We start from the raw sequence: 288,358 nt of genomic DNA, 5'->3' as shown, positions 1-288,358 counted from the left end.
TATCATGGGAAACCCTGTCAAAGGCCTTACTGAAATCATGATATGCTACATCCACAGCATTTCCTTCATCTATCAAGCTGGTAATTTTATCAAAAAAGAGATAAGATTAGTCTGGCGCGACTTGTTATTGAGAAACCCATGCTCATTTTTAGTGATTATAGCATTTTTTTCTAAATGTTTACAGATGACTGTTTGATGATCTGCTCTAGAATCTTTCCTGGTATTGATGTCAGACTAACCAGGTGGTAATTGTTCAGGTCCTCTTTTTTCCCCCTTTTTTGAAGATAGGGACAACATTTGCCCTCCTCCAGTTCTCTGGGACTTCTCTTGTTCTCCAGGAATTCTCAAAGATTATTGACAGTGGCACTGAGATTACTTCTGCCAGTTCTTTTACTGTCGTTCTTCTGGCCTTGGAGATCTGAATTCATTTAGATTAACCAGGTATTCCTGTAGTACCTATTTACTTATTCTGTGCTGCATTTCTCCTGTTGTGTCATATGCTCCATTTTCCTCAGGTTGAGCATCCTTTTCCTTTTGTGAGAAGACTGAGGTAAAGAAAGCATTTAGTAGTTCTACCTTTTCTCTGTTCCCTGCGAGTATTTCACCATCTTCTCTACACAATAGACCTACCATTTCCTCCTTCCTCCTTTTGCTATGGACATAAAAAATAAAATAAAAACCCACTTTATTGTTCTGAACCTCTGTTCTGTTTTGTCTGTTGCTGAGTCTGTAGCTGCAATACCATTTGCTGACCATCCCTGTCACTGGTGATGCCTCACCACTGAAAAGAGTAATTTTGCAGCACAGCAGAAAGCAGGCTGGCACCTTCAGCAGGAGTGAGCAACTGGATCTACTAGGAATGCCTCTAGAAACATGTCTCTATACGCAGTGTTAGTACATGCTTTTTAAAAATGAAAATTGTAGCTAGAAGATCCCCCCCATTTTCCTTTTAAGAAGTATGATAGATAGATAGATAGATAGATAGATAGATAGATAGATAGATAGATAGATAGAGCAGTAACCTTAGTTCCCAACCCCAGCAAAAAACATTAGTGGTGTGTATGTTGTTGCAACTGCCCTTGAGTCGACCACAACTCATGATGACCCTGTGGATGAGATATCTTCAAGGCTCCCTGTCCTCAACGCTATGCCAATCATACAAATTCACCAGCACCAACCACTATTTCCACACTACATGTCACATTTCTTCTTTGTATCTCATTCTAGTATACTAGCTGGTGTCTTTTTTAGACCTATTTTGACCTTCTGAGGCAGCAGAGAACAAGTCTGCACCCTTCTCTTTGGGCAGCCCTTGAGGTATTTAAAGAGTGTGAACATGTCACCCCTAAATCTCTTCACTAAGCTGAACATACTGAACTCCTTTAACTTCTCATCATATGTTTTGTTCTCCAAACCCCTTACCATCCATGGTGCCTTTCTCTGAACTTGCTCCAACTTGTCTATCTCCTTTTTAAAATGAAGAATCCAGAACTGAAAGCAGTACTCCAGATGAGGCCTGACCAGTGCAGAATATAGTGGGACTATTGCCTGGCCATGAAACCAACTGGGTGATCTTGGATTTTTGGTGGATTTTTGATTTGCTATATGGCCAACATGGCCACCCCTCAATGTTTTTTTTTTTAAGGGGGGGGGGTGATCTTGGGCAAGTCAATATGTCTCCGTCTCAGAGGATGGCAATGGCAAACTTCTTGTGAGGGCCAAGGTAATGGGAGGGGCAGAGGTCAGGGCTGCCTCTGGATCATTCTGGACATTGCAGACATGACCTAAGATATCTAAAGGGCATCAGTTTGGAAAAGTTGTTGTAGGCCATGCTGGTGATAAGCAGAAGGGCCTCTTCCATTAAAATGGTGCACTGAATGATACACCACCACAAGAGTTTATCTGCATTCTGTGCCTGGGAAACAAGAATACAGCAAAACCTATTAGATTTTGAGTGAACCCTAACAAAAGCCATCACCCATTTCATACTGATTGGAGCAGACTCTGGTATGGTTCAGTTTGGTCAACACAAAATTTCAATGGCATATGCCATCATTCATTCTGACATTTCACTCTCCTCCTTAAAAGCTCTTTGCTTACCTTTCTGTCTGATGCAAGATTCTTTAATGTGGTCTAAATAGCCAAAATCTCATGTAGAAAAAACACATGTCTGTTAGAAAGAAGTTGAACCATTAGCACTGTATCATAAATCAGCTTCTATATGGAAAGAGACTGGAGCAAAATCAGACTCTACCTCGCTGCAACTGCTCACAAGGTTAAGTGATTGGTAAACAAGAAACCATGAGACAGATGGGAGAGTACACCTTGGGATGTGGGTTGTAAGGTCACCAGAGCATGTATTTGCATTTGCTGAACATCTTTTCTGCTTCAGGTGCCCTGAGAGATTACCATTATCATAATTTCTTCCATGTGAATGCAACTCATAGTGTCAATACAGAAAAAAAATTCTAGTTATACTTTATTCTACCAAGCAACATAGTTTTTTTGTGCTACAATTTGCAGAGTCCCATGTGTTAACTTGGGCAAACAGATTTCTAAGTTTAAGTACCAAGATCACATAGATTAAAAAAAAACATTTTATAGAGGGATATTGGATACAATTTTATTCTAATTTTATTCTAATTGCCAAAGATTACAAATAGAATTTAAATGAAACTGAAGTGAAACATGTGCACCAGAAAGCCATGCTATGTTCACAGTTGGCTCTCCATATCCACAGATTCTTTATCCATGACTTCAAGATTCAAGGATTTCAAGGATCCAAGGCTTGAAAATATTTTTAAAAATATATAAATTACACAAAACAAACCTTGATCTTGCGATTTTCTATAAGGGACACCATTTTACTATACACTATATTTAATGGGACCTGAGCATCCAAGTATTTTGGTATACTGGGAATCCTGGAACCAAACCTCAGCAGATACCAAGGGCCCACTGTAAGTGTTTATTTGTTTTTGCTTTAGTAATTCTGTTCCTTTACTTACAGACCAGCCTGAAGGTAGTAGAGGAGAGTAATCCAATCCCAAAGCAGCATCAAGAAAGGCACTTTGTTAGCAGCAGTCTCCCTTTGTAAAATCCAATCAAAGATATGAGCTAGGTCACTTGGGCCTTGAGGATGTTCCATCTCAGACACATCATCTTCTGGGACATGCTCCTTTTTGCTTGTTGCGCCTTGTTGTTACTATGTAGTGATAGCCTGGTCTGAAACAAAATCAGAGAAATGAGCAGAGCAGGGATGAAATGAAAACTGAGAGACTGCTGACCTGATGTTGGTTTGAGTCATCAGAATGATAACAAAGATTTTGTGTTTCATGTCACTGCAAGGAATGACATGACTCATATGTTTATTTTTAAAAATATAGCAGTTTATTTTTAAAAATAAGTATATTATTTTAAAAATAATATACTTATCTGTCAGTGATTTAAGGGCGATATATAAAATAGATCAAAATAACACAATAAAATATTGTAAAACAGGAAAAACAAACAAACAAACTAGGCACTGAAGATAACAACCAGGCTGAATGGACAAAAAATTCATTCCCAGCAATGCCCATTGGAAGCCCAAATGCCCTTTAGTTGACTGTCATGCTTGTTGTTCAATAAATGCCAGTTCCCTTCTTCCCCAGATTCTTTCCTTGCTCTCCTTAAACACATTACTCAAAATAGAGAGTTCTTATTTTTTCATATCACTGGCCTGACTTATTTTCTGCTTGACTGAACACCTTCAATCTACAACTTTTATCAGTAACAGAAGGTACTACTGAGTATGAACTCTTCTCCAGAACACATAAGAGAAATATTTTCCTGCTCAGCAAAGAAGAACGTATTAGAAGGGAGGTAGGAAGAGCGCCACTGGACTCCTATATTTAATTAGCCTATGGAATATTTCCACTTGGTTCTCTGCATTCACCAAGAAGTATGTGTGTGTGTATGCACCCCCCCTTCTCTGTGTGCATATTGTTAGTACACTCTGCATACCCTGCACTGTATTTTGTATTTTCATATTTTCATTTCTGGAGCCAATATGTTCTTAAGATGTCATGATGACCCTTGGAACACAAGGAGGATTTCCCATGAGAAAGGAAAGAAAACCTTAGGACATGTGCACAATTCAGGTAATGCTACAATCAAAGCTAAGTGGATGTGCTGACTACCTCCTCACCTCGTGTCCTTTTCAATTTCCTCTTGCACTGAGAGACAAAGGAGGTCTCATTGCACTGAAGAAGTAAGCCAGCTCTTTCTCTGCTATGGTTCCAGCCAACTTTCCTGTCCACCCAGCCTGGTGTCATCCTCATCCAATCACTGTTTTGTTACCTTAAAGTTAAAGCCATCAACCAGTCTAGAATCGCATGGTCAGTTCCTGGGTAAGCCATCAGGTCTTTGTTACATTGTTAGGGAGCATCAAGCACACCCTCTGAGGCTAGTTATCAGGTATAAATATTATTCCCCAAATCTAGACTCCTTGCACACAGTTGTCTCCCAATCTGTGCTCAGTGTGCACAGATTCTTTCACGCAATGTTGTCCTCAAACCCCAGTCTGAGCCACTCCTGCTTTCTGTGGTCTACTGTTTGCACAGGCAATTGTCACCCCTCTTTGCACCCCTCCAACTCCACCATTCAGTTTCCATATTCCCACTTCAATTACTGTAGCTCTGAATCCTGTATCTGTGTGAATTATTATCATGTGTTTGACTGCATTCTTGTATATTTCAAAATAAACCCTTAATTCACCCAACCATGCAGTCCTCTTCAGTGAGTACTGGTACACACAGGTGCTAATGGTCCTAAAGTTACTTCTTGCAAAGCTTAAGCTAATTCCCCCAACATTTAAAGTGAAGCTGATGATTGTAGGGGAATCCTAGTCCACTCACATTTCTTTGGGCAACAAGATATATTATAAATATAGACTGTACTCAGCTGTCAAGAATGAGGACAACCAACCAACACAATTGATTCTTGACCTCTGTTAAATTTCTAATGCTTAAGGTAATTTATTTCTACATATTGAGAATTTTAAAAAGGTGCAGATACTGGAAGGCAAGGGTAGACAATAAAAGGTTCATAAACCTTAATTCATCCAAACTTAAAATGCACCATCACTTCTCTAAATTACTTAAAAAAACTTTTTAGAAACCCTAGAAGTTAAAGCAGCTAAAATAGCCAAATAGCTCACACATTCCAGAAAAACAACAGGAAATATAAAGCTAAGAGTACATGCAATTTGAAACCACGATTCTGATTCCGAAGCTTGCCTGAAAAAATAGTTCTCTAGATCTCTAGATTGTTTTCTGAATATGAGCAAGGAAATTATGTATCTTTTTAGTTTCACAGCTAAATAAGACAAGAAGTGAAGGCATTAATCAAGTTTGCAAAGGCAACATGTATCCCAGTGCTTTGAAATCTCTCAAGGCTAACATTTTAGCTTCTTTGTATTGCAGAGGTGGATAACTGCAAGCCCTGTGGCTAAAACCTGCTTTCCTAGTGTTCCCCTGATGGCATCCATTCTGCTCCATTGATTTTTTAGTGTTTTCCCAACACCTCTTCTAAGGCTCAGATATTAGTGATATCTTTGAGCAAAAATATGCTAGTATTTTTATCCCTTCCTTTTGCCTTAGTCACACCAGAATGTGTCCTTCTGCTAAGAACTTTCTGAAACTGAACTTGGCCTTCAGCTAAAAAGAAGGTTCCCTCAAGTAACTGGAATACCATGCTCCATTTGGCGCATTGTATCTAGTCATGAGCCATCCAGTTTTCCTTCATATATACAAAGCAATCTTAGAGGAAAAGACTAACCACTGTCTCCATTTTCACTTTCCTGAAGTAAAATTTCACACAATTGACCTTCTGTTTGGACATTCCCTTCCTATGTGAACCTTTGCCTATTGGAAAATGAGACCAAAACAGGTCTTTTCCAGTTGTCTTGAACATTCCCTCTTGGTCCTCAGAACAGTGGTCATTGAACAACAACAACAACAACAACAACAACAACAACAACAATGAAGGAAGATTGGGGGGTGGGAAACAACAGAATTGGAACATATACACAAACTAGTCCACCATCAATAGTGGGTTGAACAGAGACAATGGTTTCCTGGTACACTACACAGATTATAACACTAGCTAACTCCGAACCTCATAAGGCTCTCTTGGCCATCACATCACCTTTCTAGTTTCTAGTACTCCCACCACCATTCATGTGGTTATCTCTTCAGCCTGGGCTTAGCAACATCCTTCCTCCTACCTTTGTTTCCAATGACCAGTGTTAAAGCTGAACTTGTCACCCCATCACTGTACCCATATGTTTTGCATTTCTACTGATATTCTCATTAACAGTCTGCTTATATAGATCTGTCCCTGGACTCTCCACACCATGCATCTAAGCAAGTAGACTCAAGTCTATCAGATTCTTTCTGTCAGTTAGTCTCAAATATGCTACAAGATCCCTTTGTAGCCTGATTTTCCAGACTAGTAAAGTTATGCATTTTAATTCATCCATCTTTGACTGGTAGGAGACACTCACCCTCTGTGGAATGCAAAGGAGGAACCCTGCTGAAAGATCAGCGGGAGCCTTTCCACACTATACAGTTATAGCACTACAATTCAATTTCAACTGCCATGGTTCCATTATATGGAAACATGGGGTTTGCACTTACATAAGATATTTAGAATTCTCATCCAGAGAGCTGTAGTATCTCATCAGATAACAGACTCCCAGGATTCCACAGAAGTAGCATACACTCTGACTGTCCCAGTTTGACAATCCTAAATAATTTGCTGTTGTCTCTCCTCTTTCCACTTTCCCTCTTTGTCTACAGCATATTTTCATTGCTGTAGACTGAGTTCAAAGGGCAAAAGTATTTTCCACTCAATTAACTCAGCGGGGAGGAGAGGGGAGGTTGGCATTGAATCTTGCCCTTCCTAGTAGGCATAACCAAAAGAAAACTGCTGTAGTCTCTCCTAGCTTGTGTGTTCTTTTTCATTAATAATGCTTGCCATCTTGGAGGGTATGATGTAGCCATGGCATTTAAAATGGAATCATAATGCCACATTTGTGCAATGGGAAAAGAAATTGTACCTAAACATTAGGAAGAATGTCTTGACTGTAAGAACTGTTTGAGAGCGAACTAGACTTCCTTGGAGGGAGGTGGATTCTTCTGTGAAGGTCTTCAAACAGAGGTTGGATGGCCATCTGTTGGAAGTGCTTTAGTTGTATATTTTTGCATGGCAGGGAGTTGGACTGGATGACTCTCGTGGCCCCTTCCAACTCTAGGATTCTAAGATCACTTTCAGTATAGGCCACATTGACTGTGATGTCTGGGGTGAAATTAAACATATGGAGGCCAAGCATTTAGGAATCACTGGCACTAGGTCACCAAGTCAAACTTTCCCCAACTTTATACCAACAAGCATGCTGCCTGCAAATTATGGGAGTTTACACCAGCACACCCAGAGAGTGCCAGGTTGTGTAAAGCTATATTAGATGGGTTTTTGTTCTCAGCCAGCAAGGCAGATTTTATGTTCCTCTGACAAGGGTAATGTTGATCACTTACTATCCTTCAAAGAGGCTCTTAATATTATTAATGATACACCACCAATATGGCAGAATGCCCTTTTGGCCATGACTAACATCTGTTGGCATAACATACCATCTGGAAAAGGATGTCAGTTTACCAGCCCCTGAGAGTTCACCTCTGTGTTCTTGGGTTGCACTAATATTTCCCCTCTTACTAAACATGCAATTATGTCCAGGACAATAATTAAGGACAATCCTTAGCAATGTATACATGGTTTTAGAGGCAATCTTTTGGTATGCTAGTGGCCATTTTCCTATCAAAAGAAGAAGATGCAGAAATTATGAGCTTAGTGGTGATATTTTAAAGGGAAAAAAGGGAAATGTTCAGTCTACAGGCTACATGCCATACTTTGCTCTGGCCAGAGCTGTCTAGTGCAGCCCTTGTTGGAGCCTTCATTGACCCCATAAAGGTCTTATCATGTCCCCCTTCATTATTTCAGCTGAAAAGGCAATTTTTGTTTAGTCAAAAATACTTTTAATGGTAAATCCCCATCCCTGTGTGTATATAGAGTTTTGTATAAGGAAGAGCCAGCATACTGTAATATTTGAATGTTGGACTATGACTCTGGAGACCAGGGTTCAAATGTCTGCTTAATCATGAAACTCACTGAGTGGCCTTGTGTAAGTCACACTCTTTTAGCCTAAGGGGAAGGCCATAGCAAACCTCCTCTGAACAAATCTTGCCAAGAAAACTCCAAAATAGGTTTGCCTAACGGCCACCATATGTCGGAAATGACTTGAAGACACATAACAACAGCAATACTTAGACAAACACCTTAAATAGAGCTAGATAGATTTCACAGATGAACAGTGGGACACGTGTGGTCAAGCAAGAGTGTGGTCCAGAGGGGAAAAGTTATTATTGATAGAGTTCACACCAGCTAGGAGAGGCTGCAGCAGTTTGCTTTTACCTGAGCCTTTTGGGAAGGGCAAGATTTCACACGCTCCTCTCCTCTCTCCCCTGTTTGGCTGACTGCAAACTATTGTACTTGGAACTTGGTTTGCAGCAACTGAAGTTAAGCTGTGGACAAAAAGAGAAAGTCGGGAGATATAAACTCGGGCATATTAAAAGTAGCTGGAAAAGTGGGATGACAGAGGATTAAGTGGGGCTGTCCCTGTCAAATTGGGATACTTGGAGAGTAATCTGCTGGATATTATAGATATTATTGAATGCTTTGAGCAATGACAATTGGAGGGTATGAGACTGGCAGCTTTATAGCAGGTTCTTTAGCACAGGTGTAATTTGTACAGTGCATGGACTAACATTGTTCCTAAGCTTTAGAGACTCCTATAATCAACTACAGAGAGGACATTTTCTGTTTTTGAACAAGATGGTCATTTATATACAAGCTCCCTTACTTGTGTTATCCTGCTTCTGAAAGAGCAAGTGTCACTTCTCAAGGACTTTGGTTACAGATCTCTGTAAAAGTCTACTGTTGCTTATAAATCAGTAGCTGAAGTTGTCAAAACTGCATTCTAGCATTTTCTTATCACTGTTTATAAGTCTGATAACAAGGATAGAGAGCAAGCATGGTGTAGCAGTTTCAGTACTGGAGTAGGAGTCTGGGAGACCAGGCTTTGAATTCTTGCCTAGGCTGAATCTTCACTGCAGAAATAATGCAGTTGCACACCACTTTAACTGCCATGGCTCCATCTTATGGAATGCTGTGATTTCTAGTTTGTTGTGGCACCAGAGCTCTCTGACAGTGAAGGCTAAGTATCTCACAAAACTACAAACCCCAGAATCTCATAGCATTGAGCCATGACAAAACAGTGGTGCGTTACAGACTGCCCCTTTGGGGCGGCCTGTAGGCGCACCTTTCCCCGCCGGATCAGGGCCTCAGTGGCCAGAGCGGCAGCAGCTGAAGCCCCAATCCGCCGCTTTCCGGGCTGCGGGGAAGCAGCAAAAGGCCCCTTCCCCGCAGCCTGGAAAGGGGTGTCCTTGGGGCTTCAAGCCCCAAAGACACCTCGCGGCGGCGGGGAGAAGGAGAAAGGGGCCGTTTGGCCCCTTTCTCCTTTGGTCCGCTGGGCGCAGCCGTCTGAAGGCTGCACCCAGTGGACCAAACCAGGAAGGAGCTCCGAAACGGAGCTCCTTCCGGGGTCGTGGAAAGGGCGCCCTAGGCGCCCTGCCGCAACCCCAATACGTCACAACTGCGCCGCCTCGTTTGGAGGCGGCGCGGTCGTCACGTTTTGATGACGGCGGCCATGTGGAATGGCTGCTGTTATTTTGTGCGCGCGCAGCGCGCACTAGGGTTAGGGCGGTGAAGAAGCACCGCCCCGTCTTAACCCTAGTACGCGCTCTGCGCGTACTTTTAAGCCCATCTGTAACGGGCCAGTGGCAACCTGCATTAATTTTGCAATGTAGATGCAGCCTAAGTCACGGAAATCCAGTGGGTGACCGTGAGCAAGTCACACTCTCAGTTTTACACAAAGGCAATGGAAACCTCCTCTTGCCACAAAAACTCTAGGATAGGTGATGTACAATCGTGGCCATTATTATTGCTGATGACCCAAGGTGGTTCACACATGAGTTAAAAGAAGATACGTGAATTTTAAAAATTGTAGTAAAAGAGACTTTTAAGCAATCTAAACATTATACATCAGATAGAAAAGCCCAACCCTTTCTATAAAGACATCAACGATATTCCATCTACAGTTTTAATCTGGAGAGCATTAGGTTCACCCCATGCTTGTTTTAAAGCCAACTATGGCTGCACCCACTAATAGTAGTCATCACTTTTATTCCCCCTAGCAGGGCTTCTGAGCCTTAGATACCTGTGCGACAGGCAGAACTTCAACAAATGAAGGATCTCCCCATTTTCTGGAGCTATAGTTCTGAAATCTTCACTTGTTGATATTCTAACTGTCTTGCAGCTATCAAAAGTCATGGAGTCCTGTCCCGGGGGGGGGGGGGGGAGGGGGCGCACGGAGATGGTACAGGTTGAGTTTTCCTTATCTGGAATTCCAAAATCTGAAATATTCCAAAAATTAAAAACTTTTTTTCATGGGTAGTTTTTTGTGGGTTTTCGGGCTATGTGGCTATATTCTAGAAGAGTTTATTTCTGATGTTTTGCTGGCATCTGTGGCTAGCATCTTCAGAGAATGCTCTCTGAAAAAACACCTTTTTTCATGGGTGTCTGAGATAGTGACACTTTTGCTTTTTGATGGGTCAATGTACACAAACTTTGTCTCCCATATAACCCACCCCGCACCCTCAGGTCCTCTGGGAGGAATCTATTGCAGCCTTTAAAAACCAGACTAATTGCTACCTCCCAGAGGGCCTTCTCTGCAATTGCTCCCAAACTATGGAACGGTCTGCCAGATGAGATCCGTCAAATTGCCAGCTTAGACAGCTTTAAAAAAGCTGTCAAGACGGATCGCTTCCGGCAGGCCTTTCCTGAATAAAAGTGCCCGGCCACGGAATGACTGCCCCCCACATCATGGATTAGCCCACCGCTCTGTCCTTGTACAGTGGAACCTCGCCATACGTGGGGGATCCGTTCTGGATCCTGCCGCGTATGGCGATTTCCGCCTATGCTCGAGCCCCATTGTAAACAATGGGGCTCGTGCATGGCGGCGCAGCGGCGCGCGAGGCGCAATGGGTGCGCGCGCCCATTCAATTGAATGGGACGCGCTGCCCCTTCCGCCCCGCACGCGCCGGTGGCTTTGAGTGCCTATGCTCAAAGCCGCCTATAAAAAGACTGTGTATGCGGAGGCTCCACTGTATTTTTTATTGTGTTTTTAATAGATATTTTAATTGTAACATGTTTAATCCTGTTTTAAGGGGGGGAATTTGGGACATAGTTTTGTAAATGTGGATTTTAATGTGTTGTGAGCAGCTTTGATTGTCTCGTCACAGAAAAGCGGGATACAAATAAAAGTTTTATTTATTATTTTATTATCTCATGCTGAAAACTATTTAAAATATTGTATAAAATTTCCTTCAGGCTACATGTAATAAGGTGTATATGAAACATAAATGAAGTTTGTGTATGGACTTGGATCCCATCTCCAAAAAATCTCATGATGTGCATATATGCAAATACAGGTATTTCAAAATCCAAAACAGTACTGGTCCCAAGCATTTTAGATAAGGGGGACTCAACCTGCATTCCCAGTAGGCAAATATAATATTACAAACCTGCAGAAAGGAGATGGCAAGGATCATGAGGATCCATATCACTTGCTCAGCTGGAGTCCTTCCAGAGACTTATGCTTTTAAATAATATAGCCAAATGCCAAGGTCATAACATAAAGCAGTAACTACGGAGGTCACCCAGGGCTGGATATTCTGGGAGTCTTTGAGGAGGAAGTCATGGGGGGAGGCAACGTATGAAATCTGAGCAGCCACTGTGATGCTTAAGAGACAAGACTCCTTGGGGAAGGATTTACTGCAGGAAGAAGGACAAATGTGGGAGAACAGCGGGAGAACAGAAAATATCAGCAGTGACTTCCATGCCAGTCAAGTGGTTAATCCATTTTGGGTTTTAGTTTGAATGTTTAGGGAACTATCCAAGATACAGAACAATAGCTTCAGCAGAGAGAAAGGCTAAAGGACTACTAAGGTGGGAGGAAAGGAAAACTGAGAAAAGGGGAAGAATATGGCAAGGAGAATGGAGGGCAAGAGAAAGAGCCATGGGGCGAGGAGTGGAACCAAGGGGATAGTAGGGGATACAGAAAATCAGCATGTGGTTTATGGACTATAGCAAAGCCTTTGAGTGCATTGATCAGGAAAAGCTATAGGACACTCTCAAAGGCATGGGATAGTTTTGATGAGAAATCTATAGTTAGGACAAGAGACTGCTGTAAGAACAGAATATGGAGAAACAGAATGGTTCCCAATTGGCAAAGGAGTCAGGCAAGGCTGTATTCTATCACCCTATGTGTTCAACTTGAATGCAGAAATCTTCAAACAAAGAGCAGGGTTAGATTTAGAAGAAAGAGAAGTGAAGATGGGAGAAAAGAACATCAGCAATATAAGGTCTTCTGTGGTCATGATTTTTTGTTTTCTTTATGTTTAGCCTGAAGCCTGCCTTTGCACTTTCTTCTTTGACTTTCTTCAGTTGTTCCAGGTCTGTGATGTTTTCTGCTAGTAATATGGTGTCACTCGCATATCTTGTTAATATTCCTTCCTCCTATTTTCACTCCTTCTACTTTTGTGTCCAAGCCTGCTTTTTGTATAATATTTTCTGCATATAAGTTGAAAGGATGCAGCCTTGCCTGACTCCTTTGCCAATTGGGAACCATTCTGTTATTCCATGCTCTAACAGTAGCCTCTTATCATATGTACAGATTTTTCATCTAACCCTTATATCAGTATACAGTGTGGGAGTGAGCCTACCTACTTTCACCACTGTTACTTGCCATCCCAGTCACATCAGGAAAATTCCCTGGGCTTTGAGGGGTTACCAACCTCACAGTAATTTGAAACAACTTTATAGCTTAGAAGCCAGTCCTTTGTAAGCACCAAACCTGCTGGTGTTTTTTTCTTTGGGTACAAAAACAGCTGACTTTTGCACTTACATAATTGAACAAAGCAGTTGGATCAGTTTGGGAAGCTGAAGTCTGCTTTTCCGCATTCTGATGATCTACTGTAATTGTGCTTCATCACCACGATCCGGCTTGACTTATCTCAGCAAGTGCTTCAGTAACCATGACTGTATTCTGCTCTCCCCCTTCTCTCCATTCTATATTTAGCACAAGCCAAATTCCATCTATTTGTAGCAGCTTGATGAGAACTTATTATCACCTTCTATATATAAACCCAAGAAGAGGTTTTGAAGCTCCTTTCCACAAAGGCACAAAAACACCCCTGGGGGGAATCTTCTCAATGACAACGATAGACTGCAACACCCATCAGCCCTACTAACTAATATAGACAAGGATGAAAGATAATGGGAGATGCAGAAGAGAGGAAGACGTGCAAAAGATGAGATAGTCAACAAGCCGACTAAAGGCTGTTGTAATTTGAACTTATCACTAGACAATGTGACTCATTGGAAAAGTTGATAATAGAAGGCAGTAGGAAAAAAGAGAGATTGCACTACAGGTGGATTGGATCATTCAAAGAAGACATGGCCCTGAGTTTGCAAGACCTGAGGAAAGCCAGGGCTGGATAAACTATTAAGCAAAATAAGCAAGTGCTTATTTTACATCAAGGGAAGGGAGGCACAAAGAAACAAGATTCAGCCATGCTGAACTTTATAAAATAATTGTAGAAGACAATATTGAGGGTGTCTTTCAAAATGTAGCCATTTGCTTTTGTATGTTTTTAACGTTATGGTCACAAATTGCTCAGCTGAGCATTCATTTTCTCAGTTGGAGTTTATTAAAAAATCCCAACAGAACAACTATGCAACAAGGCAGGTTGGATGCCTTATCTCTACTAAGTATAGAAGCAGATGTGTTATGTAACATTAGTTTTGAGGATCTGTTCAAAGACTCTGCAATTAGAAAAAGTAGGAGAAAACTTTTCAAGTATAAATAAGGTGGAAGTATACAAAAAGATGAGAAATCTATACTTAGGACAAGAGGCTACTGTAAGAACAGAATACAGAGAAACAGAATGATTCCCAACTGCCAAAGGAGTCATTCAATGCTGCGTCTTTTCTCCCTCTCTGTTCAACTTGTATGCAGAAAACAGGTCTAGACTTGGAAAAAGGAGGAGTAAAGATAGGAAGAAGAAATATCAACAGTCTAAGATATGTGGATAACGCCATACTTTTGCACTTTGAACTCAGTTTACAGCAACTGAAGTAAGCCTGGACAAAGGGGGAAAGTGAGATGAGGAAAGAGAAATTGGGACATTTAAAAAGCATCTGAAAAAGTAGGATTGTAGGGGATTATTCAGGATTGCCCCTGTCATATTGGGACTGTTGGAGGTTATGATATAGAACAAATCCAGCACATAATGATCTTTGAAAAAGTCAACTTACATACATGTTATCATGTAGAAAATTGTGGTGTTGGACTATGACTCTGGAGGCCAGGGTTTGAAACTCCGCTTGGCCATGTGAACCCACTGGGTGACCTTGTGCAAGTCATGCCCTCTCAGCCTCAGAGGATAGCAATGGCAAACCTCCTCTGAAGAAACTTGCCAAGAAACCCCCATGATAGGTTTTCCTTAGGGTCGCCATAAGTCAGAGATGGCTTGAAGGCCTAACAACAACATTGTCTCTACTAAAAAGAAAAATCTAGCAGATAAGTAGCTGCAAGATGCTGAGGAGTTACTAAGGCTCTGTGCTTCAATGACCTCTTTCTGCTAGCACAAATAATCACAAAATAAACAGCAGGGTTGTTTGAAGGCTACAATACCTCATGTATTAAGGAGTGTTAGACCAGTCATTGTAAAATATAGATCTTACTATACCTAAGCCCTGGGAAACCATAGGTGTCATCGTTTTGGATTATTAAATCCATTTTATGCCTCACATGTTTCCCCTGTTTTTAGCTGTCCTCCTCTTTATCATGAAAAAACGAAGTGTTCCTTCATTTGCTGTTAAAAGAAATCTATAATCCCCTAGATTACATTGTGTATTGAGAAGAACTAAATTTGCTCTGCTTCTTTATTGAATTCCAGAGGCAGAACAAGGAAAATTAATTGAGTTCCTTTGGCTACAGACGATAGGCAGAGTTGTACTTGCCAGGGGAGAGTATTATCGTAAACTCCATTAGCATGCCATTTGCTGACAAACCTGACAAAGGGAAGGGATTAGTTGGAGGGAGATAGTGTGTTGTTGCTGTTTGATCAATAGTTCCCACAGCTATATTATTAATTCAGTGCAGTGTTTTTGATTTCTGGAGAGCTGGATTCTCAGTTTCTAGGAATTCTAGGAAAACCCACCCCTTAATGCCCAATTTAACAACAGCAACAGAACTTTCTTCTCTTTCTTTTTCCTCCTATCACTTGTTACATAATTAAAGATGGCGAAAAATTCCAGCAATAAAGGTCTCTTCTAGATGGGCTGCTTATGTGAAATGGACTTAGTTAAAAGACACACAGACTCACTCTCCTTACATGTTGAAGCAAAGTTTTGCCCACAAAAGTATCCAATCTATATGCCCTACTTTGTCGTCACTGTATGCCTTCAAGTCATTTCTGATTTATGGCAACCCCAATGGCACAGGGTGTTCTTGGCAGAATTTGTTCAGAGGAGGTTTGGCCTTGCCTCCCTCTGGGGCTGAGAGAGTGTGACTTGTCCAAGGTCAAGCAAACCATGGTCTCCCAGTGTCCTAGTCCAGCACTCAAATCTCTGTACCATGTTTGCAGGTGTCCTATTTGAAGGTGTCCTGCTTAGTCTAAGGGTCACAATACACAATAAGTGGAATGTGTATTCCTTTGGATAAAGCTATTTTCCTTCCACCAAAGGATTTCCTCAGAGCTGCATTCCTCAGGACTCAGACTTGCAAACCAGTGTTTACCTTCCAGTGACTAATCGCAAAACAAAATATGCTAAATGCAAGACACCATAGGTAAAGAAAATCACACGCTTTGATATACAGGTATCTTTCACCACTTGTGGGAGCACCTCTGCTAAAACTATATCATCTAATTTGGCCACAATTCTAGCTTAAGAAGAAATAAGAAGAACAACAACAACCAAAGGAGAACAGGGACTTTGAAACCACCCCTGAATAGTTGGCATCTAGACAGATGATTGAGCAGGTGCATGGTCATTTTCTTCTTTAGTATAGTGAAAATGTTGTATTTCTATTTATTTAGCAATTATTTTGAAATTTGTATCTAAACTGTCCACTCTCTTGTCCTACCCTTTGGTGATTTATTTCCTTTATTTTGGTGATGTAGATTTCCTGTGGTGCCATACATGATTATTTTCTAGTTTAAAAAAGTTAACTTCTGTGACATTTTGGAGCCCTTCTGTGATTTGGCTGTTTAACACACTTCTCTTTCTGCCTGCACTGTACATTAGGCTCTGGCTTAATACAGTCCTGTCATGTTTTCTGCCATAGCTTTGGCTGAGATTTCATCAATAAATCCATTCCTTTGCCCCTTGGTGACCCGATGCCAGGCTTATTTACAACTGCGATTTTTTAAAAAGAAAAAGGATAAGCTGCTCATGTCTGAAAGCACACAGTGCCAAGATCAATTTATAGCAGGGAGCAGGGATTAATTGTGCCATCATTCATCCACAGAGAACTGAAAACTTACAATATTCATGTAGGGCAAAAACATGTAGGACTGTAACATCTTGATTTGCAGGGGAAAATCTCTTTCAACTACATAGGAACAGAACTAGAAATTAAATCTGGCAAAATTACTGGAAATGCGAGAGGCATTAATACGCTATAAATAAATGACCATTTCCCTCTGTTTTTAAAATAAAATATCTGGCATTGTTTGTATTTGTTGTTTTTCTCTTGAATGGTAATTGCCTTTATTTCTATTGATAGTGTAATACCTGAGCAGCGTGATCCCTTGCCATATTGTTTGGGGGCATCATTGATTATGATGGCTCATATACATTATTTTCTATAGCCTCTGTTGTGCTTTCTCATACTATTCATGTATTTTAATATTTGTTTTTATCAAGCATGTACAGTAATACCATCTTCAACTATGTATACATAATAGACTCAGAAATGAATGGCTTTAAACTCTTTGGCACTAACTGCAGGCAATGCGTGAACTGGAAAATAGCACTTGTTTAGGCTTGATGGAGAGTAATGCTGTCAGAAGTAAGGAAGAAATCATGAAAACAATTTTCCAAATCTCCCTGTTGGACATGGGACATTAATTTTTCTCTCAAGGCTTTTGTGTACTTTGCTAGTTTAAGAACACTTAATGGCATGTCTTGTCTGGTGGCTACTAGTTGCTAGCTGCAATGTGAAAGTGTGTGAAGACTGAAGGAAATGCTTTGACACTTTGGGATGTGACCAATAAAGAACAAATTAATCTTACAGATGCCAGGAGATCCAAGGACAGGATGTTGCTCTAGGAATGCGATGATACTTTATATGCTTTCATTGTATGGATCCATGCTCAATGTGTACATTTCTCAGTAAACAGTGCACTACAAGACTTGTTATCTATCTGTTACTTAGCTGATCTTGGAACTTTCTGCCTATTTGGCAAAATGAGGAGCTCATACAAGTGATCTAGTCCTGAAAATAGCGAGTCGAAAGGTAAAAGAAAGTATCGGATCTTCAGCTTTTGAAACAGTTTGAAATGAATACACTATTTTATTCATTTACTACAGTGCAGTGTCTCAGGAAATGAACAACAACACATGTAGCAAGTTATTTCCTTGTTGGTACCCTTGCTTCTCTTAAACCAACTTCTTTTCTGTCTGAGGTCTCTTCCATTTTCATACTCCCCTTGCTGGGCAGAGACAGGACTATCTCATGGCATCTTCTCGGTTGCCAGCACATTTGGAAACCAGCTGTAGGTACTTCGGTAAAGTTTTGTAGATACAGCCAATAGTGCATGGAATTTATAAATTAAAAAATTATATCCAATGAGTTCAAGATGATATAGATGGCTCACTCCACTTTGTTCTCACTTGAACCCTTAAGGAGCACAACCAGAGCTGCCAAATTTCAGGGCCTGGCCCTGAATCTTGTTTATGTGAGACATTTCAAGGCAGTAGATGAAGGTGTAATTTCTCCAGTTTTGGTGGGCTCAGCTTGAGGCAAGGGGAAAGGGCTGGTGCAACCCTCCAGCTTAGCTGGTAGACAGCAGCTTGCTACAATTTCCAAGGTTTAAGTGATTTCTGAAGTCGAAGGCTTTCATGGCCGGCATCCATAGTTTTTTGTGGGTTTTTTGGGCTATGTGGCCATGTTCTAGAATCCCCCCAAAACCCACAAAAAACTACTTAAGTGATTTGCTGCTACAACTTGCAAAGGCTCTTGTGATAAGGGATATCTATATATCTATTTAGTTAGCCTTCCCTGCCAGTTATTATGATACCAGAGTTAACCCTTCGTTCTGCTTTACATCCACCCTCTGAATGGAAGCAAGTAGGCTAAATTAAATTTTCCTTATCTCATTTTCCTAAACAGATGAGAAAAGAATAATGCCTCCATTTTACCTTGATCTTGGAACAACCCCTTTAGCTAAGATTTCTGTCTTAATTTCCAAAGAGAAACATATGTTCTCTGTGCATATTTGAATGGCATGTTGTGACTAACTATGGTTGGTACCTAATGCATGACATTTAATGATATCAGCTAGGATTTGTTACAGGCTGGACAAATTTCAGTTGGCAACTCCTTAGCCTATTTATATAATATCAAAAAGGGCACATAACCTGGTACAAGCTATAGATTGCAAAACATAGAGCATTAAAATCTGTGATAGTCTGCCTACTTTCTGTCTTGTAACGAAAGGAAAAACTTGTTTAGGTTTCAAGTCTGGGAAGACTGCCAATTTCCCCCTTAAAATATGTATACATAAACCACAAAGGCTGATCAGAGGTAACCCTGTAAATTGGTGCATTAGATGACACCTGGAGAAGAGGTGGGCAACTCTAAAAGTGTTGTGTGCATTGGACAAAGATCGCTAGCACATCAAACAAAAATACAAGACCTAAGCTTATGACTCGATAATCATTACATTGTGTGGAGGGGAGGGGAGAATAAAAGAGCTAGGTCACAACCACAAAAATCAGGCTGCTTTTTAGCATGTTGTCAATGCTGCCGAAGATGCTGTTTGAATAAACAGTGGAATATCATTCCTGATAGCTCTGGCATGCTATCCTGAAATGCCGATCCATGCTAGGATAGATATATGCTGATAGCTATATGCCTTGTTGTTGTTGTTTTGTGTACCTTCAAGTCATTTCTGACTTAGGACAACCCTAAAAGAAATCCTACCACAGAGTTTTCTTGGCAAGATTTGATCAGAATGTAATGGTTCACTGGGACTTGAACCTTGATCTCCCAAGTACACCCCAATTCTGTAGCCAATACCCCACATTTATGCAGTAGAAGTTATGTAGGAATTGTGAGACCTTCTTAGCTTCCAGCTCATTGCAGTTATACCTCTCAACTCTCATATTCCACTTCAAGATTAGTACTTCCGAGGCTGCTTCTGCCTTTTAGAAATAATACAGATTGACAATGCTTTAACTGTCATGGCTCAATGCCATAGAATTCTGGGATTTGTAGTTTGCTGAGCAATTTAGCCTTCTCTTAGAGCTCTGGTGCCACAATAAACTACAAATCCCAGCATTCCATAGGATGGATCCATGAGTGTCAAACTGCATTGTTTCTGCAGTAAAGATGCAGCCCTAGACAATCCACAACTTTGATGTGTGTTCTTTAAATGTTTTTGTAATTAATTTTTTAATTTGTAATGTGTTCATGGTGTTATGACAAGAAAATAAATCTATCATTAAAAGCAAGTGGGAAGTAAGGTCACAAAATAAATGTCCAAAATAAATGCTCTCTTATCACTGGGGCCAGACTAAATGAATCAGAGTTAACGCAGCGTACTGATTGCCTCTGTAATGGTAACATTTTCCGAACATCTGGTTTTGTAGGAAATATTGCTTTCCACTCCATTGCTTGTGGTCAAAATTAATCAAAGTCATTGCAATCAACACGAAAAGATAATGCTGGCATTCATTTCTGTCTCAGGGAACTGTTAAAAGCCTAAGGCAGTTCTGCTTAATAAAGTTTCTATTAGCTGGCAAGGCTTCATCGCTGTCAAAAGGTTTGCTTGTTATTGGAGAAAAGTAAACAGGCACATCTCAAGGATAACCCAGCTGATGCCTTGTAGCAGCTAACCATTCTGATAAAGGCTGTGTGTGTGTTGAGAAAGTGTGCATGCTGGGATGACCTGAGGGTGGCAATGTGATCATGGAACTAAAATTAAAAAGTGGTAGAAACCCCTTCCTATCCTCTTCCTTAAGGGCCTAAATACCCTAAAAACACTAGATCCTATCTGATCTTGGAAGCTAAGCAGGGCCAGCTCTTGTTAGTACTTGGATGAGTGACCACCAATGAATACCAGGTGAGATAGGCTATATTTCAGAGCAAGGAACTATTAAAACCACCTCTGAGTATCAGTTGACAGGTGACTTGAAAGGAACACCCCCCCTTCCTTCCACTTTAGTGTCTTCATTTACACATTGTACAAGTAGAAGGTAGTAATTTATCACCCTGTTTGTTTAACTTGTATGAGAAAAACATAATACCTAAAGAGGGTTGGTTTTGGATGAATGAGGTGTGAAAATTGGAGGGAGGAACATCAATAATCTAAGGTAAGCAGATGACACCATACTAGTAACAGAAAATACCTGGAACTGTTATTGAAGACTGTCAAGGAAGGAAGTGCAAAGGCAGGTCTACAAAAAACCCAAAAATAATCACCACAGAGAATTTAGTTAACTTTAAACTAGACGATGAAGACATTGAAATAGTTCAAGATGCAACTTGATGGTATATAACAACAACAACAAAGAGAAAATTAAGATTGAATTCTCCCTAGAAACCAGGATGACTAAAGTAATGCTTTCATAATTTGGCCATATAATGAGAAGACAGAACTCATTAGAAAAGATGATAATGCTTGGTAAGATGGAAGGCAATATGAAGAGAGGAGGACCAGTCAAGAGGGATAGACTCTATCAGGAAAGGCATGATCATGAATCTGTAGGACCTGAGCAGTGCCAGTGATGATAGGGAAACTTGGAGGTCTCGCATTCATGGGGTCACCATTTGTCAAAGTCAGCTCAAAAACAGCTAAAAACACCCAAAACAAAACAAGTGATAGGATTGTGAGGTATCAGAAAAGACTGCACTGAAGTACTACCTATGGCTTAGTTGAGACCATTTGGCATCTTTTTCTCAGAACAACTTCTACGAGTGGGCATTCTGTAACTTTTGTGTGAAAGAGATGGTAACTTTTTAAATTATCTTCTTATTTCTCTGCATATAGTATGCAAAGGGATCTTGTAGAATCTTTGAGTCTCAATGATTTTCAAGACTAACGGCTATGTCTTTGAATTCAATGCTTATCTTTTAAGTGAAGATGTTGCCTGTGAGCAGGAAGCGAGCCAGGACCCAAGACAACTACTTGATAAATATCATTCAAATCATCCTTTGTCTCCAAGTTAAGGAACAAGATGGATTTCAAATTCATTTTAATTCATAAATCAAAGAAGACATATAGAAAAGACTGCATGGCAGGGGATTGGACTGGATGCCCCTTGTGGTCTCATCCAACTCTATATGATTTTACAATTCTATATTGGAACTCAAGGCTGTACTATAATTCCTGCTGATGAGTGTTGGGTTACCAGTGTCAAAGAATGGCTGCTTACAGCCTTGTCTTTTCTGTAAGATAGCATTTGTTATGCTCTAGGTGCACAAGCAGCGATCTGAGGACACCTTTTCACTAAAAGAGCCATAATTCATGTTGACTTGGTTATTTATCTTTCTGACTCCCTCCTCACCATCACCCTCACCTGCAAGGTCAAAAATGAGCCCTTCTGTGTTTTTTTCATGCTCTTCCTCAGGGCTGAAAGTGGGACAGGAGCAATCAATCAGAATACAAAAAAGAATGGAACTTTCCACCCATCGTTTATGTCGCATGATATTTCTTCCTTCTTTACTGGAGGATCTTAGATGAGAAACTAAGACATGCAAATAAAAAACTATCATGGAAGCTGTTTGCAAATTGTCCTTAATTACACCTGCAGATGCTCTCACCAGTTTGGGGTGCCATGGCTGACTTTGTTAAGTTGTTGACTTGCTGAATAATTTTAATGAGTGTCACATAAATAGTTCACTCTAGATATTTCTGCACATGAAATAATCACAAATGCCAGAGATACAATGGCATCAGTAGAGAATGCAGGGGGTGCAGATCGCACCAGGTGACACCCTAAATGGAGGTGACACCACTGCTCCTCAAACATCTGGATTTTGGCAGAAACAGACTGTGACATTTGCTTGTACAGTGCACCCTCCCCATATGCGGGGATCTGTTCCGGATCTCTCCGCTTAAGGGGAAATCAGAGTATGCTGAAGCCCCATAGAAACTAATGGGGCTTGCACCCATGGGACACAGCGGCACAGTGGTGCATGCACACCATGGGCATGTACTCCATTTGTTCTTCCAGGGCACGTGGTGGGCTCTTCCGGTGTGGCTTTCAGCATATGCTAAAAGCCGCGTATGGCATCCCATGTATAACGCAGGCATGCTGTATCTTTAAAATGCTGAAGAAATGGTATGAGTGGGTGAGGGTCAGTGGAAGGGAAAAGGAGAGGTTCCAAGATGTTCCTTTAAAGTTTCAATTTTCAAAATTTAATTTTTAAAATATTTAGAAAGAAATAATTTTTAATTTTTTAAAAAAATTCTTTAAAAACATCACATTTTAACAAATTTCATTTTAATCACATGAAACTATGTATATGTAAACTGTGCATAAGAGAATCCAAGTTAGCACATGCATGGGAGACCACTAAGAAATACCAGGTGCTGAAGGCTAAATTTCAGAGGAATGCAATGGCAAACCACTTCTAAATGTCCCTTTTCTAAGAAAACCCTGTAAAATCCATGGGGTTGCCATAAGTTGACAGGTAACTTGAAGGGACATATATACACACTTTTTTGGTCTATAACAGGACTCCTGGTTGTTTTCAGTCAGAACTAAGCATATGTACTAGTTATGGAAATAGTGTTTCTGTATTTTTTTTTAATATCATGTGCCAACTGCAACTAGTATTTTTTAGAAAAGCATCTACCAATTTTCATAATGAAATATTAGAAAAGGAACATACAACTTGCAGTTTTAAGCCACAATCCCCACAAGAAAGTTCTTCAGTGCAAGTCCTAGTGACATGAACAGCATTCATATGCCAGAAAATGGAATTATTGATGGGACAAATATCCTGGAAGGAGGCCAAAAGTAGCACTGTTGCTCATCGGCTTTATGGAGGTTATTGTTTTTCACATGTGTCTCCCACAGAGCTCAGGGCAGCATATGTGTATTTCCTTACTTCATTGTCACACTATAAAATAAGTCAGGCTCAGGGAAAATCACTGAACTAAAGTCACTTAAGCAAGGTACAGAAACTCTGAATATTGCTCTTTTCTATCGAAATGCAACTCTGCTTTTTGAATTTAAATTCTTTACTATCAAAATGCAATTGCTGGGGAAGGGGGCTGGATCAGCCCAAAACATTTTACTCCCTAAAACAAAAGGCAAGCTGTTGCTTCCTTCTCCCATTCCACATACAGGAGCCAACTGAACTGGCATTTGAATTTTTAGCACTGATTACTGGATAATGTCCAAAAAGAACAAAAACTGGAGAGCATCCAATAAAATCCACAGATGGAAAAGGGAGACATATCTCAGAAAGCTAGAAGATGATCTCTATGGGCTACAGAGTCTGACACGTTAGGCTTCAGAATATCCATAGGCCAAAATGATAGAGCTTTAAAGCTACTAAAAACCATTTTCTAATGCCCTAAAATGCGCTTCCTTTTTTTTTATGGGTGGTATAATATTCTCCGCCATAAATAAGGCAGCAGTTTAAGGGCCTCAGAACAGTCTCCTTGATTCCCAGTTTTCAGGAAAAGTTAAGGGTACAAGTGATAGGAGAGCCAGTGTGGCCTAGTGGTTTCAGCACTGGACCAGGATTCTGGAGGCCAAGGTTTGAATCCCTGCTGAGCCATGAAATCCACTGGGTGACCTTGGGGCAGTCGCACTCTCTTAGCCACAGATAATGGCAATAGCAAACTCCCTCTGAAGAAAGTTGTCAAGAAATTCCCATGATAGGATCACCTGAGGTTGGCCTAAGTCAGAAATGACTTGAAGGAACACAACAACAACAACAACAACAACAACAACAACAACAACCAGACAGACAAACAGATAGGCTGTGTGAGGTATATCCAGTGAAATATGTTATAGTACAGTGGGTTCTTACCTTACGCAAGGGATCCATTCTGGACACACACACCCCTCGTAAGGCAAAAAGTGCATATGCTCGAGCCCTATTGAATATGTTCTAGACTCTACGAATTTTTGTATTCTCACTTGCTTCATACCACCAAACCACTGGTAATTGTTCCAGCTTATAGGCTTGATGCTTGTGGTGGAGATTAATCTTATTCATTAGCATTAAGTATCACTATAATGGAAAAGACAAACTGTCCCTAGGCTCTGCCCTAAGATGTGCCAGTTGTTCATTCATTCATATCTGGTTTCAGTGTCACATTTGATCAATATGTTCTTCTTTTTGAATGAGCATTTTAAAAAATCAGACCTGAAACATTTCCCAGCGGAAGACTTTCCCTTGCTCTTCAGTTTATAACTGATATATTTTTAACCTTTTGTAATATAGGACACAAGTGCACAACATAAAACCAGAGCTTGGAGACTTACATTTTGGATGGCAGCTGTGAATTGGTGAATCTATACACTGTTTTTCATACTATCCACCTACAAGTAGCATGAATCCCTTGACATATTGCTCTAAAGTGAATGCTACCCTTGACACAGGAATCTATATGCAGATGTATACATTTCTTTGTCACAAATGCTCCTCTATATTTTTAAGCATTTTACTACACTAATACATGTCAAAGCATTGCAGCAATTCATACTAATATATTATCAGAAAATTTCCCCTTGTTTCCATAACATATGGGTCTTTCACATATTTTTCAAGTATTTCAGTTCTCTCAAAGTGGGAAAGTTTAGGGGTGGGAACAATCTCATGACTCTGGGTTTGGGTCACTATAGACATTAACAAAACAAAAAACTGGAAAGCACGTTTTCACAGTAGAAGAATAAAAGGAAACAAAGGCCCAAGTGCTGTATGATGGTCAATCAAAGTGGATCCAAAGTGGATTGACTACAGCTTTAGAAATTTCTGATATAGCCCCTGAAGAAAGCCAATTGGTGACAAGGCTGAAATGTGTTGGATTTTTTAAGAAATATATTTTTTGGACCATCACAAAGTATGTGGGACTTTGTCTTCTTTTATTATTCCACTATAGACTTCTTCATTGCTCCTTCTTCATTGTGACATCCATGCTGTATGATACCTTACTGGCCTGGAAAAAAAACCTTAAAATTTAAAAAAGATTCTTTTGCAAACTTCTCTGTTAAATCTCATTGACACTTTGACTTTTGGAGCAGACAGGGTGTGCCTTCTCCCAATGAGGGGGAGGAAAAAGCAGATTTGTTTCAGTTTACTCATCAGTGTATTTCCCAAACAGTGAAGTAGGCGATTATCACACAGCCAAAAGTGACAGGAGCATAGTGGGATGCTCCCGTCACTACTGCACAATTGCTTGAAGATTATCAGACAACGTTGCACAACATCACCATAATCGTGTCATAATTCCGCAAATAAAGAGTAATTCTAGCACCACTTTTCCCATGAATGAAAAATGGTGTTAGAATTACTCTTTATTTGTGGGATAATGATGCGATTATAGCAACGTCACGCAATGTTGTCTGATAATCTTCAAGCAATTGCGTTATAGTGACAGGAGCATCCTGCTATGCTTCTGTCACTTTTGGCCATTGATAATCTCCTAGGACTGGTGTCACCTCAGTGTGGTAACTCATGCTCTCACCCCAGGCTGTCCACACCCCCCTTACATTCTTAGTGGTGCCCCATTTCTCACAGGAGAAAAGAAGGGAACATTTACATGCATGCATATGTATGGACATGAATTTCCAATCCTCCTTGGGGACAATAGGAGTAGGAAACAAATAACTGAGGTTAGGCTGGTTGGTTGTCTTGATAATCTCCAATTTCATATGTTATGGGGTTGCCTGAAGCTTCTCTGCCACTTCTTAAAAGCATTCACAACTATTTGAGCAGGTAAACACAGCCAATAATGAAGAAAAAAGAAAAATTAATAACAAAAAACCCCAGCTCCCTATGGGTTTCACAGCATATTAAAACTGAAAGGTGTGTTGCAACTTACCTGTCCCTACAGCCTTTACAGCCCTTCTCCTTTTCTCTCTACCCACTGCATGCAAGAGAGAAAGGACAAAGACAAAAACCTTGGAGAAAGAAGCCCTCCTATACTCAAGTAATACCTCTGAGTACAGGAGGTACTGTCCCCTCACAGGGAGAAAAAAAGACAAAAAGGGAGGGAAATGAGAGGGATCTTGTGCATGAACATACTGATTTCAGCACCCAATGAAGAAATTGCAACAGCAGATCTCCTCCCTGAGAGATAAGGGAATGTGTGAATGCACATTGCACACGCACAATCTCCCATTTGCTTGGAGTTCATGCACTGGAAGATACTGGAGTCCTCTTTCCTGATTGGATACAGGGCAGAAGAAGAATTTTCTAAGACTCAAGGAAACTGCAGCCTTTTTTCAACTCCATCCATTCTGGCCAAATTATGTCCTCAGATAGATGGAAAGCAATTTGTTCAGTGATGATGCACTACAACTTTAATGCATCTGTTGGATGCACTGGGTTATGGATAGCTTGATGGAATAAGTTGAACAAAGATGGTGCTAAGACCTTTTAAAATGAATAATTTACTGCAAGGGTAGGGAACATTTGTCAGCTGGAGGGCCACATTCCTTTCTGGCTGACCTTCTAGAGGCAGTATACGACTGATGGATAGGACCAAATCTACAAATAGGCAGGCTTAGTACCTCCTATACTATGCCTTGGAACACTAAGTGCTAGAGAACATTAGTAGGAAGATGCTCTTGTGTTTATGTCATGGTTATAGATGTAGTATGGTTACAGTAGATAGATGACTGGGCACTGTGGGAGCAGAATACTGGATCAGATAGACTTTTGGTCCTTTTAATATGAATTTATACTTTTAAAAATTAATTGTGTCTTAATATGGTAGCTTGCTTGGGGCTCCTGAGCTGTCCAAAGTAGGAGTATCATGTTCCTGCTAGAGACCCTGAACATTTGATAAGGACCCAGAAATCCCATGAAGCAGACACCTTCTCCCTCAGGACCTAGGGTTGCTAGATATCAGGGCTTGGCCCTGAGTCTCCAGTCTTTGTGATTAACCTCCGAGCAAGAGACAAGAGTGCAAATTCTCCATTGCCAGGTAAGAGGAAGGAGCTGAATGCTAACCTCCAGCTCAGCAAGTAGATCAGCTGCTTGCTATAGTTTTGTTACTATTTCTGTTTTACTTTTCAAACAGAAAAATGTGCATATGTGTGTGTTTGACAAACTGTGAGCAGCTGTGGTTAGTATTTAATGCATAACACTTAATGACACCATTGGGGGTCATTCCCTTGTTTTCAGGTTTTCGGCCTGGGAGACTCCTGAACTGGCAACCTTACCTATCAAAGATCAGGGTCCGTCTAGAAGATATGTGGGCCTTCTGAGAGAGTGGTGGCTAAGGTCCCTTTCCCTTCAGAAAAGGAGTGATTAGAATCAGAGACGTCCCAAAGTCTGTAAGAACAGTAGTGCTTTAAAAGTCTGGGCAGACTGCCAATGCCCAGGTGGAGTGCAAAGTTGCAGCAGAGGAGTCTAAAGGCACAAGAAATTCCCAATCTGAGGTCATCTGAGGGCACTGTACATTGCAGGAGGAGCTGCTGGAAACAACATGTCCATACTTGGCATTCCTGGGCTTCTTGCATCCCTGACATAGTTTGAGGTTGTCTGGTTTTTGACCTTGGTTTGACAATGGATGGCTTTTCTGGCTTTCCCTCACTTGACTCTATTAACAGCTTGGTAGGACCATCTGTTATGATTCTGGCTTGCTTTCTAGATTGTGCTATGTGACACTTCTTGGCTGAGATCCAGTGTCACCCTGGTGGAGCACAGGTCTCCACCAGCATACTTGCTGGAGATGGGAGAAGTTCCTACTACATCCTTGCTGCTTCTTCCATGTACAACAACTGCAGCTCCATCTCCTCACCTGCTGTTTGGCTTTGAGGTGCACCGTGGATCATTCAGGCTACTCTTGAGCATATGAGGGGGTGGGGGATAGAGCAGCCTCCATAGGATAGGCCTTTCTTTCAGTCACGCCACTTTCATAGGTGCAGTTGGTGGGAACATGAGATAGGGCCTTCTTGGTGGCTAAACTTTGGAACAACCTCCCTAGGAAGGGTAGAGTGGCCTACTTCCCCTGCTGCCCATAAAAGCTGCTATTATTATTATTATTATTATTATTATTATTATTATTATTATTATTGAGCCCTGGTGGTGCAGTTAAATGGTGGTACTGCAGCCACAACATTGTGAATTCAATCTCAGAGAGTTCCAGGTTGATTCAGCCTTCCATCCTTTCGTAGGTTTCCAGCTTGCTGGAGGAAATTGGCTTATACTGTAGATTGTAAATCGCTTAGAGACTGCTCAGTTCACTATTAAGCAGTATAGAAATGTAAATGTTATTGCTATTATTATATCAGACAGCCTTTTAGAAATGAAGGTTTTTAAGGCAAGGCTTTAAGAGAGTGTTGTATTGTTTTAAACTATACTCTTTTAACTGTTTTTAAATCTGTTAATGTTGACTTTTTGTGTTTCTAATTACAATCATTTAATTTGTACTTTAACTTGGAAGATCCTTCCATACGCTTAAAAAAATGTACATAGAAATCATAACACCTGTTACACCTGCTTACGTCACCAATAGGATGCCAGCTTTTATCTGCTTTTGCTTGATGACTTTGGCCTGTTTCCTGAACTCTGTTTTAGGAACTCTATAGCTGCTATGTTGGCTCTGCAGGAGACTTCTCTGGCCTATCTTAGAACTGCTGCAACTGCAAGAGGCACTTGCAGCTGGAAACCATGACAGGAAGAATCACATTTAATATCAAGCAAATGGGGGGTCAAGGGCCTTCTGCTTAATTTTTGGAGGGTGTTTTTGGGACATTAGCTGCCCTTGTGACATGGTGTGTGTTGTGTGTTATGGTTGTGCATGCTAAAATTAGGCAATTTAGAGATAAGACAGGATACATGATGGGAAACAGCTTTAAATATCCACCATGTACTTATCTTTAAATAGATTTTGTCAGGAATTGAACACTTGACTTACAAGAGCTTGGAGAAGGGAGAGAAGGTGGATGAAGATAATAATACTAGACTAAGACAGGTGCTCAAGGTTTTGTACTCTTCAGAAGTAATTCAAGAGCTTTGCTTTAGGTAGACAATAATGAATGACCTCCAGTCCTTGCCAGCCTTTGTAAGTGGATCCATTGCCCTGCTTTTTGTTTATATTTGATCACAGAATAGTCCCTGTGTTATGATACAACTGTACAAAGCACAGCAGTGGACAACTGTGGCCCTCCATATGTTTTTGGACATCAGTTCTGATAATTCCTCACTATTGGATATGCTGTCTGCAGCTGATGGAAGCTGCAGGGCCAAAACTTCTAGAAGGCCAGAGTTACACATCTCTGGTGGAGATAAATCCTCTTCCACACATATGCATTAGAATATAAGACTATCAGCCTCTGCTATGTTGGAACTATGGCAATATTCATCTAGAACTGGTAATTCATCCAGCCTGCCAGTTGTCACTGAACTGCAACTTCCAGCATTCCTCACCTTTGGCTAGAGTTTCTGGTACTTATAGTCTAACAACATCTGGGGAGCTTTAGGATTCCCATCCCTGCTGTCGAGTCTGGTACCAATCTGATATAACTGCTGGATTCCATAAACTATGATGGATGTAGGCTGCATCCTCCTCACAGTGACAAAGAGGGAAATCTTGGCTTTTCACCTGAAGCATGCTCCAAAAATCTGAACATACTTTGTGAGCTGTTACACACTGCACATTAACACATTTATTTCAAGTAAACCTTCCCCATCTGCTAAATCTTCTCTCTCATTGGAAGCCCCCCAAAGCTTAAGCATCTACTGAAAGCTCTACATATCCTTTCTTGGGTTGCTTTCTTCCCTAAGGGCTTTGCACACACTCTTTTAGGCACAAGGTAGAGCTAAACTGGTCTCCAAATTATCTGTGCATATGAAATATTGGTGTGTACACTCCCAATGTGGCTGACACAGAGCTTGGGAAAGTTACTATTTGGACTACAGTCTCCAGATTTGTCCAGCCTGTTCTGGCTGAGGGATTCGGAGGGATACATTCCAAGGCTGAGATCCCTTGGTTCCGTTGGCATACTTCCACCCAGTATTCTAGAGGTCAGAGGGAAGAGAAAGAAGCAAGAGCGAGGCTGAAGCCAGCCAGTTAGTCACAGTGCAAGAGAGTCTTTCGGGACTGCTTGCATGGTAATGGATTGGACTGGATGGCCCTTGAGGGTTAGACATTTATGACAAGAACTGGACACAGTGTTCCAACTGAGGTCTAATCAAAACAGAACAGAATGGAACTACTACTTCCATTCATACAGACACTATGCTTCTGTTGCTGTAGCCCAAAATTGCATTGGCTTTTTTGGCTTTTGCATCACTCTCTTGACTCATGTTTAGCTTGTGGTCCACACTCAGTTAACTCATCAGGGAATGAGAGAGGCACAAGGGGCACAATCTTATCTTTTCCAATGTTGTTGTTGTATGCCTCCAATTCTCTTCTGACTTATGGTGACCTTAAGGCAAACCTATCACGGGGGTTTCTTGGAAAATTTCTTCAGAGGGGGTTTGTCATTGCCATCCTCTGAGGCTGAAAGAGTGTGACTTGCCCAAGGTCACAAGGGAGTTTACATGTCCAAGCTGGGATTCGAACCCTGGTCTCCAGAGTCCTAGTCCAACTCTCAAACCACTATAGACTCAGGCAAAAGCAAATTGCTGTGGCCTTTTCTAATCTGTATGTTCTTCCCCATCAGCCATCTTCTGCCATCTTGACCTCACTCTGATGTTGCTTGGGTACATATGTCCTGCTTTTCATCTCTGAAATGTTGGAGGGTATGTGTTCAGCAGTGGAGATATACTGTATATATTCATGTATAAGTCTAGAAATTTTAGTCAAAAATTGACCCCAAAAAACCTGAGTTGACTTATCCATGGGTCAATGTAAGTATTCTACTTTAACTTTTATATCAAAAAGGAACCATCCCCTGGTAAAAAGCAAGAGTGCAATCTATCCTGGAAGCATTGACCCCCCCCCCCCCCCTCTATTCTTTCATCCATCCAGCCTTTTGGGTGAGCACAAACAGTTATGCCTGCTGGAATTTTGTAAGTTGTTTGGCATTGTTTTCCTTTGTTTGATCCTTTAGCTCTTTTGTTACATACCCCTAGGTATTACTCTTGACCTATCACCGGTCATATCAAGATCAATAATTTTGGCCCAAAAACCTGCCCTCGATATACATGAAATCAACTTACAGTTGAGTACATACGGTATCTAAAGCAGCCTTTTAAAGAGGAGAATAGGATTTGGCCCAAAACATATTTTTCAGTTGTTGTTTTTTCCAGGGATGCTGGAGATACCTGGGGTCAATGAGGGTCCCAAGAACCATACTGGACCCCCAAAGGGCCGCTTGCAGCATATTGACCTCACAGCTCCCACCCCTGTTGCAGACTGACCTCACCTCCACACTTTCCTTCTGAATATTCCCCTGCAGGCTAGCAGAGAGAAACAAACAAATCGAGGTTGATTTGGGCAGGGAAATAATCTGCAAAGCACCCCCCCCTTTGAAGTGTTGAGCTCAGGGAATGCTACTGAGTCTTAAACCTCATCACCATAGGTGCCTGAAAATCATTCTTCTCAGTCTATCAATTCTCATTCATTCTCAAACAGAGACAGGAATGTCAGCCAGAAAAGAACTACATCAAAGCTTTAGCTGTTCTGCTTCCATTGACTTATGTCCATGTGTACCGTTTTAGATGCAATTACTCTGTGTTTGCACCAGCCTCCCCAAAAGCATGTGCCTGAAAGATTTATGGGAGGCTAGAATGCTTTGTGCAATCTGCACTGCTGAGAGATCACATTTTAATGAGTTTCTGTGAAGCCGAATAAAATGAAAAGTCAAAATACCATGAATTGGGCCCATGTGCAAAAGTACTTTTCACTCAGTGAGGGGACAGAAGAAGAGAGGTGGGGAGAAGTCTTGCCCTTCTCAGTAGGTTCAGGCAAAAGCAAACTGCTGCAAACCTGTGTGTGTTCTTCCTCATTAGTTTCTTTTGCAATCTTGACTTCATTTTGCTATTGCTTGGCCACATGTGTCCCAGTTTTCTTTTATGAAAGATTGGGGGGTATGCAACAGACCCTTGATGGATTTTGTAGGCAGAAAAAGGAGAGCTTTGGAAAGTTCCTTGTCTGGCCTTCAACCTGCAGAATTTCCCAGCCAGCAAGACTGGAAGATTTTGGAAGTTGCAATCATAGAATCATAGAGTTGAAAGAGACCACAAGGGCCATCCAGTCCAACCCCCTGCCATGCAGGAAATCTCAATCAAAGCATACCCGACAGATAGCCATCCACTTTCTGCTTAATCCAAACAAGGAAGTTTCCCAAACTCTGAGAAAAAGCCATCCAATAACTTCTTTGTGATTTCCAGTAATATATAAGGGATTTGTACTTCCCTTCTTGCCTCTGATCCATTTATAACTGGTCCACTTTTGTGTGCAGCTGCTTTATTGCAGTGAGCTTTTGGCTGTCACTGATGAGCTGGCCTCCTGCGTTGTACCATTTGCTAATGGAGCTTGGATGGCTCACTCTCCTCTCGAGATAGCTCATGGGTACTTAGGAGAAATACTGGGACAAAAGCTTGTTTCCCCTCTCTGATATTGTCAAAGCCAGACTAGCTTTTATGTTTCAGGAACATCATTTTTTTAGCATATGCTTGGGGCATGTGTGCTCCTTTTAAATTGCTTCTCCTAGCTTCCTATTTCCAGTAAGAATTCCCACCCATGCTTCTTTATGTCTGCAATTAGGAAATGATAATCTTCATCAGAAAATCTGGACAATGTTCTTTTCTGTCTCCCTTTTGCATTTAGACTCCTCTTGAATATTTAATTTCATACAAAGGGAAGCAGCTCATTAGTCTCTATGATGGCTCAGTGTATTTTTCCCCCTGTGGATGCTATTTAATGATGACCGCATAGCACAAAGCAGCGTAGTTATAAGATCTCGGCAAAAGATTGAGATTCCATGGAGGAGAAATGACAGGAATTAAAATCTGGTCCATATATTTCCTTCAGGTGGTGAATCATAGCCTGTATTTTTGTAGTCCTACCAATTAAAAAAAATTACAGGTCCAGTATATTCTTTAGAGAGAGAAAGGCTTGGGTACAGTTCCTAACATTTCTAACAGTTCACCTGGCAGTCATTATTTTTAAAAAAGCTCAACGTAAGAGAACTGTTACCTGTCAGAAGTGATAGTTCTGGCCACAAAGCAAATTACTTTTGTGGGCTACAACCCCCCCATATATATATATATATATATATATATATATATATGACTGGGGGCTTTTGGAAGTTGAAGTCCAAAGTATTTTTTTCAAGCTCAGAAGTGAGCTATCTAGGGTCAGTCTATACAAAAATGTATTGTGCACATTTCTACAGATTTTTTGGCACATTTGCATTGACGGTTAATTGGCTTCATTTTCCTGTGCAAATTCACCTCTATTTGCATCTATTCACCCTCCCTCTGACAAACATGAGCAGCCATCCAAATCTGTGGATTTCAGCAGGTACCCTGGTAAAAGCCATGAACCCTTTTCCTGTGGAGGCTTCCTCCCCTCCAAAAAAGCCCAGACTCCTGTGAACTGCATGTGGAATAAGGAGTCACACGCTCTCAGCCTTAGGGGAAGGCAATGGCAAAGCTCTTCTGAACAAATCTTGCCAAGAAAACTCCATGATAGGTTCACCTTAGGGTCGCCATAAGCCAGGAACAACTTGAAAGGACATAGTAACAACAACAACAACAACAGATGGAGAAGAGTTCTGTGGATACTTCAGACTGCTAAAAAGACAAAGAAATGGGTATTAGAGCAAATCAAGCCTGAACTCTCCCTAGCAGCCAAGATGTCTAAACAGAAACTGTCACACTTTTGCCATATCATGAGAAAACATGAATCACTAGAAACTACTACAATGCAAAGTAGAAGGTAGTAGGAAAAGACGAAGAGCACATTCGAGATGGTTAGACTCATTCATGCAACCCTGAATCTACAAGACAAGAGCAGGGTTGCCGTAAGTCAAAGTTGATTTGACAGCAGTTAACAACAGCAACAAATTCCTCTGCCAAATTGTCCTCTCCCCCATGTACTTTTAAAAAAAGTCTTTTCTTGCAAAGAATAGTTTTTAAAAAGCCATTCACATTGTTGCAGACTATGCGAATGGCATTATGCCTAGCATACAGAATTGCAAACTAGAGAGGTGTCTGCCACCATGCTGTGCACATGGGACTGGCATTGGCACTGTTAACAAATGTTATTAAATTTCCTGACCTGCAAATGGCTAGAACAGCAGACCCCTGCTCTCATTTTCCATTTTTCACTTCTATTCTTCTTTTGCCTTCTGTGCTGCATGGCATACCATTGATTTCTCCTGTTGAGCCACATTGATTTCCTTCCAGTTAGGTTTAAGGGGGGGAAATGGACATATTCATGCTACTCTTTTAAATGCTTGAAAGTTGTGTTTTTTTCATACTGAAGAACAGAAGGTCAAACCTTCTCAGGAAACAGAAATTTCACAGCTTGGGGAAGTGAGAAGAATACTAAGCATTTCAATCAAACAAGTGATTCATGTCTTTCTTTCTCATCTTGGGTGCAACCGTCACAGAAGTCCCACTGTGATCATTGCAGCTTATTCTGAAATATGTGTGCATAACATTACAATCTTTCTGATTTTGAACATACAGCTGATTTTGTGGTTGCTTGCTGTGCCATTACAATTGTACAAGTCAAGGAGTGGAAACCTTGATGCAAAATGTTTTGGACTTCAGCTCCTATAATCTCCAATCTTTGTCCAGTGCTGCTGGGATTTATGGGTTTTGCAGCCTAAAATGGTCATAAAAGTGTGCCTTTTGCCAAATGCTTTTGTATGCTTTTACAAGTGTCTCCCTTGGGAAGAGAACAGAAGTACTACAAGATCATGAAGAGAGGAAAGGAGAAAGCTGCTTCTTTGCTACTCAGTCTCAGATTTCTTTTGTCAAGAGATAAGGCTTTGAATCTTCTTCAGTCCATTAACAGATGAAAACAGCAATCAGTTAGTAGCAGACCATGTTGTTATTGTGCACCTTCAAGTTGTTTCTGACTTATGGCATCCCTAAGGTGAACCTAACATGGAGTTTTCTTGGTAGCTTTCTTCGGAGGGGCTTTGCCATTGCCATCCTCTGAGGCTGAGAGAGTGTGACTTGCCTAAGGCCACTCAGTGGGTCTATATGGCAGAGCAGAGAATAGAACCCTGGTCTCTAGATTTGTAGTCCAACTCTGAAACCACTACACCACACATGCTCACAACCAGCAATAGACTATGCTGAATCACAATGGATCTGCATCTCCATTGACCTAATCACTAAAGAAGTTAAACTTGGAAATACTGCTTTGACATTCCTGTCAAGACAATTAGGCAAAGGACTTAACTGCACAAGAAAAGAAAGGTAAAGCGGATCAGGAGAGTAGCAGCTTTCTCCATCCCACTCTATATGCCCCCGTAGCATTTCTGTTCTCTTCCCAAGGGGAGGCAGTGGTCAAAGTGTGCCTTTTACCAAACGGATTTTAACTGTTCAGCAGAAGGCACACTCTGATGACTGTCTCCCTTCAAGAAGAGAATGAAAGTGCTACTACATCATGCTGAGTCGCACAGAGAAAGCCACTACTCTCCTGATCAGTTTTTCCTTTCTTTTCTCATGTCTCTTAAATGACAAAAGTACAAGAAACATGGTCACTTAAACCCGAGGGGCACTTGAAAATCCAACAGTCTTCCTTTTGAAGAAGGGGGATGCTTTGATTGGATTTCCTGCATGGCAGGGGGTTGGACTGGATGGTCCGTGCGGTCTCTTCCAACTATGATTCTATGATTCTAAGTATAGTTAAACACCTTAAATGAATCTTTTCAAGAACAAAAACCTTTAGGAATCTGGACTATGATTAAACTCTATGGATATTGTAACTGCTTGGCAGGATGCTAGCATTATGTATTTTATTTCACTGATAATATTTTAAAACTTCCTCTCATCCTTGTGTATCCCAGGATGGTATGCAATTATAATGCAAAAAAATAAAAAATAAAATAAACCACCAAAAATATGCCACCATCATCATTTTCATCATCAAGCAAACAAAAAGGCCATGAATACAATAAAACAGACAGAATCATGTTACTCGGTTTGATTAATGTTCATTTAAAGGCACTTCGGGAGTGTTTGACAAACAGTTTTGAGCTGACTTCACCTCCTTTTTCAGCTACTAAAAGGCTTCAGTGAGGTCCCTGCCATACAGTTGTAGCTCTGAAAGGCAGTTATATTTTAAAGGTTTTGTTATCGGCACAATTATGGAAGTTTGGAAATGTCAGTGTTGCTCCAAGAAAAGAATGAAGACTCTCACACTGTATATGGTAGATACCTTTTGGAGGTGTCACTGGGAAAGGTTTGCTCTTATCAGACATGGAAGATAATGCCAATGTCCATTTCTGTGGGTGATGAAGGCTCAGTTCCACGTGGTTATATTGATAGCACACAATTTCTTGCTTTTTAAAAAAAAAAAAAAAAATCTCACATCAGATTAGACCTTCCATTTTTAGCAATTCTTATGCTCCAGTGGCTGCAGAGCAAAGATATGTGTGAAGAATAAGAGGAAATGGAATAATGGTGAGGGAAACTCACAGCAGTGGTTATAACTCTGATGTCTCCAAGGGAAATAAGCAAGGAAAATGTCTAGCCTGTTCTCTGTAACAGCCATGTTTTTGACACATGTGAGGTTGCATCTACACTGTAGAATTAATGCAGTTTGACATCTCTTTAACTGTCATGGATGCATTAATTCTGCAATGTACAGTATATTTAAACCAGTGTAGATGCATCCAGAATTCATTTCCTGTTCACTTCTTGGATTTTTTTTAAACTCTTTTTTTAAATGGCCCATGGACACTCAAAACATGGCAAAATGGCCCCAAAATATGCTTGCTTCATAGAAGACATTTGGGAGCAAGCATATTTTGTAGGAAAATAACTTCCTCTCTCCTCTCCTTCTACCAGCTTGCAAAGACCTACTTATTCAGGCAGGCCTTTAGCTTATTGCAAAAAAGACTTATATCTGTTTTACTATCTTTTGTGTTTTATATTGATTTAACTTTGCTTTTTAACAAATTTCTGTATAAATCATTTTTTAAAGCTGTACCCTGTTTTTAACTGGGTGTAAGCTACCTTGAATGCTATATAGGGAGAAAGGCAGGATAGAAATACAAGTTTTCTAAGTTCTGTTATTCACATATTCCATTCTAATTTTTTTTTAAAATATCTCTGATTAAGGTCTTGCATCAGAGGCCATGATTTATAACTTTACAATGTCATCTCTACTTCACTGAAAGGGCATGCAACCCTTCTAGTGAATTACAACAATGTGTATTAGAGCATTGTACACAGTGTTGTGCTGTGCGGTTGGAGTTTACAATGCACAGAGTCACATAGATTCTGGTGGCCATGGTGCCATGGGTCACATAGCTTGCTAATGTCCATAGTGTAATGAGACCCATAGCGCAGAGGACATGCAGTTGGCTGCATTTTTATAATGGTCCTGGAGACATAACTACATCTCTGCTCCCCTCCTGAGAATATGAGTGTTGCACAATGTCACAATTCACCTGTATGTGATTGTAAGTCAATTTAAGATGGTATAATTACAGATGATGTAAATACAGAAAACAACAAAAACCTGGAACAAATACTAAAGAAAGTCAAAGAAGGCAGTGCTAAGGTAGGCTTAATGCTTTAAGACATTAAGGCCCGTTACAAACGGGCTTTAAAGTACGCGACAAGCACGTACTAGGGTTAGAAAGGGGCGTCCTTTCTGGACGCCCCTAACCATAGTACGCGCTCTGCGCATAGAAAATGGTGGCGGCCATTCCACACGGCTGCCGCCATCACTACGTCATGACCGCGCCACCTCCAAACGAGGCAGCGCGGTTGTGACGTATTGGGGCCACCCCAGGGAGCCTAGTGTGCCCTTTCCAAGGCCCTGGAAGGAGCTCCGTTTCAGAGCTCGTTCCTGGCTCTGCGTCGCTGGGCGCAACCTTCAGACAGCTGCGCCCAGCAACGCAGAGGAGAAAGGGGTCAAGCGGCCCTTCTCCTCCTCCCTGCCGTCGCGGGGTGTCCTTGGGGCTTGGAGCCCCAAGGACACCCCTTTCCAGGCGGCAGGGAAGCGGCATTTTACCGCTTCCCCGCGGCCTGGAAAGCGGTGGATCAGGGCCTCAGCGGCTGCTGCTCTGACTGCTGAGGCCCCGATCCGGCAGGAAAACGGGCGGGTGCAGGCCGCCGTTTTTCGACGGTCTGTAACCCGCAATAGAAAACAAAAATAATGACCAGAGGAGAAGTACATGTATTCATCTAATGAAAGAATATAAATAGTCAAAGAATTCCCTAGTTTTTTCTGGGTTTTTTGTTTTTGTTTTTTGGTTATGTGGCCATGTTCTAGAAGAGTTTATGACATTTGGAGAGCATCTGTGGCTGGCATCTTCAGAGAAGCCAAAGAATTCCCATATCTTGAGTCAAACAGAGTGGAGACTGCAGTCAAGAAATCAGAAGACTAGGAATGAGAAGGAACTACACAAGATGCTAAAGTGCAAAGACATGCACTGAATACAAAAGAAGGATCTTCCAAGTCATTGTATTCTATGTCACCATGTTTGAATGTGAAAGCTGGGCAGTAAAGAAAGCAGATAGAAAGAAAATCAACTCAGATGTGGTGCTGGAAAAGAGTGCTGAGGATACTGTGGACACCCAAAAAGACAAATAAATGGATCCTATAACAAATAAAGAATCAAACTCTCCCTGGAAGCCAGGATGATTAAACTGAGGTTGTCATACTTTGAACACACCACGAGAAATAAAAAATCATTAGAAAAGTCATATTGTCAGTAAATAAAACATAAGAAAAGTGGAAGCCAGCCAAAAAGAGAGGAAGACTATATGCAAGATGGCTATATTCAAATCAGGGAGACCAAAGTCCTGAGCCAGAACGAACTAAGCAAGGAGGTAGAGGATAAGGAGGCTTGGAGATGTTTCATTCACCGGGTCACCATAAATCGAAGTTGATTAGAGGGTAGCTAACAACAACAAACAACAGAATTCCTAATAGGATGTCAGCCTTCATTAAAAAACCCAAATGCTTAGTACACTGTTGTTTCACTACAAGATGCCAAATGCCAAAATACATATTATGAAAGAGATACTGAGTTATGTTGCAGTGATGTAATGTTTTCCCTCTTCATGATCATATACTCAATGGATGATATAATGGATGGACAGCCCATATGATATTATCTATGAGCAGCTCTTTATTTCAGATAAATAAAGAGAATTTTTTTTAAATGTTCTGTTTCTTCTGCAATATTTAAGATCTTCAGAAATTCTTTGAAGATAATTTCTTTGCAATTAATTTATATTCTACCTCTTTCCCAGCATATGGCCCAAAGCAACTTACAACACAGATTAAAATAATGTACAGCTTTGTTTACATGTTGCAGGTTTGGTGCTTCAGTCAGGATTACTTTTTCAGAGGTTCTAGATTTTTGCAAACTGCAATTGCCCATTTAAAACCTTTCCTTGCAAACATGTTGAAGTGTCAGGGCCAGCCAAGAGCCGGACTCAGAGGATGAGGAGGAGGATGTAGCTCCTCTAGTGCAAGGGGAAATTGAGGCTACACCAGGTGCTAATCCTGCTCTGCCAGATCCCAGCTACGATCTCCCAGCCCAAGAGGAGGAGGCTCAGCCAGGTCCTAGTGCTGGAGGGATTCCTCCTGAGGCTCAGCAGCCTAGTGGTGACTCATGGGAAGAGCCAAGCCTGGAGGTGCCTTCCTTTAAGCAACGCAAGGCTGAGAGTGCTTGCGTGCGTCGGTCCAGGAGAATTGCTGAGAGACAATTGGCAAACAAGCCTCAGCTGGCACTGAGAAGAGAGTCTCCTACTTAACCACCTGGGAGAGGCCTACTTGGTGCTAGAGTTTATTGCAGTATCTTTCTGTGTGATTACTGTCAGCACTGGCTCCCTGGAACCCTTGTTTGCCTTGAACCCTTGACTTTGGACTGGACTCTTGTTACTGTCTGGCTGCCCTGACCTTGGACCGAAGTGACTTCTGTGGACTCTGGAATCCTGACCTTGGCTTTGTTACTGGTGTGCTTCTTGTGGACTAACCGAAAGGTCTGTAGCCTGCCTTTTAGCTCCTTTTTTGTTAAACAATACTTATCAGTGTTTGTTTGGACTTGTGCTGGCTGTAGTCCAGGACATGAAGGTAATCTTGGAATTAATGGAAGATCCCACAGCAGTTTGCAGTGTGCAGCTGTTTGATCATCCCTGCCCACTTAATTTGCACTTTACATTGATTAATGTCTCACAAACACAGTGTGTGCTTTTAAGCCCAACTTGTATTGCTAAGAAACCAATGTTTTTATTCTCTTTGCTCTTACAGCCAAGATCCAGTTCAGTTGAGTCTTATGAATTGGTTTAGAACCAAGCATTCTGACCTTCCCTGGTTTGTGTGAGTCATGTAGGCCTGTTAACATCTTGACAGTTAAAGAAAGTCAACTCCTACTATGTGCTAGTTCAAGAGAGGAAAACAGTAGGAGGAACGACAGAGAAACCATAGCGCAGTGGTAAGACATATGTTTTGCGTGCCCCAGGTTCAATTCCCTGCATTTCCAGTTTAAAAAAGAATCATGTAGGAGGTGATGGGAAAGACTTCAGACTGAGAATCCTGAGACCTTCTGCCAGTCAGAATAGTCTGCTGGTAGATGGGAATGCCTCTAGTCCACAAATGCTCCTTCACTCATCCTCTCTGCCCATAAGCTTAGCTGGATTTTGGAAGCACTTGCTAACACCCATTGTCAGGACTTAAGCAATACCTGTAGTCCCCAGTATAGAGTGTATTAGTGGGCTCTCTTCCAAATCACTGAGTGGAAAGGTTCCACCCTGTGCTTTTGACAGGGACCTGATGATGTCAAGATGGGAGGCCTAAGCCCCTGATATCACAGAGCCTTTGGAGGGCTGCAGAGAAGAATTTGTCCCTTCTATTAGGGTTCTTCACCCTTGCAGTAGACAATACTGGAGTTTGTGGTCCCATACAAAATGGAGGCTGTAGTCAAGAAATCAAAGAGCCAGTGTGGTTGGACTATGACTCTGGAGATCAGGGTTTGAATCCCAGCTTGACCATTGGGTGACCTTGAGCAAATCGCACTCTCTTAACCTCAGAGGTTGGCAATGGTAACCCTCCTCTGAACAAGTCTTGCCAAGAAAACCTCATGATAGGTCCACCTGAGGGTCACCATAAGTCAGAAATGACTTGAAAGCACACAACAATAATGAGGAGTCAAGAAATCAGAAAACTAGGATTTGGAGGGACAGAACTAGGTGAGGGCAAGGATTCATCATTGAATACCAAAGTCAAGACTGTCCATGCCATCATATTTCAGATTTCTATGTATGGTTGTGAAAGCTGGACTGTCAAAAAAAGTTGATAGGGAGAGAAGAGGTAAATTGAAATGTGGTGTAGGAAGCAAGTTCACTGTAAGTCAAAGCCAGCTTGATGGTAATTAACAGTAACAAACCTAGTTAGGATTCACCCATAGGATTCCAGCCAATATGCTCACCCAACCAATAAGGGTGAGAAATAGTATTGTGGACTGGAACCTCTGCAAGTTTGTGTATGAGTTGGGATTTCATGTGTGGCTCTGATAGCCTTCTGCTATCCAGCATGAAATGCACTAAGCTAGGGATGGGGAAACTGCAGCCCTCCATATGTTGCAAAGCTGCAGTTCTCATTATTTCTCAACATTGGCTTGGCTGTCTAGGGCTTTTTTAAAAAAAATTTATTGACAAGATTAAAAAATGTACAATAGATTGTATAATACATGAAATATACATTCAAAAATTCTTTCCCCCCTTCCCTATTCCACTTATCCCTTACTATATTTTTCTAATATTGATCATTTACCCAGCCCTTCTTATTTCTTCCTCTTTTCCAACCTTGTTTTTTCCTTTCCCTTATCTCACTATCCTTTATGCTATTATATTCTTTAAAGAATGTCTAGGGCTTTCTAGGACTGATGGGAGATGGCTGCATTTTGCTCACCTTTGCACTGAAACATATTTTTGTAATTCTCAGGAGAATGGGAGAGCAGAGGCTGAGAAATGTTTTATGGCAAAATTATGCAATGTGCACATAGCAGCACAATGCTTAATTGTGTTCCCATCTTTCAAAAGGTCATATTGTCAGTAAATAAAACAATAGTCTTTTGGGGGTATCTAAGAAGCTTTGCAGCTGCACTGAGTTTATCCTGAGATGCTTTGATTTTTAAATGCTAATCTTTAGTCACACAGAGAAAGTTATTATTATCTCTAATTGTATATTTTCTAAATGCTGACATGACAATTCTCTTCATTTGTTTGCAGAATTAACAGAATTGATAGAATCAAGAGTCAATAGCATTGTTACCCCCCACACACCAGTGGACACCTTAAGTCAGAAGAAGCTGCTACCAAAGGCTTGCCATGGCTGTTTGAAGTAGATAGTTGTGGATAATGGCAATATTTGGATTAGAGATTTGAAAGCTACTTTTAAAAGTAATTAGTTACAGTTATCTCTACCAGGCCCTCAAAGTACCTAGCTATTGTTAGTTTTCTCTTTCAAAACTAAATCTTATCCCATTTCTCAAAATAATGATCGAAAATGGGCAAAAATCTGGAAGTTATAAGCTTCTGGTCTGCAAAACAAAACAAATCATTCAAAGTCCAAAAGCTATTTTGGACTGACATGGAAGCCACCAGTTGCCCCTTTGTTTTGCTTATAACCTTATTCTTGGACTGCATGTAGATGGGCACCCACCTTTCCCATAGACACATACATGATCTTCAATGGGGACATGAGAAGCATTGATGTGCTTATCTAGATGAGATGTGCTTGTTTCTTCCTTGCTAGTTCCCAATGAACATCTCTTGAATTTCCTTTCCATTGATTTTATTTTAGTGCACATCATCCTTTATTATTATTTTTTTAAAAACCACTTTTGTTGACTGAAGTTTTCATTTTAGTTGACTAGTAGAAAACACCTAGGGCTGAAAATAACTACATTTTGCTAGCTGTTTTCATCTCACAGATAATTGGTACAGGAAACTGTTCCTTCCACAGCTACGAATGAAAAATGCCATGCCGAAACAGCAGATGCAGGCATAACCAACGGCTGCAGGCAAAATTCATCATGGGCATTTCCCCCCCTATACTCAGTTGACCTACACAAGAGAAGAATTAAATTACTTGGACGGTTGCTTTTCTCATTTCACGACACTGTTTGTTTGCACTCTTGTATAACTCGTATACCGTTGTCTGATTTCACAGCTTTTTGAACTGCAGCTGAATTGGGAAATTTCTCCTAAATATTTCTTTCTTCCCTGACAAATAGCATTGCTTTGATGATCCCTGCCCCATATGGAGGGAAAATATTCTTATTATAGGGATGTTACTGCTTCCGAATACAAATGGCATGTTGCAAATTCCTCCTTCAGCAGCTCTTGTTTGTGCAGCTGACCTCTAACCTTCATGCCACCAAAGAGTCCTGCAAGGTCCAGAGAGCATTGATTATCCTGATTTTTATTCAAGCTGCTTTTTCATTTATCAGAGTAGGTGGCAGGAGGAAGGGATACCCACTGCATGTGTTATTCATTTTGTACTTTTAGGAAGCATATGCATCATGCAGGTTTTATTGCTGATAACCTCTTTCACATAATAACAATTAGAATCTCAGCTTTTGAGTTTTACATATTTTCCTTGTCCAGTTTCTAACTAATCCAACAAACAGTGAGCTGATCTCTCTGTGTGCTAGACCAAAATAGCTGAAAAGTTGTTCATTAGTCATTCTCATAATACAGATAGGCCTAATGTGACATTGATGTATTTCCAGTAAAAGGTCAAAAAACTGGCCAGGAGGGTCAGAAGCTGCTAATGGCTTCCAGGTCATTGGGTCAGTGAATCCATTTTAGGAGAGGAGGCAGCACTTTGGATAGTTTATTTCATATTTAGAATAAATCTCAGAGGGGATTCACTACTCCCATTGACATGGGAACCCCTAGCCATCACTTATGAAGTAGGAGAAAAAAGGCTCAGTAGTTTTCTTTCCCTACCATAGTATGCAAAACCAGCCAATTTATGTTGGTATGCTAGGCAGAAAATGACAAATCTACTGCTCCACATCCTTGCCAAAAATAAAATAAAAATACAATACATGCTTATCAAATCTGGAGATGATATTAAATTAGGAGGGGGAGCTAATATTCCAGAGGACAGGACCAGAATTCAAAATGACCCTAAGAGATTAGAAAGATGGGCCAAAACTAAGAAAATGAAGTTTAGCAGGTCGAAGTGCATTTGGGAAATTTCATAAAAATGAAATACAGAGATATAGGCTGGGTGACACTAGGCTTGATGGCGGTACATGTAAAAGAGATCTAGGATTCTTAGTGGACCACAGACTGAACATGAGTCAGCAGCAATGTGATGTGACAGATCAGAAAGCCAATGCAATTCTAGGCTGCATCAATAGGAATATAGTGTCTAGACTGGGAGAAGTAATAATTCACTCTATTCCGCCTTGGTCAGACCTCACCTGGAATATTGTGTCCAGTTGTGGTTGCCACAATTCAAGAAGCATGTTGACAAGCTAGAGTATGTCCAGAGGAGGACAACCAAAATGGTGACAGATCTGGAAACCATGCCCCATGAGGAGTAACTTAGGGATCTGGGTATGTTAAACATGGAGAAGAGAAGGTTAAGGGGTGACATGATAGCCATGTTTAAATGTTTGATGGGATGTCATATGAAAGGAGGAGCAAACTTGCTTTCATCACACTCCAAGGCATTTTCAGTAAGATATCCTTTAAAAAATATTTAAACATGACTATCATGTCACCCCTTAACCATCTCTTCTCCACACTAAACATACCCAGCTCCCTAAGCCTCTCCTCATAAGTCATGGTTTCCAGACCTTTAACCATTTTGGACACAGTATTCCAGATCTGGCTCTGTTTTATGGCATTTTTACTTTGGTCTGAACAGCAAATAAACCTGACTTTTGAAACTCTTTCTGTGTCTAGTAGCTCTATTGTAACTTATGTCTTTCCAACATGCTTTAAAAAACAACATCTGTACAACCATGGCTGCTCATTCCTGAAGTCCCTTGTTATTGACCATTTTAAGAACTGGGGGCAGAAACAAATGTCAAGCTGCAGGTTTGTTTCTCTCTGTTCTCTTTCCAAAGAAAGCTATTACATGATTTGAGAATACTGCATTGTCTCCCACCGAGCTTCCAAAGGAGACATAGTTAAATTAAAGTGTCTGCTCAAAGGTACTTTGATTTTTGTCTTCTAATACTTTTCCCCAGGTTTCAATGGACAGACATAAATCTGGCTTAAAATACAACTGGAATGATGGTCTGTGCACCCACTATAACTATTGCATTGTAAATTCAAAATGCAATTGCTAATAAAAATCTGAAAGCATCAGATCCTAATAAAAAATGACCATCTTCTTTTATTGGCTTCTGGAATATAGACTCTTCTGAAATTTGTAGACATTATTTGCTCATCTCCTGGTAATAAATAGTGATTAGATGAGAATCAGCTACACACTACATTAAATTTGGTATCATCAAGATGAAGTCTCACAGCATCTCAGGTGCAGTTCTGTCTAACCATAACCTGGTTAAATTGCTTTCATAGAATTCACTGTGGGAGCTCAAAGGGAGACAATGCAGAATTGAATGTGTCCATTGATTTAGAATCATAGAACCATAGTGTTGAAAGGGATCTCAAGGTCCAGCTAGTCCAGAACAGAAATTCACTGCTTAAGTATCCCTGGGTAGTAGCCATCTAACCTCTGCAAAAAGGAGAGTCTGGCTGTATCTGCACTGCAAAAATCCAGTTTAACACCACTTTAACTGTCATGGCTCAATGCTATGGAATTCTGGGAACTGTAGTTTGTTGTGGCACCAGAGCTCTCTGACAAGGAAAGCTAAATGCCTCACAAAACTACAGTTCCCAGAATTAACACTGAGCCATGGCAGCTGAAGTGTTGTCAAACTGGATTATGTCTGTAGTGCAGATGCAGCCTAAGTCATCTTTCCCAGTAGTCTGTTTCACAGTTGAACAGCTCTTACTATAAGTAAGTTCTTCCTAGTGTTTGAGAGCATGTTTGCATGGACCATTTACTTTGGTTTCCTCCTGCCTCACATTGGCTGTCCACGTGAGGCAGGGCCAAAGGCCCAATTCAAGACCAGATTATCTTCACATGGGAAAGCCACATCTGCAATGAATCTAAACCACCCTCGTCTTAATCAGGTTTTTAAAAATTCACATTTGCTCTGGACCTTCTAGGAAAATCTGGAGTGCTAAGGACTAACACCAGGTGGCTGTTGATACAGTGTCCCACTCTGTTGCCACCACTGCCACAAGAAATTCCTTTTGAAATCACAATATGGTATCCAATCATGTGATTGATGCTGTGTGCCTTGTTTTTGACCTCAGAGGACGCAAACCATTCCAGCAACAGTGGTGGCAGGTGGCACAGCGAGACCTGTGTGTGTACACAACTGCCCAGTGTCACCTGGAGTGCCCAGGTACTGGGGAGAATTTGAAGCAGCTTCAGAGCCGGAATACTCCAGGAACAGCTAGGAGTATTCTGACCAGTGTAGACCCACCCTAAGTCTCCTTCATTGTGAGTTGAATATATTATCTTGGGTTCTTTTGGAAAAGAAAAAAACAAATTCAATTCATCTTCTATTTGACAACCTTTCAGATAGTTAAAGCTGGCCATCATATCACCTCTTAGTCCTCTTTTATCCATGCTTATACTCCCACACACTCACTTTTACCATCTTGGTCATCCTCATCTGCATGTGTTCCAGCTTGTTAGTATACTTTTAAAACACTATACGGGAAAAGGAGAACTGATGAAAATGAAATCTAGAAGCAGGTTAATTTGAATCAAACCCTGCTCCCTGGCTCACAGAATCCTCTCTATGGGAAGAGAGGGTATACTGCATTGATGCACCTTGTGATTGAGAGCCTTATCACACAAGAAAACAAAGTGGAAATGAAGCAGAAGAGTAATGGCTTTCTCCCTGCCTTACTGCATGACGTTGTAGTACTTCAGTTCTCTGCTTGTGGGAGAAAGTAGTAAAAGTGTGTCCTTTGTTGAACAGATTTTCCAGCTAGAAAAAAAAATTACTTTTACAACTGTCTGCCATTGAAAGAGAACTGAAGCGCTATGACATCATGTGATAAGGCATGCTTTGATTTCTCTTGTGATAAGACTAAAAGAGACACAGGCTGCCCTTGTATGTAACATTTATGATTGTTACTTCAATATATCTCCCCATGAAACTGAACATATAGTAATTGCATTATGCAAATAGTTTGTGGACTGATCTAATATCATGGTGTGAGCCAACAATGTCCATTTTCTAAAGACTCCCTGCTATCACAATCACCATGCTATTGTAGTCAATATCTCCACCAACAAAGCTTTTTTTAAAAAATGAAATAAACTCATACATTTTTTTTTGGCAGCAAAGATAAAACAGAAACATAGTCATGTTAGTCTGGAATATCAGTATGCAAAAGGATCTTTAGCACATTAGGGACTAAATAAGTGGAAGAAGTTGTAGCATAAGCTTTCAAAGACTTGGTCTACTTCCTCAGTTGCATCTGAGAAAGTAGACCAAGACTACAAAAGTTTATGCTACAACTTCTTTCACTTGGTTAGTCTTAAAGGTGCTACAAGATCTCTTTACAAAGATACAACAGTTTGCATTAAATATAAACTGCATTTAGGATTATGAATTTAGCTTCTATTTAAATGCAACACATTACTTGAACATTTCGTAAATCCAACTCATTTAATCACGCCTGCCCTCCATTAAACTCTGTAAATGGAAACATCAGATAAGCTCCAAGAGTATGGGGTGTTCATAGCTTTCCAGAGACGATCGAGGTGGATGATGTGGAGGGACAGCAGGGATTTCAAAGCTGCCCCCTCCTCTGCCCCCAATTGAATTAGCACAGTCTTGTTTCATCTCAAAACTTCATTTTCATTCTCTGCTGTCTTCTTGCTGCGCCATATAATAAGCTTATTGGTGCCACTCTTGCTATTGCTAATGGGATTTTCGAGATAATTCTTCTGTTTGTCAAGATGAGAATAAGCTGTATTAGTCAGCCTTGGTCAACCGGCCAAGTTCAAGTGGCTAGATATCTGAGTCCTGTATTGTGTTGTGCTCTACATTGTCCATATCTAAATGAAGTCTAACATGGCATCCCAACCATGGCACCAGCCAGACAGCTAATTAGAGGTTTTTGGAACTTTTGCTCAGATAAGAATAATGAAAGGCAAAACTTGTCAAAAACAAATGCAAGCAGACAATACACCAGAGCCTGGAAGTCAGAAATTATTTTCAACATGTTGTGCTTTTGTAACAAGACATGTCAATATGCAAAGGGATCTTGCAGCACCTTTGAGAGAAAGAAAGAAGTTGGTAACATAAGCTTTCATAGACTTGAGACTACTTCCCCATATGTAACTTAAATCTACAAAAGCTTATTCTGCTAACTTCTTACTTGCAGTTAGTCTCAAAAGTGCTACAAGATCCCTTTGCATACTGTTCCAGACTAGAATGCCTATCTCTTTGAAGACATGTAAAAAATAAGATATTGGCCAAGACACCAGGTTTGCATGGCATAAATATCCTCAGCTAGAATTATGCATTAATTGTACTAGGCAACTCATTTATTGAATGGCAGTGCTGTGCAACTGAACCAAGAAATCAAATATGGAACTGAAAGAACAAATGCATGTGTGATGGAGCATCCATTGCAACACATATATGCATAAACAATGGCACTGTTGCACAATTCCTTTGAATTAATTGGTATGGCCCAATGACCAAACCCTAAGGAAGGGTCTATACTTGCTAGTTAACTTGCTAGCTGCCCTAAATCCCATTTTGGGAGAAAGGTGGGATACAAATCCAATAAAATAATACAATAAATTTCAGAAAGTGTGGGAGAGCTGGAGTGTAATGACATTTGCCAGGATTAAGGCATAAGCCCCTTTCACCTTGAATAAGATAGTGGTATTTTCAGTTATGCATATAGGAGGGGGGGGAAGGGTCAGTTCTTTGCAGTAAAACATGTACTGTAAATTGTATTTGTGTCTATTTAGTTTTTGTTTTTAAATACTTTGAGGTTGTTTCCAAATGTTGCAGTACTACTGAGCAGCAGAAGCAGATGTGTCCTGCAGTCAAATCCTTTACTGGCATCTCATTGGATGCACAGAACTTTTGCGAGAGTGCGTAAGTGTCAATTTAATATACTATTTGTTGTATTGTTGTTGAAAATATATATTGGGAATTACATTGCAATTGTGTTTTAGCAGCGGAACCATTAGCAGGGTGCAGGGGGTGTGGACCACACTGGGTGACATCTCAAAGAAAGGGTGACCCCTGGTCCGACCCTCCTCCCACTGTTAGTGTTTTTGTGCAGTGGTGGTGCTGAGCCCAGTGCCTGCCCCTTCTTCACTACTGCCCTATCTCCACAAATAAGTGTCAAATTTAATACAGTGCCCCACCCTCACCCACCCTGCGCATGGGGAAAAACCTGTATGCTCAAACCCAATTTATTTCAATGAAGAAGCATTCCTGTGTTCTGCACGGCAAGTGTGCCATTCTGTTTATGGCGGCTTAACCTTCCACGTAAGGTTAAAGGCGCATATAGCACACCCGCATGTGGCATGGGTGTACTGTATATGATTTGTTGTATCATTGTTAAAAATGCGTATTAGGAATTAAATTGCAATCGTGTTTTTCCAACGGCATCACAAGCGGGGTGCAGGGAGGGCTGACTGTATTTAGAAAGTGAGATGGACCAGATCTATGGCCTCTCAGCCACCACTGCAGAAACTGTAGAATGGTGGCCACCTTCTGTCCTGTGTGTTTTCCTCTCCATTGAATTCTAGTCGTTTATATATATTATTAAGCATAGTATGACTCAAAGAACTTAGATTTCTTACCAGCCTTGGGGCTTAGCAAAATGTTCTCATGCAGAGATAATCACAAGTATATGTCATCAGCCAACAGCAATAAGTGTGTGTGTGTATGTAACATTAAAATATAAGCAAACAGAAACTATTCCAGTAGACAAGAGTTGGCCCTTGGCAGCTAGACAGCAAAAGCTCAGCAGTTTCTTTCCATATGGGAAGGTTTTATGACAAGAAGGCCGGTGGTAGGTCAGTCTGAAAACAATTGCCCAAGTGGTCTCCTAATTAGGTACTACATTCTGGCTTCATGTCACTTGCTATTCTATCAAAGGGAAGCAGAGGAAGGTTCAAGAGGTTTTTCCCCTCAATTAAAGCTGGTGAACTTTAAAACTTTGTAGGCATTGAAAAGTTTGGAAGGCAACTGTGGCAGACACAGCTAATTAAAATGCCTTCTGTATGCCACCTCCTGTCCAAACCTTCAAGCTGACACAGCAACTCACTGAATCTGGTATATTTGTGGCCCAATTCTAACAGAAGAAAAACCAATTAATTGTCACTCGGGGTGGTGAATCTTTTCCAAGCTTCAATCTGAAATTTAAAGGAGCTGTCCAGTGTGGAGTAGCGGTTTGAGCATAGCACTTGGCCTCTGGAGAATGGTGTTCCTTTGGCCATGGAAATCCACTATGAGTCATACACTCTCAACCCCAGAAAACCCTGTGATAGGGTCACTTTAGGGTCACCATAGGTTGGCTTGATGCTTTTAAGAAAATTCATCCAAGATAATACAGAATCCCTCTGTTGCTTACAGATGCTCTTAAAATTAGCTTCCATGCAAAACAGCTCAGGAAGCCATCCTGAAAGCTCTGCATGTTGACTGTACCTCTCTAGAAGAGAAATAAGGAACATTATTGCCTATTCTAATGAGCTATGCTTTCTCGTTATTTGGCTGAAATATGACAGCCTCAATTTAGTCATCATGACTTCCAGGCTTGATTTGTTCTATGTCCAAATTGTTTGGAGGTTGTTGGTTTTGTTTTTTTTTTTTTTTTTTTTTTGGCCATCAATGGTATCCTCACCACTCTTCTCCAGCACCACATCTCAAATGAATTATTTTTCTTCCTACCTGCTTTCTTCACTGTCCAGCTCATATAGATCCAGGGTCAGAATCCTGTTGGTGCCTTTTGCATGCATAAGTTCTCTGACAGTAACAAGTAGACTTTTTTGTCCAGTGCAGAAGATTTGCATTTAAGCTTATGGAAATGGAGTTGCACGTATGCAGTGCCATTGCACATCCAGGTGTGTGGGTAGATTTGTATTTGCACATTCAGATGTGCATTCAGTTGTAAAACTTTACCATGTTAACAGAAGCATTGGATAGCACAATCAGTCCAGACATTTATTGTATTCCTTCTCATGTAGGGTGCATTGAGATAGCAGGTCAGGTTATTTTAATGGAATTGACCTTTTAGGAAGTGTTTATTGCCTTGATCTTTGCCTTAATCTTGATTGCTTTGCTTTAGTGTAATTGCCATATAAATGGTCATGCTCTTTAACTCCATCTCCTAATGCAAATGGGAAACTTATGTTCAGATTTCCTATTTCAAGCATACACCAGGTTATGCAATGGTGTGATCCTCTTGTTGTGTAGTGCAAGCACCTCATTAACAATGCTTGCTCTTCTGATAAAGTCATTTTGCCCAAATCTGATAACTTTTCAACAGTGGTATCAGTAAACCAGTTATGAGAGCCACCATGGTGTAGTGGTTTGAGCATTGGACTAGTACTCTGGAGATCAGGATCTGAATCTCTGCTCAGCCATGGAAACCCATTGGGTGACTTGGGGCAAGTCACATTTTTTCAGCCTCAGAGGAAAACAAGGACAAAGAACAAAAATCTTGCCAAGAAAAATCCATGATAGATTTGCCTTAGGATAGCCATAAGTCAAAAACAGCTTGAAGACACACAACAACAATAAAATTTGTTTTAACTTTTAAAAATAAAGTGGCACCTCCTTGGTGTATTTCTAAGACTGACAGCATCTTGTTCACTGAGCAATTAAATGCATTTCCACTGTAGCTGTGAGGGCAACACATGTACTCCAATAATGACAGAAAACAACACTCTGGTTTGAAGTCAAAGCTGCAAAATAAGACTGAATGAATCTGATAGCTGACTATCTGGAATGGTTTGAAGGGGGGAAAACAGAAGCACCACTATCAATAATGTATATCCATCCATTGTCAAGGCACTGGCAGATATGCTGACTAAACACACACACACACACACACACACACACACACAGAGTTTGCCTGGGAAGTTCGAGTACTAAGAAGCTTTCTAGAAGAAATATGATGTTATGGATGTTTTGGCTGGAATCCTGTTGGCCCAACAACTTTATACCAACAGTTGTGGTTTTTTTGGTCATGGTGTAATGGATGCATGCTGTTCATGCATGCCATATAAGTGGCTGTGCTTTTTAACTCCATCTGCTAGAGCAAATGGGACACTTATGTTCAGATTTCCTGTTTCAAGCATATACCAGCACAGTTCCAAATATGCAAGTGGTTGTGCAGTGGTGTGATCCTCTTGTTGTGTAGTGCAAGCATCACATACTGTAACTTCCCTGGAAAGAAAATACATTATATTACCTTATTATTGGAACAGAGCCTCTTTGCTGCATTGGATTGTCAGTGAAGAAATGACCATATTCATCCTACCTGTGCGGTTTACGGAATATTGGTTGGCAAAATTTAGGGACTACAGTGGAAGGATATTGTCCATGAATGAAATCCAGCATCCATGGTCTGGGTTGTTACTTCCACCTTGTATGGAAGGCAGCTTTCTACTAGTGATCATGTCCCCTGTCTGTGCATCCTTCCATGTTATGCCTTCACATCCCACTTCCAAAGGGGGCTTCTAACACTTACCCCAGATCCAATTACCCTCCAAGAAGGTTACTGGAAAATTATTATTATTATTATTATTATTATTATTATTATTATTAAATGCATTTATATACTGCTTCTTTCCCCCCCCCTCACAATTGGGACACAAAGCTGCTTACAAATATTAAAAAATACAGTAAAAACATACAGAATAGGGTTTTTGGTGGCATTTCTGTGGTGGGCCTTTGGTCTAGAAATGTATGGAAGCAGAGCATGAAGGTGAATGCTCTGTCATCAGTACCGCAACAGGTTCCTGTTCACCTTCATATTTTTAGGGGAACCCATAGCTGTGGGTTTTCTTGCAGAGAACCAAGTCATCTCCCTGGCTCCATTTACTCTCAGTTTCAACACACAAGCAGACCTCACTCACCTCTTACCCACCTTCTTTAGGATGGGGAATAAATGATTTCTCATCACCACTCATCACCTTTACCTTCTTGGGCTAGCCAAATCCCATCGAATGCATTGATCCAATATTACCAGCCATCAGCAACTGTCTATTGTCAGGCCTCTCATATGCATTGCCTCAGGGCTTCATATTGTTACTGGCACCAGTATCTTAGTGGTAATTATTTACTGATTTCAAGAGTGGGAAGGGGATCCTTACATTCTCCTTGGTCAGCTCATTACTCTACCTGCTTACTTATGTTTTCAAATAAAATGTTGATTAACTCCAAATTTGTGCAACTAGTTTAAAAATATTTGATATGAAAATATGCAAGATTTTAGTATCTATGGCTAGATAGAGATACAATTTTTTTAAAAAAAAAAAAGTGGAAAAAACCCTCAACATTTTTCTATTTTAAAAGTTCTGGTCACCCAGAATATAGTGACCTGCTATGTTTTGTGCAGGTGGACATGTGAAGAAGATGGCATCTGCTTAGACCTCCTTGGGATCTCCAGAGGTCCATTACGTTGATGTGTGCTTTGTGAACCAGGTGCAGAAACACAGCATGGCTATTCCCTTCCCTTCCCTGACACTAAAAGGTGACTCAGGGTGATGCACTAGAGACACAAAAGTTGTACACAGGGGAAGAGAAGGAAGAAGTGGAGATATGCCTGGCATAGATTTACACTCCACTAGTACAATGCAAGATCTCAGCCTACAAGTTATAAGGGTCTATGACTGAACTTGGCATATTTGACAAAATCATTTTTTAAAGATTTTAATATATCTTAATGAAAATTATTTTTCCTATGAACTAAAACATGTTCAAATCAGGCATGCAAACTGAAGCCACCATCTTTTTCTATGGAGTAAAAGCCAGCATAGCATAGTGGTTTGAATGTTGGACTATGACTCTCGATTCCCAGCTCGGCCATGAAAATCACTGGGTGACCTTGGGCAGCTCACACACTCTCAGCCCCAGAGGATGGCAATAGCAAACCTCCTTTGAACAAATCTTGCCAAGAAAACTTCATGATAGGGTCGCCTTAGGGTCACCATGAAGTTGGAAATGACTTGAAGGCACACAACAATAACAATAACAACATGCAAATATGTGCATCATATCACCTACTTTTTTTGACCTGTGGGAGGCTCTGGGGCCCTGGGGGGTTCACTTGTTGCCCATGGCCTGCACTTTGCCCACCTTATTTGTCTACCAATATGAACTATAGATTGACTCTCCCTTATCTGGATTTCCAAAATCCAAAATGTTCCAAAAACCAAAACTTTTTCCATGGGTGACAGAGATCATGACACTGTAGCTTTCTGTTGGTTCAGTGTACACAAACGTTGTTTCAGGCACAAAATAAATAAAATATTGTATAAAATTACCTTCAGGCTATTTGTATAATGTGTATATGAAACATAAATGAATTTTGTGTTTAGACTTGGGTCTCTTCTCCTAGCAATGTCATTATATATACATGGATGCAAATACAGGTATTCCATAATTTAAAAAATTCCAGAATCTAAAACCCTCTGGTCCCAATCATTTTGGATAGCGGAGATAACCTACAATTAACATTGTAGTTGCAGTAATCAGGGCAAAAATGTCACTTGATGCTCTGCCTAAGAAAAAGGCTGCCTGCTTTTCCACTTAAAAATATGGAACTGTTGCAACACAGATGAAAAATACACTAGCCTAAAGACTCTTGGTTAGTCCTACATAGAGCAGACCCATTGAATCAATTGCTGAATGATGAACAACATGTCGGAAAATCCCTTTGATTGAATGGGTCCACTGTAGCTCGGGCCAACACTAACATTTTACTTTTTCACCCATTCTCCATCTTCCCAATCTCACTTGAATGTTGCATTAAAAACAGAAAAGAAAACAAAGATATATGGTCTACAGTTCTTAGCCATCTCATGAGGTGCTAAAATGCATTTTTAACGGCATCCCAATGGTGACAAAACATAAAGAGATACCGCCACCCACTGGTGGTGGTGCTATTTACAGGGAATATTGTATGCATGTGCCTTCAAGTTGACTGTTGACTTATGGCCATCCCATGAGTTTCTTAGGGGTTTTTTTTAAGGCAAAAATACTCAGAGTTGGCTTGCCATTGCCTTCCTTGAAATATAGTCTGCCACACCTTATTTTACACCTAGTCAATTCTCTTTGAAAGGGAGATATAGGGTTGGTCATGCTATTTGGGGGGGAATTAGCTGACTTTGGACAAGATGCTTCCATATGCTGTCTCCTGGGCATTTTTAGATTTTAACCAGTGACCACCAAAACATGATAGGAGGAAGGAATTCTATTTCTCTTTGCTGTGAACAGGCTGCTAAACTGCTAACTGGGGAGCCAAAAAACAGGCAGAGGTACTTCAAAGTGAAGATGTTTATTAAGAGTACATATTCAAGAAAGAGCCAGTATGGCATAGTGATTTGAGTGTTGGACTATGATTCTGGAGATCAGGTTTTGATTCCCAGCTCAACCATGAAACCCACTGGGTGACTTTGGGCAGGCCACATGCTCTCAGCCTCAGGGGAAGGCAATGGCAAACCACCTCTCAACAAATCTTGCTAAGAAAACTCCATGATAGATTAGCCTTAGGGGCTCTGTAAGTCAGAAACTACTTGAAGACGCAAAACACACATACACATTCAAGATAAAGAAGGTTAAATAATTCAAAGAGTAAATCGCACCCAGAGCAGAGGGATACTTACAAGATCAGATAGATGCTTAATGCAGGCATGGGTGGTTCAGTTGGGAGTTGTCATATGGCAATCTCCAAGGAGAGAAAGAACTCCAAACAGCTCAGTCTAATCTCAGTATATTAATTTTAAAAAGCAAATAGCTCTTGAAAAGAAAATCATGTCTTTCTTATTTCCAGCAATGTGTGGGGGGGTGGGGTTTCAATATTTAAATAATTATGCTATATCCTTAACAATTATTGGCTCATTTAAGCAAACTCTTTAAATAAGACTATTCCTTCTAAAATAGACCTTAATTCTCCTGGGGTTTATGCCCAACAACTCTTGGGCATACAGGTCTGGAAACCTTTATTTTGTTATTTTGAGGATGGAGCAAGCTTGTTTTCTGCTGCTCCAGAGACTATGACACTGAGCAATGGATGCAAATTACAGGAAAAGAGATTTCATCTAAATATAAGCAAGAACTTCCTGACAGTAAGAACTATCTAACAGTAAAATACACTCTCTTGGAGTGTGGTCCAGTCTCCTTCTTTGGAGGTTTTTAAACAGAGGTTGGATGGCCATCTGTTGGGAATGCTCTGACTGTGTATTCCTGCATGGCAGGGGGTTGGACTGGAAGAACCTTGGGGTGTCTTCCAACTCTACGATTCTGTATTTGTCATGTATATTTTGGGTCAGCAAAGCCTTGGGGATCTCTTTTGCTTTTCTGAGATGTTTGGGTTTGTTGGTGCTGTGGAACCCAGAAGCAGACAAAATATTCCAGGTGAGATCTGACCAAAGCAGAACAGAGTGATACTGTTACTGCCTTTGATCTAAACACTGTGTTGATATGATGTGTACTATGATATAAGAAAGACATCGGTCAGAAGTATGACTGAACATTGCCAGCTCAAGTCGGCGGCATTTTTATCTACAGACTGATGTTTGTGCTCACAGCCAGCAACATGATAAAACAGTACAGAAATTTAAATCTCTTCCTTAGTGAAAGGAATCCCACAGGGGACGTTAAGGAAAACTTCCTTTGTTGTACACCAGTCAACTAGCTGCTATTTCTTTGGAGATAATTAATAACTCCCAGTTGGGAACTGGCAGATCTGATTCACTGACTGATTAAAACAGAGGGAGAAAGATGAATTTTTATGAAGTTGTGACAGTCTGGAGAGCCTCTCTCTCTCTTGCTGTGTATGTGTGCTTTTTTTTTTAACCCTCAAAGATATGACCTTCTGTCTCTTTTAGCCTGTGCCCCTTGCAGCATCTTTGAATTATAGCTGCACATTGTCTAGACAAGATACTGGCCACCACAACTATCCATACAGGGAAGGCTGGTGGCCCCCATGCCATTGGGACTGTGAATGCACTCTGGGTTTAAGTCCAGATTTTAAAGAAGCTAGCTAGGGTACTTAACCTATTTAATACCTTGGACAGCTCCTTTAAAGATGAATCCCAGAGCAGATTCCCTACTCCCATAGACATTAGATTCACCAACTTCCTCCTCCCTCATATGTTGTTGGACTTACAGAAAAACTAAAAGAAAAGAGAATCTACCTACACATTAGGAAGAATTTCCTGATGGTAAGAGATGTTTGACCGTGGAAGATGCTGCCTTTGAGATTGGTGGAGTCGCCTTCTTGGCAGGGTTTTATACAGAGGCTGGATGGCCATGTGTTGGGAGTGCTTTGATTGTGTGTTCCTGCATGGCAGGGGGTTGGACTCTGTGGCCCTTGGGGTCTCTTCTGATTCTCTGAAAAGTGTCACGTGTTGATATAACAGGAGCAGATCTTGTGAAGAGAGAAAGCTGGCTAAACCAAGTCCTCCATCAACAGTGTCAGAAAAGTCCACTTTTCTCTCCTCAGCCTATGTAGTCCCAATTAAATTGAGCAATAACATCTTTCCATTTATTGTCAAACACTTGGGAGAATCTGTTGACAGAAGTGTGTGGAGAAGACTGAGAGGGTTTGACTGAGCTGTGGAAACGTGTCCCATGTTAAAAGGGGGGATGGATAAATGAGTAAGTGACAAAGTTATCTCAGAAAGCTGTCTGTCTGTGGCAGAAAATACATGATGTGAATAAGTCTGAAGTGTGATAAAGTTTGAACACCTGGTAATGCCCCTAAACAGCTGAAACAGGATGTGCCATGCAAGAAAACAAAAAGGAAGAAAAGGCCAAACAAAATGGAAGAAAAGGAAGAAATATTGGAAGCGAATCCACTCTGTAATAACTAAAATCCTTGGAATAAAATTTGAACAAATCCCTGAAGTATATCTTTTAAATATGACAAACAAGCTTCCAAGGGAAGTCGAAGCCACTCACTGGCGTCAAATTCTTTATATGATAACTGCTGGAAGATTGCTTCTGGCAAAATATTGGAAATTGGCTGAAATTCCATCGATTGATGAGTGGCTACTAAAACTTCATGATATGATGGAAATGGATCGTTTAACAAGTGTTCTTCATGGGAAAGATGAAAGAAAGACTGAGAATGAATGGGAGGCTGTAAAGGCTTTTTATGGTGAACGGTAGAAAGTGTTGTGAAACAGTATAGAGATAAATTTAAATATATAAAAACTACTAAACATTGACAAGATAGGGAGAAATAAACTTTCAAAAAGCAATAAAATACTGGAGTTATTTAGAAATAGTTCATATGTAAGGTAACAAGGTAAAGTGCAGTAATAACCATACAAGAAGTGTGTTGTATCTGGGAAGTACAGATGTTTTATTTATTTATTTATTAAGTTATATTTACAAATCTTGGAAATTATAATGTGCGATCGATGGATTGCTGGTGAAGAGACAGTGGATTTTCTGAATTGTACTTGTATGTGAATATATAATAAAGTTTATAAAAAAAGAAAAGAAAAAAGAAAAGAAAAGGCCAACCTTAGCTCTTACAGGTTTTTTGCAACTGATGCAAAGTGGGAGAGAAGAGTGTCTGTTTAGCCCAGAGCTTAGAGAAGTTATTGTTTTGGGCTACCCTTCCCAAAATCCATGAAAGGAAGAGATTGGGGGGGGGGGGGCACATCAGCAAACTGTAAAGACTGTATAATAACATCTACAGGACACTTGTTCCACTTTCATGACTGATTAGATTGGTGAGAGAAAGATTTTAAGGGTTGAACTAAGCTTGCACAGAACAGAGACAGCCTGGATCTCAGTGGAAGTTGCTTTGCTGCCTTGTAATGGATTTGAAATTGTATCACCTGTCTTTTATTAATCTTTGTCCCTGGTCCACACATGGTCAAAAGGAGGGGCGACCACCATCTGCATGAGATCCCTCCAGACCATCTTCAATGGCAAAAGAAGTAATATCTGAAATAAAATGCAGGCCTGTGACTCCTAACATTGTGTCACTTTTTTAAAACATCTTTTCCTGGTGAAGAAGCCAGTGAAGCTTTGAAAGCTTGCAAGATGTATTTTGTGCTTTTCAGTTGGTCCAATAAGGGTATCACTGTTTAACGGATTTTGTTGTATTTTGCTGCATGGCCAACACAGCTATCTGAATATGATTTCTTGCCTGCACCCCAAAAGAGAATCTATGAGTTCTGCAACTGCTTTTGCACCTGCAACAGATTCTCCCTCAAAGCATTTTTAAAATACTCCTCTCTCCATAAACTATCTACCAAGCTCCCTTTGAAAGCTCCCTTTTTTTTTTGTCCTGTCTTTCATTTCCTCTCATTTGTTGCTTGTGAGTGTATGCTATTTTTGGTTTCTCTAGGCACAATGCAATTCTTGCTCATGAAATAATGTGAGACACAAGCTGTAAAAGATTTGCTTTCTTCTTTTCATTTTTGTGAAAATCACATTGCAAATGGAGCAACAATACAGTTATCAGTAATAGCAAAATTTTAGAGGACCCTCTTCCCCCACATAAAATATAAACAAATTATAATTGCAAATGATCATTTACACTGAATGTTACTTCATATAGAATTTACATAAGTTAATTATTTATATTTAGACATAATATCCATGATGTACTAGACCACTGGTACAACATACCCATTTTGTTTTGCTGTTAAGTGTGTACTGAATTTGCACAAGTGGTACTGTGGTTTTGGACTCACCTGCTGACATCACAACATATACAGGTTTTTGCACATATAATATGAGGGATCCAAGTCCAAAAGGCTTTCTTCCACCTGCAGTCAGCATTCATTGCTTCTGGGTTATAATGGGAAAATTACATGTGTGGAATTCCCACTGAAATCATTAAAATATAAGCAATGGAACAAGTAATCTGCAGCTAAATCCTCCAATATAATTTAAGCAAACTCAGCTCCTCTCAGTAAACCTATTTATATGTGTGCTCCAGTGCTCACACAGATATTCTTTATAAGAGCATTTCCCATTGAATTCAGATGTGGAGAGAACCACCAATGTACCAATCTCTGTGGTTACTGAAGAACTCTGACAAACATTGAATAAAAATTGGTACCAATTTAGATTTAGATGGTAGAAACACTCATTCTCTAACCTTTTAAAAGACTCTGGGAATCTCTGAATTAAGCCAAGAAACTGTCATCTCTCTATGGTTGACTTGCAAGACTTGATCTGTGAGGCCTGTGGCAAAGCTTTGGACTGAAGCTTGGCATATATATATGGGCATGTACTGTTAACTCATCATTAGTGTACCAGGGCTTAGCCCATGTCTAGTCAGAGATATCTGGTCTAGATATAACAAGACTTTCCAACTTTGCAAATATCCAATTGACACCCAGAAAAACTGAATGAGTTCCAAACCAGAATCTGGATATTCTCGGTTACTGGCCTCAATTTTGAACTCAGACAGAAGCATAATTTGACATAATATGTTTGGCTCTGATGTCCAATCCAGGTACAACATGGAGGAATGACATGAATGAATGACACCTGGATCTGCCCCAAATATCAAGATAGAGCTTGATGGACAGGAGACCCAATGTAAACAAGCAGAAGGAGTGTCTGGGCAAGGAGTGCATAATCTTTCCAAAGTCCTCCATTTCCTTCCTTGTTACCTCTCTCACTAAGTGACTTTCTGCTAATCAAGGTCATATTCACTTCCAAAATGTAGTGAAGAATAAATGTTCATTCCTGATACTAAAACTTTGCTGCAGGGAGATAGAATTCAGAGACATAGCTGTGTTATTCTGGAATATCAAGGCCTGTTACAGACAGCCAAAATAAAGCTGCTTCGGGTCTCTTTGGAGGTATGCTATTTAAATGAGGCATGGGTCCTAAGAGTCCGGAGGTCGCGCCAAAGCCACACTCTATTCCTAAGCACTGGAGTGCAGCTTTGGCGCAGCTTCTGGATTCTTAGGATGCATGCAGCATTTAAACAGCATACCTCCAAAGAGACCCAAAGCAGCTTTATTTTGGCAGTCTGTAACAGGCCCAAGTAAGCAAAGAGATCTTGTAGCACCTTTGAGCTGAACTGTGCAAAACAAATTGCAGCATAAGTTTTCATAGACTTGGTCTATGAAAGCTTATGCTACAACCTCTTTGGCACAGTTCACCCAGTTAGTCTCAAAGGTGCTACAATATCCCTTTGTTTGGTGCAGGGAGAAGGTGGTGGTGAAGTAAGGCACATGAAGGGAGAAGGTTTAGCATCCACTGCCCCTTGTTAAAACTGAATCTGTGTTATTCTCGGTAAAATATGAATGTGTTTAATTATTTAAGTGATTAACCCGTGCCATGATTTATACATAGGTCTTCTAAGAACTCCCCACAACAATCCGACGACTTATGGCACCCGGGAGCGTGTAGATGAAAAGCACCAAGAATACAGTTAGGATAAGCAGAATTAGCCCAATGATGATATATTTCTTGTAATTTCTCCAGATGAGATGATACAAACACTTGAAAGGATTCACAAACCAGGAGAAGGAAGTATCAGGCCGGCTGGGGGAAAAAATTGGGGCGGGGAGGGAAACACATGAGTAATGTCAGAGGCATATGAAACATTTGTTATCATCCTTTTAACCTTTGAAAAATCACCAGAATCACAGTTCAGTAACATCTCCATTTTTCTCACCCTGGTTACAAATAAACCTTACTAGTGCAGCATGGGATCTGACCACAGAAAAGTAGTGCACAAATCAAGATCCCAAAGCTTACTTGTGTTAGCTATGCAGCATAGTGTAATTTTCTCTGGAGTTCTGCAGAAGTTACATTGCTACTGCAAACAAGATTGCTCAGAAAACCATTATCTGACTCAAAAACAAGGAACACCCAACTAGATCAAAGCAAACATCTATCAGGCACCTGATCCATCACTCTAATAGAGATTAGCTAAAAGCTTTTGGAAATCTCATAGTATATAATGACAACCGATCTTCCTTGTTATTTGTCCTTTGTCTCTGGTATTCAGGAACATATTTAGGACCAGCCTTATTATTAGGTAGAATGAAACAGTGGTCTCAAGCCGCATTTGTATTTGGGGTAATACAAAAAGGCAACTTGGTTATTATTGTTTAGGTATTTCCAGAGAGAGGGAAAGGCACTGCTGCTTTATGTGCCAATATGGTTGGCCATCTTCCATTGAGCCTGGTGGCAACAGGCTGACTTACTGGGTGCAGAGTAGACCACTTGCCACACATAGCTCTGCTCTTCAAAACCTTGTTACCAATCCCTGATTCACCTTCTGCTGGTGTCTGCTGCTTGAGACACCAACCTCACTCTATCTAATGGCACAGATAGTGTGTTTTTTCTCCAGTACAAGTTGTATTGTAGTGTGATGGGAAGAGATTGGAATGACCATTTTGGAATGACTGCTCTGGTTTCCAGGTAATGACAAGGGTTTGGTTAGCATCCTAAAACTTCCAGCCATGGCATTTGTAGGGAGGGTTTGTGTGTGATGTCACTGTTATATAATACTTTAACATCTTCTGTGGTGCTAGATAGAGAGGAACTCAAGAAACTCAAAACTTATACAAGTGTGTGGACTTATTTGTTTGCTGAGAGCTGTGCATGCATATGCATTTACTGAGAGCTGTGCATGTGTGTACATTTGTTTGTTGCTAGCTCAGGAAGGCAAGGCATGTTCTTCTTATTCTGTTTTGGAGGTGCCTGCACGAATATGTATGAGGTATAATTTAGGGGAGGAATTTTCTCCCTCATTTTTCTTGGACTCAGATTTTAACTGCTCGGATATGTGCATGCATTTGTGAGATAGAGGGTTCCCCCATCACTCTTTTTAAGCTTACATTTTATCCAGCTGTTTTGGTGAAATAACCACCCATTTTCAGCAAAGACCACCTTTTAAGGAGCAGAGTGAGGTGTGCGTGTGTGTGCACATGATTTAGAATCTGCTTGCATTTTTAATTTTACTTTCACTGCTACTACCTTGCTGCTTATCTCTTTGGGGCTTAAGCAGGAGATATTAGCATTCTATATTTTGCTCTCCAATTAGTCTAGAATATGATTTTAATTCAGAAATTTAGTCATTAAATAATTTGGCAATCCTAGATTGATGCAGTGGTCAAGAAAGATGCAAAACTGCATGCACCTTGTTTGCTTAGCAAAGAACAACACAACATAGAGTCGAGTCAAAGCTGTTTAGATTTCCCAACAGAAAAGAATAAGAAGAGTAGTGATCCAGACATCAAATCTTAAGACAGAGCCAAAGTCTAAATTCTGATCCTTCCAGAGCAGATCAGTTCATAATTTATATTGCTAATCTTATCTGCAAATCAGATCACTGGGCCCCATGCACAGCTCTAATAGTGAGTTACAAACTTGGAGAATGTTAGTTACTCTGATTCCTTTCCAGGCTTTTGCAGATACATCAATAAAACATGAAAATTAAAAGAATATATCATGGTACATAATAGCTTTGTTGCCCCCTTCAAGTTGATCTGGCATTCAACATCTTTTAAATAAATGATAGAAAATGCTATTGAGGTCAGAAAGTATCAACCTAGATTTCTAAAATGCCTGGGGAAACTAAATTCAAACAGAGTACAAGTCCTAACCATCCTGTTTTATGAATGTGTTAAATACACTCCATGAAAGCAACCAGAAGCTACTGCTGCTAACTAATCTGTTCTAGTTCCTGAGACATTACTGGATTTTGAGTAGAGAGATGGAGGTGGGCAACTGTCAAGAACTGAGGAGATGCATTGGCCACCAGGAGACTTTGGAGAGCTATGCTCCATCATACATTCCCAAAAGTGTTTTGATTTTTTTGGAGAAAGTTTGCCTTCATCCTAGGAAAAAGGCATAGTATAAATCCAATAAATAAAATAAATAATAAATGAATGTTCCCAAGGGGGCATTACCTAGGGAACATGTGGGCAGTTTTCACGTTTTTGACCCTTTCTGGGCCATTTTTAGGCCCAGGGACGGCCTTTCCCCCCAACATGACTTCCTGATTTGAAAAACAAAACAAAACTCTCTTGGGTCTAAAACAGCCAGGGGACCTGGCAAAAATGCTAAAATCACTTCCCGCATCCTATAGGTCTAGAGGGATTTAGGGGTCTTTCACTGCAATCTGGATCTACCATGTATTAGTTTTACATCTTCGGGCTATAAAGAAAACTGACACACAGCTGGCAAGTTTACTCACTTGGGCTTTTCCAACGGTTCTGGCTCTTTTCGAGCTTTGCCTACTGGATTCTTTTCAGCTTCCTCTGCTGTGACTAAATGAAATTCAGCTTCCACTTTGCCCTGGGTTGAAAAAGACCATCCTTGTCAGTTCATTGAAACATCTCTTAATGAGTTCTTCATCTATTATAAGTTTATGAGCAATTCACTAAAATGTTGGTACTATAAAGTCATAAGTTAAGAAAGCTAAACATTTAGATCCCTTTACTCATAACCATTCTCTTTACATTTATTAATACTAATTAGCAATAGCAAGAACTTCCTCCTGGCAAGGTTTTAATTAGGCATGGAGGAAAAAATTTTTTACATCCCTGAAATCAGAAGACAGCATTAATTCCAAGACTCAACGATATCAGAGAGAGTATGGCAGGACCCCATCTATCTCTCAGTGCCACCATTGGGTTTCTTTCTCTCCAGTTTACCTACTCTTCCTTGCTTACCTTTACTACTGGTCAGATAAACTACTACTTCTCCCTCTGTCTCTGATACTTGGCAGGCTGTTATGGCTGCATGCTAGGCACAAAAAACACTAGGAAACATAATTTCCCCAGTGCTCCCAAAGTCAATAAGTAGCAATGGGAAAAGCAAATTTCCTGGTCCTCCTTGTGTCTGCCTTCCTTCCAGTGTTAAAATCTGAGCTTGAAAAGAAACTTAGTGCATGTCATGTGTACTTGGAGGAAGACTTGATAAGCCTTTAAAATTTGTTTTTCTGAGTCAAGAAAGTACTAATGTCACTTGGATCGCTAATAAGCAGCATGTATTAGAAAACCCAATGTGCACCCAACACAATGGAGTTTATCAGACAAGGGGAATTGGAAGTATAATCCAATGGTAATCTGAACGCAATCATGGGGTTTAACGTTATTGCATGATAACCCACTACACACAAATTCGGGCAATGGGAAGTCAGTCTGAATGCAATCATGTGGTTTCACGTTATTGCGTGATAGACTGCCACACACAAATTCGGGCAATGGCATGCTATTTTCAGGCAATGGGGAGTCAGTTTGAATGCAATGCGTAATCACGTAATTGCGCGAAACTAGCAACTTTAAGTGAATGCATTCTGGCCCCACTTTCTTTTCATTCAAATTTAAGAGAAATTCCTCCCATTTGATAAACTCCAATGACTGGTTTGTTTATTTATTCATGTACTGGAGATTATCACACTGGGGTAAAAACTGGCACAATAGTAACATTAACATGTGTATGGCCAAAGATTTTCACACAACATTGAAACTATCCCATGGGCAGTGTGCATGCAAACTGTTACTGGTGCCCAACTTCGCATTAACGGAGAACTCCTTTTAATAAGCCACCAAAAGTGCTAACAATTCTGGGAATGCAGAAATGTAGAAGCACAACATGCTGCATTCTTGTGACTGGGGAAGCCCACAAGAATATGAATTGAGTTTCCTGTATCAAAAACCCATGCATGTGACTGTATAATATTTTAGGGAACATGGAAAACAAGCTTCATGGAAAAGCTTCTCCTGTTTGCAAATCATTTCTTTCATGTGACTGCGCAGAATGAAATGGTTCTATTGAGGTATGCTCTTGCTCATTCCACAAGCACTATTGTAATGGAAATCACCCCAGTATGATAATTTAGGTACATCTATATTCAGCCTTTTCTTATTCAAAACTTTCCAAGTGAGGCATATGGCTCTCCTCTTCTCAATTTTAGCTTCACAACAACCCTGAGAGGTAGATCAGACTGAGAGAGAAAGTGACTGCACCAAGTTTCATGGCTCAATAGTAACATGAATATGAATTTTCCAAGTCCCAGTCCAACATTAAAATGCACAACCACTGCAAATGTAATAAAAAGGGATCTTGTAGTACATTTGAGACTAACAGAGAGAAAGAAGGTTGTAGCATAAGTTTTCATAGACTGGGTCTGATTCATCAAAGTAATAAGTAAAGCTGCAGGGGGGGAAATAACCTAGCTGATGATATTTTTAGAAGCCAGAAAGCAACTGAACAAGGATGACCAATAGTTATGGGAGAGCACTGATTTTCTCCTCAGCAGCTTGGATCTCTAGGCAGGGAATTGAAATCCCTCCCTGTCACAACTGGAAGTCTTAATCCATTTGCTTCTGGCTTCTCATATTTCACTGACAAAAATTTTCTCCATACTGGGACAAAAGCTAAAAAAAGTACTAGTTCAAATACATTGCAGCACGGTTTTGCTTCTTCTTCATAATTCCAAATTGAATGGCAATTCCTCAGATGCACATTAAACCTACATGTTTCCCACCATTCCTTTTTACCTCCCTTTGTAATTTAATTTAGCAACAATATAAAGAAGTATAAAGTAACTCCATGGAAATTATAGTGAGAAAATTAAACGGCATAAGATTGTATGTACAGGACTAGGGAGGAGGAGAAGAATCTCAGCTGTATATCCCTCTGGTGTGAAAAACAGAAGTAGTCACAAATTAAGAGTACATGATTTAAACATATATATATATATATATATATATATATATATATGATACTTCAGAAACCAAATTTCAACAAAGAAGACAAACACAATCCCTACAATGGGGATGGGAAGTACAAGGGCAGTGCACTAGACATTTTGGGGGGTTTCAGCAATAGTGAAAAATTCAACAACCTGCACTCCAACGAAATGGTCACTTTCCTCAGACTTTTCCCCAGACTTGGTCTAGATCAGATTGTAAATTATATGGCTTTCTTGATGTTATGGACTGAAACTTGCAGCATAGCCAATGGTGAAGAATGCTGGTGGAGTCTGACAGCATTCAGAGCGGAACCAATACAATTCCCACCTTGCTCTAAATGAGAAGTGGGAAACTGTGAGAGGCTAGAGGGGGGAGGATTGGTTCCCAGGAGAACTCGGAGAGCTGCACCCCCACAAAAAAGTTCAAAAATTGGTTTTGTCCCCAAAAGTTCCCCAAAATATGTGTGTGAGGGGGACCATTCTCACCAAGTTTCTTACTTAATCAAGTGATCCAGTTTAGTGTTTCACAACTTGGGAAGTGTGCAGGCAGAGGAGAAAAGCAGAAGAGTTCAAAGTCATCTTGGCTAAATTTAATAACCAAGGGATTTGTGTTACAGCCTGAGGAAGAATTCTGAAGGATTTGGAAGTTCCCCTTTTCATGATATATTTGTGTTCTAATGAAGTTATTGCCTCATTCTTCTCTTTTATTTTACCTGGCAGGGGATTGAGGCAGATGGCCAAACTCTATGAATCCACAACTATGGACCATATGGTGATATTTATTTCTAAGTGGCCTCATGTGTGGACATGCATGTTTCCCCATCAAAATTTATGGGATTTAAATGCAGACACACTTCCCCACACACATGTACACATGTGCATTTACACATATTTGGCTCTTCACATCATTCATAACCTCTTGGCTGGTGTCTTCCATGCCAGTGGAAGTGAACCAGATCCATGTTTTAGTCCAAACTTTAAAAGAACTATCCAAAGTGGTAAATTCTATAACTTCAGCACCTTCAATATTTTCTTTAAAGTTCAGTCAAAAATGTGGAGGAAGCTCTTTCTCCCATGGACATGGAAGTAACTAGTTACCACTACATTTCTTTATTGAAAAACAACCTTCATTAGTATCAGCATTCAAGATTTTTTTTCCCTTTTCAAAAAGCAATCTTGGGTGATTTACCGTGAGTTCTCCAGCTTTGACAAAAGGCCACCAGCCTCTGACTCGCTTTTGCTGGAATATGGAAATCTTGTTCTCCTCGCTGACTGCAGTTACCATGCTTATGTCACAGCGTTTGGACGTTTTGGCTGCTCGAGGAAAACCATTCAGGTTCATTTCAAGGGAGCCTGGGAGGGGTGGGGAAATAAAATTCAACATCATTCAAAGACCTACTAAGCAATGCAGTTATCCCAGAACAACTTCCAGCTCAGATAAACTTTCTCAAGCTCTAACTTACTTCCTAAGATGCATGGGAAAATGTTCCTGTACATGACAGCTCCCACCATTTTGATATTCCACTGGTACCCTCCTTTTGCCAGCAGGCTGCAAACCACTGACAGGATGAGCATCATACAGAAATGGGCAGAAAAAGTGCTGCTAGCCTCTAGTTCAAATCACAGTCACTTCCACTTAGTTTAAGGGCTTACCCAGAAAGTCATCAGAAGAAAGCCTCTCAAAGTCCCACACTTGGAGCACCAGTTCTGCAGGAATTTTGCGTTCTGTTTTGTCCAAGGAAAAGATATTCTCCCTCTTGGAGACCACCACTTGCTTCTCAGCCGGGAGATAATGGAATGGGAACACAAAGCGCCAGTTGAAATTCCCTTCTCCAGTCAAAGAATTATAATGCACATCTGTCTCCTGTTTATCATCTTCAAGGCCTTTCAACCACCTGGTGAAAAACAAGTAAGAACCAGATGACATGGTAAAAGTAAATACATCTGAGGGAGTAACTTCACATCTATGAAAGAGACTTGACAGGTAAACGAGTTCCAGCTCTCTGTATAAGGCCAGCTACTGTATCTATGCTGAAAACCAGAGCTCAGAAAAAATATTCCCTGAATCTCAGAATCTGCCGGCCAAAAATTATTCCAAGCTTTGACTAAAGCATGGTGGACTAGTAGGTGCCCAACTTTCTGTTTTCCTTTTTAACATTTCCATGGAAGACATCTGAAACCCTGTGAGTTGCCCATTCTGTGCATACAACAAAATTCTTACCAGGAAGCCCTTTGTGTTCAGTGCATCCTGCTCTCTTCCAGAACTCAGAAAACTCATTTTGGACTACTATTCCTAGAATCCCCTAACATCATTTCCACTGGGCATGTCAGCTGTGGAATCCTGGGAGTATAGTCTAAAGAAGTAACTTTTGTGAGTTTTTTTCTCTCTCCTGAGTTTGTGTAACAAAAGCCAGAACTTGACAGTACCAATTGGCTAGTACCCATGCCCTCTATTCTTTCTCAGCACTCTGTTATGCTACTAGGAAATTTTAGTCAGAGTTGGGCAAAATATGCCCTGAGGGCTACATGTGGCTCCCATGCCCATTTTTTACAGTCCTCTAAAAAGAATTCTGTCCCTAGAAGACTCCAGAAGCTTTTAAAACTTTTCTTCTCACTTTTAAAAAGGTTGCAGATCCTATTCCACTACTTAATATCCACAAGTACAGTCACTTCTGGATTTTCCCAGCCACCCTTTTTGACATTTGTGTTAGCCTATTTAGCTTCTAGGAGTCCCAGGAGCCTTGAATTGGCTCATGGGCCTAATGAAGTTGCCCAATCCTGTTTGAAGTCCTAGACTAAAGGTGCATCTACAGTGCAGAAATAATGCAGTTTGACACCACTTTAGCTGCCATGGCTCCATCCTACAGAATCCTGGGATCTGTAGTTTTGTGAGACACCAGCACACTTTTGGCAGAGAAGACTAAAGACCTTCAAATCACAGTATTCTGTGGGATGGACCTACAACACTTAAAGTAGTGTCCAACTGCATTATTTCTACAGTGTAGATGCAGTATAAGACAGTGGTCTTATGGATGTGGGGAACTTTACTTAGCTGTATCTATCCTTTCTGTTGTGATGCACACAGCACACCTTTTATGCCTCCTGCCTTCACTTACCTTGTACTTTACAACAGATTCGACCTTCCTTCTGTTTTACAGCAAATAACAAAGTAAAAACCACTAAACTACTTGCAGCCCTGATAAAAATAAAGGAATACTCTAGTATATGTAGTTATTATATGCAAATTTCTTCATGACTACAGGAATAAAATGAAATGCCCTGCTGCAGCTCTGATGCCTACTTGTAGAGAGGAAGAATACATTCTGAAAGGAAAATGTACTACTGAAACCATGTATATGACCAGTCAGACCCTGGCTATAAAATGCTCTTTAAAATGAAAGAAAAGATTGTGAAGGAATGGTGATGGAAGAAATTTTATTTAAATGGCTTCTTGTTAGGATTTAATCATTCAGCTGTTTTATTAACACTCTGTGGCTTAGCTTTTAGTATAACTGTGGCTTAGAACTAGCAGAGAGATTATGAGAACGTGTTTTAAGTTACAGCAGATCTAATCCTCTTCAAACAGAGTGTTGTCCTCTATAAAGTAGGACACATTGCCATCCTTCCTGAAGGAGAAGATCTGTTCACATAGCCAGATACACATTCATCTCTAAAGAGATTCTACAGTGGAAAGTAAGGTTCCATAATGAAAGGAAACAAAATTTTAGGAACCTTACCAAAATGGATGATTGGACCCAGTATTAAAGGTGAATGTTTGGTGACCAGCTAAATTCAAAGCACTGGATATTCCATTTAAATTACTAAAGAGTTTAGAACACAAATACCTGACATGGATACTTTCTCCCAAATCAGTTTCCCTATGTGTTCAAGTTACTGGAAAATAACTTACTCCATCTAATACCATTCTCAGGGTTGAAATAGGAACCTTAGGAGGTCCTGGGGGTTTGCTGTGGAATTCATGGTGAACTGAAATTTTACCAGCAAAAAAATGCTGCTAACAATTAAGATACCCAAGACTTTTATTAAAAATTCAACAAAGCATGTTAAATGTGCTGATTATAGTAAACCAAAGTGATTTACAATAAAACGTAGGCGCATAACATTCTTTTGGAACAGATTAAACAAACATTTGAAAATCAAAGGCCTGAGGGCATCCAAAATGGTGAAAAGTCTAGCAACCATAACCTATGAGGAGTGCCTTAGGGAGTTGGGTAGGTTGAGGAAGAGAAGTTTAAGGGCTGACATAATAGCCATGTTTAAATATTTGAAGGGATGTAATACTGAGGGTGGAACAAGTTTGTTTTCTGGTGCTCCAGAGAATAGGACATGGTGCAATGGGTTCAAACTACAGGAAAAAAGATTCTACTTAAACATTAGGAAGAACTTCCTGAGGGTAAGAGTTGTTTGAGAGTGGAATATGTTGTCTCGGAGTGTGGTGGAGTCTCCTTCTTTGGAAGTTTATAAACAAAGGCTGGATGGCCATCTGTTGGGAGTGCTTTGGTGGTGTATTGGAATGGATGACCCTTGTGGTCTCTTCCAATTCTATGGAGATTATCACATGGAGGCTTACCATCCCTGAAACATTGCTAAATCATCCGCAAAGCGCAAGTGTGTGATTGCCGGTCGCACTTGTCTCCCATGATTACATCGTCATGGAGGCGTCCCATCATTAAAACGTTTGTGGAGCAGCCATTTTTCTGCATAAAGGGAACTTCTGTTATGTGGAGAAGTGGCTGCTCCATGAACACTTTAATGATGGGATGCCTCCATGATGATTTAATCACAGGGGAGAAGCGTGACCAGCGATCACACCCTCATGCTTTATGGACGACTTGGTGATGTTTCAAGGATGGTAAACTTCTGTGTGATACCCCCCCCCCCCCGATTCTATGACCAAATGGGGCAGTTTTAATCAACAGATTGAAGTTCAGTAAAGGTAGAGGATACCAAAGTGGAAGTGCTGCTACAGGAAAAAGACCCATGTATTTGCCAGCCTAGCTTCCTAGGTGTAGGTGGTGGTAGGAGACTCAACAGAGCCTCTGTTGAAGATCTCTCATTTCAGGCTACACTTACATGGAAACAGACATCTTTCAGGTATCGTAATCCTGAGTTTTATAAAACTCTGACTTTAAACTGATTTTTAGCTGCTCATTTTAAAGGTTTTTAGTGTTATTTAACTGAATTGCTTTCAGCTTTGCAAACCACTTAGAAGTCTTGAGATATAAGGAGATCTTGAAATGCATTAATAAAGTAATTCTACTTTCCATTTGTCCCGGTATGAAACAATACCAAATAATTGTCTGTGGTCCCACCTTTTCAGCTGCTGTTAAAACATCCCAGCTTCTCTCTTCTCCTCAGACTCTCTTCCTGATTATGGTAATTAAAGAAAGGCCCTGGAACAAAGTGTTTTGGGTGCAAAGTTGATGGCCCTTTCCTTAAACTGTCCCAGAATTTGACCCCTGATTCTACAGCACATTGGAGATGGCAGATGAAAATTTCCAGAAGGGCTTAAACAATGACAGAAGACCACTAGTTGTGGGGAGAGGAGAGATGAGAATACTCCAGGGAGGCAATAGACTCACTGCTTTGCTCCCCAGCTACCACAATCCCATTTTAGATCTCCATGTGATAAAACAATTAAACTTCCTAGGAAGCATCCAAAATTTGATGGATGATAACTAGGACCTGTGTGCCCAAGCAACATCACAGTGCTGTCAGGATGGCAAATGTTATTAATGAGGAAGAAACACAAACTACAAAAGGCTGCAGCAGTTTAAGCCTTGTGGGATGGGTAAGACTCTGCCCTCTCCTCTCCACCCGCTGCTGAATTTAATGGATACAAACTATTTTTGCATTTTGAACTCAGTTTGCAGCAACTGAAATAACCTGAGAACAAAGGAGTAAAGTGAGAGGAGGACAGAGAAACTCGGGGCATTTAAAAATTGCTGAAAAAGTGTGATGACAGAGAATTGTTCAGGACTATTTCTGCCAGACTGGGACTGTTCCAAGGCCATATGTGAATTGGTTCTGTGTAAGTTTAAAATTCTGGGGGTTTTGTATTATTATTATTAGCATTGCAGGGCCTCATTTTCCATGCATTCCAGCTCTGTGCCTGTTTAATTCTAGTCAGGGATTGACTTTCTGATGAGCCATTGCTGCAAAATGCCATGGCCACAGACTTGTCATCCATATGCACACAGAGGGCTTGTTAATACCACTGTGACTCATTTCAGATGGACGGCTAGGGTCATAAATTAATTCACCTGTCAACGAATATATGAAGAGCTTCACAGGCTGTGCCTGGGTGAACTTACCCTTTTACATAGATGTCACTTGATTTTTGTCCTGTGAAAATATTCTCATCTTCCAAAATGACATCTTCGGTATTCCAGATTATCACTCTTAGTTCATAACTGGTTGAGGTTGGTTGGTTAGGAAAGAGCCAAAATGAAATGAGAAATTACATTAGCAAAACATTGCTTCCTAATCTGTACTCAAAGCATTTTGGTTGCATTTCTGGGGACAAATTGCAACATAATAAACACAATAAAAGTAAGTGGATTTGAGGAAATTGGGGGCTTGACACTTTTGCTTTTGATGTTTAAATGAAATGGAAGTAGACTTGAGTCTACGAAAGCTCATGCTACCAGCTTCTTTCTTTCAGTTAGTCTCAAAGCTGCAACAAGATCTTTTTACGTACCTTATATCTCTTTCATGGTTCACTTACTGTATGGGATGAAATCGCTCAGAATATACCTACATTGCAAGCATACATTAGCTTTTAATTATTATAATGGTCATGGCTCCCCCAACAAGAACTGTGGGAAGTGTAGTTTGTCGAATGCTTCTGAAAAGTTTTAGGAAGGGTCCTTAGTTCTCTAGATGTTTTGCAATTTCAGCTTAAATTATCTCTGACCATTCGCCATACTGGTTGGGGTTGGAATCCAAAAACAACATCTGAAAGATCACATTGCTTCTTTACACCACTTACAGACCTACAGTCCACAGCATTCTTTTGGAAGAAGACGTCACAATTAAGTCAACATTGAGTCTGTGAACAATTGTAATGTAATGATATAGGGCATGGATGAGAAACCCCTGACCAGTGATAAGGGCGTATATAAGCTGTGGTCCAATACATCTCCAGGATAAACGTTTCCCAGTCATGAGGTAGGGGCTAGGCTGAGGGTCAAACTATACTATTATGCTCAACATATATTTAAAAGAAGTGGTCTCCCAAGTGGTGAAAGATGTCTAGCTCTCAAAGCATGTGCTTTTCCTCACTTCAGCATTTTGAAATTGATTATGCTTTGTTCTGGATTGATCATCAGAAAGTAAACATGGTCTTAATTTGCAAGTCTAATCACTGAGACACATATCCTTGAGGAAATCTCAGTCTTAGGAAGACTTAGGGCCCGTACAGACAGGCCAAAATAAAGCTGCTTTGGGTCACTTTGGAGGTATGCTGTTTAAATGACACATGCATCTTAAGAGGTCAGAAGTTGTACCAAAGCTGTGCTCCAGTCCTTAGGACTGGATCATGGCTTTGGCATGGCTTCTGGCCTCTTAGGATGCATGCATCATTTAAACAGTATATTTCCAAAGTGGTCAGAAGCAGCTTTATTTTGCAGCTTCAGGTAGGTACATGCCAATAGTCTGGATGTTTGATTTTTCTGCTTCTAATGCTATGAATCAAATTTCTGTGCTTACATGATTGGTATGTATTAAATCTATATCTGTCTTGCTAGAAAAATGCTTAATTGATAGCTTATATTAAAAAACAAATTAGAGTCTATGAAAGTGACTACTTAGAGCCCTTCATTAATTCCTCATGGACTAAAACAAAAGTTTTATGGGGTGCTTTTAGCCGAGTCAGCTTCAGACTGAACATAACTGATATATTAATTTTTCCTCCAAACTACCCCACAATCCTTATTAAGTTCCTTTTAAATGAGCCTTGAATTTTCCCTTGTTCTTTATATCTGTTCGGTATTCACTGTACTCTCTCTGGCTGACTGCTAATTTGATGAAGTTAAATATTTTATTATCAGAAAGTATGCAGGCATTGTCAATTTTCTCAAAATCCTAGGGTCCAAACAAATATCGAGATTGGTTCCAAATGAAGGCCAATGGACAGATGTTCTACATTTATTCCAAGAGATGATAGTTCAAAATTTGTGAGACAGTGCAAAACCTATGGACACTTAAAAGAGAAGCAAAGATTAAAATACATTTGGAGACAAAGATTATGATCATTCTGATGAAACCGGTGCAATACAAGAAAAGAAGGCTGGGCAGAGACAGTGTTGCTCAAAGAGCAAAAGTCAGCTTGAAAGAAGAATTGGTGTTTATAAGGTGAATATTCAGTCAGGTCTTGCAGGTTTTAATATTGTTTTAAAAATCTACAATACCTGTTTAACCAGATAGGAAAGAGGAATAAAATAGGGTCAACATCCATTTTTTAAGAGATTTTTGAGCAACATGGCCTAAGAGGGCCTCATTAAGTATCTGGAAGTGGAAGGAAGCTGATGGGTACAAAAGAACTGTGAATTAAGGAGCTGCCACCCTTATTGCCACCAAAAAGAATATAGCAACACACCCTTGACTGCTGCAATTCCTGGACACTGTGGTCCAACATCCCCAGAGCATAACATAAATATCCATATGCGGACATACACTATGCCAGCACTATGCAACCCCTCACGCAAAATAGCAACATTATGCAACACATGTCAATGACAGAGGGTTCATGTGCAATGTGTAATGTGCAGCCTCAATTCCACAGCCACAATGGGCAAAGTGCAACTGCAACATGGACACTGATGTATGTGCAACTCTGCTTCCACTGCCAGTGGCATCACTAGGGAGGAGTGGGGGTGTGGGAGTATGGACCACATGTTGAGACACCTCACACAAGGGTCAACCCTTCTTCCCACCCCCTACCTTCTCCAATGTTGTGGCTCTCTCAAACAAGGGAGCCAAGGCACTGGAGAAGGAGGGGCAAGATACAAGTTGGTGGCATGAGCTTTCATAGATGTGAAGTTACTCCCTCAGATGTATTTACTTTTGACTTATTTAAGTATCATAAATACTTTGGAATTTCATTTTTTGCCCCACCAGGCTTCTGGTAAAGGCATTAAGTCATCTTTTATACTAAGATGGGTTCACTTTTAAACATTGTTTTTGAGGGATAGAATGTGGGAGGTGTTTTTTTTTGTTTTTTTTGAGACACAGCGCTTCTGGTTTTAAATTTAGAAATATTTAAGTGGGAAATGCAAAATACCTTGTGAAACCCGGTTTATTAGCTGGAAGTTAGCAAATCTGTATATGTAGGAACAGAATGTGTGCAAATAATTACCCTTTTGGTTTTCTGGGTGAAATATCAACAGGTGGTCCTGGCAGAGGCATGTCCTTAGGAAACATGTCCACCCACATCTGCACACGACCCTTTAGGAAGGGAAACATAAACACACAGAAGGGGGCTCAAGTTAATTTAAGAAATAACAGGATTAGTTTACAGCCTCCCTCACACCTTTGCACCCTACAAAGGGCCCAAGAAGGACTATGTATCCCCTTCCACAAGCTGGCTCAGAGTCCTTTCTATGCACAGGAGGAGCCTTTCCATTCATGGAAACTGGAGTGTCAACTATATATACCCAAAAAGAGTGCAAAAGAAGACCTTATATATGCACATATTAACTTACAAACTGAGGGCTAAATCAAATTTCTAGTCTCAGCTGGAACAAACATACTGAATCAACTGCTATAATGGTAAGTCTACTGTAGCTGGGTCTGGCAATTAGATTGTTGTTGTTGTTGTTGTTGTATGTCTTCAAGTAATTTCTGATTTATGGCAACCCTATGGCAAACCTATCATGGGGCTTTCTTGGCAATATTTCTTCAGAGTGGGGCTGGCACAAAGTCACACAATGGATTTCTGTGGCTAAATGGAGATTAGAGTTGAGACTTGGAAAAAGCTTCTATAATTCAAACAGAAATACAATATACTTCACCAGTGTGGGAATACTCTAGCTAAGTGACCTTCTGTCTGCTCAGCCATCTCTAGGTGCTAGCAGTGAAGAGGCAATTTCAGGAACTTCTTATAGTCTTTAAACAGGACTGGATAGAACACAGCACTTCAAACAGAGATACTTCAAATAAAAGATTCTCTTCTGACAGACTTTCCAAATGAGGACTGTCCCCTATAAAGTAGGATGCATGGCCAAACCAAAGATAGCTCAGGACGGATATATGCTGTCTTGAGTTTTATGGGGGCAAATGGGATTTGTAAAAAGAAAAAGATAATGTGTTGCCTTTTTGCCCTCTATCTCTGCTGAACCATTTACCTGTTCCATGCCAGGCTTATCTTTGTGGTAGAGAGGCCGCGTCTCGATGTGTTCAGGCACCAGTTTACAGCCAACACCTGGGATTTCATTCCAGGACCGTAAAACCTTCAGTGCAAGATGTTCATATGATTCTACTGGCTCTTCTGCAAGAGAAAAGGAAGTGCAAAATTGTCAGTTGAGCTGGCGCATAATGGAACTCTTTAATGTAATTGTGTCTGTTAAGAAAGGGGCTCATTAAAAACTGTGTGAGCATAAACATTCTTCCAAAGAAACAGCACAACATAGATTATGTACCCATCTATGAAAATGCCCCAAGAGCAATAAGGAAATTCATGAAAAAAATGAAGTAAGATCTAGGAAACTGTGGATTTATGTAAGCAACATGCAGTGCCAACAGGCAGTCAAAATCTATGTATATAATTATGTATGAACATCACTTGCAAAAGTTGGATGTAAATCCAGATGCACACGTGATTTGGGATATAAACTATGTATAGTGCAGAGTTTTGACTGAGATGCATATTATTCATTCAAAGCTTCATCTCCACCAATATTCTCATGCAATGAAGTATGTTAACACCTTTTTCGTATATAGTTAAGAGTTGGACGGACACAGCCAATAAAGACTGCTAAGTGACTATCTTCCTTTTTAATGTTTCCTTCCATGCTCCTCAACAATCATATATTCCTTAATGCTATTTACAGCCTTAATTAAGAGCTCAGCAGCTTCTGTCTTGTGGTTTTAAACCTAGCAATATAAACACTGCTTTGTTTTTGCTTTAGTTAATGCTTTAAGTTCAGAATGTTTTATCATTCCACTAAGAGAAGGACCTCTGGTCACCAAGAGAATTTGCCAGAGATGCACTGAAATGTCACTGATGTTTACTATAAAATGTAAAGTGATTTCACAATGTCAACATGCAATGAACTGTCATGTGCCTAGGGACCCTATCTGATTGCAATTTTCCAGGTTTTGCAGCATATGCCAGCTACATCTCTCGGGGCTGGGCAGAAATCTAATTTAACAAAGAATATAGTCCCTTCCCCAACAATATTCTTCCCCACCATTAAATGACTTGCTTCTCTACTCTTCATGAAAAGGAAGAGACTTGAAATCAGAAATTTTATCTCAACACATTATCCTTGGGGAAAGGGGACATCATTTAGTGTTAGACACCCAGGCTTAGTGGAAAGTGGTGAAAATCAGTTTCTAAGATGTTGCATGAGCTATGGCACATGGGAGATTATTGCATGGTTCTTCAATAGTGGGATAGAAGGGGGATTGAAACTGCAATCATGGGATCTTATCACACCACATCATGCCTAGGCAGTAGGCATCCTGAAGCCAATCTGTGCTTCTGCTGCTTTTAATGAAGAGGAAATTCCTGTGAATAGCTGTCAATCCCACAATTAGCCCATTATTGAAGTATGTGCCATACATCATTCAGGGGTAATTCAGAAAGAAGGGGATTTAAAGTGGTTTCATTGCACCTCTCCTTATTCTTAATGAATGCAAAACTTCTTACTGCTGAGGAGGTAATCCGTCATACACACACATATACCATTCCCATTGAAAGTAAGACTTCTCAGTGCTAAGGAGGCAGTAAAAAGGGGATTAAAGGGGCTTTCACTGCACACACAACACTGCCAAAGGCCAGACTTTTACTGATTAATCTCAGACAGCTAACGAATAAATAGAACAGTAGTGTAATAAGATCCATAGTCAACCTGTTATCAATTTGCAACTGCATGGTAATGTGATAAGAATCATTGCTGTTTCGGGTGTTTAAAAAGCCACAACAGCGTCAGGAGGAAAACTTTGTGCAATAATCTCCAGTGGGAAGGGGAGGAGGAAGAGCACAAGCAAAGGAGGACTGAGAGAAAGCTGGGATATTTCAAGAAAGTAATTGCATGCAGACCTAGGAATATGCAGGAAAATCAAAACAAAAAGAACTGGAAACTCTTGATGTTTCCAGAGACTTTTCCCCTTCTGGCTGACCCCTGAACTGTTATGGAATCTGCTATAGTCTATTTGAGTGTGTGTTTGAACAGTCTTTTAATAAACAATAGTTTTTAAATTATGTGAAATTCATTTTTGGAAATATTTCTGTTAACTTGACACAAATACACGACCAAATATTGAGACTCCACTATAATAATAATAACTGGTAAATTGGGTCTACCTTTTAAAACCAGATGGACAAATGTGGACCTCCAGGTATTTTTTGTCTACATGTCCCATCAGCTCTAGATAACACAATTCACAATGGGTTAAAGGAACCCAATCCTCTAAATTAACTAGAGAGTTTGGGCCTGCACATGTTCATTTTCAACACCAATCCTGTTCTGGGTGATTCGGGATGTATGGCGTTGTTTCAAACAACAGCGACAAATACAGTGCGTAATAATAATAATAATAATAATAATGATATAGTTTATTTATACCTCCCGCCTCTCCCATGGATCGAGGCGAGATTACAACTTTAAAAGACACTTAGTACAATTTACAATCAATACAACAATACAACATCAAGTCAAAGGCTTCCATGGCCGGCATGCATAGTTTTTTGTGGGTTTTTTGGGCTATGTGGCCATGTTCTAGCAGAGTTTCTTCCTGACGTTTCGCCAGCATCTCTGGCTGGCATCTTGATGCCAGCCACAGATGCTGGCGAAACGTCAGGAAGAAACTCTGCTAGAACATGGCCACATAGCCCAAAAAACCAACAGTACAACAGATTGACAAAACATTGGTAGCACAGATGTATGCTGTTGGTACTATAGGTGCCAATGCCTCCCTCTATCTATCTGTTTGTCTGTCTGTCACAGTATACTTACCATTCTCATCTTCCTGGAAGACTGTCTGGCCAGTAAAGATCTTGTCTCCAATTTGTATCTTTCCAGGTTGCATGTAGGGCCCACTCAGTTTGTTATCTTTGCAGAGCTTGGTCAGGATTTCAGTTGGCTTGGTAGCATCTCGCCAGGCATTGTATCCTTCACTGAGAATTAGAGAAGATGGTTTGGGATGGATGGATGGACATCTGTAGTGGTGATTGTTGTAGACTAATGTTCCTTTGAGACTAAAATTACTCAAATTGGCTAAACTTTGATTCTGATGAGATCTACAGCACTGCCATTGACAGAGAAGGGTCTAGTTTCCATTAGAGTCGACTGACCAGACCTGCATGTGCTGTTTATTCAAAGGCTATCTTACATTTTGTATTGATTCATATTGAAATAGAATCTTACATTTCATATTGACTCTGTAACCCACATGTAGCTCGGTGCCGGCTGTAGAAACGGTTTTCCAAATCAATTTTGGTTTCTCCAATAAGGTCATCTGAACCAATCAGGTCGTAGTCATAGATCACCACTGAGAGCAGGGATTCCTTAGGGAAAGTTGCCTGAATTTCAAATGACCTGATGCAAAAAGATTGATAAAATTATGCCACGTGAATCATTAATACAGCTGCTGTTCTAAATATATTTACTCACAAATAGGTCCCAATGAAATAAATCAACACTGCTTTTCAGTAGAGATGTTTAGGACTGAGGTGTTAAAGTTACAGTTGGCTGTACGTATCCACAGATTCTTTGTCTATGGATTCAACTATCCATGGTTAAAAATCTATTTTTAAAAAAAATATAAATTCCCAAAAGCAAACCTTGATTTTGCCATTTTATATAAGGGACACCATTTTATTATGGCATTGTATTTAATGGAACTTAAGCATCCATGGATTTTGGTATCCACAGGGGGTCCTGCAACCAAACTCCAGTAGATACCAAGGACACACTGTATTAAGATGTGTCTGAATGAGTTTCAGTGTTTAATTCAAAAGATCATCCCACAGCTGCAGAGATCAGGAACCTCTCTGGTGTTTTCCTCAGATTGGTTTGGACTTTTCTTCTGCTTTCAGAAAGAAAAAAAATCCCAATAATCCTGAATCGATTCTGCCCATCCAGGCCATTGTCTCCACCACTACCATGCATCAAGTACATTTCTCCTCTTAGTGATGTGAGGAGAAGAAAGGAAGGAGGTTCCTCCTACTCCCACACCTGTTCATGCTGGCTAACAGCAGAACAAGGTTGTGAAATTACAGCAAATGGAGTTCTTCAACAAGTTTCAGCAGGGCAGGGAGTATATTCAGCAGGTGAGGGTGACAGCCATGCTTGGGGTAGAAACAGATTTGATACAAGCTAAAGAAAATTTTCAGCGCCTTTAAAGCTTGCTTCTCACTTTGAGCCAGGCTTTATGAACTCCTGAATTTATTGTCTGAGCCTCACGTGGGAGAATATTCCTACTATCTCCACAAAACAACAGTTAATAAAAACAGCAAGTCAGATTCAGAGGGAAATACTATATAGATGCTTCCCTGGAGGAGACAAAGAAATATGGCTAATTCACATGGATTTTTTTTACAGTTTGCCACATTAACTTCGACACTCTTCTTGACATCTGTGAAGCCACAACAAATTTATGTAGCAAGTCTATCTTCTCTATTATCCTGATGAAACAAGACATTGATGACCTTGGGGAAATCATTTGGATTAGGTTTACTCATTAGCAGATTTACAATGAATATTTCCCTCAGTCAAGCATACACAGCACATTGCACAGTGGCACATAGCTTCATTTTAGAGGTCTCAATAAAAAAATAGATTTCTCTTTTTGGAAGCTATGATGATATCCTTCTATGAAAGGGGTGCAAAATATACATCTATAGCTATCCCACCTCAAATCCTCACCCTCTTCCTAGAGTACTGTCACCACCAGGATCACCACTGCATCCACTTCTGCTAAATTGGTATATAAACCTGTTTTTTTTTGGCTCTTGCGTTCTACTTTTGCTAAATATACTAACGAGGTAGTAGGCATGGTTACAATAAAAAACAAACAGTAAACATTAGATATTGTATGTATATTATTTTAGTCTTTACTCTCCAGCACAGAAACATTTATAATTGCAGTATTCATTTATTTTAATATTGTACGAAAATAATATTCCAAGATCCTGCGGGTGCCTGTTAAGGAAGCAGATAGACACTTTTGTCCAATGTGGAACGGCTCCATCCATTATGTAATGCACTTGCAAATCGTTCATGACTGCCCTTGTATATTTGATTCTGTGTTTAGTTGCGCATTGCTGTCTTGGTTCAGGTGCGCAACACTGTCATTCAACATAAGGGTTGTTCTGTACAATTAATGCCTAATTCCACATGCAGAGATTCATAGAGAGATCTCAGCCTAGGCCTTAACTATGTAACACAGTTTCTTTCACACAGTCTCTCTCTCTCTCTCTCTCTCAATCTCCCTCATAATCTCAAACTCAAAGCCCCCTCTGTTACCTTTCAAACCCCTAAGTCTATCTGACACTCATCTTCATTGTCACCATGTCATTCCCACAGTGCCTCCCACACTCACTCTCTCAATTAATCACCATCGATATGCAAAATAGACTCTACCCAACATTTTACACCTGCCACTCAATCTTCAGACATGCTCCTTACCATACTTAATCATTTTATACCAATACAAATATGCAAAACTTATTACAATTTATGGAATGACAACATCTGGCGGAGTCACAGGTTTGTTCAAATCTGCTCTATGTACTGGCACAAATATTAATGCCAATCATTATTGGTCAGGTCATGATCAGGACCAATTTTGTTGACTTTCTTAAACACCGGTAGTTTAATAATTATCTCTAATCCTGTAGAGATCAGTTTGTTTACATAAACAGTTTTTGCAATTGCTGATTTAGACTACTTAGGATGAATTCTGAATGAAGAATTTCATCTATGGGGACACTATTATGCCAGAGTTCCTCAGTGAATCTTTTCACCAAGGAGTGGGATTACAAAACCAGGCACGAATTACCTTTTTTTTTTTTAGTTTGGGGAGATTAATTTGGAAATGTAGCTCCAACACTTGTTTTCCTTTATTACCCAAACCATAACCATTTGTTCCAAATTCCACCACTTTTAAAATTTTATCCAGCTGATACTTTGAGTCAATGCAGCAAGTCCTTTCTATTTTACGGGTCAAGGAAGTTATGCAGTAGGCATGACAAGAGGATATTAATATTACACTCAGACTGACAATTTGCCGCTTTGGTCATTAGCATTTGGGTTGAATACCTCAGTCTAAAGAAAGGAATACTCCTGCTTCTCCACAATTATCCACATTTCAGATATCTTGCTATGTAGACAGAATAATCTCTAGTTGGGTGGGAAAAATATGGCTGTGGAACACATGTAGCCCCCAAGCCTATTTTCCACTTATCCCAAGCCTATTTGCACATCCCTCACAGATTCAGTAGGTTGATTTCTTTTGTTTTGCCCCCAAATGGCAAATAGTGTCCTGTAAAGCCATTGGGGACTGCTACTGGCCATTTTGTTGTGCATGAGGGCCTTGTCTTGATTAATCCTGTCATCCCACATTTTCAGATGCTTTTAAAATGTCCTAGTTTCTCCCTCCACATCCCACTTTTCTTCTTTGTCCTCAGTTTACTTCAATTGCTTAAGATTGAGTTCGAATTGCAATACTAGTTTGTACCAAATCAACTTAGCATTAGGAAGAGGAGAGAAGGGATAGACTTGCTCTTCCCTGTAGACTCAGGCAACAGCAAACTGCTGCAGCCTCTCCTAGCTTGTCTCTTCTTCCTCATTACTAACTTTTGTCATCTTGACCACACACTGATGTTGTTTGGCCACATAGTTTTCATCTGTGAAATGCTGGATAGTGTGTTTTGGGCTCCTCTTACATTTTTAAGGCCAAGACAAGGCTTTTTAATCAAATGGGAAGTGATAATCTAGTCACTTAAAATTTAGGGGAAAAGCCTGATAAGGACCGGAACAGTTCTGAGGATGCAAAAAGTTCTTCAAATCTAGTTAAATGGCCAGTCGTGGTCCTATCAAAAACTTTGAAGGTACTATTTGCTTTTTTTTTTTTTTTAACTCGCTCAATTTGGGGGGGATAGGTGAAGGGCAAAAATGGGGGTTGTGCCCTCCATGTTCCTGCAGGGGGTGGTATGTTCCATTGTTGTTGTCGTTGTGTGCCTTCAAGTTGTTTCTGACTTAGGGTGACCCTATCATGGGTTTTCTTGGCAAGATTTCTTCAGAGGAGGTTTGCCTTTGCTTTCCTCAGAGGCTGAGAGAGTGTGACTTGCCCAAGGTCACCTAGTGGGTTTCATGGTATGTCCCATACTGAACTACAAAACATACCTCTGAAATTTGAATGTTTGAGGAATATCTGATATTAGCCCCCCTTTTTTCTTTCCCCTTTTGAAACCCTTTTCTTTTCTTTTCTCTTTCTCTCTCTCTCTTTTTTGACATCTTTAATCATAAAGGAGCTAAATATCTAAAAGTTTTAGTTAGAGAATGGTCAGCACTTACATAATCAGTAATGCAGAGAGAAAGGTCATCTGTAATAGTACATGAAAAGAGATCTAGAAAAAAAACTAATTCTGGAAGATACTGGAAGAGTGTAAGAGCTGAGTAAATTGCAATTACACAATGTGAGACATTGTCAAGATTTAATCAGTAGGTTTCATAGCATCTAAACAGACATGAATCAGTGTTTAACAAATGTACTTTGTCCAGAATAACAGAGAGAAAGAAAAAGTCCACAACCAATTGATTAAGTGCGGAACATCACACAAATCTCACTGTACTGACCTTCCAAAAATTGGGTTTAGCTGTTTGGGAATATAATTGTCTCGGTCTTTAATTTCTGTTTTCCCCAGTCTAAGTACAATGTAAGGATCAGATTTGCCATCTGGGTCTGCTGGACTAAGATTAAATGCCTACAGAAACAGAAAAGAGAATTACTTAGTAAGTGATAAACTCTGCCATTTAAGGTTTCCAAAGGTAATACTGAGTTTGGTTTTCAGTACAATCAAAATAAGAGGGGAACAAGAAGCACACGTAGTATATGCTCCCTCTCCCTCTCCTTTGTTACTCCCAAAAAGCATAGCCTGATTATCTCTCCAAAGGAGGTGTTCAAATTAGAGAAATTCTGGTTGCATTAGCAAATGTTTCGGCTCAGAATATATGGGGGGGGGGGTAAAGATGTGCAAAGTTCTGATGCTTTTTATCTTTATTATACATACAGCTATTCTGTTCAAAGATCACAAAAGCAAGAGAAGGAAGAAGAATGAGTGACATGTTCCATTTCCTTCCCTGTTCAAACAATAATATTCAAAATGGTATTTGGATTTCAATTATGGAAAGACCAATGCAGGTTGGTTGAGTCATTTTGGCTGATAGATTCTGTCTACTCTTTGAGCTCATTCTTATGTAGGAAATCATTTTTAAAAAGGAATCCTAACTTACACTGAAGAATGTACATATACAGTATATACTTACTGCCACAATATATACTCTGATTAGAACTTTTACAGAGTGATTTGGAGGTAAACCCTGCAGAATTCTCAGCTGGCCTCCATCTCCTGGGCAGCAATCCTCTGGACTTTTGTATATACAGAAACAGCCCTATCAGAATACAGAAATCACATAAGTGGGAATCATGCATGCAATCATTATATGCTGAAATTGCATTCAGCCCTTATCTCAAAAAGGAGTTATATTCTATTATATTAGCTTTCTTCTTCATTTCCTGTAAATGATTTTATTTTCTAGTATCGCACAAACATTTCCAACAATGTGTTCAGTTTTCTAACAACAAAAGGTATTGCATTAATTGGACCACTTCAAAGGAAGAGAGTACTTAACAAAACTATTAACTACTATATTGGAAGCTCTCAGACTAAGACCACTGAGATATCTCCAGATTAATGCCCTTTTCCTTTAGATCAGGAGTGAACAACTGTAGCACTTTAGATGTTTTGGGATTGCAAAACTTATATATGCCTTAGTTTTTTGTGGGTTTTTCGGGCTATGTGGCCATGTTCTAGTAGAGTTTCTTTCTGATGTTTTGCCAGCATCTGTGGCTGGCATCTTCAGAAGATGCCAGCCACAGATGCTGGCAAAACGTCAGAAAGAAACTCTACTAGAACATGGCCACATAGCCCAAAAAACCCACAAAAAACTATGGATGCTGGCCATGAAAGCCTTCGACTTTATATATGCCTTGTTGTTGTTGTTGTTGTTGTTTTGTGCCTCCAAGTCATTTACAATTTACTGTGACTCTATGGTAAACCAATCATTGGTTTTTCTTGGCAAGTTTATTCATTGCCATCCTGTAAGGCTGAGAGTATGTGACTTGCCCAAGATCACCCAGTGAGTTCCCATGGCCAAGTTGGGATTCAAATCCTGGACTCCAGAGTCACAGTCCAATGCTTAAACCACTACACCATGCTGTCTCTCTATAATGCCTTATTACGGGTTATATGGGCTAAGATTGATTATCAGCCAAAAGCATCTGGAGGAGCAGTGTCCTACTCTTTCCTATAGATCCATCCATTGAAGGAATAGATGATGACACTAAAACCTATACCTCATAAATGAGGCCCATACAGGCTTTATTTCCTATTTGTATTGTAGTGAAAGTGAATGAGCTTGGCCAATAAGATTACCTATAAAATCCCAGTGTCATAGTAACAGTCAGGTATGGAGATGTGGATGTGTGAGAGGCAAACAGGGCCTCCAGCAACCAGTTTTTACAGCCTTACTTCCTGTGCCACCAGCTCTCTAATTCCTCAGTACAACAGACAATCTTAGATGGATGAAGGCCCTCCACTACATTGTCTGTTGTTATTTGCTATTAAAAAAACCTTCCTGTTTGCTTGCTTGCTTGCTTTAGCACACCCATTTTCTTCCTGTATTACTCTAATATTTAGGTATTTTCTTATTCACTCTCTTTCCTCCATCAGTCTATATATTTCATTATACACTACCTATTACAAGAAAAGCTATTTTATATATTTTACAAAGAAGATTAAACTTGATTTGTTCTCTGATGGGTGTGAGGGATGTGGGACTGGTTGTTTTTCATCTTCTGTCTTGCCAATATGCTTACTCTGTAGAGAGATCCACTACCATTCCTCACAATTCCCAAAAACTGAGACTAATGGCAGACTTTTCATCACTACAAAACTTGCAAACAGTTTGATTAATATACCTCATAGGAATAACTAGGCAGTTCCTCACAACACATGCACACAATATAAAACATAGCATAAACCCCTACAATATAAAACAGTAACACGAATGTTCATGCAACACATCAAAGTACATAAGCCACCTTTAACAGTACCTTAAATTTCCCTATTATCCTTTCCTCATAATTGCTGTGATCTTCATCTGTAGATTTGCCCCGGAAAAGTTCAAACGTTTTCACCCAGTCTTCAAAATTGTTAAATTCACTCTCCAGGTCTCCATCATAGATCTTTGGAAAAGATTGGCCATAATTTAATATTCCATAAGACCCAAAGAACTAGTTTGTTCAAATGGAAACATAAGGAGAACAGAATTCATTAAGTAAAATAAATGGATAGAGGTTGCTGGAAAGGTACAGTATTTGTGCAAGCTCCACTAGCATGGGTGTGAGTTGTCCAATGTCACACCGGTGCTCTGACACAATGCACAGTTGGATTTGTGCAGAAAACTCAATGAACAAAATGTCCACACTTTGGTATTCTTTACAGTTGTATAAATAAATATCTTTGCAATTTATTCCACAAGCTGTTTTGTTACATGGACCAGTTGGTTCCTACCACAGGCTGAGCTTCCATGTAATTTCAAAACATTCTATGACTCTGTCGGGTGTAAGGGAAACCAAATCAATATTTATTTGCTAGTTATAATAGCTGGATAGAACATCTATGTTGCTAGGAGCTGGCAAGAAAAAATTAGAAATGGTTATTGTCTTCATGCCTCACAAGTGCCTGAAGGAATTTGGCTCCTATTCCAAGTTATAATCAAAATGCTAAATTGATCAATTTTGTCTTATCTGGATACTCTTTTATACAGCTATTCATATTGTCGTATTCATGTGTTCCCTTTTTATGCTTTTAAAAATGATTGCAATGAAAGAGACAACAAAACAGAATGTGAAACCGTTAAAACAACAAAAATGTTTAAACAACAAAATGTTTTTGTGACAACTTAAAGAAGAGCCAGTTTTATTTTGCACAAGCTTTCAGGGACTTCAGCCTATTTCATGCAATGCCCAATGTAGAATGCACAGGCCTGGCATCTCACAATGTGAGTTGGAGCCCATGAAAGCTTATGACAACTAAAACCTTTTACTTTTTAAAGCACACAAAACTCTGTTATATAAAGTAACATGCATACCCCACCTACTTGACGCTTTGTACTTAGTACCCATCATTTTAGGTTTCATAAGCATTTCCACTCATTCTCTGATTTCCAAATTAGCAAATTTCCAAATTAGCAGAGAAATCCAAGTTACCAAATTTGAAATCATCTCAGTAAAACTCTACCTCCATGGTTGCTAGGTTTGGAGGAGCTTCTTTCACTGCCTTCTTGAGCAATTTATCTTTCTTCTTTCTGTCTGGCTCATCTTCAATATTTAATGCTACATGACCAGAAGTCTCCTTGGCTGTAAAAACAAAGGGATGGGTTTAATTGTTGCATAAAGGCTACATTAAAGATTAAATCTCAAAGATTTATGGCACTCTTTGTAGTAATACTTCCGAGGAGGTTCCCCATAAGCAAAAGGTGTGGTGAAAAAGTCTAGCTGTTTGTATCACCACCAGCAATGGATCTTTTTGTAGAGTTCATATATCTTGTCTATTGAAGACTAACATTCCCAAATACTTTGGACTGCAACGGGAATATATTTTTGCTGGGTATATCCATTTCTTCTTCAGTAGCTGCAGGAATTGCAGCTGAACCCAAAAGGAACAAAGAAGGCTCTTTGTGTGTATGACACACACACACACACACACACAGATGATGTCATCATCCCTGTAGGTCTGACTCTATGGGCCCTGGCTCTACTCTATTCTTGCACACACAGAAACAGAGAAGACAGCTGACACATGGACAAAGCACCATACTAATCAGGTTTACAAACATCTCATAAGGGTAGCATTCAGAGACATAGCTCTATTAGTCTGGAATAACAACAGCAACAACAACAATAAATAGATGTCTGCTAGTAAACCTGAGCATATGGGGCAGATTATATGGGAGGATGCAATCATGTAGGTAACCTGGACCCAAACCATGTAGGGCTTTGAAAGTAATAACACTTTGTACCTTGCCCAGAAATTGACTGGCAGCCAGGAGAGTGATTTTAATATTGGTGTAACGAGATCCCTCGTAGATGTCCCACAAATCAATCTGGCTGCTGTGTTTTGAACTAACTGAAGTTTCTGAACTTGGTACAGAGGTAGCGCAACATACAGCACATTGCAGAAGTCCAACCTTAAGGTTTCCAGTGCATGCACTACAATCTTTAGGTCTTCCAGTATGTTATCAACAGGAGTTTCCATTAATACCAAATGACAGGTCCATTACTCTTTATGGATGAGAGAAGAATGGGATAAGCGCAAAGGGGTGTGATAATCTTTCCCCCGATCACGCAAATGCCACAGGTTAAGGATGCGAGCAATCCACTTTGCTCCTGTCTAACAATCTACTGTGTGAAATAAGTTGTAGCATAAGCTTTCGTAGACTTGGGTCTACTTCCTATATGCACACATCATCCGAGTAGGAAAGCTGTCTTCAAAAAGAGTCTGGATAGCTACCTGCTAGGGATACTTTAGTGAAGATCCTGCACTGAGCAGCTTCTGGTACTCAATAGCCCATAAACCCCCTTCCATGATTCTATCACTCTATGGTTCTATGACTCTAGGTTTTCTGGAGCACAGTCAGAACACTCTTTACTTTTGGTTTTCCCATATTTCACTCTGTTTTTAAAAATGAAAATAGAGATTAATATATCAATATGATATTTACACGGTGCCTAATTTCAGGCTTGGCAAAATATTTCAAATTCATCAGCACTAGCATTGCAATGCTACATTCCAACATCAAATTAGTTGGGGCTAATCCTAGACAGAGCTGAAATGGTATTTGAAAACCTTTTATTCATGCTGGAATGAGGTTGGAATGCTACTTTTAAAAAGTTATTAACTGCTGTTGAGAGATAAAATGCTAATGTTGTTGCTCATATGCCTTCATTTCCCACTTATGTCGACCCCAAGGCAAACCTATCACAAGGTTTTCTGAGAGTTGACAGTGTGTCATCCAGTGGGTTTTCATTGCTGAGTGGCGATTTGAACCCTGGTCTCCAGGGTCATTTTCTTGCAGTGCTTCTTTTTTATATTAAGTATTATCTTAAAATTTTTACTTAAATATACATTTAAAAGTGCAAAGATGTCCAAAAGGGTTTCCCCAAGTGACTTCTTGCCCAAAGCAACAATTTAGGAACAATAACTAAACTGTGGCGGGTTACACACCGCCATTTAGTACGTAATGAATACGTACTAGGGTTAGGAAGGGGCGGTGCTTCCGCACCCCCCTAACCCTAGTACGTATTCTGTACGTACAATATGGCAGCGGCCGTTCCACATGGCCGCTGCCATATTTACGTATCGGACGCTGTGCGTCCGCACGTGTCACGGCGTCTATGACGTCGCGAGTCCGCCCCTGGTGCCTCGTGACGTCATAGAGGCGCCGCTTAAAGAAGCTCCATTTTGGAGCTTCTTTTTCGGTCCGTGCGGGAGCCGCGCGATGTGGCTGCTGCGGCTCCCACACGGAGCAGGCAGCGGCGGTCTGTAACCCGCCATTATGTGTTATGTCTCCACAAATAACAAGGTTACCATTTGTTTCACTACATTATGCATTACTTTCAAAATGTGGTGCATCAATTGACACAGGTTTTTACTCTGCTTTAAAAACAAAAACAAAACAGAATCCAAGTTCTTATCTGGTGCTGGCAAAGTGTAAAGTCCCACAAGTACACTTACTTGGAGATCTGGGGGAAAGATAGCCATCAGGGTGGCAGAGAGAGACAGCCTTCCCAGAGCACCCCGTGGCCAATTGTTGGCCATTTGGATTCAGGGGGCCTGGAGCTGTATCTGGGCACTACTCACCAGTCTTTGTGCAGTCTGGTAAAACTATGGTACAAGGAGGTACTAGATGCTTCTTTGTACAACACCAGAAAAAGTAGTTACACTGGCATAAACCCTGGTTGTGTTAATGTAAGAGCATGGAAAGTAAACCCATGAGCTTCAGACAGCCTCCCAACCTATTTTTGTGCCCTCCCAAGCCTCCTGCTAGTCCCCCCAAATACCCTAAATTTCCCCCCCTTTTAAAATGTTTAGGTTCTATATTTAGGGGAATTTTCACCCTGAATCCAAACCATCCCTCCAAATATGTTTAAAATGCCAAAATACTCCCCCACACCCTCTAACCCCCTAGAATATCCCCCCAATGTACCTCAGGTTTTGGCAATATACCAATCAAAATAAGAGCCAGCATGGTGTACTGGTTTGAGCATTGGACTAAGACACTGGGAGACCAGGATTTAATTCCTGCTCAGCTATAGAAATCCACTGGGTGACCTTGGCCAAGTCATACTCACCAAGCATTAGGGAATGGCAATGACAAACTCCCTTTATAGAAATGCTCCCCCCCCAAAAAAAATAAACCCCACCCTTGTTAGTTTTGCCTTAGAATCACTATAAGTCAGAAATGACTTGAAGACACAAATCAACAAACCAGTCATAATGGTGACCAGAGGTGACACCATGTCAATTCTGGTCACTTTTTTGTCTTTTATATAACCAAAACCTGAGGCATTTTCCTGCATCATTGAGCAGGTGCAGACCATGGGATTGGCCCCAGCACCCTTATAGTTGCCCACTCTTGCATTAGAGTAAAGACACAAAAGGATTTGAACCTGAAATTTTCATCACTATTTTCACACACTAAGCTGAAACTGTCATACTTTGGACATATCATGAGAAGACATGCCCAGGAATGTCACTAGAGGGTGCAGGTAGTGCAGACTGCAATGAATGACACCTCAGATTCACTACAAAGGACAATAATGCTTGGTAAGGTAGACGACATTAGGAAAAATGGAATACTCCATTCCTGTCGGATAGACTCAATCAAGGAAGCCACAACCCTGAATCTACAAGACCTGGAATGCAGTGTTCCTTTTCCTTATTGTTGTTGCTAAGCACTGTCAATCAAGTTGATTTTGACTTATGGTGACCCTATGACTTGGAGGTCTCTCATTCATAGGGTCACCATAAGTCAAAGTCAACTTGATTGACAGCGGTTAACAACAACTATTTTCACAAACTTCAACTTATTGAGTGGAAATCAGACGTCTCTTAAAAACAGATACACAAAATAATTAAAAGGGCTTTTAGCTAACCTATCCAGGCATTTCACTCAGGTGGGATTCAAACTGGCTGCATAATTAGATTTCCAACAAGCTCAACTGCACCAGTGAATTTAATGATTAAAATTCCACTCACCTGGAGCTTACAGGCTCACAATAAATTAGGTCATATGCATCTTGCATTCATGGAATTGTAGTGTGCTCTGTGTATATGTATGTGTGAGTACCAGACAAATGAATAAAACTCAAATTATATCAGCATTTAGTGGATGATGTCTTGCCACTTTAGCAAAAACCTTCCCTCAAAGACACATCTGAATGATCCTATTCGTCCTGTGCCACTTGATTCAGCAAATCTAGACTACAAACTGAGAATATTAAACACAGATGTTTACAGCTAAACTAGTGGTGGTAGACATGTACCATTTAATGGCATGAAGGCCATCAAAGTGTATGTTTTGTTCTTTTTAGATAGTAGCCATGGATGACCTTGAGTAGTGGCAGGGCCAGAGGAGATGCTAGACGAAGAAATTATAGCTCCCCACCCAACACAATCCTCATATAAATATCTCCCTTCAAAGCTAGAAACATAAAAACATAGAATCATAAGACTTTATCACATGGCAACAAATCATTCATGGGACAACAACAGCAACAAATCATTCATGGGAAAATCAGCGAAAATTGCGTGAAAATTGCTCAATCGCAATTAACATTTTCACACATTAAAATGTCATTTTCCCAGGAATAAGCAGGCAATAAACAGCAACAAATCATTCATGGGGAAATCCTGTGAATTATTTCTTGCTCTTTATTGTCTGTTTATTCCCAGAATAATGGCTCTTTAATTGAGATGTGTGTGAAAATATTAATTGCGATTGCGTGATTTTCATGCGATTTTTGCTGTTTAACTACCACCACCCACCCCACCCCGATTTTTGCCAGTGAGTTGGAAGAGACCACAAGGGCTACCCAGTCCAACCCCAAGCAATGCAGGAATACTATACAGTCGGTTCTTCTTATCTATGGAATTTATATCCACAGATTCAAGCATCCACGGCTTGAAAATATTCAAAAAAGTATACATTCTGGGTCCCACTCTTCTTCTATTACTGTAATGTCCTTGTAGATAAGTGACACGTTAGAATGTCCATCTCCCGCATTTCATAAACTTTCTCTCACCAAGTGTAATTCTGGCGGTTGTTATGCCTACCAGACATTACTGATTAGAATTATACTTCGAAGGTACTAGAAACCAATCAGAAAGGGGAAAAAAGAGAAGAGGGAGAATTCTATGTATGAGGCTGAGAGTTGATTGCAAAGTAACTTGAGAAGTATTTGGTTATATTTTCAGTGTATTCTCTGACACTGAGAAAGGGTTTATATCCTTGTAATGGTGTAATGAAGAGTTGTTTTAAGCTTTTACGTATATAAAATTTTAAATAAAAAATAAAAAAGTATATATTCCAAATAGCAAACCTTGATTTTGCCATTTTATATAAGGGACACCTTTTCACTACGCCATTGTATTGAATGGGACTTGAGCATCCATAGATTTTGTTACCCGTGGGGGATCCTGGGACCAAACCCCAGAGGATAACATGGTCCCACAGTACTATTTGTATCAGGAGGGAAGTTAGGAGGAAGAGGGGATTTGCATTAGGAAGGATGGGGACAATGTGCATTAGTACATGAAGGGGTAAAAACATGAGTGAAGGAGATCAGCCAAACCTCCTCACATATTCAAAGTAAGTGTAAAGTGGCTACAAGGTATAAGTTGTGCGCTTCCATCCCCTTTAATAGTGGAGGGGGATGCCAGAGGTTGGTGAATCCACCCTGCATACAAATCCAAACTTTAAAGGGGCAAAAACTGGAGCAGGTTCACTGTCTCACTGACACTGAAACCATTAACTTCTACTTCCCCTGAAGCTGTTAGTCTGACTATGTCTGTTGCATTCTTGTTATGTGCCTTCATGTTCTTTCTGACTTACGGCGATCCTAAGGTGAACCTATCATAGAGTTTTCTGGAGTTGAGAGTGTATGACTCGTCCAAGGTCACCCAGTGGGTTTTCATGGCCAAGCGGGGGATCGAACCCTGTTCTCCAAACCACTACATCATGCTGGCTCCCATCTTGCATTACAGAGGTACCTTAGTAAGATGGGGCTTCCCATGTGGTAAGTGGAAGTCAATTGAAAGACTCCAGACTGTGAGCTTTTCTGACACTGACAGCTTTAAGCAGAAACAGCAACAGTGGGATGATTGGAAACAGTCAGTAATGACCAAGGGCATCTCACAGCATTTTGTTATATAAATGGCATCTTGTTCCTCTCACAGACAAGGTACATAGTATCCTCATCTGGTCAAGTCATTTCTGGCACCAGAGGGAGGAAATCCTGTGAGGATATCTCCCACAACCTGGTAGCAAGGGCAGCTAGTAGATCCACTGCTGCCGGTGATCTACTCTTGATTTTATCACTGCTCCTGCTAAAGATGCTTAAAGTTGAATGGGAGCTCTCCTGGTGCTGGTTCCCTATTGCTTCAGAAGTTTGCCTCTGAAAAAGATTCCATTCAACTTAGAACAGCTGCAGGAAAAGCAGTGGTAAAATGAAGAATGCATTTGCCACTTCTGCAGTGGTGGATACACCAGTCACCTCTGCCTGGCAGAGAATGACATTATTGTTGTATTCTTTCAAGTTGTTTCCAACTTATAGTGTCCCTAAGGCAAGCTTATCACAGTGTTTTCTTGGCAAGGTTTGTTCAGAAGGGGTTTGGCTTCACCTTCCTCTGAGGCTGAGATACTGTGACTTATCAGGTCACTAGGTCTGTTTCGACTGCTGAGCAGTCTCACACAGTTCTAGTCCAATAGTGAAACCACTGCACCACACTGGTTCTCAATAAATAAGATACAGTGGTGATAATTTAAATTACTAACCATTTGCTGCCTTATCATGAGATCCCACCACATCTACTGCTTGAGAGTCATCTCACTGATCCTAAGAGAAGGACATGCCACAGTAACACAACTCTACAGAATCACCACAGTAGGTGAGGTGGAACTGGTACCTATACTGTGGTCATGAAAATACAATATTCCAGATATACCATCTCAGACTGATCCTATCTATAACATAACCATAATGGACCCTGTCTTCCCATGAGAAAAACCTCTGCTCTCAGGCTGCATCTCTCAGTTTAACTTGGAGAAATTCTCTTTTGGACAACAGCTTCTCCAGATCCCATGGCCAGTGCTCCCAATTTTGGTATCTGTTGTTGTTGTGTGCCTTCAAGTAACTTCTGGCTTATGGCAAGCCTAAGGCAAACCTATCAAAAGGTTTTCTTGGCAAGTTTCTTCAGAGAGGGTTTACTATTGTCATCCTCTGAGGCTGAGAATATGTAACTTTCCCAAGGTCACCAAGTAGGCTGAGCTGGGATTTGAACCCTGGTCTCCCAGTCCAACACTCAAACCACTACACCACGCTGGCACTATGTAGCCCTCAAAAATAACTTTTCTAAGTTTTATCTGTAGGTAGAAATATATTTAGGTAATTTCCCCCTGCCCCCAAGTCTCCTTTCTACCTGTGTCCACTAGGTTCAGATAGTGGGCATCATATAGGAGACAGTGAAGCAGTTGAGTAGACACTATAGGAGAAAGAGGGACTGAATATTGACATACCTCCTTTCACCATGAGAACCACCACTGTATCAAAATTGTTTTCACAAATAGAAAAAGCCCTTCTGTTCACTACACGGGCTATTTAGAATGCTATTTACAATAAATTAAGGGGGACAACCAATATATCTCTAGGTAATGGATGTCCTTTATTAACCATGCAAAGCAATACAAATGCAAAAATTTACTCACTCTTTCCAGGTTTTCCATCGCTGAAATCCAGTACTTTTGCCTTTCAAAATAAATATAAATGGAGCACTTTATTTACAACCCAACTGTAGCAGAAATCTGCTTCAGTTCTATGCAGTTACTTATAATATTTTTATTCCACCTGTGCAGGCAAATCTCCCTAGGTTGTTCACAAATTAAAAGTTAAAGCAATGCAATATTAATCACAGTTAAAAATAATATGTAATATTTGAAAAAAATAAATCTCAACATAAAAGAAAGATTTCGAGTTAGTGAAAAACAGCCTGGAACAATCAGATCCTAAAGACTTCTATAGAAACCAGTAGGGTGCCATGAGTATATCCCCAAAAAAGTGGAATGTTTTATTTCTCTAAATGTCTCAGGTTTCTGAAACTATTACCAATTTATAGAATACCATTATGTCTCTAAAGTCATAATTCCAGAACACAATTGAGAGAAAGGCTGGAGCCCCAAAAAGCAGCACTCCATATATTAAAATTTGGCACAGATGGGAGCTGCTGTCTCTGTGATGCAACTTTCAGGCCATTACCTTTTGTACTTTTTGTATAGAAGCATAATACTTTGACCACCAATCAATCACATTTTCAGCAGATTCATCAGCTATGGTTCTCTTTCTTCTCTTTGTGGATCGTCGGGTAGATTTTCTTGAAATCTAGAAAGGAAAAGGATAGGATTGATGAGAATGGCTATATTTCTCTATTTTGCTATCCAGAATGATAGCCTGAATGATAAACCCTATGGGATCATCCACTTAAGAATTCTGATAATAGTGTGATCTAAACAGATACATTGAATACAGCTCAACTTTAGGGTATCTGAAGAAGGCACAAATTGCAACATTTTGCTAACTTATTTATTAAGTTTTGTTTGTTAATAATGCTAGTAAATATATACTTTTATTAATAAATTGCATTCTTCTTAACAAGCTTCTTAAGAGTCTCATTTGCTTTTAAATCACCCACAGATATATAGAAATAGATATAGCTATATTTTAAAATATAATATCACATTAGAAGCATAAATAAATTAATACATTTTGAGTGTGACATTAAAACTGACAAGGATAAATATTACACAGCATTGGAAGCTTGATGGAACATCACAATCTATACTGTCTGTCTAATAGCAAATAAAGAAGACACTTCATGGCATAGCTACCAAAATGATCCTGCCACTGACCCAGGCTGCATCCTCACTGCAGAAATAATCCAGTTTGACCCCACTTTAACTGTCATGGTGCAATGCTATGGAAGCTTGGCATATGTAGTTTGTTTTAACACCAGAGCTCTCTGAGAGGGAATATCAGAAATATCTCACAAAACTTCAATTCCCATAATTCCATAGCATTGAGATATGGCCGTTAAAACTGTGTCAAAGTGGATTATTTGTACTGTGCGGATGGAGCCTTGGTCTGTCTAGGTGGTAGAGCATGTAACAGGATTGCTAAATTACAGTCAAATTTATACAAATGGAAATAATCCATCAAACATTATGGTCCCAAACTGTTTAGGGATGTGAATAGGTCTAAATCAATACCTTTAATTGTGCCTTCATTTATTGGAGGTTAGTATTTGAGAGTCACCATGATTTAGTTAGTGTTATACTAGGGCTGTCGATGATCAGGTTTGGAATCCCCACTCAGCCATAGAAACCCGTTGAGTGATTCTTTGCAAGTCACCCTTCCTCAGTTTAAGAGGAAGTCAAACCTCCTATCAATAAATCTTGACATGAAAAATTCTAGAATAGCAACATGATAAACTGGAAAACTTGAAGACGCATAAAAACAGCAGCAATAGAGTGTGCCAAATTTTTATATAGGGCTTGTACATGTAGCTGTATTGCCAAACAAAACTGCATTGTCCCTCTCCAATTTGTGAACCGGATTCCTGGTCCATAAAACAGGATCTAGATAACCTATAAGCTTGTGTGTGGTAGTGTGTACAAACACACACCTCCTTATCCTTAGAACCATATCAAGAGAAAGGGTTGCAGTGGACACAGGCTCACAGTTCTAAGGACCCTGGCTTATAATATAGGGTAAAATATATTGTGTAGTGTAAGGGTAGCCAACTTCCAGGGATTGTGGGTTGCACTACCCCCATGTGGGACCTTTGACAAAGTGAAATTATTATTATTATTATTATTATTATTATTATTATTATTATTATTTACTATATCTATCTCCCAACACCCTCTAGGAAGTATGGGGGCAATATTGCTACTTTTTGAGACTACTCTTGGATGTTTTAGGCCCAGGACAGGCCTTTAACAAACCAGGAAATGAAGAAGAATTTGACTTCTCCTATCTTTCCTGGTATTGAAAAGACCTCTTCTGGGGCTAAAACGCTTGGTTAGGGAGGGATGTGGCAAAACACTCCCTAAGTGATGTGGAGGTACTTATAATTTTTTTAAAAATCAGTAAATTTTATTTTCATTTTTTTTATTGGGCTGTGGGGCCCTTGGGGGCTTAAAACAGCCTTGATGCTGGCTCCATGTGTTCCACATTACCCATCCCTCATTGAGTGGAAAATGCAAGGAGTTCGAAAATAAAGAAACCAGCAATTGCAAGACTCACTTTTTGTTTCCCATCTTTTGGAGGATCAGAGGTAGAAGATGGTGCAGGTTTCAGTGAAGGTGTTGGAGTTGTTAGAGGAGGTGGTGATGGTGCAGGTGCTATTTCTGGCTCAGGAAATGCTAAAATGGATGCACCGTGTTCCACATCAACATAGACATGATCTGTTGGTGGCTGTTGAGGTTGAAGAGATTGAACCGGACCTGATGCGGGTGTAACTGGAAACGAAGGCACATGCAGAATTAGATGAGGCAGTAAAATAGGCATCCTATATAGAGAGCTTTTGGACCTATCACCAGAACAGACTTCAAATGGTTTAATAGTCATCCTCTCTGCCCATAGAATTCTGCAGATTATAGTTCTATAAGAAGCAGCAGAACAGTGGTTTCAGTCTTAGATTGTCAGATGTTAAGAATATCAGAGGCTCCTAGGGCATTGGTCCATCTAGCTCAGACAACATTGGCTCTGGATTCAAAACAGAGATGAGCACCGCCCCCTACAGTCGGTTACGACTAGACATTCATGTCAAGGAACTACCTTTACCTTTTTACCTTTAGACATTTGCTGTATGTTTAAGAATGTATTTTTGGGGTGCAGTAGCTTGGCACTTCTCACCTTTATCAATTTCTACGATGCTGGCCTCTTTCGTTGGTGAAGCAGGCAGTTCTTTAGGCTTATACAGGAATTGCTTAAGGCAGTTGATGGTGTGTGTCCCAACCAGCGTGCTCCGACCAAAGGCTCTCCAGTCCACAACACAAATGCTGAGTGGAGGGTGCAACAGTTCGTTTTCTGGCAGTTCCTAGCAAGGAAAAAAAACACAAAATCCAATAACAAGCCATTCTTTCTCTCTTTTGTGGTGGCACCAGCACATACTTCAGAGGACCACTGAGGATTTTGATTTAATTGGAGATGTAGCCTAGAAATGTATAAGAAAATCTCCTGGGAATTTGATTACTGGTATGTTTAAGTGAGCTTATTGTTTTCAGTTTCCCTTGAAATTTGAAAAATATTTATCCTCATTGTGTTCCTCTAAATTTGGGATGGGCAACTGTGGAGGGTCTACCCACGCTAACCACATTGGTGCATTTCAATATACTGGAAGTGATGTTACTTTTTTTTTTACAAGTCAAGTCAACGTTTATTGTACTAGCCAAAGGCCATGACAAAACGAGCTTATCAAAAAGCATAAAACAATTAAAACAAAAGGCACAGAATACAAAGGACAAAAATGTCCCAACATTTAGTCTGCAGTTAAAATAGTTAGCTGATAAAAAGGACAACAAGAAAAGGGGACATCTTTCTGGATATTAGTAAACTTATACAATATCATCATAAAATCTGATTAATACTTTGCATCTCCCGTGCATTTTATGGTGATTTTATTTAACTCTCTCTTTCTAATCTCTTTTGCAGCTGTGGCAAAAAGAGCCACTCTATGTGTTACATAATCCCTCCACTGTTGTCAATTTTAATTTTTCTAAGGTTGTGTGGTTCTGGGGGGGGGGGGAGTAAACTGTCATATCTGCAGCCAGATTGGGGTGGATTTGGCATGTTTTAAGGTGAAAAATCACCCCAAATAAGCCTTCTTTTTTTTTAAAACAGGATTCTGGGCTGCATTTTAGAATCCTGAGGGCCACATTTGCCATCCCTGCCCTAAATCCATACAAAGTTCAGTTGTGGCTTTAAATGTGCTAAATTTAAAAAATATCAGCAGCCTTACTGAAACACCCTCAAAATACCTGCAAATGTCTCTTTAAATTTTTTAACTATATTTATATTTTGATCTTGCATGCAGGGGATACACATCCACACCTGTAGCAATGCTGCAACCTCATGTGCACCTAGACAATTAAATGAGAACCAAACCAAACATTAAGAGGGTTCTTTATTGCCAGCAATTAGTACATTTCCCCCAGTCCAGCAATGGGATTTCCTTAGAGATACATACCTCCTCAATCATACAGTACTTGGAAATTAAGCATGCTAACTCTACTGTCAGCTTTGACACTGGGACTGAATTCTTATACGTACTCATTACATCCATGTAATTCACATAAAGTCTAAGCAAAATTTGGTTTCAGTTTTAGCTCCATCTATCAGTTTACTAGTCCCCTGGGACAAATGACTTGCCACATCATGAAAATTCCAAATTTTTATCATTATTTTTCTCCATAGACTTTTATAGTGGGTAAAATGAGGCAAAACCAGATATATTGGGGAAATTATATTTCAAATCCGGAAAGTCTGGTTGTTAGATTTTCTGGAAACAACTATGGCTTTTCCACTTGCACACCTGAGAGGATAATATATTAATTAAAAATGTCCCCTTATTTACATTTCCCCACTTCTTTGACTCCAAGTACTTCAGGACTTGCTGACATTTTACACTAACAATCTGAATAGCAACTACATTGTGGTGTGTGGGTTTTTTTAATTAAATGCCAGATAGCAAGATGTGATGATTTTTTTAAATGAATAGCAGCACATGGGGGAAAGGGTGAAGAAATCTTTCCTCCCCAGCTGTGATCTCAGGTTCTCCCCAGTAGTTTTAGAGACAAAATTACTAATGTTTGCAATGGGAGGCTTTTTCCTATTGCTAACTTGCCATCCTTTCTTGCATAATGTAGTTTTACTAGCCATCTCTCCCCACTTAATATTTCATTTAAAAAAAAACCATACAAAACATGGGTGCTTATCAGATTATTTGCACTGTATATGCTTAGACACTCACAATGTATAAGTGAACTTCCTCTATTTTATACAGCACGCCCGCTTCATACGCTGGCATGCCTTACGCAGACTTGAGCTTACGCACTCAAGCCGCGGGGAGCGCGCGGGGCGGCGCATCCCATTCAATTGAATGGGTGTGCGTGACCGTGGCACCTGCGTGCTGCCATGCACAAGCCCCATTGTTTCCAATGGGGCTTGAGCATAAGCGGAATTCGCCTTACACGGAGGGGTCCAGAACGGATCCCCCGTGTAAGGAGAGGGCCAACTGTTCTCTAAACAATCCTTTTAAATGAGAAGAGCACGTTTGGCTCCAAATAACTTAGGAGTTTATCAGACAGGAGGAATTTCTCTTAATTTCGAATGAAAAGAAAGTGGGACCAGAACACATTCACGTGAATTCGCTAATTCAGCGAATTTACGTGAATTCAAATTGTGTTTGAACTGACTTCCCATTGCCTGAAAATAGCTTGCCATTGCCCAAAATTGCGTGTGATCACCTCTCATGCAATAATGTGAAACCCCATGATTGCGTTCTGATTGACTCCCCATTGCCCGAAATTGTGTGTGGTAGTCTATCACGCAATAACATGAAACCCCATGATTGCGTTCGGATTGCCATTGGATTATACTTCCAATTTCCCTTGTCTGACAACGTCCTTAGCGATCCCCATATCTCAGACGCGAGTTGAATCCAATCCCAATCTCACACTTATTCACTGTATTTTGCTTGATCTTAGATTATCCTCTTATCATATGTACTTGTCTATGAAATACCCAACTATACTTGAGCTATATTTTTCAGTTTGTGTAAGAAGAGTCTAATTAGTAGACAGTTATAGTTATATATGTACCACTTCAAACCAATCTCCCAGGACATTAAAATTTGGATTGTTTTTGTAGCTCTGAATGACACACGATTTCACTCCTTTGCTGGCGCATTCAATGAGAACTTGTGGACGATCCACAGAGAGAAGCTGCACTTTCTTCAGTTCACGAAGACCCCAGAACAGAACCTGCAGCAGAAGAAACAGAAATAACATTCACATCTATTTTTAATAGATTATATTTAAATGCATTGTTATTTTATGACTTACTTATAATAAATACTTAAACTTATTATTTATAACTACTCATTTCATATTTAAATAAATTGGGTACCTGTAAAGATTTTGGAGGATCATGCAACAATGATAAAGCATACAGCATCAAACAATGTACAGAATCTGTATGTGTGTATGTGCCTTCAAGTAGCTTGTAGCTCATGGCAACATCAAATAAAATGGTGGCTGAATTCTTTATAGATGTTTGGGGGTTTTTTTACCATATATTAGTGTGCCATCCAAATCGAAGATGGGGAAAAATAGGGTAAGCAAAAATCACTTCCCTGTTTTAAAAACAATGATCCTGACTGCAAGTGTTTGCATGTAACTCCAAAACAACAGAGAACCCTTGATGAATGGTGCAGGGGCAGAATATGGAGCATTATTCTTTCCTAACTCACCTCTACCCTGTATTTACTTAAAACAGGCCTGATGTTGGCTGGGACTGGGTAGATCTGACTGGCATCTGGAGGATCCACAGGTGGGAGGTTTTCAGGGCCAGAATCGGGGACCTGCAAAATGAAAATGTATCATCAGTTGTATTACTATTTAGCTCTAGCATTCTTATATGTAGTCCAGAGATACTGCAGCAGTTCTCATTGCATGGAAGACCATCACACATACACAGAAAGTGTACTTTCTGAAATCATCTGTTCTTTTCCGTTTATACCAACATGACCAGGCATTGGGGCACATAATTTGATGCTTTAACAGAGTTGTATTCTACACAGAAGTCACAACAACTGCTACTGAAATTACGCTTACAGTTTTAAAGTGGCTGAACCATCTGTTGAATAGCAAATATCCTGGAGTCTTTGGGGCATTCCCTCTGCTTGCATTTACTGTAGTTAAAATTAAGCAAAAACTTGGGAAGTATGAGAAAATTAAAATGGTTTAGAAAGCCTATTTTAAGGTGGTTGAACCATCTGCTGAACAGCAATGATCTGGAAGTCTTTGGAGCATTCCCTCTGTTTAAATTTACTGTAACTAAACTTAGGCAGAAACTTGGGAAGTATGACAAAATTAAAATGGTTCAGAGAGCCATTTTGCTGCCATATTTTCTTAGGCAAGGAATACTCAAGATATGGTTTTGCCAGTTACTTCCTTTGAAATATAGTCTACAAAACCTGGTATTCATTTATGGTTTCCCATCCCAGTACTAACCATGGCTGGCCCTGCTTAGCTTCCAAGATCACACAGGATCTGGTGCTTTTAGAGTTACAAGACTAAAATAATCTTAAAAATAAGATGTGAGGAACAGACACCACAGAAAACAACGTTAGCATGAAAACTTTCTACAAAAACAAAACAAAACAAAAACCCAATGGAATGGCTGCACTGTACCCAGAGCTTAGTAAAGTTTTTTGGACTACATGCTGGCCATGATAGCTGAAGAGGTACTGGGAATTGTAGTAGTCCAAAAAGGAAAGTTTTCTGGCTGCTACACAGGCAGTGGGGCATCCATGTGGAAGGCTGCTAGTAGATCCATGGAAAGCTCTGAAGTCAGAGGAGTACCACTGCTGGGAAACAAAGCAGGATGTTCTAGGAGCAGCTTTAGATCTGCTGGATCCAAATCCCACTTGCAGCCTTGATTGTACTACTTAATTTCACCATTTAAAAATGACTACATCCATAAATGTGTCTCTATAAAAGAATCACTGACAGTTGAAAAAAATGAATTTTTATCTTGCATTTCCCACCTTGTTCACAGTAAGTGGTCAGGGTGGGGATGTGACACATTATCATATAATGTTTCTGACCTCTTTCCCATTTCTCAGGTTGTAGATTGTCATCAGAACTATAACAGGGATGGAAAAAACTATAATAGGCCCTGATGCTGAATCCATCCCTTTTGTGGTCTCAATTTGGCCCTTTGTGATTCCCTAGATGGCCACATCGTCTTCCCCATGTTAATATCATTTGTTGGTTGCCCAGTTTTGTGGGGACTATTTTCCCATTCTAAAATGTTGGAATGCCCCAATGCCAGTGCTCAGTATGTTAGACTTAACATTTTGTCTGTGGTCTCATGCACCACTGGAATGTGGCCTCAGAATTTGGTGCTTGGGCTAAAAGAGATTTCTCAACCTTGAACGGAATAGACTCAGTGAATCTAATCTGTTCACTGGAATACCACTGGCTATAGTGCCCACTTAAAAGCATCCAAAGGCACAAGGCGAATGTGACTATTTAGGCATTCTGTAATTTGGGTGCTACACATGAAAAGGCCCTCTCCTTTGTTCCCAACAAATGCACTTCTTCCAATGAAGCAACTGTAAGGAGGGCCTGTGCAACTGAGTGCTCATTTCAAACAGATTCATACACAAAGAAATATATTCTATATAAGTCTGCTGCAGGAGATCTATGGATGAGGAAAACCAATTTATGCCAAGACAGCATGTTTATTTTAGGGCTTGCTCCATTTCACAAACATTTGGAAAAGTATAGTTTGTACTTGATGTTGGTCTTGGATAACCACATTTTCCCAAGTACAAACTATCTTTCTATGAGGAAACTGCAATGCAATAAATAGTGGTTGGGTTCCTTCTTGTAATTTCAACTAGAGCAAATGTATCGAATTATGTGCTCAGTGGTGTGTCAACACAGTGGTAAATCCAATTGATTCATTTTTTCTAGCCATGACTAACCATAGCTTTTAGGCCAATTCTTCTTGGATGGAACAGTGGTTATGACAAGTATACATTTATTGTGCACAAACAAGATAATACAGAAAGGATCTTGGGGAAACAGCTCATTTCATATTTGGATGTAAAAAGTCTAATTGTTTCAAATTTTTAAAACTCCCCTGGAGGAGCCAAAAATAGTGATTACCAAAATAGTGATTTCAGTATCCTACTAGCAGAATAAATATATAATATGCCAGATTTGTAGTGGTTCACTGTGATTTTCTAAATCCTGTAGGAATTCTGCTTTATTAGAGAGCAAAATGATTTACAGGTTTCTTATGAGGCAGAAGACTATATAACAGGTTACCTATGGAGACAACACACAATAAACTTCTTGAGATTATATAAAGATCATCCATTGGCGGAAGCATAATCAAATTATTACTGTTCATAAATGGAAATACCTTTAAAGTACTTCACAGTTATAAAGTTAAGTGATTTCTCTTGGAAAGGTTAAGGAATTCAGGTACATTCTTTGGGGACATATAAAACTTTGCATTTTCTGTTCCTATCAAATGAGTTCCATCTGTTTTTCACTGACCGAGATAAGGCCAATGGGAGCTTTTACAGATGCCTTTTACACTTTGACAGAACACAAAAAGAATTGCCAAAATATATTGGTGAGCTACAGCAACATGGAGAGTAGTGATAGTACAATAAAAGATGATTTATAATAGTGTAAATCATTGTATATATAATACATCCTTTACTGAGAAGAATCCCAAAGTGGTTGTAAGTAAAATACAAAGAAAGGTCTTCCAGATCTTTGCCTGCTCATAAAGAAGATCATAGTTAATTTGTAGAGAGGGCTGAAAACATCTAGTTCTGGGTCCAAATCGTTTTACAGTTGTTCACCCATAAATCTGTTCAAACCTTATTTCTACATTAACTTTGCATATTTTGTTTTACCTACATACACAACTTTGCATTTAGTGTACATTTCAAATATGTCTTGGTAAAGCGTTTTTCTCCAAATACACATTTCTAAGGATTAAACCCTTATAGCACCTGGGAGAACATCTCAGGAGCACACTGTACTCCTGATGTCAGTACTCTGACAAGAAGGAACTTCTGCACTCGAGTCCATTCTTCAAAGTGGAAATCTCTACTTCCATTGCCTATCAAACACTAGTCTTCCAGCAGCATTTAAAAAAAGGATATGTCTGACAGAAACAGATGAAGGCAGACTTGAATCTACATAAGGAGTAGGAAAAGCAAGACCTACAGCTGTATCCTTGACAAAATGGTGGCTAGGAATGACAGATGGTCACAATTTGGGCTGGAATATAGCCACAAAAGATAGTACAGCTGGGGGGTGCAACCCATAGGTAGGGTTGCAAGGGAATGACCCTCAACCCTCCTACAGCTGCCCACCCCTGGTTTATAGGTCCCAAGATCACTTGATTCTCGCAGCAAACCTCTGAAATGAGAAAAAGAAACTCTGATGGATGGGAAAGTTGGGGTTGGGGCAGAGTAGGCGGCTAGTTTCCAAGTCCATGGGGTAGTGAATCCACTCCAGGATTAAATCCAAACTTGAAAAGACTTATCCAAAAAGCCTGCCCTTCATCTGTTTCTGTCAGATATACCCTTTGTTTTCCTCTTTATGCTGCTGGAAGACTAGTACAGAATTTATTTGGAAGATATGGCTCAGCAACTCCTAGCTTAGATAACTTTTTTACACTTCAGATTAAAAACTAGGGAATATTCACTGGCCCACACATATGTAAGCCACTAGCTGCCACGTGGGGAAAACCTTCTCCCCTGATCAACATAAGTCTGCCGGGATTTGAATGTGCTGATTCTCCTGAGCTGATGTCTATCAGAATGCTCTGTCCATGTATTATCTCTGAAAACATGCATTCTCAAAACACATTATGATAGATTGCTTGAACTAAGAAATGTGTCAATACATTGAAGAAGTATGGCAGGGGAGAACATAGATAACTATGTTCCAAAGTTGTTATTTGTCCAGGAATTTTATAATAATAATAATAATAATAATAATAATAATAATATTTATTTGTATACCACCCTGTGGCGAACCAATCCGGGCGGTTGACAACAGTAAATATAACAAGAGTAAAATATAAAATTAAAAACATTATAATCCCTCCCCTCCTTAAGAAAGTATTGAAAAATATGACAGATTAAAAACACAATATCAAAGCATAAAACATAATTAAAACAAACTAAACACCCTGGTGTCCCTCTGGAGATCCTCAACCATCACTAAAGATGGGGCCACGAGAGGAAAGAGGGGATCAGGGAGCCCGGGCCGGGATGGTTAATCTGGAAAGGCCTGCCGGAAGAGATCCGTCTTGACAGCTTTTTTAAAGCTGTCTAATGATGTCAACTGACGGATCTCATCTGGCAGGTCGTTCCAGAGTTTGGGGGCGACAGCAGAGAACGCCCTCTGGGAGGTCGCCGCAAGCCTAGATTTTAGAGGCTGCAGTACGTTCCTCCCAGAGGACCGGAGAGCGCGGGGAGGATTATACGGGAGGAGGCGGTCCCTGAGATAGCTTGGACCCAAACCATTTAGGGCTTTAAAGGTGATAACCAACACCTTGTACTGGGCCCGGAAGCTGATAGTGGAGGGACCTCAAAACCGGAGTAATGTGGTCCCTCCTAGATGTTCCTGAGACAAGCCTGGCTGCCATATTTTGTACCAGCTGAAGCTTCCAAACCAAGCACAAGGGTAGCCCCAAGTAGAGTGCATTACAGAAGTCCAGGCGTGAGGTTACCAGTGCGTGCACAACAGTTTCGAGATCCCTTACTTCCAGAAAAGGGCGCAGCTGGCGTATCAGCCGAAGCTGATAGCAGGCGCTCCTGACCGTCGCATTTACCTGATTTGTCATCAGGAGCGACGAGTCAAGGAGCACCCCCAGACTGCGAACACAGTCACTGGAGGAGAGTGTGACCCCATCCAGGACTGGAGGTTGCAACCCAATTCTTGGTTTCGGGGCAGCTACCGTGAGCACCTCCGTCTTATCTGGATTCAGTTTCAATCTGTTTTTCCTCATCCAGCCCATTACTGCTTTACATAGGTCAGCTTGTAATGAAATTCTCAAAGAGCAAATTTCTCTGTAACTAGGCTTGATCCAGGATTACTAAACTGATACCTGTACAAATGTAAATTAAGAAAGGGATGAGACAGAGTCTGAGTGACTGTATGTAGTTGGTTTATTTTTGCTGCATTAGGTAGCAGATGAGTGCTCACCTGCTCAACAAGTTGTGCACAGATATTCACCAGCAGAATCTTTTGGGTAGAGGAGGCACATGGAGAAACAGTGAATCAACTCTACCCGCAACATCTCCAACCATGAGGTGGTGCTGTTACATGTGCTTACTGTTTAGGAAAGTTCTGTATCTTGCCAACCTTTGGGGCAACTTCCATCATGCTGGAGGTATTTGCTTAATTTACATTTGCTTAGCTTGCAGTTTGCTCATGAAGAGAACTTTTATTTTATGCAAACCTGTCTTGGTTAATATTACAATATAACAAATATTACAAAAGCTTATATCTTCCTATCCCAGCCCCATATATGTCTCTGTTATAAACAAACTATAAGGTGTACCTTCCTCTCTTTGTTGATTTTAGAGTTGACATTTACCAGTAAAAACATTGATAAAGAAGTAATTCTAGGCTTACCTGAAGGAGCTCAAATGCAGCAAGGAGATCCCCTCCTGAAAGATTTCCACAGTACACTGGATGGTAATTAAGTTTAGGTGGCTCATACTTGTCACCAGACAGTGTTGTTACAGGGGCTGCCACAGTAGAGCCAATATATTCTGATTTACCCTAGATGTTTAAAAAACACACAGCATAATGCCATTCATCTACACATTTGAAAAGGTAAAGGTTTCCCATTTGACAGGGTTGTCAAGTCGTGACCGACTGTAGGGTGCTGTGCTCATCTCCATTACAAAGAGCCAGCATTGTCAAAGACAATTCTGTAATCATGTGGCCAACATGACTGCACAGAACACTATTACCTTTCCACTAAAGTGGTACCTATTTATCTAGTGACCTGAATGAACTCCATGGTGCTTGGGCCTCAAACTGCCCATCTTGCAACTATCAGCATCTTAACTGCTGAGCTACCACATTCCTACACATTTTACCAGTCATCAAAAATCATCTTGACAAACAGACTTTGGGATATAAAGGAGGGCTAATTGGAGGCATAGAATTATTAGGTGGTCAGATGTAAAAGGAATTAGGGCTCCTGTGCCTCTAAAATTTTGTTCAGAAGAAGGAATTTCAGCAGGTCTAGCATGCATGCTAAGCACGGCCCATCCTTTGTGATCACTGAGGTTATGTGTGTGCATGTTTATAAAATGTAAGGTAACACAGTATAGTAAAAATTGCCAGGCCTTGCATTGGTGACCAGCACTGTCAACTACACAGAATTTTATTGGGCTTCCCAATAAAATAATATCAGGTGAGGTGATACACTGAAATCTAGATTTTGCAAAGCTTCACCCAAATGAGCCATCGAATTCTAGCAGTCTCTAGGAGCCTTATCACACTAGATGAATCCTGCTCAGAACCAGGATTTTAAAGTAGAATAAACATGCAAATGCAGGATGTTTTTCAGACATGTTTGCACCAAACAGCAATAACACGAAAATAAAGTGAAGTTTCCAGAAGTAAAAAGGTGTCATTTTTGTCGACTTTCCGTTTACTTTATTTTCGCGTTACTATTTGGAAGAAACGTCATCTGAAAAACATCCTGCATTTGTAGGTTTTTTCTACTTTTAAATCCCATTTCTGAGCGGGATTCGTCTAGTGTGATAAGGTCCTAGGTTTGACTCACAACACAAATAAATCTCTCCTGGCTACATCCCATGACACCAAATTTCAACTCTGTTGGGCTCTAAACTGGCTGATTCCCCAAGGGCATTCCCCCTGGGTGTATGGAAAGTATATTTGTAAATACTGAAAAACAGTATTTGTAAAGACTGAAAAACATGTTCTTTGAGTGTTGAGAAACACTGTCAAGAAAAATTCTGGACTGACAAGAATCTTTGCAGTTTAGGTATTATTTTGCATAAAATTTGCATGTGACTGATTAAGCAGAAAACAGCATTTTATGTGCAGAAAATAATATAATAAGTCCCTGTGGTTTTCCAAGACCTTCTCATAGCAAGAAGAAAAGTGCAAAAAATTACTTATTTCTTCCTTTGAGAAGAATTGTAGTAAAGAATTACGTTCCTGTCTCCTGTCTGATGTAGTTTTGACCCCATCAGTCAGGATGCTAGCTTTTCTAAAATCAAAAGTTGGCAATTCTAGTGGATGGACAGGACATCCATGCCTTGCTTCATTCCTTCAGCATTCTATATATTTTCCAGGACAATAACGCATAGGGTTTTTTTACGTTAACACTGTCCTCTGTTAAAAGCAATGTGATTGCACAGGGAAAACATTTTTTAAAAAGCTGTACATGTTCAACATTGTTTGCTACATAAACAGTGTAATACCTCAGCAGGGTTTTAGTTCATATGTATGTATGAATGTTTTTGTGCACACATGTCGCATTCCCTTTCCCCCTCTCATGGGCTGGGACTGGGCAGGGAACATGCACTACCACACAGCAATGTGCCCAGATCATTACCATGCTGTCCTCGATTGGAATGCCTTCCATTGATGGGAAAGAAGCATTTTTAACCAGGGATGAGAGAAGGCGGGGATGATAATGGTCTGGGCATGGAGGTGTGTGATAAGACACGGTCCCAGCCTGGTCTCAGCCCATGCCCAGAATGGGAAAAAGCCGATAGTGCAATAATCTTCATAACCACACACAACCATCCCAAATTTAAAATTAATAAAAAGGGGGAGATGCCACTTACCACTGCATCATCATCATAGAGCTCTACAACAACCACTGGGGGGAATTCAGCAATTTCTTTCCCATCTCCATGAAGTACAATATTATTAAACAGCAGCATCTGATTCCAAGTGGGAGACAAAGTCTGTTGAATGATCTGGTGGGGCAAAAATTAAAAAAAATTAACAAAGCAACCAAAATACTAGCAGAGTATGCAAGATACCTGTACTCTTTAAGGGGACAGCGAAGACAGTGAAAATCATTGTTTTTGATGAAAGTAGAATTGTCATTCTCAGTCAAATAATGTACATCCTCATTGCCCAAATTTCTTTGTAGCCCTTAGTCTATTCATTCCCATTTGGAGACAGAATCATGGAATTACAGAGCTGTAGAATTGGAAGGGATCCCAACAGGCATTTAGTTCAAGCCACTGGCCATGCAGAGATACTTGAGATCTCGAGTCCAGAAAACTGCTTAAGTCCAACCCTTAGTCTCACAACATTGTGTTCCTTCTCACCTAAGATGATCAGGTGATCACAAAACATTTTCCTATATTTTACCAGGCACATGCCAGAAATTGCTCTGTGTTGGGCAATGCTTATCTAACAAACAGCCTGACACTTTTTCAGCATCCTGTCCAAACCCCAAAACAACAACCTTTCCTCCTTTTATTCCTTACCTTTGTGGTCTGGCAGTGTGAAACAAAAGTTACTTTGGCAAAAGGATCCGAAAGCCCACTGCTATCGGCTGCGATAAGCCCTCTGGCCTGATACATGTGAGCTCTTAGCTGGAAGACATGCTTGGCTGCAGGAACAGAAGAGAGGAAAGCACAGTATCATTACCATCCTTGTCCCATTATTGTGAGTGGGAGTGAATCACAGAGTTGAAAGGGACTTCTAAACAGATCTAATGCAATCTGATGCCAATGCAGAAAGTCTACTACAACAGCATGTCTGGCATACGGTCATACAGATTCTGCCTACAAATGTCTACCTAAGCAGAATTCATCACCATCCTGTTGGACAGCTTGTACTGTCAAGAAGTTCATCCCAATGATTATTTAAAATCCTCTTCTATCTGAACTAATCAGTCTAGATCCTATCTTCTGGAGCAATGGGGAGGTGGGGGAATGATAATTTAGACAGAGCTTTGAAACATTACATTTGGACTACAGCACATGGTCCATGTGATTGTTAAGGGTTTGCTAGAAACTCACCACACTAAGCACCTGCCTCTCATGAAAACTGGTAGTGAGAGTTGGAGAGCTGGTCCTAACAGTAGAGTTTAAAAAAGGAGTGGGTGGGATGCGTGATGTTGTTATATGCAAGAAAGCACACCTCTGAAGTGCCAAGTGCAATATGTTCTCTGTTTATAAAAACTCATGTCATACATTACAACAGTAGCACAGTAAGTAGGTCATGCTGATATCTGACTAGATTGCATTTCTTCCTCTAGGTTTAAAATGTTGCTTACTTTTGTAGGCCACACTGAGGGGTGGAGGAGGAGTATGGTGTCCACTTGCTGCCAAAGGTGTTTCTGTTTCATATCCAACAGGTAAGTTGTCCAAAATAGCATGGGCATATTTGGCGGAACCAAGCCACAGGTAAGTGTCAACTTTTCCATGGACGTTCCAGCCGGGGGGCCTTTTTCCTGGCAACTGAAAAAAGGTCAGGTGAAATCAAAAGGTCAGGTGAAAATCAGAGTAGACAGTGATAGATAATGATAGACAATGATAGAAATCGATAAGTTGATCAGTAGTCTGATGTAGGATCAAAGGCATTATTCACACAATTAGCAATTTATTCTGTTTGTGTTTGTGTGTTTCAGTAAACACAGCAGGTACTTGATGTTGTTGTGCGCCTTCAAGTAGTCTCCAACAATGAACCAAAGGCAAGACTATCGCACAGTTTTCTTGGCAAGGTTTGTTCAGAGTGGTTTTGCCCTATGAGTCTCAGAGAGTATGACTTGAGAGGGTTTCCATGGCTGAGTTGGCTCTGTACAGCAGGTACAGGGATCCAAAGATGGATAGAGACCTTACCTGGTTAGGACTACAGACATTTTTGAAAGTCCTTTGCCTCTCAGGATGCAAGGAGACTGAAGAAGGGAAGGGAGAGTGAGTGGTGTAAATGCGGAAATACAAGGAGCAAAGGAGAAGCCTATAAGGTAGACTTGCTGAAGACTAATGGTAGCTCAAGGTCACATGATAAATTACATAACAAAGTAGGAGTTCGAACTTGGATTTCCCTGGCCAGCACTTAAAATATTATTCTATACTGGTTCTATTTTCATTGTTTATTTAGTTCTCTTTTCACTGTTTATTATTAAAGGTTTAAAATGTAGTGGGAGCAAAAATACAACAATTAATGTAATCAATTTGCACAGTCAGAATGCAAATCAGAATAATTTGCATAACTGGAAAAATCTATAATTAGAAAAAATGTATAAAATAGAAATTACATGTTCAGATTTGAGGAAGTGAAATGTGGCGACTGATATTTGTTCCATATTAGAGATCCAATACGGATCAGATTTCTCGTGTCTTCAAGGGGATGCAGAAGGCTATTCTGGATCAAGGCCACAAGCAGCAATGAATTGTAGCCACCTTTATCTCACTCCACATCATAGTACTGAACAAAACAGAGGCTCATGTCCCTTCTCTTTACTTTTTAAAAAAGCATTTAGACAAGCTAGTTTATAAGTTCAATCAACTTAGTTTACAAGGCCAACAGAGAAAAAACGGAATTCATATGTTTCCAGCAAAAAATAATAGTAACTTTTTAATGAGTTTCCATTTGTTTCCCCCCATACTGTGTAAACTAGCCCCTAGCTAATAAGAAATAAACCCCATTGTTTCAGTAAAAAGATATTATCCATATTCCTTCTGAAGTGATATCATCCATTTACTTAACGATAAATGTTTGTTTTACCTTTTTTGTTCTTAATCCACCAGAGTGAATACATGTCAGGTAAGTAAGGCCTTTTAGGCTTTATATATTAGACAAACATTCTGTCAAGAGAGTGAGAATGGACTCTGACAGGTTTCTTTTGGAAGTGGCTCCAAGAATTATCCTGATGGGCAGACAGATCTTTTGGAGAAGAATCAAGTGCTAACAACTCTTTCATTTGGTGTTTTCAGCATCTAACCGTTAAATTATTTGCCTTAGTAAAATAACACCATTTGAAAATAGAAGTGATTTCTTACAGACAAGCATTATACAACATTCCAAACATCATCTCCTTACAATAAATATTTTATAAATGTTTATTCAACTAATCCTCCTGAAGCTACAAAGTCTGCTCCTTCCTAAATTGTTTCTTTTTAATTCATCTGAATCATGAAAAATTACTACAAGAAAAAATGAAGTAGAATAATGCAGTAGAGCTAAGTAAGGAAGAAACTGCTAGTGCAGATTAAGTCCAAGATACATTGTTGCCTAAAGCAAAGGTCAAGATTGCACACCTACAAAATACATTTCTTCTACAGGAGCTGACCTTACTAGCTGTTGAATCTCACTTCCACACTGACAATGTTCTGTGCATCACCAAGGAAAGTGGGCTAGTTTAGGGGTGAAGAGCACACCATACAAAGCACACAATTTGGTTCCCCAAAAGAAAAAGTGCAAGGATGAGATAGTTTTGCTCATCTCCAACCACCCTGTTCGTCATTGCCTCTTCACCCTGAGACAACTCACTCATTTTACCTAAGGGTAGGGTTGGCTGTGGGTCCTATTAAATCCCTTACCACTCCAAGATAGCAGAGGATTACTGAAGAAAAAGTAAACAGAATTGGAAAATGAAAGCAAGAGTATTTCTGCACTACTATTATATCATTTCCATACTGGCTTAGTAGTCATGGCTCTAAGAAAGCCTGTGACTTTGTAGGCCTAGGAGCAAGGATATGAGTGGTACTGTTCACAGAGACACCCCCCCCCCCATATTGCTGGTCCTTGCCTATAATCCTATTTAGACTACTATTATTATCTCTGGGTCTTATGAGGTTTACATGACAGTCACATGCCGCAAGTATTTTTTTAAAAAACCTTAATGAACAACTGCAAGGATGAGATGGTTTTGCTCATCTCCAACCAGGTTATTTCCAGAAAGCCCCATCAGGTTGTGATATCATCAGTAAGTGTTCATAATAGTGTTAGATGCCTCTGTTTTCACACTATGCTGTTAAGGCACAATGATTCCACATTAACAGCAGTGATTCCACCCTATGGAATCCTGCAATCTTTTTTGTTTTGTTTTTTGAGTCTGGGATCTATAGTTTTGTGAGTTTCCCAGCCAAAGAACTCTAGTGCCTCTGTCCAAATTACAGGCCCTATGATTCCATAGGATGGAGCCATAGTAGTTAAAGTGGAATCATAGTGCTATAACTGTGTAGTGTGAAAAGATTTTCATATCTGTCCTTCATCACTATGCATCAGTGGAGAAGTAGGATACCAATGCTCACTACCATATGGGCAGATCATGTTCTCCAGTATAGTGAACTTAGCCATCTTACTGACCATACTGCAAAGGCTGTATTTCTTTCTTTCTGGCATTTGTCAAAGGTTTTCACAATTTTGTGTAACCTCTAGTCTCTTCCGTCTATAGTGCTTGTGGAGAGTAATTACAAACTGGAGTTAACAGTTAAACACTCACAGATAGTTGGGAAGCAAATCATTCCACTTAAGGATATTTTTATCATCACGGTTAAAAGAGCTGTAACCAAACAGTGATTTCAGTGGGTCATGTGCTTTCAAGTAATTTGCAACCTACAGCAATCCTATCATGAGGTATTTTGGCAAGACCTGTTGAGAGGGGGCTGCCAGTGCCTTCCTCTGAGACTGAGAGTGTGTTACTTGCCCAAGGCAATCCAATGGGTTTCCATTCTGGATTTGAACCCTGGTCTCCCAGAGTCCTAGTCCAGCACTCAGACCACTATACCATGCTGACTCTGCAAGAACTTAATGCTTACCACATTTCCATTCCTCATTTTGTTAGTGATCTAAAAATCCAGTCACTTATATGGAAGGAAACTCATGTTGATTCATAACTGAATTCTTCAAAACAGTTTGGAAACCTTTTTGTTTATCAGATTTTTGATCTACAGAAAAAGGCCAGGAGCTGCAGCTGATGGTCAACAGAGTCAGATCTGATGGCAGGAAAAGTTTGCAGCACTGCAAAATGCATTCTCCCACATCTCTCTCTGTCATTCCACATGTATTTTGTCTAATGGTTACAGATTCCCTATGTCAACTTACAAAACATCGGGTACAGCAAGGAGTACCACAAATTTATTGAGCAGTCTAAAGGGAGCATCAGATGCAATGTTGTGGTGCTAAAAATGATTAGAAGCTACTCAGACTTACTTTTAAGAAGTGGGTTTTAATCTTCCCACAGTGCTTTCCTCTCTGCTCGTTCACAGGAGAATAAAGCAAGTCTTTGGCTGGGATTCTTGCATATGCAACTCTTTTGTTGTTGCTCAGCATCCAGATGAACACATCAGGCACTGTATGCTGGGGCTTGAGAAAAAGACAGACACATGCTTTTGGTATCAAAGATAGCATTAGGCTCCCGAAAGGTGTATATATCTTGGGAAAACAACATTTTTTGATTATGCCAAGCGTTTGTGAATCAACAATCAGACCTCAGTTCCTACAGCAGTTCTGTAGGAACTTTTATAAGAGAAATTTTAAAAAAACCAGGCCTATCTTAAAAGTGATAGAAGATATTCAGCCCACCTTTACAGCATGCTGCCTCAACATTTCTGCAGTATATATATGCCCTCAGTTTGGAACAGGCCTAAAGCTCAATGCAGACATTACAGGAAAAAGTCGGAGGTTAGGAGAAGCAGGGTTATGTGGGTTTCATTTACACATGAATTTATGCAGCTGCATTTTAGTGTTCTTATTTTTATTCATGTATACTTTATTTTTCATATTCATGAATCTCTTTTCTGCCACATGCACTGGAAGCGATTTAAAACAAACATACTGGTTTGAAATAATAATTAAATCAATTTAATTAAATATAAAGTCTGCATAGATAAAAATAAGAACACAAAAATGCATCTGCATAAAATAGGTTGAGTTATAAGTCCTGAATCTCATTGGTGGTCTCAGCTAGACCAGACTCATTGAAGGAACAGGTGAATGAGTCAACTTATGTAAATCCCATTTAATGTGCCTCTTCTTCTAATAGGATGTGGCTGTGAGCAATAAATAGTTTTGGTCTTTGCTTCCAAAATATCTGTGCATGTGTTGTTTTTGTGGCGTGGGACTTGCCCCTGGACACAAAAGAGGTCCAGTGGCTCCAGAAACAAGCTTGGATGCATTACCTCATCTACTAAGAAGCGAATGTTCTCAATAAAACTTTGGGTTTCACGTATCATTTCATCTAGTGGAATCTTCTTCTTTTGCTGCTGGATTATTCCTTTGGCATCTTTGGACATTGCTTCCTGCCAAAACAAAAAGACAGTGTGTTCATAAAGCCACTGACCACTGTCAGTTTCTTGTACTATCTGTTCCACATTATCCACACCAGATCACAAAAGGAGGACAAATGGTCCTATTTCAGCCACATCTTCCAGTACTGCACCAGTGCCTGCCACAATGGAATAGATTAGATGTCAAAAGAGAATTTTATCTAATCAGGTTCCTAACTGCATTTTTGTACATCTCCAGCTTTTGAATTATTCACAGAAAAAAAACTACATTACTTTCCTTTTACCATCCCTCTTTATCACTTTGTTAACTCTGTACAAACATGCAGAACTGGGACAGTATTGTATGGATTTAGTTTTTTAAAATTAAAAAATGTTACTGGCATTACAATTGCATTTGTAATTTGCTATGTTAGGAGTTTTTGCATGGTTAGATTTGTTGCTCTTAATTTAATATGTTGTGAACCACTTTAGGCAGAACAATGTAGAAAAGCAAGTCAAATGAAAATAAATAGATGTTATAAAGTAATGCAGATGTGCAAGCATAATTTGATCCCTTATCATCAAATTCCTTGGCATTCAGTCATGCTCATTTAACTGCGTGAGCTGCCAAGACTGAAAAATAGTATTTGATGTTTGATAAAAATTGCTGTCAATTTTCTTTTTCCAGCCAACTGAACAAAATGGATCCCATAGATGTCACAAAGAATTCTGTATACATTCCCGATTTCTTTGGGATGCCAAAAGCAAGAGCAAAACCAAAGATATCCAAGCTGCTTTTAGCACAGCAGGTGACTTTTCAATTATGTCAGTGTCATGCTAGGCAGCCACTTAATGACTAGATGAGCCACTCCAGATATGAAACCTCACATCTTTGTATTTGATCAGGCAAGGTACATGCACAATTTGGAAAAGTTACATTTTAGTCTACAGAATCCCTCAGCCATCATATTCACAGACAAGGCTAGCTGCAGGATTCTGGGAGTTGTCATCCAAAAAGTAACATTTCCAAGCTCTGTGTACAATAGAGTTAGCCACATTCTGGGAAGATTTGTTGGTTTTGGCTGGTGCAGATGAGGTAGGAAAATTCTTTCACTTCATTTTTGAAGAATTTAGCGTGACCTATTGATTCCCCCCCCCCACCCCCAATATTTGGGATGGAAAGAATTTGAAGTTTTAAAAACTGCACTATGAGATAAAGTACAACTACCAGATCTTCCACCATTTTGGTATGCAGGTGAGCTAAAGTAAAGGAAATACGATTCGTACCCTTTCCAAACTGCTCTGCTAACAAGTTTTTTGCAAGATGACAGTTGTGGGCAACTAGAATCAATCTCCTGAGGCTGGGGCCCCTAGTAAACCATACTGCTATTCCCCCTCCTTTATGCTTAGATCAGGTAACTGGAGTTTGAAACATTAAAGCTTCTGGGAGCAAAGAATCATAAACCCATTCTAAGGGCCCGTACAAGACAGGCCAAAATAAAGCTGCTTCGGGTCACTTTGGAGGTATGCTGTTTAAATGATGCAGGCGTCCTAAGAGGTCAGTAGCCACACCAAAGCCACGCTCCAGTCCTAAGGACTGGACCACAGCTTTGGCACAGCTTCTGGCCTCTTAGGACGCATGCATCATTTAAACAGCATACCTCCAAAGTGACCTGAAGCAGCTTTATTTTAGCCTGTCTTTACAGGCCCTCAATCATCCTACTCCTATATTAACATTTTCAGGCTTTCTAGCATAACTGAGGGGAGCCAGCATGGTGTAATGATTTGAGTGTTCGGCTATGCTTCTGAAGGCCAGGGTTTGAATCCCTGTTCAGCCATGGAAACCCACTGAGTAACCTTGGGCAAGTCACTCTCTCTCAGTCTCAGGGGAAGGTAATGGATCCCCCCCCCCCAAAAAAAAACAACAACACCAAATCTTGCCAAGAAAACCCTGGGATAGGTTTGCTTTAGGGTTGCCATTCGTTGGAAATGACTTAAAGGCACAACAACAATAATAACAACAGCATTGAACCTGTCTACATTAACGTATGCTAATGAACTTCTCCTATCTGCTTTGTACTGCAGGACATGAAAAGGATTTAGGGCTCTATTCTTGTTAGGATGCAAACTAAGTTCAGGGAGTCTGATCTTTAAAAAAAGGTACCTTCTGCCTCTTTCACTTTAGAAAAGTGATGGAACAAAGCCTAGTGCTGTCAGGAAAAAATATTACAATGAATAGTTGACATAATGGATCAGGGAAGAACTCCCTCATGAGATAAATATCTTCAAACAGTTTACTATTTCACTATCAGACAATAAAGGGTAAGGAAACATCTAATAGTTGTGTTTGCAGAGATTTAGCTTGTAAAGAAAGAGAACTCTACCATGAAATATCTCACCTGCCCACAGTGATAATAAACATTTCCTTGCCAGTACTAAATGTTAGTTCTTCTTTTTCCTAAAAATATAGAGCATGCCTGTTGGGTTTCCATTGTTTCAAATGAGCTTGGAAACCTTGTTCAGCAAAACCAAAAACAGCACATTCTGTACATGCAGAAGTTTCTAGGCAAGCTAGAACTTCGGTAGCACATGATTCCAGCTCATGTGGAGAAAGCTACATGTACAACTGTATGCACAGAGGCCTCCTCTCTGCAATGTAGCCAGAAATGTGTGTGATATACAAGATATTAAGGATGGGCCCTACCCTACTCTTGACTCAGAGGGTTGCATTGCTACTTATTTGAATGCTGAATGGTCTGACATGGAACAAGACCGCTTCATATGCCCCTATGTACTGTATTTACCAGATATTTCCTATTTTAGATGTTCTACCTTGTCTTTGAAATCTTGATGAATCAACTCTGTCGGTCCCATGTGATAAGACTGTACATTGCCACATTATCCCATTGGTCAGAGGTTCAAACTACTTTTTTCTGAAGCTCAGTGAACCAAAATAGGAAAAGTTACAGTATAGAAAATACAATTTTGAGCTACAGGTCCTACAATTCCCCTGCCAATATGGTCACTAGTGATTGATGGTCACTGTGGAGTGTGTGTATATATGTGTTGTTGTTGTTGTTATTATTGTTGTGTGCCTTTAAGTTGTTTCTGACCTATGGTGACCCTAAGACGAACCTATCATGGAGTTTTCTTAGCAACATTTGTCTTCCTCTGATGCTGAGAGAGTGTGACTTGCCCAAGGTCACCCAGTAAGTTTTCACAGTCAAGCAGGTATTCAAACTCTGTTCTCCAGAGCTGGACTTAGTCCAGTTCTCAAACCACTACACCACATTGGCTTCCTCCCTCCCTGTCACAAACATATATTTATATATTGCCATTAACACATTGGCATTGTATAAAAATAAAAGTATAAACCACAGCCTACCAAAGGCATACAACATAATTCTGGGGGAAAGTCTCAGTTTATGAAGTACAAGAGCTCTGCAGATTCTTCTCAAATCCTCAAGCATTGCAGATATTTCCTGTATGCTATAAAGCTACCAAGACCATCATTTAGGAGACAGAATCAGTTCTGGTGCACAGAGACAATCAACTCAGTCAATGAGGCACATTTATAGCACATTGCAGGACGATCCAAGGAAATATCTCACATACCAGTTCTTGCTTACATAACGTCAGCCTCTTTTTGTCCAAAGCTGTCCGATTCATCAGTTTGGGCTTCTTTTCAGCACTCGCAATAAAGGCCCTGAGAGATAGACACAAAAGCATTTTTTTAAAGTGAGGAAAAGATTATATCTTCATAAAGACAGATAATAATTCTCCTGTAACAAGTCCATTTATTTAGCAGAATGGATGAGCTAAAAGATAGTAAGAACTCAAATTCATAATATTATATTAAAATGGATGCATCATTTAGAGTAGTAAGAAGCACAGAGAAGTGGAAATACAATTTGTATGGTAATATTTCAACATTATATTAATTAGTTTGGGGGATATGTGGCTATTTTGCATCTTATCCACTGTGCACAAAAGAGATTTGCGCAAGGGAACGCCTCTGTACACATGCTGACCTTCCAGAATTTTGCTTAATATATTTGCAAAGGATGTTACCAATAATTTCCAGTGTATGTTATGTTCTTCTGACAGTTCCAAAAGCCTGGTAGGCATTCTAGAAATGAATTATTGGAGAATGGGCAAAGGAAATGGAACTGAAAATATTTCATTGTATAACGTTAGAGCCAAAGGTAATGATATATTTTCCATTCATTACAAAGTTAGGTGAGCAACTGTGAGATGGCCACAGATGTTCAAAAACTTTGGTCAATCTACAGTTTTAAGCAATGTGACCCGATTTATATTTTCTACACTAATCCACAGATATGAATATGTCATCCCTTCCATTTTTGCACTTCTTCAAATTTTGTGTTTGCAGTTCTTAGTGTAAAGATATAATAATAGGTTTAAATATTGTGTATTTTAGCTTCTGATGCATCAAAAATGCACGTTTTAGGGCAAAATGTGCATCATAATAGACATTTTAGAGTAAAAGGCATAGAAGAATATGCATTTTTGTGGAGGAAATAAGTACAGGCACAATTTTTATATGTGTTTTAAAACTGCTGATTGATATAGAAATGGGAGTGAATATACTTATGAAAAAGAAATGTGAAACTATCATGAAGTGGAAAATAGACCAATTTTTTCATTCCTAAGTATAGCTGCTTCCATACTTGTCTTCCGTTCCTTACTGGCCTTGTGGGAACTGCTGCCTATCTGTAATATATACTTGGAGCTTTTTCTGTAGATGTTCTTACCTACTTTGGTTGATAAAATCACTCAGAGTAGACTTCATTTTCTCTTCTGATGCCATTTCAGAAACCTTAATCAAATCTTTCACTTGTTCTAAACCTTCTTCCTAAAAGAGGGGAAGGGGGGGGGGGAGACAGTTATGTAAAGGACAAATAAATGTCACTAGAAGTAGGAAAAGATCCTTTAATTTAATGCAGTTAATAAAGGGAAAGCCTTACAGATGAATTAGCATGAACAGTGAACAATAACTGGTGCCAACTAACTGGCATACATAACACGTTTCTGACTGAGAAGCGAATGTATCAGCTCCAAAGTTCACCGTAGACATAAAACAGTTTATTATAATTAACGCAGAAGTCTGCAGTAAGTGGGTGTTCATTGCTAAGATCCTGTTATAAACAGTCTTACATCTTTCAATTGTAACTTTTTTTTTGACAAAGTCATATTTTGAATTTTAAAAGTGCCAATCCTTTAATTTAATGCAATTAATAGAGGGAAAGCCTTGCAGATTAATTAGCATGAGCAGTGAACAATAATTGGTGCCATCTAACTGACATACATAACACGTTTCTAACCAAGAAAGCTACAAAAGATGCAAATGACTCTCTATCCCCTTCTTTTCCAAAGTGAATTTTAACAAAGGCTGTGGCCAGAGTTCTTCTCCTCTCATTAACAGAAAAACATATTAGCCTTCAAAATGTATGTGATGCCAGGAGATCAATCACCATCGTATTATTTATTTACTGTTGGTGAAATAGAGACAAAAGAAGAGATGGGAAAACGGTAGCAGCAGCACTGTTAGGGGAAGGATGTGCTTAACCTTTTCTCTATAGACCAACTTTGTGATAAAAATCCAAGTAATTTTCACCCAACAACTATCCAACTCACAAGGGGGAAAATATAGGGATCTGGATTTTATCCCTTTTGGCATCTAATTAAATTGCAAACATGGTCAGTAGAGGCAAGGGCTAAGAAACCACCTCCATGTTGCATCCCACTATCTTCCCCAGTAAGCCTAACTCATAACTATCCTATTGGTGGCCCTAGTGGTAATGGGGATTTCATGGGGTCTCATCTTTTACAAGGCCACAAAGGTGGAAAACATCACATTCCACCAGACCCATAAAATTACTTCCAGGCTGGGAAGAAAACAGGCTGTGGTGAACTGGCGATGCAGAGCTCATCTTGCTGGCATGAGACTGACCTCCTTGACCTTAAATTACAGGCAAGGAGACTCATCTGCTCCAGAAGACAGGCCAAGACGGTGTACAGCAGCAGACGCACCCATACAGATGTTTTTTGAGGGACTATCTGGTACTGAAACAATATAGTGTCCTGCAGTTCTCCCTTCTTGTGGGATACTTTTGCTGTCCAATGTATTTTGCTTCCTCAACTACTGGACAGCTCCTTACCATCAATGGTAAGGCAGACTTTTGAGCCACACGGCAAGGTTGCTAGTAATGGCACACTTCATTCTGCAATGACCTAAGCCAACATGCATTTATTTAAAATCATGAAAATTAATCAAATTTGGGAAATCAATCACTTTTTCTAGGCATCACTCATTTTTGCCCACGTCCAGGATAGGTCTGCTTTTTACAACAAGACATGAAGTGGAAGGCACTTCCAGTTCAATTCCCGCTGATAAAAAGGTCTCTTCTGTATCTAAAAAAAAAATCCTGGGGGTAATTGCCCCATGCTTCCTAGAGGGCATTTGGAAATATTTGGAGAGGGTTAAAAAGTGAACATAGGAGGATCTTGGAGGCCACAAAAATGGCACTGGGCTGTCACATTTTGCCTATCCCTGCCTTATAAGAGACACCTGGCAATTCTATTGGTGCACCTACAGTGAAGGAATCACGCAGTTGTACACCACTTTCACTGCCATGGCTCCATTCTACAGAATTCAGGATTGGTAGTTTTGTGAGCCATCAGCACTCTTTAGCACAACAGGCTAAAGACCTTGTGAAAGTGCAAACCCAAGATTCCGTAGGATTGGTTTTTATAAAATACAGTTGGCCCTCCATATCCATGGATTTTTTATCCATGGATTTAACCATCCACGGCTTGAAAATATTTTTTAAAAAATATAAATTCCATTAATCAAACCTTGATTTTGCCATTTTATATAAGGAAACATTTTACTATGCCATTGTATATAATGGGGATTGAACATCTATGGGTTTTGTTATTTGTGGGATGTCCTGGAACCAAACCCCAACGGATATCAAGAGTCCTTGGTATCCTTTTTATTTTATTTAATAATATCACATCTTACAAAATTTTCACTTTAGCCACATGAAATTATGTATGTGTAAATACATTTAGGCTGTGTGTATGATATTGTAATTTAAAGGTATAATTTCCATTTTGCTAGTTGTTTCTGTCACAACTATTGCCATTGCATTCAGTGATACATGGGAATTATGATTTATGAGTAACACAGGACATTACTAAACATTACTAAGGATTCCATATGGTCTGGTATGGGAAGAGGTCAATGGGGGGTGACACCATGAGTTACCACATCAGGTGACACCAAACTTAGCGATGCCACTTTCAGACTAAAGCCCAGTGCATATTCACTACCCCAATGGCATGAAATCCCCCAACCACCAGTTGGCTTCAACTGCTGTTGAACTCTATTCATACTACTGAAGAAGAAGGAATATGTGGGGCAGACCTTGTAATGTGAATAAACCTTCTAGTTAATGCAGATCATGTCACCATATTCAAAGAACATGAAAACACTCATGTGTGGGTGACTCCCACACATACCCCCATTTAGCATCCCATTTGGAGAATCACAGTTCATAGAGCTTTCTCTCTCTGTCTTACACAATGATATTCCAGAAGACTTACCAGCAGGTCTGCCATTTTCTCAAGGATATTAGAGAAATATAGCCTGAAAGTCTGGTCACCCCAAAAGCTTTTTATGTAGACACAAGGCTTTTTCTCATCATAGGGTAAGTAACTGTAGTTTCTGTTAAAAGAGATAAGATTTGAGCAATACTCTGGGAAGTGCTTCTGAATCTTAAATAAAAATTAACTATTGAAAACCACCACCAATGATAAGACAATGATTATATATGACACTGGCAGCTGGCACAGGTCGCGCCAAAGTCACACTCAATTCCTAAGCACTGGAGTGCAGCTTTGGGGCAGCTTCCAGATTCTTAGGATGCATGAATCATTTAAATAGCATACCTCCAAAGAGACTTGAAGCAGCTTTATTTTGGCAGTCTGTAACAGGCCTTTATGACCACTTTAATAGCGGGTTTTGTGAGATGTCGTGTGAAATCGTTTCACGTAATTACACAATTTTTCTGGGATATTCACGGGATAAATTCCAGATTTCCTTTGGGTGATAAAAGGTGGTGGAGAGATTGAAACTGTCAGATCTTTTTATCCTTATTTCTGACCCCTTTCCAGTACTGAGTTCTGGCTTGAGGAGTCAGTGGGCAAAATATCCTCCACGTGAGTCTCCTACTTTGTCAGTGGAGCTGCGCAAGCCTATTTGGCTGTACTGGCAAATGCTCCAAATCCTGGAAAAGCTACATTTTTAGACTACAATTTCCAGAAATCCCTAGACCGGATTATGGAAGTTGTAATCCCAAAACCTAACTTTGCCAAGTACCATAGCATTCTGGGCAGTGAGATATAGTGACTAGATTCAGCCTCCTTTCCTCCTCATCTTTCACAGAATTCCAGGACAAGAAAAGAAAAGAAAAGAGCTATGAGACAGTGGGGCTTATGGATATTCTGTGCAAATGCTGGCTCTGAAAATATAATTAGTGAACCTTGGGCAGCTAGATCAAAGAGGAGCCCCTTTCAAAGTTTCACTTTCCTCACAAGTTAATTAAGATAAATATTGCTAAAGCTCAAATGGAAGATTGCCGAGAGCTGAGGTTTAGCAAGCAGAATGTTTAAGATCTTGGCTGCTTTGCAAGTTTATTCACACAGACATTGGCCAATGTGAGCAGCCATGTAGTGAGATGTAAGGTCTTGCAAACAGACCCTGGCTCTTTTGCCAACAGGCAATATGAAACTAAAACTAAAAACACAGTATATGTATATATAAAGACATAGTAATGCCTGCTAATAAAAGTCAGTCTTCAAATCCTTTGTTTTAAGGCTATGCTGTGAATTAATGCAAACATTAAAAGATTCCAACTCACTTATGTTTGTTTCACAGTTGGGCCTGTGTATCCACGAATTCTGTTCCCATGGATTCAACCATCCACAGCTTGAAAATATTTTTTAATAAATAAATTCCCAAAAGTAAACCTTGGTTTTGCCATTTTATATAAGGGACACCATTTTATATGCCATTGGAAATAATGGGAGTTATTTCTGACCCCTTTTGGTATCCACAAGGGATCCTGGAACGAGAGATTTTATTATTTTTTTGACTCTGCAATAGGGAGGGGCCTTCCAAATATATATATATTTTAAAAAAACTGGGGCATAGTTTGCTGAGGTGATCCTGTGGTTTGAAGGACAAATTTTGTCCTCTCCTAATTTTTGTTTTACTTTTTTCTTAGAACTACAGTGTTACAGCACAAAAAGCACCACTTTACTGATACATAGTGCTATAACTCGGGAGTAGGGTGAAAGAAATGAGACTTTTTTGTTCGGCTATGTCATGGTATTAAAAAGAAACATACCTGGAGGGTGGGATTAAAATACTGAAGCTAGTGTCAGTAATTGCCAGACTAAAATTCATGACAACAGAAATGTTTTGGGTTTTTTTTGTTTTAACTGAGAACTTGGAAGACAAATACTGCAACCCTCAAACACATTTTCCCTGTCTGAAACAGCCCCTTTTCACTTAAAACTGTCATTCTGAGTACATCACTAGGGAAGTACATTTGGCAAGAAATACAGCAAGAACATAGCTTCTTCTCAACAGGCAACTGCAAGGCTAATGGTTTCCCGTATATTTATAGACCAATCCTATCACTGGAACAGGCCATTTCCTTCAGAGGACACCACATCGGTATAAAAGTGAACAACACAGAGAACCCAACAGCATCTTCTTTTTTTAATTGGACAAGCTCAGGTTTGTGAGACAGATGCCAACAGTGCCACTGCTCTAAATGGCAGATCTTATTCTCTCCCTTGACAATAGTTTGTCTTAAATCCAAACTCAGAAATACTTTGCTTTGCACTTTTCTTTTCTCCTCCCCCCCTCCCCCCAAAGTGAGCCAGAGGCCAGCTTGGCTGGAAGCTCTGCCAGAAATGTGCCATCCATCAGAGAGCAGGATGGATATGTTCATTCAAAGGCTTCTCCTGTCAATGGTGTGCTGCTTTAGAAGGCCATTTTCAAGACAGTTTGGTTTGCAGTAAAGAAATTCTTCCCAACTCTTAAACTGCTTTCCTTTCCAATGTATTCCCTTTAGATATATTCTTATTTCTGTGCTACTAATTTGGACTTTTTCCCTTGACTAATTAAAATTCATCAGATACCTCTTGACGCTGCTTTTTAAAATAAACTAGAGAGAGAGCTTTGAGAAGGAGAAGTGATGGGGAGGTGCTGACTTTTAACAGAAGAAAGGCAGCTGCTACATTTGAAGAAGCCTAGAAGACAGGATTTTGGCACACTTCTGAATTTATACCGTAGAAGCATAGTGAAAGTGCAGCTTGATCATGATAAAATGACTTTTTAAAAAAAATAAATGAGCTTAATTTGTATGTCTGCTACACATTAGCTCTGTTGTTTGAGGGGAGGGGGACAATCTAGTTTGACCCTTAGAAAGAAGAAAAAAGGGTTTGTTGTTGCTGTTGTTGTTGCTCCTGCTGCTGCCACTGCTAGACTCTTGCTGAACTAGTGTAAATCATCTAGTGATCTTCCTGTCAGCTACCTCTGGGGTAAAGCATAATTCTGCTGTATTTCATGGTTGAATCTCAGTTGGCTACAAGCATCACATAGGGAAAGATAAAGGCACAGCCCAGAATTGTTTTGCATCCAGGCTGGGGCAATTCCAGTTTTTAATGAAAAGAAGGTAAAAGATCCATCATGCAGCCACCCATATGAAGAACTGAAGAATTTCCAGTTTTCTATAGCAGCTCTTTATATCCAAAGTTCTGTCTGGAGAGATCATTAAAAAATCCTGCAGCTGGCTTCCCAATATAACAGCCAAGCATCAACATTCTCTGTCATTGTCATAAGGAAAAATAACTACACTCTCAGAAGTCTTGGCTTCTCATTTCTTTTCAGAAGACTGCCTTAAACGTCATTTCCCAGCCATTCTAGTCTTGCTTCTAGAGACTCTATTTGATTGTGTTGTCTCTTGCAGAGAGAGGCCAGAAGCAAACATCCCTGTGTTTTCTGAAGGTTTACCATTAAGTGTAGAGAAGAAAGACCCGTGGTAATATTTCATTCCCAAGCCCCTAACCAGTAGTTACAAGATTAGTAGCATGTTGTGGGTTTATGTTCTTCCTCCACCTCCATTCCTTTACAAAAATCCCCCCACCTTTTTTTTCCATTTTAGGAAGTAACTACAAAAATCCATCCCTAGACAGTGCAGACATTTTTGGTTCAGTGATGGTGGGAGATGGAATCCAAAAATATACTCCAAGTGATTATGAACTCCATTTAGATACTGAAGTCCATGCGTGGAGTTAGGAAACTTCACACAAGTTACCTTATCCTATCAACATTAAGATAAGATGGTCTTTGGAAAATTAACAGTAAATCATGTAAATAAAAGCTGTTTTGTGAGAGTTAAGAAACAAGGTTAGGAAGCAAGGGGATGGGTGCGAGCAAGCATGGGAGTGCAGAGGGAAGGACCATTTCAGTATCCACTGTTCTCTGTTGTTGTTGTTGTTGTTGTTAGCTACCTTCGAGTCACCCTCGAAGCCCCTCTACCCTCTACTTCTCTACTCAGGCCTGTGGTCTCCCTGATTGAATCTAGCCATTTGGCAAGCAGTCTTCCTCTCTTTCTACTGCGTTCTACATTCCCCAGCATCATTGTCTTTTCCAATGAATTGTGCCTTCTCATGATGTGGCTGAAGTATAATAGCCTCAATGTAGTAATCTTGGCTTCCGGGGAGCGTTCAGGCTTGATTTGTTCTAGGACCCAATTGTTTCTCTTTTGGGCCATCCGTGGTATCATCAGCACTCTTCTCCAGCACCGCATCTCAAATAAATTAACATTCTTCCTGTTTGCTTTCTTCACTGTCTAGCTCTTACACTCTTGCATGGTAATGGGGATTACAATGGCTTGAAAGATTCTAACTTTAGTGTTCAGCTGTATATCAAACATTCAGGACAATGTGAAGTCAAAAGCTCTCATGGCTGGCATTCATAATTTTTGTGGATTTTTCAGGCTATGTGGCCATGTTCTAGAAGGGTTTATTCCTGATGTTTTGCCAGCATCTGTGGTGAAATGTCAGGAATAAACTCTTCTAGTATGTGGCCACATAGCCCCAAAAACCCACAAAAAACTATTCAGGACAATGCCACTGTGTTGGTAGGGATTAATGAAACTGAACTCCCATGCTTAAGAAATAGCAGGATAGGACTTATTACCTGCTTTTAATTTAATTTAACTATATTGTGTCTTTTTTTACAGTGAGGGCCTTCTCAGTGGTGGCCCATAGACTCTGGAATTCCCTTCCCAGGAAAGTCAGAATGGCACTCGCTTTGCTGTCCTTCCATAAGGCGGCAAATACATTTTTATTCCAATGGGCTCCTGAGCACTTAAAAGCTTTAAAAGTGAGAACTTTTAACAAGTGCTTTACTCTTCTTTTTTACTGTTTTCAAATTGCATTTTATTGTTATTTGTAAGCTTTAAATTGTTTTTAGTGTTATGGATTGTTTGACTTCATGTGAATATTGATTTCAGTATGTTGTAGCTGTATTTGTTATAATTTGCAAGTTCATTAGTTTGGCAAATCCATATCCTTCAACATTTTACAGATGAAAATTAGGTCATATGTGACCAAGCAACAGCAGACAATAAAAAAAAAATGAGGAAGAACATGCAAACTAGGAGATGCTGCGACAGTTTGCTTTTGCCTCAACCTACTGGGAAGGGAAGATTCCACTCCTCCTCTGTCCCCCCCAGCTCAGTTAATCGAGTGCAAACTATTTTTGCACTTTGAATTCCATTTGTAATGAAGTAGGCTGAATACAAAAGGGGGAAGTTGGAGGAGAAGATAAGAATTAGACTATTTTAAAAGCAGATGAAAAAGTGGGACAGGAGAAGATTAATTGGGACTCTAACTGCCAAATTGGGACAATTGGAAGGTATCCAGAGGTAACGGCACTTTAGTCTACATACACTTTAGCGTAATGGCAAATTATTATATTGATCAAGCAGCAGAAGAGCATTGGCATTTCTCCCAGCAATTAGCCACCCTGATTTGGTAAGGTCTGTCTATAGTCTAAGAATTCCAGTTTCCTAGAATCAGATACAGAAAGTGCACGTACAGAGCAAGGCCAGAGATTTAACAAAGTACAGGCTTCAAAGCTCTACCTGTTTCCCTCAGTGAGAAGCGGCTTCTCAGGGTTTGTGGTAGACACCAGTGGGATGGCAATGTCATGTGAAGCATCTCCAGTTCCTTCATGCAACAGTGGAGCACTTTCTTCCTCTTCTCCTTCATGTGCTTTCTTTTTCCCTCCAGCTCCTGGTGACACTCCGTCAATAGCATTACCATAATTCCCTAGAGATACAAAACCAAAATTACATATAGGAAATGATGGCTTAGATACAGTTGGCCCTCTGTACCCATGGAGTCTCCCTCCTTGGAGGTCTTCAAACGGAGGCTGGATGGCCATCTGTCAGGGATGCTTTGATTGTGATTTCCTGCATGGCAGGGGGTTGGACTGGATGGCCCTTGCGGTCTCTTCCAACTCTATGATTCTATGATTCTAATTCAAGCATCCACAGCTTGAATTTTTTTTAAAAAAAGTATAAATTCCAAATAGCAAACCTTGATTTTGCCATTTTAGATAAGAAACACCATTTAACTATGCCATTGTATTTAATGGGACTTGAGCATCCATGGGTTTTGGTATCCATAGTAGGTCCTGGAACCAAACCCAGAGGTTACCAAGGGCCCACTGTAATAGCATTTGATTTTGAGATAAAGCACTGGGTCTAATTAGGGCCAGGTCCCTTTCTATCTTCTATCCCATGCCCTTTCTTTTGAAGACAGTAATTAGAAACTTCCAAGGTAGGAATTTTTAAGCTAAAGTCATTTTGTGCATGTGTGTCACAGCCATTCCTCTCCCCTTTATGCTCTAGAATAATTCTGGCAGAAGAAATGGCAGCTGCCAGCTGATGGTTGGCAAGAGACACTCTGCTGCAGTAGGAAGAAATGCTTTAAAAATGAATTTCAGAATCCGAGTAAAGGCAAAAGATCAGTAACTGTCACTCCTGCCCCCACAGACCTTTTGGAGATTTCCTTTTTTCTTGTTGTGTGCCCTCAAGTCATTTCTGACTTATGGTGACCCTAAAACAAAACTACCACTGGGGTTTCTGAGGCTGAGAGTCTGTGACTTGACCAAGGGCAAACAGTGGGTTTCCATAGCCAAATGGGAATTCGAACCCTGCTTTGCTACCTACAAATGTGGTGGTGAATGGGAGAGGGCAGCATTTTTGTTCAGACACACAGGAGGATTGAAAGAATGCTCTCCCTTGGACTGGAAATTAGCTTGTCTTGGACTTTGTGGGACCCCTCCCTGCAGCAGACTTCATGTGATCTATATTAGTTCAAATCTCTCTCTGAATCATTGCAGAAATCACCCCCAGTCCTCTAGATGATCTAGATTGGCAGTTCCCATTATCACTGATCATTGGCCATGCTTGCTGGGATGAAGGGATATAGAGTCCAACCACATCTGAAAGGCACAAATTCCCCACATCTGGTTTGTTTATTTGTTTGTTTGTTTGATTGATTAATTAATTAATTAATATTCTGTGTTTCTCCCAATGTAGGATTCAAGACAGCTTGTTTTTCAAGGCATTTCCATCTTATGGCAACCCTAAGGCAACCCTATCACAAGGTGTTCTTGGCAACATTTGTTCAGATGGGGGTTGCTATTGCTTTCTTCTGAAGCTGAGAGAATGTGACTTGCCCAAGGTCACCTAGTGGGTTTCTACAACCAAACAGGGATTCAAACCCTGGTCTCGCAAGTCATAGTCTGATGCTCAAACCACGATACCACACCAGCTCTCTTCAAGGCAGCTCACAATAATTTAAAACACAGTGCAACTAAAAAAATAATAATACAACAATTAAACTGCAATTCTGTTTTCAAAAAAGTTAAACACAGTTTTAAAAAAACAGATTTAAAACATAGTAAAATAAGGACACAACACATCCCATTAAATGTTCCACCTGCTGCAACATGTTAAAAACCAAAGGCCTGCCTAAATAAAAAGTTCTTTGCCTTCTAGCAGAAAGACATTAAGGAGGAGGCCAACCCAATTTCCCATGGAAGAGATTTTAACAACTTGGGAGCAGCCACCAAGAAGGCTCCCTCCCTCCTCACTCCCTGTGGTTTAAACTGCTCAGGAAATTAGATATTATAAATCCCTTGACCTTCTTTAAAGTAAGGACCTGGATCCTGACCAGAGCAAGTTCTTAGGAGGAAAAAGAGCCTTCTCTTTGTTGTGCAAATACACAAATGAGGCTCTTACATATTCAGCCTCTCCCAAGTCTCAGGTTTAAGCAAATATTGGGCATTGCCTTGTTTGTCTAAGAGGCTTTTCCCTAGCCACCCTGTTCCACAAAAGAATCCTTCAGGTTCTCAAATATGCACAGTGATAAGCTAAGGTTGTAACCTTGCATATAAAATGGAAAGGATAACTCGGTCAGGGCCCATCAGGGCAGGACAGGGGCAAAGCAAAGGAATTTGGGTGAAAGAGAAGCTTCCCAGTAATTAAATGACCTGTTGGATTTTCCCCAAATTTGCATCCTGATCTTAAATAGAAGTTCATGGTCTTATTCCTGTTGACAGCCACCAGCCAGAGTAGATCCATTGAATCAATGGAATTAACCCACATGTCAGCTCACCACTTCCTAAGTAACTCAATGTGATTACTTTGGTTGGAATTATCAGTAGGGTTCAGGCCTACAATTTAATCTGGGATACTGGCTTTAAGTTGACTTGATGCAATATATCATAGTTCACAACACTGGGAGGGCAGAACAAGTTGGCAACTACTATAGTGTAGGTGTAGGAGCCAGCATAGTGTAATGATTTCAGTGTTGGACTATGATTTTGGAGACTGGGGTTCAAATCCTCACTCAATCATGGAAATCCATTGGGTGACCTTGGGCAAGTCACATTCTCTCAGCCTCAGAGGGAAGCACTAGGAAACCCCTCTCTGAACAAATCTCGACAAGAAACCCCTGCAATAGTCTTAGCTTAGGGTCACCATAAGTCAGAGATGACCTGAAAGTACACAACAACAAGAGTATAGTGTAGGGAAATCTTCACATGGCTTCACATATGCTAACCCAAAATTGTTTTCATCTCTGTTTCTTATGTACCCTAGGCTGCATTCACACTGCAGAAATAAACCAGTTTAACACCACTTTAACAAGCTAATACTGTGAAGGTTGCATAGTATATTTGTGTTCTCTGAAGACTGAAAGAAATTGAGGAATGAGGATTATGTAGTAAGGACTAGGGGGAAATTGTTTACTAACACTGTGAAGGTAGAAAAGTACATTTTTATTCTCTAAAAATGCCAAGAAACCAGGGAATGGGTATGCAGCAAGAAATAATACATCTCTTCCAGGAGACTGTAATGATCAACTGATGCCTAAAAGATAAAACGTCTATTGAAATTTCCCAGTGCATGTGCTTTGCAATAGCCACTTGTCAACCCTGGCAAAATATATTACAATGTAAGAACTCTGGGCTTGGGGCTCCCATTCTTTTTGGATACTTCTCTGTCAGGATGAGGCACTGAAATGAATTTCCTTCTCTAAATAAAGTTGGATTCACCAGCATGGCCTGATAATCTCTCCTGGTGCCTGAACACACACTAACACAGGAGTGACCTGAACTAGCTCATTCAGATGTGAAGAACAACCAGGTAACATTGAAAGAAGCAATAAATATCTTTACAACAAATTATTTAAATCTTTATACAACATCAATATGAATAAACAATACGACATTATCATTATAACAAATAATTTCTTCCATGGAAGTGATCATGAATATAAATGGCAACATGGTTGTCAATAGTTACAGAGTGGTATTACTGCTGCAGCGGTAAAGTTGCATTTATATTGTCATAAATGTTATCACATTTTGTTGTAATTACATTGCCGTATTGTTTATTTGTATTCCTCTTGTATAAGGGTTAAAGTAATTTGTTATAAAGCTGTTTATTGTTTCTATCAACATTACCTGGTTGCTAGTCACATCTGAGTGAATCTTTCCTGGTGCAGCTGGGAGAAGCAATTGCACTTCAGTTGCTCACCTAACATGTATACATTGTTTAAATTTTACTTTTTATCCAGAGAACAATTTGACATTTGGTATTGTTATACTTAAAAGAAAAAGGCAATATAAAAATGTAGTACCTATGTTGCCTGCAAACAATTTACAGCTGACATTTCCTCAGGGCAAAAGAGATAAAGCCAAGGTGCTTTTTTAAATGCCTGTACAACCACACTCATCAAATCAGATCCTACACTTGAAAAACGTTTATAATTTTGTTATAATTATTTCAGCTTCTGAATTTGTAGGGATATACTACAAGGGAAAGGCCTTCGAAATCCAACTTTTGCTTGCTGTGAAATTTGGTGGCAATCTAGGATATGTGCCAGAGCTTTGAGAAACTGCTGTGCCATTCAAATGCTTTCTGCATCCCTCAATATCCCTGCAGATGTTTCACTTCAGTAGAATCCTCTACTTTCATCTTGAGTTCTGCTGTAGGCATAAATTAGTGACATGTCTCACCTTTGATTCTAGACAGCATTAAGTTAAACATGCATTAACAGCAGTAACACACTGTTATATTAATGTTCTATTCCTCTGGCTGGTGCAGAAATAATTAGTTAGGCAAAAGGGCCTATGTCCCTTTCATGTAGCATGCCAAACCAATATTGGAATGAATTTGTATCATTTATTCCCTTTAATTATTTAATAATTATTTAAACAATTGATATGTACCATTATATATATAAAACCCAGGCACTACAACAGAAGTTTTTTTTAAAAAAACAAAACAAAACAGGCATTAATTACAAAAGATCATGATACTATACAAAACTCAATTAAAATATTTAAAAGCACGAATTCAAACCACAAGAAATTTTACAAGCCACAAGCAATTTTACAAAAAACACAATTTGTCAGGGAAGGCCTGATTTGATAGGGAAAGTCATGATTAATCTCTCATCCCACTATTTCAACTGCCTTTAAAATATCCCAATTTCTCTCTTCTCCTTCCGCTTTCCCCTTTTGTCCACAGCTTATTTCAACTGCTGCAAAGTGATGAATTGGGTGTGAAAAAGTAGTTTGCACTCAATTCACTCAACAGGGCAGAGAAGTTAATAAAATCATAGAGTTGTAGGGAGCCTCATGGGCGATTCGGTCCAAGGAGTGGTGGAGTCTTCTATTTCCAAGTGTATATATGCCCCTTCAAGTCACAACTTGACACAACCCTTCAACTTTTGAATTTCATAGGATTTTCTTAGGCAGGAATACTGAGAAGTAGTTAGCCCTTCCCAGTGGGCTGAGACAAAAGAAAACTGCTGCAGCCTTTTCTAGCTTATACAGTTTTCTTTATTATTAACTTTTGCCATCTTGACCATAGTCTGATGTTGTTTGGCCACACATGTCCTTGTTTTTAGCTGTGAAATTGTGGAGAGTGTGGTGTCGTGAATAGGGAAAAGTATTCCGAAAGATGGGTAGCACCACAGAAAAAAACCCACTTCTGTGCTGCTACCAGATGGTACTCTTCAGATTATTGTACAACGAACAAGAATTCCTCCAGTGATTTTAAAATGGCATGGGCCAAACTAAAGAAGCTGATCTGCTAGATAACATTATTCCAAATTGTTCAGGATTTCTGTGCCAGCAGCATTGGGCACCTGCTTCAACAATGGTATAATATATACACAGTCAGATGCATCACTCAGTATCCTGGCCATTGCTTTTGGCACCACCAACTCAGATCTGTCTACAATAGTTGTACTGAGGTTACAATTTTTTCAAGATTTACCTATTTGTAATAGTCACTGCACTACTCAGAATATTTCTATGTTGGCACATTGGTGAGCACATGTGTTGTACATGTCTCTCAGCAGTACATCCTGCAGTTTGCATTAATTCTCACAGCTACTTGCATTATTCATTGATAAACCAGCTGAGTGATCCAAGGCTATATATGTTCATCGCAACAATGCACAGCCTGAAGCCCAATAACCATGAAGAGCCAATATCCTTCATCTTCAACGATATTTACAGAGGTCTATGGAATTAAATGGCATATTGTCCCCTTTCCCCCCAAACCATAGTCATTTAAACCAGGATGACTGCAACATTACTTTACTGACATTCAGCAGCATGTTTGATGAAGAATTTTATACACTTACCAACAGACACTTCAAAACTTATTGGTTTATCCCCAATCTTTCTATCAATCATTGTAGCTTCAAAAAAAGTCCCGAAGAGAAGAAATTCCTCATTTTGTTCTTCATGGATCTGATAAAGGGTAAAAGAAAACAAATCTCATTTATTGCATGTACTACTTCATATTAACTTTTTACTCAGATTATTTAAGGAAGAGGAAATTTAGTCTCCTATTCCTTCACCATGTCAAATTTCTGAGCAGCATTAACCTGTCATTAATGACTGACAAATTGGTAGCCCCCCAAAAAATTATTGTGGCCACATCACACTATAGCAGTCTGGTTGTGTATATCCACTGCCTTGTATAGATTTGAGCTTCTGTATGTAACACATATGTTGGCGTAGTGGCCTTAAAGACACCTTTCAAATTATGGCAACACCATGAATTTCATAGGGTTTTCTAGGGAATATTCAGAAGTAGTTTTCCATTGCCATCCATTGAAATACAGCCTTCAGCACCTGATATTTCTTGGCTGTCTCCCATCCAAGTACTTAAGCAGGGCTAACCCTGGGAATGTGTTTCCTTCATTGTATTTAAGCATTTCTATGAACACACATATCTTCTACCATAAATGTGAGCACAACTGCTCTTTTATGTAATGTCTGCCCCCTAAGGCTGCATCTACTCTGCAGAATTAATGCACTTTCACACCACTTTAACTGCCATGATTCAATGCTGTGGAATTCTGGGGTTAGTAGTTTTGTGGGCTATTTAACCTTCTGTCAGAGAGCTCTGGTGCAACAAAAACCTAGGATTTCATAGGATGGAGCTATGACAGTTAAAGAGGTGTTAAACTGCATTAATTCTGCAGTATGGCAGCAGTCTCAATCCAATACATATCACCACCCACAGGGGACCATTACTTATGTATGCTGGTCCTTCTCTTTACACTATTCACTGCTTACCCTTTCAAAGAGAGCATGCGAATGGTCAACAACAAGGAGCAAAAGCAAGAGCAAGGCCAGGGGACTCGGCAGGAAAAGAGGACTCCCTACTAAAGTCTAGGCCTCAATAGATGTCTGATGATGAGGGCCCCTGACCAGAGACTGAAAAAAATACTTTTGGGGGCTATAACTCCTAATATTGTTGAAACAGCATAATCCAATCAGGATTAGAATACAGAAAAAATAGTCTTTAGACTATAATTCCCAATTGGCCAGTGGCAATGCTGACTAGGGATTTTGCAAGTAACTTTTCCAAACCTATGCCCCTGACATTTACCATTCAAAACCAGCCTCCAGTACTGTAATGACAATTAGAGCAAAGTATGTTCAAAGACACAGCTCTATTAGAAATTTAAAGAAGGTTCAAGTCTGTGAAGTCGAAGGTTTTCATGGCCGGCATCCATGGTTTTTTGTGGGTTTTTTGGGCTATGTGGCCATATTCAAGAAGAGTTTCTTCCTGACGTTTTGTCAGCATCTGTGGCTGGCATCTTCCGAGATGCCAGCCACAGATGCTGGCGAAACGTCAGGAAGAAACTCTTCTTGAACATGGCCACATAGCCCGAAAAACCCACAAAAAACCAAGGTTCAAGTCCATTTGACTGCCACGACTTTCCCAATGAACTCTGGGATCTTTAGTCTGGTGTGGATGTTGTAGTCTATCTGATGGAACACTCCACAGATCCCATTTATAGAAAAATACATTTCAGGGTTCCTACAGGGAGAAGCTAAACTATGCTCATCCTTGAGCCCAAGAGCTTAATTTCTAAATAACTTGGCATTTCCATAAATTACCTCTGGTGGGACGTCAAAAGGCTCCACTTCCACATCTGTTGAATTTGTTTTATCTGAAGGGGAAGAAGACTTTCCATCTTCTGATCCTTTCTCTTTTTCTTTTCCTGATCCTTTAGAGCCTTTGGAGTCTTTGTCCTTGGAAGGCAGCTTTATGTCCTTGATGATCTTTGAAAACTTTGACTCATGGGCTCCTCCCGAAAGGATCTCAACAGCAAGTTCGATCAGAAGACGTCCCCTGAAAGAAACTCCTTCCCCATATCCTTCATTGAGTTCCTGGTGGTCATCCATCAGGGTGTGGTTCCTAGGTGAGCCATAGAGATTGATCCAAGCAGGCCCAAAAGTGGGCAAAAAACCTGGAAAAGATGCACATGCATATTACATGGACAATGAGGGAATAGAGGAAAAAATGCTTAATTTCAAGCAGGCATTTCTGGTTGTACACTAATTTCCTTGTGGCTAAACACAGTAGCTGGACACTTGAATATTGCCACATTCATTCACTCTTATTTTTACATATATACAGTTAAGCTTTGATGTTAAGGGCATGTTGCTCACTATGTACATTTATTGCAAGGGACCCACTAGGAAATTTAGTACTTTAATAACAAGCTGATTTTCCAATCACAAAAGCATCTATATGGTGCGTGACCGTTGCCCATTCTGGCAGGGCGATTCTCTCCAAAAGAGTAACTGTTCCATGTTCTGTTCATTTGCATTTTATATGCCTTATGGTCCAAATTAGGAGTCAGTGCTTGACTTCTATAAGAGGTTCCAGCTGTCCTACTTTCAAAGCGGTCCTCTATTCTAGCCTTTTCCTTCCTAGTTTATATCTGGCCACCTAAAATATAACGAACAAACATTCTGCACAGGCTGAGAGGGGTAACCAGTCTTTGCCATATTCTTCTTAGGGGTGAATCATAGCGCTGAATACACTTAGTGCTGAATGTTCTCATTTGTATTCAATCTTAGTGCATAGTCCCAGTGCTGAGAACAGACCTTAGAAAAAGGTTTCCTGCATAATCACTGATCCTGTCAATGAATAGGGATGCAGCATCTACAGGTCAGGGACACAGTGGCTATGGGTTGGAAGTGTTGTTGTGTGATAAGTATTGCCAAAGCTGCTTTTTTAATTGTCTAAACATGATTTAAATGCCGTGTGAAGTAATCTCCCTAGTCTACAGAGATAGGGTGGGGGATTATGGGCACATGCATTATTCTCTATACTGCACAGTCATTTTTAATAGCTCAGAGTGGTGTTTCAGTTTTATCCAAGGCATGCACAGTTACCTTTATCACCATCCTGTTCATTTGAGATCTTCTTTATGTCTATGAAGTGAGTGGCTAAAGCCACATCATTCATGCTGCCCTCATCCCACACCTGGATTTTGACCCTTCGGCACAGCGGGGGGAACATCTCCTTAAAGACAACTTGTTCATGCCACACAGGATTAGCAGAATTCTTCTGCACTGTCGTCCGTCCCTGAAATGAAAGGGCAGAGGTTACTGGGAGAATCTAATCACTAATCCTACTCCCACATACAGTTGGAATGGTACATACAGAGAAAAGTCATTTGTTGCTCATAACCCGCTACTCCATGCTCTTGTTTGTTTGTTTGTTACAATGATTCTGTGCTTTTCCTACAGTGAGTTTAGTTGGCATACATGGTTCTCCACCACCAATCCCCTGTTTATATTCACAACAACTTTGTGAGGTAGATTAGGATGATATAGTGATTCATTTAGGGTGACTCTATGAATTTTTTGGCTATAGGCAAATTTCTTGGCTCTAGAAGAAGCCCTGGTGGTACAGTGGTTAAATGTCAGTACTGCAGTCACTCACAACCACAGGATTGTGAGTTTGATCCCAAGCAGGGCTCCAGGGTCCACTCAACTTTCAATCCTTCCATATTTTGGTAAAATGAGTTTGTTGGGGGCAATTGGCTTACACTGTACATTGTAAACCACTCAGAGAGTGGTATAGAAATGTATTTGTTATTGCTATTGCTATTGCTAGGTGGATTTGCACCCTACTCTAATGGCTGCACTACATTGGCTATGTATGAAATCCAGTGATGTGCCTTCTGCATGAAGAGATCTATAAGGACCCTAAAGAAAAAAATTAAAAAAGAAATCCCTTGTAAGTTAGTCAGCAGGGAAGATCTTGACTTAGAATAACACAGCTGGAAGGTTGTTTTGTTTTTTTGCTACAGTTGCCAGAATATATAGAATGCAAACTGGGAGCTTTGAGATGTTGTAGGCCAAAATGACCAAGAGGACAAACAAATGGTCCTAGAATGATTAAAATGAGGCTGTCATACTTTGGACACATCACTAGAAAAGATCACATAATAGATGGATAGAGTCAATCAAAGAGGCCACAGCCATGAACCTGCAGACCTCAGCAGGGCAGTTGAGGACAAGGGGGCTTGAAGGTGCCCTTCTGAAGCGTGTGTAAAGATATATCAGTGAATACTAAGGTCAGAATTATCTGTGCCATAATATTTCAAACTCCTATGTATGGTTGTGAAAGATGGACAGTTAAAAAACTTGATTGGAAAACAATCAACTCATTTTAAATGGGGTGCTGGAAGAGAGAGAGGTCTATAGATTCTATGAATTCCTAAAGACAAACAAATGGGTCTTAAAGCAAATCAAGCCTGAATTCTCACTAGAGGTAAAGATGATTAAACTGAAATTATCATACTTTAGACTTAGCATGAGAAGATAGAACCCATTAGAATATACAATAATGCTTGGTAAAGTGGAAGGCAGTAGGAAAAGAAGAAGACTTCATTACAAATGGGTAGACTCAATCAAGAAACCCTGAGCTTGCAGGACATGATCCACACTGTTGATAACAAGGAAACTTGGAGGGTTCTCATTCCTAGGGTAACCACAGGTCAAAGTTGACTTGACAGCTATTAAAGCAGTAATAAGCCAGCATAGCCAATGCTGAAAGATTTTCTGCAACAACCTTATGGGGGCCACAGTATTCTTGCAACACCATTTGTGATCACTGGGATTGAACTACAGTTTCTATGATGTTTTAGTAGAAACAGCACTCTGCTTTGGAAAAGTTAGTGTTGCCACACTATTCTCCTTCTCCATCATCACAATCATCATCATCTAGAAAAGGAAAGGAGGGCCACTCAGCTTTTGCCATCTTCAACAGAGTCCTCAACTGATAACTACATATATCTGCTCTCCTAAAATTATTTTATTCCCCCACTTTGGGAGAAAAGGATGAAATAGTAAAAAGTTGAAGGAATCAGTAGTGTATGCAGAATTAGTGCTTTTAAAAATGGCCCTTTTGGACTGCAACTCTCAAACTCCCCTAGCCAGTATGGTTACTATTGCCCCAAAATATTACTTTTTCAAGATCAGTGCAGAACTGAAAAACAGTAGTCCTGCTCACATGGGGATCTTAGCAAGAGTCACAGTGGCAAACATCTCATAGTACTTAACACTCATTATGAAATTATCTGCAATAACTCTGTTGAACCCATCAAGGTGAAAACTCTGGATGGATTGCCTTGTCTTCACTTCCAATATATTTTTGTACAGCAAACACGTCCTCTGAATGAAAATCTATTTAAAATACAATTATGTAAGGTAGTATAATTAGTGACACTTCTAATGGCTGCACTTTTTTGTGAGCTAGTCTTATTAAAGAGTAAAACAGCTTCGTTAAGATTAAAATCGGCCCTGATTTTTCATACATAATGCTGTTATCATTATAGATAATGACAACATTCTCTGTAAGTGGAAAAATAGAGCAAGTTATTACACGTGCATTTTGATAAGTAGTTTTTTGTGGGGTTTTCGGGCTATGTGGCCATGTTCTAGAAGAGTTTCTTCCTGATGTTTCACCAGCATCTGTGGCTGGCATCTTCAGAGACTGCCATTCTCTGAAGATGCCAGCCCCAGATGCTGGCGAAACATCAGGAAGAAACTTTTCTAGAACATGGCCACATAGCCCGAAAAACCCACAAAAAACTATGGATGCCGACCATGAAAGCCTTTGACTTCACATATTGATAAAGTTAGTTGTCACATTTTCTTTAATGGTGCCCACAAATTGAGTAGAATCCTGACATTTGGTGCCAGATGCGCACACAGATAAGCCACATTTGAGGGTCTCAGATGACATAGTGCTTCTTTGTTGTTGATTGCCATCACATTGGCTTCAATGTATGGTGACTTAAGGAATGATAGACCTCCAAGACACCTTGTCATCAACAGTCCTGGTCAGGTTCTGCAATCACAGAGTTGTGGCTTCCTTGACTGAGTTTATTCATCTCTAATACAGTCTTCCTCTTTTCTTACTGCCTCCCAGTTTATCAAGCACCATTTTTTCCCTAATGAGTCATTTTGTCCTATCAAAGTATGATAGTCTTAGTCTAGTCATCTTGGCTTCCGGGGAGAATTCATACTTAATTTGGTGTAGGACTCATTCACTTGTCAATTTGGCAGTTCATGATATCTGTAGAACTTTTCTCCTGCACAACATTACAAATGAGTTGATTTTCTTCCTGCCAGTTTTTCCACTGACTTCCTTTGACAACGCTACATAAATACCAGAAACACTAGGATGATCCTGACTTTGGCATTCAATGATATATTTAAATGCAAAATAAAATCCCCCCAAACAATCTGAATTTCAAGTTTGTACATCTTTGGTACAGCTGTAAGATCTCTTAAACAAGTCATAGGTTAATGCCCCAGAACTTCTTTAACAAGCCATGCAGACATATAACAACAGAGAAGGAGCAAACACTGAATCTAAGTTACAATGAAGAGTGGAAAAACAATAGGGCTTATGCCCTCCAAAGGGTCAGAGATATAGAAAAAAGAAAATAAGAATTATTTTCTGTTTTGTGAGAGATATAAGCCAAGAGGCAAATCTTTCAAGAGAACACATTGCAATAGAGATAGTTAGGTTCCTGTCTAATCTACCCGAAAAGTTCCCTCAGACACTCAGTGTTGTTACTCCATCTGCTGAGTCTGCCTCATTGAGCGGCTGTCAGGTTTACAGTGAGTTAAGCCCATGTACACCACCTTGAAGTTCTTGGAGTAACTGTGGGTAAAATTATGGTCAACTATTGTACTTTAAAAGTCATGGTGCCTTAGAAATTCTAGTTCAAGATAGTTGGCTAGAGCTCTCAAGCAGAGAGAATTTTGAGTACTACCTCATTTTAAGTACCTTGGACTAGAATCATGACAGTTAATGATGGTATGAAATAGATATATGTTGCTACTGTTGTGTGTCTTCAGTCATTTCTGATTTATGGTGACTCTAAAGCAAACCTATTATGGGGTTTTCATGGTAAGATTTGATGAGAGGGGGGTTGGCTTGCCCAAGATCACCCAGTGGGTTTTCAATGGCTGAGTGGGGATTCAAACCCTGGTCTTTAGGTCTTAATCCCGTGCTTAAACCACTATGCCACACTGGCTCTGAATGAAACAAATATAAATCCCTATAAAACTGTGGGAATGTTAGGTTTTGTAAGGAGAAGGGCCAAGAAAGCACCAACAAAGGATGCTTTATCTCATTAAACTACAGTTTCTATTAAACTAAGGGACCGCCTGTGTCTAGGGGACACAGATAGGGCATCGAAACACAATTAGGGTCTTAAAATCCACTCTGGGATCCTTTTCAATATTTAATCCATCAGTCGTTTAGTAGAGAGTATTAATATAGCAAGCTGGCACACCATTTTACTTTACTAAAATGGATTTTATGACTAGGGTATACTGAAGTTTATTCTTCACTCAGAATACAAGATGGCAGTTTAAAGGTTTGAAAATTTCTGGCTGGTAGTGGCATTATGAAGAAAATAAAAATCAACAGGAAACAATATTTCTGAAAACTAAGACTCTTACTTACCATTAGACCTGCAAACATGACCACCACATATGGATCCACAAGGTCCTTACTGTCCCCCATGAATGCTTTGGTGACATTAGCCATGATGCTTGAGTTCATTTTGGGTAGCCCCTCTGCTTTGTAAATTCTCACGTAAAATCTGGCCCAAGGCCTTTCTGATGGAAATCCTTTGGGAATCAAGAGGTTCCTGGAGAAAAAAGAAAAGCCATTCTCTGAAGTGATTTGAAACAAATGTTTGATCAGACTGTGGGCCCATGGAGAAAAAACATCACTCACATATTTAGTAATCATGTAAATGGTTTTTCCAAAAGTAAGCAGAAGCTTCCCCATTCATATCAAGACCACAGGGGATTTAACTCATTGCAAAAAACAAACAAACAAACAAACAAAATAAGAATCAGATTAAAAAGCCATGTACACAAATGCTCACTCTATTAATGGTATTCCATTTAGTTTGTCCCTATCTAGACAAATACAGGAAACCTGAAAAAGTGTATTCATAGTCCTATACCAAACTATAGCCCTTAGGGACCCCTGAAGAAAGGGCATGGCTGTTACCATATCAGCTTTTTTACACAGAAAGCCTTACTGTAGCAGGATAGATTTGCCCCTTTTATATGGTAAGATACCACCCTAAGCTACATCAGTGACTCTGTAGTAATTGGCCTTACAACTGCTGTCTATGCACAGAATCAAAATGCCAGCCCTACAGAAATTAATTAAGTCATGAACATACTTGTCTATCTGTTCTTCTGCATCACTTGCTTTCTGGCTGGCTTGTATTGTCTCTCCTTTCCCGACAACACTGATATCACACTTCAGATATCCCTTGGCCCCTGTCCTAATGTCAGCAGGGTCAGTGAGAAGGGCCCACTTGTCACAAAACTGATGACCTGGAAAAACATACAAGCATGAGTCATTCACAGGGGAGTTTCTGAAATGTCTGTCTGGTGTGGGACGTGTGCATTGGTAGCCAGCAGGTTACTGGTAATAACTATTCTATCTGTCATGCAAACAAAATGGCTAAAACTCTGAGAAATAAATTAAGAAGGTGCAATCCCAAGATCTGTCAGGTGTTGGGGAAAGCGGATCGTATTCAGCACCACAAATTAAAATGTCATGGTTTCATAAATGGCAACATTTACATTTTGAACACTTTAGAGATGTTTCAGAACTATATTGTCATCCCAGCCTCGATATTTATGATACACAAAGATGTGGGTTTTGTGACAGCCCTTTTCTTCACTTCCATAAGGCCTATTACCCATCCATCTCTGCAACATCTAATACAATTTGCTTGCATTCCAGATAACCTGTCTATAAACCCTTCCTCCAACACCAACACCATTCCTCACCAACAGCAGGTAATGAAAGAGAACAGTAATGGGGAAATGCACAATATCGTAACAGCATCCTTGTGGATAAATCATGCTATGATTATGGGAAAGGACAAGGGAAGGAAGGCAGACGAGGACCATTTTCTGCAGGAGACACATGTATTACTGTGATGTGCAGTTCTGACATTAGTGGCAATAGTTGATTTTTCTAAGTGGTGGAATTTTTTTTGAAGGAACTTGCATGGAGACTGCACCATGGGTTCAACTATTCCATGATGCTCTGGTGCTCATTGTAATGAGAAGACTATTATCCATGTCCAGAGCTTGGGGGTGTTACTTTTTGACTACAGCGCCCGGAAACCCCCTACCAGCATTGCAACATCCCCAGCTCTGTTGATATCAACAAGGAGACAGCTGCAGGCCCAGTTCTTTGACCAGGTATGCATATATGAATAATCAGAGAACAGAAACTTCAAGTTAACTGGCATTTCTAACAATGAAGAGGCTGTGATCCAGGCCTGAATGAAATGCCTGTTACATACTGTTCATGATGACCAATCTTTAAGCCAGGATTTGGTTTGTTTTCTGAAATGTCAAACCATGTGTTCTGAAATCCTGTGAATCATCCTAGACTTGGATCATCATTCAGTGTAACACAGAAGAAGCAAATTGAAAACGTCTGTCTTACCTGGCTGATTGTATACTGTCCCCAGATCTACTTTAAACGAGCCAATCAATACACTCCCAATAAGCTTGTTATGCATAACCTGTTGGAGGAAGACAAATTAATCTTTATTGGATGTCTGGAACAATTTCTTCAACAGATTAAGAAATGTTCACAAGATGAGAAAGAACCTGGCAGTTACACTACCACAGGATGAAAATCATATATATTGCAACTAGTTCATTATCACAAACTAGTCTGACCCCCAAAAAGAAACACAGGATATATCTTGGATGCTAGGAAAATGTAGCAAGCCCAGAACCAAAATGCTACTAGCAGGAAAAACATCTAGATGTGTGATAATGACTAAGTAAAAACCCTGCAAACTTTACGAACTGAGAAATAAGTTATAAGTAATGTGGTTAACTATTAACACTTTACTTGTTTTAGATAACAAGGACACACTATAGCCACATTTCAAAAATAATGAAATGAATAAAAATGAAGTTATGTTCCTGGCATAACGAGTCCCATTATCCAGTTACTTCTAAATGGGATCCACCTGCATTTTTAGAGGCTTTGGACAGGAATTTTCCAAGTTTTATTTCATCCTCTTATTAGTCTTAAGTTTCTTTGTTTTTTAAGTAAAGGAATGAAAAAATAATGACCAACATAGTGAGTAATACAACAAGCTACTTTTAAAGGATCAAAGTAACAATGAATTACTTTTCAACCACTATAAAGAGCTAGAATGAACTTATTATTTTTAAAACATGACATTCCATGGTCTCCTACCTCACAAGGAAAATATTTGGGCTCTTGCCTCTGTCATTAAGAAATAGCTATGAATTTATTTATTTGTTCCATTAAAAGGAGAAAAATGTTGTCTGTTCTCTCCCTAGAAGATGTTGCGTGAAACCAATCATCACAAATGGTGTTTGAGCCTCCCTTGCACTAAATTGCTATCTTGCGATGAGGTCAACACAGAACACAACACCAAAGAGATACCTGGTGTACATTGTTGCCAATTTAAATTCAAGCCTTGAATCAGACACCCCATTATCAAATCTACCAACACTCACGCCTCCATAGGAAGTACCTAGAATAGGCTTGCCATAATCCAGCCCCTCATATCTGGCATCTAATCTGCATATTATGCAAATTATTATAATTATTCTGATTATGCAAATTCAGCACAATAATCATTGCACTTTTTCTACTATTATGTTTCAACCTCAATACCAGTACCAAGCTAAGAGCTCTTTTTTCTTCTTCTTTTCCTACTTAGATCTAAAACGCACTGCAGAAATAATCCAGTTTGAGGCCGCTTTAACTGTCCTGGCTCAGTGCTGGGGAATACCAGAAACTGTTTTTTGTGGCACCAAAACTTCCTGACAGAGAAGGCTAAATGCCTCACAAAACTACAGTTCCCAGAATCCCCTAGCATTGAGCCAGGGCAGTTAAAGTGGTCTCAAACTGGATTATTTCTGCAATGTGTTTTGGAACTTAGTTGGTGTGAAGAGAGGGAAGCTTCCAAGCAGCATCAGAGAGTAAAGGGACTTCTTTTGCTTCAAATGGCCCAGCCAGTCCCTTCAATCCAGGATTTTCTCAGTTTTCCAGGAGAAATGGCAACCCTAACCTTGAGTCAACTCCTGCAGCTTTCTGATCTGGTTGCTTCTCCTTCCATTGCTCTCCCATTTTCTCTGAGTAAGCAAGCAGTGAAAGGAACAGAACTAAAGGAGAGCAACCTCTGCTTGTCTCTCTTTTAGTTGTATTTTGCTTTCCTTCATTTTCTATACCCAACTTATCTTTTTCTCTCCATTTGTATTCAGTGGCAGCTCTGAGGTTCTAACTTTAACAGAGATATTCAAGATGCTGAATCTATTTGGGGACTAGAGGCAAACACTTTGGTCAGCTACTTTAAATTCTGGACTAAAATCTGGAGTGGATTCAGTACCCCACTGACATGTAAAACCATCAGCCACCACTGAAGATGGGATCTATAAGAAAAAAGGAAGCAGCAGAGTAGTGGGTGAGAGCAGCAAGGTTAAACTGGGCCTAACTCAGAGAGGGACCTGCAGATGTCATCACGAACAATAAGTCTTGATCAATAAGGAGAGTGTGGCACCTGAAGCAGGTAGCAGAGGCTGGGAGATGTACCTCCCTAAACTAGCCTTCTTTAGAAGTAAAGGTGAAGAATAAGATCAGAGAATAAGACACAGGTGAAGCTGACAGTATTCTACCCACAGATGTTTTCATGTGGGCCTTGTGACCTAAGCTGCATCTGCACTGCAGAATTAATGCAGTTTGATACCTCTTTAACTGCCATGGCTCAGTGCTAAGGAATTCAGGGAATTGTAGCTTTGTGAGATATTTAGTCATCTTTTTCAGTGAGCTCTGGTGGCACAACAAACTACAAGTCCCAGGATTCCATACGTTGGAGCCATGATAGTTAAAGCAGCATCAAACTGCATTAATTTTGCTGCGTGGCAGCTGCCTGAATAGAATGAGATGGCCTGTGAGATATAGATCCCAAAGAGTACTGCCTCTTTAATATACTGCATCATGGGAAATGTATACCAAAAAACAATTGTACATTAGGTGCCATTCAAAGACTTCAACAGTTCATTTTAAAAATAACTATTCATAGCTCTTCCAACAATTATTACAAAGTTGTCTGTGCTTCACCAGCACACAAAAGAGCCAGTAACACCACTAGCTTTGTTTATTCATAAATTTGGTTTAGATTTCACTGACAGCAGGACAAATATAGATTTCTGTCTGGCGTAATGCAATTTGTTCTCACAAAGCATGTATCTGTCCCATTTTTTCCACTTTATTTTGCTAACATATTTTATTTTGAAAGCAATGCAACAGGGCCAACCAAAATGAATTTGATTATTATCACTGCACTGAATATTACTGATGCTGTAACCTCACTCCTAGCAACTTGCAAACTGTGTTCAGCAATCAAGAGTTGGATCCTCTACAAAAGCAATCTACGGAGTCTTAGTGACTTCCCAGGGAGTCATGGCTTCTAGGCAATAGCTGAGAATCTGTGTACTGTCTCCTATAATTCAGGATCTGGTCATTATGTGCATTTAATGGCTGACTGAAAAGGTGCAACATAAAATGAAAGACCCAGATTACAGACAATAGATTTTATTTTTTTTAAAGGATTATTGTAACAAGAGGCCTAATTGCCAGTTCCTCTGAAATAGATTTATTCATTGGAAAGGCAACACATGTTTCAATCCCATTGATTCAGTGGGTCTACTTTAGTTCAGATTATGGTTTAAATGTAATTGTTGGTTCTAACTAGAGTAGACCTATTGAACACTGGAAGTTGCCTAATTACCTAACCATTGAACTTACCTAACTAGTTATTTTGCCATTGAGTCAGTGGGACTGCTTTATTTGGGACTAACATATACCATGATTTTCATCCGAGATGAAAAAGCATTGTCTAAAAATTATTTTAGCTATTTTGTATTTGTACAATATAAATCTCATTTCTTCTATGTAATGCACAAATCTCCCAATCATATATCTTCTTTGGTCATTGTTCTCAATGTCCCCTGTTTTAGAATGACCAAATTAATTTCTTGTTTGCTTGGATACATATACTCACAGAGATTTTGATAATTTTGTCGAACAGATGAACTTGAGGTCCAATGAAGTCGAATACAAAATACTAAGGAAGGAAAACAATAACAACAAGAAACCATATTAAACATAATACCTGGTATACAAAGAAAAAGATATGGCAATTAACTGAGTGGAAAATCTTTCATGTATTCATATTCATCTGGGAGCTTTCAATCATAGGACAAATAGCAGCTGTGAGGATCTAACTAGAAAATGGCAGGAAAGGAAAGGTAACTCCATCTCTACAATAACTCAGCATTGTTCTGATTCAATTTTCTACAGTGTTCCAGCTGCTATTCTTTTAAGCTCTTAATCAAAGATCTCTTATGTATCTCTCCTACTTGCATCTTATTTCTAATAGTAATTCTTTCTCTCCAAAAAATCCTGAGAACTGTAGTTCTGAGGCAATATTAAGCATCTCTAACACACTATAGTCTCCAGATCTGCTTATAGGAAACCATGAAACTTATACTTTTGTAAAACTGATATAAACTTTGTAGGATAAATATGTATGGAGAATGGGAAAACTGAGGAACTGAGCCCTTAAGAAAGCACAGTTCATCTTTCAATCATATCTTTTTACAGAGGGTCTTTGGGGTTTGGTTTCAGGATCGTCATCACCCATATGGATACCAAAAATGTGGATCCAAAGTTTATATCAGTCTGATTATATACAAAGGCATAGTAAAATGGTGTCCCTTATAGAAAATGACAAAATCAAGATTTGCTTTTTTTGGAATTAGAAAATAATAATCAAGCAGTGGATGTTTGAATCTGTGGCTGTAGAATCTGTGGATATGGCAGGGGAGGGGGGACGACAAGACTGTATTTTACTAAAAGAACACAAAACAAAACCAGTTTTCAGATTCAGTAGGGACATCAAAATGTTGCAGTAACAGAACACAATTGGCACAGTTTACTTACTTCATTGTAAAATGGTGAATTGGTCCCTTCCTTGACTGTAGTCTGCTTCTTTTCATCCCCAATTTCTATAATCACCACAGGATCTATATTCTCACCAACAAGCTGCCGGGCCTCAATTATTGTTATGGCAATCTGGATGGGTGAGATATAAAATTTGTATGTAACTTCTTAAAAGAACTAACTAAGGCCCTGTACATACCACCCCGAAAGGGTGGGCTGGAGGCAGCCAGTTTTCCTGTGCAGGGATGCAGCAGCAACCAAACTGTGTGGCGTCCCTCTGCTCCAAAAGGAACCTGGAAAAACTAGGTTCTTTTTGGGACGCCGTGCACATGTCATGAACGCGCCATTGGCGCACTCATGACGTAAGCGACACGCAGCAACGTCTATACGCTGCACGTCGCTTACATCATTATGGTGGGTCCCATATGGACGGAAGGCCACCATTACACTGCTGCCGTGATGTCCTAGGGTTAGGAACCGTGTGGTTGGTGCGCGGTCCCTAACCCTAGAGTCTAGGAATCCGCCTGGATGCCGCTTCTTGGCGATACATACTGGGCCTAAGAGAGTACTGAGGGAAGTTTGGGTCATTTGTTAGAGATGACAGCCTTTATATTGTACTTTACCTGATAATTCTGTGATTTCACTTCCCCTTCGTGGATCTTCGATTGCAGCTTTGCTCTGTTTCCATTTCAGAACACAAGGACATGATGCATGAGGCTTTAAACATTGTACTCTTTCATCTTTAATGACAATACTGACATTTAGCTTCTCATGTTTTCTTGCTACTGACACCAATATCACTTACAGTTGAAGGATATCTAGGAAACTAATACAGTCCAGGCAAGGCTCCAGAGCTTTGTGGTTGTGGTATTTACAGATGGATATGGATTTAATTTAATTCATTTTATTTCTTTTTTAAATGAAATGGAACAATATTCTCAAACATCTTGAGGAATAGTAAAATTCCCCAGTTTTGCTTTATGTGACAATCAATTTTTGTGAATGTTGGCAAATTTTCTTCAAAATTTCCAAAAAAGATTACAAAATTTGAAAAGTGACAATTGTGGCCATTGCAAGGATGAGTGAGAATTTTGTTCCAGTCCTTGTTTTTAATCAGATTTTTTTAATTCACAAAATTCAAATGTGGGAGATGATGGAACTGACAGGTTTATTTGTTTCTGTGCTAGGGTACATATTCCAGGTTTCCTTCTTCCCTAAAAGACTTCATATAACTGAGCTTAAGAAAAACTTCTTCCTGAATACTTGAGAATAAACTCTAACAAGACAAATATGACAACTTCGTGTGTTGCAAGGCTTTAGGCATGGAACACAGCTTCGTAGTAAAAACAGTGCGTGCTTCCCTATAAAAGGTCCTATGTTTGCAAATAATTTTTGCAATTTCCCTACATGTATTCTTATTTTTATGATACTATGTGCATAACAAAGAGTTTAACTAGACCTAGGACCCTATTGCATGGGGTTAAAAGAGTGGCTTAACTTTCCTGAATTCAGTGCTAATGTGAGAGGCAGCTGGTTCCTATCACACATAAATCTCCACTGAATCACTGCCTCGGACCATCCTGGATGCAGCCTGGGGTGTCTAAGCCACTTCCATGGCACCTTTTTGAAAACAGAAGCTTTCGACTTCTAAAAATGGCCTCCAAAGAGGCTTAGACAACCCAGGCTGCATCCGGGATGGAGTCAGGCAGCGATTCAGCAGCAATTTATGTGTGATAGGAACCAGCTGCCTCCCAAATTAGCACTGAATTCAGGCAAGGTATGCTGTTCTTTTAACCCCATGCGATAGGGTCCCTAGACTCAAATCTCAAGTGAGTTACTGTGAGAAAATAAAAATCTAGTAATGTCAGTTTCTCACTTGTTAAATGGGGACGTTCCAAAGAGGGTTTTTTTAGAATAAACACCACAATTTATTTAAGAGCTGTATAAATATTAAGTCACAAAACATAGCCAAGACTATAGAGATTTTAAAGGATCTCTTATTCTACTAAGGTAACCACTTACATGATTTGCCATGCTGGCTAGGAGATGTAGTAAAAAAAACCCCAGCTTTTCAAATGTCCACACATTTTATAAGACATCATCAGGACCAGCCATTATGTATAGGAATTACAGGCCTCCCTTAGTCATTCTAACTTGCAAGCAACTTTACTGGTGTACCCAAAAGCTTTGGCAAAAGTCAGGATATATCACTTGATATGGTTTGACCTATTGTTCTTAAGAGATTTCTTTGCTGTATTGTTTAATTCCCCTACAGTTCCTTCCGTGGGCAGAGCTGATTCCTGACCATAGATCCCTCAGGTAATCAGTTCAACACTTGCTTCAGACTCAGATATTTACAGCGCAGTTCCCTCCTCCTTCCAAATGTAAAAGATATGTAAAGTGACTTTTGGAGTTGCATCAATCGAAAGGTGAGGACGGGAGGAGAATGCTAGGAATTTTATCTATCTGCTTGCTTGCTATCCAGCCACATTTCTAACTCCAATATATAGTGCTGCCTGGCTCCAGCATATGAGAACTATCACTGCACATCTACTTTGCAGCTTCAGCTATAAAGCAGATCTAGAAGACAGAACCAATTTCCACTGAAGCAAGCAGCTGTCTTTCTACTGAGACAAGTGGAGGCAAAATCAAGGTAGCTGATCTCTTTCCCCCTGGAACAGGGGTGCCCAACTTAGAAGGAGGTAGGGGCCGAAATTAAGGTCTGCTAGGTTGTTCGGGCTGCCAATAGGTTTAGGATAGGGAAATGTAGGAGATTTAGGTGACATGTAGGACATTCAAGAAAAATGGAGGACATGACCAAATAGAAGCTGGAAGCATATAAATGTAAATCCATACTTCTTAGCCATGCTCAAAATGGAGGACATTTTGGAATCCCTCCTCCTGGACAGGAAGGCTGAGATGGGAGACATGTCCAGGAAAAGGAGGGAAAGTCTGGTCATCCCTTCCCTCCTTCCTTCCTTCCTTCCTTCCTTCCTTTGCTTGCTTGCTTGCTTCCTCCCTCCCTCCCTCCTTCCTTCCTTCCTTCCTTCCTTCCTTCCTTCCTTTCTTTCCTCCCTTCTTTATTTTTTTGCTTCTTTCCTCCCTTTCTTCCTTTCCCTCCCTCCCTCCTTTATTTCCTTGCTTCTCTTTCCTCCCTTCCCCCTTTCTTCCTTTCCCTGCCTCCTCCCTCCCTCCCTCTCTTCTTTCTTTCTTTTTTCTTTCTTTTCCTCCTCTTACCCTCACCCCTTCTTTATTTCCTTCTTCACTTCTTCACTTCCTTGATTCTTTCTTTCCTCCCTTCTTTCCTTCCTTCTTTCTTTCTAGAGGAGGAGGAGAAGGAGGAGGGCAATGGGAAAAGAGATAAGGACGCCTGTGCACCACATTGTCCTCCTCCTCCTCTGCCAAGTCATTCGCCTTTGAGAAGCCTGGGGGTTTTCTGACTCGGCAGAAGAGGAGGAGGAGGACAACTCGCTGGGCAGGGGTCCTTGTGTCTTTCCCCCATTGATGGGCGGGCAGGCTTGTGAGAAGGAAGAGGGGGAGGATGGGGGTAAGAGACAAGACAACCCGTCCACCGCATTGTCCTCTTCTGCCAAGCCGTTCATCTTTGAGCGGCAAGGCTGCCTGCCCAGTAAAAAACCCAGGCCATGCGAATGACATGGCAGAGGACAACCCTTTCCCCCCCTCCTCCTCTGTCGAGTAGCTCACCTTTGAGCGGCCTGGGGGCTTTGCCAGGCGGGCAGCCTTGCAAGGACGAGGATCCCGAATCCCAGGCTGCTCGCCAAAAGTGTGGTGACCTCCTCCTCTACTCTCATCCACACCCCAGTGAAGACCCAGGGCCCCTTATCTTAATGAGCCAAACCCCTGCCCTCTCTCGCTCTTTTGCTCTCTCACTCCCTGCTCTCTCTCTGCCCTCCCGGCTCTACTCTGCCGCTTGCCCTACAAAAAGCTCCTCCCTCTGGGGTGAGAGGAGCTGTAAGCCTGCCCCCAGCAAAAGCTCTCCTGGAAAGTCTGGGGGAAGAGTCCATTGCTCCCATCTTCCAAAGCCCTGTGCGATCAGGGACGACTCTGGGAGCTGGGACATCCTCCTCCTCCTAATTATTTGGCCTCGGGCCTCCAGAAATCCTTTGGCGGGCCGCATGGAGGCCCCGGGGCTGCAAATTGTGCACCCCTGCCCTGGAACAATCTCTGGCAATTGCTGCCAATCTTCCATGATGCCAAAGCCTATTCCTGCTTTGCCTCCCATCATCGCTCTCTCCAGTTCTAGACTCCCACCTAGTGGCTTGTTTTCTGGTGATAATATTTTGCTAACAAGTATATCTTGCTGGATTGCAGATAAGCACAACGACCAAGAGATAAACATATTGGTTTCTTGTCACTGGCTGTGTCAACACCAGCAACCCCTCTTCAAGAAGGGAAGAGTCTATGTAGCCATTTTGTGATCCAGTAGCACAATACCTCTTCCTGATAGGGCCTGAGGCACCAAAGCTACTAGTGGAGGCACAGTCATCATACATCGTATCTCCTTCATCCACATCTTGACCAGGAAGGGCTTCTTGATGGATACTATCAGTGTCATCTTGCTCACCTGAAGAAGAGACAAAGAAAGCAAGAAATCAGTGAAGATCACTTCTAAAGCAAGGAAGTGTTGTCATTAGAGCACTGGAGTAGAACTTGGGAGAACCTAGTTGTAGTCCTTCACTGGTGACCCTGAGTCTAACTTCCCCTCACAGTGTTGTAGTGAGGATAAAGTGGGCAGATGTTGAGCCATGTCTGACACTTTGAGTTCACTTGATAGGATATTAAACATCCTGTTGAAATAATTTAAATCACTGGAGTGAGTTTCAGTTTCAAATCCAGCCATTTTCTGTTCTTCTGTCATCTTGTCCTTTGCATCAGGCAGAAAAATGACTTGAGCCAAAGTTTAGCTGCAGTCAAGAACATACCCATATTGGCCACAAGGCAACATCTGCACACACCGGGCAAACGCCAGTGTAGTGGCGCAGCATTGTCTGCATAAGCCAGCCCAGCCAACACCACATTGGCATGGCTGGCCTGTCCCCATCCCCAGAGCCATCACTGCCATGTCCTTTACTGTGCAACCACAGAGGGACCCCCTGATTACATAGTAAGGATCTCGGATATGTGAATAGCTGTATCAGGCCCAATTAGGGTCAGCCAGCTGTTCACATGGCACAAAACTCTGTGCTAACTCTGGGGTTTGGGGGAAACTCTGGGGCTTCTCACAACTTTGCTAGCTCTGAGACAAAGCCGTGTTAACCAGGGAAGTTGCTGTGCATCATGGAAACAGACAGAACTGCTGTTGGGGTAGGCAAGGTTTTTTTTTTGAGGGGGGGGTTGGCCACGCAGACAAAGCCACACATGCACATATAACAATTAGACATGAGAGGAAGCTTTTTTTATTGGAGACAATGAAAGGCTTTTGGAATGACTACTTGCAACGTGTGCGGAAGGGTCTGTTTGGGGGAGACCACAGTATAGGGGATGAGGAGAATTAACCCTTCCCTCCCAGGTGTGATCCCTCCACAGGTGACCAGATGTCACAGCTGCAAAGGAGGACAAGATACCATGAAACAAAGGATATTCAAGAAAAATGTAGGACATTACCAAATAAAAGCTAAAAACACTAATACAGTGCACCCGCGTTATACGCAGGCATGCTTTACACAGTTTTCAACATACTCTGAAAGCCACACGGGGAGAAGGGGCAGCACACCCCATAGGGAACAATGCTCCTTCTACCAGCCTCTACAACAGGGGTCAGGAAAGTGCAGATTGTTGGCAGTGTTTTGCTCCGAGGTCATCCTTGAAGCCCTTAAGGATCCCCAAGCACACTCACAAACTGAAATAATTTCCCCCAAAATGCAATTTAGAGGGCAACTTTCTAGAATAGAAAACCTCTTGTGGCTGTGGAGACACACCACACAGTTTCAAATCTTGGAAAATCCAGATTCCAAATTCCTAGAGAACCACCACATAGAGGAGAGGCTTTTCTACCTAGAGGGTGCCAAACAGCCACAAAGAAGATGGAACTAGTAGTCCATTTCCCCCCTCCTTGTGTTTTTAAACAATTTCCAATTGAATGCACCGTATAGTTAGAGTTCAAGTTGCATTAGGACAAACCTAGCACCTTATCTCTCTCATTTTATCGTTTATCTCTGAAGTTCACCAGTAACAACTGCCCAGGGACAACATGGATGACATCATTTTTCATTCTCACCCTCTGTAATATTGACCTAGCAGGACTTACCCACTGCTCCTTTGTTTGTGATTGTTAACCCCTTGTCCGCTTTCTTCTTCTTCTTCAACTTTATTCCAGCAAACAACCCTTTCCTACAAAATACATAAATAAATGAATTAACAACCATGGAAACAAACATCTCTGGAACAGAATGCAGCCACATAGTATGCACCAGTTCCAATTAGCAAGGTTTTTTGGGAATGCTCTCTTGCAATCCATGCCATGCCATGCCAACCCAACCCAACCCTTCTGTTTTTCCATTCATATCACCAATATATTGTGCACTGGGCTCTTGATATCTGCTGGAGTTTGGTTCCAGGACCTCTGTGGATACAAAATCCATGAATGCTCATATACCATTAAATGAAAGGGCATAAGGAAATGTTCTCCTTTATAGCAATAGCAAGTACATTTCTATACCGCTTATCAGTGCACTTAAGCACTCCCTAAGCAGTTTACAAAGTGTAAGCTAATTGCCCCCAACAATCTGGGTGCTCATTTTAGCGACCTCAGAAGAATGCAAGCCTGAGTCAAACTTGAGCCCTTTATTGGTTTGTGAGTGAGTGCTGCAGTACAGGCATTTAACCACTGCTCCACCAGGGCTCCTGGTTGCATTTTGGATTTTATTTACTTTCAAAATATTTTCTAGCCATGGATAGTTGAATCCATGGATAAAGAATCAATGGCTATGGAGGGCCGCCTGCATTCTGTTCATATTAAGCATGGTCAAAACTGCATTTCTGGGGTGTCCTTCCTGTTAAGGAAAATGCAACATGGGATATACAATTGAAGAAATAAAACATGTATGTGAGAGTCACTATGACTAAGCAAAAGCAATTAAGAAGCCACACAGGTGTAAAAGCTAATGTAATTTAGCAGTCCTAAATGCCAAGGACAGAAATGTAGAGTGTACAATTGAAAACACCTGAGAATCATTAAGTGTACAAGGTGAAATGATGAAATCCTTAAGTATGGGTTGAACTATGAGAACCAATCAAAATGAATGTACATGCCCACTGGGTGGAAACTGACTAAGTGGGTGGTGTTTAACAATGGCTATAATAATTGCTATGTTTGCCAATGTTTTTTGTGGGTAGTTGTGGAGTAGTGTGAGTAGTTTGGAGATTGTAAAGATTGTGATTTGTGAGGGCATTAGTATTTGTATATAGTAGAATAAAGTAGATCTTTTTTATAAGACTACTGAGTTGTTTGGTGTCTTGAGTGAAGAAACAAGAGCCAGCAGAATCCTGGAGAAGTTTGGAGACTTCTGTGGAAGAAGAGTGAGAAGGCTTGGAGAGTCTGTCAGGGTCTTCAGCCTATTCTCTGAAACTCTGCTGCTTTGGAGAAAAGCATTAACCACTGGCCAAAACTGGTCAGCGCCGCTGCATAACAAGGTGGTGAGTTAGAGCCAGAGGTGAAGAGCTACAACTCCCATCATCCCTGACACTTCCTCCCATGGGCAATGTCTGGTGACATAGGATTCTCACTGCCTCACCAAACTACATATCCCAGCATTCTAAAGGATGGAGCCATCACAGGAAAAGTAGTGTCAGCTGATATAACTGTATACTGTCATACCTTCCAGCATTTCAAAAATGAAACCTGGGACATGTGTGACCAAGTGACTTCAGAGCGTAGGCATGATGGCAAAAATTATTAATGAGGAAGAACAGACAAACTAGGATAGGCTGTAGCGGTTTGCTTTTGCCTATGTCTACAGGGAAGGATAAGATTCTTTCCCTTCCTCTCCTCTCCTCTCCTCTCCTCCAAGGTGAATTCACATAGTACAAACTGTTTTTGCACATTGTACTCAGTATACAGCAACTTAAGTAAGATGGGGACAAAAAGGAGAAAGTGGGAAAAGGAAAAAGAATTTGGGACATTTTAAAAGTAGCCAGAAAAGTGAGATGACAGAGGATTAATTGGGACTAACCCTGACAAATTGGGACAATTTATTTGGGGGGGGGGGGGGGTATGTATTGTTGATGCATTCTAAAAGAAATTAGGCAAATTAATTCATTTTTATGTAGGCTGACCATATTTTCTTGAAACAAAAATAGGACATTGACAAAAATGGGACAGGATGATGTAATATTTTGTATTCATGAAAAATTAAGATGATAACAAAAGTTTTATTACATGAACATATTGAGCTAACAATTATTTTTCAGTGACAGAACTCATAGAAAAAATTAGATAGGAGGGGACTGTATTTCACCATGATCATACCATGAATATTTCTCTGATGAAGCAATCTCACATGTGAATTTCAACATATTATCATAAAACTTCTCACACTCCATGACACAATTTTTTTAAAAAAAATTGGCCAACCAATTTCAAACAGGGATCTTCATTTTTACAACATAACAGGGCATTTTTCTTGAAAATGGGATAAAATTGACATTTATATTAAAACGACAAGACAATCTGGAAATATGGGGAAAAACAGTACTGTCCTGTTTAAAATGGTACATATGATCAGCCTTTTTGTGTGTGTAATACAGGCTGTAGAATCAAGCTTTTCTTGCAAGATAATTTTGAAATAAATTATTGATGTCACTTTGGAACAAAGGGAAACAGACGAGACCAACTTCTTAATTTAGTACTATCAGGTTCATAATTCTTGCAAGCTGTGTGTGTCTACTTGCAGCTAAATGAATGCTTCGAAGTTACAGAGTCTCTGACAAGCTAAAGATTTATTATCTAAGGAGTGATAATCTAATTTCCTACACTACCAAAATGATGAATTGATTGCCAAAAAGGCCTGTTAAAGTGTATATGTATTTGAAAGAGTGAGGATATTCATCACCTTTATGATGCTAAAGTGGGCCCTCATAATCAGAAGACATCTGATAAATTCCAAATTGTAGTTTTGAGTATTTTACTTTTTAAGAAAAGGAAACCACCATGCCAGCTCTGTTATAAGAGCATCCAGTCTGTTTGCAGACAAAAAGTGATACAGTAGGTCCTTAGTATCCACTGGGGTTTGATTCCAGGACCCCCATGAATACCAAATTCCGTGGGTGCTCAGGTCCTGTTAACTACAATAGGATAGTAAAATGATCTCCCTTCTATAAAATGGGAAAATCAAGGTTTGCTTTTTGGAATTCATATATTTTTTGAATATTTTTAAGCTGTGGAAGGTTGAATTCATGTACAGTATAAGGAATCCGTGTATATGCAGGGCTGACTGTAATTACAAAATGTGATATTTGTGCATTTATTATAAACTACTTGTCATTAGTTGGGGACAGCATTTTGTAATGCAGGGTGCTCTTGCTCAGAGCTCCAGATAGACAGAGTTCAGAGTTTTCCAGAATATTCCATTTCATTCTCCTTTCCCATTTTCTCTGTCTTCTCTCTCACCACAAGCATAAATGCTATTTGGTGGTCACTGAGCATGTTCACTCCTGAATGGGTTGTTTAGAATTATCCCACCATCTTTTTCTCATTGGCCTAGGAAGTATTTGTTGTTGCTTGCATTTGTCTAATCAAGCGCATGCTGTTCTGTTTATGTATACGGGCTGTAACCGCACTCAGAAATAAAGCATTTTGATATCACTTTAACTGTGGCATGGAATTCTGGGATTTGCAGTTTTGTGAGACATTTGGCCTTTCCTGTCAGAGAGCTCTGATGCTACAACAAACTACAGTTCCCAGAATTGCATAGCATTGAGCCATGGTAGTTAAAGTGATATTGGCGGGTTACAGACCGTGATATTGGCGGGTTACAGACCGCCATTTAGTATGTAATGAATACGTACTAGGGTTAGGAAGGGGCGGTGCTTCCGCACCCCCCTAACCCTGGTACGTATTCTGTACATACAATATGGCGGCGGCCGTTCCACATGGCCGCCGCCATATTTACGTATCAGACGCTGTGCGTCCGCACGTGTCGCGGCGTCTATGGCGTCGTGAGTCCGCCCCTGGCGCCTCGCGACGTCATAGAGGCACCACTTAAAGAAGCTCCATTTTGGAGCTTCTTTTTTGCTCTGTAACGGAGCCGTGCGGTTTGGCTGCAGCGGCTCCCTTATGGAGCAAACAGCAGCGGCAGAAGATCGCCACAAAGCGGCAGTTTATAACCCGCCATAAAACTGAATTATTTCTGTGGTGCAGATGCAGCCCTGGAAGCACAGTCAGCCATACATTTTTTATCCATGAATTCAACCATCCACAGCTTGAATATATATATATATATATATATATATATATATATACACACACACACACACACACACACACACGCACACACACACACACACCAAAAAAGCAAACCTTGCTTTTTCCATTTTTTTTAATAAGGGACACAATTTTATTATATCACTGTATTTAATGGAACATGAGCATCCACGGATTTTGGTATCCTCAGGGGGTCCTGGTACCAAACTGCAGTGGATACCAAGGGCCCACTGCATTATATTTTTCAAACTTTGTGTAAAGCCATCAGTAGGGATCCTGGATTTGGGGTATTTTGTGCCAGTGTCACCACAGTCATGGTAATAAACAGCAGGGGTGACTATGTGAGGGGTAGAAATGGCCTTGCCTAGGTGGGGGCTGATGCATTTCCTGCACTTATTGGTGGCAGGGGGATCATACGAGGCAGTTGCCCATCTGAATCCTTCTCCTATCATCCCAAAAGTCCAGCTGCTGGCCAGGGCGATGGGCTCATCAATAAACACTGGATGAGTCGATACCAGGATCTGGACCCATGCATAGACCAGCCCAACATACAGCTGTAATCAATAAAAGTTGGGACCATCTTTCCCCGCAACTAATTGGTATTCTGGCATTCTTTCTTGCAGAGCAGAGCTTGCCCTTGGACATGCAAGCCTCACAGCGTTGTAGACTCTCCAGCTTTGGAGGTCTTTAAACAGAGGTTGAATGGGCATCTTTCAGGAGTGCTCTAGTTATGTATTCCTGCATGCCAGGAGGTTGAACCAGGTGGCCCTTGTACCCCCTTCCAATTGTGATTCTATGAGAGGGTCTGCTCTGCTCTGTCTCTCCAGTTGTGGAATGCCCTCCCCATAGAGGCCCAATTGGTCCCAACGTTGGCTTCATTTCAGCAAAAAGAAGAAATGTTGCCTTTGTGGTAAAGCTTTTAGGGTCTAAAGATTTCCTCCAACTCTACTAATCAGCATGATTTTAAATCCTTTTAATTTATTTTAACTTGTTAAATTATTGAACACACTTAGACTGTTTACATTATTCCTTATTTTTTCAAATTTTTTAAAAAAGTCTTTAGATTATTTAAAGTGTTGTTATTGTATACTTCCCTGAGGTTCTTTATTTGATTTATTTATTATATTTATTCATATCTCACTCAGAAAGTCTCAAGTGAATACTTACATTTTGTACTATCTAGTCTGAAGAAATGTTTTGGAGAACGCAAAAGTTCACAATGGTTGTGGCATTTTAGTGATCCCAATAACGGGATGGGGCAGAATATGTAACTGAAAAAAATGCCAAAAGAAACCATAGATCAGAGCTTGGGAAAGTAACCTTTTTAAACTGCAACTCATAAAATTCCCCTATCCAAGAGGGCCAAAAGTAACTTTCCCATGCTCAGCCACAGATTCACATCAAGTTTGCTAATCCTAATTTATATATGTACATGGAATTTTTGAGATAGCTGCTATAATTCAGATAGAAACATGATAGCCAGCATAGTGTAGAGGTCTGAGCATTGGACTATGACTCTGGAAATCAGGATTCAATATCCCCACTTGGCCAAACCCACTCTCAGCCCCAGAAAACCCCATGATAGATTCACCTTAGAGTCAAGATAAAATAAAAACGACTTGATGGCATACATAAACAACAACAAGATAGAAACCTACTACATCATTGTGCAGCATGGTGGGGAGGACTGTGAGCCAGTGACCCCCTCATGCCTGCTCACTCTTCTGAGTCCAGGTGTTAATGCTCAATTTGAAAACCTCTGCTCTCCTTTGTTATTGTTTCTTATCTTTTAAATTTTAAACAAAATTTCAAGGGCTGAATAGCTCTTCAAATAGTGGGGGACTTTTTCTTTGAACAGCCTTTCAAAACAAGTCTGCTTTCTGTAAAGTAGGACACGCTGCCACCTTTAAGGTTTCTCTCATTCTTGCTGTGTGTGCATTGTTCACTGCAAGAACTCAAGGCATCTTTTATCTGGCAGTGACAGAGTTCAGAACATATGACAGCTTAATAGGTTGGCAGTGTCCGTATGGAGTTGTTTTTTGTAATATATCATTAATATCTAATCCACCCACAGCAGAGACTTCAGGGTGCAAGTGAGCAAATTACTGATCAAAGGCACTGATACCCAGATTGTGGAGCATTATCTCCCTAAATGTTTTCATTTTCGAGTGACTGAAAGCTCATTTGCAGAACAAAATTACATGCTTATGTTTATGTGGGGAAAGCATCCCGGATAAATGCATCACAGTATTCCGCTTTTCCTTTGACAGGCATTACAACAGTCTTTGGTGAATGTGTGACTTGTCAGTTTGTGAAAGTGTGAAGAGACCACTAATGGTTTCAAATATGAAAGTTAAATGAAATATTCATGCAGCAGGGAAGAGTGAACCCCTTTTGCATCTCTGCATTCCAGAAGACCAAAATGAATGTAGAGATATGGCCATAGTGAAAAGATCTAGCTGTATCAGTAGAATAAGGGACTCACCTCAGGCAGAAGATACTGAAATACAGCCACAAGGTGTTGGAGGAGGAAGCTGTATGAAACAAAATCTGCCCAGAGTCCCAAAGCTAGCTTGTTGCCTTCTGCTGCAGTGAAGTAGGATGCACTGGATAATCCCCTTAATGGTTGTGTGGAAGTGGGAATTTCAGGAGGTGTTGCTTGTCATGCAACCAGGTAAGAAGCAACACCTGCTAAAATTCCTTCTTCTCCTCAACCATTATAGGAGGAGCCATCTCCAGTTTTTATTCTGATAACCCTGCCATATCAGAAAGCCAACTCAGCTGCCAGTGGAGTTGGCTTTTCTGTATAAAACAGGAGAGGAAACCATCTTTTCTTCATCTCAGGCCACAAATTATATTGGACAATGAGTCTTAGGACTCAGCAAGGAAATTCTAGAGAGGTGGTTCTTAAGCTATCTCATATGGAGGACCAACAAGGTTTTTCCCCAATATTTTTTCCAGGGATTGGGAAAATATTTCTGGCTATTGACTACAAGTGTTGCTTGCTTTCTTGGAAACTCACTGTGCACTGGCAGCCAAAAGCTTGCAGACCAGAGCTGTTCGACAGTGGAATACTCTGCCTCTGAGTCTCCTTCTTTAGAGATTTTTAAGCAGAGGCTGGATGGCCATCTACCGGGAGTGCTTTGATTGTGTGTTCCTGCATAGCAGAGGGTTGGACTGGATGGCCCTTGGGATATCTTCCAATTCTATGATTCTGTGAGACTTGTATCAGTACATCAGCCACCTCTTTAAGAAGCAGTGTTTTAGTGCACTATATTTTCTGACCATTGACAAAAAGTAAGTCTCCAGTTGTTTTTTTACACTGGAGATACAAGAGAAAAGGGCAAGCAGTCATCCTTCAACAGCTGAAGGGATGTAAGGTAGAAGATGGAGTCAGCTTGTTTTCTGCTGCTCCAGAGAGTAGAACATGACTCAATGGATTAAATTACCAGAAAAGAGAATCTACCTAAAATGAGGAAGAATTTATTTACTATAACAGTTCAACTAGGAATAGACTGCCTTGCAGGATGGTAAACCCTGCTTCTTTGGAGATCTTTAGACAGAGGTTGGATGGGCATCTGTCAGGAGTGATTTCACTGTATTATCTTGCATGGCAGGGGGGCTTAGGCTATGGCCTTAAGTTGCCCTTTCCCGTCTAAGATTTTATAACTCTGTAAAAGAATGCCCAAAACTACTTTTACTTTCTCTTTTTGGTTTGAAACTTTGTAATATTTCTTCACTGACAAGTTGCTCCAGTCCTTTGACCACTCTGGGTGTCCTTTTCTGCACTTTTTCAGATGATTATGAAAAGGTAGTCCCATGCTTCCATAATTCTCCTTATAACAGGGACTGCATCCACACTGCAGAAATAATCCCGTTTGATACAACTTTAACTGCTATGGTTGAAGGCTATGGAATTCTGGGGATTCTAGTTTGTTGTGGCTCTGATGTTGTGCCACAATGAACTACACTCCCCAGAATTCCATAGCCTTGAGCTGTAGCCACTAAAGTGGTATCAACCCGGATTATTGCTGCACTGCAAATGCAACTTGGGAAAAGCAGAATAGATGATGCAAAATATGCAACAATTATGCAAAAAGTGCTTACATATAAAATAACCAAACTTGCTTTTTAATGCATGTAACTTGTACAACTCAGTTTTTACTTTCACAGAAAGGAAAACTTGCCAATTCGTTCCAGTTCTGTCTAAATCCCAAGGCAAACAATGAGATTTCAGATCAATCTGATCAATACTTATTTCTGTTACATTTGCCAAAACTGGACAAAGGTACTTCCCTTCCCAGCATTCAGATAAAGGGATAGATACATAGGCAATTTATTTCTAGGAAAATTAGGTAGTACAACAGGAAATGAGTCAAACAAAGGGAGCTAGCTCCATCCCATACAATGTCATGCCATATGCTGCAAAGAACTGAGCTGCATTAAATTAAGTCCCTTTTCTCTTATTTCTCTTGGACTAGAATACCCAATACATATAACCAGAGCGCATTAGAAAGCCCCGCATAAGTGCCACTTCTCTGTAGAGCACCATATAAGGTAAGGACATTTTTTAAAAAAAATGGGAGAAGGACCTCCTGCCCATTTTATACTAGCTGTTGTAATTTCATCCAGCCAGGAGAAAACACTTGAAGGTATTCACACTTGTGTGCAAGAACAAAATAAGCAAAGATTTACATCCTTAGAATAAAGCCTATCATGTAGATTAGGTTTTACATTAGAGCTGAAGGTACTGATCATCTGTTTGATCTTTGGGCTGGGGCTACAGCAAGAAAACGGGTTCCTGATTGAACTTCTGGAATGTCTGATGCCCGTGATGAAAGAAGACATTTTCAATATTTCAATACTGTCGCTGTTTTTTGTATTTTGGGGGACTGGATTCAAAAAAAGACAACAAAAATGTCATACCACACACAGTTCTTTCACATTTTTTTTAAAAAAATCAATTCACTTGTTACTCAGCTTAAAGGGGAGATGCTGATGTTTCAGTGCAATTTCTTTTAGTGTTTTTGAACAAACTTTCGTGTTCCACATCAGTAAATTAAAGTGTTTTGAAAATCTATTTGAAAATTTTAACCCCTTCCTTACTCTTTCCAGGATATTTCTTTGCAGGATCATTTCATTTATTCCATATGACAACACAGAAATGCCAAAGCAAGTTATGAAGAAGATACTGTATGTGCTGGAGCAAATCTGATATTTTTTTTTTTTTTGGATTTAGAACACCAAATTCATATAAAACCAGCACACATTTTTTAAAAGATGTTATGACCCCCAGTTTTGCAAGCCTGTGTAATCTCTGTTGGTTGGATGCAACCTAACCGATTGCATTTTATCTGAAAACAAGTCCTACTCAATTTGATGAAGCCTCCTTTCAAGTAAAGATGTTATCACACAATCCTCAGTCTCACCTGCCTTGCTGCAATCTCATTATTAAGAGAACAGAAATATACCAGTTTTGGAGTTTTTGTTATCAGACCTGCCTTCAGTTCCATAACAGGGGCATTTGGTGCCATTGACAGCCCCTGTGTGCTCTCTTCTTTATTTCCCCTTAACCTTGCTTCCCTGCCATATGCCCTACTCAGCATGCCTTTCATTTTTAATTTTAAAATATATATATAATGTAATTTTGGAGTGATGGGAATAAAATAATTTTAAAAATAAAAAAGAAGAAGAAGGGGGGAAAGAAAATGTAGTGGGGAAAGGTGGGGGGGAGAAAACAAGCTTCCTGGGAATAGCAAGAGGTAGAGTAGGAAAGGAGAAGACTGACATCATATAACTGCTCAATATCAGGACTGCCATGGACTGTCACTGTCACCCTGGTACAGTAATGGAATGGCAGCATGGTTGGCTACATATTGACAGGTTTCTTCATTAATGAAAAGATGCCCTCTAACCATGCTTCAGTGGCACATCAGCAATGAACTGGAGGCAACGTCATGCAATAGCTACTGCCAGGGTGTTACTCTCTTGCTCCAGCTGCAGTTTAAAACCCAAATGTGATAAAGTCCTTAGCATACAGAGGACTGCAACCCTAAAGAAGCCGCATAATTTCAAACAATAAGCCAGCAGCCCCTAAGTATCCTCAAATCTTACCTCTGAGAATATGGACTGCTCTCTGAGTGTTCCATTTCCCTGATGAATGGTTTCCTCCCAGGGCTTCCCCTTCACATTCTGCACATATTCCCCACCTCATATCTGTATTTGAGATTTATTTACTGCTAAGTGATGGATTAGTCAGGTCTGCAAATATCATCCTAGAATAGAGAAACCTGTGCTGCTTGTGCAAACATTAGATTTCCTTGGCTTGGCACAGATGCAAGTTTTGGCTTTTCAAATAATAGGTGCAAAATAAAAAGGTGAGAAGATGCTTCACCTATCGTGTTGTGATGTTTCACAAACTACAAGAACTGTTTCCATTCAATAGCCCTTAGGAGTGTTGAGACACAACTGCTTGTCTGCAGGCAAGGGGAAGTGGGAATAGAAAGGAGGTTCTTCACAGGAGTTAACACAGAGTTATAGGTATTCTTTACAGGGGACCAATGCCCCTTTCCATGGTCAACATTTTCCTCTAACAGTTGATCATATGTCCTATTCAGCAAACATCTCCAAAAATATTACCAGCTTCTGTCTTATTTTAATTAGAGTTTTCATTTATTTCCTTCTTTTACATGGAAATATCAACTTGTCAGTATAACAGAGAAAAGAAAAACAGTAATGAAAGAAAAGTAGTAAAGAATATGCACACAGTAAAAGCTGTCCAAAACTCCTTTAAAGTGCAGGTCTTTCCTGTTGGTCCCACTCATTCCTGATCTCCATGAATGGAGAAGAGCCCATATGTGTGAGAATTTCTTCACGTATTTGGACTCTATATTTTTGGGACATCCATACATATGTTGTAGTAAGAAGACTTAAATAATGGTTAATTCAACACTTTTCCCTTGCATGTGCTGAAAAGGAAGTGCTGCAAAGGGGAAGCTTTTAACTAAAGGTAAAGAAGTCCTTTAAATTCCCAGTAGCACATTTTCCACACTGGAGACATTGATGCTGCAGTTGAGTTTTCTCCTTAGTCCCACTCTGATATCCCAACAAGATTTGTACAAAACAAAAACAAAACCTCAAAAACAAACAAATCCCAAACACTGTTATGTAATTATTTGGTGACTCTGGGACTCTAAATAATTTAGTATGCAATATTATTAACCTAATGTATCCATATGAACAAATGAAAAGGCAATTTGTAAGTTTTTATTCCTTCCTCTCATTACCCAGTATGCATCTGAGTTTCAATCCCTTTTCCAATTTTTTTTTTGTCTGGAGGCACATTTACACAAAGCATTAATTACCAAGTGATACCCTTAAGTTTAACATGAGGCATAAATTCAGCAGGGAGACTGGACCATTATTTCTCAGCCTCAGTCCTCCACCTACATCTTCAATATAGGGATAGCAATCCTGGTCTGCCTTATAGAGTTGCTGCCAGAATACTAATATAAGATAAATGAAACTACTTTTGAACACTTAGAATGCATTATATAAATGTGTCATAAATACTACAGCTCATAATTTAACACACTTTTATTCAACGGATCTGTATAGATTCAAAAAGCAACATGCAAGACTCACATCACAACTTATACAATTACAACCTAACATCTAAATAATTAAATGTGGACATACTTATTTAGCTCTACTTAGTATCTAGTCTCTCTTCCATTCTTCTTTTTTCTCTTCTTTCTACCTACTTAATCTTTCTCCTTTTACCTCCTTTCTTTCATTCCCCTTCTTCACCATCCTCTCCTACCAATCATTCCTCCTTCCTCACTTACTCTTACTCTCTACCTACCTACATTACCTTCCCCTTTACTTCCCTTCCCCATAAGCAATAACACTATTTGTGGTCTAATCTTTTAAAATTTCCTATTCACTTAAAATTTTACTAAACATTTTCTTTACATTAATCAAAAATAACATCCATTAAAACACCCATTTACTTTTTTCCCCACAGTCCTGGTTATTATATCTGGAAAGAAGCTCCTTTTCGCAAAGTCTTTTTACATCTAGCAGGAGAAGGGCCCAACCAGGTGGCACCCCTCTTCTGGGGTGTTATCCTGTGTGGTCTGCACCCCCTGCACTCCCCTAGTGACTTTCAGCATTGGGGTGCAGCAGTGTGTCTGCAGAAAGCAATGTAATAAACCTTAAGCTAGAAAAGAATGGGATTTTCGTGTAGTTGATGCTGCTTTAGCTATGTGTGCCTGCCTAAAATTGGAAAGGTAAACAGCAGGTGATTCCAGACTCCCTTACTGAGTATGCATGAACAACAAAACAGAGAGAGAAAAGGAAAGCCGATAAGCCTGCCTCATCAGTTCCCCCCAACATGTTAAAAAAGCATAGATCTGACCACCAAAATGGAAATCATAATAAGCACAGTGGAGACTGATGAAGGAAAGAAAATCAGCCTTTGATACACTTTGGAAGAAAAACAGCAGCGTGTTTTTCTTCAGTATGCAAAGAGCTCTTGTAGCACCTTTGAGGCTCACTGAAAGAGAGAAGTTGGTACCATGCACTTTCCTAGATTTGAGCTTACTTCCTCAGATGCAAGGGGTAAAATGGAAAGTCCAGGGACAGACCTGTATATTAGTCTGTGGTGCAAGAATGTCCATAGGAGTGCAAGATTTTGTGAGTGTTGAGATAAGGTGACAAGTTTAGTTTAACTATGGTTGAATCCTCCTGCCTTGTCCCCCAACTACCACTGATGCATATGGACATTGCCTCTTTCATCCTCCTTTTTTGGTGATGCATTTTATCTTTTCAGCGGTGCAAGAGGCCACGCTAATAACCACATTCATACAGGACAAGAAGGCAGTATCTAACCTAAACTGCTTCTTGTGAATAAGGCCTCAGACTGAATTTATACTGTTCATTTGAAGCATATTCATTGTACTTTCTTCCAAAGTAGCTTTATGCTGCTTTAAAAATAAAGGAAGAAGACATCTTTAAGTCAACCTATTAATTATCAGAGAAGAACATGTGTCTCACTCTGTCTTGTTATTTTCTCCACCACCTCCTTTGAAAAAAGAGACTATATGTATACAAAGGTTGAGCAGAAACCATGCTCTGTTTACAAAGGAGGTGTTTCATTAGGCATCATGATAAATGTAGGTGGGAACTGCATCTAGCCACAAGTCATGAGATATTTATCAGGAATAAGAAATTAGAAGGCTTACGCATGAAGAGGTGTTCCCACGGAAGTGAAAAATGATTCCTGCTCAACCTCCCCTTCCCGTGTTGGTGCAAAGACTTTGATCAGTCCCAATGTCCTTATTCCCTTTTGTTAGCACAAAATGCAGTTCTCAGGACCAGTGTCAGTCTACATCAGGAGTACAAGATTTGCAGCCCTCCAGAAGTTGTTAAGACTCCAGTGCCCATCAGTCCCAGCCGCCATGCCCAACAGATTTGGAAAACTTTACTTTTTGGACTAACACTCCTAGAATCCTCTAACCAGTATGGTTACTAGTTGATCCCACTATGGGATTCTGGCAGCTGCGGTCCAGAAGAGAACATTTCCAGGCTCTGGGCAATGGTCAGGAATCATGGGAGTTAGAATCAAACAAACTCTGAAAGGCAAGATGCTTTCTGGTTGGGTCACCTGGGGGATTCTGGGAGCACTAATCCAGAACATAATATCTTCAAGATCTGGGCAGTGGTCAGGAATAATGAGTATCCAAATCCAAATCTAACAAAATCTGAATAGGTTAATCAAATAATGGATAGGTCAGCACCATGGATAACCCCTATTAAAGTTTTGACTAAAACCTTTCAGCACTATTGTGACCGCCAATGGCTTCCAGGACAGTAAGGTGGTGAATCTGATTCAGGTTGTAATCTGAAATAAGTTTAGCATCATGGATAACCCCTTTAAAGTTTTAACTAAAACCCAGGGGGGTTTCCTATCTTGACTGACAGGAGAGCCATCAGATGTTGCTGGTGGTCTACAGTCAGTCAAATATTGTAGAATGGAAGGTGGAGAAAATGTACATAAGGGCTGCATTTGCACTGCAGAAATAATCCAGTTTGATAGCACTTTAACTGCCATGGCTTAATGCTATGGAATTCTGGGAATTGTAGTTTTGTGACACATTTAGCCCTTTCTGTCAAAGAGCTCTGGTGCCACAACAAACTAGAGTTCCCAAGATTCCATAGCATTGAACCATGGCAATTAAAGTGGTGTCAAACTGGATTATTTCTGCAGTGCGGATGCACCCAGAGTGAAGATTTCTGGAATGAAAGACAAAGTTGGGGTAAAAACACTTGACTTTATCCAAGATCTTTTGGCCTGTTATCATAGAGGCTGAAAAGACATTTGTGTTAAACCAAGGCACAGTTTTATCTGAGGTATGTTTGTCTGAGACAAAATGTCTCTTGCTTTTGCTTTTCCTTGGTGTTTTTCCCCTCAATAAGTGCATTGCTGGGAACTATGAAAAATGACTTTTAAAGAGCAGCATGCACAGTAGAAAAAGCTGTGGAGAACTTTGGGGAAGAAATTAATTTTAGCACTGCAAAAAGAACACTCTGTCAGGGAACAGAGCGACTTCACTGATGAAAATTTTATTGAAACACGTTGAGTGGCCTTTGATTCATTTTCTTTCCCTCAGAGAAATAGTTTCTTGCCTAGTATCAACCTAAGTCCTGCTTCTCTTCACTTTTTGTGATTGCCATTCTCTGGCTTTGTCTTTTCTTTTTGAGCTGAATCAGGTAACAACCTGCTGGCTTCTACAAAGAACAGCTGGAGGCCTCACAGTTGCTTTCGTTTTAAAGAATAATGAACAGAATATATGTGAATGCAACACACCTATTAACCTGGACACTGATCGTGATACTGGGATTTTATTAACTTATCCATTACACTGGAAATGCGCCAGCAGGGATCCAGAGAGATCATAGTAGAAATGGCTGGAAGAATATACAGAACAAATCAGATTTGCCAGGCATCTCACTTGCACATTGCTGTCATGCTGTGTTTAATATGCTGTTTAATAGTACCTTGAGATTTTTCTATGAAGTTTGTGTACTGTTTAAACATTGTTCAGGATATTCAGCTGGGTATTTTGCAGAGTCAACAGCATGTCCCAGGTTTACCCTGTAAATATTCAGTTTGGTCAAAGAAAAGCATTATAGTCAAGATTATATTAACAATTTTTTTATTCTAATGTACCTAGTTTTTTATTTTATTTTATTGCCATTGTCATTGCCTGAAAGAATCATGCAATGGTTAGAGTCAAAGCTTTGGAAATGTACTTTTTTGGGGGGACTAGAACTTCCAGAATTCCCAACCAGCTAACTAAGAACATTCTTGGAATTGTAATCCAAAAAAGCAACTTTTCCAAACTCAAATAGGAACCAGTTCCTTGTCAGGGATGATGGGAGTTGTAGCTCTTCACCTCTGGCTCGAACTCACCACCTTGTTGCGCACCGGCGCTGACCAGTTTTGGCCAGTGGTTAAAGCTTTGCTCTAAAGCAGCAGAGTTACAGAGAATAGGCTGAAGACCCTGACAAACTCTCCAAGCCTTCTCACTCTTGCTTCCACAGAAGTCTTCACACTTCTTCAGGATCCAGCTGGCTCTTGTATCTTCACCCAAGACACCAGACAACTCAGTAGTCTTATATAAAAGATCTACTTGATTCTACTATATACAGCTCCAAAACTATCCAACAAAACTCCAATATTCCTCCAATACTCCTCACTACTACCCACTACTACCCACAAAATACATTGGGATTCATAGCAATTATTATAGTCATTGGAAAACACCACCCACTCTTGTCAGTATCCACCCAGTGGGCGTGTACAACCATTTTCATTGGTTCTCTTGGTTCATCCCATAATTAATGATTTCATCATCTCACCTTGTCCACTTAACAATTCTCAGGTGTGTTCAATTATCCACTTTGCATTTCTGTCCTTGGCATTTAGGACTTGCTAATCACATTACCATTTACACCTGTGTGGCTCCTAATTGCTTTTGCCGAATCATCCTGACTCTCACATACAAGTTTTATTTCTTTCACTGTATATCCCATGTTGCATTTTCTTTAACATTCCTTTGGCCATTCTGCCACAGGCTGCTGTTTCATCTTTCTCCCTAGAATGTGTCATGTTTACAGCAAATTAATTAATATCCATGAATGCAAATAATGATTACAAACAAGGCAGAGAAAGAGTGGCCTTAGAGACATCACTGGCTGTCTACACTTCTCTTTGTAACTCAGAGCAGAATGAAGAACTGTGTTCCTCCAGATGCTTTTGATCAGCAATTTCTATCAGTCCTAGTCAGTATAGCCAATGGTGAGCCACAGTGGGAACTGTAGTTCAGCAACATCTAGGGGACCAGAGGCTCCCACAACCGCCAACATTTCACAAATGAATATTGATACTTGTGTGGTATTCATATGGCCAACCAACATCATTTTTATTAGCAGGGACTATAGCATCATCTGCCCTCTCCCTTGTATTCCCCCATCACCTATGAGCTTAACTTTTATCTCCACAGTAGCAGGAATAAAATAGTTCTCCTCAGCAACAATGTATTATTACATATTGTTTGTTGTTAACTGTCCTCAAGTCAATCCTGACTCATGGCAACCCTGTACATGAGACATCTCCAAGAACCCCTATGCTCCACTGCTCTGCTTAGGTCCTATAAATCCAGGCCCATGGCCTCCCTAACTGAGCCTATCCATCTAGCATGTGGCCTTCCTATCATTCTACTTTACCATTCCTAGCATTATTTTCTCTTCTAGTGATTCATGCCTTGTCATGATGTGGCTAAAGTACGAAAGCCTTAACTTGATCATCTTGGTTTCCAGGGAGATTTCAGGGATGATCTGTTCTAGGACCCATTTATGAGTGTCCACAATATCCTCAACACTCTTCTCCAGCTCCACATCTCAAATGAATTGACCTTCTTCTGGTCAGCTTTCTTTTATTTCTTTTTTTTAATATTTCTTTTCTTTTTATTTCTATTAACTTCTTTTACAAATATACACCCTCCAACTTTTCACAGATGAAAATTGGGACACAGGTGGCCAGATAACATCAGTGTATGGTCATGATGGGGAAACTTATTGATGAGGATGAAGAAGAGACAAGTTAGGAGATGCTGCAGCAACATGCTTTTGCTTGAGTCTACAGGATTGGGCAAGATTCAATCCCCTCCTCCCACACCTCTCTCCTCCCCCACTAGGTGGAAAGTATTTTTGAACTTTGAACTCAGTTTGTAGCAACTGAAATAAGCTGAGGACTAAAAGGGGAAAAGAGGAATCATAGAATCATAGAGTTGGAAGAGACCACAAGGGCCACCCAGTCCAACGCCATTCTGCCATGCAGGAAATCACAATCAAAGCATCCCCATTGACAGATGGCCATCCAGCCTTTGAAGGTTATCGCATCAGTGCCTGAAACGTTTCTATTCTGTTCCGAAAATGTTTCAAGATGTAATGTTATGGGAACGGATATTATCGCATTCGAAAATGTAAAGCGTTCCGAGAACGTAACGGGAACACAATTTACCGCATTTGTCCTTATAGGAAGCGTGATAAGTATGAGAACGTTTCAATATTTGCACATGCGTATTTGTAACTGTGTATTCTTGTTCATGAGTACCACATACACAGAACAAAAGTCTTTTACAGGGAGATATTTGTGCAAACACAACCTAATCTTTTTATATACAAGATACATATAGACACACACACACACATGTATACACACATATAGTCCGCAATCTATATATACAAAAATTTATATATATATATATATATATATATATATATATAATATGCATATATATGTATATATTGTGTGTAATATATTTATATTATATATAATATATATTTTGTATATATTACATATTTAAAATATGTATATTGTATATATATTGTATGTATACTTTTAGACACACACACACACACATATATATATATATATATAAATGTTATACATATACATAAACATAGGGTTGCCATCCCTGGGGACCTCCAAACTAGGAAAAATGTAGGGCAATGTTTTAAAATGTAGGACTTTTAAAAAAAAATTTCCTGGCCAGGAAATTTTAAAAAGAAGGTCCTACATTTTTAAACCTTGTCCAGGGCCAGGCTAGAGCTGGGGAGACAGCCTCTCTCAAGCTCCAGCCAGGCTTTGGAGGACTCTGCAGTCGAGGAGCCCCATCCAGGGCCAGGCTAGAGCTTGGGAAACAGAATGCAGGGAGGGAAGTCCTTTCAGCCAATCACAACAAGGCAGAACATGGGAACGGAAGTAAGAACGGATTACATTACCGCTCTGACATTTCTTGGACCGTTTTAAAAATGTTTCCACAAGCTTGGATCACTTTTTCATCCGTTCCCTCCGAGGAACACATATGGAACACTTTGAGGGGTATGTAGAACCCGATGGGAACCCGATGGGGACAAAAACGTGCGGTAAAGTTGAAAGTGTTCCGTTCCAATCGGGTTCCAAAAATGTTCTCGGAATGCGATGCGATAAACTCCTTTGTTTAAAGACCTCCAAAGAAGGAGACTCCACCACACTCCGAGGGAGTGTGTTCCACTGCCGAACAGCCCTTACTGTCAGGAAGTTCCTCCTAATGTTGAGGTGGAATCTCTTTTCCTGTAGTTTGCATCCATTGTTCCGGGTCCTAGTCTCTGGAGAGCAGAAAACAAGCTTGCTCCCTCCTCAATATGACATCCCTTCAAGTATTTAAAGAGGGCTATCATATCACCTCTTAACCTTCTCTTCTCCATGCTAAACATCCCAAGCTCCTTAAGTCATTCTTCATAGGACATGGTTTCCAGACCCTTCGCCATTTTAGTCGCCCTCCTTTGGACACACTCCAGTTTCTCAATGTCCTTTTTGAATTGTGGTGCCCAGAACTGCACAATATTCCAGGTGGGGTCTGACCAAAGCAAAATAGAGTTGCACTATTACTTCTCTTGATCTAGACACTATACCTTTATTGATGCAACCTACAATTGCATTGGCCTTTTTAGCTGCCGTATCACACTGTTGACTCATGTTCAACTTGTGGTCTACTTGAGCTCCAGATCCCTTTCACACGTAGTCTCATTCAGCCAGGTGTCGAGGAGGAGGAGAGAGAAACTAGGACATTTTAAAGCATCTGAAATGTGGGACGACAGAGAATAAATCAAGACTGTCCACGTAGCCTTCAACTTTTTCATCCTGTTCCAGAACATAAGAATATACAAAGCCTGCTAGATCAAATCATAGGCCTACCTAGTCCAACAGTCAGTTCCAATATTGGCCGACTAGATTCCCTAATATGAAGGCCACAAGCAGGACATGAGCACTAAAGTGAGTTAAAAACTCTTTGGCATCATTTCAGTACAACCAATAAGTTTGTTGTTTTTAGCATTGCACAAGCATAGTATCAAATTGTGATGCAGGAATTCTATGTTGTTGCCATCTTTGATTTTCTGTATGCATGTAGTATGGCTTTCCTGAAGGTACTGTGAACTGCAAAGTGGTGACTTTCTCCTTAGCTTTTCCAAAAAAAGAATTTAATGCATGAGCTGAGACCAGCTTGTTGAGGTGGTTACTGACAGGACTCCTGCAGATAAAAATTACCAACTGTCTCTGCTTTTCCCTGGAGCAAACAAAGGCTTGAGCAAACAAACATCTCTGCTTCTCTGACATTTGTCAACACGTTTGAGTGTGGGATATATTTGTTACTAACCATGCTGTCTTGGTATGAAAAGGCAAGAGCCCATGGCAAAGGGAAATCCCCGTAAAAACACAGTCATATGAAAGGTTGTCTTTGCACTTGCTTTGTTATTTCTTTATCTTGTCCAGTAGGGGGAATGTATGCAGTAGTTAGTTTCTCAAAAAGAAGCTCTACAAGTAAGTCTATAAAAATAATGCTGAATTAAAAAAAGGAGGATATTTGTCATGAACACTTTCAAAAATCAGCTGCTGCTCAAACATCTCCCTTTTCGTCATTTTTTTTTTCTCAAGGAAGGCTGGAACAGGAAGCAGACGGGGAAGTTTTGACATGAAGGCCAGACAGGAATGTTTGTGATCCTGGAGGAATTCCAAGTCTGTTACCCACCACAAACTTGTTTGTGCAATGTGCAAAAATCCTATTCATTTATTTAATTTATATCCCATCTTTCTCCCAAAATGGGAGCCAAGGTAGGCTCACAATGCAAATTAAACCCGCTTTTTTTAAAAAAATCATAATTTTAAAACTTGTTAAGTAAACTACCCTATTTCTAACAGCACAGTTTAAAAGCAATTGAGGGCATTTCCAGACTGATGGAAAAGTCCCAGATATTGTTCCTGTTCTTTCTGATTTTATATTGGGTTACAATAAAATGAACTGGTATTTAAAGTCTCTAATTGTACCAGGAGCTGACAGAAAATGTTCTGGGATAAACAAAACATGTATGGATCTCCAAAATAAAAACAGAAAGAGTAGGAACAACCTCCAGTGAGCCCTTGCTGTCCTCTGGGATTTGGTTCCAGGACCACCACAACCCCTTAAATACCAAAGTCCATGAACAATCAACTCCCATTATAAACAATGGTATAGTACTATGGTGTCCTTTATATAAAAAAGCAAAATCAAGGTTTGCTTTTTGGAATTCTTAAAAAATATTTTCAAGTTGTGGATGGTTGAATCTCTGGATGCAGAATCTCTGGATACAGAGGGCCTACTAAATGGCACATCCTGGTCTTTTTTAATAGTTCTGAACACACCCACAATGAAGATATATGTAACACCCTCTGCCCCAATCAAAACACCTTGCCACAGCAACTAGTTAATAGCTAAATGCTTGGCTAAATAAAAAGAAGTTTGCCCCCTAGCAGAAGGAGAACAGGGAGGGAGCTAGCCTAGCCTCCTATGATGGGTAGATCCACAGTTTGAGAGCAAGCAAAGACCTATGTGTTCTCAGTAAACATGCATGCAATGATTGTAGGACCAAGGAAAAGCCCTGCTGGTTTTACACTGCAGTGGATCAGACTTAGTGGCGGTGCTGGACCAAGTCTTCCCTGAGACCAGCATCAATCCCTTTTAGACCCAAGGGAGAGAACATCTCTGGCCATCCCCCATGATTGGGTCCCAGCTAGTATGACCAAGACTGGCATCCCAGTGACAGTGATACCAGTGCACTTCATTCCTCACACAGCTGGGGAATGAAACTGGACAAGCAGTAAACATTACCACGAGAGAGATCTATGTTTATCCTCTTCCCAAGATAATTTTCTTCTCAACAACATCAAGGTGCAGAAGGTATGTGACTGTAAGTGTGGGTGGGCAATGCCAGAAATAGCTGAGGGCCCTGGAGCAACAGTTTATTTGCACCATTAATAATCTAACCTTGGCTGGCATTGTCTAACGACAAAAGCAATGGCTCCCCCCACCATCATATTTCTGTTTTTTGTTTTTGTTTTTTACTTTCAAGTCATTTCTGACTTGTGGCGACTCTAAGCTGAACCTGTCATGGGGTTTTCTTAACAAGTTTCTTCAGAGGAGATTTACCACTGCCATCCTCTGAGGCTGAGAATGTATGACTAGCCTAGGGTCACCCAGTGGGTTTCAATGGCTGATCAGGGATTCAAAACCTGGTCTCCAGAATCATAGTCCTAGTGCTCAAACCACTACACCATACTAGCTGTCTACAATACACAAAGAAACAGCAATGAAAAAAAAGGCATTGCTCTAACTCCAGATTAGCTTCATGATTTCAGATAGCCAATTCCAATTATTTATTATATAATATATATAAATCTCAAATGTTTTGAATCACCACTCCCTGGGGAAAAATACATTTAAAAAGAAAAATCTAACGAGAGAAAGCACAGGAGTGAACAGTGAAAGAAAGTCACCTGGTGGTTACATGAAAAATAATTCTGCCTGACAATGGCAAACCTCCTCTGAACAAATCTTGCCAAGAAAACCCCATGATAGGGTCGCCATAAGTCAGAAATAACTTGAAGTCACAACAACAACAACAACAACAACAATCAAATAGTTAATACTACCATATATGGGAATCATGGCATATGGAATCAGGCAGTAAGAGACTTTTCTAAAAAGAAAGAGAGGCTTCAGTTGACAATGGTACAGGTATTCAAACCATAGCAAAGAAAAATGTGGAAAGCAGAACCTTAGGTCTTCAGCTGTTGTTGGATTTCAACCTCCATTATCTCCAACACATAAAATAAATGATTAAGAATGATGGAGTTGTAGCCCAACAACATATAGGGACCCAAAGTTGAGAACTACTAATCTGAAGGAAAAACAAATGGCAGTAAGACCAGACACTGTACTGGCAGGATATAGCTTCATATCTAAGACTTGTCACAAACAGCTGACAGGTAAAATAAGTTTTATAGATATGCTCCAGTTTCTAAGTCACATGTTTCCACTTCAGCATAAAGTCAATGTCCTTATTTAGAATGATAAAGGAACAAAGCAAAAAAAGTGGCGGGAGAACCACTAGGGAGACACTGACAATTCTGCAGTTCCAAATCATGCTGCAAAAACACTGAAAGCTTTTGGCTTCCGGCTGTGACATTTGACAAAGTTCCATTTGCAGAACAATTTTGAGAAGGCATTTTTCATGATAAAAAAGAAACCCAGAGGTTAGCCTTTAGCTGTGGGTGCAGATGGCAGTCATTTGTAAATACATTTGTACTGTATGGAGTTTATGCAGAAACGGGGGTTTAAATCAGAAAAAAACACAAAAGCGGGTTGATTTTCACACAACGTCGTTGTTAAAGTGATATTAACCTGAATGGAAAGTAGACAAAAACCGCTGCTTTTTACTTTCGGAATATCCCAAAAATAAAAAGGAGTGGCTTTTGTCTACTCTCCGTTTGGGTTAACATCAGTTTAACAACAACGTGTGTGAAAATCAACCCGCTTTTGCGGATTTATTCCAGCTTTTAAATTGCGTTTTTGTGCAGAATTTCTCCCATGTGATACACTCCTGTGTCTCTTATTTTTAATCTGCTTGTGCTTTGGTATTTTTATTTTGCATACTTTGCAATGGCCTTTACTTACAAGGACTAAATTGAACCAGTAATTGGGTATTTGCATTTCCACTTGTCTCTTATTAGCTTAATAAGAATTGCAGTGGGTTTTTTCCTGCTCATATAAGAGCTTCTACCATTCAGGAATGTGTCTTATTCTTCCTCAATAAAGAATGAATATGTAAATATACATAGGAAGGAATTCTCAACCAACAACCCGTTGGTTGAAAAATAAATTGTCAAAAAAGAAGGATGGACTCAAGTTAGGGACTACTGGAAAAAATACATGGCCAAATGTATGTAATATATAAGGAATTGGGGGGGGGGCTACCAGAAGATGACAAAACAAAGACAGAATTTGTCAGAAGGAAAAACAATAGTAGAAAAAAAGCAGAACAAAAATAGTAGAAAAAGCAATAGGAAATATGATAGTTTAATGGAAATCAGATCGTTTTTAAGGAATTCGATGAGATTGGATGAAAAGTCTAGTTTTAATGAATTAGATGGAATTAATAGTGTAAAGCAGAACTATAAGATGAAATATTATAAAAAATAAGATAAATGTCTTTTCCATTATGTGACAATAGTAGATTTTAGATATATTATGTTTATGTGTGTGTGTGTGTGTGTTAGTAGTATAAAGTAATCATCATCATCCTCATCATCATCATCTCCATCTGAAGGAATTCTGCCACAGTGTACAAACTAGAGAAAAGGGAAACATCTTAAAAGTCTGGGAATTAGCTGGTTATGAAGTATAAGAAACAATTCCACTGTCTCCTCAAAAATAAATTATCAAGACCTCAATGGTGAACAGGCAGTTTTGGGCAAATTTCACTTTGAGTTAATTCACTGGTTTGCTGTGTTCTCTCCACGATTTCATGGCCACATCCACCTTGAGGAGCATACTTCAGATATTATTCAGATGCCCTGAGTAGTGTACATGCATTCCTCTCCATTTTATTCTCACAACAACCCCGTGAGGTGTTGCAATAAAGATGCCAAAGCATTCCCTAGCTCCCATCAAAAACAAAAATGGCTTCTTAGGAAAGTAACATAAATGATTTAAAATAAGTATAGTTAGATCCTGCATCAGTTAGCTACACTAACTTCAACAGCCATCTCAACAGCAAGAACAAGAGAGTTTCTTCACCACTTATCATCCTGGGAACAAGACCAGCCAAAGTCATTTTCTTTTCTGAATAAAAAGACAAGAGACTGTGCTTACGAGGTCAACTGACAGGCTCCAGGTACCACAAACACATGTTGTTTATTTTGATGTTATTACTGAAAATTGCACAGCATTTTTCTGTTACAGAAAAACCTAGGGGAAGATTTTCTGTTACTCTGCAGAACCACCTAGTGGTTTTGGGAAGACTGCAAAGCAAGCTTGACTTCCTCACACTGTTCTCTCTGCACTTTGCTTATCCAGGAAAATATATTTTGTCTTACAAGTATAAGTGGGAATCATGCAGCTTCCAGATATTCTTGGAGTGCAAATGCCAGGCCCTGAGATCTGGCAACCTGTAACTATGTGCTGGAAAAGTTACTAGATCATTGGTCATGCTGAGTGTGGGATTCTGGGTATCCGGGAGTCTCCATGCACAAAAGGAACTATTCCAAGCTCAGATTTCCCAGCATATTTGTCCACCTACACTCCTCATTTTCAGGATGCAGTGTGTGAAATAAAACAGAGTCTGCTTTGAAATTCAGAGCGCAGCCCTATGACATAATTCTTCAAGAACTATTCTTTATAAACAGTAGGGGGAAGAAGTGTCTAACACTCTCATTTATCTAAATACCTCCCCTCTTGGTAGCTTCTACTAGGTGCACAAGTGAAAACATGCAGTTATCATATTGGTGTGTGCATATATTCCTTCACAGTTCTAATAGCATAGCAGTTGGAGGGAGACTCTATGGATTAGAGAAAGAATGCAGAAATTAATGTAGCACCAATCCCCTCTTCTAAACAGCCTTGTGGGAATGCTATTTATTAAAATACACTGTAAAACCATCTACACATGTCTAGTTTGACCCTGAGTCATATTTCACTTACAAGACAGGAAAAAGAGTGCTTTTCCCCCCAAATAATGAAATTTCTGAGCAAACAGGAAACAGGCAACAAACTGGTTTTGCTAGTTTCATGAGAGACATACTTTGTATTCTTCTATCTACAGAGAAGCGTTAAAAAACTGGACATTGTAATTATCTCAGGATGCAAATTTCATTTAATTATCCACTGTATTTATATCATACCTTGCCTTATAAAACTCCAAGGCATATCATATTAGTAATAATAAAAACAACACAATCAAACCCAAACCAAATGAAGACAGCAAGAGAACAAACCAGCTGTTTTTAAAATTGCCAAAAGCAGAAGTACGGGACAATATAAATAAATAAACTAGAAACTTATTTTACCTGCAATATAAATATCATAAGCTTAGGCAGTGCAATCCAGCCCTTTGAGGTACTCTGAACAGCGTGCTTGCTTTTAATGTTTCTTTTTGCCATCATGCAACCACAAAATTGCTAACCAAGTATCTCCCAAGCATTGAATTCCACTGGAACACAAGGGGGAAATAAAATTCCTGGCAGTGCTTCTTTGCCTTAAGCTCCTTAGAAATCAGATTACTCAGTTGAATATTGCAATTTTAGTTAGAGCCTCAGAAGAAAGGAAGAAAAATCAATAGTCTTCTTCTATGCTGAAATACTGTGCGATGAGGTTAACCACATTATCTAGCCCATCAATTCAAACGAAACTCAACTACCCTTCATGAAGTTGAGATACTTCTGAAATCCCACTGATATTGTTGGCACTCTAGTATATTTTTTTATACATTACAAAATCTGGATGATATGCACTCTAGTGCACCATAATGCTGGATCTGCAAAAAGAGGGAAGTGGGACTATCCCTGCCAAATTGGGACAGTTGGAAGATGTATTGTTATGAGATTGCTCTGTTGCAGTCCAAAGTATTTTGGGGTGGTTTGCTTTTGCCAGAGCAAGACCCAAGACCCATTTCTCTGAAGATGCCAGCCACAGATGCTGGCAAAACATCAGAAAGAAACTCTGCTAGAACATGGCCACATAGCCCGAAAAACCCACAAAATACTATGGATGCTGGCCATGAAAGCCTTTGACTTTACAAGACCCAAGAGTTTACAAATGGTTTCTTCCTAGTGGAGATAAAAGCAGATAGATAGATAGATAGATAGATAGATAGATAGATAGATAGATAGATAGATAGATCAATTGATCACCACATGTATTTTTGGACACTCCTTGGAAGTATTGCTGTAAGGGCTATCATGATGGCAGTGCCTTTCATACAGCATAATTATAGCACTATGATTCCACTTGTAACTGCCATGGCAGCCTCCTATGGAATCCTGGACTTTGTAGTTTAGGGAGCCACTAGAGTTCCCTAAGTGAGAATTCTGAATAGCCATCCGGAAACTGTGAGTCCCAGGACTTCACAGGATGTTACCATGGTAGCTAAAGTGGAATCATAGTGCTATAATTCTGTAGTGTGAAAGGGTCCAAGGGTCTTTACTTGTCATTTCACCATCTTTCACATAACCACATTCCAAACACCCTCCGAAGCAGGAATGGCATCGTTACCTAGGGGAAGATTTGCACTTCCTCAGCAAGAAGATTTGGTTCGGCATTAGGAATACATGAAACAGCCACGTAACAGGTTAAGATTATTAATCTTTCTGGCCCAGTATTATTTGGCCTGACTGGCAGAGGCTGCCCAGGATCTCAGAATCTTCCCACGATCTGCTATATTGTTTTAAACCAGTGTTGCAGAAATTGACCCAAGAACATTTAGCCTACAAAGCATGTAGTGCCATGGCAAATGAGCCTCCCTCCTTCAGAAAAATATCATTTCCCCCTACTATTCCTTGGAAACATCATTCCTATTTTGCATGGCCACTGGCCATGACGGCTAGGGAATTCTGGGAGTTGTGCTCCAAAAAGCAACATTTCTAAGTTCTGCTCCCTGCTCCAAAGCTTCCCTGGGGAGAGATGTCTTCATCCTGTATAACAGCTGCTCATTTGTTGCTGTGCCAAGAACTGATTGTCTTGAAACTCATACAGGCAATTAAATGACAACAGTCTTTATGAGTTTCATTTTAAAGCCAAAAACAAACAAAACTCACTCACTACAAAATTAGTTTCCTTTTTCTAAAAGGTGAAGCACAACCACTTTACAGACCTCCAGTATAGCCTGGATTTACTCAGAAATAAGTCTGACTGAGTTCAATATCCCATGCCATATTAAAGTATGGGAATTTTGCCCAAAATCAGTATGGGAACTGTAGTCCAAAATCAGATCTTGGACTACAACTCACAGCATTCTTCACATTAGTTATGCTAACCAGGACTGCTGGGAGTTGCAGTCCAAAATAATCTGGAGGGCTGCATTTTTCCCAGTCCTGTTCTAATATAGAATTGCCAACCTGAACTCATTTTAAAGTCTTTCCTACTTCTTAAGGAACTCTTGAAATGGTGTTTGGAATCAGATGTTTTTTGCACCTGACAAAAGTAGTTCTTCTCTTGTTCAGACTCCAGTATTACACATTTAAAATACAGTACTATGTTTGTCTACCCAGAAGCAAGTCCCACTCCATACCCTCCAACATTTCACAAGTGAAAACAAAAACACATATGGCCAAGCAACATCCGAGTGTGGTCAAGATGGCAAGAGGTATTAATGAGGAATAGCATACAAGCTAGGATAAGCTGCAACAATTTGCTTTCGCCTGAGTCTACTGGGAAGAGTAAGTTTCTGCCTCTGTTCTCATCTCCCTTGTGCTAAGTTAACTGAGTGCAAACTGCTTTTGTACTCTGAGCTCAGTTTGCAGCAACTGAAGTAAACTGAGAGGGGGAGAGGAGAGGCTGAGAAAGAAACTGGGACATTTTTAAAAAACAGCTGAAAAATGGAAATAATCAGGACTGTCCCTGTCAAATTAGGACAGTCGCAGAGTATGCCACTGAGTATATAGGGTTATGGCTTTATAGAGCCTTGCTTTTTTTTTAAAGAAAGAGTACAAAAACATTTCAACCCTCATTAAATATAATTAACGTAAAAAAGATAATGACATTTAAATTATTTAAATAAAGTGGAATGATGAAAAGGAGGTACACATGACTATACACCTTCATTTTTGCTACTGGCATATTTCAGGAGCTATTGTGGTCTATTCTTACATTATTACATCCTTTGCATCTCAGGAATTGGGTTGTATTCAGCAGAAAGGTAATGCTATAATAAATAATAATGCCATAATAAATCAGAAATCTGTTAGCCAGTATTAAACAAGTTGGCCTCTAGCTTTCTTCCTGTTGAAATCACTAGGGGGACAATTTCAATCTTTTAAAAAATCCGAAAATGTTGCAAAAAAATGAGGGGTAGGAATGCACTTAGGGTACTCAACAACCATCTGCAAGGTGCATGTGGCTCACAGTCCACACTTTACCCATCTGTGGTCTTTAGGGTATCACAAATCTCATTGTTACATTCCTAAATGTAATTTCTCTCTCTTTCAAACAAGCACACACCCACCCCACATCTGTTGGACAATCTGTAACATGAACAGAGAAAAATATACTTACTTTGGTGGCTTCTCCATTGCCCTGTTCTCGAGATTTGCTTGGCAGTGGCCTGCTGATGGCTCTGCCTTCTGAAACTAATCCAGAGGCATGTTGCTCTTCTTCTGCCACCAGCTATTGGGTTTGCCTCTTGTTAACTTAGCTAGATATCAGCCACTCCAGCAGGGTGGGGCTGTTTAAACATGCTGTTGCATTCATAACTTCTGTAATTCAGCCCAAGAGCATGCAGTTAAATGATGCAGTGCACAGCTAGGCAGCTCTGACATTATATTGGTTTCCAGTGGCATCAGGCAATAAGCAAAAAATAACTCATCCTTTTAGGGTACTCAGCTTATTTCAACTGCTACAAACTGAGCTCAAAGTGTTCAGTATTACTTACCAGTCTTATTTTGATGATCTCCTGCAGTGTCAGTTGGTGGATCCCATGCCAGTAGGATGCTCAATCCGCTCCAGGTTTTAGCCTAATGTGCAAAACCTATTTGTGGGATAGTGGCCAGCACCTTGGACAGTTCCCTTGAGGACTAAAATGTGGAGCAGATTTTCTGCTCTCCTGATATGAAAGGTAGAAGCTGAATGGGTCATATCCACTATATTCCAAAGCAAACCTTTGTGGACTCCATCTTATCTGCACTACATAACTCTGTGTATAGTGTTAGAATTAACACAGGAGCCAGTGTGGAGTAGTGGTTTGAGTGTTGGACTATGACCCTGGAGCCCAGGGTTGGATTCCTCACACTGCCATGAAACCCACTGGGTGACCACAAGCAAGTCACATGCTCTCAGCCTCAGGAGAAGGCAATGGCAAACCTCTTCTGAACAAATCTGGTTAAGAAACCTCCATGATGAGTTGGGAACAAGTTGAAGGCATACAACAACAACAAAGAACATGATTTACCCCAAATAATCCTACAAATTGTACTTTGGCGGTTCTGAGTATTAGGTTACAAGATCCCCAACCTTTCATGAAAGAGAGTTCCCAAGATGCTGGCAAGGGAGGGGGGTGAAAATTGTATGTTATTCCAGTGTCTGAGACCCCTCTCCTGCATATAGATAGGTATAGTCAGGGGTGAGAAAACCTTGGCCATCTAGATGTCAGCTTCACCTCTCCAAGCTCCAAACATCCTGGCCAATGGCAAAGGGACTATAGCAGCTGTAGGCAAAAACATCTTGTCTTCACCTACAGCTGCTAAAGAATCCCTATTCCTGTACAGGTACCATTTTACACCCACTTACTTGTAAGTTCGATTCATCTCCATGGGTCTCTACTTCAGAGCACACATTATACACTTGCAAGGGTGGGCATGATAGGCATTTCCACATATTGTTATAATGCACTTCCCAGTGTTTCTCACAATTGGCAATGTGGTTAGGGGTTCTGGTTGTTGCAGTTCAACATTGTCTGGAAGGCAGCCTGATATCTCTCTCTGACATTAACCCCGCAGTGCTATATGTACACTTGTTTTAAGCATAGGCCCCATTAAACACTGTGGAACTTATAAGTAAATACACACAAGCGTATGCTAATCAGCTGAAGTCTCATATACACTTCATAGAGTAGAAGTCTCATTGAAACTGGTAAGATTTATTCATGAATAAAATTGTGAGGAACACTGGAAAGTGCATTATAACAATATGTGGAAGTGCCTATCAATTGAAGTGCCTAAGAAACACTGTGAAACTTATGAGTAAATGCATATAAGCGTATGCTAATCAGATGATATATACTTCACAGAGTGGAGGTCTCATTGAAATGGGCAATACTTATTCATGAATAAACATGGACAGGAAGGTGCTATTAAGATACTCCTGTGAGGAAGGTTATGAGGTAAAGGGGGTAATCCTTCATGGACACCATACCGGACTCAATGAAAAACAGAGAATGTGAAAATATTACTCCTGCTACCATGGCTAATAATAACAAGTATTAGTAGTAACAAGAAAGAAAAGCAACCTGTAATAGAGGTTGAAGAGGAGGAAAAGGATGAAAAGTAGTGATGATGAGGATGATGATATGCCAATGTGGTGTAATGGTTACAGTGCTGGACTGGGACTTAGGCCATCCACCTTCAATTTCCCATTCACCCATGGAATTCTTTCTCTTCATCTAAACTTCTTCACAGAGGTCTTGTGAAGATAAAATAGAGAGGGAGAACTAGATATGATACTCTGACCTCACTGGAGGAAAGGTGGGCTATAACTGTAATAAATGATTTTTTAAAAAGAAGGAGCAAGCAATGTTTTCGTAACTGATGCTAGAAGTTAAACATGCTAACAGTTTATAACTTTCCTAAAATAAAAATATCCTCCCATCTGAAAGTACACATCTTTTCTGAGAAGAAATAAGGCATGTTTACCCGAGTCATACTAGCTGACTTCATCTGCTGATCAAACACGACAGAAGATACCAAGATGACAGGTGCCAAGCACATCCATTTGCTATAGTTCATTCTGTGAAAACATACCCACACATCATTTATTGTATTATAAAGTCGCCTGGAAGTAACTCAACACCAAGTCTAGCAAACAGCATATATAACCACGTGGGGAAAAGTTCTCACATACAGGAATAAAGTCACAGAAAAATATCTCCAGGATTAGACTTGTTTGGTAACCCCTGTTTACAGCCAAATGCCAGAGGCACTCTGGTAAATATAGTTAAAAGACAGACCTAAACAAAACTGTAATTCTAATCTGTTCCAAAATATTGTATGAGGATTCTGTTGGCAGAACAAGCCAATTCAAAGAGGTATTGGCTGAGAAATCTGATGGGAAGAGGTTCAATGTTTCATCTGAGGTTAGTCATGCAAGACAAACAGCTTGGAAGGAGAACCAGACAGACCACAAGACACTGAGCCAAAAACCCAGCATCCCCAGGTCACTGACTGGATGTTTTAAAGCAAAGCAAATGTCAGACTGGATGTTTTAAATAGGCACAAATAGGCTTTAAAGGAAACTCAGTATATAATAACTTGAGTTGCTGGGTGGATAAGGAACAAGGTATGAGGAGGTAGGAACAAAGACAAGAACAAACTTTAATCCAATAATCTGGGTGTTAAGGATATAATCCAATAATCTGAGTGGCCAAAAATTTAAATGGCACTGGCTGGGGATGATTGGGGTTGCAATCCAGCACATGTAGAGGAAACTACGTTTGGGAAGGCTGTGTTAGCTGCTGAAAGTAATGAAGTCAACGAGCTTTCCTAAAATAGGCATTCTCTCTGGACAAAATGTCTTCTTCCTGGTAGGAAGTAAAGGAAGGCATAGCCAGGCTTCCATGACTGACTATTTGCCATTAGGGAACACCAGGCCCAGATTATCAATGTTTTATCAGTGCAATTGCCTCAGGCTCTTCAATGGCTAGGGCTGCTAGAGTGAAAACTGGAATGGACTCCTGTCCCTGTGCGGAAGGAATTTCAAGAGATGCTGCTTGTCCCACAACCAGATAACAATATGCAAAGGGATTTCATAGCACCTGTGAGACTGACTGAAAGAAAGAAGCTGATAGCATGAGCTTCCATCACATCTCCTCGCTGTTTCCACATAACATTTCAATACTAATTCATATGGCTACCTATTCTCCTTGGCTTTATGCAACAGCTTTCCTCCTGTCTTTGTCCTCCAACAATCATAGTTAAAACTAAACTTGTTGCCTCATGCCCATACTGACAATGTTTAAATTGACATTTTCACACACAGCTGGTCTTATATAGGTTTGTCTCTGAATTCTCCACTGCAAATATGCATCTGAGGAAGTACCATAGGCTCAAATCTATGAAAGCTCATGCTGCCAACATCTTTCTTTCAGTTAGTCTCAAAGGTGCTACAAGATTCCTTTTCATAGTGATTTTCCAGACTAACGTGGCTATGTCTGAATGCTACAACCAGTTAACAAGCAATGTCTGTTGAAATGCCCTCTACTAGCTAACTGTTAAAAGTACAGGAGCCCTTTCCAGTTTTCATTCTGGCAACCTTACATAGAGGCTCAGTGCCAAGGAGAAAAACTTGCTTCCTTTTCTACTCAGTCACTTTTTTATTCTCCTGATGTTTCTCCTATCACCAATATTGTTTGTGTTACATGATTAATTAAAAGGCATGGGATTGGGCCATGAGTTTCACAGGAAAACCTAGACAGAAAAGGGAGATTTTTCTGCTAGTTTGTTATTTTGTACCAATGTGTGCATGAAGGGGTCCTACTTGTGGAACTGCTCCAGGGCCTCAACCACCTTAATCTTGCCTTGGGGGCAACATAATAAAGACAAATAGTTGTGGTGTTCCTGCAGTATTCCTTCTTTTTGTTTTCTGCTCTGTTGCCTTCTGATATTATTAGACTTGACTTCACTTCCTCCTATGCTTCTCCCTCTTGCTGTCCTCTTAATGCTGTAGTTAGAGATACTAGACCTATTTTCTCCTTCTTGCATCTATGTATTTCACTGTAATAAAATTTCCGTTTCACTGAAGCCAGTTGTTTAAGTGGTGGTTAAATGCCAACTTCTATTGTCACATACCCACCAGTATTTCAAAGAACAAAACTGGGAAATGTGTGGTCAAGCCACACCAGAGTGTGATCTAGATGGCAAAATATATTGATGAGGTAGAACATGTTGGTGTAATATGCCTTTAAACAACAGAAGGATGGGACAAGGATGGGAAAAGGACGTCCTTTTCCTGTCTGATAATCTCCAGTGTCAGTAATGGCAGCAGTAACAGTAATGTTTATGGAACTCTTCACATTTGGTGGCAGCTGATGTTTAGGTAGAGCTTGGTGGAGAACTGGTGGGTTAGGTGGTAACACACACACACTTCTTCCACCCTCATCATCAATGTGGTGAATTCTCTGCATCCCTCACCAAACTACAATTCCCAGGATTCTTTGGGAGGAAATGCATGTTACATGACCATCAAATTCCAAAGGACAGGTGAAGTGAAAAATCTATGCTAAGAAACTCTACTTTAATCTCTCTGACTCCCCTAACTAATACAAATAGTGCTACTCTGTAAACGTTTACTCCCAGCTCTGTTCAGTAAGGTTATGTTTTCTTTTGATTACAAGAGACAGACGTGGAACTTGTAATTATTGTGTTGACTATTTAAGTGGCTTTGTCATCAAGGTAAAGTAAATGTTTACTTGAAGGCAAAATTATCACTGATATAATAAGAGTATTATATAAGAAATCAGTCAATTACACTGGAAGCATTTCAAAATCCACAGTGGGCCAATGCTTTTCTTAGTAACCAACTAAAATATTACTAAACAGTGAGAAAGTCTTTACTCTGATTCCTCTTGTTACTCCTGACCAGACTTATTGAATCAACATGATTTGTGTTGACTCACCATTCAACAATTGATTCAATGAGTCTATTGTAGTTGGGACAAACTGGTAGGATTCTAGCCACTGAATTACTAGATGTATGATGGTGAACCCTGGCATCTGGAAGGAAGGCTTAGAGAAGGGATTGAAAATGCATGGCCCTTCAGATATCATTGGACAGCAAGTCTCATTAATCCCAACCAGCACAACCAATAGTCAGTGATGTAGGAGCTGTTTTTCCACAGGTATGAAAAGGTGATAGGTTCTCCACTTCTGAATTAGAGAACAGCCTTTAATATTTCATTGATGGAACCAGGGATAGCTATGCATTGTAGTACCCATTCTCACACCAAGGATCTCTACCATAGTCCCTGTCCTAGAAGGATTAAAAGATATACCAACAAAGAAGTGAGACAAGAAAGTCTCTATTATTTGTCTTATTTCTCATTATCTTGGTCTCATCTCTTATTTATTGTGTCTCTTAAACAGGAACAGGACAAATACAGGAATCTGCAGAATCCATCCAAATACAACTAAAACATAAATTTGCCCTTACTAACATATTAGTGAGAGCGGTATGAGTGGTGGACTACAACTCTGGAGACCAGAGTTCGATTCCATTCTTGGCCATGGAAATCCACCTTGGGTGAGTCACACACTCTCAGCCCCAGAAGACCCCATGACACGGTCGCCTTAGGGTTGCAATAGTCAGAAATGACTTACAGGCACACAACAACAACAATATATTAGTAGATTTCTACCCCACCTTTCTCCCAAAAAGTGGGACACCAGGTGGCTTATAAGAAAACTGAATATAGCAATATTGTTGAAACATAAAACAAATACAAGAATTAAAAAATAAAATAAAAACACCACTTAGAACATTCATCTGATTAAAACCCTTTCTGTAGCAACCAAGTTAATTTGCCAAACAAAAAGTCTTTGCCTACAGGTGAATGGTCTGTGGCTATGACTCAGCTATGATTATAGTCTCTCTCACACTGCCCTTTTCTGTCCTTCCCTCCCTACCTAGGCATGGGTTGAAATCTTTTAAGCACAGGTTTTATTGCATGCTTCGGTGCCCAGGTCGGAGGCATCCCATACCCAATACGGACTTCTCCCGTACTTTGCAAAGAATGGGAAAGTCCCATTCTTTCAAAATGGGATGGAGAAGTCCATATTATTATTATTATTATTATTATTATTATTATTATTATTAACCTTTATTTATGAAGCGCTGTAAATTTACACAGCGCTGTACATACAATCTTTTTAGTTAGACGGTTCCCTGCCCTCAGGCTTACAATCTAAAAAGACATGACACAGAAGGAGAAGGGAGTGGTGGAGGGAGAGGGTAAGAGGTCCAGCAGTTCCTCTCAACCTCCGAGGCCTGGACCAAGGCAGATGGACAGGAGGGAGGGCTTGGCTTCAAAATGGAAGGTTAATCATTATCCAGGGAAAATACATACTCACAAGTAGGATAATAATATTGGGCATGGGATGCCATGATCAGGCAAGGGATGCCTCCGACATGGGCACAGAGGCATGCAATAAAACCTGTGCTTAAGAAGTTTCAGTCCATGCCTAGGTTGGAAGGGAAAGACAGGAAAGTGCAGCACAAAAATCTTCTCACTCTTAGCATTATTTACTTTGACTTTTATTTTTATTTTCTGAATGGCCAAAATCATGATGGAGATAAATAATAAATAATAAAAATTTTATTTATATACCGCCCTTCCAACAGATCAGAGCGGTTAACAGCAAGTTAAAAACAATAATAAAAACATCAATACATACAAATACAACATCACAAATTCAATAAAAAACAGAAAAGCCCCGAATTAGCCAATCCCTTGCCAGTGAAGAGGAAGGAGGCCCATTGGACTTTAGTCGGGGAATGCAATACAGAAAAGGAAGGTCTTTAGATCCCTTCTAAATTGGGCCAGGGAGGTGGCCGAGCGGAGCTCTATGGGCAGCGTATTCCAGAGGGCCGGGGCGGCGATGGAGAATGTCTTCCTAGTAGTGGAGACAAGCCTAGCCCCAGGAACCCTAAGTAATTGCTGCCCAGATGTTCTGAGGGTGCGGGACGGAATGTATGGGGAGAGGCGGTCCTTCAGGTATCCTGGGCCCAAGCCATTTAGGGCTTTATAGGTCATCACCAACACCTTATATTGTGCCCGGAAGCGAATCGGCAGCCAATGCAGATCTTTTAACACCGGTGTAATGTGGCTGGCCCTGGAGGTACCAGTGACCAGCCTGGCTGCCATGTTTTGTACCATTTGTAGCTTCCGGGTTTGGTATAAGTGTTGCCCCATGTAAGAGTGCGTTGCAGAAATCCAGTCTCGAGGTTACCAGAGCGTGTACCACTGTTTCAAGGTCCCTCTGGGCCAGGTATGGGCGCAGCTGGCGAATAAGCCGAAGCTGATGACAGGTGCTCTTGACCGCCGCATTCACCTGAGCAGTCAGGTGAAGGACTCCGTGCACAGTCTGGGGGTGCTTCTTACCCCCAGACTGCGCACGGAGTCCTTCACAGGGAGCGTGACCCCGTTCAGGACAGGTGGAACCACCGCCATTTCTGGGCCAGGGGAACCTATCACGAGTACCTCCGTTTTCTCTGGATTCAGCTTGAGTCGGTTTTCCCTCATCCAGCCCATTACTGACTCCAGACAGGGCACGAGAGGAGAGACGCCATCCTCAGTCACTGCATCAGTCGGAGACATAGAGAAGATTATTTGGGTGTCATCAGCGTACTGATAACCCCGCGCCCCATGTCTCCGGATGATCTCTCCCAGCGGTTTCATGTAAATGTTAAATAGCATGGGAGACAGAATGGCTCCTTGAGGGACCCCAGTTTTAAGGGCCCTCTCATCGGAGCACACATCTCCCAGCTGCACCATCTGGGACCTCCCAGAGAGGTAGGACCGGAACCACTGGAGCGCAGTGCCCCCGATTCCCACCTCTGCCAGGCGCCCCAGAAGGATACCATGGTCTATGGTATCGAAAGCCGCTGAGATGTCCAAGAGCACCAACAGGGACACGCTTCCCCTGTCGATGCCCAGACGGAGATCATCGACCAAGGCGACCATGGCCGTCTCAACCCCGTAACCCGCCCGAAAGCCAGTTTGAAATGGGTCCAGATAATCCGTTTCATCCAAGACCACCTGAAGCTGGATTGCAACCGCCCTCTCGATCACCTTCCCCAAGAATGGCAGCAGTGAAACTGGCCGATAATTATTATGTACCAGGGGGTCGAGGGAGGGCTTTTTTAATAAAGGTTTTACAATGGCCAGTTTAAGAACAGATGGAAATTGCCCTTCCCTCAAGGATGTATTAATAATCCGGCGTAACAGTAAAGTCACAGCCGGTCCCCCCTGGGCCGCTAGCCACGAGGGACAGGGATCGAGAGAGCAGGTTGTCTTCCGAACACTTCCGAGGATCTTGTCCACATCATTGGTACTTACCAACTCAAACCGATCCAGTTTAACAAAGTCCACGGAGGCTCTGGATGCCTCTACCCTAGGTTCTGCTTGAATGTCAGCGTTAAGACCTTCGCTTATCCGAGAGGTTTTATCCGCGAAGAAGTTATTAAATTGGTCACAGCAGGCCTTAGAAGGTTCAAGGATCTGGTTCGGGGCAGGAGGGAGCTGAGTTAACTCCCTGACTACCCTGAACAACTCTGCTGGACGCGACTCCGCGGACGCGATACGAGCACCATAGAACGAGTTCTTAGCTGCTCGTATCGCCTCTCCGTAGTCCTCTAACAGTTGGTCTAGGAGAGTCTTGTCGTCTAAGCGAAGGTGTTTCCGCCAACGGTACTCTAGCCGTCGCAGCTCCTGCTTCCTTGCCCGGAGATCTTCCGTATACCAGGGCTTACGTTTGGAAGCAGGTCTGAGAGGGCGCTTGGGAGCGATGCTGTGTATAGCCCTCGAGAGACCGGTATTCCAAATACCAGTCAGGGCGTCAACAGAGTCGCCGTCACTTCCAACCATGTATCCCTCTAGGGCTTTATGGAACCTTTTGGGTTCCATCAGCCTTCGAGGGTGGACCATCCTAATAGGTCCACCACCCCCGGGAGGGATCTGGGTAGCGACCTTGATTTTTGCCTCTACCAGGAAATGATCCGTCCATGGCAGGGGGGAAATATTTGTTATTTCCACCCAGGGATTTTCCGCATCCAAACAGAAGACCAGATCAAGAGTATTACCCGCGCAATGCGTAGGACCCAAGATCAGCTGGGACAGGCCCATGGCCGCCATGGTATCCATGAATTCACGAGCTGCACCGGGTGGAACATAGCTGGCCGTGAGGGAGATGTTGAAGTCGCCCAGGACAAGTAGCCTGGGCGTCTCCAGCATCAGTTCAGCGACCAGCTGTGTCAGCTCATTAAGGGAGTCCGTTAGCGCACGGGGTGGCCGATACACCAACAGAATCCCTAGACTGTCCCTCGCTTTTAGGGTCAGGTAAATACACTCGATGTAGGACGTCTGTCGGATGTGGTTCCTGGTGAGGGACACGGTGTTCCTATGTATCAAGGCCAAACACACACACACCCCGCCCACCTAACCTGGGCTGGTCCTTCACCGAGAACCCAGCAGGCAGGGCCTGAGCCCACACAGCATCCCCTTCAGGCCCAAGCCAGGTCTCGGTAATGCAAGCCAGATCACAATTTTGGTCCTCCAACAGATCGTGGAGGATGTGGGACTTGTTGTTAATTGATCTGGCATTGCACAGGAGCAGCGACAGGGTTTGTGGCACGGTTGGAGTGACCCTCAGGTCCCTTAGGTTGGGAGGGGGACAGGAAGGAGAGATAGATATGACGCATCGATCTCGCCTTCCCCTGGAACGCAAGTCCCTTCTCCCACCGCCATACCTCCCCCTGCCCCACACAACCTCAATGGGAGCTCCGCTCGTAGCGATATTATCCCCTTCCTCCCCAGCCCGTGCAGCCCCCACATCCATAACCTCCCCCCACCCTTCTCCAGCAGTTCAGAGAGCAGAGGTTAGCCACCTCAGGCATCCTCTGCTCTAAGGCTAACCCAAACCCTCCCCAAGCCCAATAGGAGCTGCGCAGTTGCGCAGCTGCGTGGTGGTAGCGCTGCGGAGTCCCGCAGCGGTGCCCTTTCCAGTCCGTGGGCGGCACTCCCGGGGCGGTGCGCAGTTGCGCACCTCCGACACCCCGGGAGGAGGCCGCCCGGCAGAAACGCGGCTCTGGCAGCGGTGTCCGGCGAGGAGGCAGAGGGGGGCGTCCGTAGCACTCTCTAGTTACTGGACATGTTGCAAAGGGGCAGCTGAGGAAAGCTGTTGGGTTTCATGTGCAACTGCTTCTCTGTCTGGCAGAAAAGGTAGGTTTTGAAGGTCACATTTGGTCATTAATGACTTTCAACATGAATCCCAAAAGTTTTGAGGTTTTAAGTCAGACTGATGAACTCATCACTACTAAATAGGGTGCCAGCCATTCTGCCTTAGGTCAGGTAGCTGGTGATTGGGACCATTCCTGAAGGCCAGTCCTTGAAGGATCTTACTTGTTGGGGGGGGGGGGGGGGATTGAGGATCTAGCAGAAGCAAGGCCTTCTCCATTCTAATGCCTCTATATCCATTACTTGTATTAAAATTTTTGGCCTTAAAACACCAAGAAAAATTGACTTGTTTACAAAGGCACAGTGATCCCAATAGAGCAGGACTCAAGGGCACAAATTCAGGGGACTACTCGGGATAGGTGGGCCCAAATGCAGGAGAACTGGCTTATCGTATTTGAAATAATACACATTATCATATAGAGAGACACATCCCCATAAGACCACCTAAATGCACCATTGCCCAGGCATGGAATAAAGGTATTTTGATTTGTGTGACTGCTCTATGCACTACCTTTATGATGTGACTTAATAGTGTTTTTTGTTATTTTATTTTGTTATTTTGTTTTATTAACAGTTTATTTTATGACGTGGTGGTTGTTTTTCGATGTTATGTGCTGCCCCAAAAATGATGACTGCAAAAGGTGGACATATCTGCAATAATAAAAGAGAAACTCTGCATGTCTCTGTTGATGAGAGCCACAACTAGTTGTAATATCATGCCAGGCAGACATCTCAAAATATGGTTGCTTTTGGCTTTCATCCAAGCTCCATCGGTGAGTTCCAAGCTGAAATGCCAAACTGGGGAATGGGGTTGTTTAAAACATGGGAACACCCATATAACACAGGAGGCCACGTGAAAACAGGAGACCACATGGACTTCTTTGGGGTATAAGCACAGACATAGTCAGCAGTGGGTACAGTTCAGCTAGTCTTTAGTAAATTAGAAAAAAAACTATTTTAACATGCTGATATTCAGAAGATCAGTCATCCTGGGAGGCATCCTCAAATCAGTTGCATGAGTTTGCATGGTTAGCACATGGAAATATCCTCACATGCATCCTTGGCCATAAAGTTTTTTCATAGGAAAAACACCTTACAGGAGTGTGCTTAATGAATGAAAATAGCCATGACATGGAACTTGACATTTCCTCCCTTTCCCCACCTGCCTGCTTCCAGATTTTGGGAAATTTACTTTCTTGGACTATAGCTGCCAGAATCCCTCAGTCAATCCTCAAAAGTGACTTTTGAGAGTCCTTCTTTCCTTCTGTAGTTCTTTGTCCAAGGCCCTCCTCAGTCTTATCTTGAAATTTTCATCTCTGTTTGCTGAAGCATGAGTGTTGATACCTGAGGGCAAGAAGGCAACACTGATTAAAATGGCAGGTGGCCATAGTGCAAAAGTCCATTTTGCATGCAGAAATTCACTGGCACTCAAGTTTAAGGACAATTTCCTCCTCATTTTCACAGAAAGCAGCCTTGGCAATGATGAAGGTTCATTTGCCTGCAATAGAGAAAGATGAATGCATAGCTCTGAGGAGAAAAAATAAAACTTTTGTCCTGTTTCTATTTTATGCATTCCATTTTTAAGTGGTAATAAATGAAGCCGCCCAAAGCTCAAAGCCAGTTTGGTTGCTGCTGTGCATTCTGACCTGATAGCTGTTGGCTATGTACAGGGAAGCCACTGAAATCCACAAACACCAAGACAACTTCAACAGGAAAGAAGAAACCCTTAAAGTTAACAAAGTTTGACTGCCAGTCCTGAAAAACATTAAAATCAAGACCCAGCAAAATGTAAATGAAAACCACCCAGGATCAGGGTTTTTCCCAGCAGACAATGGAACACTAATTAAACAGACACCAATCCTTTTTGCATATTCTCCCACCCTGAGGCCTTGCCATTCAACAACAGAACAATGAGCAGATTAACATGGAAATCACTCCATGTATATATATACCCCACTCTCTTCCATGCCAGCATTCTCATCCACAGATGCTGGCAAAATGTCAGGAATAAACTCTTCTAGAACATGGCTACATAGCCTGAAAAACCCACAAAAAACTATGGATGCCAGCCATGAAAGCCTTCGACTTCACAGGGGAATTGAACCTTGATCTCCAGGATCATAGTCCAGCGCTCAGATCACTACATCACACCTATAATGTAATACTTTCTATGGCAATGTTGTTGGTTTTTGGAAAGAATAGCAATAGCATTTACATTTCTATACCACTTCATTCTGAACTAAGTAGCCGCTAAGTGGTTTACAACATGTAAGCCAATTGCTCCCAACTATCCAGATACTCATTTTACTAACCTATGAAAGGATGAAGCCTGAGTCAACCTTGGAGCCTTCAGGATTGAACACACAACATTCAAAGCTCAGAAGCAACAGAAATACATGCAAAGAATAACAGACAACATTATGATTCTTGATAATCAACAAGGCCCAATGCTTTAAATATTTGAACAGATGTCATATAGAAGATGGAGCACTTTTGTTTTCTGCTGATCGGGAAATTATTGCACAGTTTAAAAAAACGACTTACCACTGTTGAATTCAATTCAAATTTGGGATACATCCGGATACTATCACACACATTTTTGACACCATCACTACTGGGTGGGTGCATCCCGGGTAATATCCAGCTAGAATCCGAGTTCAGCTGGCCAATTTGCAAAACTGGGAAGCTCCCGGCTTTGAAAAGAGACCGTCTGAATTCGGAATCTAGATGGATGTTACCCAGGATACACTCACCCAGCGGCATTGGTAGCAGAAACACATGCAATAAAATCTGGTTGTATCCCAAATTCAAATTGAATTTGACAGTATTAAGTTGTTTTTTTAAAACTATGTCATAAGGCATGAACTAATGGATTTAAACTGAAAGAAGAGAGTCACCTAAACATTTGGAAGAACTTTGTCACAATAAGAACTATTCAACAGTGTATAGACTGCCTCAGAGTGTGGTAGACTCACATTTTTTGAAGGTTTAAGCAGAGGTTTGACTCCTGTGTTCCTTTCCAATGCTATAATTCTGTGATTCAATGAGACTGAAAGACCTTTTCAAATATTATTTTAAGACCAGTAGAGATGGATCATGGGCAGCCATTTGAGGTAAATCTGTTCACTGCACAGAGAAGCTGCACATGGCATCTACTGCAAGACTGGAGAACGGCTCTTCTATAAGTTGTTGGACTACAGTTCCCATCACCCCCTGGCCAATAGTGAAGGATGATGAGAGAAGTAATTAATCAACATCTGGAATGCTGCAGGCTCCCCTGCTCTGTCCTAGTACCTTCTGATAAAGTGAAATTAAAACTGGGGAAGTTTTGCCATACTGGCAAACTCCTGCTTTGACCTACACCATGCCTTCTTTCAAAAGTGTGCAGATCTCAGTTACGTCCGTTACCTATACTGTATTGTTATTTTAGAAGAACTAATGTTTCTTCCCACCTAACACCAATCTACTTAATAACTGCCTTTAAAATGGCCACCTGCTACTCATAGGTATAACTGTCAACACTGCTGGGAATTATGTTTTGCATTCTGTAGCTTTATGAGAATATTTAAATAATGCATATCCATAAATATTTATGTACAGAACTTGTATATTATTAGTTCCTGAGATCAATTTCTCTTCCTGAAAAACATCCACTGTGACAGGCTTTGTGACACCTGTCACCCATTGTTGTTGTTGTTGTTGTTGTTGTTTTGTTGATGTCTCTTCCTTCAGCTTTTTTCTCTTTGCATTCTCTTCTTTTGCAGCTTTTTAAAAAATGGAGATTTATTCAAAGGTTATACAACTTCGTAGCATTTGGACTTCCTTGTTGCTCTTTTATGTATGCTTGAAATAATTTGCTGCCCTGACCCCCTCAAAAAACCTGAGAAATCACTTTGAAACAAGGGTATGGGAATAATGTTTCTTGTTTTAAAGCCTGACAGGCTACTGGGAAGCTTCTACGAGTATTAATTCAGCTTAAAAACCATTTAAGAATAAGCATCTTGCTTTATAGTGATGTTGTCATTATGTACCTTCAAGTAGTTTTCAACTTATAGAGACCCTGGTGAACTCTATGATATATAGCACCACCACCACCACCAAAAAAAAACCTTTTCCAGAATTGTTTTTGGGGAGGAGTCTGGTTGTGCTAACAGGCATTAAAGGTATATACCATATTCACAGATTCAGAGAAGGAGTATTAACCAGGACGGTGGCAGAGAGAAAAAGAATTAAACTCTTCCTCCCGAACCTCCATTGTCTCCTGAGATCTGCTCAAAATTCCCTGTTTATGTATCAAAGAAAATATACTGTAATTCAATTTAGAGCTATATTGTGTAGCATGAATGTTGTTTCTGAATGTAATTTCCTACTTAAGAGACCCTAAGGCAAACTTAGCATAGACTATTTGTGGCAATATTTGTTCAGGGGACACCATTGCCTTCCTCTGTGGCTGAGAAAGTGTGAGGCTGAGAAAGTGTGATTTTCCCAAGGTTACCCAGAGGATTTCCATGGCTGAGTAGGTATTTGTACTCTGGTTTTCCAGAGTTCTAGAAGATTACTACAGAAAAAAGCGGCTTTGATGATACATATTGCACAATAACGCCTCTAAAGTGCAGCTAACAAAGTGTGCCCAAAGTGTCCCTTTTTATTCATGGGGAGAACCTGTCAGTGAGCTCACAATCATGTAGTCTGCAAGTGTGACATGTCACTGCTGGAGTAGTTGCAATATTAGCATTCACGTGGTGTCAGTCTCTTCACTCTCTCCCTCGCTATTCCCAAGCAGCCTGATTGCCTTTATTTCTTTCTTTTCTATTTCTTTTCTTCTTTTTAAAACTTAACTTTCATTAGCAGAGCTTTGGAACTGCATGAAAAATAAATAAAAATAAAATTTAAAAACTGAAAGGCATGCCAGACATGGGGCAGGGAGACAGGGTTAAGAGGCAGTGTGGAAGATGGGGGTGGCAGCCCTAGTTGCACAATTGTAAAGACATACAATAATGGATGCTCTGAAACTTTTTAAAAAGTGACATGATTGCTGTAAGAACAGGTATCATGTAATAACGTCCCTAGTTCAATCTCAGATCACTATACCATGCTGTCTCCCTTTGAAAGTGATAACAGGGTCTGTTCCTGTCACTACTGGCTGGGTCCTAAGAGTCCGGAGGTTGTGCCAAAGCCACACTCCATTCCTAAGCACTGGAGTGCAGCTTTGGTGCAGCTTCCGGATTCTTAGGATGCATGCATCATTTAAACAGCATACCTCCAAAGAGACCCAAAGCAGCTTTATTTTGGCAGTCTGTAACAGGCCACTGTTTATTTTTCATTCCTCTTGACATGACATAACCACCCACCACCTCACGAACCTTACTGGATTAACCCTACTGGCCACGATGCAACTTAGTCCTCAGTAAATATGCTTAAATCTAAGCTATTAGTAATATTATTTATTGAATCATCACAGTAAAGGGGCACTTTACAAAGTGATTTTTAGAACAGTCCTGCCCCAAAGTGCTTACCATCTAAATTCTGATCACAAGGAAAACAAAAGGAAAGAAATTTTTAAAAAGAAGCAAAGATGGTGAAGGATGACTAAAAGTAAAATCAATTGTACTTAGTGCTGGTAGACAGTATATATACTTTTTTTTCTGGGGAAAATCATCCAGTTAAATTTGCATTTGATTATCAACATTATCTGGATTCTTTTTACAGCACCACAGAGAACAAAATCTGGCTATTTCCCTATTTACTTAGGGAAAACTAAGCTTCAGAAGAAAAGCACTGAAGCAATTACTACATTACAAGCTTATACTTCCTATCAGAAACTTATCTGCAGTTGCTGGCCATAAGCAATCGACAAAAGCATATTCAATAGGCAAAACCTTATTTAAAGGTTAGAAAGCTGCTAATAGAGATAAGCTCTCAGCTAAACCGTGCTTACGCACAGTTTTCTGTAGCCAATACCATGCAAGAGGGCTTTAGGATACATCCCTTAAATTTCACTCAGTTCAGGTCATGAGAAAGACCCGTATGTTATTAAAACGACATTAGCTCATTGCTTTTCTTCGGAGGACACTTCTAGACCATCAACAGAAAAATTACGCATAATTTTGGCACAATTATAGTCTTTGCAAAGAGAACATGGGGAAATGATGTTATTTGTGATGCCCCAGCTTGATTCCAGATGGTCAAAATAACTTCCATACACATTCTGCTGAAGGGCACCAGGTATTGTGGAAAACATTTCAAAACTGGGAGAAGGGAAGCATATTGTTCCAAAACGATTCCATTCTCTCTGTTTTAGTATGCTTTATATTAGTATGCTTCAGGAATCACGTCTAAAAAGAAAAATCCTAAAAGACATACTGGGCAAGAAAGCAGGATTAGGGAGGAGACAGGCTCCTAAGACGATATGTATCCAGTTCCTTTTACTAATGCAGATTTGTGTAATAAACTCCTTGGTCTATAATAGACTTTTACATGATGAAAGAACCAATAGTCCTACATAAAATATGAGTTCATGCCTCAAGTGCTGGAGTGTCTTGATATTTAGGGAGTAAAATGATAACATATTCCTTGGAAGCAAACCTGTGATTTATTTATTTTTCTGCACCATCTAGCAAGGATCTTAAGCAAGCGTCTCTTTGCTGAACATTAGCCTTTTTGCTCCAAGCAGACCAGGGGGAAATAAAATAATTAAGGCTTCGGCATATATGCCTACACCACTGTTCTGTTTTCTTACGCTGATTATATAATACCAGCTATTCTCTAGAGCATGTGATTGTACTACTTGTGTTTGGCTGACAGCATTCACAGAACCCTTGTGGTTTGGTCACTTTCAGGCTGATCCATGGTTCAGTTAAATTGTGTTCTCTACTGGTAAAGAAAATCTATTTATATATAGATTAATTACTTTGGGATATTTGAGGAGGTAGAAACTTGCCTCTGTGCAATAAAGTGGATTAGATTAATATACAGACCCAAACTGCCCGTTCAGTTCTTTTTAATTAAAACTTATGCACAATTGAACACTTTTCAGTGAGTGTCCAAAGAGAAGGATGTTCTTATTTTGAAAAATAGGAGCTATCCTTGATCTACATTAGTGGTTCTCACTCTTTTGTCCTCCATGTACTTCAGCCTTCAGTTCCCAGAATTCCTGATTATGTGCCACACAGGTAGGGGCTTCTGGAAGTTGACATCAGAAACACCTGGAGGATCAAAGTTACCATTAATTCAAAATACAACTCGGAGCTGGGAAACCTGTGACCCTCCAAATGTGTGCCCCTCTGGCTTAGACATATGTTCTTCCCCACAATGTTTAGAGGGATCTATGAGGATGTGGGAGGAGAGAGAGTAGGAAAGATGAGAAGGGTTTTTGACTACCAGAAAGGTAAATGTACTAGAGCAAGCCAGTGTAGTGTAGTGGTTTGAGTGTTGGACTAGTACTTGGGAGACTAAGGTTCGAATCCCAGCTTGTCCATAGAAAACCCATAGAGTGACCATGGGCAAGCCACATTTTCTCAACCTCAGAGGAAGGCAAAGACACACACACCCCTTATCAAATCATGCCAAGAAAACCCCCTGAGAGGTTCACCTTATGGTCACTATAGATCAGAAATGACTTGAAGGCATACAATAATAACAATTACACTCGTCCCTCCACATTCTCTGGGGTTAGGGGCAAAGGGACCCCTGTGAATGTGGAAAAAACACAAATAACAAAAACACTATGATTTTACCTGAAAGAGCACCTCTCTAGGAATCTCTAGGTTCTCCAGTGCAACTCTGTGGTCAACATCTGTCAGACATTGACCATAGAAATGTGCTGGCGGAGCTACAAATGCCTAGTGGAGTGTTCTCTCTAGGAATCTCTAGGTCCTGCACTGGAGGATACAGATATTCCTAGAGAGAACATATTAATAAAATCCACAAAAGTCAAAGCCATAGCCTTGCCTGCTGCTGCACAGTGAGCTTAAATGGACAGAGCTGGGAGAGATTAACACCCATACTCATCTTCATCTAGCCAGGTCTCTTTACTATGAGGCAGGTCAGCAGCCCACCTAAGATCAAGTCCTGGTTCACAAGTGTTTCCCTGTTTAGTGATCTGGCATTCAGCAGCACACAGTAGCAATATTTTCAGCCTAGAAGCCAGTTGCCAAGAATATCCAAGCTGTCTGAAATGCAGGAAGTTTGTGAAAAACAACAAAACCTATGGGTCTCCCCTCTCTACATATGCCTTACATCATCTCACAATGCCCTATTCACAGGCACATAGTAAAGTCATAACTACATCATATTTTTCCAACCCAAACACTCTCTTGACTGTAAAGTGATGTCCATAAACTAGTTGCTGTGTACAACAAAAGCGTAATGGAAATAATTCTGTAGAAGGTTGCTGCAGAGGAAAGCAATTCTTTCACCTTTCTGACTTGAACTGGCATTTTCTATGAGCATGGTAAGGCATCTGTGCCAATTTTTAGTAATTGACACAAAATAATTCTGACAACGATTAAAGGTAGGATAGCAAATCTCATCCAAAAGCCTTCAAAACAGAAAGGTCTTGACCTACTTGGTGGAAGGCCAAAGAAAATCTGGCAGGCTGTGCGCTTCCTTCTGCAGTGACTGAGAAGGCCTTTTGCTAATATGAAGTCGAAGGCTTTCATGGCCGGCATCCATGGCTTTTTATGGATTTTTCGGGCTATGTGGCCATGTTCTAGAAGAGTTTCTTCCTGACGTTTTGCCAGCATTTGTGGCTGACATCTTCAGAAAATGCTTGCCTGGAAAGGACTTGGGTATATGTATATTGTGAGACCTGGAAATACACATGCAGATCACTCCTGCCTTTCCAGGTCACACAATATATATACCCAAGTCCTTTCCAGGCAAGCATTCTCTGAAGGTGCCAGCCACAGATGCTGGCGAAACGTCAGGAAGAAACTCTTCTAGAACATGGCCACATAGCCCAAAAAACCCACAAAAAACCAAGGCCTTTTCTCCTTATCTTATCTAAGCAGACCACCAAGACTGAAATGCCTACAAAAGAGGACTTACTGTTTAATTTGGCAGTAACTGGTTTCATTTGGTTGAGATTATTTGGGTTCACTCTCTAATAAGTAACATGTTATTTAAAAATCAATAGTAATCTTGCCTATGTCCCCAAGAATGAGTTAGAAATCAAACTATAATGGATAAGTTCTGGAAGAATATCCTTTGCTGTAGGCTCTGTCTATACATTGCACCACCAATTTCCTCGGGAATAGTGTGGTATCTCCAAACTGGTCTCAATTACATTATACTGGGAGAGAGTTAAAATAGCAAAGGACTGCCATCTGCAGGCTGAAAAGAACATTCTGTGAAATCTTTTCTTTAAAAATAACGGAAAGCCAAGGTTTTTGTGGGTGGACCAATAAAGTTGTGTTTCCAGACAGGATTTCTATAGTGAAATTGCCTTGTCTCCTTCACAGAATTTTATAAGGTCAGATGAGCTCATCTTCTATTTGTAACTTTCCAGTATTTGCCCACTTCTGCCATCTTTCTTCACACCAAAAAAAAAGTCATTAAGGAGAAAAACATTGGGATTTGTGATGCCTTTTGACTGTGGAACATTTATATGAGTGTTTTTAGCTTTTGTTTTGTGATGTCCTACATTTGGCTTGAATGTTCCACATTTTGCGGTGCCTTGTCCTCCTTTACGGTTATCACCCTACACTAGTTAACTTTTGTACAATGTGGAGTTTTATTTGTTGGCTAGCTTGATCCTATCTGCAGCAGCAACAAACAACACAGAGGCCTTTGGGCTGCCCCCTAAGACTAACCATGTCATACTGAGCATATCCACTCAGAGGTCCCTACCAGTTCAATGGTTAACCAGTGGTTCCCAAACCCTGGTCCTTGGGGTTTTGGGATTTTAACTCCCAACAGCCTCAGCCAGCTTGGCCGATGGTCAGTGATTCTGGGAGCTGAAGTCCAAAACACCTGGAAACTATTGGTTAAACCATGGCATACTAATGAGACTAATAATAAATGACAGACCAATTAAAACTGTGATAATGGCTCTGGTGCCACAACAAACTACAAATACCAGAATTCCATAGCATTGAACCATGACAGTTAAAGTGTTGTCAACCTTGATTATTTCTGCAGTGCGGAGGCATCCTTTGTCTTATTGCAGTCATAGCCTGTTTGCAGGTCTCTCACAGCTGTTTAGGTCAGAGATGGGTAAACTGTCCAAATATTTGTTGGACTCAAGTTCCCATCAGCCCTTTAAAGCTAGCAAATAGGGAGGTATACTAGGATGCTGAATTCATCAACATCTGGAGAGCTATATCTTTCCCACCACTGCATTAGGTAACTGTGGGAAATGAATGACAGACTAGAGAGGTCCAAAACACACTGCAGAAATAATCCAGTTTGAGAGTGTTAGGGTTTGATAAACCCCTCTCTCTCTCTCTCTCTCTCTCTCTCTCTCTCTCTCTCGCTGCTCTTCCTTTGGCTGGGTTGCCCCCTTCTACTCTTTACTTTCTCTCCCCACCTTCCCCTTTCTGAGTTTTGGCACGATGACAGTGCACCTGCAGAGTCAAGGCCAAGCTGACCCAGACAGGGAGGGAGATAAATCAGTCTTCGGTGATAAGACATAAATGTTAAGAACACACTTTTTTAACTTGGGTTATTGAAAGTTCAGGAGGAGGGTGCCCGAAGTTTAAGCACTGTCTTCTGTATAAAAGGCTGCTCTACGCTTTGTCCGGGGGCACAGTTTGGTAGAAATGATTCCCCTGTGTTCATTTGCATGCAAAATAAAAAGCCATCTTGGATCATGGACTTAGTTTGTTTGTTTCTCCTGATTGGTACCTTTACAAGAGCACTTAAATTGGCTCAGTGCTAGGGAATTCTGGGAATTGTAGTTTTGTGGGACATTTAGCCATCTGTGTCAGAGAGCTCTGGTGCCACAATGAACTACAATTGCCAAGATTCCCTAGCACTGAGCCAGGGCAGTTAAAGCAGTCGCAAACTGGATTATCTCTGCAGTATGTTTTGGTCTGGTCTTCTTACGTTGGGTTTACACCCACCTAAATAAGTATAGGACACAGCAACCTGGCAATTGAGGATTACGCTTCTTGCATGAAAGCAAGTGGGCTCTTGTCCCAGAAAACTTATGGCAGAACAGATCTGTTAAACTCTACAAGATTTATTATTGTATAAGCTTTCTTGGACACGAGCCCAGATGTAAGAAGTGTTCTCCTCAGTCACAAGGTGCATATAGCTTTTTACAAAATTTGGAAAAGTTTACCTTTGGGACTACGCTTCTCAGAACCCTCCGGCAATCAAGGTCACTAGCTATACGGGTTGTGTAATCCGTAAGTGAAAATAAACGCCATTATTAAGACCATGAAAGTGGCACGAGCTTTTGTATGCACCAGAAATTTCATCTCCGCTTCTGCTGGCACGCTGGCTGTTGTGTTACTCTTGTAGCTTTCATCTAGGCCAGCAAGGAAATTTGTTTTCCATTGAAAATATCAGTGAGTATCTGAGTCTCAGCCAGGGCTCCAGTACATGGAGATGGAGAGATCATCAAGTGTGTGCCTGCAAGCTGAAAGCGAATTAACGGTATGTTTTTCATTCGATCCCCATAATCGTCCTTGGATGCATCTTCCCTGTGGAAATAATGCAGTTTGGCACCACATACAGAACCACAGGGTTTGTAGTTTGGTGAGGCAATGTGGTGCAGTGGTTTGAGTACTGGACTATGGTTCTGGAGACCAGGGTTCGAATCTCGGCTCAGCCATGTCAACCACTTGCGAAGTCACACTCTCTCAGCCTCAGGGGAAGGCCATGGCATTAAACCTTTGAATAAGTCTTGCTAAGAAAAACCCTATGACAAGTTGGCCTTAAGGTCACCGTAAGTCGGAAACCATTTGAACGCACACAACAGATGCACCTCATGAGGAAGAAAAGAGACCGCTGTCTCCGCTCAATGACTCCTCCAACAATGATACCTTTTATTGGCCAATGCACAATATACTTATTGCAAACTTTCGAAGCTCCATGGGCTTCTTTATCTGGCAAGATGTTGGAATGATACCTTTTTATTGGCCAACCAAAATGCACAATATACTTATTGCAAGCTTTTCTTGTCAGGCCTTCCCTGACTGACCTCCCTGCTATATTAATATGGATTGCCCTTGACTTCCCCAAAGATGTCTCACTTCAATTAGATCTATTTTAATTAATTTTAACACTATGTTATAGTGTTATTATTTAGTTTTAAGATAGGAGAATGGAGGGGTTTCTGTGATTTTTAGTTATGTATATATTGCGTATTGTATTTATGTATTATATTGTAACCCGTTTAGATTCATCTTGGAGGGGCAGGATACAAACAAAACCTATTGTTGTTGTTATTATTGTTGTTGTTTCGAAGCTCCATGGGCTTCTTTATCAGGCAAGATGTTGCAATGATACCTTGACAACCAAAATGCGCAATATACTTGTTATCTTGTTATATGCTTGTCATAGATCAGTGACGGGTTTTTGTTTGTGTTTGTTAAATGGCCAACACAGTTACCCTTGAATGTTTGCTCCAACAATAGTTTGAGAAATTTGGCCCTACAGATGTTTTGGTTCCCAAACTTTGGTCCTCCATGTGTTTTGGACTCCAACTCCCAGAATTCCTGGCCATTGGCAGAGCTGGAAGAGGCTTCTGGGAGCTGAAGTCCCAAAGACGGTGAGGCCTAAAGGGGAGGGGGTTGCCAAGCTTTAGTCTTCCAAACGTTTTGGACTTCATCTCCCAGAAACCTCAACCCAAGCCTGGCCAAGGGTTAGAGAATCCTGGGACCTGGAATCCAAAACATTTGGAGGACTAAACTTTGGCAGTCACTGAGGTAACTGTGCCCAAACTTTGGTCCTTCAGGGTTTTTTATTATTTATTTATTATTTTTGTTTTATTATTTATTATTTTGTTTTATTTTTTATTTAATTGTTATGTAATTGTTTTATTATTATTTGTATTATTTATTATTTATTCGTTTTATTTATTTATTTATTTATTATTGGGGTTTTGTTTATTAATTAATTATTATTTGTATTATTTATTATTTTGTTTTACTTATTATTTTTACTATTTATTTTATTATTATTTTAGGACTTCAACTCCCAGAATTCCTGGCCGTTGGCGAAGCTGGCCGAGGCTTCTGGGAGCTGAAGTCTCAAAAAAAAGAAACTCTGAAGACCCAAAGTAGAGGACCCGCCCAACGGCTCCAACGGCTTTTCCCCCGCTTCGCCCCTCCCCTCAGGCGTCACGCGCGAAGGACTCGGAAGTGACGTCAGGGGGAGAGGCGGTGCCCATAACGCGGAAGAAGCGCGCTGTGAGGGAAAAGAAAAAGGAGGAGGAGCGGAGCGAAATCGGGTTGCCGCTTCGTTGGAAGCTGAGGCGGCTGTGAGTTCCTCCTGAGGAAGGCCCTGTCCTCCTCCTCCTCCGCGGAGGCCCCCATCGCGGGGCTCCTGCCATGAATGTGGACGTGGAGTTTCACATTCGCCACAACTACCCCTGGGCCCGCCTCCCCGCCAGCGTCAAGCAGGTACCGAATGATGACTGACACCGGGGCGGACTCAGTCTTTTGACCCTTCTCGGCCCCCGTAGGCAAACACTGGGGAATGCTTGCCCATAGGGAAGCGGGACATAGAAAACAAATGGCAGTACTTGCCCATAGGGACACATTGGGGAATACTTGCCCATAGGGCATAATAGTATACTTGCCCATAGGGACACATTGGGGAGTACTCGTCCATAGAGAATAATAGTACTGTATACAGTACTTGCCCACAGGGAATAATAGTCTACTTGCCTAAAGGGACAGATAAGGGAATACTTGCCCATAGGGAATCATTGGAGAAGGACAAGCATTCCTACGGACAAGTAATTCCCATCATGGGTTATTGCTCCTGTCATGTGCCTTCAAGCCATTTCCGACTTGTGGCGACCAAAAGGAGAAGCCATCACAGGGTTTCCTTGGCAAGACTTGATCAGAGGGGGTTTGCCATGGCCTTCCTCTAAGGCTGAGAGAGTGTGACTTGGCCAAGGCCTCCCAATAGGTTTATGTGGTCTTGCTTGCCTGATGCTTTTTGGGGCCATCTTAGATCATAATAGATAAAGGCAGATGAGTACATACATATTGACATATAGACCCATGTTGAGAGACAGAGTGAATTGCACTTCTGCTCTTTAACTGCTCAACTTAGTATTGAGACACTAAAGCCATTCAGAACAAATTTCAAATGGACATTCTTGCCTTGTTAGTTAATTTGCAAATGAACCCTCTGACGATTCTCACTCCTGGCTTGAGAAAGCAGCAAATTTCTCAGATCATAAAAAAAATTTAAAGGGAGCGAGAAAACAAAAGATGGTATGTTCACAAAACTGCACATCGTGACTTTCTTTTACATCACTCAGCCCTCCATAGCCATGGATTTTTTAACCCACAAATTCAAGCATCAGTGGCTTGCAAATGTTTTAAAAATTATATATAAATTCCAAGAAGCAAACCTTGATTTTGCCATTTCTGTTGTTGTTGTTGTTGTTGTGTGCCTTTGAGTCATTTCCAACTTAGGGCTACCCTATCCTGGGGTTTTATTGGCAAGATTTGTTCAGAGGAGGTTTGCCATTGGCTTTCCCTGAGGCTGAGAGCGTGTGACTTGCCCAAAATCAACCAGTATTTATGGTATTTGTTTATAAACGTATTATTATTTATTTTAGGTTTCATGGCAGAGTCAGGGATCGAACCCTGATCTCCAGAATCATATTCCCAGCACTCAGGCCACTACATCACGCTGGCTCTCCATTTCATATAAGGATCAGCATTTTAGTATGCCATTGTATATAATGGGAGTTGAGCATCCATGGATTTTGGTGTCCATAGGAGGCCTTGGAACCAAACCCAACAGAACCAAGCCCTACTCTATTAACGTTGTAGCCCTGGTCCTACTTACTTTGGGATTTCGAACTCACTTCTCCAGAGTCATAGTCCAACACTCAAACCACCACCATTCTGGCTCTGTCTTAATCAGTCTTAGCCTTGCACAAAAAAGCACAAGGCATCAACCTAAATCTAAATATCAAGTTGGGTCAGTATTGGTTCAAAAATGTATATTCCAAAACAACAGTACAGAAAATCAAAATATGTGTTTGAGAAATATCCAAAGTAGTTAGTGGATTGGGTCTAAAACCTTATCATTAGCCATTTAGATAGCATACAGAGTTTGGTGATTATAGCAATAGCAAAACACGTCAAATTATAGTAAAGATGTGGTTGTCTTACCTTCAGTGAATTTTGATAATTGCAGCTAACTGTGCAGTTCCTCTCTCCCCTGATCTTTATCAGTGTGCCTTAAACTTTTGCAATATTGGTCTGGGAGTGTCAACATGCACAAATTACTGTCAGCCACTCCGTCTAGAGATTGCACATGGCCTCTGCAGTTGTTTCGTTTTCGGCATTCAAAAGATAACAATCTTGGTCCATAACCCTAGAAGTGTATTACTTCTTGCCACTGGACAGTTATACCCATAATGCTTTTGGTAGCTGTCTCTTTTTGGCAAACTTGCACGTAAATGCTTTTGGTAGCTGAAATTTTAAAATTGATACTTATAGTGTTATATATCCACTGCTTCTATTCCATTCCATTCTTTCATTGGTGTTCTACTTTCCCCACTAGCACTAGATACAAGTTGAGACTGAGAAAAGTACAGGTAGTTTGGCAGTGATTACCGTATATACTCAACTATAAATTGACCTCATGTATAAGTCGATGGCAGGTTTGGGGGCCAGAATTATGGATTTTGACATGACCCATGGGTAAGTCAAGGGTAAAACCTAGGGGCATGTAACAAAGAAATTTAAAGGATGAAGCAAAGGAAAACAGTGCCAGGGAAGTACAGTACTTACATTGACAGTGGATAAGTCGACTCATTTTTTGGGGATCAATTTTTTACCAAGATTTCTAGGCTTATACATGAGTATATACAATATGTTTGATACCATATCTATGGTGGTAGTATGAAGAAGTTTTTGCCCTTATTCTTTAAATTATTTAAAAATATTCTTTAAAAATGAAGGCTGTGTTATAGGGAAATTATGTGACATATTTAAAGGCTGTTCATCATAAAACAGGTTTCCTTTTCTGATGACATGTTCTGTGCTAATGTAAAAGAAAAAAAACTTAAAATACTGTTGTATGTAGTGTTTTGTTACAGGAGCTCTGTACTTACTTGCTTCGGTTAATTATTTCCGTAACTGAGGAAGCCCTGTGTGTACGCATGTAAAGTAAACTGAATTAATCTAACAATCTACCATGCTGTTACGTAAAACTCAAGGCTATCCAGTGTACACTATAAAGTCACTTTTTAGACAAAGAATAAGCAACTTCTTTAGCACTGAGGACCACATTGTAAGCTTCTTCCACTGCATGTTCAGATATGCTTCTGAAATATTCTTTCCTCCTTCAAGTGAAACCTAAGCGTCTTAGCATTTAAGCTTACAAGCTGCTCAAGGGACACTAAAGGCAGTTAGGCCCATAGACTGCAAATGTCAGTTGTCCCTCAGGTGAGGTTGGGGGAAAGCTCTTACTACAATCATTCAAGGTTCATGGAAGTGCTGGGTGCACTGGCATCAAGATCCAGCACATGAGAACAGGCTGATAGGGGCATAAAGTTAAAGGCTAAACCCTACGTCAGCATTGCAAAAATGAGCCTTGTGCTAATACTGTTCACCCACACGCTTTGGAATGACCATGAGGAAGAACTCGGAAGCTTTTTACTTCCCTTTTAGATGAACCATATCCTTGCTGTATCATCCAAACAGAAACTGGTTTGTTTCAACAAATCATAGGTAATGTTAGATACTATTTAAAACTGAGATATTACACTAAATTGTGTTTATTCTAAAATAGTAGTAGAAGCTTCTACTTTGCTCCTTGCAACAACACCGGGATAGAATGTGAACTCATATTTAAAATATTATGTTTCATCTTCAAAATGCTAAACCAGGACAGTGCCAGCATGCTACCAGCAATGAGTCTATGTGCAGTGCATTTTCAAGTGCTTTTCTTGCAGCTGTAATTTATTCAAAGAATGCATGAACTGAGTCTTAACAATTTTGTCAATAAAAAAAATTCAAACTATTTTATAATCTCTGTATGATTATATAGGCCAAGCAGTGTGTTAAAATGCTGAGAGATATAACTCTGAGCATGCTTATTTACTCATAAATAAATCCTATTGTGATGTTTACTTTCAAGTATTGTGTGTGCAGAATAATCTGTGAATAGTATTGTCTAATACATTGTGTGATGCTCTTAGTAGTTTGACTGAATAAATGTTTCTTTATAGGGTCTTGGAAACTCACAGCGAGAATATGAGAAGCAGGTTGTGCTATATAGTATCCGCAATCAGCTACGGTACCGAAATAACTTAGGTGAGTAGAGAAATACACAATAAAGAGAGTGGAAATGTTTTTGAAAATGTAGGTGGTTCTCTGTAATAGTTGGTACTGAGAAACGTCCTCAGTGCTGAAATGTCTAATGCTCCACATGAAGGAGCAAGGAAGTGGACAACATCCTATGGATATTTGTAAAAGTTTACAAGATGGCATAGAAACAACTAAGGGTAGGGTATATGATAAGTAATGTTTGATCTCCATCAGAATGTATTTTACAACTTTAACAAAAAGGTTATTTACATGTGTGCTACCTTCCATTGAAGAGATAAGTCCTTATATGCATTAACGTTGTATTTAAAACAATAAAAATCATAAATATATAGAAATTAGATCGATTGACTACTTAGTGTTGACCTTTCCTCCTAATTTGATTCCACACTACATTTTAGAAACAGTGGTTTCAGGTTCCCAAACCACTGTGGGCTGGATGTCCTCTCTTTAAGAATTCTCCATATTTGCAACAAGACTATTTTGTAATGCAAAATAGCTTTTCTGCATCTCTGCCATACATTTCAGTATTCTTTCCTCCCTCTTCTAGTTTTGTCTTTGGTAATTAGTAGTATATAGAGTATACTCCAATATCCATGTAACTGGACCTCCAAATTTATATTGGACTCTTTCAAGCTTTTCTTTTCACCTGAAAAAAATCTGTCGGGGATGCTTTGATTTTGATTTCCTGCATGGCAGGGGGTTGGACTGAATGGCCCTTGTGGTCTTTTCCAGCTCTATGATTCTAGTTTATGGAAGCTGTTGGTAAATGTAGCATTGATTTTTCTTTCTCAGTTAAGCATGTCAAGAAAGATGAACGCAAATACTATGAGGAGCTGCTAAAGTACAGTAGAGATCATCTCATGTTATACCCATACCATTTATCTGACATCATGGTGAAAGGTTTAAGGATAACACCCTTTTCATACTATACAGGAATAATGGAGGTGAGTTTCAAGAACTGCATTGTATTCTTCTAGTAATTCTTTCCAACGCAGGATAAAAGAATGTCTGCCAAAATAGAGTCACATGCCCATTATTGTTAGATTTTTGCCAGAGTACTGTTGATAATAAGTGTTTGGAAACACAATTTACATCAAGCTGCCCTGGCAGCTGCATTTTGGTTTTAGGCTTATATCGAAATTGCTTTAGCAAACATACTGTATAATCAGTGAAAGATCCCCCAACCCCACCAAGCAACAAATATTATTATTTGGAACAAAACTAGTTTGTACTCATATGGGCAAAGCAAATATGCATAGTGTGTTACAAAATAAATTGGTAACCATTGAGAACAGTTTCATTAGTTAATTGAGATGTTGTGTTTCATAGCGGTTAGAATGTTATACAGTACTGTGACTGGGAGTTCTAGTGGCCACTGAGCCATGAAACTTGCTGGATGGTCCGGGGACAGTTATTCTCTCTCTCAGCCAGAACTACTATGGAGTGTTTAGTGCTAATAAAGTGGGGAGTCTTGTATGTTGCCTTGAGCTCATTGAAGGAAAGGTAGGATATAAATTAAAAATAATAATCATATCTATCTCAAACCCATCAAATTCTTAGAACAGGTCATGTATTACCTCCTTCTGTTGATGTGCAGAACAGCAGTGGAGCACACAGTAGCTTTCACATCAGTACAGGAACCTTCATCAGAAGGAAAGTGCATTTATCATATTGACTATCCAGCCCATCTTTTAAACAACAGGTGCTGCTTTCATCTTACCACTGTTTCATATTGGTTAGTATGAATAGGTTTCAGAGCTTTTGTGGAGAGGCATGTGGCTTTAAGCTTGCTGGCTGTCCTTGAGAAAGTACATGTGAGTATAGAATAGAGAGTGGGAGACTTGAGGTACATCTACACTGCAGACGTATTGCTGTTTGAAACCACATTAAAAGCTATGGCTATGTAATTCTGGAATTTGTAGTTTTGTGACATATTTAGCCTTATCTGTCAGAGAGTTCTAGTGTCACAACAAACTACAGATCCCTGGATTCTATGGGCTGGAGCCATGACAATTAAAGCAGTGCCAAACTGTGCCAGTTCTGCAGTATAGCAGCAGCCCTAGGTATACTTACTTGGAGCAGTGACTTAGTAAATACATTTTCAATGAGCAGTTATACAGGGCAGGCCCATAATCAAAGATATGAAGATTGTGAGGGTCACATGAATCTCTTCCCCATCCAACAATCTGCTATGGTAGTGCCATGGTATGAACTGAATATGATAGTCTGTCCCTCTTCACTCTTCATGTACCTCAGTTGAGGAAGGTCTACAGTACATTTATTTTTCTGTACTTTCACTTCCTTCAGTTGTATATTAGGAACAGGGCGTTCCTTCCTGAAAATCAAAGTTTTGTTTTAAAAAGGGAAGGCAATTTATATCAACTCTGGCAGTTGCACATGTTGCCCACCAAATCTGGTTAGGGCTGCACCACCCCTTCACTACCATCCCATTATTGGAAAACAATTAGCCTGAAAACAGCTTGTAAAGTGCATCCCCAGGGCCATTTATGTGGCTCCTAACAGGTATGGTGGGCAATCTTGCTCTGCCTTGCCCCCTCTGCAACCCAGAAGTTGACTCCCAACTCACTCAATACAGGCCTTTTCTCGGTATAAAATGACTCAGAGATGATAAAATTGCTCTTGTGCCATGGAAGGAGATACTGGGACCCAATGCTTTTTCAAACAAAAAACAATCAGGGAAGTACAGCCTTCTAAAATCTCCCAAAGACCAATGTAGCCCCATTATCCCTGACAGTTGCCCACAGCTGTTCAACCTGCTGTTAGGAATAATTTTACCATGCTTCAGAGCATCATGGTCTTGTTAGGACCCAACAACAACCCAAATTACTTAGGCCAAAGTAATGCCTCTTTTTCAGCCTGACCATGATGAGAAGTCACTTCTGGTTTGTGAAAAAAGAAACTTCCCTGTCTAAACCAGGCTAGGGGGTAGGGGAGGCAAAGCACAATGAGATCACCACTGTCAATAAAGGCTGCATAAGGAACATCTTTTTTCAGCTGAAAATATTTCAGCCAAAGGATGGGGAGCTGTGGGCTGCACATGACCTATAGGTCACAATTTTCCCACTCCTAGATCTTGTATGAGTGGTGTAATGGTTTGAGCATTGGACTGCAACTCTGGGGACTAGGGTTCGAATCCCCACTCGGCCAAGAAATCCACTGGATTATCTTGGACAAGTTGCATACTCTCAGCCTGAGAGGAAGGCAATAACAAAATTCCTCTGAACAAATCTTAATAACTGATAAAAAAAAAAATCTTACCAAGAAAACTCCATGATAGGGTCACCTCGGGGTTGCCATAAGTTGGAAACAACCTGAACGCACACAACAACAACAGATCTTGGTACAACTCATTTCAGAATCGATAGCTGGGAGGGGATTGGAATTTATTTATAACTAGACTTTGTGAAATCAAGAGAACAAAATAACCCCTCCCAAGTTAGAGTTTGAGTATGAAGTAGATTTAGCACATGTGTTGATGTAAATCTGTACACAGTTATGGGATAAGAAACTACAAAGATTTAAACTGACACTGCATTTCTTTTTCTTTATAAAGGATATAATGAACAGTGAAAAGAGCTATGATTCATTGCCCAATTTTACTGCTGCAGATTGTAAGTATGTGATTCCATTTTGTTTCCATATGCTAAATAAGCATTCTTTCTGAAAGCACTCTTTAAAAATGTTTTGGCTTGAAAAGGACAGCTGTATGGCAGTCCCCTTTTGAAATTTTAACACTTGTTCAACAATATTTTGAAGGAATCAACAAATGCCTGATACCTAAAAAAGAGAACAAAAAAGACTTCAAGGCAATTAAGAAATGAAAGCACAAGACTATCAAATGACTTGTCCCTTGAATAATTGTTTATTTTCTCAGTGATTAGCCATACTAATTGTTTCCATTGGGGTGGGAAGCACTTTGCCCTCCAGATGTTTTGTGCTGTGACTTGCACAATCTTTTACAGTCAGCCACATTAGTGGCTGAGTGAAATTTGTAGGCCAAAACTTTCAGAGGGCATAAAATCCCTAGTCCTTCACATCATTTCACTATAGCCCACTCTACAGGCCACAACATGGGTTTGTACAAAGCTAGCTATCTTCTTAACCTCCATTGCAGCAACTGTAGCTACTTTTGAGTCATACGTATATCCTTCACCTGAAGATGGAGATCGATTTTTCTGAAATGTTAATCATATTACCTAAGGGAGAGGAAGAATAATCACTCACTTCTTGGCCTTCTTATAGGAGTTTATCAGACAAGGGAAATTGGAAGTATAATCTAATGGCAATCTGAACGCAATCATGGGGTTTAACGTTATTGCGTGATAACCCACTACACGCAAATTCAGGCAATGGGAAGTCAGTCCGAGCGCAATCATGGGGTTTCACGTTATTGTGTGATAGACCACCACACGCAAATTTGGGCAATAGCAAGCTATTTTTGGGCAATGGGAAGCCAGTTTGAACACAGTTCACATTCATGTAAATTCGCTGAATTAGCGATTTCACCCGAATGCATTCTGGCCCCACTTTCTTTTCATTGAAAATGAAGAGAAATTCCTCATGTGTGATAAAGTCCATAGAGTTAAACACAAGTCTTCCCCTTTTATACTGCTCCATATGCTGAGCCCAGACTTAATGCCCAGAATTCCAAAACAAATTCCTAAGATAATTGACTGTCTGATAAAAGTTGACCTTTGATAAAAGCATGCACTTTCTGAAACCTTATATAGCCTTTTAAGCTTCCAGGCCAATCTAATGCAAAAATGTGTTTCACATTTAATTTCCATCTTTTGAATCAAGTGTGAACTAATTTGCTTCTAAGATGACATGCTGAAAATGCACAGAGAGCTCCGGACAGTATGCATGTTGTTAGTTTTTTTAAGAAACATTATGAATGCTTATAGCTAAATGCATTGTAATAGCAAATAACAATGGGTGCTTTCAGAACAAAGGCTCCTGGTGCCAACAGTCCAAAGGCTTTATGTGACTATTTCCCCCACTGATTAATTTCTCTTTTCTAGTAAGAAAGAGGTGGGAGCAATTGAAGACATTGGGTGCATCTAAACTGTAGAAGTAATGTAGTTTGATAGCACTTTACATGCTGTTGCGCCATCCTATGGAATCCTGGGATTTGTAGTTTTACAAGGTTTTCCGCCTCTGCTAAAGAGTGTTGTGCCTCACAAAACTACGGATCCCATGATTCTGTAGGATAGAACCATGGCAGTTAAAGTGGTGTCAAACTATTATTTCTACAGTGCAGATGCACCCATCATCATCTGGGAGGGAGTAATACTCTTGTACTTCAGAAAAGTTTTATGAGGGTAAGTTTATTTTAAGAAACTTATTCCCCTTCCCTAGGCCTAAGGCTTCTTGGCATAGGAAGAAATCAGTACATTGATTTAATGAACCAGTGTAGATCATCCAAAGTAAGTGTTCAGTTTTTCTCTTGGTCTCTCTTTCCACTTTTTTTCTGATGTAATCTAGAAGTGCATAACTTGCCTTTTAAAAACGAACATATATGTAAGATGTCAATCTCAGGTATAAAAATATCTAGCTTTCTTGAATCAAAACCTGGGTTTCCAGTATTCGTACTCCCAGATAGCTAGAGTTTTAATGGTGGGCTTCAGTACTTTGATTTGTGCTTTGAAATGGGCTGGCAGTGCTGAAGCTGTATCAGTCTTGGCTGTTCTCTGAAGCTAATCTTAAAAGTATAGTTGTTCTGAACTAACTGCATTTTCTAAACAGTCTCCAAAGACAGCCCCATATGAAACACCATCCAGTAAGGATTACCAGGATGGTTAAATTACCATTTAATTCAGGATGATTGGGGGCCAGTTTTCATCTCCCCCCCCCCCCCCCAGCTTTGCTCACACATCTGGGTGCACTGTAAGTGGCATTGTGTACATTCCAGTTAATTCTGCTATCAGCTCTTTTGGGGGGGGTGGGGTGGAGTTAAACAACCGTATTTGCAGGTGATTTTGTAACATGACAGGTATAAACAAAAGTTGTCCTCATCAGATTTCCTTATTATATTACAAAAGTAAGATGTGAGGCAGTGATATAGAAGTGGCATTCTGTTTACCTCTCCGCATGTAATTAAAGCACTTCCATTCTATTCCTGACAAAGATAGTCATAATAGCGTGCCTTTTGTCTTACTGGAAAAAGACACACTTTTATAATCATCTTCCTCTGGAGGGAGAAAGAAGTACTACGGAGTGCTGTGGGGAGGTAAACAGAAAGCTGCTTCTATCTTGTTACCTCTTGTCTTACTTTTGTAACGTGATAAGACTCTAAAAGCACATCCAGAGTGATTGAAAAGCCCCAGGTTTTGTTGCTATTCTTCTTGATTTTATACTGGGAATACCCTAAACCAGATCTAATCTGATCTTGGAAGTTGAGCAGGGTCAGCCCTGGTTGGTACTTCTATGGGAGACTGCCAATGACTACCAGATGCTGTAGGCTATATTTCAAAAACACCCCTAAGTATTCTTTGCCTAAGAAAACCCTATGAAATTCATGGGGTTGCCATAAATCAACAGGCAACTTGAAGACACATACATACACACAAAGTAAACCAACCTGGAGAATTGGTATAAATAATTTCTCCTCATATGAGGAGCTGACAGAAAATATTCTGCGATAAACAAAACATGTACAGTATGGATCTCCAAAATAAAATCAGAAAGAACAAGAGCAAGATATGGGACTTTCTGGTATTTTTAATCAGTCTGGATGTGCCCTTAGTTTTTGATTTATAGTGGAGTGTAAATGGAAGAAGCAGGAAAGTTAAACCCAGGGCATTGGGAATTTCATATGCTAAAATCAATTCCTTGAATTGTGTTCATAGATTTATAGAATTTCTGTAACAGCAGTTGAAAGTTGCTGTTACATACAGACATGATTGATTATCCTACATCTAGTACATCTTTAGAGTTATGCAGTTAGTCATGGCACCTTCATCTCAGAATACATTTAGAGATTACAGAAATAGAAATGATTGTGTTTAAAGGGAAAAGAAGAACAGCTTTTCTGTCTGTCTGAAATTAAACACATTGCAGAATGATTATATCTTCGGTTCCTAGCATCTGTCACCTTTGTTCAGTGTAAACCTGTATGTTCTAAAAATGCACTGAAAGAGTGTCTAAAGAATGCATTACACAATCTTTTATAGGTGTTAAAGATGAAAAATAACATCTCCCCACTCCCCAGTTATGGTATATTTTGATTTAAAGACCTAATTGCACTGTATTCAAGGGGGGGGGGGATGCTTCTCTGTTATTAGATAGTAAATTGTGTATTTTCTTGTTACCTTTGAGATGCAAAATTTCAAATGGACTGTATCAATTTACAGAAATTTTTCAGAAGGAAAACTGCTCGTGATTTGCTACCCATGAAGCCAGTAGAGATTGCTGTAGAGGCTTGGTGGGTGGTACAAGCTGGTTACATCACAGAGGATGACATAAAGGTATCATCAAATAATTTTCTGTGTTTAACCAAACTTGAGCTTCAAGTTTTATCTTACTCTGAAGGACAGGAGTTCAAAAATATTTGCTGTTGATGATCACAAAATGTTCTTGTGGCTAATGTATTTGGTACAATTGCTTTGCAGTTATGGCAGTCATTACATTTTACAAAAAAAAAATCAAATCATGTTGCCTTATTGATTCTGGGTTCTATTTATGGGTTGAGCTATAGCAGTCAAAATGCATCCCATGTATGGCTAGAAGAATACTTCAACATACCTCTGTAAATTACATTTTATTGTCTAGTAATAGCTTTTTACTGATACAAACATACCATTAGCATTAAGAGGATGGTGTGGTCTAGTAACTTCAACTTCTGCTATAATGTGATCAGCATCTATTATAATGTCTTCAGCATCTAATGTTCAGAGATAAACTGCTTCTTAACAAGAAAGTCCCATTTTTACCAGCCATGGCTACGGTAATAGCCATTGATAAATTTATACTTTCTGAACTTGTCTGATCTCTTTTAAAAGCTATATAAACTAATAGGATTCGCAACATTTCATGGCAGAGGGTGCCTGGAAAAGATAACTTGCAGGATTATGACACTGCGAATCCCCAGCCAGTGTGGCTGATTTATTAATTTATATTGCACCTTCTCCCAAAGTGATACTCAGAATGACATATCTACTTTTTGTCCATTCTTATCCTTCTGATAGCCTATTTATTTAGATGACCCAGAGTTGTAGAATTATTGGAGGTTAGGACAAAAAGTCTCTTGACTGAAAGTTTTCTACTCCACCAGTAGGCTTGCAAAGTGAGTGCTAGCTATGCAATTTCATCAGTCCAATCTAAATGCTATCTGGAATAATTAAAAATGTGTTTATTAATCAAATATGTGGTTTCATATAAACATTTCTTACTAGATTTGCACTACCTCTGAAAAAACTGCTATTGATAAGATCATTGATTCAGGTCCTCAGCTTGCTGGATCTCTGGACTACAATGTAGTTCACAGTAAGTTTTTTTTTTTCATTTTTTAACAAACACTTTTTACATGCTATAGTAGATTTAAGATTATAAATTTCCAAGCTTTTACTCTGGTTGCTGGCTGTGATCCAAAGAGGTACTTAAGACTTTTGCCAGGGACTTGCAGTAGAGCAATGGAATGTTCCCTTTTGTTGTTTATAGAGCAGCTGATCTCAGAAGTTTTATCACAAACTGTTTTTGAAGGCTTCTTGGGTTTCAAAATCATTTTTGTCATGTGACACTTTGAGAAGGGGGGGAGAGAGAGGATAATAAAATTCTTCTTGGGTATTTGAACTAGTTCTACATTTCTTTGGATCCTGACCAGTGTAATTTATCTTGAGACTTGAAAAAAGTTGATGAATCTGTAAAACAACCTTCACGTACTTGGTGCTTGCCAGCTGTCCAGCATCCTTGGGCAGCATAGGGGATGGCAAGAGTTGCCATCCAACACATTTCTCTGAAGCTGGTTTTGGGGCCTCCATCGGGGAGAGAGGAATACCTTTCTTTCTGTTTCTGCTGGATGCTGCCACTGGAAGTCTGCCCTTGGATCCTGCCTGTTGTTTATATAGATGCAACTTCAAAATGTAGCTGTTTTGGTAAGCAGGATAATCAATTATATTGTTCTGATTCAAAGACATAAGCACAAGCATTTCACTGAAATGCCACTCCCCTTCCCAAACACACATTTGTGTTTGAATCTGGAGTGTTGTGTCTCTCCTGCATTATTAATTACCTCTTACACCACTTCCTCATTTATTTCACAGGAATATCTCATTGCTCAAGAACCAGTGACAGTAAAAATGTTCAAGTCAAACTTTATCTGAGTGTGAAACCTCTTAATAAAAAAATAAAAAACAAAGCACTGTCAGATTTTTTTAAAATGTTCCCTTATTTTTGCCCATCAGTCTTGTGTCATTGTTTAGTCTTCAGTGGAATTTATCAACTACTTTGGGCTGCATTCCAAAGCAATCCAACTGCTAGAAGACCTGCTCCAGATGTACCAAGGCTACTGTTGGCCTGATACTGTCCACAGGAACCCCTCCATGGCTTCACACTTGAATACAAGAGGGTATGAAACTGTTAAGAAGTGCCTGCAGGAAGTGGGAGGCTGGTAGTGACCCTCATCATGTTGGGACCAGGCCTTCTTGAACTCAGGTTGCTTGGCAATGCAGCCCAAGCATCCATCAATGACATTGATGGACAGCACAATTCCATCAGTGATACTGTTTGTGTTCCACATGCAGTTTTCTGACACTTTCCTAAATTCATCATTGTGTCATTAGTGTAACATAAGAGTATAATGTTGAAGAAGTTAGAAGTGAAGATGGTCATCTTTTTGTAAAAAGGCTTTTTCCTTTTTTTTTTCTAGGCTTGTATAATAAGGGGTTCATTTACCTTGACGTACCGATATCAGATGACAGTTGCATAGCAGGTGAGTATGAGTGTTTCTTAGAGTGATTTCTGCATGCTACATAAGAATATAAATAATATAAATAAATAAAAAGGAATATAAAATTCTCACTCAGTATCTATTTAAAATGCCTTTATCTTCTGCTTTCCCTGTTCATGCTTATTAATGTGTAGATATCTGTATATGGTAGTGCCTCCCTAAACATCAAGAAAAATGTTGAAGTAGCCACTTTGTTTTGATTTTTAATTTCTAGAAGCATTTTGAGACCTAGTGTGGCCTACAGAAGGTGCTGAAAAGTACTACTTAGAAAGCATGTAGCAGAGTCCAGAAGAAATTTAAATAGAAAAGTTGTAACAGTTCAGGTTAAAATCTGGTAGTGTAAAGGGAGAGTAATACTGATGCTTAAAAATAAATAGGTAAATATATTTTGCCATAAAACATAACAATATTAAAATGTCTCTACAAAATAAATTCCAGTAACAGTGCTTGCATAGGTATCTTACATGTGGATCTTGGTGTTTTAGGGCTTTAAAGTATGATATAATTTAAAGGTGGTACTGCAGATGCAGTATTCCTAAATCTCCATTTTGTAAATTTCAATTAACTTGACACAAGAGGCTCTGTTCTTCAGATTCTTTGAGACAGGGATGCAGGAATAAATGTACTAATGCATATAGTTCAATACAAAGATAAGCTGGGCTTTTTTGTTTTAATCAACAATGTTTTATATCACCGTCAGTATTCTTACACTCTTTTCATTTCAGTGCCTCCACTTGAAGGTTTTGTTATGAACAGAGTTCAGGGTGATTATTTTGAAACTCTGCTATACAAGATATTTGTTTCAATAGATGAACACACAAATGTGGCAGAGGTAAGCTTTTCATCACTTCTCTCTACTGTGAAAATAGACATCTGTTATGAAGCCACAGAATAGATAGATCCTAAGAAAATATTCAGAATCCATTATGGGAATCAAGAACTGGGATAATTGTTTTCACGGAAATGCTGATCCCTGTCACCTTTATGTCATACCTCAGATTTTCTGTTTAAATAGGGACCAGTCTATAAAGCCCAATGCACATTGTGTCTGATATTCATAATCTGCAAATCATACAAATCTGTACAAATGCAGACATTGGGCTATGAGTTCGTGATTCCCAGCCTAAACAATTGTTCACTCCAAAATACAAAATTCCTTCAAGTGGATCTGGGACTGAGAGGAAAGGCCAATGCATTCCTAATCCATCACTCCACAGTGAGTGTGAACATTATTTAGGTGATGTGTTTTTTGTCCCTATGTAGTGTTTCCACTTATATATTATTAACAGCAGCAAAATTATATGTGGGTGAATATTTTCAGTCCATGCCTGATTGCCCCCATAGATGCAGATTCCATGGATATGGAGGGCCAACTATATGATAATTTTTGTTTAGCCATTACTAGTAACATTTTTTTTATCACTGTAGTTTGCAACTCAATCATCTGAACGTACAAAGCTATGTTGAATAACCATGTGTTTATTCACTATATATTCTGACAGCAGCTAAGATATTGAATTGAGACATTTCCAACAGCTGCAGTCTGAGATCATTTTAATTAGAAATGGCAGAAACTGACTCTTCAAACTTGTGCTGTACTGTAGACCTATGTCCCAATCCCAGTAGAATAAAAATCTTGAAACTTATTAAACAGAACTACTATGATTATGAAAAATATTTAAAGCCTCCATAGGTGATATTCTGCAGTTATATTGGAGTACATCTGTCTTTTAAACCTTAGTTAAATGTTTGGCTGTTGGTTGTTTAAAAAACTAATTTAGTATAAGATTGGAGTGCAAGACAAATTGGCCAGACATAATTTATGTATTGACTAGCTATCATTTAACTATTATCAAATACTGTTGACTATTCCAAAAACCTGGTATATTTTGAGTGAAAGTGTGACACTAATTTGATTAATCAGTAAGTTATGACTAATCCTTATTTATTTTTTGTATACTTTCAGCTTGCAAATGTCCTTGAGATAGACCTTTCATTGGTGAAGGTAAGTCTCTACTAGTCTAAATCGTTTAAAGGCTGGCAGGGGGATTCACCCTTCATTCCTCACATTTCAGAATTATTAAAGCAAAGTGCTGATTTGTGAATGTTGTTTTCTCCTTAGAATGCTGTTTCCATGTATTGTCGGTTAGGTTTTGCCCATAAAAAGGGCCAAGTAATAAATCTGGATAATCTTCATTCATCATGGCGGAATGTTCCATCTATAAATAGGCTGAAGTAAGTACGTGGGTGTTTACGTATATGGGTATACATGAGTATAGTATAGGTACTTTAAAAGCAAACATGAACAACATTTTGAAGTTTACAGATCAAGTGTTCAATCCTGTACATACTATCCTGTGGCTAAATACCATAGAATTCAGAGGCAATTCTTGCTTATTAAACCTGGTTAGAGCTAGGCTAAAAAGTTAACACTTGCTTTTACAAAGAAAAGTCTGTCTTGAATATTTTCATGTACATTCCCTGTTATAATAGTACACTGAAATAAAAATAGCCTCACAAAATGAATGTGTGCTTTTCGTTTTTAATTACGCTTATTGAAAGTTGTCTACCTGATCAAACAACAAAATCTCTAGCCGTATAATGTACTGATTTAGTCAGGGTTTCAGAGGAATGTGCAAAATGTAGAGGAGAAGAAGGGAGACTATAAAGCCTTTAATCTGTGACCAAAGCCAGACTGGTTTTGCTAAGATTATGGAGATTTCTGTCATTATTCTTTATTTTGAGATGAAGAACACTTTTGCCTATTGTTGTTGCATCTATTATTCAGACCAGCTGCTAGAGAACAACAGTGGAACAGCATTGTTGATCTCTTGTTCTAGTTGTAGGCTTGCTTTCCAAGAGATGTGTGGTTGAGCCAAAGTGGGAAGGAGAATGTTGGGTTAGGTAAATTTGTTTGGTCTAATTGATCATAGTTTTTCTTCTCTCCTTGTGGTTCTTATTCCATTGTTAGAACTACTTTGGATCCACAAAAGATGCTGTTATCTTGGGACAGTGGAGAAAGCAGGAGTCCTGTACAGGAGGCTGGATCATCAGCTACGGATACAGACACAAACAGTCAGGATGACCAAGGTGAGCAATATAGCACTACTTGCTAGTTTGGTAAATTACAGTGCATTCCTCTTTATCCTCCTGTATGCCAATACCTCTCATTTACTGCCATGAGATTCTGTGGTGTGATTTATGGTGGTCAAGTCTGGTCTACCCATTACAGTTATTTCAAAATTATTTCAGTTGCAATGTTTCCCTACCCAGTGGCTTGTTCCTGCAGTAATGTCGAATTTCCCACAAGTTCTCCGTAAGTTATCTGGTGCTAGATCTCCAAGCCTTTCTGGGACATGATAATAATTTTACCAATTGCAGTACCAGAGGTAGTGAAAAACATGCAGTCTTTCTGAGCTTCTTTCATGCCATAGTGGAGCAGCACTTGTCTGCCTATACTGGGGCAGTAACAGCTTCAGGGACTTACTTACAAGGATAACATCAGAGCATGTCATCCAATTATATCAAACAAATCAGAGCAAGTTCTATAGGGAAGTCTAATGACACACAGCTTGCACGCCAATTATATCTTTATTATGTGTCAAATGTTTGAAGTTGACAATTATTTTCTTGCTTTTCTCTTCTGATTTCTTAGGTGATACTGCTAGTGTGAGCAGCCTGAATTTGTCTGGTGGACACACAAAGCGCATTGCTTTTCTATTTGATTCAACTCTTACTGCATTTTTAATGATGGGGAATCTCTCGCCAGTAAGTCAAGTTGTTCACCTTACTATTATAAAAATATTCCTTGGCTTTGGATAGAAATGAAGTTTTTAAAAGAAATTTTCGAATAGGTCCTTTGCTAAAATGAAACTGGCATGTTTGTTGATTTTAGAAATGACTTACAAAACATGATGTAGAGAGATCTTGTAGCACCTTTGAGACTAACTGAAAGAAAGAAGTTAGCAGCATGAGCTTTCATAGACTACAAAAGCTCATGCTGCTGTCTTCTTTCTTTCAGTTAGTCTCAAAGGTGCTACAAGATCTCTCTACAAACTGATTCTGCAGACTAACATGCTATGTCTTTGAATTCTTACAAAACACGAGGCAATCTAGGGCAGGACTCCACTGGCCAGAATACTCTGGGAGCAGCCAGAGTATTCTGGCCCCAAGGCTGCCCTAAATTCCCCCATTCCCTGGGCACTCCAGAGCAACACTGGGTGGCTATCTACACAGGAGTCCCATTGTACCACCCGCCAAAGCTAGGGCGCATTGCTTCTTCAATATCGATCACTTAGCTTGGTGCCTCATTGTGAACCTCGAAGGAAATGACACATGCTGGTGGAGGAAGTGGCACATCAGGATGCTGTCTAAACAGCTACCCCGCATTGCTCTGGATTTTCCTGGAAAATCTGGAGCAAATGGTGAGGTTTTTTTAAACTGGATTAAGGGACGGATGGCCTGGATTTGGTGTAGAACTGGCCTTCCAAGTAAAGACAGTCAGCACTTGAACCAGGCCTTTGGCCCTACCTTGTGTGGACAGGGCAAAGTGAGGTCAGGAATAGCTGTAAATGGCCCGAGTAGATATGCCCCTTGTCTGTATTCATAGTTTTTTACTGATGGATATTGGGTCGATGAACAAGGATAAAGAACTAAAGAACATGATTTTAAAATGACTTACAAAGCAAGAGGCAATCCAGGGCAGGACTAAATATAATATATTTGTAATAACATAATATATTGCATAATATATTAGCAATATACAGTTGGCCCTTCTTATACATGGATTTTTTATACACGGATTCAAGCATACATGGTTTGAAAATGTTCCAAAAAAGTATAAATTTACCTTGATTTCCCATTTTTTATAAGGGACACCATTTTGCTATGTCATTATATTTAATGGGATTTGAACATACACGGATTTTGTTATACACGGGGGATCTTGGAACCAAACCCCAGCGTATAACAAGGGTCCACTGTAATTTTTTCCTTCCCCAGGGGTTGCTGTCTTTACTATCAGTGGGTGTCAAAGATTACCTAGATATGGTATTACAGCTTGTTTACACTCTCCTGGGTGGCAAGAATGTGGGCAGATGGGTGATGATTTTAACAGGATAGGAGTAGAGACAAATTTTAGAAAACTGCAGTATTCTATCATATTGATAACTGTAAAAAGATAATCAGTTTTCCAGCGATGGAGAGAAGGCATCCTTGATGTATGGGTTAGACCCTGTGGCTCGCTCTAGGTCAGGCAGGAAGTAGACAAAACTTTAGAGGCGTGTCCACAGGATAGGACTAACCCCCAAAGCAAGTTTCAGTTTCGTTTCTGCCTCTGCTCTGGTCAGACGCTTTCAGATCAGCTCTGCTGCTTTTCCTCCTCTATTTCTTTCAACAACAAAAACAACAACTTTATTTCTCTCCTGTTCCTTTTGCCTCTGCCTCCTATCTGTCCCCTCTCCTGTCTCTTTGGACTGCCAGGGGACCAACAACGATGTCAGGGGCTGGGGATCAGGAGGACAGCCCAGGCATGTCCTGTGATTCCCTGAACTTGGCTAGAGAGCAACCCAGTCACTCTCTCAGCCCCTATGAAGACAAAGAGCCTGCTGCTAGGACTGCCAGGGCCAGGTCGGAGGAGGGAGAACCCTCGTCTCCGAACCTACAGGGGCCCCACTGCACCCTCCAGCAAAAGGACCGGACCCGGGCCACATTGGAGGACTCAGAACAGGGTGTGAGTACTACCCCCACCCAACTGGCCCCCCCGCTGCAAGCATTGCCACCGGAGCTCTCCTCCATAATTGCTTCCCTCATCTCCTTCCAAGCTGCAGCTTTATCTGGCCAACAGCCCTGTCCTGCAGCCCTTCCCCTCTCTCTGGGGATGACTGGCAGCATTTCAGACCACAGGAGACAGCCTTCCCTCCCTACCTCTCAGCCAGCTCCAGCCCAGTGCATCCCTGCCTCTGCCCAGAGAGCCCCAATCAGGACAAGGTCTTCCTCTTCCTCCTCTCCAGTTGCCCGCTCCTCCCTGGATTCCATCCCTCCTTCTGAAAGGGGAAAATTCACCCCCAGAAAAACTGCCCTCAAGCCTCACAAAAAGGGCGGGAAAAGTCTCCCGGGCTCCTCTGCAGCTGCTGCTAAGACAAAAACTAAGCGACCAGCGCCACCTACTGGCCAACAGCACAAATCAAAAAGGCCCAAAGCCTCCATTATTCTGCCTTCTTCTGATGAGGAGGATGATGCAGAGGACCTTTCAAACAAATTATCTCACAGTGAAGAGGGCTTACTCACCCTTGACGAATTATCTGTTGATGATGATGATGGAGAAGATCCCACACCCTCCTCCAGCAGACTTTTCCCCCAAGAGGACTTTCAAATCCTGTTGAAAAAAGCAATAAAAACTCTTGAATTGCCTATAAATGCTACCATCCCTCAAACTCAAGACACAGACCTTCCCCAGGGAAAGGGCGACTCCTTCCCACAACCTGGGCCCCCTTCTATCGAGGTCCCCTTTACTTCAGATTTTATGAAGGTTATTAGGGAAGAGTGGTCTAAGCCAGCCACAGCCAGACCAAATCCTCAATCATTCAAAAAATTTTATAACCTTCCCCAATTGGTCATGTCAAAGCTCCAAGTCCCCTTGGTTGATGCTCCCGTTGCAGCTTTGACCACGTCCGCGGTCTACTGCAAAGATGGAGACGATGCCCTAAAAAAACACGAAGACAAAAGAGCCGATTCAGCCTTAAGAAAATCATTTGATGCCTCCTCCACAGCCATCAGGGCTGCATCTACTGTCTCCATTCTCTCCAGGGCCGCTTTTACTTGGGCTAGAGACCTTATCCAAGAATTACCTAAGGGCAACATTAAATTACGCCAGGGCATCAATAAACTTCTCAAGGTGTTGGCTTTTTCTTCTGATGCTTCTCTTGACATCATGCAACTAAGTGCCAGGGCTCAAGCAGCATCTGTCCCAGTAAGGAGACAGATTTTGGCTAAAAAATTGGACGGTTGATGCCAAGTCCAAACAAAACCTCACCATGGCCCCCTTCAGTGGACAAAAAACTATTTGGAGACGCACTTGAACCCGTCCTCATAGAAACCAAGGACAAGAAAAAAGCCTTACCTTCACTACCCAAAAGAGATGAAAAGCGATCCTTTCGCCAGGGACAGGGTTCCTTTCGCTCATACAAAAACAATCAATCTTCCTTTCGTTCCAGAGACCCTAGGTCCAACAAAAATCAGTGGTCTGACCGAAAGCCATATGGCCGACAACAATACCACTCCCGAGGATTCGGAAGGCCTAACAACTCTTCCAACCAACAACAGGGGCCATCTGTCTCCAAACAAAACCGTAATTCCCCCAGAGAATGACTGGCCGCCACACCTAGTGGGCGGCAGACTTCTACACTTCGCCCACATTTGGGAAGCCTCAACTGCAGACAAATGGGTTCTCACCACACTGAGACACGGTTATCTGATAGACTTTTACAACCTTCCTCACGACCACTTTGTTCCATCACCGATGTCTCAACGTCACAAAAAACACAAGTTGATGTTACAAGCCATAGATCACCTACTACAAATTGGAGCGATAGAACAAGTTCCATCTTCAGAAATGTACAAAGGTTGCTACTCTATTTTGTTCATTGTGCCAAAAAAGGACGGGTCATGGAGGGCTGTACTGGACCTAAAATGGGTCAACAAATTTGTCAGAAAACGTCGTTTCCGTATGGAAACTCTAAAGACCATCCTAGAGGCCATCAGACCTCACGACTTTCTTTGTTCTCTAGATTTAACTCAAGCCTACCTTCATGTTCCTGTTCACCCTCTCCACCGCCGATTTCTGAGATTCTCCTACCACCACAACCATTACCAATACAAGGCCCTTCCATTTGGCCTCTCATCAGCTCCTCGGGTTTTTACAAAGATCATGATATCGCTGGTGGCCCATTGGAGACTACAGGGAATCCACGTCCATCCTTATTTGGACGACATCTTAATTCGCTCACCATCACTCCAACAAGGCCGTCAGGATGTCCATCTGGTCCTATCCTCATTGACAAGACATGGTTTTCTGGTCAATCGTGGGAAGAGCCACCTAGAGCCTTGCCAACATATTCTCCACCTCGGGGCGATCATCGATACCCTACACGGCAAGGTATACCTCTCACCAGAAAGAATAAACAAACTTCGTCAGACCATCAACCTCGTGTCCCGCTATCACTCGACAAACCTTTTACTCCTGGCGAGATTACAAGGCTTAATGATATCAACGATAGACTGCACACCCTGGGCCCGATTTCACTCAAGGCCTCTTCAGTGGTTTCTCCTTCCTCACCAAAAACACATATCCTCAAAGGTCAACAAACGACTGATACTTCCTCACAGAGTCAGACACTCCCTCCTTTGGTGGACTTCTCCCAATCTCAAAACAGGTCGGCCACTCTGGCCTCCTCAAGAACTACAACTGACGACAGATGCCAGTCTGCGGGGCTGGGGAGCCACACTCAACAACTCCTATACACAGGGAAGATGGTCCGTCCAAGAACAAAGCCACAACATAAATCTCCTAGAACTCAGAGCGGTGCGCCTGGCTCTTCTACAATTCTCATCCCTGGTCAAAGGACAACCAGTGTTGATTCGGACAGACAACATGTCAACAAAAGCCCACATAAATCGACAAGGAGGCACAAGATCAAAGTCTCTAATGAGCGAGACAGAGCTTCTTTTCAAGTGGTCACAAACAAATCTCCTCTCGATAAGATCAGAACACATCAAGGGGACTCTAAATACGAGAGCCGACTGGCTCAGCAGACAGGACATAGACCAGTCAGAGTGGCAGCTACATCCCCAAGTCTTTCACATGGTGACACACAAGCTCGGAACGCCCCTGGTAGATCTCTTCGCATCGCCCATAAACAATCAACTGCCACGCTTCTTCTCTCGGTTCCTAACTCAAGGAGCGGAACAAATGGACGCTCTACATGCCCCATGGCCAGACGGGATTCTATATGCCTTCCCTCCAACGTCCATGATCAACAAGTGCCTAAAAAAGGCAAGAAAAGAAAGAGCGACAATAATTCTAATAGCCCCATACTGGCCAAGAAGACCATGGTTCTCAGAGATCCTGACAATGGCTCAAGAGTCTCTCAAGCTCCCGCTTCGCCCAGACCTTCTATCCCAGGGTCAGTTTCACCATCCAGATCCAGCCTGGCTCAACCTTCACGCTTGGAGGTTGAACGCCGAAATATGATAAAAGAAGGGCTCACGTCTAGGGTGATAGACACCATCATCAATGCTAGACGACCTTCCACCAGACGAATATACGAATATTCTTTCAGATCATTTGCCCGTTGGTGTAAGCTAAACAAACTTAACCCACTCAAGGCATCTGTGAGCTCTCTACTTTCTTACCTCCAAGAAGGACTTGATAAAGGTCTTAAGCCCAACACTCTCAAAAGACAGGTCTCTGCCATCACGTCTGCTTTTCCTCAAAAACACGCTAACAAACTGTCCAACAACTACTATGTCAGAAGGTTTCTTCGAGCAGCCACTCTCATCCGACCTCCCACAGTACACAGATACCCTAACTGGGACCTACACAAGGTACTTTCGGCTCTTACCAAAGCTCCGTTTGAACCACTAAAAGACATAGACTTAAAATTCCTTACCTGGAAGGTTCTATTCCTCACAGCCATCACCTCGGCCAAGAGAGTCTCAGAACTTGGCGCCCTGTCCATACGCAAAGAGCTCTGCGTGTTCAGAGAAGACTCTGTGTTGCTAAGACTAGATCCAACGTTTATAACCAAGATAAACTCTACATTCCACAGGTCCCAAGATATCATCCTACCTTCTTTTTGCCCTCAACCCAAAAAAGACTTGGAAAAGACCTGGCATACACTGGATGTTCGGAGGGCTCTCCGCACTTATATTAATAGAACTAAAAGGTTCCGTTTGACTGACAGCCTTTTTATCTCGTTCCACAAAAATTCCATGGGAAAAAAGGTGTCCGTTTCTACACTTTCTCGATGGATCAGGTCCTGCATATCCATGTGTTATACAGATTCTACAAAGCCTCTTCCTGGAACTGTTTTCGCTCATTCTACACGTAGTGCTTCAACCTCGGCGGCACTCTCCACTAATGCCTCTCTAGAAGAGATCTGCAGGGCAGCTACATGGTCCTCGACATCTACCTTTGTCCGACATTACCGCCTGGACTCCTTCCAGTCATCTGAGGCGGCTTTTGTAAGAAGGGTACTACAGGCTGTAGTACCTCATTAACTCAATCTTCTTCTACCCACCCTTATTTTTGGGGAGCTATGCCATATCCCATACATCAAGGATGCCTTCTCTCCATCGCTGGAAAAATAAACATTGGCTTACCTGGTGAGATGTTTGTTTTAAGCGATGGAGACGAAGGCATCCTCCCCTCCCTCTGATTGGTCTTGATCTCCTGGCACCCAGTTTTTGAGGTCAACCATTAGTGTTTTTTCTCGTCACATTGGACGTTTACAGTTTTTTGGTTACTGGGTCTTTTTCAGATGCCCTAAAATTTGGTTCTTAGTTGTTTGAGAGTTCTTAGAAACTTTCCTTCTCTAGGCTGTTACATTAACTGAAACTTGCTTTGGGGGTTAGTCCTATCCTGTGGACACGCCTCTAAAGTTTTGTCTACTTCCTGCCTGACCTAGAGCGAGCCACAGGGTCTAACCCATACATCAAGGATGCCTTCGTCTCCATCGCTTAAAACAAACATCTCACCAGGTAAGCCAATGTTTATTTTTCTCCTGAAATGATTGTAATTTAATTTTTAAAATTGCACCATAATTTTTTATTAATTTCGTTCTGTGAACCACATTGGGTCCCACTCTGGGAAAAAGCAGCATATAAATAAAATAATAAATTAATTAAAATAAATGTTTAAAAACACAAAATTTGCCTTTCTTACAGAATTTAAAAAGTCATGCAGTAACCATGTTTGAAGTTGGAAAACTATCAGATGAGTCATTGGATAGTTTCCTTGTGGAACTTGAAAAGGTAAATATAGGTTGTTCAATAGGATCAGAGTCTGCATTCTCAACAGTTTTGTTTGTTTGCCCACACCACATATAAATGATATGATTTAAGAGATGGTATTTTGCATGAAAGCTTTCTTAGGGCTGAAATAGACAGCCTGGTAAAGCTGCCTTCTGGGTGGCTTGGGAGCACAGCATTTACATGCTGCACTCCCCAAGACATCTGGAAGCTGCTCTGGCCAATAACATGGGGGTGCTTCAAGACACTCCAGGGGCGTGGCATTTTCCACTTCTATTTGGGCTGGCGTCAGGGCAGATTGGGGCCGTGTAGTTGCCGTGGCCCCGGTCAAGCAGCTCCGGGACAGCCCCAATCCGCCTTTTTTGGGCCATGTGTTTCAGCCCTTAATTACTGTTCATAAAATCCAAAGAGCAATAACCTTCAGAATATTTTCTCACAGGTTGGTACTTTTCTTACCCTGAGGGGCAAGAACAGAAACTTGGTTGAGGCTCCAAGGGGCCCATAAAACTACTACATCATGTGAATGCAGTCTATAGAGAACAGGTTGACTGTCTCATGTTAAGGAAGGGGTTGGGAAAGGGCAGTCCCCTGGGCCATTTTTGTGATCTCCAGGAATCAAAAACATTTTTAAATAAATTCTCCCCCCCCCAAAAAAAAATGCCCCCTCAGATGCCCTCTAAAGGATATATGGAGCTTTTTGCCATTTTTTTTAACCCTCTGGGCCACTTTAACTCTAGAAGAGACTTTTTTTAAAAAAAATAGGACGTGATGTCTGGTCACTTCCTGTTGCTAAAAAGGCCTCTCCTGGGCCTAAAATGGCTCAAGGGACCCAAGCATAAGGGGCAAAAAATGTAAGTATTTATTTATTTTTGCAGGGTTATAGTCTTCCAAGGCAGCCTAGTAGGCTAATGCAGCCCCATAGCCTCCTACAGTTGCCTACCACCCTGTGTTAGAGGAAATGCTGCCCTTCTCTTTTTTGTTTTCTTTTTTCCATTTCTTTTTTTTTTCCCCAATTAGGAATCAAGATAAAGATTGTCACTTTTTCTGTATATATCAAACTCTTAAAGAGTTCTTTTAGTCCAATGTATCATTCAAACAACATAAATAATGCATATATGGTCCTCCCGACCACCATCTTGAGGGGGAGAGAGGCCTTGCAATTTTTTGTATTGTATTGCAATTTTTACTGTACACCGCTATGATCATTGCGGAATAGCGGTCTATAAATAAAACTTATTATTATTATTATTATTATATAAACAGAATGTTTCCACCATTACCTTTGAATGATCAGATTGTTGGTTCATATTTGTGCTTTCCTCCTTCCATGCCCTATCACAAGTAATAGCTTAAAGGCTGTATAGCTCTCCAGGCTGTGTACAGAAAGCTAACCTGTAGAAGTTACAACTGCCTTCCCTGACCTGGTCATCCAGATGCTTTGGATCAGGGGTAGGCAACCTGCGGCCCGTGGGCCGGATGTGGCCCGGCAAGGCCTTGGGACCGGCCCCCGCCCAGTCCTGCTGCCGATTACCGCCGGAGCCTTTGGCCTCTCGCATGAGGGTGTGGGGTCTTTGGCCTATCAGGAGGAGGCGGGCAAGGGGGGCAAGCGGTGGGCAAGGGGGGCAATTGTCTATAGAAGCCCCCGAAACATGCATTTATACTAACATTTTTTTAAAAATCAGCAAAAAATTTTGCGTGTCCTCCATTTTTTAAAAAGTGTCCTCCATTTGAAAATTTTGTCCTACATTTGTCCCAGTTTATTTATTTAATTAATTTTTTTAAAAAAATATTTAATTATTTATTTTTTGGCTTCGGCCCCCCAGTTGTCTGAGGGACAGCAACCCGGCCCCTGGCTCAAAAAGGTTGCCTACCCCTGCTTTGGATCTTTCTCAGGGAGAAAAGTGGGATATAAATAAAAAAGTGTTGAACTACAGCTCCCCTCAGTCCCAGATAGCATGTATTGGTTGGGAATTGTAGGAATTGTAATCCAGAATATCTGGCTGGCATCAGACTGAGAAAAGATAATATGGAGAATCACTGGCAGAGTGGAATTTTTCCCACAGCCAGAGTCAGGCTGGATGCAAAGATGGAGGCTGCCTGAGGAGTGACTGTGAAAAGAGAGGAATGAATGGAAAAAAGGAGATGAGTGTGTTGGTTGACAATCTGAGAAGCAGATCAAGGTGGCACATACTTGCTTTGTTCTGTGGAAATGTTCATTCACAGGTTTCATAGTTTTGATGAAGGGCATTATAAGGACTTGTGTTAAGAGAATTAGAACACAGGTTAAAGTGGAAACAAAATCAGTGAAGGAGCTGAAAAGGGAAACAATTTGTAACATATTAAGAACTATACATAATGTAACCACACGATTTGAGAACCAACTGTAAAAAAGTTACAAACTTAATATCTGCCTGTAAATAAAGTTTATATTCCTTCTTGTTTACAGAAGAGTGGCTTGAAAACATCAGAAGCAAGCCACCAAAATAATAAAACCCATAATAAATAAGGATACTGGGAGCCCATTCCTGAGTCGCTTATTGAGGGAGTTTATTAGGGACGGAATTGGAGCCAGTAGCAAGACCAAGGGTTAGAGACATGTTTCGGGGTTAAAGGGAAAGCCTCAGACTATCGTAAGGAAAGAAGAAGCATGTGGTCATTGTGGCAGCAAATGTAGTGGTTTTACATTATTTTAAGTGGTGTTGATTACGTTCAAGTCATTTCCAAGTTATGACGAGCCTAAAACCATGTCATGGGGTTTTCTTGGCAAGTTTCTTCAGAGGGGGTTACCATTGCCTTTTTCTGAGGCTGAGAGAGTATTACTTGCCCAAGGTCATCATCCTGTGGGTTTACATGGCTGAACTTGGATTTGAACCCTAATCTCCATAGACCAACACTCAAACTACTACGCCACAGGATACTGTTTATAACTTTCATTTTTAAAAAAAAAATGGTTAAGCTATACTAATACAAGCACTATAAACATGATAGCATTTATTAATGTGACAGATATTGTTCTTCTGTAGAGTTCTAAAACAGCTGCAGTGTCATAATTAATCAACTGGAATATTTTGTTATATCTTAATTCAATTTGCTATGTCAATAGTACAGTGCTCTCATAATCAGATCATAAAAAGTACACAAATGTTTTCTTATTTAGGTTCAGAGCACAGGAGAAGGTGAAGCTCAGAGATACTTTGATCATGCACTGACCCTGCGAAACACTATACTGTTTCTGAGGCACAATAAGGACCTAGTAACTCAAGTTACGCAACCTGAGCAGCCTAATAATGGTACAGTAAAAACATCTATTTTAGATTAAAGCTTTTTGACCACTTGTATGTGTTTAGAACCTCCTGTTTTAATAAAACTTGTCAGCTTTGAAAAACGTGTTCCAAAATCCAGTTGATTTTGTTTAATAAAGGGATTTCTTTTTGACCTGAATTCTTTTCTCAATTTCTACAGTATATATTTCTGAATCCACAATCTGTTGCAATGTTAATACTGTAGCATCATAAGAAGCCTAAACAACTTGGGGACAGAGATTTCAATGTTAGCTTGTTAAGGCTTCTTATGATGCTATAGTATTAACATTGCAACAGATTGTGGATTCAGAAATATATACTGTAGAAATTGAGAAAAGAATTCAGGTAAAAAAGAAATCCCTTTATTAAACAAAGGCCTGTTACAGACTGCCAAAATAAAGCTGCTTCGGGTCTCTTTGGAGGTATGCTGTTTAAATGATGCATGCATCCTAAGAATCCGGAACCTGCACCAAAGCTGCACTCCAGTGCTTAGGAATGGATTGTGGCTTTGGCGCGACCTCCAGACTCTTAGGACCCATGCATCATTTAAATAGCATACCTCCAAAGAGACCCGAAGCAGCTTTATTTTGGCAGTCTGTAACAGGCCAAAATCAACTGGATTGTGTATGGATTTTCCTAAGGTCTAATGCTTGCAGGTAGAAAGCATTGTCTGAAGTATGAAAGAGAACACATTAATTTTATGTGGAAATATGCAGGAGAATGAAGTTCAAGATGATAGTTTTAAAATTTACAGTGATAAATTGCTACTTTGCTGTGAGATTGAACCATCCCCTTATCCTAGTGGATTGGTAATCTGCCTATATCCTTCACCCCATTGTGTTCTGTGGGCAAGCAGGATCTGTTTAAATTTCTCTTAGTCCATCTTGCAACAACTTACACATTTCTTTTCCTCTAATACTACTTTCAACACATCTTTCTCTCAGTACATTTTAAGTATCCCTTATCTGGAATACCAAAATCCAAAACTTTTTCAGATATGTACCCATACTTTATTATTGAAACTGGAGAGAGATGGATCTGTGAAATACCAGGAGGCATGGATTCATCCCTAGTACACTTGGATTCCCACCATTTCACAGATCCTCAGTCTCTCTTCAGCCTCATTATGTCTCATTAAGTATAGTACAATCAGCTTTGCAACACAGTGTTGGCCACCTGCTGGAAGCTGAGTAGGGAGGGAGTCAGTCTGATTTCTCTTGGGATGCAAATCCCAAGAGAAAGGAGTTTTCCTGGACTCACCCTCCTAGCCTCTCAGAACGGTGGGGTATGCAGCAGGGCCTCCTCTGAAGATCTCAAATACTGGGCAGGTTGTTATGGGAGGAGGCAGTCTTTCAGATATTCTTACCCCAAGCTGTTTAGCTTAGTAACTTGAACTGAGGTTAGAAACCAACTGGAAGCTACTCGAGTTGGTACAGATCTCATATGCGCATTAGAAGCCATATAACAATCTGAATGTATTTTGCACAAGGTGCAGTTTTGGAACACTCTTCAAGTACAGCCCCACATTAAACACTTTATAGTTGTCTAAACTGGAAGGAATCAAGGCATGAATCATACTGGCCAAGTTTACCTTCCCTGGCAAGGGGCACAGCTATTCCAGCAGCCAAAGCTGTGTAAGGACACTCCTTCCAGGAGCAATACAAGTTCAAAGACCACCCCATCTGATCTCCATCATTCAGGGGGACTGCAGTTTCATTCAGAGCAAATTTTATTCTCAATCCAGGTTGATTTTCCTCCTGACCAATAGAACATCTGTCTTGACTGGATTTTGTCAGTTTATTCACCTGCATGCAATCCTTCACTGTATCCATATAGTCATTTAAGTGTTCAACAGCCTCTTAGACATCAGTTGAGAAAATGTAACTGGCTATCCTCAGGATATTGGTGAGACCCAACCCCAGACTCCTAGATGATCTTCCCTAGCAGTGTTATGCCCTAACATACAGTGAAGGAACCTTTAGCATACTTCCCTTTCCACAGTGGAGGATGGAAGTCTGTGGACAGGAAAGTAGGTCTGCCTCCAGAGTACTCCTCACAGCTGCAGTCTCTGCTATTATCAATGCCCTTGGCTAGGGAATGAAAAGGGGCATGTTGCAATAGATTAAGGAAGGCCTTGAAACCACAAGAAACTAAGCCCATCTGTTTTCCTAATTGCCCTCCAAAAAAGCAAAAACGTTCCTTAATTAGAAGTGATGCCTCTGGGGAGTAGAGAGAACAAGCCTCTCTCCCACCATCAGCATTTCCACTGTCTTACTCAAGCTGGCAGGTTTCATTTATTACTGGTTCTTCTGCCAAGATACAGGACTGATCTGTAAAGCAGCAAGTTGAAGCTTTATTTAAATATTGGGGAAGAGAGACCATCTAAATTTATATTTTTCCCTCCCCCTTTCCTGTACCCCTTTCAGTTGTATATGTCTGGTCTCTATCTGTATTCCAAGTGTCTTTGACATTGTTAATGTAGGTTTCCCTCTGGATTTACTGCGCTGTGAAAGCTTACTTGGCTTGGACCCTGCCACCTGCAGTAGAGTTTTGAACAAAAACTACACACTGCTAGTCTCCATGGCACCTCTCACCAATGAAATCCGACCCATCAGCAGTTGTACACCCCAGGTAAGAGAGACTATTAATAGAATGAGAAAATGATTTCCCATGTAAATCTTTATTTTTATCATTAATCAATTTCAGTGAGCAATGTGCTTATGTTCTTTATTTTCGTCTTCCCCCCTGCAGCCCTCACAATAATTATTTATTTATTCTAAATCATTTTGTCCTATCTTTCAGTAACAAAGCCCCCAAGATTGTCCATAGCAGTCAAAATCAATGGAACAACTTTAATATTTAAAATACATCATACTAGTTTTCTAAAAGAGTCATTAAAAGCAGTTAACTGTCAACACAAAGAAACTCAGAGATGCAACTGCCAAAACCAGATAGACATAATTATTATGCAGTGAACCTATAAAAGGCTTTTTAAAAAGGAAATATTTTGTGTGCCTTAATGTAGGTGGGAGGCATATAGCACAGGAGACATCATGAGAGAGAATGTCCTTCAGCCTGTATGGTTTATAGATCTTAATATTTGTTTCAGGTTTGGAAGCTTCACTGTCATTTTCTGATTGTATATTGTATTAGGAAAGGACAAGACCCCATTTTTAAACAAATTTATCCTACCTTTCTTCTGTAGTTCAAAGTCATATAAAATTGATTCCCAGGTGGTCTTCCATCTAGGCACTGACCACCATCTAGACCTGCATAGGTTCAAGAAAGTGACTGCTTCAGTTAGAAAGATCAGGAAATAAAACTCTATCTGGAAAGCACCTTGCACTCAAAATGGTTAGCGTAGGGCTAAATGGATTAGTGATCTGATCTGGTTCAAGGCATTTTCCTATGCATAGTATATGTGTAGCAGTTGTTATGTTTTTGTTGCTTATAAGCTGCTTTATGGTTCTTGCCTAGATCAAAAAGCAGAGTAAAAATCAAGAGTAAATTTCTTAATTTGACTGGGTTTTGGAAACCTTCAAAGTGTTACTGTTTTTAAAAAGTTACTCTTAAGTCTGGCTGGTGGGAAATTAAGTGTTGTAATAACACAGGGGTAGCTGTGTTGGCCATAGGACAAATTCCAGAGTCCATATTGTGGTAATCTCTTTATTGGACTAGTCAAAAATGCATAAATATCTTGATGCTAGCTTTCAGAACCAAAGTTCTTTCATCAGGCAAAGATGTTTTTAAAATCATGTAAGGGAAAGATGCTGCCGGAGAAAATCACTGCTCTCTTCCAAAAAGGAGCCTGGAAACTTCAAACTCTGTATTGAGAGTTTATTGGGGACTTTTATGTTTTAAAAAAAATTATGACCTTGCTTCTTTTGCCTTGCTTCTTCATGTCATTCCACCCTCATCTCTCCTCTCCTCCATTATTTTTTAAAAAAACATTTTTTTCCTGATGAAGGATCTTAGATCTATCCAAGGTGCTCCTATTTCTAAAATAGGTTCAGCCTCTGAGGATGGAGCACACTTGTTTTCTGCTGCTCCAGAGAATAGGACCTGGAGCAATGGATTCAAACTACTGGAAAAGAGAGTCTACCTAAATATTAGGAGAAACTTCCTGACAGTAAGAGCTGTTTGAGAACGGAACACACTCCCTCAGAGGGTGGTGGAGTCTCCTCCTTTGGAGATCTTTAAACTGCGGCTGGATGGCCATCTGTTTGGGGTGCTTTGATTGTGAGTTCCTGCATGGCAGAATGGGGTTGGACTGGATGGCCCTTGGGGTCTCTTCCAACTCTTATGACTCTATGATTTGGGTGTGTTGTTGATCAGTGTAATGAAGACACTGCCACTACGTGGACTCAAGTATTATAATGATACCCCAAGAATTTGAGTTGCCATGTTTCTCAGATAACTTCGTGGGAAATATGAGGATTAGATCGAAAGTTCTCTGATATTGCCTATGTTTCTAGTATTAATGGTGAAAGTCATCCATGTCTTTCTGCTGGTTACTTGTCAAGAGGACAACTACAAGTGTTGATAGAATTGGCTTTCTTGAAGGCAGATAATATTAGTCAAGCACTAGTGTGTTCATCCTCGCTTCCCTGTAACCTGTTGCATTGGCTACCTTTTTACTCTTTCCATAGCATATTGGACCAGCGATTCCAGAAGTTAGCTCAGTATGGTTCAAGCTGTATATTTATCATATTACTGGTCAAGGGCCCCCATCCCTCTTGTTATCTAAAGGCACAAGGCTTCGAAAACTTCCAGATATCTTTCAGGTAGGTGTCACATATTTGGAGAGAATGACAATCTTCTATAATTCTGTTTCTGAAGTGCTTATTCCTTCAGCCTTTGTACATGTAGTTTCAGGTTACCGAAAGAAAGATGTTGGGCTGGAAATATTGGTAATTTAAGAATTGGGATAGAGGCCCATAGCTATTTCTTTTGTATATGTGGGGGGGGGGTGTCTTTTTATTCTTATTACCCCTTCAGAGTGTTCTAAATGAGTGAGAGTGATATTAGATAATAAAACTGTAGGTATGCTGATAACTAGGGGTGTTGACACCAGGGGGCAAGTGAGGACTCCCCGCTCCATTAAATGTTCCTTCAGTCCTGAAATTTCTGTCATTGCAGAAAGGTTTCCAACCTTTTCTATACCCTAGACCCCTAGGAAATGGTTGATTGATGTTCGCACCCCCTACAAAAGTAATAGCATATTTGAAGACGAAAAAGCCTAATTTCTAATTTTTGACCCACAAATTGAACCATATACAACACTGGGAGTGAACAAATTGAACATAGCAAAAAAATTAACTCAGAATGCAAATATAAAATCAGCATTTAGAATCTAATTAATTCAGAAAAAAATGAATGATGACTTGTCATTTAAGAACACAAGTCACCATTTATCGCACCACCTGAAATTCCATCCCAGGTTGGAAACCCTTGATTTAGAAATACAGTTTAGACATCCAAAGAAAAGGATATGGTAGGTCTTGCAAAACCCAAGCACTAATATTTCAAACACTTAAATGTTTTACATGTACAGGGTAGCCTTTCCATGTATGTATACTTGATAGGTTGTAGGACTCACCTTTAGTGTATTTGCAGCTGTGTGTGAACATTCATTCTCAACTTTGATATATGTGCTGCCACCATATAGATATTCAATGCTTCATCAGAGAAAAGCAGATGTAATAATCTTGGCTTTTGAAAATAAGACTTGAACAAATTTGATGTTTACAATTTCATAACAAGTGTGCAGAATTATGGCACATTCTTTATGATCAGTGAAATTATTGTAAAAAGATTATACAATAGCTACTGTTACTTATTTTGCATCTTGAAAATATTTACAAAACAATTTGCTTTTTGGAAGCTTTACAACATACTTTCTAATTTAAACACATTATTGGGGGTTGTTTTTCTCATTACCTGTGATTTCCCCCCACACACACACACACACACACGGTCCTCTTTTTTAATGACTATAGTGCTCCAGAAATTCTCCTCTCATGATTGTTGTCTCTGACAGCACAGTGAAGCTCGTATAAGTGCATACCTACCGATAACATTTTTTTCCTTAAAGAATTGAGAAATGCTATTGTATAACTTAAATCAAGCTGGAATTTTATATTTCCAGCTTTCCAGAAAAGTGATAGTTAATTTAGCCTATCATGCTCAAAAATAAAATAAAAGCTTGATAAAATCTATACAAGTTACAGAAAAATGTAGAATAATAAATCTTGATGAAGGTTGAGAGGCAACTGAGTCAAACATCTGATTATATCTTTGTTTCTGCTTCTTAGGGTTATAACCGTTTATTAATAACATCTTGGGGTCACGATCCAGGAGTAGTCCCAACTTCAAATGTACTTACCATGTTGAATGATGCATTAACACATTCTGCTGTTCTGATCCAGGTATGGAACACTTGGAGAACCTCTGACATTTCTGTGGAACACATCTGGGGCAAGAGGGAGTGATATGTGAGCAATAAAACTAGCATGCTTAATATATAGAGTCCTAATGGTGACTACTGTGTATGTCATTTAGGTTGTAATCCTTTACCCATTTAGTTATTTGGAATTCTTCTAAGTAAACAATCACAGCATTGCATTTTGAATGGAGCTTCTTATTCAGGGTTGTCATTTAACTTATGAAGTTTGCTGCCCCAAGATATTGTGATGGCTTCTGACACCAAGTGGCTTTTTAAGAAGGTGAGATAAATACATGGAGAATAGGCTCATCAATGGCTCTTAGCCATAGTGCCTAAAAAGAATCTTCATATTCAGAGGCAATCGACCTCTGAAACTTGGGATGCTGGGGGGAAATTGGGTGAAGGTTCTTTCCTTTTATGTGCTGATTCTTAGCTTCCCAGAAGTCTCTGAGTCCATCATTGCTAGTTCAGGAGTGGACAAAATGCTGCCTTCTAGATTTTAGACCTAACCAACGTAGTTCATGGTGAGGAGTATTGGGACTTATGGTCCTTCAATATCAGGAGGTTGTTGTTTGTCTATCTTTGGATTAGGTAAGCACAAAGTTTGTTCAGAGATGATGAATCCCAAGCAAGGGCTAATAATTCTGACCAGGGTCAAATGGAGGACAGTTCCACTGACAGTATACAGTATTTCCATCAATTGACCTGAGAGAATGGCATTTTGTGCTTCTCCCCCTGTAGACCTCTCCAGATATCTTCAGAACCAGAGCATGTTTTCAAGTGGCACACGGAACTAAAGCAAACAAAAAAACAAAGTGCTCTGACTGTCATACCAGCAGATGGCCCCTAACATAGTATTGGATTTAGACCTCTGTTTTTTATCATTAACCTGCACATTTTTTTTCATTTCGTTGTAAGATTCATTGTGTCCCATGCACCCCTAGAATGTGGCTAAACAATATAACTAGCTAACTGCTTTGCTTATTATCTTTAAATGAAATAATGCTTGTTAAGGAGGACAACTTAAATATAAGTACACGTAATCTTAAATTAGTTTGTAGGTACAGCAGAGATGTTTTAACTTCCTAGAGAAGAACTGTGTTAAAATTTCTTTGATATAGAAATCAGGCACAAAAACCTGGTAAGGTATGGTATTCATATTACAGTGCTGAGTAATGAATAAACAACTCTAAACAATCTCTCTCTTCTCTCACCCTGCTGTGTTTATCAGATATCTGTGAAGGGCACCTCAGCTTGAAAAATGTTGCAGTTTGATATTAATTATTAAAAGATACCTACTTAATTACTTGTTTCCATCTCAGAAAGGACAGAAAAAAAATGTAAGCACCACAGGAGAGTCCATGGTGTTAGTTCCATAGAGTTTAATTGTTCAGAGCTGGAGGGGAATCAGGCACCTTCAAAATTCTCCACAGTTCATGGTCCTCCTGGCAATGATTTCCTGCCTGGTCTTAAAATCCTCAAAGTCTGATATAACACAAACCCTTTGAAGCCTTCTTCAAAATCAGGGTAGGGATCTGTGTCATCCAACATTTCTGTGGCATAATGAAAAGCTAGAAACTACCAGAATGATGTGGCTTTTATGAACTAACTCTTACCTTTGTGTTTAGGGACATGGTGTGCATGGTATGGGGGAGACTATCCATATGCCATTTCCATTTGATGAAGCAGAACAGCAAGAAGGTAGCTATGTAATTTGAACTAGAGTTCCTTTGCTCAGACCAAATTTGTGCAACATCAAATCTTCAAAACATCTTATAGCTCACAATAGCAAGTTGTTGTTGAAAAGTACACTCGTCCCTCCACATTTGCTGCTTTGACTTTTGCGGATTTGATTATTCTGGATTTCATTATGTTCTATCTAGGAATATCTAGGTCCTCCAACGCAACTCTCTGGTCACCTTTAATCAAAAGTTGCACTGAAGGACCTAGAGATTCCTAGAGAGAACACTCCACTAGGCATTTGTAGCTCCTCCAGCGCCTTTCTATGGTCAGTGTCTGGCAGTTGTTGACCGCAGAGTTGTACTGGAGGACCTAGAGATTCCTAGAGAGGTGTTCTCTCAAGTAAAACATAGTGTTTTTGTTATTTTGGGGTTTTCCACATTCATGGGGATCCTGTGCCCCTAGCCCCAGCAAATGTGGAGGAATGAGTGTAACTAGATAGTTCGCAAGTTTCTCATCAGATGCTGAAGCACGTATCTTACTATCTGCTATCTGATCCTTTTTTCACTGGAGGTGAACTGAGATTTCCTGCATGGGAAACATACTTTGCTTTGTTTTTCCCCTCAGCTTCTGAGTCATTTTTTCTGCTAGATGTGTACCTTGTTGTCAAAACTCAATCATAATCCATATACAAGCATTCTTTTTAAACAGCATTTTGTTGTTCATTATTCTCAAAGAAATAATATAACCTAAACAAAATGAAAATCTAAATTTAAAAGTCTACAGAGCACAATACGTCCTTAAAATCAAAAACTCAACATAGCTATCAGTTAACAATAATTTGTGAGGTCATCTTTTTCAAACATCTTACATCATTCTGAATCTTCAGACCCTAGTTTCCAGTTTCGTCTGCCACTGCAGTCTCTTTGACCAGTGGATCTTATGACTGACCAATGCAAACAGTAATCTTTAATGTTTAGGTTTTGTCAAGTGTTTTATTATGTTAATGTTGTAAGATAATAATTTATTCTTTGGGGTTGTGCCTAGATTTTTCTCGTCTCAATATGGGTGTTCATAAAGCACTAAAGATACTAAGGGAAAAGATGGATTTGCAACACTTTTGCGGCTACGTAACCATGCTGAACCCTTTCAGTCACCATTTAAATAGAAAACCAAGTGATGCCTTTGATGGAAAAGGTGGGTCAACAATAAATCTGTGTGGTCAGACTTGGAGACTTGTAGCATTTAGCAGGTAAAGGCAGCAAAAGGAAAGGAAGATGTGCTGAGTATCCACTGGGATGTATGTGCAGGGGAGGCAAAATTCCAAAGGCCTGTACTTTCAGGGACTTCCCATACTTTTATGTGGAAAGGGAACATCTTGTTCCTAGAAATCTCTGGTTATATACTCCCAAGAGAAGCAATCGCTAAAGAGAAGCAGAGGTGGTAGGGGGCATACTGAAAATAAAGTTAGAGCTACTTCACAGCAGATATGCCTTGTGAGTGTAAGCTGAATATCAGTTTCTTTTCCTTTAAGGTGAGCCAGAGCTGGCCCTGGGCTCAGATGTAAATGGGAGCACAGAATCATTTGAAATGGTCATTGAAGAGCCATCCATTGATAATGTGGCTAAACAAAATCCAGAAGGTAATATTTTAAAATAGCCTGCTTTTTATTATTGGGGAAGAAGAATTGTCTTAAATATTGAACCTTGATTTTCTTCCAGCCTATTGCTACCCACTTGTCATTTATGTGGTGTCAAAAGTGTGCTATTGCTCTGTCTTATCTTATAGAAACTCTGTCTTTGGGCTATATAGTCTATGCATGATAAACATTTATGCATGATAAACATAACAGAACCTGTGCACACATATAGTCTGGATCTAAGTTTTGGGGATGGAATGGATTGCAGAAAAAGGGAGGGTAACAGCTCACATCAAAAAGATGCACAAGGCAGAAACCATTAATCACAGGAAATGAATGCATTGCTAAGCTAATTCCTGGCAAAGTCTTCTCTGGTTGAAATCACAGAGAATGGAAATATGGTTTTAGCTTGTCTGTTTTTTTCTTTTTTGGATTACTCTAAAATTGTATATGTGTGTTTGTGTGTGTGCAGTTCTGTAGACCTATCTTAGACCACAAAAATGTACTTGTCCTCCCTGGTATTTCTTGACTAGATGAGCTGCTTTTCATTTATAGACAGAATAATTAAAAAAGAAACCACAACTCTTTTGACTACTTCACAAATGTTTTACTTTGATCTCCTATGAAGACAGTTATTTATTGGTGATGGACAAAAATGAAGTGTTGTTATAAGCCTGGTGTTCTGTGTATTTTATATTGAACATGTTGAAAATATTGGAGCAGTTAGAAAGTGTTAGGAGGGAATCATATTACACGGCTGTCATGAACAGCTGTCTTCTTTTAGCCATTTTACTAGTTTGAATTGTATCCTGAATTAGTATAGCAGTAGGTTCATTTCCTATACCTTTCAGTTATTACTCCATTTGCATGGTGGCACAGACCTCGTCAGCTGCTATGTTACAGAATCAGTTGACAATCCAAAAAATCCTCTACTCCAAACATGGATCTGTAGAAATAGTCTCAAGTCTAAGAAAGCTCATGCTGTCAACTTCTTTCTTTCAGTTAGCCTCAAAGGTGTTTCACGGTCCTTTTGCGTAATTATTTTTCAGACTAACATGGCTACATCTTTGAATTCTATCAGCCATAGTGTTTGGGATGGTGAGACTTGTAGTCCAGAACACTTGGAGAGAGCTCGACCCTTGCCCATCTTGGTTGACCGTCCAGGGAGGAGATGCAATAAAAACATCGTTACAACTTATAATAAATGCATCCTTTCGGGAGGGAATATTTCCATCTACCCTAAAACAAGCAATAGTGAAGCCACTTTTGAAGAAACCCTCCCTAGATCCCCTGTTGAGGAATAACTACAGACCAGACTCCTTATTACCATTCTTGGGCAAGGTGATCGAGAGGGTGGTCGCCTTCCAACTCCAAGCAGTCTTGGACGAAGCCGATTATCTGGACCCATTTCAAACTGGCTTTAGAGCGGGATACGGAGTTGAGACGGCCATGGTCGCCTTAGTCGATGATCTCCGTCTGGGCATCGACAGGGGAAGTGTGACCCTATTGGTGCTCTTTGACATCTCAGTGGCTTTCGATACCATCGACCATGGTATCCTTCTGGAACGCCTGAGAGAGTTAGGTATCGGTGGCACTGCACTCCAGTGGTTCTGGTCCTACCTCTCGGGAAGATTCCAGATGGTGAGGCTGGGGGACTGTTGCTCTCGTAAAAGAGAGCTGACATCTGACGTCCCTCAGGGCGCCATCCTGTCTCCCATGCTGTTTAACATTTACATGAAGCCGCTGGCACAGATCATCCAGAAACATGGAGCATGGTGTTATCAGTACGCTGATGACACCCAGATTTATCTCTTCATGAATCCGACTGATACAGTGACTAAGGAAGGCATCTCTCCTCTGGATGCCTGCCTGGGGTCAGTAATGGGCTGGATGAGGGAAAACAAACTCAGGTTGAATCCAGAGAAAACAGAGGTACTTGTAATAGGTTCCCCAAGTCCGGGCAGGGAGATTGCATCCAGTCCTGGACGGGGTCACACTTCCCCTAAAGGACAAAGTTCGCAGTTTGGGAGTACTCCTGGATTCATCCCTACAGTTATCATCTCAAGTAGATGTGATGGCCAGGAGTGCTTGGTACCAACTTCGGCTGATACGCCAACTGCGTCCCTGTCTGGACCGAAAGGACCTTGAAACTGTGGTACACGCACTGGTAACCTCTTGTTTAGATTTCTGCAATGCGCTCTACATGGGGCTACCTTTGTACCAAGTTCGGAAGCTTCAGCTAGTCCAAAATGCCGCAGCCATATTGGTCACTGGTACCTCAAGGTCAGACCACATAACACCTGTACTAAAATCCTTACACTGGCTGCCAATTAGCTTCTGGGCCCAATACAAAGTGTTGTTGATCACCTTTAAAGCCCTACATGGCTTGGGCCTGATTTACTTGAGGGAACGCCTCTCCCAACATAACCCGCCCCGCACTCTCCAAACATCTGGGAAGAACCTACTTGAACACCCCAAGGTGAGATTAACATCTACTCACCAAAGAGCATTCTTGGCTATGGCCCCAACGATTTGGAACAACCTTCCGGAAGAGCTTCAACTCATTCCCACCTTGGACACCTTCACAAAGGCGCTGAAAACATACCTCTTCCAGCAAGCATACCCTCCTGATCTTTTATAGACTCAACAAGTTCACTACCTCGCGATCAGGAGTCTACCTCAGGCTGTGATAAATTTTTATATTGTACGAATTGTTTTTAGATGGGATATGGTTTTATATTGTGATTTTAAATAATTGTTATTAGTATTATTGTGTTCGTATAATTTTGTTGTAATCCCACCTCGATCCGTCAGGAGAGGCGGGACAATATAAATAAAACCTACTATTATTATTATTATTATTATTATTATTATTATTATTATGTTACAGAAGGCTAATGTAGATTTTTAAAACTCTTGGGAGTTCCTTTATGTCAGTTCCACCTCCTCTTTTTTTCTCAGTCCCCACAACAGAAATGGAATGGGTTCCCCTGGAATTGTGCTTTGGAATTCCACTTTTCAGCTCTGACCTGAACCAGAAGGTTTGCCGAAAAATTGCAAGCCATGGACTGTGTAGCAGAGAGAGGTGAGGGTTTTTTGAATATAACATATCCTAGTGGATCATTGGCAGAGAAAACAAAATGAAGAAACTTGTTTTGATTACATAAACCAATTATATCATTTTCATTTTTGCTTCCTCTTTTGACAGCCTACAAACACTGTTACATTCCAGTAGAAAACTTTCTCTACAGGTACTTAGCTTCGTTCATTCATTCCAGGTAAATATATATTTTTTAAAATAACACGTTATTTTTATTAACATTTATGTAGACATTCCTCTTTGGTGTAACTTTGTTTGGACATAGGCAGGTAAATACCATTTTTCATTGTTCTTTTTCATTCTGGTATAATGCTAAAGAATGCTTGCTGAATGAGTTCTGAGTAAAAACTGTCTGTATGATTCTTTGTTCTGATTCAGCATATTATATTCTGCAATGCTGTTCAGGCCTTCCTAAACATACATTTTTGATGGCATAAGCAGAGCATAAAACAATTACATTTTAGACTAAAACTGCCAGAATTCCCCAGCCACCATGGCCAGCCACTGTATACACAGCATGAGCTGTGTTGGCTGGGGAGTTCTGGAAATTGTTGTCCAAAAAGTCATGGTTCTGTAAGTCTATAGTTGAAAGGCTTACCAGTGCCAGTTGATATTGTTGATGCTCATTCTGACCCCTGATACCTCCTTTAGTTTTATTCCTTGCTATATTTTTCAGCTTTGCCTGGTTGACTGATGTCTCTCAGTGGTTCTGATTTATCCATATTGACATCCCAGTGGGCAAATAGTTCAGCCAGCTACTGATTCCTAGACTTTAAAAGGCTTGCTGTTATATCAGATGGCTTAATGCAGGTGCCAAATGCCACTACTCTATTGTGTGTCATACACCTGGCAGGAGGGAAGAGAAAAGAAGTGATGGCTGTGCTTTGCCCTTTGGCCATTGAAGGGGGTGGATCTTAGTCAATAAAAGAAAAACTTACTACCGTATATTCCGGCGTATAAGACGACTGGGCGTATAAGACGACCCCCAACTTTACAATTTAAAATAGAGTGTTTGGGATATACTCACCGTATAAGACTACCCCTCTCTTCCACGCTAAGTCAGAAAGGAGCTGAAGGCACACAACAACAACAGCAGCAGCAGCAACGACAGAGGAGAAAGGGGGGAGGAGAAAAAAGTAGAAGGAGAAAGAAGAAAAGAAGGGGAAGAGGAGGGAGACTCCACTACACTCTGAGGAAGGAGTGTGTTCCACATTTGAAATAACAGCATACACAACATTATTTCACCCGCCTCGACAACTCCTCCCACCCTTCCTCTTGGTGCATCTACACTTTAGAATTAATGCAGTTTGACACCACTTTAAGAGCTGCTGCTCCATCCTGTTGGAATCCTAGGATTTGTAGTTTTATAAGGTCTTTTGCCTTCTCTGCCCAAAGAATGCGGGGGGGGGGGGGCGGGGCGCTGCTCCAAACTACAAATCCCAGGGATTCTGTGACAGTTCAAGTGGCTCCTATTGGAATCAAAGCCCAGGAAGCATTGTGCCAAATCAAAACGTGTTAGGCTGCAACTGCACTGCAGAAATAATCCAGTTTGACACCCCTTTAACTGCCCTGGCTCAGTGCTATGGAATCCTGGGAATTCTAGTTTTCTGAGACATTTAACCTTCTCTCTCAGCAAACTTTGGTGTGACAACAAACTACAATTCCCATGATTTCATAGCACTGGGCCACAACAAACTACAATTCCCATGATTTCATAGCACTGGGCCATGGCAGTTAAAACGGTATGAAACTGGATTGTCTCTGGAGTGAAGATGCAGCCTGAGTTGGAGCCAAGACACACTGCAGAAATAATCCAGTTTGAGACTGCTTTAACTGCCCTGGCTCAGTGCTAGGAAACCCTGGGAAGTGTAGTTTTGTGAGACATTGAGCCTTCTCTATCAGAAAGAGCTCTGGTGCCACAACAAACTACAATTCCCAGAATTCCCTAGCAATGAGCCAGGGGAGTTAAAGTGGTCACAAACTGGATTATTTCTGCAGTGTGTTTTGGACTTTCATTATTAAAAATGCTCAAGGTCCAATCCATACTGCAGAAATAATCCAGTTTGAGACCGCTTTAGCTGCCCTGGCTCAGTGCTAGGGAACCCTGTAGTTTTGTGAGAAAGAGCTCTGGTGCCACAATGAACTACAATTCCCATGCATCTGAGGAAGTATGCTTAAGTCTAGGAAAGCTGCCAACTTTTCTTTCAGTGAGTCTCAAAGGTGCTACAAGAACTATCTTATCATCATCACCATTATTGTTACCATTATTAAATCCAAATGCACCTGCAGAATTGGCAACACTGATATACTGTAGACTCATTCTCTGGGGCTGGGATCTGGAAGTGTGGAGGCAATTATTGTTATTATTATTATTATTATTCCTTTGAAATTCCCTTGAAAAACCAGGGAATCCTGGGAATTGTAGTTTGTGAGGGGGGGCGACCACTGTCCTCAATCTGATTGGCTGTTAGTGTGACTCCATCCAAACAGGATTGGTTGCTCTGTAGCCAGCCTCGCTCTCAGAGTCAGGGCCCCCGGGAAAAGGAGGAAAGGAGAGGGAGGGGAGGGAGGGAGCAAGGAAGGAAGAGAAGAAAAGGAAGAAAAAGGGAAGGGAGGGAGGGAAGGAAGGAGGGGAAAAGGGAAGGAAGGAAGGGGGGAAAGCAAAGGAGGGAAGAAACAGAGGAGGACACTCCTTTGCCTTTGGGAGAAGGCTTTCCTGCCGAGGGCTCTCTTTAGGACCCAGCGGCTATCCGGTGTACAAGACGGCCCCCAACTTTGGGGACGATTTTCCTGGGCTAAAAAGTCATCTTGTACGCCGGAAAATACGGTACTTCTGTAAAAAGTATTAAGTTTGAGCCTCTCCTCCCCAAAACATTTTGTGCATCAAATTTGCTAGATAACCAGGGCAGCTTCAACTACCTTCAGTCATCTGAACAAGACTATTGCCAAGGGACCTATGATAGCCAGTCTAAAGGGTGACAATGTCAGGTTTGGGCCCAAAATGAAAATCAAGGCTAGCTTGTAATCCTGTTGAAACGTGCTCTCCTTTTCCATCCCCAGGAAAGCATTTCAACCATGGAGTTACTTTCAGAGGTCAATTTCTCTTCTACTACAAGTTTACTTTCACATCCAGCTTCTACCGACACTGGCGTTCCACTTCCTGCCAAGAATCTAATGTTCAAGGACGGTGTATTATCTGAATGGAATGGACGGTCTCCTTCCTCTGTCCTTATTGCAACCATGCCTCCGGAGCACCTGAAATAGCTTGAAGGCTCAACGTGTCTTGTTCACATCTTGCCTTTTTCCTCCTGATTACTGACTGCATTCAAGTTACAGTGCCAATTTTCTCAGAAGTATAATGCTACCACAGCATGACCTCTGCAATGATAGTGTTATTAAAGTGTGTAGTGTTGCACTTAACTTGGGGGAGACACATCCTACCTGTTAATTTACTGCATGTCCTGCTGCAACAGGAGGCTTCTTTAGTTGTCAGCCTGTCTCTCTTTTTATCTCAAGACAATCGGTCCTTTCTTTTATAACCGAAACACCTTTCGTAGGCTTTCTGATTATTGGATTTCTAGGCTGTCATAATAGATAAGAGCAGTTTTTATACATCCATGATGCAGACTGTAAATTCTCTCTTTTTTTTGTAATGTAGTAACCCACAACAGTTAAACAGATTTTGACATTGGAAAGGCACAAATGGTATTTAAGCAGCATAACAAAAAAAAATTGGTGCTGGTATCAGAAGGGAATTGGTACTAGTGAAGTAGTACTGACAGACTTAATATCTGTTACCTACCTGATAAGAAGAATGACTGGAGGAGATTCGTATTGGTATGCTGATGCTGTTTTCTAAATTGATTTAATCTCAAAGTACCTTATGGGAAAACTTACATAGAGCATGGACTATTTTGTCCATGCTCAGTAGAACCTCTGTGATGGTATTGTACCAGAGTTAAATGTGGCACCGTCTATACATAGACGTATTTGCTTCTAGACTCTGTTTCTGCAGTATTGTTCTGTTGGCACAACTGCATTGCACCCAAAACAAAACAAAAACTTGAGGGACTTTTGCTCCAGCCACCTTTTTGACCAAAGCTAATGGAGAACCTGCTCACATAGCCAATTCATAATGTGTTAGCTGTAGAAAAGATGTGTTTTTAATAGTTTCTAGTTCGTAGTTGTGTGAATGCCTCATCATGTGAAGAATTCAGCATTTGATTTGCCAGTGCAACAAGCTGCAACAGTTTCCCTGAATATTGCATATGTTAATAGACCCAAATGGTTTTGCTGTAGGGGCTGCGTAGAAGCAGTTTCCAGTGGATTCTTTCCACTGACGATTGACATAGTTATTAAAGAGTGTCCACAAGGAAAATCAGATCAAATTTCTGTGTAGAAAAAGACAGAACATCTGAGGTATTGCAAATGAGGTATTGGAATATCTGTAGGCTGAGATTTCAGTGGACTGTTTAGGGCACAATCCACCGGGGAGTTTCTAATATACACTGAAAATAATAACAAGCACTCCTGTCCTGTGTTGTTCCCATTTGTTTCAGAAGAACTTGCCAGTGGATTGGGGTTATGGGATATAGGGGTTTTGTTAATCACAAAAAAGGTTAATTGAAGATTATTATGTTTTGATCCTTTCTAGATTTTGTTAACATTCCCTCCCTAGAAGGGTAGGAAAAGTATGCAGTATTTAACAGTTAGCTTTGTTCAGTTTATATGAACTCTGTACTGCAGTTCTGTCACTTTCAGAATCTCAGCAGCTGTGATATGTTACAACACAGTTGTAAAAAAATTACAAATTAGAAGCTTTGGTGTCAAATCAATATGGTCTATAATGTTTGATATCAGGCTTTGGCAAGTGTTCTGTTTTTCCCATCTTAAATGCATGCTAGCAGGCTTTAATGGTATGGCTGTTTTGAGGACCAAAAACTCAGAGTATTCTATCTCAGAATCATTCAAAATAGGAAACAGTAATAGCAGGTATGCATGTGTCGGGGAGGAAGGATTTCTTGTGCATATTTTGTGAATAAGGAAAAACCCTGTGGATTTTTTTTTTATTCTAATTGTTTGAAATTAATTATTTGCTTCTCCCTCACTCTCACACTCACACACTGTTTCCCTTTTTATTTATATGCACCATTTCTAGAAATGAACAGTTCCCTTTCATCAACATGGACGTTTAGCCATCTCTCTTAATCTAGCTTTTGTTTTTCCTTCAGTAATATGAGCAGGACTCTGCACACAACACAAGAGCTTTACCTGATGAAATTACTTGGCATGAATGCTTCAGGTCTTCTGACACATTGGAGATATACCAACAGTGGCCTTCTAATAAAAGGAAAGTAAGCAGGTCCACAGCCAAAGGTTTTGACTTGGGGTGGCCTGTGTCTGATGAGACTAATCATAAGTTTTTAGATGACAAGTAAGTGAGGGGTGATACTTTTAAGTTCATCATTAAAACATGTCTGTATCATCCACCAGGAAATATATTCAGAAATGGGGCAAACGCAACCCACTGAAATCAGGGCCCAGTTCATCCCTACTCTGGGACAGGAGACCCAAGAGATGGTTGAGAAGAGCCAGGACTGTCTAGATCCTACCGTAACTAGGGGCCTAAGAATAGGATATGGATTGAGACTAGTTGCAGTTCACATCCACTTCTGGATACTCTGTGGCTGCCATGTGATGAGAATTCAAAAATATTTTTTAAAAAACCTATCCTGCTCCTTTTTCTCTAATAATAATTGATGTAATGCAGGAGGAAGAAGGACCACTTGCAGCCAGCTCTCCCAACATTGGGAGATTTTCAGATTTTCTACATTTGACCATCTGATTAAAGGGTTTTCAGTAGTAGAGCAGCAAAGCAGATGCATAGTCTTTTTCTCTCTTTTTATAACTGAAATGTCGATTGGTATCCTTTGTCTAGAGTTTCAGCAAGAAATCCCTCAAATTTATACTAGAGTTAGACTCAGATTTATACAAGAGATGGATTTTCCTAGGACTCAACTGGAGTCACACTTACTATTTCACTCTCTGGTCTAAAGGTACTGTCTCACCTTGCCCTCATATTTTTGACAAGTAGTCTTGAAAGAAACTGCAATAAAATTAGTGGCAGAAGTTATGCTGTCTCATCTGTGTAGATGATGGTTTAATCCCCAAACGTCAGTGCCCTATACAGCCCATGTGTATAGTGGGTGCTTAAAAATGATAAGCAGAAAATGCTTAAGGCTGTATTCTGTACAGGCTATATTCCATCTGTGGTTTGAGGGTGAGAGGGAGAATGGGGATCATTCCAAGCCATACCTGTGCTCCACTCTTGGAAAAATCCCCTCCATTGTGGAAAATGAAGATGAAAAAAGTTGCTTTACCATTCCATCACTTATCCTTACTACCATTACTGCTATAAGTCATCTGCAGTATGAAAATCTAAATTATTCAAATATACACAACCTGTATTCAACCAAAAATATCCATATTTTTAAACCTTATTTCTTTTTTTAAAAAAAAATTCCCAGCAACTTTTTACTTGTCAAGAATCCAGTTGGTGATGTTTTATGCCTTAACATTTCATAGTTCATCAGTGCTTCTTAATTAAAATGTGTTTTGCTGTTTGAATTTGGTAATAAATGAAGCATCCAAAAATAGTATTTTAACTGGACTAGGCTTGAGAGGCTTTTTCAAGGCCAGTTTGATCAGGGTGGCCCTTATTCAGATGTATTTTCTCCCTTCCCCATTTTCTAATTTCCTAGCAACTTGAATTCTTTCGGTTGTGCTCTTATTTCTCTTTGTATTTCTTTCTCCACTGTTTCTAAAGCCACTCGTATCTTTTGAAAAAGGTTTTAAAATGTGAGAGTCTGACAATTGTAAAGCAACCCAGTTGCTTTGTTCCTTATCTGACGTTGATAGTATACAGTGAAATGTGTAAACTGGTATTCAGTTAAATTATTGGAACATGTAACATAAATGTTTACAGAATAAAACCGTGTTGCTGGTCATGACTTCTGATAGAATAACTTATTTTTTTCTATAAAGTGAACATTTTTACAGTGGTTATGTTCACATATGCATATAGTATGTAAGTTTATTCCAGAAACTAAATGTATCAGCTGACTCCACTGAAAAACATTGTGTTTGCTATTATGTGGTGAGACTTCACTGTATGTCAGAGGTGGCAAATTGTGGCCCTCCATATGTTCTTGGCCTAAGGTTCCTGGCCATGTTGGCAAGGCCTGATGCGAGTTGTAAGGCAAAAGTATCTGGAATGTTGCAGTTGCCCACCTCTCCTGTATTCAATGTTTTTCTTTTCTTTTTTGACACTGTGTTCTAGATAATGTTAAAACAGTTAACAAAAACCATTAAAGCCACAATAGAAAAGGCAGTATAAAAGCAGTCAGCAGAATGAAAACAGACAACAAGTCATATAAAAGCAGTAACAAGAAGATTAAAAAGTTTGTGGAAGTGAAATGGTACCAAAATGATACAGATATAGATGGGTGAAGCAATTAGCCGTGGAAACCATTCCTCAGATGGGGTGCCACCACTAGGTAGACCATTTCTGCTGAAGCCAGCCACTTTACCTCAAGTAACAAGAGACACCTGAAAAATTCTTACAGGCACAGACATGGGGAGACAAACAGTTCATTAGATATCGCTCTCAGCCACGCACACAGGTTTTCACACTGTCTGTTCTTAATGTAAGAAATTATTGGGTATCTGTGTTACCTCTCTTTTAAGGCAAAGGTGATAAGACTATCAGGAGATCAATTGTGGTTAAAGGATTCCCCTTAAGTGTTTGAGTGACAGAGTCCTCGAGCTATTATTTTATTTATTTATTTATTTATACCCGCTTTTCAGCCAAAAAGCTAGCAGAGCTTTCCCAGTCATGTACTAGGACAAGTTAATCCAGATAGAAGTTTCAGCTACCTATTCCTGCCTTCAAGTGACAAAGATTAAAATTTTTATAGCCAAACAATTTCATTTATTCCATTTTATTCTACAGTTCTAAACGAAGCAGTCAAGGCAGCTAACAAATATAACTGAAACCAGAATGAAACTAGAAAACCATTAAAATCACCACAACAAGTTTAAAAGGGCAGATTGAAGAGCTGTGGTTTGACACCGTCCTAAATGCACTGAGACTGGGAACTCATTGCAATTCTTGAGAGGAGTGCATTCCTCGATCAAAGAAAGCAGAGGAAAAATCTGTCTTCAGCATAACCATCAAGTGGGACTAGCTAAAGCTGTTTAGCTCTATAAAAGGTTGAAATTGCTATCTTGAACTGGGCCTGAAAATTACTTAGCAACTGGTGGAGATTTTAGCATTGGAGCAATATGAACTCTCACGAAAAGACAAAATGACTAAACTCACCAGTACTCTGAACAAGTGCCACGCCTGCTCTGTTGCTAGAAGCCAAAATAACAAAAATGAGGTTGTTGTACTTTGGATATTTCACAAGGTTACATGACTCACTGGAAAATACAATAACAATGGGGAAGGTGGAAGGGTGTAAGAAAAGAGGGAGAGGAATGCATTGACTCAATAAAGGAAGCCATGGCACTGACTTTGCAAGACCTGAGCAGGACTGTAAATGACCAGTGATCTTGAGTTACTATCAGTGAAAGCCAACTTAATGGCAAATAACAAATGCTTTCAATACGAACCAGTTAGTGGTGAAATAGGAGGATCCAACCATTTCACCATGCAAGTATTTTAATCTGGTTCTCTCTATGGAATAGGGATGCACTTTTTTTTGTCTTTAGTTTGTGACATGCTGCAGCTGAAAGTTGACACCCCAACTGTGTTGGTCTCTCACCAGAACTAGTGGTGATTAGTGATTTAAGACAAAGCACAGTAAATCTACCTCTTGGCCTTGACTTCACAGACTTTAAACTAGTGTTAAATTTCTTGGCTAGAACTTAAGCTGTTTCTGGAAAATGGATGGTTTTGTTTTTTTCTTGGCAAGCTTCTATGTCAGTCAATCCTTTTTCACAGCAACTGAGCTTCTTGCACATGGTTTTCTCCTTGAATTTCGTGATCTCCGTGTTTCTGCAACACTCCTGAAAAGGAGGTACAAAGACAATGCGTTTTTCTTTTTTGGTGGTAAGAGTGGAAGGGAAATTGTCTTAACTCCTTAGTGGCCAACAGGCCTTTTAATCAAAGTGCTGGGTATCTGCCATTTATCCAAAAGATCTTTTGCTGTCACTGTGTGCCTTCAAGTCATTTCCAACTTATGGTGACCCTAAGGTAAACCTATCATGAAGTTATCTTGCTAAGAGTTGTTCAGAGGAGGTTTGCTGTTGCCATCTTCTGAGGCTGAGAGCATGTGACTTGCCTAAGGTCACCCAGTGGGTTTCATGGAAGATCCTTTACACATCTATAAAGCATAGTTACTCCATCATCTCTAATGGGGAAACTACTTGCTTTTGGCTCTCCTGGGATGATGCCAAGTCCACAACCATTCCATCAAACTACTTGAAACATTTTTATCCAAGCTAAGAATTGGTTCCTGGACTTGCTTTAGCCCTGTTTAAATATTTGAAGGTATGTCATATTGAGGAGGAAGCAAGCTTGTTTTCTGCTGCTCCAAAGAACAGGACCTGGAACAATGGATGCAAGCTGCAGGAAAAGAGATCCCACCTCAACATTAGGAGGAACTTCCTAACAGTAAGGGCTATTCAACAGTAGAACACACTCCCTCGGAGTGTAGTGGAATCTCCTTCCTTGGAGGTCTTTAAACAGAGGCTGGATGGCCATCTGTCGGGGATGCTTTGATTGAGAGTTCCTGCATGGCAGGGGGTTGGACTGGATGGCTCTTGTGGTCTCTTCCAACTCTATGATTCTATGCTTTGTCTCCCTCATCCCTACCTGTCCAATTTCCTTTGTGTGTCATGTCTTGTACACTTGCAGGCAAAGGCTGTCTTGCCAACAGATGTTGCATTTTTTCTTTCACATAAGCCATGGAAAAGTCAGTATAGCACAGTCTCACCCTCTTAGTTGGTCAATCAATACATCCAGCTGTGCTAACTGAAAACCAGTACCTGTAGAAACTGGTACTATCTGTTTGCTTTTCAGATAAGAACAATTAGCCACACCTATGAACAGAGGGTGGGTATCATTTGCTTGGGTCTTATCTGTCAAATTCCAGTGTTAATGGCAGGAGGGATCTCAGACAAGATATATCATAGTGTTCCTAAGAAAAATGCCACCATGCAGCATCATTTTCAAGGGTCCACATACTCTTTCAGAGCCTCTGCTAGTACTGTCATGGATGCTCAAGTACCATTATATACAATGACATAGTGAAGTGGTGTTATTTAAAATGGCGATATTAGAAAAATAAAATAAAATTAAAAAAATGGCAATATTAGAATTTGCTTTTGGGATTTGTATGCATGTGTGTAGTGAGCCATGGATGGTTGAATCCATAAATCTGGAGAGCCAACTGTACAACATCTTACTTGAGCAATCTCAAATCATAATGTTTCCTTTTTGAGTAAAATAACTCATAGTTCTTGAATATGTTTCCTTATCATTTACAGCCAGTATAACAAAAATTCAGGAGAAACAGTGTGGTGTAATGGTTTGAATGTTGGGACAAGGACTCTGGGAAATCAGTGTTTGAATCTCTGCTTAGCCATGGAAATCTACTGGGTGACCTTGGGCAAGTCAGTGTCAGCCTCAGAATGGGGGCTGCAGTCAAGAAATCAGAAGAAGACTACAAATAGGGAGGGCAGCTATGAAAGAACTAGAGGAGATCCTAAAGAGCAAAGATATTCAACTAAGCACAAAAGTTAGAATCGTACAAGCAATTGTACTCTCCGTTATCATGTATAGATGTGAGAGCTGAACAGTTAAGAGAGCAAGTAAAAAGAAAATAAATTCATATGAGATGGGCTGGAGCAGAGGGCTGAGGATGCCATAGACAGCCTCCCCAAAACCCCAAATAAATGGGTCCTAGAGTATAGTAGATCAGGCTGGAGATCTCCCTGGAAGCCAAGATGATTAAACTGTGGCTGTTATACTCTGGGCACATCATGAGAAGACATGGCTCATTAGAAAAGACAATAATACTAGGTAAGGTGGAGGGAAGTAGAAAGAGAGAAAACCACATGCTTAGATTCATGGACTTTATTAAGAAAGTCACAGGTTCTTGTGTGAATCTACAAGAACTAAGCAAGATAGTGGAAAATAGGGAGCTTTGGCATTGTCTCAGCAACAGAGTCGCCATGAGTAGAGTTTGACTCGGGTGGTTAACAACAACAAAAAACCTTTTGGCTTTCCAAATGTTTTGGACTTCAGCACCATAGCCGCCAAGATTACACAGAGGAAAACCAGGATGTGTGTTGCCAAACAACATCAAAGTGTTGTCAAGAGGCAAAGGTTATTTAATGAGGAAGAACACACAAGCTAGAAGATGCTGTAGCAGTTTGCTTTTGCCTGAGCCTACTGGGAAGGAGGAGATTCCCTCCCCCTTCTCCCCTCTGCTGAATGTAATGAATGCAAATTACTTTTGCACTTTGAACTCACGAGCTGAACAGACTGCCTCTAAGGGGCGACTTGCAGCCACCTCTTTCTTTGCCAGATTGGGACTGCAGCAACTATACACCACAGCCCTGATCCTTTCCACAGCACAAAAAGGAGTCAAGGAAAGAGCATCATAGCCACCAGCTCTTCAACTTTTTGGTGCTCTTTTGGTACTGCGTCATCTGGATGCAGCACTAGAGTAGCGCCATGATGCCACCCACTGTGCAGTCGGGCCCACAATGTGACAGTGGCAACAGGGCAGCATCGGGGTGTGAGTCGCATGGATGTCACACCCCCAGTCCGACCTGAGGCTGGCATTTATCACCAGTGTGTGTGTATATATATATATAATGGCACAGTAAAATGGTGTCCCTTATATAAAAGGGCAAAATCAAGGTTTGTCTGTGGGAATTTGTATATTCTTGAAGTATTTTCAAGCCATGGATACTTGAATACATGGATAAAAAAATATATGGATAAGAAGGGCTGACGGTATGTATTTTATTTTACCTGCCCGTTGATTCAAATCTAGCATGGAAAATGGTGAAAGATTAATGGAGATGATATTCAAAACTGTTGAAAGGTCAAAGGTTTTCCCACCCCCAACTTAAAATTGGACTAAAAATATTTTCAAACAAAGAGAAACTTGCATCTGAGAAAACATGCTCCCCAATATGGTCAAAGGGGTCAATGTCCTCCCTCTGCTGCTGCCCTTTTGTTAGAAGAAATCTAGAATGCTCAAGTGTTAAGAAAAGTGTGGCTTTAATAAAAGGATATCTTTAAATAAGCAGCCACATACAGGGATAGTGTCACAGGTTATTTATTAATCCAGGAAATATTGAAGCATAAAACTTGAATATTAACAGATCCTTATCACACTGAAGAACAAAGCTCTGGAGTTCTAAGAAGAAATGGGCCACTCTCACGTAAGTAGCTTTCTCTGTCTTTCATCATCTTAGACATTCTTTGGGTGGCCTAAAGTTCTATTTTTTCATGTTTGCAATGAGAATAAACTACTGCAAGGGACAATAACCAGTTGAGTTGCGATAAAAGAGCACTTTTGTTTGTTTTTCAGCCACCATTTTGGCTCCTTTGTGTTATTTCAATTTTGACATTGCTTTATAAAATTACATTAGTGTCAGTGTCTTCAGTCTCCTTTAAAAATTATTGTAAAATGGGCGCATATTTTATTTCGCCAGTCCATTGACTGACATCTATTTTATTAAGCAGCTATAAACCTTTAATTGGTGGACAGCCCCAGTAAATAGAGCCATGGATAAGGTGGGGTGGACCTGGTCTCTGTTTCTCAAAAGGGCTGGACTTGAATTGAGTAGCAATTGCAAAGAAACAGATTTCAACTCAACATGTCAGGTGTGTTGGTTTACTTTGGTTTAACAATTTAAAAAAAGAATAAAGGGAGAACAAACAAAATCTACAGAGGGAAAAAGTCAGCAGACGTCAACAACTCTGAGATGTCAGTTTTCATCTATTTCCCCTTCTTTTTTCTAATTTTGGACAATAGGATAGTGGGTTAAAATGAGCCGAGCTATTGTGTTTTGGAGCAAGCTTGCAACTGTTTAGGTTGATGTGAAGCAAAATTTTGCGTTTTTAGAAAACTGGAGAAAGTCTAAGAGGGTTAGGGGTTGTCTTGGTGGGATTGGGCACCACAAAAAGGGTTGGCTTGCCATATGGTCCCCACCCTGCTCTAACCATTCTACCACACTGACTCTTCACTTGCATCATGAATCAAACTTCATGCACTGTATACGGTCATGGCTCAGGTTGAAACCAACAGATTTGTCACTACCGGTAATTGTGCTCTCAAAGCCACACCGCTCATGTGAATATTGCTCACTAAAAACCCCTCTCCTGTTGCAGTGAATCATGATGCCTGAGTCAAAGAGCCATGACTCTGTTTGCCTGCGTTAATCTTTTTTGAGATCACCAGAGTGTACCTATTGAAACTGTAGAGAGAAACTGCATCCACTGTTGTTCTTGCATTTGGAACTTCCTGGTTGACTTACTGACATCTTCCCAGTACTGTTCCTGTCACAACATAGCTCCCCAGATGGGAAGTAGCATTGCTGGGGCCGAGAGACACAAATCCATGTGTTAACGTCTGCTGAGATCCCTTGTTAGTGCAGGCCAAGGAACCCGATCTCAGGAGGGGAGTCACAGCCTGCCACACTCATAACTAGAGCACTAACCCTCATTGCATATTCTCTCAGTTGTCCTGATTTGATAGGGACAGTCCTGATTAATCCTATGTTGTCCCGCTTTTGCATCTGGTTTGTAAAATGTCCCAGTTTCTCTCTTTCTACCACTCCCCTGTTCATCCCCATTTTACTTCACTTTCTGCAAACTGAATGCAAAAGTATTTTTCACACAATTAACTCAGAAGGTAGAGAGAAGCAGAAAGGTGGGATTTTCCCCTTCCAAGTAAACTCAGGCAAAAGCAAACTGCTGCAGACTCTCCTCAGTTATGTTTTCTTCCTCATTAAGAGCTTTTGCCATCTTGCTCACACACTGATGTTGCCTGATCCCACATGCCCCAGTTGCCATTTATGACATTCTGGAGGATGTGCAGCTGCAGTGTCTAAACTTATTGGGCACTCCTGTGATAACCATTCACTTTTATGGGGGAGGACAAAACGGTATAACCAACTGTTACAGAAAACAGAAAGAGGAAAAATATTTGTAAATATGTTACTGAGCAGTGTTTAAGTGTTAAGAATAAATGAAAGCAGCCAGTTCCCTTTACAGAGAATCCTTAAGATATAGCCATGTCAGTCCGTGAAATCAGTATGTAGAGAGAGATCTTGTAGCACCTTTGAGACTAACTGAAAGAAAGACATTGGCAGCATAAACATCTCAAAGGTGCTATAAGATCTCTCTACATACAGAGAACTCTGTGATGGAAAGAAGGGGTCTCTGGGGAAGAGTCTGTTAAAAGCTCTGTTGAGCGAATCTGTTAAGAAAGACAAGTTGGGAGTTGAGACAGATAGGGAGCATGTTTGCATTGTCCAACTGAACCAGTTTCCCCCTGTCCTCATGGTGACTTCTCAACGTAATGCAGGACAAATTCCCAGTTCGAGTGCGGACTGGCTCCACAACAGAAAGCCGGTTCTGCAATGAATCTGCCCTATCCCTCACTTAAAGTACGGTAGTATAAAATACCTCACCATTTGCTCCAGATTTTGCAAAAAAATCCAGAGCACAGTGATGCAGGGTGACTGTTCACACATATGTCCCCACAACTGTAGCGTCACTTTGGTTGGTGTCACTCAGTGTGGTAACTTATGGTATCACCCCCCCCTCCAGACACACGTTGACTTCCTCCCATTACCACACCCTACAGAATCCTTAGTAATATTTTTTGTACTAATGTTACTCATAAATCATAATTCCCATATATCACTGAATCTAATGGTAATAAATGTGGCATAAACAACTAGCAAAATTAAAATTACACCTTTAAATTACAATATCATATGCACAGTCTAAATGTATTTACATGTTCATAGTGTCATGCAGTTAAAGTGAAAATTTGGTAATTTGTTTTAAAACAAAATTTAGAAATAATATTTTTTTAAATTTAAATTTTTGAAATTTGAAATTTTATTTAAAAAAACTGGGCCCTCTCCTTTCTCCTCTCACCGAGCCTCACCCCATCTCTGACAGCATTTTAAACAAACAGGTGAATGCTACAGCCCATTTCTGCCAAAACACAGATATTTGAGAAGCAGTGGTGTCACCTCCTTAGAGTGTCACCTGGCGTGACAAGGCACCCAGCCATGTGATCAATGTTGGGTGGTGCATTTCTGACCTTGGAGAGAATGACGCATGGTGGTAGTGATGGCCAACAAGTGGCAATGTGAGTGTAGACAGCACCCACTCTCACTGCAGAATGCAGAGGTAATGGGGAATCTGGAGCAGCTCCAGGGCCAGAATACTCCAGGAGCAGCCCAGAATATTCTGGCCAGCGTAGACGAACCCAAGGCTTTGAGCTAAACGAGCCAGTTTTGGAGTTGTACATGAAGGGTTAATATTAGGGAGCCTAAAGAATAGAATATTGGTTTATTGTATTCTCATACCATGTTTAATAAATCTATTTCTGTTGTTGTTTTAAAACTGTCTCTGGCTGATGGTCAAGCCTGAATTGGAGTCAGGCCACACATACAGTAACTAAGTAACCCACACAACAACACAACCACAAGGCCACATTATAGGGGTCATTCTGAGGACCAATAGCCCAACCCAGAAAGGAAAGAATTAAAGGAACAAGGGCAGGGCGAGTGGCAGGACTCCCTACAAACTGGAACTGTGGGGCCAGTGGAAAGGGGATCCGTCACACCAAAGATGTCAAGAGTTTGGAAAAAAATGTTTTTTGGACTACAGCTCCCAAAATCTTCCACCCATCATGGCTCTTCCAAGCTCTGTAGACTAGTATTCTCTACTCTGATTGACAGCGGCTCTCCAAGGTCTGAAGAAGATACTTGCCATTTTCCCATTAATTGGCCATCTTGGTGTTCTAAAAGAAACTTAGTGGTGACTGTATGGTGGTGGTAGAGGATTTGGGGACTTGCAGTCCAAAAAAAGATGATTCCCACCCCCACCCCACCCAAAGCTCTGTGACCATGCTGCTGAAGAATTTTCTCTGTTGTTTTTGTCTTCCTAGCCAAAAATTCAGCACCACCATCATGATTTTAACCCTGAGCGGGATGCCAAGAAACTACACAAGGCTTGCAAAGGAATGGGTAAGAAGGCCACCACTTGTCCTACTTCTCAAGAACAGTACATAGAAAGTGAAGCCTGTGATTTAAAAAGTGCTTGCACTTAGATCTAGGCATAGGAATCTGCCTTGCTGACTCATACCAAGGGGGCATTACAGTTGGTAAAATGGTTGGGAAGCTGGCACTGACCAACACCAAGCGTCTGAGGGTCTAGTTGCCCTTAGTTTTCAGTTTCCAAGGGCCATCTCAAGCAGGAGACAAGAGTGCAAATTCTCAAGGGTGCAAAGAGCTGTGTGCAAATCTCAGATAGGAGAGCAGCAGCTTGCTACAATTTGCAAGGATTAATTGACTGGTTTCTGCAATTTGCAAAGATTCTCCCAGGGGGCTCTATGTATTTCTTATGTATTTAGCTTGCTCTTTCCATCCAAGTCATTGTGGTGCCAGGGTTCACCGTCCATTGTGCGCTGCTCTGCTCTGCCTCCACCTCTGGATAGAGGAAAGTGTGTTGCTGTTAATTCCTATCAAGTCAACCTATGGTTACCCTCATAGAAAGAAGAAGAAATAGAAGAAAGTTTGTTGTTGTTAGCTTCCAATATGTTGTTGCTACATGCTACAGAGATTGTCATTTTTTCTCAGGATTCTTGTGAGTGGAAAGGGTTAAATTTCTAAATTGCTACTCATTTGCTCCTCCAGTCTAACTCCTCCATCTCTCTCTCTCTCTCTCTCTCTCTCTGTGTGTGTGTGTGTGAGAGAGAGAGAGAGAGAGAGAGACATCTCATTCTGCTTTACACAAGAAAGGGACAGGCTTGCCATTGAGGAGATTGAAGCAGCTGTCTCATGCAACAGATTTTTTGCCAAAAAATATCATGAAATTATTAGTAATGAATATTATTGCATTTTTATCGCCTAGAAAATGTAGAAGTGGTTGGGGATTGCCTGTTCCATGTGCTAAAATAACATGACTAAACTTGGTAGCTATGCACTTGGACTTTGGGGTGAGGGTGATGCTATTTGCTGCTCAGCCTCAGGCAGCAAGATGTCTTGGGCTGGCTCTGATCACAGAAATAATCTAAGCTTGCATACATGTATGAGCCCAAATTAAGCCAGTGCGGTATAGTGGTTTGAATATTGCATTAGGGCTCTGGGAAATCAGGATTCAAATCTGATGCTAAATCTACTTGATGATCTTGGGCAAGTCACCCTCTCTCAGCCCAGGAAGGCAATGGAAAACTTACTCTGAATAAATCTTGCCAAGAAAACCTGATGATAGGGCCATCAACTTAAAGGCACACAACATAACAATGAGCACAAAGTAACCCCATACACCTGAATAGCTCTGTATACCAGTTAAGAAGCCATAGAAGCAGACTGTATATATATATAAATTGTATTCCTGTTCTGTTTAACTACATAAGGGACAGAGTAAGACTTGGGTTGATTGAAAAACTTGCAGTATCTTTGAGTTGTTTGAGGTCCAAATAACCGGTAGTCAACTGAATTAATTCCTCTGTATCATTCATTTAAAGGCATCATTGAATTTTCTGGTGCCAGAGAAAGTTAGCTGGTCAACTCATAACAATTTCAATTTGACTTTTTCCCCCTGCTTTGCACTAATACTTTGCAGGAACAGATGAAAAGGTAATTATTGAGATCCTGTCCAGCCGTTCATCAGACCAGAGGCAACAAATAAAACAGAAGTACAAGGCCCTTTATCACAAGGTAAATAAATAAGGTTGCCATTATTATTACTGCCTGAATCCTATTTTGGGAGTAAGGCAATATACAAATTCAATCAATCAATCAAGGAAGGAAAGAAAGAAGGAAGGAGAGGGAGAAGGACTAATATTATTTGCGGTATTGTGATAAACAGGTGTTTGTGCCCACTCCCTCTTCAGAGATCTTTCTGAGATCCAGTAAAGGAGACAGGGCTACTTCTGATACCAATGAGGTTTTTTTCTTTTTTAATTAAAAGCAAGGGTCCCAAGCAGAGATGGCTGGCAACTCCCATGTCAGTTGGGTTGGGAATGCTTTCCACGCTTTAACCTGTACTTTGAAATAGTTACCCAAAGTGCTGAACTCCAAGATATGTACAGCACTTTGATTAACACCAAACCAAAACCTCCTCCAAAACCTGGGATGGAATCTTTGCCCCAGTGACATGGAAGCCACCAGTTACCACTGGTCTCAATAGCTGGTTTCATTGACCAGGTAGACATTATTTATGGTTATCACCATCAAATTCTTCCCCTCTTACATACAGAAGGATCTTGGCACCAAAGCAAGGTGTAATTATCAGACTGGTATAATTACTTAGTTTTCTTGAAAACTAAAAACCAAGCCTTGTGATTCTGGGAAGTATATCTCTAAGTTAGATTCATTCTAGATCTGATTTCCAATCATTCTTTAGCTACATGTATTTATTTGTGCACAACCAGTGGTCTCACAGAGAATGTGAATCAAGCTAAGGCAGTAGGGCCTGGATGAGTGTCACAGTATAGATCAGCCATTATCAGCTGCATAAGGGGGAAAGCTTCTCGGGAGTATGAAGAAATCTAGGCCTGCTTTATGATGCCAAGTTTTGTATCTCTGGGAAATGTTGCTGTTCTTTGTCAATGCTTCCTGTATGGATGGGACATGCCAGTGTTGCCTCCTGGGTAATCTCTTCAAAGCCAGAGGTGAGGTCCAGCTAGTTGGCAGAACCACATTCAGCTGTGTCTACATGAAAATGGACACATTCCTGCCTCAGTTACATGTCCTATCCAACTGCAGGGTATGACATAATCCCTATCTAGGATCACACAGTATATATATACCCCACTCTCTTCCATGCCAGCATTCTCTGAAGATGCCAGCCACAGATGCTGGTGAAATGTCAGGAATAAACTCTTCTAGAACATGGCCACGTAGCCTGAAAAACCCACAAAAAACAATAAATGGTTTATTTATAGCCCTCCCAATCACAAGGAATCTGGGCAAGTTACAATGATAAAAATACATAGAAAATACAATAAAGCTAAAAATTAGTCCCTTCCCAACCCCCCATCCCAATACTAAAATTACAATTAAATAATCAGCATTTAAAATCAATAAAATACAATAGTGTTAAAATTAAGGGAATTGGTGGACAGAGGGATGAAAATCACAGTATACGAAGAGAGGTGTTACGTTGGGAAGCCGGAAGAGATCCGTCTTAAGAGCCTTCTTAAAGGCTGCAAGAATAGAAATGTGGTGGATCTCCTCCAGCAGGTCATTCCATAGCTTCAGAGTAGCACTGAAAAAGACCCTCTGGGTGACTGAAGTTAGTCTAGATCTTTCAGACTGAACTAAATTCTTCTCCAAGGACCTTAGTGTGTGAGACGGACAGTACAGAAGAAGGCATTCCCTTAGGTATTATAGACCCAAGCCATGTACGGCTTTAAAGGTAATCACCAACACCTTGTACCTTGCCTGGAAACTAATTGGCAGCCAGTGGAGGGACTTCAAAACCGGTGTATCCGTAATCAGTCTGGCTGCCATGTTTTGTACCAGTTGAGCTTTCCGAACTTGGCACGAGGGTAGCCCCATGTAGAGCGCATTGCAGAAGTCCAATTGAGAGGTGACCAGTGCATGTACTACTGTTTCAAGGTCTCCCATTTCCAGGAAGGGGCGCAGCTGGCGTATCAGCAGAAGCTGATAACAGGTGTTCCTGACTGTCGCATCCACCTGAGCTGTCAGGTGAAGCAACAAGTTGAGGAACACCCCCAAGCTGCAGACAGAGTCCTTCAGGGGAAGTGTGACCCCATACAGAACTGACTGACATAACTCCATTCCCGGGTTCGGGTTTCTTATAACGAGTACTTCCCTCTTACCTGGATTCAGCTTGAGTTGGTTTTCCCTCATACAGTCCATTACCACCCCAAGACAACCATTCAGAGGAGAGATGCCATCCTTAGTCACTGCATCAGTCTGAGACATAGAGAAGTATATTTGGGTGTCATCAGCGTACTGATAACACCCTGCCCCATGTCTCCTGATGATCTCGCCCAGTGGCTTCATGTAAATGTTAGACAGCATGGGAGACAGGATGACGCCCTGGGGAATGCCATATTCTAGCTCTCTTTTAGAAGAGCAACTGTCTCCCAGCACCACCATCTGGAATCTGCCTGAGAGATGGGAACAGAACCACTGCAAAGCAGTGCCTCCTATTCCCAGTTCTCTCAGGCGTTCCAGAAGGATACCATGGTCAATGATATCGAAGGCTGCTGAGAGGTCCAAGAGCACCAACAGGGTCACACTTCCGCTGTCAATGCCCAGACAGAGATCCATCGACTAAGGCGACCAAGGCAGTCTCAACTCCGTATCCCATCCTGAATCCGGTTTGAAATGGATCCAGAAAAGCAGTTTCCTCCAAGACTACCTGTAGTTGATTGACGACCACCCTCTCAATCACCTTGCCCAAGAATGGCAACAATGAGACTGGCCTATAATTATTTCTATCCAGGGAGGGCTTTTTTAAGAGTGGTCTGACTACTGCCTCCTTAAGACAAGAAAGCAGGGTATCCTCCCTGAATGATACATTGATTACATTTTCCAGCATCAGCTTGATTGTATCACCTCCTTGAACAGCCAGCCAGAATGGGCAAGGGTCAAGAGAGCAGGTCATCTTTTTCAGATGACAAAGGAGCTTATCCACATCCTCAGTACTTACCAATTCAGATTGATCCAGTCTAACAGTAATGGTAGAGGCGCTGGATGCCTCTCTTGTTGCTTCTGACTTAAATTTGGCATCCAAATCAGCTCTTATTTGAGAGATTTTTATCTGTGAAATAATCATTAAAAGCGTCACAGCAAGCTATAATTGGATCTAGTAGAGGGTTGTGGGTGGAAGGCAATTGAGTTAAACTCCTTACCACCCTGAACAGCTCAGCTGGACATGATTTCACAGACACGATAGATGCAGAATAGAAAGATTTCTTGGCTGCATCTATTGCCACTTGATAGGACCTAAGAAAAGTCCAATGAAGTGTCTTATTGGATATGAGTTGGGATTTCAGCCACCGCTGCTCTAGTCGTTGTCATTATTATTATTATTATTATTATTATTATTATTATTATAGTTTATTATATATTATTTATTATATACTGAAATAAGTGAAGTAATGCACATTAGCTATCTTTTCTAATCTTGTGCTAAAACACAACACCCATTATTCTCAATCACCATGGTCCATGGCCATTACAGCCAGATGGGAAGGCTGATATAAAGCAAGAATGCCCCATAAGACCTTAAAATGACCTAAACACACTATTTCTGTCCCTGGCTTCTGAGCTGTGTCAGCCATATAGAAAGGCTGGACTTACCATTAGGCAGGGTGAGGTACTTTCCTCAAGTGGCAGATGCTGCTGGGGCTGCATGGCCTCCTCCTAACTGTTCCTTCTGAACTCCCTGGCTACTTCCAGTGTTGTCATATGACCTGTCCTATGCCAGTGGCATCACTAGGGTTGGTGTCACCCCAGTGCATTCATGCTTCCACCACCAGACTTGGAGCCACCAGGTTAATAGTCCCTCAAGAGTAGATTGGGAACTATGGAAGATAAAAAGCTGTGGCCTAAGTGCTAATGACACTGATGGACCAGGACACTGGAAGGATCTGTGTCCCAAGTTGTTCTGGTCTACCTGCCTTGTTCACAAGTCAAAAAGGAGTCTAAGTGCCATTTGGCGATGGGGGAGGCCTCCAGGAATTTGCCATGGCATGCCAACAGTATCCTGGCCTGTTCCCTTCTAACCTTTGGGTATGTGGAATAAGTCCTTCCCAGGACCTTCAGTCTCTGTGAGTCCCGGTCTATCCTTGGAGAGACATGGTGATACACTCTTGAAGCCTGACACCCCCCTCTGAGGTGTCACTCAGTGTGGACATCACTATCCACACCCCCTTAGAAACACCCCTGCCTGTGCCCCCTAAACTAGCTTTCTGTCTTGGGTGTGGTACAGACATTATCCCATCACAAGCAAGATGTATGCTTCAATTACCAATCTATCCGGCTTCTCTATATAGAACAGGGGGAGAGAGAGAGAGAGAGAGCACCATCTTATTGTTTCCTCAGGCAGCAAAATGTCTTGGTCTGAACCTGCTGCAAAGGTCCTGCTAATCCTCTTGCCTGTTCACTTAACCAATGCAAGAAATCTTCAACTATGACCTTCACTGATTGATTAGGAGGTCTCTCTTTTAAACTTTCTTAGGATCTGGGAGAAGTACTCAAAGGAGATCTGAGTGGGAATTTTGAACAGGCCGCCTTGGCCCTCCTGGATTGGCCCTGGGAATATGATGCCAAGCAGCTTCGGAAAGCAATGAAAGGAGTAGGAACTGACGAAGCAGTGCTAATTGAGATCCTCTGCACACGGACCAACCAGGTAAGGATTTGCCTGTGTTTCTGTGTTTCTGTCTTTAATAAAAAGTCAATACAGTGCTCTGCTTAGAGTGCTGGACTAGGGCTTGAGAGATCTAGATTCAAGTCCCCACTGAGTCATGAAACTCACTGGATAATCTTAGGTTAGTCACTAATGCTTTGTTCAACCTACTTCATGGAGTTATTGTGAGGATAAAGGGGGTGAGGAAAATTATATAGGCTGCCTAAACACAATGTCTGTTGTACTAGGCAATAAATAGTCTTTAGCAATCTGGGACTGAAGGGCTTAAACCAGAACTTTATGATGTGTGAAAATTTGCCACAAAAGATAACAGAGGCAAGCAACATGGAGCCCTGAGTTTGGCAACCAAAATGATGGGTTGCCCAGGCCTACCATGATGCCCAAGGTCCAGGCTTTCTACCTTTGTCCAGTCAACAATGTTGCCTCTTTTACCTAGAGTAGGAATTGGGAAACTTGTGAGTCTCCAGCTGTTGTACTGCAATGTCTACTGGCCCAAACCAGAACAGCCAGTGGAAATTACACTGTGACATCTGGAGAGCCACCCCTGACTTAGGATGACTGCTTATGCCAGGGGTAGGCAACCTTTTGGAGCCGGGGGCCGGGTTGGTGTCCCTCAGACAAGTTGGGGGGCCGAAGCCGGGGGGTGGAGCTTCCACCCTCCGGGGCGGGGCTGCATGCTGGGGGCAGAGCTTCCACCCACCAGGGCGGAGCCACCCTCTGGGGCGGAGCCACCCTCCGGGTCGGAGCCTCCACCGAAGCCCTGCAAGGAGGAGGAGGCATGTGCCCGCCCTCTCCTCCTCGGTCCCTTTCTGGACAAACACCCCCAACCTGCATTCCAAAACACACACAACAGCACAGTTGTGCATTTCACATGGCTTTACTTAACGTGGCCTCTTGCATATTTCAGAGGCTTATTCCATAACCAAACCCCTTGGGTTTAACACTTAGCATGGTTTAACATGGCTATGCATATTGAACATGTCAAGGTGGTTTCACCGTTCTTGGACCAAGTGTACTTCTCAGAAATGTGTACTTGGTCAAGGGACTTTGGTTTTTCTTCACTGCGCATGGGTTTGTAAAAATCACAGCAATTTTCATTGGCCTTGCCTCAGAGGCTTTCTGATATCAATATCACCATTAAAGAACCAAAAACACACAGAAAAGGCACTTTGGAAAGTCACACTCTCTTGGCTTCAGAAACAGTGCGTGCATGCCTCTCAAGCTGACTCATATCATTATCATCATCAACATCATCATCATCATCATCATCATCACCACACTATCATTGTCAAAGCAAGGGAGACTTGTTAGCATTAAAAGCACACAAAACACACTTTGGAAGGTGACACTCTCTTGGCTTCAGAAACAGTGCCTCCATGCCTCTCAAGCTGACTCATATCATTATCATCATCAACATCATCATCATCACCACACTATCATTGTCAAAGCAAGGGAGACTTGTTAGCATTAAAAGCACACAAAACACACTTTGCAAGGTCACACTCTCTCAGCTTCTGAAACAGTAGTTGCATGCTTCTCAAGCTGACTCATCACCATCACCACCACACTATCATTGTCAAAGCAAGGGAGACTTGTTAGCAATTAAAAAGAATGCAAAATAAAACAAAAAAACCCATGTGGCCTCTGGCCACTCACCACCTTCTCCTCTTCCTCCTCCTGCTCTTCCTCTCTCCTCTTCCTCCTCCTGCTGCCCCATCAACTCTTCCTCTCTCCTCTTCCTCCTCCTGCTCTTCCTCTCTCCTCTTCCTCCTCCTGCTCTTCCTCTCTCCTCTTCCTCCTCCTGCTGCCCCCATCTCCTCTTCCTCCTGCTGCTGCCTCCTCCTGCTCTTCCTCCCTGCTCTTCCTCCTCCTCTTCTTTCTTCTCCTCCCCCTCCTCCATGCGCCTGGGGCCAGGACAGAGGAGACAGAGGAGGAGGTGGGCAGCGCGGGGCTGCATGAAGCCCCGCAGGGAGGCGGGGAGGGCCGTGCAGGGCCCCGCGGAGCCGCGCAGAGCCCCGCAGGGAGGCGGGGAGGGCCCCACGGAGCCCCGCGGGGAGGCGGGGAGGGCCCCACGGAGCCCCACGGGGAGGGCCGCGCAGGGCCCCGCGGAGCCGCGCAGAGCCCCGCAGGGAGGCGGGGAGGGCCCCACGGAGCCCCGCGGGGAGGCGGGGAGGGCCACGCAGAGCCCCGCAGGGAGGTAGGGGAGGGCGGTGCCGGTCTTCATCCTTTGCCTGCTCCACCCCAGGCCGCGCGGCCCTCCTCTTCCTCCTCCACCGCCATTTTGTTTATCAAAATGGCGGCGAAGTCTCGCGCGACCTTTCCCGTCCTGGGAAAGGTCGCACAAGACTTCGGCCGCCATTTTGAAAAATAAAATGACGCCCGGAGCAGCGCGGAAACGGCAGCAATCGGCGGCAGGACTGCGCGGGGGCTGGCAGAAAGGACTCCGCGGGCCGGATCCGGCCCGCGGGCCGTAGGTTGCCGACCCCTGGCTTATGCTATAAGAAATCCATCTTCCAAAAAAAGAGAACAAGAGAATACATAGAATCATAGAGTTGGAAGAAACTGCAAGGGCCATCCAGTCCAGCCGCCTGCCATGCAGGAAATCTAAATCAAAGCATTCCCCGACAGATGGCCATCCAGCCTCTGTTTAAAGACCTCTAAAAGGAAGGAGATTCCACTCCACTCCAAGGAAGGAGTGTGTTCCACTGTCAAACAGCCCTTACTGTCAGGAAGTTTCTCCTAATGTTGAGGTGGAATCAGTTTTCCTTTAGCTTACATCCTTTGCTCTGGGTCCTAGTCTCTGGCGCAGCAGAAAACAAGCTAGCTCCCTCCATATCCACAGATTCTTTATCCACAGATTCAAGCATCTATGGCTTGAAAGTATTTTAAATATATATATAAATTATAAAAACAAATCTTGAATTTGCCATTTTATATAAGGGTCACCATTTCATTCTCCATTGTATTTAATGGGACTTGAGTATCCACACATTTTGGTATTCACAGGGAGTTGTGGAACCAAATCTCAACAGACAGCAAGGGCCCATTGAACCACCTTCTGGGTCAGACCAAGCTGCAAGTATTGTATTTCTAACAGTATCCAGCCAGATGACTCAAAGGCCAAACCAACAGGGCATTGAACCAAAGCCCTTCATTTTTGGAACAACTGAGCAGAGAAAGCAAGGATGACAATAAATGCAAAGATAGTGACAAACTCTTTGATGAGATTATTCTCTGGCACCCCACACATGGTGCACATGAAAACAGGCAGGAAATTGTACATGAGAATATAGGAGTGCTGTCATTTTTTGCCAGTTTCAGAACAGTGGCATCCCTAGGGTTGGCGTCACCCGGTGCAGTAACTCATGGTTTCACCCCCTACATTGAGCTCCTCCCAGACCCCACCATACAGAATCCTTAGTATTGTTTTTCATACTGATGTTACTCATAAATCGTGATTCCTATATATGACTGAATGGAATGGCAATAGCTGTGACATAAATGACTAGCAAAATTAAAATTATACTGTTAAATTACAGTATCATACACACAGCCTAAATGTATTTACATGTATATTGCTTCAAGTGGTCAAAGTGAAAATTTGGTAAGATGTGCTGTTTTTAATTTTAAAAATGTTTTTAAAATGAACTCTAAATTTAAAAAGATTAATTTTTATTTTTTTAAAAAATAAAATGTAATCTTTTTAATAAAAAAATCTGGGGCCTCTCCTGTCTCTTCCCATGAAGCCTCATCCCACTCATCCCAGCTCTTCATCATTTTAAAGGGACACAGGCAAACATCTCAGCCTGTTTCTGCCAAAAGGCAGATGTTTGGTGAATGGTTTGAGTTTTGTTTTGTTTTGTTTTGCTATAAAATTTGAATTATGTGTTTGTAAAAACATTAAGCCATTACTTCTTTTTTACCTGTTCTTCTTTTCTTTGCCACAGCAAATTGTTGCAATCAAGGATGCTTACCAAAAGAGTAAGTGACATGTTATTTTTTCAAAAAATGCTCCTTAAATTAAAAAGTCTGAACACCAGGCATGCAAAAAATATGAAAATCTCTACCTTTTCTTAGTTTTTGATAGGGATTTGGAATCTGATGTCAAAAGTGATACCAGTGGGTCACTCAGAAAGATACTTCTTTCTGTTCTGAAGGTAAGTGTTTGGACTATTTTTATCATGATTACCATTTTGGTGGCCACATTCATAGAGCCATAATTTTATTATAAGCTGGGGTAGCTGATGAGGCAAGTTAGTCTGCTTTCCCATTTACTCTGTGTATCGCTGTTCACACCTGCTCTGTAAGAGATTTTGGAGGTAGCTGCAGTTTAACTTGTCTATTATAGACAGGCACAGACAGTTACAGTAGGATAAGCTAAAACAGAATCCTATTCTTTCACAGCTCAAGCTTTCACTGCTTTTTCTTAAAAAAATGCACACACATCGTTTCTACCTGACACTGAAAGGCTGTGTTTCTCCAGCCTGCCATCCTTCTAGTGCTGAAGCAACTTTAAAACAAAATCCAGTTTAAACAGAGGGCAAAGAAGAACAAGAATGGGTGGGCAAACACAAAACGACTTTTCAAAAAGGAGTTTCTTAGTTAGAGGTTTTGTTAACTGAGGGATGCCTGTATATAAATTGCTTTTAATGTGCAGACAGTGTTCAAAAACACCTTTGTCACTGCTACTTGGATCCTGAAGTTGTATAGTTTGTAATTCTACAGCCTCACTGTACCATCTCATTTTGCAATATTGTGTGGAAAAGCTCATCTGAAAATTTGGCAAGATGTAATGTTTTTAAAGAAAAAAATAAATGAATAAAAATAATTTTAAAAAGATTTTTTAAATTTAATTTTAAAATTAAAATTTTAATTTTAAAAAAACCTAGGGTCTCTCCTTCCTCTTCAAACTAACGCTCACCCTACTCACACCATCTCTTCAGTGTCTTAAAGGAACACAGCCTAATGCCACAGCCCATTTCTGCCCAAATGCAGATGTTTGGAAAGTAGTGGTGTCACTCTCAACTTAGGGTGTCACCTGGTGTGGTGTACACACACACACACACACCATAGTGATGCCCCTGTGCACATGTACACATTGACATATGTGATTGATCAAATCCTCCTAAGGGCTTTGCTTGCCAATGTTAAAGATCATCCAAGTTTACAGGGAGACAGGTGGTTCCTTATCGAGGTCCTAAGCTACGGAGGTAGGTAAAGGTTCAAACACCATGCTCTCAACTTGGAAGCTGGCAAATGATGTGGATCTTTCAATAATGGAGTGGAGATAACCCACTTTTTTCTCCCCAAGCAGTATTGGATAATATGCACTAGAGGGCAGCAAAAAGCATAATGTGCTTCTTTGCCTTCCAAGTGCTTTGCAAAAAGGGCTGCTGCCCAACTAATAAGCCATGAAGCTGATAAAAACCATTCGTTAAAGTTCATTTGGTTATCTTGAAGAACCTAGACTGGGGTGAGCAACTTTGACCCTCCACAAATTTTAATCAAGCATTAGAGGTGCAACTGGAGATTATGGAAAACAGCTTATGGATCTGAGGGTGGCACTGGGCCCCTCCATTTCTTTTTCTAGAAATCAAATACTGAGGAATGTTAAAACCGACTTATGTGTTATAGTACAAGTATTAAAAAGAAACTTTTTGTGGTAGTGGGGGAACAATCTGTTCACTTGTTTCTCCCCCTGTTTAATATGATATCACATTCTCCAGGCTAGCAGAGATCAAGGGGTGGAGATCAATGAAACCCTGGCCCAAAATGATGCCAAGGATCTTTATGAAGTAAGTATAATTCCAGAGCGATATATATGATGAATGAGTATTATACGAATACTGAAGCAAATGTATAAGCAAGCAGTCCTACCTCCCCCAAACCAGTCTCAGCGGCACCTCAAAATTCTAAGGCAGCTTCCCATTGGGATTCCCCCCACCCCAGCCCAACCTCTCTTTTCCCTCCAGTGTTTGGTTCAAATTCTATTTTGGCTGGCAAAAGAAGTGATTTCTACTTCTGTTATATAGCTGAAAGTCCTTTGCGTTGTATCTCTGGGTACCACCAACTGCAAATCAGTTCCCATGAAGCTAAGGCTCCATCTGCACTGCAGAGTTAATACAATATGACACTGTTTTAATTGCCATGGCTCAATGCTGTGGGATTCTGAGATTTGTAATTTAGTGAGATATTTAGCCTTCACCATCAGAGAGCTATGCTTCCACAGCAACCTACAATTCCTAGGCTTCCATAGAATGGAGCCATAACTATTAAAGCAGTGTCAAACTACATTAATTCTGCAGTGTGGCAGCAGCCAATGTCTTATATTCACCATCAATGTAACTCCTCATTGGCAGCCTCTATAGCAGTCTTGATAGACCTATATAGCAGTCTGTTTGTGAGAATGTTCATAGGAATGCAAAACCTGGTGGGTGTGGAGATGAGTTGCAGTCTTTCTAAAGACTATAAAGGAAGATTGGAAAGAAAAACAGCAGAATTGGAATATATCAACAAACTACAGTCCATCAACAGTAGATTGAAGAGAGACAATGGTTCTCTGGCACACTACACACAATATAACACTAGCAAACTCGCCAGCCTCATGGAAGTTGTCTTGGCCAATTCATTTCATCTTCTTTTTGGCTCCCACATTGCATCCCAATGCTCACTGGTCATCTACTAACCTTGGCTTTAGACAACATCTTTCCTCTTGCCTTGTCCCCCAACAACTATAGTTAAAACTGAACTTGTCACCTCATCTCCACACCCGCAAAGTTTTGCATTCCTATGGACATTCTCACACACAGATTGCTATACAGGTCTGTCCCTGGGCTTTCCGCTCCACCAAATGCATCTGAGGAAGTAGGCTCAAGTCTACGAATGCTCATGCTACCAACTTCCACCTTTCAGTTAGTCTCAAAGGTGCTGCAAGATCCCTTTCTATTATAATTATAAGGTTGTTCAATCTCTGAGGCAGGAGAAGGTCGCTGGGGGACAGATGAGCTGGCTTTCAACGATGTCTTGGCAAAGAGAAACTACATGCAGTTGAGGGCTACCTTTGAAGCCTACAAACAAGTGAGTATCATTGTTTTGTTGTAGCAAATGCTCCTTCATAGTACTATCACCAATGCATACAAGAGACAATGACTGGTCCTCTTCCTAGCTTGAATCATTCTAAGACAGGATTTCTCAACCAGGGCTCCCTGGGACCCAGTTCTGTGAGAGATCAGCAGGAGTTCCTTGAGAGATTGTGATTGGGTTTGGGAAGTATTTCTTTGAGCTGTAGATATAATCATTTTTATGCAAATATTCACTGAGACCTGAAAATTATTTCAAGTGCTTCTCAAATATAAAAAAGTTGAAAAAGGCTACTCTACTGTGAAGGATCAGAAGAAAGTTACAGCATGGAAAAGCTGTGTCTTGTACATTTACTTGCCTAAGCCAGTGGGTTAGCATGGCCATGTTAAAACTATTGTGTAGCCTTTGACAAGAGACCCATTCACACTATACAATTATAGACTATTATTCCGCTTTAACTGCTATGGCATCATCCTATGGAATCCTGGGAGTTGGAGTTTGGAGAGGGACATTTCAATTTCTCATCCAGAGCACTCTGGAGACTTTCAATATTACAACAAACTATAGAATTCCATAGGATGGAACCATGACAGTTAAAGTGTAATCATACTGCTGTAACTGTGTAATGTGAATGGGCCAGAACAAATTGTATCCCAGCACATGCAGTGGGCATCAGGTTGTAAAAGGCTCAACTCATTTTATCTGTACCCATCTCCTTCTCCAGGCTCTACTAAGGGCCCATTCCCACTGAAGGAATAACCCGTGTCCTGATTTGGGTCTGCCCCGCTATTATAATCAATTCCAAAAGGCCCCGCGTTCCCACTATGGAAATGGGGCCTCTTTGAAATCTATTCTTTGGGAGGGCGCACTTGTCGTTCCCATTGGAGCTGGGGAAGACAAGCGGCCCTCCATTAGACCCTCCCCATGCACATTTTCACTTCCTTCCTTCCTTCCTTCCTTCCTTCCTTCCTTCCTTCCTTTGTTCCTCATCCCTCCCCCTTTGTCTTCTTCTCCCATCCTACCTTCTTCTTCCTACTTCTTCCAACGGGCACCCGCCGCTTCCCCATACTTACATAACGAGTGTGCCAGTGGCGCACTTGTTACACCACCGCCGCAGCTTCGAAAGAACCCACTATTTGCAGGTTCTTTTTCCGCCGGCGGGAAGCCTTGCGGTTTGGTGGCTGAGGCTTCCCTCCTTTTTGGGCAGTCTGTACCAGGCCAATATTTTATAAAAAATAAAATTGATAGATTTGAGTCATTGGTTTTGCAACTACTTGCAATCAGTGAGGCAAGTAGTTGCAAAACCAATGACTCAAATCTTCTATCAATTCTTTTTTTAAAAAATCATGTGCCCATAGGTCACACCATAAGCACAAAGGCAGCACTGAGGGGGGGGGGGGGGGGGGGATAGCAGCTCTACCAAAAACTGAGAAGGGATGGTAAACACCCCTCTGCCATTAATCCCTCCCCTCCAGAATGGTCTGTCATCCCCAATTATTGAACACGTATCGAGATTGATTCTTTTCAAAAGAACCGGCAAAGAACTTGTGTCAAGAAAGAGCAGGTTTTTTGCATTTGCCTTGCTTCATCACAATTGAAACCAATCACAGTAGGATCGGAACTGGTTTCAAATGGGAATGACAGTCATATAAACCTGATCAGCAATTTGCTTTAAATCATAGTGGGAACATGGCCATTGTAATATATGACCTATGAAATCTATTTTATTATATATTACAGCTGACTGGTAATGACATTGAAGATGCTATAAAGAGTGAGACTTCTGGAGACCTCAAGAAGGCCTATCTAACAATTGGTAAGGCACATAATAAAGATTTTTTTAAACAATTCCCACTTTCAGTTGATAATGACTAGAAGTGTCAGTGCTGGATTAAAAAATGGGTATGTGGACTACAGGGTCTAAATACCCTTAAAAGGCACTGGATCCTGTCTGATCTTGGAAACTAAGCAGCCCTGGTTGGTACTTGGATGAGAGACTGCCAATGAATACCAGGCACTCTAGGCTGTATTTCAGAGAAAGGAAATGGCAAAACCATCTCTGAGCATTCCTTGCCTAAGAAAACCTTATGAAGAATTCATAAGGTCACCGTAAATCAGTAAGTGACTTGAAGGCACACACACATACACATACATGTGGACTACAAGAGGACATATTGTAGGACTTTGTGCTCCTGTAACACATTCTTTTTTATGGCTATAAGAACTGCTTGGGTATATTAGCCAATGTTGCATTTAGTCTAGCTTTCCTTAACTTGGTGTCAGATTTGTTGGACTACAACTCACATAATCCCCTCAGCCAAAAGCAGCTTTCCACATTCATTGTAAGTGTGCATCCTATCCAGATGCACTCACCTATCACAGGCCTATTGAAGTCGCTAGGAAAAAATCAAGTGTTTTTTTTATATATATAAACAGAAATGTACAAACAGCAAAGTGCCAGGTATGTATATGCTCTCAAGTCATTTCCAATTTATGGAGATCCTAAAGCAAGCCTATCACAGGATTTTCTGGGGCTGAGAGTGTGTGACTTGCCCAAGGTCACCTGGCAAGTTTCCATGGCCACTGAGGAATTGAACCCCAATCTTCTAATCCCAATCCTAATCCTACACTCAAACCACTACATCATACTGCCTCTCAATTTGGCACTACAAATTCTATTACATGATTCATTGTCTGCAACAGCAGCAATAATAATTGCAACAACAATTTTGGACCTGTTTCTTCAATAAAAAAGGTAACAATTCTACCTATGACTAATTTACTGACTGCACATTTTCACTCATTGTCATTCAGATGAGCTCCTGCCAGAGCTTACTTTTTGGAATCCCCACTGCCAAGTGAAGAGAGTTGTAGCCCAGCAGGCAACACTTTTAAGCTCTGGTTTCCTACCCTCTTAGTTGGCACAGTTGTGGAAACTCATGAAATGTTTTCTTGTTTTGTTCTTAAAGTAAGCTGTGCTCGGGACAGTCAAGCCTATTTTGCTACTTGTCTTTACAATTCCATGAAGGGAGTTGGGACTGATGAGGAGACATTAATTCGCATCCTGGTAACACGAGCTGAGGTAGGCCATTTGAAGACCAGCGTCTTAAAAGTCTGTGCAAGACTCTACAGGTAGTCAAAGGTGTCTAATATAATCATATTTGTTACATTTATATCACTTCTTTTGAAATGGATGATGATGATTAAAAACTTCACCCTACAGCATCTATGCCGTCCTAGGACATCCTTCCTCAAGGTCCCCTCCAGATATTTGGATCACAGTTCCCAGCAGGCCCAGCTAACATGGACAATGGTGAAGGATCATGCAAGCTGAAGTCCCAAACATCTGGAAGATGCCAGCTTGAGAGAACCTGTCTGTCCTAAAGCTATACAGACGAATCCCTCACTAGTTCAGTGAATGCAAGAGTGGGAAATAGCCTCTGTTCTCTGATACTGATGTATCTATTGGCCATGCCCCCTGTTCTGCAGTGGTTCCCAATCTTTGGCCCTCCAGATGTTTTGGACTTCAATTCCCATAATTCCTGACTGATGGCCAAGTTGGCTGAGGCTTCTGGGATCTGAAAGTCCAAAACAAATGGAGGACCAAAGGTTGAGAACCATTGTGTCCAAAATCATGATCAAAGAACAAAGAGAGCTAGCTCCACCAGCTCCTACTCATTACCCACAGCACCCTCTTCTCCTCTTTCCCATATGGGAAACTTTGTTATGAGCAGGTAAAAATAAAACCGGTTTTCCTTTCCCTCCTTAGGAGAGGAAAGGAATGTCTGTATGCCAAATAGCAAACAGCATTCCAAAGCTTAACAGAGAGCTGAAAAAAGTTTGGTTCTAAAGTAGGAAAGATCAAATCAAGTCCTTGGTTATCATAACTTTGAGCATCCTTTTCCAAGTAATAGTTTAAGAAGTTGCATTGTTGTAAGAAACAAGGCATTAAATACACAGTGGAAGCTACAACCAGCTAGGGAATATAACAAAATCCCAGATGTTCCCTAGCTAAAACAGTCCCTCACCACTTACACAGAGTTAGACCTTCTGTCCTTAGGTTTTCCCATGACTAGGAAAGTGGGAATCTGATATTTTACACCTTTGCCAATCTTCCTCATGGCAATGACCAGCCCTCAAACATGAACAGGAAAGAGCTTGAGAGATCAGATAGCTTCAAGAACAAAGGCAGTGGAAACATTTATACTATTGGCCTTGAAAAATTCCAGAGGTTTTAACACCTCTGTAGCTCACACACAGCTTGGTGTGGATCTCTCTGATCCTAAGTAACCCGTAAGTGGTGAGTTAATCCCTTGTTACTAAATGTATCTTCATTCATGGTCAATAGATGATGTCCGGGGGCGGGAGACATTATCAAACATACATTCCAGTGGCCATATGTCTACAGGCAGTGCAAAATTGGGTCTACAAGTCTGGAATTCTTCCACAAAAGCAAGAACCCTAATGAATCAGGATATAGCCAGCAGATGTGAGGCATGATCAGCAGGTGCAATCCTACTCCATCCTTCACACATTTATTTAGTGCTTTGGGGTAATACACATCTGCATAGGGCAGTGGTTCTCAACCTTCCTAATGCTGCAACCCTTTGATTTAGTTTCTCATGTTGTGGTGACCCCCAGCCATAAAATTATTTTCATTGCTATATGCAAATATGTGTTTTCCAATGGTCTTAAGTGACCCCTATGAAAGGCATAGGGGATAACTGGGAAGTATATGGTCATGGTGATGTTTAACTGCAGTTTCCAACAGGCTTAGCAAATAGTCAGCAATGGGGGAGGTTTCAGTCCTACAATATCAGGATGACCACAAGGTTTCCACCTAGCAAACAGTTTTCTGGCTGTCTGGACAGCAGTATAATTAAAGATGACCACCATAATTGAAGACACCCATTTTTATGGCTTCATTTGCTCTGTAGACCTTGAGTGGCCACATTCATTTAAGAAAAATAAATTTCTGAAGGGGGCCTAAGAGCTAAAAGCATCTACAAGATTTAGGGTTCTCAACACTTACTGCTGGTAGATAATGTCAAAGCAAATACCCTGAAGGCACCATATTCCATCTTGGAAGCTAAGGAAGGAGAGGACTACTTATACTTGGATGGGGACCACCAACGAATTCCAAGTACTGTAGGCTGTATTTCAAAAGCAGGCAATGGCAAACCACTTCTGAGGATTCCTTGACTTTTAAAACCCTATGAAATTCATGGGGCCACCATAAGTCAACAAGTGCTTTGAAGGCCTATATACACACAAGATGGTGTCACAACTCCTGGGAGGACCTTGTATTCCAACTTTTCCCCCCTGTTTGCTCCCAACCTTTCTCGAAAACTGAGTGATAACCATGGAACAGAGATCACTTTGTCTTCTGCTGATATTTTTCCCACCACAGCCCAAAGGGAATTCTGTGGTATCCCTACAGGTTCTAATATCGTCTTCTTTTTTTGTTTTAAGATTGACCTTCAATCAATTAAGGAAAAGTACCATCATATGTATAATAAGTCTTTGGCTGAGGCCATTCAGTCTGACACATCTGGAGATTTTAAGAAGCTGCTGGTGGCACTGCTACACTAAGTCCTTACTGAAAGAAACAGTTCCTCAGTGAATGAATTCTAGTTTTCAGAAACTGGAATACAGTAATTACTTTTGGGACTACAACTCCCAGCTCGCCCTAAGATGGTTGGTGTATTCTCAGAATTATATGCCTGATTGTCTCTAGTCTCATTTACAGCAGACCCATTAACTCAGTGGGATTTACCTAAATGTTGACAGATGACTGTAGCCTTCCCAAAAGTAACATTTCTCAACTGTGCTTGTTTCATATATAAAAATAGTGTTACTATAGCTTTTTTTAAAAAAAATTAATTATGGATCATTCTGTCAAGAAATGCTGAGGCTCTGTAGGTGTCAGATTTATGACAGGGTATCACCTTACATTTTATCCTGTC

General features: G+C 40.6%; 3 protein-coding genes across 6 annotated transcripts; 2 read left to right on the top strand and 1 right to left on the bottom strand.

The window, feature by feature from the left end:
• Nucleotides 1–62,097: 62,097 nt before the first annotated feature.
• FER1L6 (fer-1 like family member 6) lies at nucleotides 62,098–187,409 on the bottom strand. Its single transcript, XM_089518947.1, has 41 exons — nucleotides 187,337–187,409; nucleotides 158,472–158,554; nucleotides 156,659–156,788; nucleotides 152,827–152,881; nucleotides 152,204–152,335; nucleotides 151,263–151,325; nucleotides 147,656–147,734; nucleotides 146,367–146,523; nucleotides 145,631–145,817; nucleotides 141,031–141,223; nucleotides 139,744–140,096; nucleotides 137,970–138,078; nucleotides 131,879–132,065; nucleotides 126,258–126,378; nucleotides 123,401–123,501; nucleotides 122,241–122,331; nucleotides 118,539–118,658; nucleotides 117,571–117,723; nucleotides 113,687–113,870; nucleotides 112,893–113,017; nucleotides 112,236–112,370; nucleotides 110,035–110,184; nucleotides 104,103–104,213; nucleotides 103,453–103,614; nucleotides 100,487–100,670; nucleotides 99,875–100,089; nucleotides 97,829–97,951; nucleotides 97,282–97,321; nucleotides 89,535–89,653; nucleotides 88,346–88,477; nucleotides 86,497–86,622; nucleotides 85,807–85,934; nucleotides 81,373–81,543; nucleotides 80,962–81,122; nucleotides 78,127–78,269; nucleotides 77,139–77,227; nucleotides 74,095–74,193; nucleotides 69,413–69,654; nucleotides 68,949–69,112; nucleotides 65,255–65,355; nucleotides 62,098–62,589 (listed from the first exon to the last, which is right to left on the bottom strand). Exons 1-41 carry the CDS (start codon nucleotides 187,351–187,353, stop codon nucleotides 62,403–62,405), a joined length of 5,622 nt encoding a protein of 1,873 aa, XP_089375073.1. The 5' UTR covers nucleotides 187,354–187,409; the 3' UTR covers nucleotides 62,098–62,402.
• A 22,059-nt stretch (nucleotides 187,410–209,468) lies between these two features.
• FAM91A1 (family with sequence similarity 91 member A1) lies at nucleotides 209,469–259,644 on the top strand. Of its 4 annotated transcripts, none has more exons than XM_089517915.1 (24): nucleotides 209,469–209,600; nucleotides 215,374–215,458; nucleotides 216,266–216,417; nucleotides 219,048–219,105; nucleotides 220,853–220,920; nucleotides 222,847–222,960; nucleotides 223,888–223,978; nucleotides 225,360–225,422; nucleotides 226,166–226,272; nucleotides 227,407–227,445; nucleotides 227,563–227,675; nucleotides 228,412–228,530; nucleotides 229,096–229,208; nucleotides 236,385–236,471; nucleotides 239,626–239,758; nucleotides 242,253–242,401; nucleotides 244,420–244,554; nucleotides 246,085–246,198; nucleotides 247,844–247,916; nucleotides 248,943–249,092; nucleotides 249,430–249,537; nucleotides 252,496–252,619; nucleotides 252,743–252,812; nucleotides 255,695–259,644. In XM_089517915.1, the coding sequence occupies exons 1-24, from the start codon at nucleotides 209,547–209,549 to the stop codon at nucleotides 255,896–255,898; spliced, it is 2,523 nt and encodes an 840-aa protein (XP_089374041.1). In that variant the 5' UTR covers nucleotides 209,469–209,546; the 3' UTR covers nucleotides 255,899–259,644. The 4 variants fall into 4 exon arrangements, with proteins under 4 accessions (XP_089374041.1, XP_089374043.1, XP_089374040.1 ...); XM_089517917.1 differs by lacking the exon at nucleotides 209,469–209,600 and adding an exon at nucleotides 210,619–210,874; XM_089517914.1 differs by lacking the exon at nucleotides 209,469–209,600 and adding an exon at nucleotides 211,129–211,570.
• An 8,369-nt stretch (nucleotides 259,645–268,013) lies between these two features.
• LOC149317623 (annexin A13-like) lies at nucleotides 268,014–288,090 on the top strand. Its single transcript, XM_089518392.1, has 11 exons — nucleotides 268,014–268,085; nucleotides 268,849–268,927; nucleotides 270,528–270,622; nucleotides 275,124–275,294; nucleotides 279,260–279,293; nucleotides 279,390–279,469; nucleotides 281,039–281,107; nucleotides 282,288–282,389; nucleotides 284,133–284,208; nucleotides 285,362–285,474; nucleotides 287,865–288,090. Exons 1-11 carry the CDS (start codon nucleotides 268,014–268,016, stop codon nucleotides 287,982–287,984), a joined length of 1,011 nt encoding a protein of 336 aa, XP_089374518.1. The 3' UTR covers nucleotides 287,985–288,090.
• Nucleotides 288,091–288,358: the final 268 nt, after the last annotated feature.

This window comes from Sceloporus occidentalis, unplaced genomic scaffold, assembly GCF_023333645.1.
Source record: "Sceloporus occidentalis isolate IW3139 unplaced genomic scaffold, rSceOcc1.0.p SCAF_3, whole genome shotgun sequence".
Lineage (NCBI taxonomy): Eukaryota > Metazoa > Chordata > Lepidosauria > Squamata > Phrynosomatidae > Sceloporus > Sceloporus occidentalis.
This window is presented reverse-complemented; position numbering and strand designations above follow the sequence as displayed.

Bases quoted from the DNA above. Each gene is read 5' to 3' on its own strand.
- FER1L6 (XM_089518947.1), bottom strand. The intron at 113,871-117,570 runs GTAAGTCTGAGT...ACCTTTTTTCAG, and splicing joins TTAAAACCCACTTCTTAAAA to TTGCCAGGAAAAAGGCCCCC. The intron at 86,623-88,345 runs GTACTGTTAAAG...GTATTCTGATAG, and splicing joins GGATAATAGGGAAATTTAAG to GGCTGTTTCTGTATATACAA.
- FAM91A1 (XM_089517914.1), top strand. From the start codon at position 211,499: ATGAATGTGGACGTGGAGTTTCACATTCGCCACAACTACCCCTGGGCC. The intron at 211,571-215,373 runs GTACCGAATGAT...GTTTCTTTATAG, and splicing joins TCCCCGCCAGCGTCAAGCAG to GGTCTTGGAAACTCACAGCG. The intron at 219,106-220,852 runs GTAAGTATGTGA...CCCCTTCCCTAG, and splicing joins CAATTTTACTGCTGCAGATT to GCCTAAGGCTTCTTGGCATA.
- LOC149317623 (XM_089518392.1), top strand. From the start codon at position 268,014: ATGGTGGTAGTGATGGCCAACAAGTGGCAATGTGAGTGTAGACAGCAC. The intron at 270,623-275,123 runs GTAAATAAATAA...AAACTTTCTTAG, and splicing joins ACAAGGCCCTTTATCACAAG to GATCTGGGAGAAGTACTCAA. The intron at 279,470-281,038 runs GTAAGTGTTTGG...CACATTCTCCAG, and splicing joins TACTTCTTTCTGTTCTGAAG to GCTAGCAGAGATCAAGGGGT.